Source organism: Strix aluco, chromosome 28, assembly GCF_031877795.1.
Source record: "Strix aluco isolate bStrAlu1 chromosome 28, bStrAlu1.hap1, whole genome shotgun sequence".
In the NCBI taxonomy this organism is placed as follows: Eukaryota; Metazoa; Chordata; class Aves; order Strigiformes; family Strigidae; genus Strix; species Strix aluco.
Genome location: NC_133958.1, coordinates 2,890,538 through 3,178,895, shown reverse-complemented (window position 1 = coordinate 3,178,895; position 288,358 = coordinate 2,890,538). Strand labels below are relative to the sequence as shown.

At 41.4% G+C, this 288,358-nt stretch overlaps 1 protein-coding gene across 3 annotated transcripts; it reads left to right on the top strand.

Annotated features, from left to right (window-relative positions):
• Positions 1-56,372: 56,372 nt before the first annotated feature.
• On the top strand, positions 56,373-280,103 carry LRRTM4 (leucine rich repeat transmembrane neuronal 4). 3 transcript variants are annotated; one of them, XM_074808011.1, is made up of 4 exons: positions 56,373-56,514; positions 56,767-56,977; positions 59,055-60,601; positions 278,773-280,103. In XM_074808011.1, the coding sequence occupies exons 2-4, from the start codon at positions 56,974-56,976 to the stop codon at positions 278,992-278,994; spliced, it is 1,773 nt and encodes a 590-aa protein (XP_074664112.1). In that variant the 5' UTR covers positions 56,373-56,514; positions 56,767-56,973; the 3' UTR covers positions 278,995-280,103. The 3 variants fall into 3 exon arrangements, with proteins under 3 accessions (XP_074664112.1, XP_074664113.1, XP_074664114.1); XM_074808012.1 differs by lacking the exon at positions 278,773-280,103 and adding an exon at positions 172,798-172,899; XM_074808013.1 differs by lacking the exon at positions 278,773-280,103 and adding an exon at positions 170,220-170,313.
• The last annotated feature ends 8,255 nt before the right edge of the window (positions 280,104-288,358 follow it).

Here is a 288,358-nt window from a genome sequence, read left to right as displayed (position 1 = left end):
GTCGGCAGCTTTCGTAGCACTAAGTGCTGGTCCTCCATCAGAATCAGGTTTTTTGTTGCATTTGACATTTTTGTTATCCTTTTCTCGGGAAAGGAGGGCTAAAGCTATGATGAACTATTGTGGCGAAAAATATATATCATGCCCGTTGCCACTGAAAAACATTAAACAGTCTTTTCTGAGCTCTTCGGGGGGGTGGGGGAAGTCTGCAGAAATCCCTGCAGTAGGTAAGAATGGGCTCAAGCTCAGAAGGGGTTAAAGACACTGGGTTACTTCACTGTTGATAAGGATATGGAAGGTCACAACATTTTGACCATTGTTGGAAGGACGTGTGGGCACAAGCACGAGATCTTTCACCAAAGATGGGAACGAATCTCAAATTGGAAGGTTGGACTTGCAGATTAGGTGTAGAAAATGGTAAATGCAGATAGTAATTCTTTTTTCCTGGATTATTTGCATGCATTGAACATCAATTTGTACATTTAGAGTGGAACGTAGTGTCTGAATTCTTACTTCCACAACGTTTCAGACATCTTGCTACCTCTTCTCTCTGTATAATACTCAGGCAGAATTTCTGCTTCTGTGTTATCCTTTTTGGCAATCAGTGTTGCCCTCAGGAGGAGCATTTGTATGTGCATGTGCATCTGTGTGTACTTGATGGTCCTTCTGAATCTTCAGCCAGGCCTGATATGAAAATCAATGGGTCCCAAGACATGTTTGTCTTTAGCAATAGATCTGTTCTATCTATAACCTCTGTACAAAATACTTTGACGTGTGAGCAATCTTGTGGCATATGGACCAGCATTACAGCGTTTGTAGCAGCGGTATTATTTTTTTCATTCTGGTTCTTTTAACCTTACATTTTCAGTCAGTTTTATACAGTTTTCTTTCTAAAATTGAACTTCTCAGTAGTAAACTTAAAGCAAAATATTAACAAAGGGACCTTTCAAAAAGCCTTTCCTGTAGGCTCATTGTTACTGAATAGAGACACATTCTCCTGGATCATCAGTGTGTTCTCCAGGTAGCAAGAGGGAAGCAAATGATCTGAGTTGTTCTAATACTATGAATAGAAGGCTGGAGAATGTACACTTCATAGGATTCTTAGGAGAAAACAACTCCTGGATAATTTGGGTGTTGTGGTTTAACCCCAGTAGGCAGTAGAAAGTTAACTGTGTCCTGGTGAAAACTAGTACGTTGGGGACTTCTTGGTAAATTTTAATAGACCACAGCTCTCCCATATAGTTTGACAGACTGCTTCTAAAATATGAAGAACTATGTAAGATACTTTATGCTGTATTCAGGTTTTCTGTTGTACTGTAACTGACCCTGGATCTTGTTTATGCTAGTATTTTCAAGTGTTCAGTGCGGTCTTAGATAACTAAGTTAAATGGAAACTTAATGGAAGCTGAGTGCCTAAGTCCCCTGGGCACCATTAAAACTGCCAGTTCGAATTTCTAATGATTTGTAATGACTCAACCCCATGGACTTTGAGAACAAATGTGCTCAAGGACTCTACTGAGCTTTGGAAAAGGCCTTCAGTTGGCAGGATCTTAAATTTTTATAGCAAAATGTATGCCCATGTTGTCACTGGGACCAGAATTTGATCATACTGGATGCACATATGTCAATATGAAAGCCATTGCAGCGTACTAGTGTAAATATAATTTAGCATAGTCCGTAATACAGAAGTGTGTTACACTTGCACATTATGCAAATACATTTTATTTCCTTTTGTGTGTGGGATTAACTGTATTATTGGGGTCACCATTAGCCGGGGTCCTTATTTCTCCATGCGGGAACAGAAACGACGCAACACCAATGTGATGATCAGGTCGTCCATCTTTTTTTTTATTCCAATCCTGGTTACATTTATATTCTACTAAGTTCCGTACACGCACTCATCTATCTTCTGATAGGCTACAGGTCATCTACACACGCTGTTCACGCGCCTCTACAAGCATTTGTATTGGTTAATTGCAATTAGCACGTAAAGCCCAAAACTTGCCAAAACTCCCTTGTCATACCCTGTTTTGCTCAGACTTGTGTGCTTTTGCTGACCACAGGTGTTTCTCACTTATCTGCTATCTTGTGTGTTTTTGCCAGCCTTATTTTGCTGGCCTTGTCTTCGTCCTTGCATTCTTCTGTCTGCACTAACTTTCTCCCAGCACAGCCCAGACTCCTACACTGTATCTATAGAATTATTTCCTTGCAGAATAGCCATAGCTGTATGGCTTTGACCGTTACCACTTTGTATTGCTGGCAAATCTTAAGACTTAAACACAGTACTGAAAATTGCACTGTTGTTCTTTATCCACACTATTTTAATACTAATAGTTTTACAAGTGAATTGTCCAATACAACAAATGCTGTGCATAGATTTTTCCCATTCATCTTTGTTTTCTTCCTAGATAGACAAACAACTTCCCAATTCTTAAGCTCTGCAGTGAGACAGGGAATGTGGCGAAAAATGCCATTGGTACTGCCTGATACCAGGCCCCACTGCAGTACTTGTTCCTTTGCTTCCATATAATGGCATCATAAAATAGAAGAGCAATGAGGGATGGGTATCCAGAACCATCGCAGCGGCAGGTGAGGACCGTGCCTTGGAAGGGAGCGGTGGTGTCGGCCGCTGACCGAGCGGGGTGGATGTCTGCATGAGCAGCTCCCCGCGTGGGGCCGTCAGGGACAAGCCCTTGCTATTCCTCAGAGGTAGAAGCAAGTATGGGGGTTTATTTGTTTTGTGTTGATTTGTTTTAAAATCAAAAATATATACTTTTGGTTAGTTAAGTTGGTCTCGTGAGCAACTATATGTGGGAGCTGAGATACAGGATTTTCTGTTTCACTGATACCGCGATAAATCTTAGGAGCCATCTGGGATTTTTTTTGATTAAACAGTACTTAAGCAGAAAAGGTTGATTGATGAAAATCAAGAAGGGTGTGAATCAAAAACCATCCTCCCTTTTTTTAACATGAAGATTGAAATTCATTTTGTATAGTTCAATGAAGATTAATATGCAAGTTAAATAGGCAAAAAAAATTAGCTTTTCCAGAAATGAGCACACATTAGCAGAGAGAAATGAAAAGAGTTGCCTAAAGCTCAACAGTCAGATCCAGATCTTTGCTCCGCTTTGCCGTTCCATGCCACAGTACTGGAGGTATTACAGGAATGTGACTACGAGAGTTTGCTAGAAATGGAAAAAATAACACCGATGCTTAATCTTTCTGTCTGCAACTGTTGGACAATAGGCTCTTATAGTGACATTTGGCATAACACTGGCATAAAATTTCAAGTGTTCTTGCTTCCAGGCAGCTGAGTCATTAATCTGAAAGCTGAATCATGTGTTGAAGATGGTGAATTTCAGGTAGATGGAGTCATAAGGCAAATTTTTTCCTCTACCAGGCACTAAATAATACTTGTTTCCCTTAGTTGAATGAGATTGGCCTCTATTAGTCATCACTATTTCTTAATCTCCAATGTGAAATATTATGTATCAAAATGGCAAGACTCACTTATAATGGGTCCTTGTTTTGTTTTCCTTTTTTAGTATCAAAGGGACTAACAGTACTTTTTAAAATATTCAAACTCGAGCAAGCAAACAGTCAGAAACCTTGAGAACACATTGTAGTGACTGTAAGGGAAATCTTATGTGGAATGGAGAGTAGGTGCTTTTGGTTTGCTTTAGCTGTTTCAGATTCTTCAGATTTGTTTCCATTATGAAATTGATATTTGCTCTCTTTAGAAGTATGGATCTTTTCTCCTCTGTAATCAGCATTTATTCTGATCCTTCACTCTCTAATGCCTGCAAATCCTGACATGATCTGAAAGTGTCCAAAAATAAATCAGACTGGAAAGATGGAAAAGATCACACGCAATATGAGTTTGAATAGCGTGAGCCAATTTTACCTGAGGTAGAGTTGTGTGGCTAATGCTTGTCTTAACAGTTTCAACACAGCAGGGCTTCATTTAATAAAAAGACATTGAGGTGATCTTTGAAAAGTAAAAATTAGACAAAAGTAGAAAAATAGATTTATGCTTTGAGTATGATATGAAATAGCTCATGCTTATTAGAAGATTTTGTTTAAGAGAGATCCTCAAGACAGCCTGAAAAGCTGAACAGTTTTTAATTCTTTATCCCCAGAGTACTTTCATTATGTAACTGGGTCTTGGTTATTTGAACAAAAGTTTAAGAAGGGTTTTTTCTAAAACTTGTGAAATCCGTTTTATCATGTCGTACACATGGACATATAATGTCTTTCCTTTATTTCAGTCAGGTGCTTTTTTACGCTCTGGCTGAAACATGTGCTTACTCTGGTGGATATCCAGTAGAGCATGTAGCATATGGATGTGTCAAAGTGTGACTTTCAGTGTATTAATAACAGAGTACTAAATTCTGATTCCTCTACTTAGTTGAGAAAATAGGAAGTTTTCTGCAGCTCTACTATTGAATGTTTTCCTATAGATGTCACAATTTTTTGAGTTTTTATTTTGGAAACAAATTTTAAATTATATTTTCTTACTGTAATGTTTATATACTAAAACCCCAATCTGAAAACAGTATATAATTGTAATTAAGATTAAGTGGATGGAAATTATAATGAAAAGGGTTTAGTTTTATTGATAGGAAATACTGTTGCTGTTAAGTTTTACCTTCAGTGCCTGGAGCAACATGCAGAAAATATCCAAACCAGGGTGAATTGAGTAAGGTGGCTACTGGAAGGGGTAGCTATAGGGCTACTGCTGGAGAGATGAGATACCTGCAGGTCTCTCAGCAAAAGGTTGTGCTGCACTCAGCGCCTGAAGCCCTTTGGGTGTCTCCGTCTGCTTTCCGTTTCCTCACAGTATATGAAGGAGTGAAATTGATGGTCTGTTCCGTGCTCATATCCCGCTCAACTGCTCCCATGGGTATAGCAGTTGGAATTTCACATTACGTATTTACTTCTAGTTGTGTGCTTATAGGTTGGTTGGGTACCTGTGACTGTATTCAAAGTGCACTCCTGATATTTTTGAGTCTCAGTTATGCAAAAGTCATCTCTCTACCTCTGTGGAAAGGTAGTGGGACTAGCAAGTCAGTGTTAGTCTTTTATGAACATTTAATTATTTTATGTACGCTCTTTACACCAGGGTGTTACCAAAGAGCCTCAGGCTCCATAATGATAAATGCAGTTGGATTTCAGCATGGCCCATCTGATCTTTTTTGGACTTTCTTCCTTTAAACACATCCCCTGCAAACACAGACTTTCCAGGGGTGGCTGTTAGGCTGCCTTGCCCAACTTGCCGTACTTGCAGATCAGATGCAACCAAGGCTTTGACTTGGGTAATATATCCTGCAAATGATCACGGGCTCTTATTTTTTGTGACACATACAGGCTCTTAAAGAGTTATTCTGCATTAGTTCTTTGCTTCTGACTTGAGAAATGGTTTTGCAATGGAATTAAATTTCTAATCTAATAAGATCATAATTTTACGATTAAGAAATTGACTAAATAACCAGATTTTTCTTTGTCAAAAAGAAAATAAATAGCTGTTCAAACTCCACCACATACAAATTTGTTTAAAATAGAGAACATCAGATGAGTTTAGGGACCCAGTGGACAAATTATGAAATCCTGTGGTGATACGGCTTTTTCAATCATGTGCATTTCAAGGGTCGGTGGCACAATGAATCTCAGCAAGCTTATTTTATAATCCTTTTCATAGTGGACAGTGGCGTCTGCCACCTTCTTTTTGTCTCTGTGTGAGTTTAAAGATCACTGTCTTAGCTGACCTGCAGTGCTAAGCAAAGCTTGTAGTTCGAACTTGTCATTACAGTTTTTCTTCTCCTGTGTAAAACTTGTTATTAAGATCTTTTTCTGTATTGTATGACAGAATTTTATTGAAATATCTACCAACTCGATTATAAACAGAAGCTGTTGTCCATACTGCTCAAAACTCTCTAAGAGAATACTTTGAAATACGTTCTCCCTGCTAATTGTACCTCAGGTATAACCGATGCTTGAACAGCTTCACCTTTACTTATAAAATACGGTTTAGGGTGCTGACTTTGATCCTGAGTCACATCCTCTTAAGATGATCTAAATCAGACAAATCTCTAGTTTTTGAAACTGCAGTTTTGGTGGAGATGCTTACTTCTATCAAAATTGTAAAATATTAGATCTGACAGGTAGGAATTGTATTGTTGCTCACAGAAATCATGAGGAATTAGGTCTCACTAAGTAAAGTGCAACAGTTCTTTTCTCTGGTCTGTGCTAGGGATGTTTACAGAGTTGGTGCAGAAACAGGAATATCCCAATTAAAAATGGGTGCTGCTGGGGGAGGTAAGACTGAGAAGAATATACAGTAGGTTGTGGACCTGAGCTGGGAGTTTCCATTAAAAACAGCATTTAATGGAAGAAGGTAGCTAACTCATTGTCTTCTCCACTAGTAGATGCCACCTTATGACCTGTGTGCAGCGCAGTGCTGGCCTGCCGTGCAGGGAATGTATGTGGTGACCTCCTGGTTAGGACACCAAGTTTTGGCACTTGCATTAGGAGAGCATGAGAATGAATCCAAGTCTTAGTATCTGTGCCTCTCACCTCCCCTTCTGCAAAGTGCTAAATTTTCCCACCGCTCAAAAGGATCTTGTAATGATAAATGTTATTTACAGGGTGATGTACTCTTATAATTTTATTGTAAATCTGCTTTTCTGAAAGTGCTAGTGTCTGGAGCCAAGGAGTTATGAGGGGTTTATCTTATTCTTTCCTCTGAAGGACCTTTCTCCAAAGGACTGTTCTATGCTTTACTTTTATGGACCAGTCTTGCTTGCTTCAAAAGCTCAAAGAATTGCAGTGTTCATATTCCCTTAGTTTGCTAGATTATTCCCTTGAATGAACTTCCCGTTGCTGTAAAATCTAATTAATTTCCAGGAGTCATGATTTATGAGGTTAATAATGAAGATTTTAAGTCCTCAAAAATGCTTTCTTTTCCATCCCAAAGTATACTTCTTCCCAGAGAGGCTTCTTCCTTATTTAGAAGCAAGACTCCAAAAACATAGATGATTTGTCTTCACTTTGTCAGCAGCCTACAATAAAAACTGCTTGTAAGATCTTTACCAAGCTGGCTGCAGATTTTTAATGTGCATTTTGCATCAGGCTTCTAAAAAACATGAAATAAGAACCGCTTTCTTAGGACTGTGATGGAGGAAAGTCAACCACAGCCTGTTACTTGCTATTCATAACACACACACTCAGTCCTTGTCTCATGCAATACGTTACACAAATAAATGATCAGTGGGATTTGAGAGCTTGGCAAGGCCTGATGGAGAGCTTTGGGACTGCGACAGTGTCTGAAACTGGTGAATTCTTGATGCATTTGGCAGGTTGAATTTGGCTGTTTTCAGAGCTGACTTGTTTCCATCGGCCAGCCCCTCTCCCCAGCAACCTCTTGGTCGGTATTCAGCGCGATTCCAGTTTAAGTGACGTGCACACGACTAGTTGGCAAAAGTTCTGAGTTACTTCCAGTGCAGGGGGCCTGTCTTGTAACCTGATTAATGCACAGTCCTTACTTCTAGTTCAGGTAACTCCTAGTCTGCTTCTGGTCCAAAGTTTCAGATCTTTGGATCTAAAACCTCCATAGGAATGACTTAAGGTTTGTTCGGCTTAAGATCTTAAGACTGTTGGAGAGCCCTGCGAAAGGTAACTTAAGAAAACCAAACTTATTAGTGGCAAACATAATTCTGTGTAGCCAGTAGTCCACACCATCTGTTTGAAAATCAGTGGTGTAAAATCACACACGCACAGTGGCTGTGAATCTAAAGTGATTCCTTCGCTCTCCTCCTGCGGGTCTTTCCGCTTAAATTAGGGGAGGATACTGTCTAAAATCAGCAAATTTAAATTACATGTGTGTGGCCAAGGAGAAGGAGTGTGTCCACTCCTCTGAAGATAGGTCGGTATGGTAGTGAAGCAATTGATCTTCAAATCTTTATTGTTTGAGAGCTGACTGTTACGTTGTTCCTGAAATTAAGAAGTAACTTCATTAGTAATGGATTAAGTAAGGTACATGCCCTTCATTCTCAGGGGTGCCAGGTGTAACAACTGCTTCCTGACCTTACAGGGACCACTGAATTCAGGACATGGACAAATAAAGAGGCCCCTGAATGCGAAGGATGGCTCAGAATTCTCTCTGCTGTGTGCTGACAGGTTGGATAGCCTTGGCTTGCTGGGGTCAGTGTCAGCGTACACCCTAATACCCAGTACTGTCTCCATGTCCTCTCCTGATCAGTCTTCTGTGATGGATAATTAACACTCTGGACTGGGATAGATAAACTCTGGGTCAGCTGCTTATTCTGGTCAGGTGTGGATTTACCGGGGGTTTCAGTTTTCCCCTCATCTGCACTCCCCCAGTGAGCAGTGTGTTCTCGTATCACACCGGAGCTAAATTGCTGCCTTGCTCCTCTCACACCACCACAGTCTTGTTTCCTTCCTTGCTCTGCCACAGGCTGCTGATGTGGTCTTGAGCTTTAACTCTCAATATCTCTGTCCTTGAAAGAGGAGAAAGAAATGAACATACTAATCATCCAGCAGTATATTAAAAATATTGACTAAATGGAGCTGTGATACTGTGAGGATGTAAAGACATGCCTGCATCATCTATAAAGCAAACCCAGCCGAGTTCCTTCATTTCTAGGTTGCCATTGTAGTTTGCTATTATGATCCTTCTCCTCACAGTCTGCTGTTCTAGAGGGTAGCTAAAAACTGGTTAGGAATTTCAACGCTGTAGCAGATTGGTTGTTAGAAAGATAATTTCATTAAAAATACCACTGTATCAGACAGTTGTTTCCAGTTTTGACTGGGTATTCCTAGATAGATTTAGATCAAAACCACATCAAATTCCATGATAGGAAAAAATTAATCTTCATGTTTTAAAACAGCTGTTCTCTGTCTCTGAGACAAGGGGAAAGAACTTGTTTGCAATAGAGGGCTTATGAGACACAGTTAAGAAATTACCCTCTTAAGGTTCAGGCACGACAGCCAATTGATTTCAGTATGGTTAGGATGAATATCTTCTTCATTCTTCCTTCTTGTGGCAGAAGAAAAAGTCTTATTTTTAACTTTACTGTTTCTGGCTTTGGGTTTTTGAGACAGTATAAATGTACCTCTCTCATTTGAATATAACGTGGTTTATAGGAGCTTTAGCAGATCAACACTGTTAAAAGCTAGGGCAATTTTGTGTGTACTGTTTAGGCCTTACATTTGCAAGGCAGCATAAGAAGAATTCTGTTGAATACAAATTGATTTAGATTTCCCAAAAGAAAAAAAAAAAATGTCTAGGACTCGCCACATCTGAAATAGGAGGATTGTAAAAATCGCGTTGAGTATCTTTTTATACCTGTCTCCTCCCTATCAATTTCATTCATCTCTTCAGCAAGGACTGTCAGTAACCTTGGCAACTCTGTATTTGTTTTCTCTTTTCTCCTCTGCTCCTCTGACAACTGAAAATGTTTGGGTTTTTTTTTTTTTCCTTTTTTTTTATTTATTTGGTGGAGATATAAAACTAGAGTCCAAACCACATCGTGTTAAAGGAGGAAGAGGGAGGACTGAGAAGAAAAGGCTTAGAATGCTTTTCTAATGCAGATTTTATATACCTATAAAGGAGAGCTTAGGAGTAGCTGGGACAGCTTAGATGTGATTGTAGTGTTTAAACCAGGGTTATTTTGTCAGTATATCTTGCTGTGTGGGAATTTTTTAATTGCATCTAAAATGCTGTTGAACTAAATTCTGTTGCTAAAAAGCCTGCTCAGCTAGGACACTGATTTTGGCTATCAGAGTATTCCTTCCATCAAAAGCAATCTGGAAAGGGAAGTGACCAGCGAGTCAGGTGAAGCTGAGGCCTTTGCTTTGGTGGATCTTCAGCTAAAGCCAGTTCTCTCGTAACTGAGCTACAAAGTCTTCCCAACTCATTCCTTAAGTGAAAAGTTCAGATGTCAGGCCTGTTCTTCAAAAAACATGAAAGGCTTGAAGTCTCAAAAGTTGCCTCAGGAATGAAGTTGTCTTCTGGACAGTTTCTATGTCAGGTAAAGTACTTTTGTGAGCATATCTGTAGATATCCTGAGGACCTGTAGTAGCACCACTATGCTGACTGCAGATCGCAGCCAATCCAAGGTGAGAGAAATGTGTCATAAACCTGGCCGTAATACTGTGTTCTAGCCAAATACCAGCTTAAGTATCTATACCAAGAGCTTTTGTACCAAGGACTTCCATGAAGGTCGTGCCTTTGACCTTGTTTTCACCCACCTGATTTGTTTATGGAAAACGATACAATTGATGATAAATCTTTTTTCCTCTTCCCAAGTTGCAGTGTAGGGCCAGATTCTGAGGGAAAATAACGTCCATGAATTATTAACTTAACTCGTACGACTTGCAAAGACGAGGGTTTTTTGAGCATTCGTCTGGACACACCGTGAGTTTTATAGAGCTCAGACAGTGCATGTCTCGTACAAAGACTGAATGAACATATGAGGAATTCTTTATGTGCACTTTCATTTTCCAGGATTTAGATGTTACGTAGGATGGCCAAGTGTGCCGTGTTCACCTTTTTATCTGGTTAGTCCAGATGCATTATAAGCACCTAATACTTGCTTTTTAAACTAGGGTGCTATACTTTGAAACTGAAAATCCTCTGCTATGTTGTTCTACAGTTATGATATATTATTTAACTTTAAAAGTTGTACACTGTTGAAGGACTCTGATAGAAGGTCAAGTTTGTTGATTACAAGAAAGTAATTGAAATTTGTTTTATTGGGGCAGGGGAAGGAAGGGAAAATGATTGCTGTGTATCTGATAATAGAAAACATTATGGTCATTTATTTTAGTTTCTGTAATTGAATTTCAAAGCCTTCAAGTTCAGGTGTGTGCACTGTGGATACATCCAATTCAGAAACTTTCTGTATTTCCATTGTCCACTCTTGATGAATTTTAGTGATGGTATAGATTTGTCTTTCCAAAAGTTGATTCCCAGACTGTAGTCGAAGAGCAATCTCTAAACTAGTTACAGTATTGACAAAAAGCTAACATAGGTCATGCTTCTAATTGATGCTGACAGAGCCTGCAGAACAGAACTGCTTTGAAACGCAAATAGACCATCATTTCCTCCTTCCTACACTGGCTGGGTAGGGTAACAAGCATGTGCATGAATTTGTAAGTCATCATATTCCTTTTAACCTCTTCCTAATCTGGGTATGTTTACTGAAACTCAGGAAACTTAAAAGCAATCAACAGGACTAAATTCGAAACATGAAAGGTTTGTCAATTTGGGATTTATAATTCAGTGCAATCTGCAGCGCTTCATTTTGCATTCATCTTCAGCCTTCAGATGTAAGATACCACTGGCTTTGGAGGTAAAACAACAGAGCACCATTGCAGGGATGTAATGAGGAAAGGAAAAGCACACCTGGGTCCTGATCTTGCAAAGACCTACCTGTGTGTGTTTTATAACTTTGTCGATGTCCCAGGCAGAAGAAGAATAGGGAGATGATGACAGGAGCCGCGCTGATGAAGGCAGCTGCTGAGGTAATTGCGTGGCTTTCTGGGGATCTGAGTAGTCCCGTAGCTGACAGGTAGTGGTTGCTGCAGAGTGCATCTGCTTGATGTAAATTCAGGGGACCTATTGGAAATGTTGTCCTTCAATTTGACAGAAATGCTTTTGCACTGATAATCTTTAAGTAGTTAGAAATGTTGAAACTGGCAATGTCTGACTAGTTTTCCCTCTCTTAAAACAAACCAATTATCCATCCATGACAAGAATAGAAACAGAAGGTGGTAATTTCTTGCACTCTTTAATTGCCTCCCAAAGAGGATAAAACAGTTACTTAAAAAGACTGTGTCTTCATCTGCAGTGTTGAAATAAAGTCATTTGAGGATAACTTAAAAGGGCAGATGAAGAGTCTTGGTTTGTTAAGCAAAGCCAGATCTAAATTAGCTACTGGCTTCAACAAAACTTGCCTATCATTAGGTATTCTCTCTGTCATATGAAATAGTGCAAATAGCATGGGAATTAACGCCTGGGTTCCAAAAAAGAAAAACAAAATTTAGGTAGCTGGCATTTCAGAAGCCATTAGAAGTTTTTGCAGTAGAAAACAATGGTTCATTAGTTGGGGAGCAGGCCTGGGATGTGGATTACTCTGTAGGTACCCTACAGTCTTCCCGTGTGATCTCAGATCCTGGATGTCCAGGAGTTCAGTCCTCAACTGTCTCCTTGTGAAAGCGTGCCGTTATCAGGGACTTCTACTGGAGACTGATTTCTTTACGTTATCTCTGTAGTCAAGAATATCTCCGTGCATCTTTCCAGCAGGCAGTGCATGCCAGAGGTATAACTTACCCAAAGCACTATTCAGTAGAGTTAAGTTCATCCTACGCCACTGATACCAGAGGGGTGGAGGGGAGATGTTCCCATTTAGGGTTGTTTAGACTGAGTGTTACCTCACTGATCTTCCCTGTGGGAAGCAAATGAGCGGTTGTGGTCATCATATGTTTCACGTATGCTTACAGTATTGCTCTCCACATGAACAATAGTACAGGTGCAACTGTACACAGCGATAAGAAAGTGATACTATAGATAATGTAGCATCCAGTAGCCTTGTAATCAGAGCACAGATTCAGGTTGCAGACTGTTGCATTATTCTGCTTATGAAGAACTCAGATCTGAATTTCTCACCTATCCACCCAGCCAAAATACTCTTCACCTCCTGGTGTCTTTCCAGACAAGGGTTCAGTGTCTGAAAATGCGATAAAAGTCTGCTGTGATTGTTATCTCCAGGATCTGTCAGCAGCTGTGATGGTGTTATGGAAATATCTGCAGTTAATAAAGCTTCTACAAGCTCTCTATACTTAGAAACTTCAGTTGTGCAGGTGGTATGTCTTAAAAACGTATAGCAGAAAAATGCTTTTTGTTATGCTGGCTCTAAACAATCACTTGCATTACTTTCCCACCTGTGGTCCTGGTTTCTTCCGGCTGAAGGGATGAAGATCCTATTTTTCTGTGAATAAATCTGACCTTCGGGGGACTGGCCTTTCACTTGATTAGATCTTGGTTAATCCTGGTTCCTGCTTGTGTAGTTTCTCCTTTCTTTGTCATACCTACCTTATCTCCTGTAGCCACTGTGTGGGTTGTCTTTCTCTTTGTGTAGATGCGTGCCTTGAAAAATGTAATGCTCTGAATGTTTTCAAAAAGCTACTTGATACATCGCACAGGTATTTTTAAACTTGAAAATTATTTTCAAACAAAATCAAAATTAAAAAGTTTAAGCCAGCTCTAATGAGAATCTGCAAAGAATAGTCCCTAGGGGCTGTTTCCTAGTGGATATTTAGTAATTCCTCCTTTTAATAATGTGTAACATAAACTAGAAAAAATAATGTTGGCAACCCTTCTGCTGCAGAGAGAACACACACTAGCAAGGGAGTTCAGGGAAGTAGCATAAAGTAGACCAGTGAAAACATATTTTGCTGGTATAATTGCATTTCTGCAAGGACTTTTTCCAGCATAGAAATGCCTAAAAAAAGATTTACGCCATCTAGGCAACATTGTTAAGGCAACCTCCTTCAGCTGCCAGTCATACTGATTGGATTTCTCAAATGAATAGGATGTGCACGCACTTAAGGACTGTGTAGACCCCACAACCTCACTCATGTAAGTCACTCAGTGTAGGTAATTTGTGTTCCTCATTAAGAAGTACCCCATGCTGCTTCTTTACTATTAGATTTATTTTATTTATCACCTGCTATGGTAGGATTTATTCAATTTTCCATCTTTTTCTGAGCAGGTTGCATGCAGTTTGTTTAAGAAGAAGGGCTAGCAGAGACCATATAACCAGAACTGCTGATTGGCAAAGTGGGCTGTTGGGTGAATTTATCGCAGGTTTTATTTTCTTGCTCCTAGGGAGCATTCAGTAGAACATTTGTGCTTTTCATCTTTTATTTCCTGGTGCACCTGATTGACACGTGAACAGCGAGGCAGTCAAATTTGGAGAAGCATACTGAAATGCAAAAACATAATGAACATTTTCTACCTTCAGCCTTTCTGTAGAAATATTTCGATGTAATTACTGTGTCAAACTGTACTGATAAGTAGTGGTTAATCAGTGTACAAAACAGAGGGAGTGTATGGCTTTTTGTGAATATCTGGGTTTTCTGTTTTCTTGATTCTATGGTTTTTGGTTAACCTATATGTTATATAAAATACCACTGAATGTTTTGAAGCATGGCAAGCTTTACTCAGCACTTGTCAAAACAAAGCAATTTCCATTTTCTTATTCTCTCTGGTAACAACTAGCAGAAAGTATGTTTTGGGAATGAAATAATCTAAAAAAGCTAGTTATTTATGACTTGTCAGGCATGTCATTGAAGAATCTGCCCTTCCATTGCTGGATGCCCAGCTAATGGCACCTGGTGGAGCTGAGCTTTGAGAAGGTCTGTGCACCTGCATAGAAATCACGGTCTTTTAAAACGTTTCTGATTGGCCTCTGAGAATTACTTTGCCCTGTTCCCTGATATATGGATTCTTTCTGTTTGACCTCATCGCTACTTTCTCCCTGCAGAAGCTGTTATCTGGTTGAATTCTGATAGTGGTGAGGTTGGATTTTTCCCACAAAAAACTTTTGGCAAAGCTGTGCTTGTTATAGATTGCTGGTATAAGGGTACACATCTTGCAGCTAGTGTGTAAGGTGGGATGCTCTGCAATTGTTCTCAACCCTATGGAGATTATTTCGTTTACTGAAATCCAGTGCTGTGGAAAAGGTCTCCTGTGTTTCAGTGTAGTGAGCCTGTCGTGCTGCTTCGGAGACGATGATCCAGGCTCCTAAACTGAATTGAGAGCAAACCCCCCATTTCAGATCAGCATGACCAAACTCCGTGTGGCCTGGGAGGGATGACTGCTGACACCACCTTCATGCCAGGAGAATGGCAAACGCTGGTCTGTACTGGGGGCGGCCTGTGTGAAAGGTCAAACTGTCCCAAGATGGGATATTGTTTGGTACATCTAGTTCTCCGTACACGGGGGTCCCTGGTAAGCATTGATGTCAGGTGCTCAGAACCAGAACCATTTGCAAGGAAAATCCCAAAAGCCTGCATGTATGAATTTTCTTTGCATTAACCTTGAAATTCAACCCAAATTTGATCTTCATGCATAGTCTGTACTTGCATTACTACTGATAAATCGACTGTGTAAATGTCAACTTTGGGATGTCTTAATTTACAGAGCTACAATTGTTTGATCCTTGGAAAGGCTAACGTGACATCTCATTTTTACTTTAAACATATGATTTTGGGAGGGGCTGCAGTCTGCAGATTAACTGTCCAGCTCATCAAATCACATAAGGATTGTATGCTACTCTGAGAGCAGTTTTTGCATGCAGAAAGCTGACCACGTGCCAAGCTGCTCAGTGCTCTGCAGCAACAAACTCAAGGGGGATATGGGAATCGAAGGACCCTGTTAGTCTTTTTTAATTTCACACAACAGGTATGGTCTTGCGTGGCTTTCACCGACGTCGTACAAGAGGGACACAGGTTTGGAGATTGCAGAGCTTGACTGCTGTGAGGTTTGTGTTTTGGGTCTTTTTTACTCTGGACAACTGGAAGGACAATTCAGCTGAAAATGGGAGACTAAAGGAAACTTCCTTAACCTGAAGGATGAAAACAGAGAAAAAGTTACTGTTAAAGAAGAAAGGAACCACTGCTATTGTAAGGAACTGTGTTAGACTTTGTTATTGTCTCAACATTGCTGTTTCGCAGCTACCACTTCCTGGCCTCAGCATCCTGTTGCCATGGAGGAGTACGCTCCGAAGGAGACGAAGGGTCCCAGACAAAACCACGACATCTGCCTAAAGCGAGACAACGACAGCCTTGGCAGTGCCTGCCGAGCTGTACCTGCGTGCTAGCTGGGTGCGGGGCGAGGAAGACGTGCAAAAGCTGAAGGGACCGCAGGTCGACCCCCCCCGCCAGCACGGCCACCGTGAACACCTGGGCATGCGCGTATGGAGGACCACGGGGCGGCACATATTACAATGAGCTCCGTGGAAATGGGCGGACTCTTCGGAGAAATCGTGGGGACTAAAGGACTGCGTACTCCTCTCTTGGTGCCACCGTTTTTGCAACCTTCTTTGACACCTGTTACTTGGAGCTGGGACCTTGGCGGAGCTTGGAGCATCATCACTTGCATCGTGGCCGAGCCTACGGAACAACGCTGGATCCCTGGTGGTGGCGGTAACTAGTTGCATCTCTACCGTTCTCTTGCTTAGGGATTCTAACTTTCCCTTTCTCTTTCTCTCTGTCCTATCGCTGTTATCAGTTGTTATAGAAAATAAAGTTTACAAGATTGTACAGCATCTGACCTCGTTTGTGTCTTAATCTCGCTCTTGGGATCGTTTAAGAACCCACCCCGATATTGGATCGGGACAGCTATCTAGGGACTGGAAGAGTTTCGGAGATGTTCTGCAACTGAGAGAAGCCTTTTAAGGATCTAAGCTGTGGCAGCAAGTACTTGCATTGGAATATGGATAAGATACATGTCCCTAAGCTTTTTTTCTTTCTTCTTTTGTGGACCGACTCCTTAGTTTATCTCTGTCTCCCCTCTAAATTGAGCATGAAGTGAAGCTCACAAGATCTGTTCCACTTAAAACTGGTATTTTGAAATGTTTCTTGCCCCAAATGATAGTGAATAAATAGAATTCTCTTAAAGTAGCAGGGAGGGGGGACAAAAGGAAAAATTAAATGATTGTGCTGAAAAAATTTCAGTAGCACTAAAAAACTTGCACAGCCATTCATGGAACTGATGGAAAAGTTGATCCATTGAACTGAAAAGTTTCAATTTTGTTCTTGTTTTAGCATTGTATGGCAGATTCCAGTGCAACTGAAATTTTTTTGTCAATGGAAATACTGCAAAAAATTATCAAGCAGTGGCTCAGTATGTGCCCTGAGATCACGGGTTCTTTTTTAGTGGAGTGTATATTCTTCATGCCTCTGCAAATATCCAGGGATTTTGTTTCTTGAGCTTCTATTTGAGCAGGGAATTGTAAGCAATAGGAAGGTGCATCCGACTGCCAGCATTGATAACATGCTGTGTAGAGCGACTTCTATTTATAAAAAAGAAAAAAAAAAAAAAAAAAAAAAAGAAGAAGCGTTATGATTGTACCTGTCTGGAGATGTACAAATAGTTGTTAGTGCCCGGGGGAGCTGTGACTCGTGCTGAGTGGGCAGTGCTGGCCAGGAGCAGTCCCGGGACCCGTGAGCCCTGGTTGCTCGCAGCAGCCTGGGGCTGGCGGGGGGAGCTCTGGGTGCAGCGTTAGAGGGGAGCTGGGGGCTCTCAGTATCGCCAGTTGAAGCAGAACTCCACTTTGCTTTTAGATTAGGAAGGAAAAATCTGTTTCCAGTCTGTCCCTCTTATTGCTTAAAGCCGCTACTGACCTGGATTTGAACTGGTCTCCTAAAGGGCGAAAGGCTCGCTCTCTCCTTGCCAATCCCCAGACGCACGCCGTGGCTCCCAGCACGGATTTGAAACAAATCCCGACCTGAAGTCATCAGCCTTAGGTTTCAGTTACTCTGATGATAGAGGGCAATTTAAAGATTTTGCTTTCCTCTCCATTCTTCCTGTACCCATTGCAGCCTACTCTTCCTTCAGCCATATAAATCCAGCTAAATCTTCTGAAAGGAGATTATGAACTGGTAGATTTAAACAGTGTAGAGCCATAGGAGAAGAAAACAAGGTGGATGTTCACATTCCAAGTCTCTTTCCCCACCATTGCATGATAGAAACGTCCTGAGCTTAAACTGTCTCTTCAAAAGAAGATTCAAAATGCAGTCTCTCTCGAGCAGGATATTTTCCTCTTGATACTAACAGTGACTAACATCTGTAGCTGCTGTTGTGTTGGCCGCTGACTGCTATATTCTTCTGGCTTTTACTGCTATATTATACCTTCAGTTTTGTTACAAAATCCTTACTGACTTCAGTGAGCTTTGTATCAGAGAAGACATCAATTGCTATTTTCTACCATTTGGCCTGAATTCTGTTGTGCTTAAATTCACACCTGCTCTATATTCCTAGAGTGAAGAAGCTGTAGGATAGCTGAGCAACAGGCCTCAATCCTCTCTGTTGGATTCCTGCTGAAGTTTTTGGATTTTGTAGCAGGCATTTGTTGTTTGTTCAGTGTTCTCATGGACTTCAGTAGGAGTTGTGCCTGAATAATGAGTGTGGAATATGGCTGTGGTGCCTAGTGAGGTCTACCATCTGGTTCTGGTTAGCTGGAAATTTTTGATAACTATTTGGGAAAAAAAAGCCCACAAACACCAACAAAACACTGATCATTAATTAATGCAAATGCATATGTCTCTGCTATCAGTTTGTCTTCTGAGAATGCTCCAGTTTCTTATCTAACTCTCCTATTACTTGTTCCCCAAATGCTACTTATGACCTCCTAAGAGCAAGTATTCTTTAAAACAGTACTTAAACCAATATACTGCCTTTGTCTTTTATTTTCCTAAATGTTGCTATTGGGGGAAAAAAAAAAAAAATCACAAGAAAAGCTACAGTCATATTGGGAAAGTCCTGGAGACTTCTTTTGTAGTGTTCGGAGAGAGTGGATATATATCATAATGTGTGTAAAGACTCTCTGTCATTGTCCTATTGATTCTCTACTGTTTGCAATACTTAGTAAAGCTGAGGTGTGGTGGACGAGGCTTTCAGAAGGAGCTGCTGATCCAAGATCTTTATTTTGTTTTGGGGCAACCTTACAAGAGTCTGATTTTTAAACTTTGAGCTGTCCTCACTTTCTATACACGGCACATACTTGTGGGTGTCTGAAGCCAGGTAAGTGAACTCTCGATCCCCCCAAAAATGTCACTCTGGTTAACTTAGACTGTATTCTAGCAATGTGCTGTCTCCTTCGTGTGCTTTGCTGACGTGGGGCCAGCATGAGAAAGCAGCCAAGTACTAGTAAGAATGTCTTCGGCAGCCTCAGACTCACAGATTCTGATCACTTCTGCCAAGCTGATTTATCCCTTACCTTATCTGCCCCATCCCTCTGCTGAAAATTCAGTATGGGGAACATTCTTGGAGACAACAGAAACTTTCTCTTCTCTAGTTTAAAAAAAAAAACAAACCAAAAAATCCTTTCTTGAGACCAATAAAGTTCTCTCCTACATTGCTTGTGGGCTTTTTCACTTCAAAGTCTTGTTTATGCAGGGGTGGGGAATGTCTTCTCTTATTCTCACCTGTTTCAAATCGATATAATGACCTTCACTGAAGCTGTAATTACATTGGTCAGGGATGCATCAAACCTCAGAATATTTTGATTTGTCCTGAACCTGAGGTGAGAACTCTAAATGTATTTTTTTTCTTCCTGACCCTTTGCAACTGTAATTCAGTTTAAATCTGCGGGGATCACTTTAAGATTACACTAATATAGGAGGTAGGTTAATATCCCTTCTGTCCTTGGCTTTACGGCAGACAGTAGCAACAAGGGGCCTAATTAGTGGTTGGGTTTGGTTATGGAGGTTGCTCCAAGAGAAACTGGACTGACACCATGAAACTCATTAGATTTTAGGTCTTCCAACATTGTGTTTTCATATTAAAGAGAAAAGAAATCCAGCAAGAGAGAAGTTGAGGGAGTGCAAAGTAGAATCCTCATTAGAGTAATTAGCGTAAGTCATTATTTTCTAGAAACCTCAAATGGCCACATTTATTCTAAAGAGATGCCAAGGGTATGGCTGAATGTAGCCACGACATCTGCCTTTGGGAGGGGAGGAAGGGAGAGCGCTGTTTGCTGCCCATGGCCGCTTACATTTCCTGGCCTAGGTGATATGTGATCCTATTAAGCTCAGTATAGCTAATCCTCTTTCATGGTACTAATTTCTTGCCATTATCTTTATTTGGCTGCTAATTTCCCTGATGGTATTCTTCTACTATCCTAATGTTTAGTGACTAGCTTGAAATGTTGCTCGAGTATCCTGTAGGAAAAATCCTGCCTGGCCTGTGTCAGTGTCCCTGGAAGGAAAAGGAGTCGCTGGTAGGGCTGAGAAAAAGAGTGTCTCCTAATAAAACCTTCTGCTGTTGATGGCGTCTCTTATGAGTATTGACTGTGTTTCCATTTCTGAAATTCATCTTGTACTTCTGTGCTAAAGCTGAGTCATGTTGCCTCAGTGAACGTTAACAAGCAGCTTTGCCAGCAAACTACTTCTACCTCGAATGACTAAAGGAGAAAAGGAGATCCTGGAACAGAGAAGGAAGGTGATCTGCCAGTGGCCTGGAATGCACTCCTGGTCTTGCCATTGCAACCCCAGTGTTGTGTGTACACTAGGTCACCCTGTGCATTGCTGCTGCTCCTTCAAATGGTGAACACACCCTTTGGGCTAGTGCTTAACCTTTTGCTCTTGTCTCAGGCCGGAATTCCTTGTGGGTAGACATTCTTAGTGTCCAGAAAATTGTTAGAAACAAGTTGGGGTTTTGGTGTTTTGCAGGGTTTGTTTAGGTTTTTTTAATAATACGAGATCTTTGTTGTATTGGCATTGGTAATAGAGCAGCCCTTATCTAATGCTTTTCCAGCCACTCTGTGCCATTCTGACCAACATTCTCCACCAATCTATAGGTGATGTACAATTGGGGAACATGGCCAACACAACTGCTGGACAGTTGTTCTACAGCAAAGGTTTATAGACTGCATTTCTTTCTACCTGTCTTTTAAGCATCCTTTAGAAAGGATGTGAGATAGATTAAGTCCTGCGGCATTAATCTAGGAGTTACTCTAGAACACTTAAGTTTTCACATGAAGCTTTTTATTAAATTATTTGGCCTCACCACTGTTTATTACGTTCCTGTATTTGGTTGGTCTGTATCTAAGAGAGAGACTGGCCGAGCCAAGTACGTCACAGTCATCTACTCAGGTCATCAAAGAGCTGTGAATTAAAAAAATGTCCAATAAGTGAAAGAGTTCTGTACTTTACTCATTTAAAAGTGGAAAAAAACATGCGACAGCTTTGAAATGAGGCAGGGAGTCTGCACCTGAATGTGGGCATTCTGCGTCTCATCTTGGATTTAGCCTTCAGGTTGTACCCGTGGAATGTCCTGGACAACACACAGTCAAGTGGCAGAAGCTGCTTTCACTTCACCAGTCTGGTTCTTTTAATCTTTATTTGTTGATTTCCAAACAAAGTCAACAAAAATCTTCAGAACTCCCTCTTTCTTGAACACTCTTTCCTTTTGAATGATTTACCTTTCCCAAAGGGTGAGGCATGAAGTGGATCCCCCAGGTCCAAGGGATTTAGGCAAGGTGGACAGGGCTAAGTGGTCCTGGGAATGAAAGGGAATGCTTGAAAGGATTACTAAACTATAGGGACACTGGGAAGTTATTTATTGTGTTATTTATGAACAATACATTTTATTCCTCATAGCAAAAAAAAAAAAAAGTTATTTCTTAGACATATAGCTCTTAAACTGAATCTTTTATTCTTACAATAAAGACATGCTTGCATGTTTTAGCTGAAGTATTTAGACCTTTGCTTCTACATCTGTGTAGAAAGCTGTTATTTACAAGATTTAAAAAACACATAAATTATTTGTCCCTTCCTTTTATTACAGATTGCCTGCTTGTATTCCTTTTTCTTGTAAGAGTTACTGGTTTTTAGCCAGAAACTTTTGGCTAGACAAAATCAGGAATATCACAGCAAGGAGCGAGGCAAACATTGTCTTTCAGCACGTAGTTTTTTCAGGATAAAAAGACTATTTGAAGTTTCCATTTCCTTCTAAATTTCAGATAGGAATGCTAGGGTAGCAGAAAGTTTTTCTTTGGGATAAACATCTTTTTATTTTTCTTGCTGCCAGCAATGAAGAGAGAACACTGTCCCTTTACTGAGCGGAATCAGGTGTTGGCTTTACCGCAGACAGAGTGGGAGAGAGTGGTTTTTCTCCACCTTCTTCTGGGTTTCAGACAGCGAGAACCCTTACTCTTTCCTTATGGCGGAAAGGTATCATGCACCTCACATCCCAGTGTGTGCCCACAGCTCCTCGGTGTGTACAATGCAAAAGGGAGCTGCAAAACTTTTCATATAAAACACTGTAGTCTCCTATTAAAGCCAAACATTCTGGGTTTTTCACCTCAATTCATTTCAAGTAGTTTGTTGTTGCTTTTCAGTGTTCTTTGATAATTTATTTCATGTTGTTTTAATCACTCTATACTGCCCTTTTTCAGTAAAATAGAGGGTTATAGTTACATTGTGGCAAGATTTTTTTAAATATTTTTATTTCCTTACTGTGAATCTGCGCAATACCCAGCGGTCGTGGTTGCAGTGTGCAAGTAATTGATGACAAAGTGGTATCAGCAGAGGGAGAAACAAATAATGTAAGCAATGCTAGGAATAATGACTGTTTTTAAACCTAATTTGTCAGACAGTATTTTCCCTTATGTTATCCTCTTAAGATCTTTCTTTGTTATGGAGAGAACAGATACTGGAAGTGCAATATGATTGCATTTGGAAAAGATCGAAGTGCTGCGTTTTGACCTGAAGATAAAATGTGTCAAATTAGACCTTTTAGTATTGAGATGCTGTGTGCTTTTAATGAAATCTGTCAGATACATATGAATAGTTAACCTACCTTTCCTTTTCACAGCTTATTAAAATACAGCAGTAATTATGATACTTTCTGACTGGTGTATTTATATCAACCTCAGGGATCTCAGTATATCTAAAGAAGGATTATGCTGTGATGTGACCTAGTGCAGGAGGTTAGCGATGCTTCTTCCCAACATCCCCATGTGAAACTTAAGAGTTTCGTCATCTTTGCTGTATGTCTGTTGTTCTTTTAAGTGTAGAATCTGACCTATAGAACCCCAAAAGGTGAGATTTTTGTGAAATATTTTTCATTTTTCAATTAGAAATTGAAAATTAAGTCAGCTTATATTCAAAAGTGCACAGCTTCTCATGAGAATTGATTCTCTGTCACTTGAGTCAAACTGAAGAGAGTGTTTGTCTCTGTGAATCTTCAGAGGTTTAAAATGAAGATGACGGGCTGGAATATTACCTGAGGGAAGACCTAATCTTTTAAATCAATGCTCATGCGTCCTTGCAATGACATTATGTTATTTATTCTCTATCATTTGACCTGTTCGCGATATCTACAGTTTGTTAACAAGTCAGATTCCTGATAAGCAGGAATGGAGCTTTAACTTTTGGTTCAGGTTGTCTGTATTCATACAGGTTTTTTCAAAAGTCTTGGTATCAGGGCTTTGGTTGTGGTCGTGCTTTTTGTGGCGTGTGCTGCTTGTAATTGGTAGAATCGTTTACTAACTGTGCTACATTTTGGGGATCTATTTCAATGGCCTGAAACTTCAGAAAGATCTTATGTCAGTACTGAAACAGATCTATAATGAAGGTTGTTTCTACAGTGGCAAAATGTTTTTTCAGACTTAGTACTTAAGACATTTTCCTGCTGAACTCATGCAGATCATAGAAATGGGCATAACAGAGCTAATTTCTGAAAGCTGAAAATAAACAGATTTTCATGGAAATCCGTAGAAAGATTCCTGTTTGCTTTATATCAAGCCCTATGAGAACACTTTGGTTTGAGCCGCTATTTGACCTTGTCCTTGCCAGCCAGGGAGTCTGGTGTCAAAGAACTTCACTATCAGATCTGTGTGTCTTAAAGACTCTGGAGGGGAGGGAGGGGAGTTCCCTCACATGAAGAACCCTGTCCAGCTCTTTATCGGGATTTTCAAGCACTGGCAAAGTAATCTGTATAATTCTTCTTCTGCAGTGATTATGCTGTAACAGTGAGAAAACTAGCATCATTGATTTGCTTTTGTAATAAGATGACACGTTTTAATGATCACTGTTTTTCAGACGTTAAAGAAATGTACTTTTCGCTTTTCTGACATTATGTCAATATTTTTCTCCAACTGTTTGGAACACCTTGATAGTTTTTATCTTAAAATTTGTGTTTGAGAAAGATAAGTAAAGGGAAAGTGAGATCTGCCATTGAAACAGTGTCACTTCTGTATCTATTCTAAATCTTTCTGCATTTGATAAAATAGCAATATAAAATATCTGTATAAAATCCAAGCAGGTCAGGGAAGGACCTTGTGCTCCTCTTCAGATGACTTGCCTGATCCTTCCTTGTTTGTGTGTCAGGCAGTGTGCAATGCCATTTATATATTATTCTAGTATCATTCTCACCAGAATTTTTGCAATATTATTGAAAGGTAAGTAAAAAATAGATATTTACAATGAGAACTGAGGCACGGTGAGGCTGATGTGACTTGGTCACAGCCAAATCCTTACCATGTAAGTAAACTACAAACGGTTTGAGGAAAGGCAGTGGGGTCATGAAGGACATGGAATGATTTCTATTCATTCTAGTAGTGCTAAACAGACAAGGGCTCTTCATCTGAGAAGGGGATGACTTGCAGGGTGTGAAAAAGATCTGGAAAATCATGAGTAACGTGGAGAAACTGAATAGAGAACAAAAGTTCAGTTTATCTTACAATATGGGAAGTGTTCCATCTGTCTTACAATATAGGAAATAAGGCTCCTTGAATGAGAGTGGCATGGGGACCATTCAGAGCAGTTGCAAGGGCATATTTTTCTGCCTCATGTAATTTAACACTGGACTTCTCTGCCATGGGATATTGTGAATACCAAATTTCTACATAAGTTGAAAAAGTAATTAATCACTGGGGGGAAGAAGCAGAATCTGTCAGAAGTTGTTTAGCCTGAAATCTATTGCTCAGATTAGTGCTGGACACTGACCACTGCAAGCTCTAAGTGTGTAACATAGGAGTGTTGTTAAATGCTTCCCGTACTGCTTTCCTCAAGCCAGTGCCAGAGGGGGACTGTCTTCTAGTTCAGTAAAGCCATTTTTAATTTTTTATGCTTAATATAACAGAAGAATTGAAATCTTGAATGGAGGGGAAGTGTATGCAGGGACTGCAACTTCTTGTAACAGCTGTGTCCGCTGCCCAAATGTGTTTCCAAAAGTGATCAATCCTTTTCAGTGCAATCCATCCTCAGTCTCCCATGTCAGAGCTGTAGAGAAAGCTTAAAGCTGGAGCCATTGGTAGCTCTGAACTGCCAGCCTCATCCTTCCAGAAACACAGCTTTTCTCCATTTGTTTTTGAAATAGCATTATTTATAAAATTGTCTTAGGATGAATCTTGAAGCTGATATGAGACTGAAATACCAAAGCTTCACGGTTCCTGGCTGTAGGTTCCAGCAAAGCTGCTGAACCATAATGTCATGCACAAGATTAATGTGACACCATACACTTACTCTGAACGTCCATGTGGTCAAGCCAGTGTGATCTTGAAACTAGTCAGCTCCAACTTCAGGAAGATACCTCTTTTGCTCTTTTTCTTTATTTTTTATTTTTAATGAGTGAGGAATAGAAGGAGAGAGGCTGGAGATGATCTCTCTTGCTTTGTTTGAATGTGTCAGGGTAGCTCATAAGAGGATGTAGCAACTCATCAATTCCTGGTCAAAGGTGAGAAAGTTGAAGGAGACGAATACCGGGGAAGCCAGAATTACAACTTGTATGATTTCTTTTCTGAGGCAGCTGATCCATAGGGTTTGGAATTGGGGTTCAAGACATGCAAAAGGAAAAGGGTATTAATGGTCTGTATATTCAGGATAAAACCTCATCAGCATCTAACATTTTATTGCTGTTCTACCTATAAAATTTAAATTATTTAAGAGTGGTCTTGAACTTGTAGTAAAAGCTAAACCCTGAGACACTACTTTTATCATGATTCTTTCTTTGTAATGAAATGAAACAGAGTATTGTCATTGGATTCAGCAGAATAAAGTTAATATATAATGATGAGTTTTGAACAACCTCTTAGCAAAACCTTGTATATCCCAATGAAGTCCGTGCAGGAGTTCCTAAACCACTGTCTGCAGGCCTTATGTTATCATGGGATTTAGCCTTTTAAAAACAGGTTTCCTATTCTTGAGGAATGCAACCTCTTAAAATTCACTAAGGCAGGCAGACAGAAAGAAGGCAACATTTATTATCTTTGAAGATATTTTGATGTTTAAGGATATCATATACATTTTTTGGGTGGTTTCAGTTTTGCATGCTGGGAAACAGCCATCCTAAACATCGTTTCCAGCAAGTACACAGGTCGGTAAGAATAGGAGAGACTTACTGAGAGCCCTGCATAGAGGGGTGGAACACAGTGCTCTGCTGAAGCCAGTGCGGAAACTTCTGTCATTAACAGTGCACGCACTGAAGTGGTTATATGGCTTCTGAAGGAATGCAACAGCAAGAAAAGTGAAGCTGTTGAAGAATATTTTATTTACAGCAGAATGGAAGCAGGTCCCACCAGGCACTTGTTTTCCCCTCAGGCATAGTGGACAGGAGTGTGAGAAAGTAGCTGTTGAAAAATAAGTACTTGCACACATTGAGAACAGCACAAAGATGAAGCGATATTTTGTACATTAGCTGTTCTACAGGCTTTTGTTTGCTTTAGGGATCCTGAGGTGAAAACAGTTAGGGGCTGGTGCAAGAAAACCCCTACAAGGAGAATAACCTCCTTATGTTTGAGGTATTCAAGCTACTAAGAAATTTGTAAAAGTGTGATACAATGCTCAAAATAGAAAACTATTGTGTCGTTCCCGACTGTCACTGAATGACTAGCTGCCCTTGAGAGCATCCCTTACAGTCTATTTCGATTTCTTCTGCAGAGGGAGGTCCTGCTCGAGCCTTGCTTCCCTTAGGAAAGTAGGAGGTGTTGCCTCACCCTGGTTAATAGCTGATTAGCACCTACTATGGACGAGAACAGTCATGACTGAAATCCTTAGCTGCTCAGAAATAACTCTGCCCTTTTTAAACATACAAAATAAGAAATACCAGCAAGCGTGTTTACTAGTCGAGATGAATCTTGTGGCTGTTGGATATAACAAGTGCAGTTCTGATGGCTTTTCTCTGATGCAATGATACCTGACTGCCAGGACACTGCAGAGAATTCATCCCTGCTGAAGTTAAGCAACCTTCAGCTTCATCATACTTTACTGAGGAAATGATCTCTTGAAGTGTCTCAATTAAGGCAGCTTCCCAAACTCAGGTCATCTGGCTCTGAAAATCCTGAGCTGCTCAGACTTCCTTTTCATGTTCAGTTCTGTTCGTGGCTCTGTGTAAATCAAAGCTTCTCTCCTTGATAAAAGAGCAGATAGGGGATATGTTACTACATCCAAACTTGAAAATGAAGTTTTTCATCAATTGTTGCAAAACATTGTGAAATGTCACTTTGATGCGCTCTACTCAGTTTTGTTTTCCGAACTGTTCACAGCCTGAAGCATTTCAATACAGTAAATTATTTATAAAGTTTTTAGTAATAATAACTGTCTGTAAGTGGTGTTTTACACCATGGTGTATGCCAAAGGGTTCTGCAGTACACTGGTTGGAATTTTCAAACGTATTAGGCATGTAAATGCTAGTATCGCTTCCAGAATTAGATAATCTTTAGACCTTTTTAGGGGCTACAATAATGGTTTGCATTATTTGTTCCTGTTTCTCAGTGAATGTGCTGCTCACTGATGCAGACTTGCCTGTTTGTTTCTTTGGGTCTGCTTCTGGTTTGACACTCACAATTGCCCTGTCAATAGATTTACTCTGGATACACATTTATGGAAGTGAACTCTGGACTGCATTCGCTACAGAAATTGCTGCTGAAAATACTGGAGCTGATCTATTAGTTTCTTTTATTCTAGCTGCAGAGGACGCAACCCCTTCTTGTCCTTCGCTTTCACTCTTTCTATATTCTGCAATAAAGTTCTGTGAATTTAGGGAATTTAGTTGAAATTCAGGCATTTGTTTTGTGTTCATGTCACACGTTGTTTCTGCCACAGTGTGCTCTCCTTCCCCCCTCAGTGAGTAGCAAACTAAATAAAAGAAGCTTGTGTGAGATTTGGCTCAGCAGACTCTGCTCTGTCCCCGTGCCAAACATCTTAAAGCCGCAGGAGCCCACTGGTGAGCTGTGAGCTGCAACTGCTCGGGCTTCAGGGAGTTCTCAACTTCATTTCTTCTTTCCTCCCGTGGCAATTCTAACTGTCAGTGATTCTGTGACGGAGCATGAACTGAAGAGGGTGTAATCAGAGTCGCTCTTTGTGCGCCTCGTCATGGATTAGACAATATTGCACTGGTTGGGCTGGGGTGTTACAGTGAGCAGGCAGGTAAGGTGGTGGTAGAAAAGCAGCTGTTTATTGGGATTCAGCTACAACTTGAAGATTCTGGGCTGATTAAACCCCCGTGGGGGTATTTGTTTCTGTGTTTGCACCTTCTACCAATCTCTGTCCCTGTGGTTCTTCCTCATATACACTGAAAACATCGAGGACTGGGAGGTTTTGATTTGCACGGCGTAAGCATGTTGTTAGAACATGATAATAATGGTCAGTTGTTCAAAAATTATCTGTGCTGGAGTTTAGTGCCTAAGTTTAACTTACACTCTCCTGAGACTCCAGCTTTGAATTCAGTCAGGTTATTTTAAAAAATTCACGTAGTACCGCTGCTCTTTTCCCATGGCCTCGTGGATATCAGCTGGAAGCTTCAACCAGCACATAGAGCCCAGGCTTAGGTCATGCCCAGTGGATTCTGCTCCTGCTGGTGCCACTGATTGCCCGGCACTTCAGCAAACCACTCCATCATTCCACGCCTCATCTTTTGCAATGCGCCCCTACCCACCAGGCACATGAAGGAGTGCCTGAATCAACGGCACCATCGCTTGCTACTGAAAGGAATTACCCTTTGCTGTTCAAAAATGTAAATAGAAATAGGCTCATAGTAAAATTCTTCAAAATGCCAAAAATGAACTGTTGTCTCCTTATAGGAAACCAACCCGATTGCCTGCATCCATGAAAAGATCTTTTTACATAACAACATTGTAATCCATCTTGCAAGGAAAGACTCCTCTCTTTCTCCTTCCTTTAATAACTGAATTTGGCTTTGCAAGGAGAGGGGCCTTGTGGCAATGCAGAAAGATACAGGAGGGCTGGCAGCAGTTTCTGGCTTTCCTACAGAATTTGTAGCCTTGAGCAAGTCAATTGGTGCTTGTGCTTTTTTTTTTTTTTTTTTTTTTTTAATATATATATATAACAAACACAAACAGCCTTCATAATGCCTGTTACTGGCTCTGGATTTTCATAACTGCTTGGTGAACAGCAGGCCAGGCACAGATTTTCACAATCCCTCCTTGCCCAGCAAATGAAGTAGAACTCCACCAAAAGGGAGAGGAAAAAACTTCTGAACTCTCTGTGTTGGAACATGAACCTTTGATGCTTAGAGCACTTTGCCTTGTCTTAAGCTTAGTGTAAGTAATGACTGTGATGTTATCATCTGGGGTTGGACATTAAATATTTTCATTACGTCTGGATTCTTTTCTGCTCCTAAGAGCATTTCTGTATTACTGTTTACTAAGCACAATCACTTGGCTGTTGATGTTTATAAAAAAAAAAAAAAAAAAAATCTTCCTTTTCTAATGTTGTTAACTCACATTACCATTTTCCTTCTGCAATGACAATGGGGAGAATTGCATTTAATTAAAATAATGCAAAGCAGGGGAAATTTTTGTGGTGCTCAGTAAAGAAAAATACTCAGAAGAGAGTAGATGGTTAGGGAGCAGGAGAATAAATAGAGGAAGAAAAAGCCTGATCTTTTTGCATAAGCTTTTATATGCTATAATGAAATATTTGGGAGCAGGCATGTTGACAGCAGTCTTACTGTCTGGGAAGGCTTTAAGGGGAACGACACTTCAAATTGATCCTTCTTGGATACTAGCTGCATTAGTATTCCATACCCACGTCAACCCGGTCATCGTCAGCGTGGCATGCTAATTAGTACTGTCCCTCTTTCTTCTTCCCCTCGCCCATCTCTTCCCTTCCCCTTTGCTTTCCAATCTGGCCGTCCACTTCTATCAGTGATATATGGTTTATATCTTCCCAGCCATTATGCTGATGACCCAGGGCAGTGCCTGCCACTTTTGATAAACTGTCAGATTATTTTTGGAACGTCCACATATGCTTTTCTGGAGGTACAATTTAGCGCTATGATAATCTACTAAATTGCTTTCTGTGCTATGCCAACTCTCACTTCTGCTGCTCTTTTTAAGGTTTACATTGCCAGAGAAAAAGTGTGCCTAGCAAATTCTAGGTGACGCTGCACCCCAAAACTGGGACCGGTGTATTTTCTACTAGCCTGTTCATGAAATGCAGGATGAAATAACATTTCTGTTTTCTTTTTTTTTATATGCAGAATATAAAATTATTGGAAAAATGCATGCCCATTTTTTGCCTTAAAAAGACTAATATTGAGCTCCCTTTAATTTTACAACATAATAAACTGACAGCATTACAACATCAAAAGGACTACCTAGCATAACTTTTATGTGAATAATTAGTAAATATACTGCTCATAAAATATTAAAGAAAAACTGTGGTTAGAAGTTAACTGCATATTGACAAGGACTGTGTTTAAAATTGGAAAACATACTCGTAAAAGATGTCTGCTATACTCTTTTTTCAGGACTCATGCTATAGTGTCTAAACAGAAAAAGTTGAGTGGGTGCTCTGGGGGGACAGTACAGAAGTGAAGAAGAAAGATGTTGGTGGATTTATGAAGCTTCATCCTCCAAGGGCTTTGTTATGCAGCGTTCCGGTTCGTAAACCACAGCTATTTGGTTGCCAAAATAGTCTCGGTTTTATTAGGACTTAGTTCCTTCACAAACATTGGGCTCCCAGCCCCGCTGGTGATCGGGGCCGGAGTGATAGCAAGGGCCGGGTCGCTCACCTTCCAGGGTTGAAACGGTTGGAGCTAAGGGCAAAAGTGTGTCCCTGCACTTGCAGAGAAACCCCTTCTAAAGGACTGACTTCCCTGAAGTCGGGATGGCTCTGTGAGCAACGCTGTATGAGGGAAGCAAAACTCACTTCAAACCTCTCAAACTGTTGGGTGCCGTTGATACTATGAGGTGGAATTGGAGGTGTGGTGCTGCTGAGGCGGGGAGGGAGGGGGTTCCCCCCCGTTCTGTGCCATTCTCCTGGGGACTTTTCGGGGAGAGGATCCACGGTGCGTGATGAGTAGAGGTGCGAAGGGCACCTCGGGCAAGGTTTATCAGATTGTACTTGCTTCTCACTTGATTGTATTAATAGAGCACATTCAAGATAAAATCTGTGAACCTTTGTCTGGTTTGGTTTTGGGTTATGCCTCATTGGGATGGTTCTTATTGCAACAAACTTCATAACGATTTTTTTTTTCCTACCCTTTTTTTTCTTATGGATCATGCAAATGTCTTGAAATAATTTTTTTTTTTAATTATTATTTTTAAATAGCACAGTGCATAAACTTTCATTTGGTTCATTTTGGGAAAAATATGGCTGACCTAAATTGAAAAACTATCTTTGATCTTGCAGAGATTGAACTGTTAGCAAAAATTAATAACTGAAAAATGAACACGTGTGGCATCCCTCCAGAGAATAAAATATATCTTTGAATCAAAGAATCTCAATACATAAGAAGCCAACTTCCTACAAAGCTTGTGCTTTTAAACAAAATGATTAGAATTTTTAAAAGGAATATCTTGGAGGTAAATGACTAGGCTTTGCCAATATTTTCACAAATGAAACCTCTCTATTGTGTAGTGAGCTGTTCCTCATTTTCTGTGGTAAGTAAATTTGAAGCGGGTCATCCCTTTCTCGCAGATTCTACCTGTGAATAGTTTCACACTATTGAAAGGCCTGAAACTAAGAGACATTCATCTTTGAAGGCAGTCTGTAAGGGCAGGTGATGCTGGGAAGTCGTTATCTGTCACTCAGAAAACTTTCTGATAGGCAGACTGCCTTGCTTCTGACGTGGCACTTGGGTGAAGAAGATTGGAAAAATAGAAGCTTACATAGGAAGCCTGAAATACATGGCCTAATTTTCAGAATTGGCAAGTGCTTAGCATTTATTGAATTTGGTGTTTGCTCAGCGCTTTTGAAAATCTAAGTTACTTACTACAATCCTAAATGCTAAGTTAGAAACTCAAATCTATACTCATTGTATTAAAATATTACCTTTTATTTTTTCCAGAATCTTGCCCTCTATCTCTGCATACCAGTTCTCCATCTGCAAATAATGGCAGTGTATTATTTTTTTCTCCTATTGCCTACATTTAAATTTCACGTTCTTCAGAGGTCTGTCATTTGTTATCGTATGTACAGTCCTTAGCACGGTGGACTTGGATTTCAAATAGGTCCTCTATGAGGTTCTTTAATGTAATTAGCAATGGTCAATCTGATTTAAGTCATAAAATATGTGTAATACTCTGCTCATGGAAGGCTTAATTAATTAAAATTCATTTAATGTATCACAGAGCTCGTTCGGTGAGGAGCATGCTGGAAATACCAAGTATTATTTATTACTTCTTTAGTTAAAATGTGGCTAATAACTTGAGATTGTGGTTCCAATTTACAGGATTTGTATATGAACTCAAATTCCCTAAGAGATAACTTGACCTCAATTTCCATTTATTGACAGTGTGTCTGGCTGGCTCACCCTCCTAAGGCATTGTGGTGTGAAATGGGAGATTAATTTAAAGAAAGAATCAGAATTATTGCTTCTTTCTGTACCCTGTACCTGGTTTATAACAAAACTGAAAGGATATTTTGTATTAGAATGTGGATTATCCAAAAGAAATGCCTCTTCCAGTTCCATGCTCCTTCCTTTTAGAGTTTTTGTTAGTACACACATGGCACATTAAGACCAACTTTTATTTCTCTTAAATTTATAATTGCAGTTTTTCAGCTAGAACTCCAGAGTCTAAACCAGAGAGGATGCATTAGGACCTGATACTGCAGACGTAAGCCTGGCACTGCTGGGCTTTATTTCCTTATTAGCTACACGTAAAGGTAATTATAGCATTGCCTCTACACTTAAGAATATATGTGAGAGGTGGATTTAATTTATTAGTGATAGTTGATAAATTTGCATTACTAAGTGAAGTCATTCCAAATTCACTGAATAGGGAATTGGGCCCGTGGATTCTTTCATGTTGCAGCAGAGGAGAAATGGAGTCTGAGGTGAGAGAGCTGTACAGCTTTGGGTTGCTGTGTATCTGGGCTCACAAACACCTTGGTATTGCTGCCATCGGCTGCGTACCATGAAGGGAGCATCAAGATTGCTGGGCACCCGTCAGCTATAAAGTAAGGAAAAGCTCTCTGTGCCTTTGCAATCCCTCTGAAATCAGTTCAGGCGTTGGTCCTGCCGTATTCCATAACTAAAACCTGGTGTCAATTTTCTGCAGTCAAACAGCCACAGTCATGTTTACCATGTGAAAATAATGGATTAAATCAACAGCATCCTCACTTGAGAAATTTAGTTTTTGTAAGGTGAAATCTGAGCAGTTCTCTTGACTTGTGTGACCGTACATTAGGCAAAAATTGAAATCTCTGAAAATTGTGGTTTCAGTTTCTTGGAAGTATATTAGTCAAGTCTACTGGTCAACAATTTCTCCTAGAACAGGACAGGAGAATTTTGGGGAGCAGACTGCAACCAAGAGTGACATAGGTGTTATATATACTTTAATGGAAATGTCATTTCTAGACGTGGTGTTCTTATAGCAGCCTGAAGATAGTCACTAGCAAAGGTATTATTATCTCCAGCACAACGGTCCAAAAATACCTTAACAAGGTACTTGCTTTTTTTTTAAAAAAAGCATTTCTTATGGAACACTTTAGTCTTCTCCTTCTGCCATTGCAGTGTGACAATGACTGCACCTACTTTGTCCCCACAGTATGTTCTGTCTCCATGTCCTAAGCCCAGAACGCACACTGGACGGTCGCATGTTTTCATTGTGCTTGAGATAACTATGGACATTGATTTACCTTTTCTGTTACTGTTTGAATAATTGTTCTGCATAGTTTTGTATCGGGAAGAAACGCACCATGAATTAGTCCGCATCTGTTCTTGATGCTAATCCTATTGCCAGCAACAGGATTAGTTCATAAACAAAGGAGCTGTGCTAGGCTGTTCTAAACGCCCTACTCTGAAAATTGAGCAGGGCTTACATGTGCTACACCACTTCTCTACTCTTATATTAACACCACATCCAGAGCTTGCAACGGCTGAAACTCACTGTACCGATATGTAAATTTGTATGATTTCTGAAAAAAAAAAATTGATAAAACTTTAGGAATCGTCATCTCTTGTTAAGTTTTGAGGGCTATACATTGTTAAGTGTAGTGCCAGAATTTATTTGAAAATATAAGTTGTTTGCGACTCATTTAATCACATAATTAAAATCAGGCCATGTTACCTTAATTTGAAATTATCCTCTCGTATGCCACCTAGGTTTTTGGAACCCTCTGTGCAAACAGCCAACTCCCACAGTCAATTTTGCTGAAGTACATCATAGCTGGCTGATCCAAACAAACAAAGCAGAACTCATGCACTTCTGTGCGGGTTCTTTGCCCTGACAGTGTGGACAAGTGTGCTGGAGAGGAACCTGATTTCCTTGTGCTTCAAGTTACTCATTTGTAAATGGCTGCAATGATGCTGAATTGTTACTGGAGATTGGGAGATGTTTGAGATTATTTTGTTGCTATGTAATTCTTGGGCATTCTTGCTAAATCTAATTTGCAGCCAGTAATCAGACAAGAACACTAAACTTGCTTTAATTTGTCATAGTTCTCTTTCCTTGTTCCAAGATTGTGTTTGGAGGTAATAGAGAAAGGAGTAGGAATAATATATGTGAGCCCTCAGATTCAGGAGCTGAAGGGTAGCAAAGACACATCTTTGCTTTTATAATTATTTCTGCAAAACTATGTTGGCAGATTCTCCCTGTAGAACTACAGCATATGCCAACAAAACTTTTTCTGTTGGCATTGCTACACGAGTTTCTCAGATGATGTGAACTAAGTTGACAAAAGCAGTATTTTGTCAGTGGTGCTACATCTCTCGGATTCAGTATTTCAGGACCAGACAGTATATATATATTTTTTTTTTCTCCCTCACCTCCTTCCTTGCTGCTCTTCCTCTCTTCACCTGATGTCCTTCCCCATTATTTTCTCCGCTCAAGAGAAGAAACAACAGACAAACCAAATCCTTACGAATACAACAATGCTGGCAGTATGATCCAGCTCACTACTGATACTTAATTTCAGCTGTGTGTAAAGGGCACGGAAATATTTTATCATTTTATGCAGCTTGTCTGACCCATGCTGTTTCCATATGTGATCCAGACTTTTTAAAACTAGTGATCTTTGCTTTCCAAAAGAGAGAAATACCTTACTAAAAGAGAGTGAACGCTGTCACTTGACCCTTTCAGCCTTTGGCTTCTCAGTGTATCTGACTTGACCAGACAGGTCTGGGGAAGAAAAAAATTAACAGCAGATGGATTTATGAAAAGAGCTCGGTGGCAGATGGTGCCTACAGACATTTACTGACATCTCCTCGATCTTAATGGGTGTGGTTTTCCCCTTTTAGCAGCACTGATAGTACATTAATATTTGTGTGTGTGCATTATAAAGATATGCTGACAGATAAGGGACTGCATTATTATCAGTAGAAGGAGAAACTTGAGGACCTCTAGTTTTTAGTTTGAGTACTTAAGAGTTCATCATTGCTTGTCGTTTAATCCAATGGCAAGTGACATCAGTAGGAATCTTTCCAGTCTCCTTCATGCCATTTGATCAAATCTGTGAATTCTTGAATCACCATTTTTCTGAAATCAGTTCATCTTCAACATATGGGATTTATTTCTTCTGATAATCATTGTCACTTATACATTCAAAATAAACTCTGAGCTTTCTGGTTTTACCTGGATAATTGGAAACAATATTGTAATATTTAATGTTCACTAATTGCATCATTTTTTGCAAAGATGCTTGGGATGGGCTTAACCAAACCCCAGAGCATTCTTAGCATTAAGTACATGAGCAGGCTTAGAGAATCCAGCAGCACATTAAGTGCACTGTTGGACCCGCTGACCACTAACAGAAACTCAACATCCAGACGCAGCTATGGGAGCTGCCTTCTGGTACAGGAATGCTGTCCGAAATCCATTTGGATTTACTTGACATTATGATCCCTTGCTTGTCCTTTGAAATCTTTCCCTATATGCGTAATTTAGGATTTGTTCACAGAGAAGTGGTACTTCACAGAAACCAGGTCTTCAGTCTGCTTACCCGTACTGGGAATCTGTCTTCACTCTGACACAGACACAGCTGAGTACCTGGTGCAGTGCTTTGCTAGAGACCTCAGAGAGAATGTCCACCAAAGAGCTGATAGCAGCATTGAAAGGGAAATGATGGGGTTGATTTGTTGTCTTTCAGTGCATCCATTTCAGCAATTCCTATCAGCAAGGTTTCCCCTACAAGGGGGACTTAAGCTGCCCTGACCTTCTCCCACAAGCTGAAAATCTGCTCTCGGAAATCTTTTCGTCAGAGTGATTTATACTTCCCTGACTTAGCAGAAGTAGACCTACCCAGTGACATACTCAATCCTGAACTAAATCCTGGTTTTGCCTAATCATTCTTTGCTGGGTTGCTTTCAATCTCTCCTTTCTACATCTCGTGAATTTTTCATTGGCTCTAAAGAAGGATTGTCTTCTGGAGTCAAAAGTAGAAAGATGAATTAAAAATGAGGAACAAGGGTAGCTCGGTTATAATAGGCCAAGTTACTGCCTTGAATTTTTTGTTTGTATAGAAATGTGGCTGGCAATGAAACACAACAAAGCATATTTGGCTGGAGAACCCCCCCTGAATCTGATCTGTAAACCCCAGTGTTGCACAGAGATGATGTGATCTCTGCCTATATGAAATGTCTGAGGTAAAATGTTGTTTTAACTGAAGTGAAGAGCAAATCAGAGCAAAATGTTGTTCTGGATAAAATTGTCATTCCCAGACTAAAAAGAAGGTTAGATGTTTATATTTTGCCTTTTGGTGCCTTTCAGTTACTGTCAGTACGTTGCACTACTGACTGTACATTTAAACACTGTGATGCTCCTGTCGCAAGATTATTTTTTTTCCTGATGTTAGAATAGTCTTACAAATCCAGAGTTTCATTGGGAGAGGTGTGTCGTTTGAAATCTCATGACATTTAGTGTCTTGAGGGGACTGCATTGCTTCCTTGGAAGTAATTTTCTCACTTTGAGAAATCCAAGTAGGAAGATACGTACAATGAGTCAAACTTTTGGAGAAAGTGAAGTGAGAATGTAGTGAAAAAGATGTGTGCTTTTTAATCTTTAAAAGCAGATTAGAGAGGGAACAAACAGTTAACTTGAAGGCAAAAAGTATATTGAGGAAAAAAGTAATAAGTGATGCAGTTCCAATGTTACTGAAATCTGACTGGTATTAAATTCAAACACACTTTGATTGAACTCACCAGTGGAATTTGGAATTGAGGCAACTGAAGTTGCATGAAAAATCAGTATCTGGCAAATGCACAGTTCGGCTCTGTGGAGGGACTGAGGTCTGAGACTCAACAGACCTGAATTGTGCTGGGTCTACCAGTGTCCTGCTGGATGACTTGACAAAGTAATTTTTGGGGGCACTCGGGTCACTTAATTTCAGGCACCCTCAACAGGAGATGGGAAGCTTTCTCTGTAATTCACAGCCTCTGCGAAAGGAGTGAATTTTGAATTGCTTCTGGAGTAGCCCATCATCCCTTTCACTGATTAGGCTGTGTTAGACTTGCTTCCTAATTCGGGCACCTTATGTCTCTAAAGTTAGGGCTTGTGACTACCCTTCCACTAATGCTTCAGTTTTTGTACTTGGATAATGGAGATAATGATGCTGGACTTGTTTATGAAAAGAGCTTAGATTCACAATTTAGAATGTTTCTATATATGAACTAGATATAATTAATTTCTTTCTGTTGTTACATGCAAAATTCTGTAACAGATGGACTAGTATCATTTGGCAAATAATTCATCTGACATTTCCCTCATCAATCATTAAACAATTGGCACATTTCTTCATTGTGCACTCAGCTTTAAATCCTGTTTTGTTAGATGTTTCGCAGCATACTGATGGGCTTGGTCTAGATCCTTTGAAATCAAGGAGGAGACTTGAAGAGGCCGTGAGTGCAGCGTCAGGGTCTTACTACTGAAGTGCGTTAAACCTCCCATTCCCTTCCCTCTCCTTCGGTAGTTGAGTGCTGATAATTTCTGATGGGTGGAGAAGTTCCATGATATTCAGTAGTTTTCTTAATGTCCAAACTAATTGATTTATATTAACATCCACCCACCCCAAGACAGTGATTTTTTTCGTATGTAATTGTAGGACAAAAGTTTGAAAAAGCTGACCTAAATGAATCCTACCGGCTCATTAAACAGCGGCAACCGATAAATCTTTTTTTTAATAGTCTCGTGAATTTTTAAATCTTGGAGTTAGTAATGCCCATACTGTAGATGTATGGAAATGGATATTTCAAAACTGGGCCCTAACTTTAAGAAGGGTGATTTGGATAAATGATTTCACTTTCCTTCCACCTTTTAATTAAAACTACTGTGGCATAGACTGCGTACTTCAACAGATTTCTTTTAATAAATTGCATTAGGTGCTATTAGCTTTCAGGGTATTACTCCAGATTAACTCTCTCCTTTCTAGGATTTCCTCAACTCTTTGCCATATCATTCATAATGAAAATAGCCAGCTTTCTTTTCCTTCTTCCCCTCTCTTTATTGCATCAGTATGCATTGCAAAACCAGTGGCTTGTACATCCTAAGCTAAGATAATGAGACCAATATTAATTCCACTACAGCTGCTACAGGCATGTAAATGAAGCTTTCATCTGTCCAGCAAAGCAGCTCTGAGACTTGCAAAGCACACCCGGGCTAAGCAGCGTGAGCAGTCAGGGAGATGGCAGAGGTGAGGGTGAGAGAAGAGTGTGTGCTAAAAATGGCTGAAATCCGAATGTCCTGAATTAATATTTCCTACTCGAATCAATGCTGTTATTATCCGCTGCATTAATTATTGCAAGGACATTTTTTCGTGTTTGTCCATACTGATTGGGATGTAGCAATCATTCTTCTGTTAGCACTAAAAAGGAGATTACGTGAACGCCCTCATACAATTTTCTTTACACATTGGCCTCTGTCTCTGCTAGGGGCCACGTCTTCTCGGTTGTGTCCACGTTGTGTAATGCAGGTTGGAGCAGACTGATGTGTCTAAAAGCAGTCTAGTGGTAGTAGGGCAGTGCATGGGCTAATTAGCTCTGCCTCTCAGCAAAGCTAATTAATCTAGACAGTGTTGTACTGACATGACTCTGTTGCTTCGAGTTCTGGCAGGAATCAGTTTGTGGCTGAAGTGTCTCTGCTGGGTTTTTTTGTGCGTGGGTCAGCCACGCCCCCCAAAAACTTAAGCACTAACAGTTGTATAGGGTGGGAGGAGAGTGTTGACCCTCGGCCATGTATCATCTCTTGTAACGTGTTTATGTTTTATGAATGACAGAGGCTTCCCAGAGCTCTAAAAAGTAAATAATTTATTTCTTTTAATCAGATTTCCTCTATGTAATAGTGCAGTAAGGAATTGTCTGTGGTTATAATACCAGGAGACTGAATAACTCTGCCTCGTTGTGGAAAGCTAGCCCCATTCAGTGCATATCTAGTGTTTCTGCTTTTCCAACATACTTGCTTCCAGTCCTCTTCAGCACAGCCCTTAAGCGTGCATGAATGGCTTCAGTGGGGTTTAACCATATGTTAAAGGCAAGCGTATTTTAAATGCTTTGCTGAATTGAGGCCTAAATGAAAGCAACATGCAGAACCTTTTGACAAACATCCGATTTCTCTGAACTCAAGCGGCCCATTATTACAGGTTTGAAGCCTGCAGGGATCAGATCACTAATCAGGTGGCTGCAGCAGGAGCCGGTGGTTGTAACGTCTCCGCCTCACTGTGCGATGGCCCAGAGGCGCCTCTGCAGGGTGTCACCTTCAGCTGCATTTCCTGCTAGTGGCAGCAACAAGGAGATGAACTTAGGTATGTTTTTATCAGTACCTTTTCAAATAACAAATGCATTCGGCATCCGTATATCTCTGTTTAATATAGGTAAGCCAGAAATAAGCAAGGACTCAATTTGGCAAGTACTCCTAATCTTTGATGAAGTTGGAACCCAGAGACCTGTTTTCTTCAGAACTCTCTCTTGTAGCTATTAGGATGATATCGCTGTTTGATGGGCTCTATTTGTTATTAATCCTTCAGGAAACAGTGCATTTTAATGGAATAGTTATGTGAAGGGGTGCAAGGCAGAGCCGTGGAGTTTTGGGGGATTGATCTGAGACTGAATTCGAAAGTCCAAAAGAGATTCTTCATAATTTATTTTCTGTTAGAAAATAGAAGAGATGAAGGAAATTTTGCCAAAACAGTTGTGATATAATTTGGAGCTAATACAGAGCACGTCACGGGGGATGTTCCAGTTTTCCAGAGCTCCAAACCGAGGGGGATTTCTCATCTCATCCAACCAGTTATTCCTCAGTTGACTTTCCCTTTGTTCCTGGCTCCTCAGTAACCCAAGATATACACCGTCATTCTGAGAGTTCAGTGGGATGCTTGAGCCAGGAAACCCTGGAAGTGACTGGTGCCCCTGTCATCCCGTTTGCCTTGTGAAAGTCAGGCAGAGGAGGGACCCAAGCTCCGGCATTCCGTGTTTGGGATCAGTTTTAACTGGGAGGGAAAGAGCTTTGCTGTTTCTTGGTCTTTTTTCTTTTAAAATTTTGCTTTCCATTTCAGTCTTTTTCAAGACAACAACTAATTTTGACAACTGGTTTATTGTGGTTGCTGTGTTTTGGCCTGCTGTGTAAATGGTGCAGTGCTCACCTCCCCCCCCCACGCCTCAAGGGGAGAAAAAAGCAAGTCCCTGGAACAATTTCTGCTGAATGGGTAGCATTATGTGTAGGACAGACCAAAGCAGCTCCTGAGGAGCTATTTAAGTGTGTTGCCGAGATGGTGAGTATAAAGACAAGGTTCTATATTTGATTTTATTAAAAATCTGTAAAACCCAACACAGTTGTGAGGAGCACTTCCAACCTCTCAGGTAAATAAATGTGTTAACAGAAGAGATTTCCTTACACATTGCAGGTTTTTGGGCATCTGTAATCTACATTTAAGTAATAGACAAAAGCAGCCTTTTCAGAAGTATTTCACTCTTGGTAAATAGAAATTTTTATAAATGTGAGAAAACATTATTTACTTACTAGATTTTGTTGAGAAGATTTGTGTTAAACATTTCTCAGCATGATGCTGTGTTTGCTTTGCTTAAATTCAAGGATTTTATTGATAAGCCAACATTAACAGAGGCCAGCCAAGACCATAGGTGTCTTGTGCCACTTTCTTTAGAGTAGGGAATGTCTCTTGAGGTTCTCTGTACACAGTCCGTGGTTTACACTCTGAGATGCCAGCACAGCATAAATCTTACCAAACTAGTTGCAAGAGAAAAACCCTGTCCCAGTAGGAGGAAAGGCGAGAATAGACAGGGGAGGTAACTTGTCAACATGTAGCTAGAAATAGAAACCAAATTTCCAGGTTCATCCCACACTGTCTGCTGAATGATGTTTTTTGCTCTGTGTTTTCCTGTACTTTATTTCCTGATTTTTTTTTTTTTTTTTCCCAGATTAGGGTAGGTCAGTGTTTTTAGGGCATTTGTAATCACAGTTGAATGTTGACTCTCAAATAGTTATGGATCATCACATAATTTCCTATAGTGAATTCTTGCTGTTTTCCCCTCAAGGCATTTGTTGCTGAGCCTAATCTTGAATCCCTCTCATGCTATGTGAGAATTTAACCCCAAATGATGGGCTTCTGACAAACAGCCGCAAGGATGGGAGCTGGCAATAAAAGCGATGAGTGAGATTTTTCAGAGGCGTCTGTGGTAGCTGAAGATGCAAATAAAAGTACCTCCTTGGACAGAGATGGGAAGGAGGCAGCTACAGAGATATTTCCCTGCCACACACCTTTTGCTGTGCCCTTTGAGTATCTATCAGAAGAGTTTTGCCAGCTGCCAGACCCCCCTTTACCAAATGGCTTTCTTGGAATGGTCTTGAGCATTGTTGCTTCATGCATCAGGCATCTGCCCTGGCTGACAAGGATCACCAAGGAACTCCGCACTGTGAGGAACCGCTGAGACAGCCCTGCAGTGTCAAGTTCAAAGGATGAAAGAGCTCATCGCCGTCGAACGTCAAAGCCGCCAACTGCGCTTTGCTTGTGAGACCGAAAATCAAAGATGCGAAATGGAATGATCAGATGCTGAAAGTAATCTGTGAAAATAATTCATAGAGTCTCCCTCTTTGTCAGCCCTCCGATGAGTATGTCCAGTGCTTAAATAATGTGGCACCCCAGGGAGACATGGCCGCTATTTGGAGGGAGAATATAATTTCCTTTGCTGATTTGAGAGGTAGGGGCAGTAGTTGTGTAAGATGAAAATTGTTGTGGGAAAAATTTTCAGCTGAAAAACACAGTCATCTTCTCTGGAAAAAAAAACAGACTATTTTTGTTCATTTGGGGAGGTGATTTTGGAATCCTCCACTCCACTCCCACCATTCAGGTTCAAGTAGAAACCCACATTGCATTATTTAGATAACTATTTAATTCCTATGCTATTTACCTGGATATGTAATATAGTCTAGTGTTTCTGTACTGAAATAATGCAGAGTTTGATCTGTGTGACACTTTCGCTTTTCTTAATTTGAGTTTTGGGTTGTTTTTTATCTTTTCCCCCAGAAGATCGTAATTGCCAGGAAATTGATGTTCTATAATCTAACTGTTCTTAAAGAGCAAATACTACTATGTTATGGAGGAGTTCTGAAGATAAGTAAGAAAAGATATTAATTTATTAAGTTAGAATAAGAATCAGTGCCTTACAAATTGGTGCTTCCTGACCGTGCACATTTTTTACAAGAGTCTGAGAAATTTTTAACATGTTAAAATGCTCTTAGGCGTTTTTTTGCAGACTATCTAAAGGACTTTAGTAAAGAGATAACCCCTCACAACTTGCCCCAGTCTTATAAAGCAGAAACTAGGAAAAAAAATGAATAAAGAATGAGTAATTGGCCTCTTGAGTATAATGATACTGTCTGTTTCTAAAGGACATTTACTTGTGTTAAAATCAACCTTTTTCCTCAGCAAAAAATACACATTTCTGTGGCACTAAAGAAGAAGTAATTGCCAAAGTTATTTGTGTCACAATAACTTATTAATCTGGAAGGATGAAGACACTACCCAGAGGTCATGTATGACCTGGTAATGAGACCATCAAGCATCACCATAAATAATTAAACCAAGCCGCATTACTTGAGAACTTTTTTCTTTTCCCCTTCCTCAGACACCTTTAAGTTCCTTCATTACCTATGTAATTCGTATTATGGGTGGATTACCAACATACAGAACTGTAATTTTAATCCTTCTTGGAGAATCTCAGAACAATTGTAACTGGAAAGGGTCTCTAGTGATCACAGACTGGTTTAGGTTGGAAGGGACCTTAAAGACCATCCAATTCCAGCCCTCTGCCACAGGCAGGGACACCTTCCACTAGCCCAGGTTGCCCAAAGCCCCGTCCAACCTGGCCTTGAACCCTTCCAGGGAGGGGGCAGCCACAGCTTCTCTGGGCAACCTGTGCCAGGGCCTCCCCACCCTCACAGGGAAGAATTTCTTCCTTAGATCTCATCTAAATCTCCCCTCTGTCAGTTTAAACCCGTTACCCCTCGTCCTATCCCTACCCCCCTGATCAAGAGTCCCTCCCCCCTTTCCTGTAGCCCCTTTCCGCCCTGGGAGGCCGCTCTAAGGTCTCCCCAGAGCCTTCTCTTCTCCAGCTGAATCCCCCCAACTCTCTCAGCCTGTCCTCACAGGGGGGTGCTCCAGCCCCCCGAGCATCTCCGTGGTCTCCTCTGGCCCTGCTCGAGCAGGTCCATGTCCTTCTGCTGTTGGTGCCCCCAGAGCTGGACCCAGCACTGCAGGGGGGTCTCACCACAGCAACGTAGAGATTGACCAGTCCAAGTCCCCTGCTCAGAGCAGGATTTGCTGTAGAGCGGGTTGCCCAGGACTGTGTCCTTTTGAATTCCAATATTTCAAAAAATGGAGTCTCCATAACCTCTTCGATCAACTTCTTCCAGTGATTGTGCACCCTCACAGTAAAAATCTTTTTCTTATGTTTAAACGGAATTTCCCATGTTTCAGTTTGTGCCTGTTGCCTCCTATCCTGTCTCTGGGCAGCACAAGGGGTCTGGCTCTGTCATCTTTTCTCCTTCCCATCAGGTACTTACACACATAGATAAGATTCTCCTGAGCCTTCTCTTCCTGAGGCTAAATAGTCCAAGCTCTCCACTTGTCCTTGGCTGACTTGCTTCTCATTTGATCTGGTTTTCACATTTCTAGTTTCAAGCAGAGCCCAAAAATTAGAATTGACATAGTACGTAACTAAAACATGAACAACAGGTACCTGATTTACACCGCCACTCCTTCCTTAGAATGAACAGCTCTTAGGAAAAAAATCAGTGAAATCTATAGGAGAGAACAGGAATTGTGCATCGTGTGTCAATGGAAGATATTTGGTATATACGGAAAGGGGAATGATTTGGGCTTCTTAGATTGCTAACGAGGTTTGTTGTCAGGGTGAGAAGCAGTTGATTCAATACCTCATGATTCAGTGCCTCGTGTTAGCCAAGATGACAGTCATCATGTTTACCTGAAAGGCATAATTAATCTAAAGTTAATTGAGTAATTCTGTATTTAATCTGTTTTAACAGAGAATTCAATTGACTTCCTGAACCAATCAATTTTTCTCTCTCTGTCATATTGCTTTTCAGGGGGGATTGGGTCTTTGTTGGTGGTTTTTTAAGTATTGTCCAAATCCAGATGTTTTGTTTCACTGCGGCAGATGCAGACAACTCCCTCCATACCACTGTGGGCAGGGGAGTGTGTGCGTTTCTAAACCAGTTCCTAAGGGGTTTTGTCAGTCTATCCCTTATCACTGTTGGGATTAAAAAAAGCCAAGTTGTAAAAGTCCAGCGAATATCTTTTCACCACCGTTTAATGTGCTTGGTTCCTAAACAATTGCGATTGATTTTGTTTGCTCTTGCAAACACGAATTATCCTGTAATCATCTTAGCCTTCCAGCCATGCTTACATTGACTTGTTTGTGTTTTAAAGTGAGAAAATGCAGACATTGTCATGAAAATAAGAAAGGTTAGAGGCAAATAAAAGGTGTTTTTTTCCCCCCCCTGGTTGGCAGCATGTGCATCCACTTCAGTTAATTGTCACCCTTATAGCTTATTTACTACAATGCAAGGAGTGAGGTAAATTTCAAAATTAAATGAATGACCTTTATTTTTGCTTTTGCTTGTGGTTTTTGCTAAATGGCTATTTCAGGGTTCATCAGTGACAGTCTCTTAGACTGTGTGATTGCTTGCTTTTACTCAAAACGAGTATACGCAGCAGAATACTAAAGGGGACAGTATTTTTCAACTACAATACATTTCTTTACAAGCAAGGCTTTGTGGCTTAGTACAGTCTAAGTCCTGGAGGATGCAATTGTACAGACAATTACCCACCATTTTTGAATAACAGAGCATTTCCTCTGACAACCATGTAGATAACAGGAGCGAGCACTGCTGGTACTTTGACTCCCTTTTCTGGCTAATGTGTTTTATTTTTTAAATGGCTTTAAACCCATTTTTCTATACTCTTTAGCTTTTTATGTAGTTTGGATTTCTGCTGTTTAGTGATGAAGGAGTTACTTTTGATAATTTGCACTAGTTTACTCTTCTGTCCTACAACGTGTATCTCTGCATGCCTATTTCATAGAAATTGCTTGAAAGAGTCATGTGAAATACATTATCCTGGAACTAATGTGTCTGATCTCTGCAGCTGGTTGCCTTGGAGGAAATACGAGAGGAAGAGAGCTTCAGCTTTTGGTCCCAGAGGGTTTGTTGTGCATGGGCCTTCGAATGGAATAGCATATGTAGTGAAAAACTAACGCCTAGTGAAAGCCAGCCAGTTGGTGTTTTAAATGGGTCCTGTGCTGTTCCAACCCAAACTTGCCCAACATAGGAAGAATTGGTAGGGTTAAATCAATAAACATTCTTGCTGTGAGCTCCCAATAAATGTTTGCAACACATAGCTGACTGTTTTGTCCAGTTACAGATCTTTAGAGAAGTCTTTACCAGAAAGCACTTGTAGTGCTTGTGGCCATGGGGGTGGTGGTTCTGAAGACACAACCACAGAACCGTAATTCCGGGGGGGGATAAGCAGCAGGAGCAGATGAGCTGCCTCTGAGAAGGATCTGGGGAGACCTTAGAGCGGCCTCCCAGGGCGGAAAGGGGCTACAGGAAAGGGGGGAGGGACTCTTGATCAGGGGGGTAGGGATAGGACGAGGGGTAACGGGTTTAAACTGACAGAGGGGAGATTTAGATGAGATCTAAGGAAGAAATTCTTCCCTGTGAGGGTGGGGAGGCCCTGGCACAGGCTGCCCAGAGAAGCTGTGGCTGCCCCCTCCCTGGAAGGGTTCAAGGCCAGGTTGGACGGGGCTTTGGGCAACCTGGGCTAGTGGAAGGTGTCCCTGCCTGTGGCAGGGGGGTGGGACTGGATGGGCTTTAAGGTCCCTTCCAATCTAAACCATTTTAGGATTCATGCCAATGCCTTTAGCAATGAGAGTGAGAAATGCTGGAAAGGCCGTGCTGAAATGGGTAGAGTTATTTCTAAACAGAGTGAGTTTTTCCACTGCTTTTTTTGAAGACATGGAGGGGCAGGGTTTGTTATGAGCTGCTCTGGGTTTACTCCTAGATAACTCAAGTGAGAATTTGGCCTGAGTTCTCTTCAAGTGCATTTCATACACGGTAGCAGCCTTCAGAAATTCAGATTAGTGATTCTATAAATTGTCATTAGGTTTTATTTTCATTTTTGTTCTGAAAACATTCAGGGGACTTGCAGTAAGGCCCCGTGTATTACTGTAGCATTGTAAATTATCTTTAAGTTGAAAAAAAGGTACATTAAGTATCTCTCCTATGCAATGTGTTCAGTTCATTATTTCAAGTGTCATGCTTGTACAAGAGGCTTCTTTGGTAACTACTCTGAGGAAGTAAGGCTTGATTTTGTGAGGTGCTGAGTGCCCTTGATGTCAATCGGTTTTAAGGATGCTCAGCCTCTGGAGAGCACACTCTGGACAAGGCTTTAACCTCGCTGGTAATAGCTGTAGTAAAGAGAATTGGCAAGGCAAAATTTTCCTGTTGGCGCGCTCGGTATTTTTTTCCCATTTCATGCCTCCTGTGGGAACTTTCTCAGCTTTTTTTCATGTCCCAACATGTTCAACCAAAATAAGTTTTTCATAAGGAAATTTGAGAGAAGCTTTGTCTTTTAGGACTCGCTTGTTGTATAAGGACCTTAGGTTAAGCTTGTTTATATTTAACTAGCTGAGATTAGGGCAGTCTTATCGGAAGAATATTGTAGGTAAAAATTACAACCATGGTTCCATAATGCTCCAGAAGAGTTCCAAATAGGATTTTCCCAGTGATGAACACAAATGGTCCCATTGTTTCTGTATCCTCTTTATCAGCAGCTGATATTAGTAACTCCTTTTGGACACGATGTAATAGATAAAGGATAATCTCTCCCCTAGGAATACTCCTTTAATAAGAGGTTGATGTACATAAGAAGATTTAGCCGCCTTTGAAAACACTTGGATATTGTTTTGCTCCTTATTAATTTGAAGGCATTGATGATCACTATAAAATACTACACCTTTAAAAAAAATTTTTAAAAATCTCAGTTCATAGGTTAATGAGATTCTGTGGCCATAAATTTCACTAGTTAGTAGTGTTAAATAAGGAAGAACATGAAAGATACCTTTCCAAAATCTGCTGAATATGTTTTGCCCCGTGAATCCCTGAGTTGAGACGGGATTTGGCGGGTTATTTGTTGTAAGAATGATCACATTTTTTTCTCCCTGAAACTCTTTCTTGTTTCTCCTCCTGGAGAACAAGTTTTTCTCTTTATATCCACCTCTTGCTTTTTTAATTTCGTTTATATTATTAGCGCCTCCAACAGTGCTATCTTTTAATCTGTCTGCACAGCAGTTGGTCCACGATGGTGACTTCTAAATGCCATTGCAATGCAAAGAGTAAATAATACTCTGGCTAAGTAACTATCATATAAGTAGCAGTGTACAGAGAAGTACTCTGGAGCCTGGTATGCTTTCATATCCTCAGTGAGGTTTTGCTTTGGGTTGATGCCTCTAGGCTGTGCTGCAGTCCGTGGGAAAAAAAAAAAAGAATAGCACCATTCTTGTATAGCCAGAAAAATTTCTAGTGGGACACCTACAAGTGCTCTGAGTGTCAGAATTAGTGATGTTAAGGCCACATGCTTGTTACCTTTGATCAGCAGGTACACCTGCCGTGATGACATCAGTGGGTACAGAGAGAGCAGGATCAGAAAGTTTTCCTACCACAAAACCTTCAGCTGTCATTCCCCTCCGCTGTACGAGAAGGGAAGTTAATGATGCAGGAAAAATGACCAGCAGCAGCAGCTGGAGCCCAGTGGCTTCTACTAATATTTTCAAAAGGGGAACAGCTACAGGCTGCCATTCTCAGTCTTTTCTGTGGAAATCAAGGAATTGAAAAGGAAATTACATTTGCAGATTCCAAATGCTTAAAATAACCAGATTTCGTACTACGGCTGGCGCTTTGCAGGGCAGTGGTGGGAGAATGCTGGTAGAAGCCTTCGTTGGTTTACGGTTGGATTCGATCTTTAAGGTCTTTTCCAACCTAAATGATTCGATGACGGGGGTTCCTGCACCCACGCTGGGACTGGAGCAGGGGTGAGCTTGTAGGAATAGGTCTTGCTTTTGCAAATCATCCGTAGCAGCCTGCTTTTCTGTCTTGTCTTTTAAGCAGAGTTCCACAAACTGCCTGCAGTGTGAATGTACTACACAGACACTTACGTACAATTTCAGTATACAGTTAGATAGAGGCCGGTATTCTCCTACTCCTGTTCATCTTAGTGAGAAAACAACCTGGTGGTAATGTCTGTGGAGTTGATAGTCAATCCCAGTACTTACTGTAGGTGTCTACCCTCTTCATCGTCTGGGTCATGAATCTGCTGAGTAGATTGGAAACTTCCTATGAACAGGGTTTGAGGAGCATAAGAAGTAGGGTGACAAAAGGAAAAATTTAAGAAAGCTTTTCTGAATTCCCAAACAAGTGAAAACCATAGCAAGGATTAATGCTTATGGTATTCCAGGTTGTGTATGTCAGACAGAATGAACACTGATTTTAAAAAATCCTGTTTTCAGGATACTTCCTGTTTTGAATACACTGGCATAGAGATCCAATTAAATATCAAATTAAATTCAGTTGGAATCTTTCACTTAAATGAGAATTAATTGTTGCCAGTATCTGAAGAGTTCATTTGTTGTTTATTTACCCATCTGGTCATTCAGAGTTCTGGAAGAATGAAACGTACTGACTGCTGAGCATTTTCTTTTTCCATTTCAGGTTCCAGTTGTGGGTACTTCACGTTTGAAAACCTATCCTTTCATGTGAGAGCACCGTATGAGGAACTGCAGGCCTGATTTACAGAGTTGTTTACTTGCTGAACACTCTGCCTGGTGCCTGATAGAATTATACAAAAGCACTAAGGTATGTATCTAATTCAGCCTAAAAGTTCTAGGTGCTTAGTTTCCTTTTATAGAGTAATTGATGCTGGGAGGGACTTCAGGACATCTGTAGTCCAGCCTCTCCTGTTGAAAGCAGTTGAACTAGACCAGTTTGCTTCAGCCCATGTCCAGTCTGGTTTTGAATATTTCCAAGGGTAGAGATTCCACAACCTGTATGAGCAACCTGTTCTAGTACAAGACCACCCCATGATGAAAACATCCTTCCTTCCATCTAGTTACCATTTCCCGGGCTATTGTTCTGTCACTGTGCACCTCCTTTGTCTGTGGCTCATGGTTAGTATGGCTTTTAACGTACAGTATTTAATGTAGTCCAGGATTAGGGAACTTGACTGTATCCTGCAGGGATGTTTTTTTGTTTGGTCACCACTTGAGAGCTTGGTTGGACTACAAGAAAGGTAGTTGTGGGTAAGCCATGGATGGAATCTGCAAAGGCGTTGGTTCAGTTCAAAGTCTGGTGCAGGTATTTTGTGAGACTTTGGGCATGTCAGTCCTTCAGTTCTCCCTCTGTCAAATGGGGAGACAGTCATGTTCCATCTGCATCTTTGTTTAGCTGCTAAGTTCTCTGTTAAGTGTATATATGACACCGTGTGTACAGGTAGGGGAACAGTATTGCTGATCGTGTATGTCACATTAAAATCAACAATACTTTAATAGTGTAGAAACACATTCGGGAATTCAGAAAGTGTTTTATCGTGTGGTGGTTTTAATGTACCAGCCAAACAGAAGGGGTCGTGAATTGTTGACAATTAAACACTTAGCATATGAAGAGTTGAGGATAAGAACTTGGATGTCTACATTTCAGTCAATAATTCACAGGACATTAGAGCCTCGATGTCAGAAGTTGTACTTCTGCACAGGATGACAGTATATTAACAAGGTTGCTCCAGCCATCACACTCTAATTGCTAATTTGTTCAGAGTTTACTAGCAGTGGGGAGAAAGGGGAAAAGGAAAACCCAAGGTCTGAGTTCAGTAGCCCTTGTAACAAAGACGCATGCTAGCTTTATTTGCAGCAGTTGATTTCCGAGTTGTGTATCTGTTTCAGCCTTGGTGAATGAGACCAGACTAAAAGGAAGCAAGTCAAAACAGCCCAGATAAATGAACTCGAAGTAGGCCTCATCGCCAGATCGTTCCAGGGGAGCTGAATGGTAACAAAAGTAAGGCAATCGTGTGTTCAAGATGCTATGGTGAAACATGTTCTCATTTCCCTAAAAACCCACCCTGAGTTCATGGCATTTATTCCTGTGATTTGAATTGTTATTGTTGGCTGGTTCACGCATCTCTGTATGTAGGATATTTGTTATCCCTACCAAAATGCTCACCATGACTTAAAATGCATTAATGAGATAAAGATATGCCACAATACTGACCTGTTGACACGCTGGCTGCTGTATAAGCAGAGAAGCAAGACGTGGTCATTTCTTGTGTGCCTTTATTAACCAGCAAATTCTTGCAAAGTTGTAGTAGTTAGGAAACAGGGGCGAAGGACACAGTTTTTCAAATCAGTTTAGCTGTGCTAGTACGGAGGATGGCTCTGTCATCAAAGAGACCAGGTGTCATCTTTACAGCATTGTGACAACCCTTCATAGCAGAAAACCCCAGAAGGTTTAGGAGTCTTTGTGGGTCAGAAACCTCAGAAGCAGATTTTTAGATGGACTTGGCTCATGCCATCACTCAAGTATAGGAGTTGATTACTTTGGAGAGCTGAAACGTGTGTATGCACACACCCTCCCTGCCTGTCCCCATCCTCCTGAGCCTGCTGCTGGGCCCACCCCAATCCTTGGTTTTCCAGAGAACTCTCCTAAAACCATAATTTAAGTATGCAGGATCCGGTTTCCCTTTCGTTCTTAGCCGGCGCTCGTTTGCAGATATGTTGCAAAACTCAATGTAGACACCTTAGAAATCACAAAGTTGTGCCCCCTAATTATTGTTTTGCCTGTAAATTGCATTGAAGGAAGTCATGCTTTGAAAGGCTTGCCAATTAACTTTATACAGATCCCTGCAGTCCTCCTCGTTTCAGCAGCATTGTGCAAAGTACATGTTAAACAAAATGTGATGTGCAAGGAGTTCATGAAATACATATGCCCATTTACATACGTAAAGATTCCTGTTTATCTGTGTGTGTACGTTACTGGGACACATCAAATGTGGACACATCTGTTTCATTCAAAATGTGCCAGATTAGCTTGGAGAATTTATACACATTGTCAGCCTATAGAATTTGCAAGCTCATTTTGAATGCAACAACTTGAAGATCTTTACTTGGAAGTTAAACAGGCTAATTGAAGGTGTCAGTAACTTCTGTTGGCGATGATGCTGAGGAGTGGGAAGGGGTGAGTGATGGGGGAGTGGTGTAGCGTGGCCCAAAGAGGGCAAAGCACGGGAGAACAAGATCCCAGGTGTCTGTGCAAGACCTTACATATGAACAGTGTGCGCTGGTGTTCCATACTGAGAGCATCAGCAAAATCTTCCCTCCGTCCTCAGTGCTGGGCAACGTAAACATTTCCGTGTGTGAAATACTTTGTGTGTTTGGAAGCAATGATGCACCCCTGAGATCCTCCATTCAGCACTCGGACTCCCAGTGTGGAGTGGGGTTCCCTTGAATTAGTGGGCAATTGCGACAGCTCCTGCCTGAGAACGGGCACCTCCTCACCCTGAATCCCAGAGCTGGGAAGAAATTTGCTTAAAGGTCCAGTTCCCAATAACATGGACATGACTTGTACCTCTAACAGTCTCTTAATGACGTGTGTAGTCAGCCCTGTGTTGAATAATTGTCCAGCTGAAATGGTCTCTTACTTCTTGTTATTATAATTAAATCTCTCTGTCTCAGTAGCACTTGGGGATTATAGGTGGGCTTCTGCCTACTCCAGAAAAACACTGTCAGTGTTTTGTTCTCCACTTTGTCCAGCACACCACACACCCAGCTAACGTGGAGGGCAGTCAAACTCTTGTGGTTGCAACCATCTTTTCATTTCAGTCTCCCAGATGTTGGTAGCAGTAAAGTATCCTTTGGCTATATCGTGCTGCCAGCAAATTCTGATAGATGATCCTGCGAACTGTTTGTTAGAGGTATAAACTAAGGAATTGGCATTTGGATAGAAAAGCAGGGCTTGTGTTTGAGGAGGAATTACGTTCTAGTTAATCTTAGGATATACAGTATCTATATTGTTGCATTGCCTGTTTATTTTTAGTTTGGGTTTGCTGTTAGATGCTTTAAAAGCAATTAGAGCTGAGATTAGATGCTTGTCACTAAGCAGATAAATTTATAAATAAAAATAGTTGTTAGTTGTCTGAGAAAAATTTAAGCAAAACCTTATTTAAATGAAGAGGAAATGCATATTGGTGAAGATGATATCCTTGTGAGAATAATGGTTTGAAAAAAGCTGGAGAGCATCTAAAACCAGTATTTGGGCTAGTGTAGAGTCCAGCTTGTCCTGGAGCGTTACCTGCCGTCTTGGATGAGATGCAGAGACTGAAGCTGGGATCACCACAGCTGAGATGATCTGACTACACTTTGAGTCATATCAACCTTCGTAGTTATACTAAAAAGCAAAAATTCTTTGGTTAGAGGCTGTATCGGGGTTGTGGCTTTGGTTGCACATCGGAGGAGCTGTTGTACGCGTCAGCAGGTTCTATCAGCACCTGATAAAAAAGGAGATCATAGAGTCATCGAATACCAGGTTGGAAGGGACCTCAGGGATTATCTGGACCAACTTTCTTGGTAAAAGCCCGATCTAGACAAGCTGGCCCCGCCCCCTGTCCAGCTGAACCTTAAAAGTGCCCAATGTTGGGGGAAAAGGCTTATGTGTGACTGTTGTGGCTGATGGAAGATTGAAGCTGGGTGGAGGAAGACACTGATGCAGGACTCATGCTGAAGAAAGACTGTTCCGAAGAGCTCTGACTCCTAAAACTCTTTAGTGGTGTGGATTGTTACACACAGCAGCAACTGGCATGGGAATTGGGTGGCTCTTCCGTCCTTCCTGGATTTCAAATAAAGGCCACTCATCTTCTGAGATGCACGTCATCGCAGAAATTATGGGTCTGTTGTGGAAATATTTTGGGGAGGATTCTTGTTTTATATTCTGTCTGGATGACTGTAGTTGTTCTTTTTGTGTCTGAAACCTCTAAATCTATCCAAGAAGCCTAAATGATTTTGTAAAGCCTTGAAAATGCAACTCGAATACAACCTAATGGCTAAGTAGCTCAAGGGGAAATAAAAAGTGCTGTTTGCTGCCTGAGTCATGAGCTTTGGAAATGTGGATCTGGCAATACCCTGGACAGGCCCAAGCACCTCTGAAGTTTGGTTATTTTTCTCATGTCTTTCTCACTAAGGAGTATTTTGAATAGACTGCGCAGGAGCAAACCTTAGAGGTCTCCGCAGGCAGAAACCAAGAAATTGGCCAAAGAGCGTTAGCCTGTTTCCTTCCAGTAGTAGTTCTACCACTGATAGTAGTAGCAGAAGTTATTCAGGGCAGTAAATCTCCAGTAACTCAACAGCTGGTACTGCAGTAAAGTATAGATACATTCTTCTCTTCCTTCTTGGTGTGTTGTGAGTGCTCTTGGTACATTTTGGAAAGTCGACGTATGCTGTAAATATTAGTTATTGTTGTTAATTTTTAAGTATTTGTGCATGATCGAAAGGAAGAGACATCCCCTGAAAATCATAGAGTTTCTTTAGACATTCCTCAGTTCACTCTCAGATCTGGCAGAGTTTCAAATGGACTCTTCCTGGAGAATTATCAATACAAGGTGTTATAACTGCACACTTTAGCTTTTACCTTTATTAGGAAATTATATCATGAATAAATATGAATGCTAGCTAAAGTGATACTGACTGTAATGCAGATGTAGTTAATAGAGATACGGAAAAAAGTACTTTCAACATAATTTATGATAATGAAGTTCTGAATCTTCTTTGAGGGAGGCGTGTGTATTGCTGGCCATTTCAGAATAAAAATAGTGATTAATTATAATATTTTTCTTACGGAAATCAACCTCCGATCTATAGATAGCGACAAATTCTCATAATAAACCAGACCAAACCAGGGTTTTTATTCAGCAGGTTTGAGATGTTGCAGTCTGGACAAAGATATAGGGGATGAAAAGTTGGCTTCTATGGATTGTTTTGTGGATTTTATTTTTTTTAAATCAAGTTGAATTACTTTGCCCCAGCCTTTGTCCCAGTCTTTTTCCTCTGATGGAGGTCCTGCAGGGGCCCAGGAACTGGGGCTGGGCAGAGGTGGCTTTGTTTGGAATGGGTTGCAGAGGCAAGCGATGGTCTTTTTATCTCAGCCAGGAATAAGGAACTACACCAAAAGAGCTCAGATTCTGACCTTGAGTTTTGTGCAGTTTCCATTTTTGTTATGGAGTGGAATTATGATTACTAGTACACAGAAACCTCAAGAGATATGGGCTGTAAAATGCTGAGCAGGGTGCTCTTTAGTCATAATGGGAAGTATTTAAAAAAAAATTTAAAAATAAATAACCCATAATGGTCAGCTCATGACAGACTTTATAAAAAGTACTTCCACCATGTTGGCACCGAAACTCAAGATTAGGGTGGGGAATTGTTTTCAAAATACCTGATGTCTGTGTAGCACAGGGAGAGGAGGGAGAAGCTGGACAGACAGCACAAATCCAAAAGCTTTAGGAACCCAGGTTAAAAATGTCAGGGACCAGGACAGTGCTGCCCTCTGAGAAACCTGAGTTTGCTCTGGAACCAAAAACTGTACCTGTGTGTTGGTGGGGGCTCCCCTGAGGAGAGTATCTGCTGCTGCCTGGGGGGAGCAGGGCTAACCAGAGCTGACTCGGGCACCTCCGTCTGCTGCTGCACTTGCTCCACAGCCCGTGGACATCTTTCTGTTGAGCTGCCTGAGAATTAACTACAGCCCTAGTCAGGCAGCCAGACAGATAGCAGGAGGTGAAAGCCCGTGGAAGTGTCATACCCTGGGTCACACCACAAGCTGAAGTCGGCTGAAATCCGGACCAGCGCTCTTGGCTGCGAGAAGTCACTGCATCTGCGAGGGGGAGAAGAGGAGTTTAGAAGAAAAAAAGGTGTCAGTAATTCTGCAGCTTCCGTTCTGTGTTGTGCACCAAACTCAGTATCTTTCTGACTAAAAGGCACTTGGATTCAAAAAGAACCACCAAGCTGTTTTCAGTATGTTTACATTTGGATTCGATGCGTGCAATTAAACGTCTTTTGCGTGACTGATCAGTCTGTATGTTTCTTGCCCCCCCTCGACCCTTTAACATGACTTTCACATTTAACGTGCAAACATTCCTTTCTCTCTTCTCACCCTCTAAATACAGGAAAAGAAAAACAGTTTAGAATTTGCCCAAGAAAAATATGCAGGTCAGATGGATTAGAAAAAGATGAGGTTGCTAAATACCCAGGGAAAAGGTGTTTTGTTTGGCGTTTTACCCCCTCTGCCAGAAAATCCACAGTATAAACATTTAAGAATCTAGGGAAGGCAAAAGGGTCCAGGAAGGGATGATGGTGGGCAAGGCAATACTGTGTCTTTAATTTTCTTTTCTGAAGGAAGAAAGTCTGCATAGCAATGACAGGATCACTTGTTCATGCCTTTAATGTGTGATCTGTTTTCTCCAGTGGAGGGCACTCAGTGTATCACAAACTAGAACATTAGCACCAACAAGCTCCAAAGCATCATCACTCTCTGGAAAGCCTTCTGAATTAGACAAGAGCTGCCTCTCAGCACAGCTACAAAACACTTTAAACCTGACCAGCTAAATGGATAAACCTGTCCTGCATAGCTTTTAAACTGGGGTCTTGCACAGCACAGGAGGCCTGCCTGCTTCAGGAACTGGGAAGCTGGAGGATGGATTGCTGTGTCTGGGAATGGCAAAAGGCAGCAGAATGACAAATGCTAGGTACCGGGAAAGATTTTTTTATTTCTCCCAGAGAAGTTGGTTTACCTTCATGGTCTGCTATAGCTTTTACTTGCTGATTGCCACTTAATGCTGATGGTTCTCTGATGACTTACACAATGGCTCTCAGAGCTTAGAGTCCCTCCCTACCCCCCCCACACACTCCCCCCATCCTTCGTCCTGTCTTCCCCACCCCCAACCCCTTCCCTATCCTTTCCCTTCCTCATCCCCAAAATTCTTGCTTGTCCTCTCTAGGGAACTTTGTGTGGGTTACTGGCATGCACGCTGGATGGCGGTGATGTGAGTGGCAACCGTGCTGTGACATGAAGATTCTGATGGTTTAAAGAAAAGAGACCAGTTTTGAAAAGAGAGAGAGAGAGGCAAAGGGAAAGCAAAAAAGGAAGGAGAGAGAAGAAAACAGCTGGAGAAAGGAGAAGGAGGACGTTTGTTGATGACAAAAGGATGGGTAAGTGAACTTTTCTTGTTTGTTTGTTAGCACAGCTGCAGCTGTATGGTATATTTTTCAGTTGGATTATTAGCTGTTCAAGAGGGGGAAACAGTCTAAACAGCAGCAGTGCATTCCTTTGCCAGGTGACTCACTGTACTTGCTATTGTATTTTTAGATCATGTATTCCCCCCCCCCCACGCACATACACACCTTTCCTCCTGCAGTGGTTTTGTATGTAATTAATCTGTAAATGCATGCACCGAGTTAAGGACTGTAGAGAGTACGTTCGCTGTCTGTACAGCCCACCCACACACCTGCACACGTATAGATAACTACATGTATGCATGAGGCACGCTCACACACAATTTCTTCTGGATTTATATCCATATTCGATGAGCCTGTAGTGGTATTATTCAGGCTGTCAGAAAGGACTGTTAACACTTTGCAGTATGTGGGAAGCAAAGGGGAGGGGGTGATTTTCTTGTATAGGTGGTTTTGAAAAGGCTTGTTTGGTCTTTGTAAAGATACCCCTAATATTGCTGCTAGATTTCCAGCAGTCATTTGCTAGTCTTATTTTTTCAAGTGTGACAGGTTTATTTCCCTCCTTCCTTCCCCCCAGCCCCCAAGTCTGTACCAGCCAGAACATATTTCTAGCTGGCTGCTGCTGGCACAGAGGCAGTAGCAAAAGATGAGGATTTAAATTAAAAATCTAACCACTAAAGTGAAAGGCAGAGACACATAGTCAGGGACATTTTAGACTAGGAATTAATTTACAGATTGCCCCTTGGTTTAAAATTGGGTTAAATAACTGCAGCACAGGGTTGGCTTTGTGTGTGTGATGAATAATAAAGTAATTATTTAATGAGGAGATACCGGCCCTTAAAATATTTCCTGTTGGAAGAACGCATTTTAATTCTTAGCAAGATTGCAACTCTGGACAGAGGCACCAGTCCTAAAATTATTACAGGCTAAGCAAAGCGTGCGTATGTATGTTGGATTTTCTGACAAGCCCTCCACTCCCCTTCATAATTATTCCAAGAATGTGGAAAATGTGACTGTCCTCATGTAACAGCATTGCTACTACGTGATAAATTTGACATCTCAAATGCAAAATCTTAAAATCAGTAGATCTGTGGAAGAGAGAGGGGAGTTGAAATAGAAATAGACCCCTTTAAACTTTCTGTGTTTTGCTGCTCCTAAGGCAGTGTTTATATATAAGTATTTGTGAGTGTGTTTTCACAGAGTATGCGATGTCTGTACAAAATACTAAATGCTTAGGTGTTCCCAGCTATGTGGAGATAACTTTAAATTAATATGTGTTAAGACTGTGATTCATCTGAAAGAAACATGTCTTCTACATTATCTTGGTATTGGGGTCCCATACTAGCGTTGTGTGGTATGCTTCTGTGTGTGGTGGAACTTTTTTCTGTGCATCTGTTTGTATGTTTTAGGTACATAAAAATAATGAGTAAACCTACTCTGAAAAACAAATCACTCAGTGCAGAAAGTAGAGCCTTTGCTTACTGTCTAATTCTATAATAAATACTCATTTTAAAGATGGATCAAACTTTATGATAAGTAGATTTCTCACTTTTTGCAGTAATTTTTGGAGGAATTGGACTTGCAATTGCTTTTATTAAGGAACACGTTTAGCAGCACGTAAATACCAGAAGCTTTGGCTCATTTCCTTTCCAGCACTATGGAGCATTCAGCACAGTGACTTGACAAATATGTTTATTGTTAAACCTCAGCATCTAGCGATAAGGATATACCAGCTACATTGAGAGATGATGTACAGGAGAAAAGCGAATAGAGAACAGGCTCTTGGTCCTTCTAAGGGATCATAAATCACACAAAAGTAATTGAATAACAAGAGTACTACTGGTGATGGTGCGGCTAGGAGAGATGGCAAGCCAGAAACTCAAAGGACAGGAATTTGCACAACAAAAAGTGCAAGACAGGAGGCAAACAGGTTGTGTTCAGAATCCTCTGCTTCACTAATGCATTATTAGAAACCCCACTGACGTTAGTAATCTGTTGGCGATTTATTTTAATAGCTTTACAATGCACATTTGTTTTCTTTTTAATATTGTAGGTTTCCATTTAATTAAGCAGCTGAGAGGCATGAGTGTGGTGTTAGTGCTACTTCCTATGGTGCTGTTTGTTGTGCTTGCGGGGGCTCAGCGAGCTTGCCCCAAGAACTGCAGATGCGATGGCAAGATTGTGTACTGCGAATCTCATGCATTCAGAGACATCCCTCAGAATATTTCTGGAGGGTCTCAAGGCTTATCGTTACGGTACAACAGCATTCAGAAGCTTAAATCAAATCAGTTTGCGGGCCTGAATCAGCTCATATGGCTTTATCTTGACCATAATTACATCAGCTCCGTGGATGAGGATGCATTTCAGGGGATCCGCAGGCTGAAGGAATTAATTCTAAGCTCCAACAAAATTACCCATCTGCACAACAAAACATTTCACCCAGTCCCCAACCTCCGCAATCTGGACCTCTCTTACAACAAGTTGCAGGTGTTGCAGTCTGAGCAGTTCAAGGGCCTTCGTAAACTCTTGATCTTGCATTTGAGGTCCAACTCGCTGAAAACTGTGCCCATCCGAGTTTTCCAAGACTGCCGCAACCTTGACTTTCTGGATTTGGGCTACAACCGCCTGCGGAGCTTATCCCGTAATGCTTTCGCTGGCCTTTTGAAGTTGACGGAGCTCCACTTGGAGCACAACCAGTTTTCTAAGATCAATTTTGCCCACTTTCCACGCCTCTTCAACCTTCGCTCGATTTATTTGCAGTGGAATAGGATCCGGTCTATTAGCCAAGGGTTAACGTGGACTTGGAGTTCCTTGCACAACTTGGATTTATCAGGAAATGACATAACAGGGGTAGAGCCTGGGACCTTCCAGTGCCTCCCCAACCTGCAAAAGCTGAACCTGGATTCCAACAAACTCACCAACATCTCTCAGGAGACCATCAATACGTGGATCTCGCTCATCTCCATCACTCTGTCCGGAAATATGTGGGAATGTACTCGAAGCATTTGCCCGCTGTTTACTTGGCTTAAGAATTTCAAGGGAAATAAAGAAAGCACTATGATATGTGCAGGCCCTAAACATATCCAGGGTGAAAAAGTGAGTGATGCTGTGGAAACATATAATATCTGTGCTGAAATCCAGGTGGTGATTACTGAAAGATCGTACCAGGCACCCAAAACCCCCCAGAGACCTGTCTTCATTCCTAAACCTACCATTTCCAAACTTGAAAGCAACCAGCCGACATCGGTTATGCCAAGCCCTTCTGCAGACCTCCCAACACCTGGAGTGGAACCAGAGTATGAGCACGTTTCCTTTCACAAAATAATTGCTGGGAGCGTGGCCCTCTTTCTTTCCGTGGCCATGATTTTGTTGGTTATCTACGTGTCGTGGAAGCGCTATCCGGCCAGCATGAAACAGCTCCAGCAGCACTCTCTCATGAAGAGGCGCAGGAAAAAGGCCCGAGAGTCTGAAAGGCAAATGAACTCCCCTTTACAGGAGTATTACGTGGACTACAAGCCAACAAACTCTGAGACCATGGATGTATCGGTTAATGGATCTGGGCCCTGCACGTATACCATCTCTGGCTCCAGGGAATGCGAGGTATGAACCATGATCCTCCTAAAACCATTTCAGCTGCTGGGAAGGAGAGGTAAATGCTCTTGAGGTGTCTCTAAACACTAGAAAGATTAATGAGAGTTTTTTTGCTTTTGGGTTTGCTCAGTATGAAAGGTTATCTCATTAAATAACAACAGTCAGGGAAGCGATGGTGATTATTTTGAATAATTCAGACTTACAAAAAAAATAGATTAAGTTGAAGTAAACAACTATGGTAAAGGCATCTGGAGTGTTATTCTCCTCCTGTTTGCACCCATTTTATTAGCAGTACTACAAGAGAGTCATTTTTAATGTAGAAACAGAGGAGTTTAAGAACCTTTTCTGTTTTAAAAATAAATATGGAAACCTCTTTACTCCAGACCCCATGTCAAATCTTGAGGGGTTTATGGTCTATTTAAAGATAATGCCAAAGATTTTCTGCATTTTTTCTCTGGTTCGGGAGGAAACCAGGGGACAGCAGGACTGCAGCACGACCTTAGAGTTAGGCACGCACTTGTTTTCCTGGAGAGGCAGGAACGTACGAGCTGCCTTACTGAGCTCTTTAAGCTTGAGCCTTGTAAGGGCCCCGAGTCAAACAGGGCATTTGCAGATATCTGGGTTGGGAGAGGGGGATTCTTGGGTTTTTTTTTTTAAATTCATTTTAGTGATCAGTGAAGGCTTAACTTGAGAGACAGCTTTACTGGAGTTAATAATTTCACACGCTTAAGGCCATGTTATGGTTTTGACTCTGCAACATGGGAAATACAAATAGGAAAAGCTCTAGAAGACTGTTGTTCAGCTTTGGCAAGAAAATAATGTATTTTTTCATTGCTGTATTGTCAATGACTCTATTAATGTGTACGTAAGAAGTGTTTTTACTTGTGAATGCCATTACTTATTTATACCTGGTAAGGAGGATTTGCGCAATTACATTTCAGCACTTGTTACTTAATCCTGCACGTGATGTGATATTAGGTTGATTTTGCGTCCTTGGTTGTGGACATCCTACCTGAGAGTGCTTAATGTGCCTGTTGAAATTTAGTCATATCCATTATGCAATTCGGGTTTGACTGCAGTAGATTTCTGACGTCTTTGACAGCCAGGTAGTATGAAGGGTGTGTTAAAGATGAGCGGTGTTGGGCTGCAGTTCTAGGATCCTGATGTTTTAGAAGTGGATGCTTTCACTTTCTGACAATAGGGCATCTGTAAGATGTTTCATATTTGGCACCTGAAATCCCCAGCTCATTTTGGACCATGGAGCTAAGGGGAAGGAAAAAAAGAAAAAAAACAGGTGTATGTTTTGGGGTTGCTTTCTCTGGAGCAGTGTTGTCTTCAAAAACGAGACCCACCCATCATACCCTTGTCATTTCTACCAGTATCATGTGAATGAAGGTGTGGAGGTTTTCTTCCTGTTAGCAGCACAAGTAGAAAGTAAGTGATGCTAACAAAGTTAGTTTGAATTTTCACTGGCTGTCACAAGAAGCATTAATTTGACCTGAAAGGCTGTCTCCTCTTCATGCTCAAGTTTAACACTGCTGAAGTTTCACTAGCTTGAATAAAATGCTGTTTAATTTACACCAAGATGATATGGAAGACAGCTGAATCTGCACGCTATAACTGAAAGTCCATGTAATGAAACCATAATCTGTAACGGAATTTGGATCTTGATTGTAGTGCACAGAAGATAGGGAACGTGTGATGTTGTTTGGGAGGCTGAAATTCGGATAATTTGGATTATGGCAGACAAATAAGAAGTCGAAGAGTCCTACTAGGTCTAGTTACAGAAGGCCAATGTGGCAAAATTTCTTCATGTTGATGTCGATTGTTACACACAGCATTAAACACAAGGGGACCCCAGTTCGCCTGGTTTCCAGGTGCTGTTGCAGCACCAGAACAATTTTATTCCACTACTCCGTTCAGGTTAAGTGAAGCTGGTGCACAGTTTTACAGAACTCAAGCTGCTTGTTGCGTTGTCTGTGGGATTCTTGGTTACGGTGTCAGTCAGTAGGACTGTACTGAACACGAGAGTGACTGGTAGAAAGTACACTCTGTATTTGCATGGTGATTTAGTATGCATTGGCTATTAGCACAGAAGGCTTCAGGAGACAGAAAACAGCAGATCGTTGAAGGCACGTGTAGCAACCATAAGCCCCCACTGAAATACTATCTTCGGCTTGGATTTAACATTCTTTGTCTCCATAGCTACAAGGTTCCACTTGTAAAAGGATAGGAGATATGCACTGTACAGTACTTAAAAATGGCAAGAAAAAAAATCCTTATAGTGTCTTCGGCAGTGGAAAGGTTTTATGTTTGGGGAAAAAAAAACAGAAAACGAACATCTCAGTATTTACTAATTTACCCTGATGTACATAGTTGTGGGGAAACTATTATTTTGTACAAGTGAGACATAGCTCGGGCCCATCCTCCTGTCAGTCTGACTTGCGCGTTCACTGTGGTCAGACTGAGCTTTCTCCCAAAACCGGACCACTGAGAGGGGAGAGGAGTGTCTGGTTATGAAAATGAAGGCAGGCAGACACTTGGAATTCATTGCTTACGAGTTTATTGATTTTTCTTTTTTTAGTAATGTTTTTCAAATGACTGTCTGCTTTCAGATGTCTACCCCCACCCACGCCTGTAAGCAGCTAAGGTGTCCAAAAACTGTAGGTCTTTCAGGAAAAAAATAGTGGCTTAGTTCCATTTTAACCCGGAAAAGGTGCCGGAGCATCCTCTGTCGCTGATAACGTTGACTCCATTGGGTGATAATGAACAGTTTCTGAGGGTGGCCTGAGCTCGTGTGAGCGTGCCTGTTATGTCCACAGTGATGATTTTGGTTTTAGAAGTATCCAGCTCATCTCTTCCATTAACTTGTTTTCCATGGCAGAACTGGCCTTGAAATAACACGCTTCGGTGTTTATGCAGGTTCTTTTTTGCACAGCAGCCACGCGCGCGGGCAGGGGCCGTGGTTGTTGTTGGTTTATGTTCAGAGGGATTTGTAGCATCTAACAAAGCCGCGCAGGCGTACGAGAGCAGCCCTGTGTCGGGCGCTTACGCTGCACGGAGGGGAGTTGTGGGTACGGTTTGTCCGGCTGCTTTTTCAAGTCCATGCTTTATGAATTATTTCGTGTACTACAGAGAGAGCGCCAAAGTCAGGCTTGCTGTAAATGGGAGCAACTCTCTTGGCATCAGTGGGATTATAATCACTGACACCTGGCCTATGGTATTCTATTTAGTCTATTGGCAAGGGCTTCTAAAATAACTGGATGCTTATGATTTTGGCTCCCACCATCCAGTTAGCAGACTGCTGCTATCTCATTTTGGTATTTGCTTTGCTTTGTGCATGTGCATCTTATTCCCTCTCTCTTTCATATTTATTTGTACATTTGCTGAAGATCTGGGAGCCATAAAAAGCAATTTCATAAACCAAGCTATAATATTACGTATTTCATACATATCACACACAAAATATCTGTATATAGCACACTATATGGGGAGAAGGAACATTGCCACAAAAATGTTTCCTGCTTTCCACTGGAAGGTTATTCATCTCCAGTTTCTCAGGCTGGCAGTTACAAACCAAACAACAACCAACCAAACAAGTGAACATCTTTTCTGTGTTAACTGAGCATAGTTGATGTGAAGCCCTTTGAGAGACGATTGACACAGACCCTGTGAGGTTACTTTTTACACTTTCGCCTCTCGATGTCTAACAATACCCCAGCGCTTGACAAACCACCCCACCTGCTCACAGGCAAGTACGTCTCTGCTGTGATGCTCCTGTGTTTTCCACTGGAGTGAAAACCAGGGCAGTTGCCGCTTGTATTTGTACATGCTAAATCAGTCACACAAAATTATGTTCACTTGGAATTCTGATTCCTCCCCTTTTGCCAGTGGGAAGAAATAGATTGATAAAGGAATGCAACTTATGCAGACTTGGTGGGCTGCTCTTGACCTCCTCCTTTTGAGCCTAATTTAAAAGGAAATGTTGGCATGCAACTCTTGTTTATTATTTATTTGTTGAACACCATTACTGGGTTGTTTTGAACAAGATGCAGAAAGAAAAAACCAAAATAATCTTCATGGCCCAGATACAGTTTAGTCCAAGGTTCCAGTTCTGCAAGGACATTCACAGTTCTGTAACTCAACTTTGGAAGGGCTGCCCAGGGGCTATGCGTGAGCTTACAGGCTATTGCAACCTCATGAGAGAAATCATTCAATGATTGGCAGATTTTATTTTTTTTTTTTTTTTTGTAAGAGCAGTGATCATATTTCCTTTGGTCATCAGCCTTATGCTTTTATAAGGATTACTTATCAAGGACTTGATGGCAGAGGTGTTAGTTGGTCATAGCTTGGGGGAATGCAAAAGGAACGTGATTCCACAGGTAGTATGTTACAAGAGAAGAGTATGGGAGGTGATAAGTGAGGAGTATGGGAAGCAGTAATTGTTAATTAGATATCCTACGGTCATCATTTTAGGGCCAAAGCAGCGGTGGTGTCTTTCCAGTCACTCTGTTTTGGAACACAGTACGATGGGCGCTGTTAATTGAGCTTTCTTATATCCTTCTGTCCTATGGCTCCTTCCCTGCTTCTCTTTCTCCACCTTTCTGTGATTATAGATGGACCTTAAATTCTTGCTTGAGTTGTAAACTGAAGGGTGAATCAATCTAATGAAACTCTGTCATAAGCTCTATGTTTGTATTGGGAGAGTAAGCAAAGGCTAAGCTGGTAGGGCTTTTCCTCAGTGCTGTATATCTGGAAGAAATACATCAGAAGTGGCTCAGAGGTGAAATCGTTTAGGCACAGGGGCCAGTGAGAGGTTTGAGGAGAAGGCAGATTTTAGAAACGTCTTCAGGATTAGCACCAAAGGTAGAAATTTGTGTGTGTTACCATTCAGAGCCTTCGTTAGCATTGCATACTTGTTATTGCAAGTGTACAGGCAGTTGTAGACTGTGTGTTGTAGAAGTACTAGTGATGTGGCAGTAAATGCACAGGGGCAAATTTTCCTGGGCTCAGCACTTGTGAAGTGTGAGACTTCCCAGAGATATTACCAAAATGACTGGCCATATTTCCGGAAGAACTCAGCCAGCTGTGCATCAGCAGCAATTGAGATGCTGGTTGTAAATTTGTAAAGGGAGCTGCAGAAGGATGCTGAACACTTCTGGAAGTCTTTCTTAGTCCTTATTAAGGTGCCTGGGTGAGAGATTAGCTTGTCTGAAATTTGGTCTTGCAATACAGGTGCTGCTGAGACCTTGAAAGTGATTTGTTCTGAGATAATGCAGATACTCAGCAGCAAAGGAAGATGATGAACCCACATCTCCCAGATTTTCACTTAGGCTGGGGAACTTTCCTAACCACATTTCAGGTGTTACGTTTGCTCCGTTACATCTCATCCGGAGGCTGACAATTAACTGACAGAACTCTGAAGTTGCCCTGAGGATTCATGGTCTTAAATACAACATCCAGCCGGGGCGGGGGGTAGCTGATTGCCTATCATCTCCCTGCCTTCTCATCACCTCCTTTTCTACTTCCCCTAATTTTGCCACTTTCTAGAAACTTCATGTTTTGAGTTATGCACAGTGAGGACTGCTCAAATGGGGAAGATGCTGGATTGTAAAAGCTTTGTACAAGAGAAGAAAATATTTGTATTTCTGTTATAATCATTGCTCAGGCCCTGAGAAGGATTCCTGCATTGCTGGCATTGTGACAGATGCAGTTTGCCCTCTCCATCTCTCTTTTCCTTTCTCTCACCCCTTCTTCTGCTTTTGCTCAAACTCTGTGATGTGCTGCCAGTATTTTAAGGAGGAGAAAAAAATCGATTTTAGTCCATTATGTAGCTCATGCCAGGAGGGAGAACACTAACAGAAATAGCGAAGAAATCTGTTGAACCAATTCATTTATGTTTTTTTTTTCTTTTGAACACACACCAAAAAATAAAAAACCCCCACACTCTACAAGGGGCAAACAATCTTATTAGTAAGTATTCCGCTGCTGGAAACGTTTCTCAAACTCTCCATCAGAATAATAGAGTTGACCTGATTCTTGCTGTTAAGACTGTTGCCTAAACCACGCAGGCTGTTAGAGCACGGAGCTCCCTGAGCCGGTGTGGGTGCGGGAAGTAACCGGGGCTGCGTATGTGCTGGTTTCCTCTGGTTCTTGCAGTGATGCTCCTGGACACACACTCCTTTTGGCAGGCCGTGTGCCCCTGGTAGAAGAGACCTGGATGTTTCAAAGCCCTCAGGAGGACAGTTGGGGTCTCAGCTGTGCAGGTGTGTTATTGCCATCGAGATGAGCTCCCTGTTTGCTCAGCAGGTTGCTCGCGCTTTCCTCGCAGGAGCTGCTTGGCATCCAGGAGCCTGCAGCCCTCTCTCATGCTATCCAGGCTGTAAACATTTTGACACGCAAAATTCCTGTGTGATTTGTGTTTATAGCGCTACTAACATCCTGGTATTTGGTCATTTCAAGCCAGGTATTTTAGGACTGAACACAGATGGGCTGCAGCAGTAAACATTTTTGACACTAATCAGCTTTTATCACATCTGCCTGTTGTGCAGCCAAATAAGCTTAGATTGCTTGTAGATCTCTGCATCTACACAAAAAGATGACTGGATCAATTCTGAGGGATTTCCTGGGAGTTGTTGTCTCTGTTCCTAGCTGCAATATTCCAACTTCATTAGAAGCCAGAGTATGCGGCAAAGGGACGGCGTGAGGGGGTGTTACTTGATGGGAATATTGGCTTCTTGGCCTAATGAATTTGTTTTGTCTTTGCCTTTTGAAGTCGCAAGGACATAAAAAGCTCTTCCTGGCAGATGTATCAGTCATGCTGTTGTCATGGGCACTTGAATGGGAATTGTTCCACCTGCAAGAACGGGGAAAGCAGGAAAGGCCAGCAAATGCTGCTCCTCTATAATCTCTCACCATCTGGGGTATATTCTAGCTACAGCAAAATCTTCACCGTTGTTTCTTAGTTCAACTATAGATTGATACATGCAAACCATTTTTTAAATTATTTTTGTGGTTCTATAGATACATTTCAGTATAATTGGCTAGAATACGTGAAGTTCATGACTGCTGGCAAGCCAGAGTCTTTCCTACAAGCTTTGTGGTCCAAGGCTGTGTCTCTCTCAGCTTCCTCCAGGAAATGACGGGACTTTGTGAGGGTGCTTCAACATTTTTTCTTTGTTTTCTATCCTCTGTGTGACAAAAAAGCAAGGACATTTTGCATAGCACTTTTAATGTGACATTCTCAAAACTCATCAGATAAGTAACATCCTAATTTTTACTTCCTCTGTCACGTAGATCAGCAGCTCTTTGCTGTGAAGGTTCCATTTTTTTTGTTCTTTCACCATCACCATATTATTCAGTTTCCTCTGAAATGCACGACAATAAAAAGAAAAATAATATTTCTGCTTTTAGCCTATGGGGAAAACTTGCATGATCAGTTTGTTTATGATCAAAGGTGTGGACCGTTGACATTGTGTGCTTGTATGGGTATGTGTTTTCTTTATGACCTAAATGGGGAAGACTGACCGTAATCTTGATTTGATACTGAATTCAGTAAGTTCTTCTGTTACATAAAGTACTTAGTATTTTCTGTCCGAACATTGCAACTGCGCTGCAAAAGTGTTACATCGGGAGAAAAATTAGATGGTTGTTAAGTCACTTTGTATTAAATGTATTGTGGGAATGTGGCATGTCCTTCATCGCAATAGGCAGAGCTTAGTAATTATGTAGTGTACAAAGATCTTTTGATACGTTCAGCATTGGGTATGTGCACAGTGCTTCCAACCGCATACTAATATAAATATACATTGTGGAAAAAGCAATCTTGATCTCCAGTTTTTGACAGACAATGTAAGAACCAGTTTTAAAGCAGAAGGCTCATTGTATTTTTTTTTTTTTCTGTGTAAACTCTTATCAAGATTTTTTTTCTTGTATGGAAGAAGTAGGCTTTTCCTCTATGTTACTTGTATTTTAATCCAATTAAGAAGCAGGCAATAGAAAGTGAAAGAAGGTAAGCTCAATGTCATGGTAGTATTATTACTGTGGTATTTGTATTTGGGCAGCAGCTGACAACTCCCAATTTTAATTACAGTATGAAAATATTAAAGGAATCATTTTGTGCCTGGGAGAATAGGACAGAGCAGCTAATCTAAACAAGTAGGGCCTAGAAAGAGGAAATGGAGACATGAAGGGTGATTTACTTGCAAGAGATGATCCAGGTTTTCGGAAACCTTTTGACAATATTCTGTTTACTAGGTGACTCTCCCTCTCAGCCTTGTGCAGTGAAAAGCCCCTCCCGTGTTCTGTGGTTGCACTGGGCGCAGGTTAAAACTCACTCCTGGGCATCAGGCCAAGGAAGGACCTGTTTGGCACTGAGCACAAGTGTCCGTCGAAGGGTCAGTCTCGCTCTTAGTGCCTCGCACTCCCATACACCCTAACTCAATTTTTTTTCCAGACTTTTCCAATGCATAGAGTGCCTTTGATGAATAGCTTCGAGTTGTGTGTTTCTGCTCATTTTCAAACTCAGTTCTCATTAAAAATCAGCTTCTCCTTCTGTGTGATGGCCTCTGAAACCCCAGATGATTCTTCACTGCTCTCATCTTTCACTAACACATCCATTTGGATTATCTTTGTGCCGTGATGGATGCTTTAAAAGGAACCAACAAGGCCATCAAATTCTTGCCCTGGTTCAACTAGCATTTGTTAATGTTCTAAATCATCTTGGGCCCGAAACATGCTACTTCTTAAATTTAGAACGATGTGATTGCTTGAAGCCTCTCCATGTGTTAATTAAATCATCATAATTGTGGTTTCTTGAGACTGACAGGTTATAAATAGTTTTTCTTTCCCCCCTCCTGCAGTAATTTGGTATGAATGACAGGCAAAACAGCTATTGTTTAAACTGTACATCTGACACCGTCCTTTCCATTCAGACTCCATTTCTCTGCTATTATTTGATTGTCCTGAAATAATCGACAGTGTCATTCTTAAAGACTGGTTAATTACCGTGCACTTCTCACATTATGTGAAGATGAGAGAAATTATTTTTCTGGGTCATTATTATCTATTTAATTTAACAGAACATGTATTAAGGAGTATTGAAGGTCAGGGCAGATGTTCAGTGTCTGTGTATATACACACACGCACACAAACATACTTCATAGCACGCAGAACAAGGCCTAAGAGTAATACATTTTAGTAGTAACTTTGTTTCCATCGATAATGTCATGTCTCATCCAAGATTTTGTGGAAGTAGAAGCCTCAGTGTTCTTACCATTGTTTTCCTCTGTGGCTCCCACGTTGCAGGCCCTCACCTGGCAGGTGTGTAATTGCTGTGCTCTAACCGGCAAAAGACAGAACAACTTCAAAAGATTACACACACTGTTCGGAATTAAAACTCTGCTTACAGTTCTTTTCATTCTTAGTACCAAGAAGGAAAAAATGCTACAAATACTGAAGTTGACCAAGAATTTGTACAAAGCTCAGTACTCAACTCTTGATCTTCCTAGCTCTGAGCTCAGAGCAGCTCTGTCCCATTGTGTGAGAATGAGGTAGAAATGATAGTGGGAACATCCTCAGGGTTGCGTTATGCCTAACCCCATTAGGCAGTTGCGTGTTGCTCCCCTTTAATGTAGGTCTGCACGCTGTTTACAGCTCTGGTTTGTGGCAGAACCTAAGTCTTGATCTTGGTCTGCTACTCTGGATCCTCCTTACTCTTCCAGTTATACAAAGAAACGGTACAACTTTCTTACTTGAACTCTTTGAGTGTAGAGATGTGTCATGCTGACAGGCATAATTCAGGGTTCAGTAAGATTCAAGAATATATGGGAGAGAGATTCTACGTGGGAAGCTCAGCCTTTCTTTCCAAGACTGGAGGATGTCCTTCCTCCTTGTGAATCTGGAGAGCAAGGTGATCCACCACTCAGCTATGGCTGGAGGCCACGAGATTTAGGAACCGTTTTAAACTCCGTTGTTAATTTATCGTGTGAGCTGGGAGAGATCGTTTCATTGCAAACTGGCAGACTGTCAAAAGCAAAGCAAGGTTACGTTGACTTTCATTAGAATTTGAGCATTGAAACCGATCCTTAAGTCTTTGAAAATTTCTCCTGTAGTCTTTGCCCTCCCATCTACTTACACCGAGGGTCAGCTGGGAGGATTGCCTTTCACTCTCTTCCTACATGGTGGCTCATAGAATAGGGTTGGGGCTTTAGCTACTACTCCAGCATGAAAGAGAAAAGTATTGTCTGGAGCCTTAAGGGACTCCTACTGAGTCTGTTTTGTTCCTAGCATAAAAGCCAGTCTGAAGTGGTCTGCTTTGTCTTGGTGTGGTGTTAGAACATGCCTATTTAGTTCTTTTAAAATGTCTATACTATATTCAGATGCAACAGAGACTTACTTACAGTTACTCAGGTGCTCCCTTGTCCCAGTAGTTTTCTGCAGCACAGTGAATTGCACGATTTTGATGTAAACTTCGGATCCATTTCTTTCCCCAGCATTATCATTTTCTTTCCCAGAGCCCCTAAATCATACATTAAGCATCTGCCTTAAAAAGCCACATCCAATGTCACATGCAAAGTGAAATGGGGAAATGAAGGCAGCTCGTGTGTTTTTGCATTTGGAACACAAATTGCACAAATCAAAGAAGGAAGCAACCCACTGGCAATTCTAAATTCTTAGAAATTTCTATTTGAAAGCAAAATCTATGGGTATTTTCTTTGCTGCATTTTCTTTGTTGAATATATTAAGAGTCCCAATGTGCACGAAGCTTTGACAATCTGAGGAACTGATTAACCTTTTTCTATTTATTAGCTCCCAAACATTTATTACATTAGCTTCTCAGAACAAGGTCCAGACTTCTTTGTTTCTCTGTAATAGACAAGAGACCAGAATTAATATTCCTTCAGTGAGTTTTCCACATAGGTTGTAAGTAAGAGGTAGGCATAACAGTTCGTATTTCACTCCCTTTCATGTCTGATGAAGATTGGAGGGAGGACATTTTACCCTGATACACGTAAAAAAATTAAGTGGCGAAGAGGCAGTTAGCCATCTGTTTTGCCTTTTTGTTTTGCCTTTATCAAGGGCCACAAAACTTCACAAAGTTACACTGTTTATAAACCAAATAGTTTATTTGCACTAAAAAGTGCCTCCTGAGAGTCGCTTGAGAACTTAGAGAGAAGACTCCACTTCTCTGATAATTTGTTCCAAAGGTTAATAACCTTCACAGTGAAAAATAACTTGTCCAGCTGTTAAAATCATTCCTTTCTCCACAATGACATTAAAGTAATCTGAGAGGACGACGTATCTGAGATGTAATGTGTGGCTGAGGATATCTGTGTATATTATCCAGCTCACTGAAGAGCGGTTACAAACAAAACCACAGCAAATCATGTGGAAGCTTGCACGCTGAAACAAGCCCACTCCTAGCTTTCAAGAAAATGACATCTTAATTGAATCATTACAGGAAAATAAATATTTCTCCAAACTGCCGAAGTAAGCAATTTTCAGCACATCTCTCCTTCTCGTGTTCCTTTCACCCTCTTTTTGACTTGGTCTGCTGATCCCTAACTCCTGCCTTGCTCTCTCTCGGAGTTCTCCGCTGGTCTTTCACGCAGGGACTCGCTGCTCCTGCACGCCTGGACCTAGGGGAGCAAACGGAGCCCTCGTGCGAGCTAGGCTGAAGGCTGGCACCAGCTCTGCGTTTATTGCAGTGGAACAGTGAGAACAGTCTCAAGGTAACGGCGTTACAAACGCTGGCGGTTTGTCACACTGCGAAATAGCGGTTATGGCACTTCGCTAGAGCAGCGCGACAGCAGTTCGCCGTAACTTGGAAGCCACCAGAAGCCTCGTGTACGCAAAAGTCCCTGTTTGTAAACAACGCTCGGTATTCTATTACTATATTTTAATATTAGTGTGAGTTCTGGAAGTTTCCTTCATTATTCAGTGTAATTTAACAAGTTATATATCTGCTGTCCAACTCTTAACAGGCCTTTTCAGTTTGCTTGCTTTAAAACAGCCTGAAGAAAAGGCTCCTTCAGCCCCCACTCCCCAAATGTGGGGGGTTATTGGCCTCAACTACGTGGAATTTTCTTGTTTTACTTTTAATAAACCACTACGATGGGGGTATGATTGCTAACGGTTTGTTCAGTTAGCCACACACCCGTAAGAGAACAGGCTCTTGAAGCATAGGTATTATTCCAGAATAAGTATATGTAAATACAAGATTTTGCAAGTTGAGCTGAGGTGAAAAAAAAAAAAATGAAGGCATTTGTCAAAGATCCCAAGTCTGGTTCTGAAGAATTAACAAATGTTCCAGTTATAGGTAATTAATTAAAAATCATTGATGACTCCAGGAATTGAACCGGTTTTATTTCTCCCATTAATTTGGCACGATAAGCCGCTGAGGATGGATTCAAAGTTGGTGTCAGAAGAGTGTGGTAATTTAGCAAACACTTCCTGGAGCTAGCTCAGCTCTCACTTACTGCAGCAGTCAGGGATCACTGAAACGCCGTGCAGGATCAAGCTCCATTTAAAACCATCTTGTAGCACTTCGGAGCTCCTTTGGAGCCCAGATCTTTCTCCCTGTCTCAATTCATCACACTGTGCTCTTCTTAAAACACACATCTTTCCACCTTCTACCTAGCTCTCAGCATTGCCTAAATTTTATCTTAAGTACCGTGTGATACCTCTCAGTGGTATCTTTCTGTATTGATTTGGAAAGTCAGATATAGCACCCAGCTTACGTGGGTGTCTTTTAACCTGTTTTATTGTTTACGGTTGCTATAATCTCCATAGGATTTCCTGTTACTTTATTTATTTGTTAACCATTCCTCTAGTTTGGAAGAGCTACAGATAAAGACTTTGCACGAGACTTCAAATATTTACATATATATCCTTGGGTTTGTATGTATCTGAGTGGATATATTATACTTAGTGGCTTAATTTTTAGGCACTTTTTTCCTTATTTTTTCTTCTTTTTTTTCCCTTTCTCCTTTCTTCTCCTTTCTCCTTTCTTTGCCTTTCTCCTTTCTTCTCCTTTTCTCCTTTCTTCGCCTTTCTCCTTTCTTCGCCTTTCTCCTTTCTCCTTTCTCCTTTCTCCTTTCTCCTTTCTCCTTTCTCCTTTCTCCTTTCTCCTTTCTCCTTTCTCCTTTCTCCTTTCTCCTTTCTCCTTTCTCCTTTCTCCTTTCTCCTTTCTCCTTTCTCCTTTCTCCTTTTTTCTTTCTCCTTTCTCCTTTCTCCTTTCTCCTTTCTCCTTTCTCCTTTCTCCTTTCTCCTTTCTCCTTTCTCCTTTCTCCTTTCTCCTTTCTCCTTTCTCCTTTCTCCTTTCTCCTTTCTCCTTTTTTCTTTTTTCTTTTTTCTTTTTTCTTTTTTCTTTTTTCTTTTTTCTTTTTTCTTTTTTCTTTTTTCTTTTTTCTTTTTTCTTTTTTCTTTCTCTCTTTTCTCTTTTTTCTTTTTTCTTTCTCTCTTTTCTCTTTTCTCTCTTTTCTCCTTTTTTCTCCTTTTTTCTTTTTTCTCTTTTTCCTTTTTTTTTTCTCATGTGCAACTCCACAGTGTTTCTGACACAATCAATTGTAACGTCTTATCATTTTAAAAACTGGCAATTTGAGAGGAAAGTGTCAGTTGCCATCTTCTGGAAGAGATGACACCGATACAGCTCCCGACCTTCCCCCATCAGCGGGCGCAGAGCCTGTGGGTGCACTGCAGGAACTCTCCGTTGGGTATCTCCCCTATAGCTCAGCCACGGATTCCGGTCAGTGGGCTGGAGTGTGCCAGTTTCTGAGCGCAGGCTTGTTTGCTGGGAGGCCTACAATTAAAATGGATCCCCACAGTGCAAGTCTAGTGGCCGTATAAATCATAATCAAGTAATTGGGTGTTGGGACAGCGGAATGCGGCTGAAGGGAGTGAGCGGGGCAGAAGGGGCTGGGGGGCTGCAGCTTTAGCCGAGCGCTGGAGCAGGGCGAGGGACAGGGTTGGAGCCAAGGTCAGCAGTTCAGTACCAGAGCGTTGCAAGGGAGGAGGATGTTACTCATCTTTTTCTTCATACGACAGGTAAGACCCGGAATTTGCACATACTGGGGTTTCTTCAGCCTTTGCCACTGGACCGCCGATTAATTTTGGGCGTACAAATTCAGCTCCCTTCTGCTTCTCTTTTTCCATCTCTAAAATGAGAAGAATAAGACTTATGTTCTCTTCCCAGGTGCTTGCAGATCTCTATAAGATTTGAGAATTGCATTTCAGGTTTTAATTTCTTAAATTTTTATCAGAAGTTTAATTGCGGGTCATACGCTAGACAGTAGAGCTGGGAAAAAATTATTGCAGGACTGCAAAAAGACAGGTTTTGTGAATTATTTTTTTTCACAGAAACATCTTGGGGTTTTTATATACTCATTAAAACTTGAACCTGCAAAATTGAAAGTATTTGTTTTCAGGAAAAAAAACAACATGCCAGCCTTATCCCTAACCCAATAATTTTCTTTCTTTTTTTCTTAAACACTTATCTATAAAGTTTTATAATGAATGAATGTTTCCTATAGAGCTTTCTGAATAGAAAATGCTTTTTTCACTTCAAAAGAAAAGTGACAATTTTAGTCAGGGTTAAATATGCTGACTTCCTTCTACCTCTTTTCATTGCAGTGGTAGTTAGAATTCCTGCTCATGGTCAAGGTCCTACTTTGTGAGGTATCTCATAGACACAGAACGTTACTATAAAATCCTTACCTGAAAGGCCTTACAATCTGTCTTTTAGTTTTAGATATAACAGCATGTTAGATCATCAGTAAGAAGGAATACCAGGACTTTGAAGGGAAAAAATATTATTCCCTTTGAAGATGTGTCAGGTGAAAAAATGGAAATGATTTCTCTTCATTCCTAGCAAGTGTTAAAACTCCCTCCCTTCAGCAGGATTTGCAGAACAGTTTTAATCTTGCCTCCTCTATTTCAAAAAAAATCCCAAAGCCTTTGAATGATTTAACTATTTCGCGTTCACTGTCTTAAGTAATGATTAAGTATTAATCAAAACTAGCAGCATACGGCTGAATTCAGCTCAAAGGAAATAAAGAGGTTTTTCTCTCATTCATTCCCATATATATATGTATGTATAAAATAGCAATATGTTCATTTATTATCTGGAGCTGCACTGTTTCCTATTCATTCCTTTTACTGTTGCCAGCAGGGTTGTTATTTGAGGTACATTAGTTTCCTGTTACTGAATTTCAGCTTGGATTTCACTTTCCCTTCAGATACTCCTTGCCCACTGCCAACCTTTTTTTATTTTATTTTTTTGGGGGGGGAATACTCTTGGGTTTTTGATATACAAGTGCAGTTTTCTTCCTGCACCTTTCCCGAGCAGGACATGTGTCCGATGGCTGGTGGCTCGGTCCCTGCTCCGTGCCGCTGCCCGCAAGCCACGGCGGCTCCGACACCACGCCAGCACTTGGGAAGGGAAGGAGAGGGAAGGGAAGAAAGATGGATGTTAAAATCAGCCTCAGTCAAATAGTGCTTCATTCTACTCTAAAGCACCTTTCTCAAGCAGGCAGAGCTCTTCTGGTGTCTTGATTAGTAAAGGCAGAGACCCAGGGTTTGAAAGCGTCGCTGATCAATCTGAACACTGTGGTTGAAGCAGGGTGTTAACAGTGGGGGATGTTTTATACTATATATACGTGTGTGTGTGTGCACCTCTTAACAAAAAGCAGCAGAAGAGAAAGCTGATGTGTGCCTTAAATATATGGCTCTTTTGAATGTCTAATTCAAGATCAGGAATGTAATAAAGGCAATTCTTTAAGGCGAAGAGTTTGTCAAGGTGACAAATCTGGCATTGGAGTTTATTATTTTTCACATAAAGTATCTTCTTCACAATGAAGATGTCCTAGCAACTTCACAAGTGTTGCTCTGGCCTTCAAATATTGATCCTACAATCAAATATTCAGGTGATGGGCACAGCAGAACTTCCTCCAGAGATGGGTGAACAAGAGGAAAAAACAAAGTGATGTTCACTGAAATTTCTGCAGGTCCACAGGAAGCAGGGAGAGGAGTGCCACTGGGTTACAGGCACAGCTATATTACCTCGTAATTCAAGAAATAATCGTGTCCAGGGACTCTGGCAGTGCTGGGATACAGCACAGATGATTACTTGTGAGAAAGAAGCATGAGCAAAGGAAGTGAGGAGGTAAAATCTGTACGTGCAGAAGATGACTGTACTGACCACAGGGTCACACTGGCCACAGGGTCTCCCTGTCGGAGCATTATAAATGAGAACAACCATACAAAAATACACTGAAAACAGGGAAGATTGAAAGCTGGTGGTAAGTGAAGAGGTCTTGGAGAGACTTCCAGCAACGTTCAGGGATGTGGGCTGGTTAAATATATAGTAAAATTAGACTTTGCTCTGTTCAAGTAGATATTTTTTTCATTTGTTTGCTTGGTTCTACCTACAAAACTTGCAGCAGCAAGATTCTGTGGAAGCTTCTTAATGGTTCTACTTGACTATAGTAGTAAAAGAATACACATTTCGTATACATTTCTTAATACCTTGTGACAGTAATTCATGGCTTAAGTGCATGTTTTCCTCACCTGTGACAATGACTAACGGATAATGGGGTATTTGTATGTTTGGGGATTGTCCTTCGAGCTCCTCAACAAACCTTTTACAAACGTGGCTGTTCCGGAGGAAGGTCGGGCGTGTTGCCCCGTGGATGTGCAGAGCGTGCCGGCCTGCACACGGCGGTTTGGGGGAGTGTAAATGCAGGTGCAGCAAATAGCTGGGCCGGCTTTATATGCTCAGAACATACAACATCACTTTTCAAAATAATTTTTATCCCATTACTAGCTTTTATTTCCAAAATGAATGCTCTTGGGGAGTGTTGTGGTAGAAAATAATTTTGGTGATGACTTTTTCAAAAAGCTTTTAATGTGATGTGCACAAATGGTTTATCCCAGTTGGGGAGAGCTGAGGAACAGAGGGACTAAGTGACCTGCAGACCGGTTTTAAAGCGTGTTCCATTTAAGAACTGAAATCAGTGCGTTTCCTGCCTGGTTCTCCAGCCTCTAAGCCATGTTTCTTAGTAGCATAATAGCGGTAATGTTTAAGTTTTGTTGTGTGCTTATTATCACGGACGTGAAGTTAAATTAGCACATGAATATGTTCTTTCACTGACATACTTGAAATTACACTGTTAAATTCCTGTTCAGTTACATCAAGGTCTCTTTGCTAACAAAGGCTCTTTTTTTTTAAAAAAAAAAAGAAGTAATAAACCCAAAGGAAAATGTGTTGCAAGTGAAAAAAAAAAAGCAAAACCAACCCTAATGTTTTCACATTTTCCCTTTAGTTTTGGTGGGTTTTTTAAGACATTGTTTTTACAATTCACCTCTGTTGGTTGTTATTTTGACTCCACTGCGTGGGCTGGTAAGACAGGGTATGGGTTAGCCAGATTTCAAACTTAATATAGCAATTAATTAGTCGCTGTGTGTACATTTTGTAAGAGGTTTAAAAAGTACTAGTTAATCATTGATGAATTTTAAAACAGGATAAGCACATAAATAAGAGGTCACATGTGATTTCTGATAATTTCTTACAGCGTGTATTAATTATTAATTCTTGATAAGCTATTTACAAATGCATGGCAGATCTGAAACATACTCAAATGAGCTGTAGTTGCAAAGCAAATAAAAACCTCAGAAAACTAACGCCTACTTCACAGAAACAGCAGCTCACTGATTTGGGGAAACTAGGTTGAAACATTCAGTGAACAAAACATAATTTAGAATTGTTCATATCTGATGCTGAGATTAAAAGCAGAGGCTCTGGGACTTGTCAGTTCACCAGGTCCCAGTCTGGAAGATGACACTGTGAAAAGCCAGCTCTGTTCTGGAGATCTCGTTTTTGATATTCGACGTCATTCAGGACTTTCTAAATGTAGGAATTGCGTGTTTGCATTACTTGTTGTAGCCAAAATGCTCACGACCTCCCCCCTGAGCATGGAGAGATGTTCCTCACTACAGCTTATGGTGTTACACCGCTTTGGGGCATCTTCATACCAACGAGAATTTGTTTGCAGTGAAGGTACAAAGTCATCGAGGGGGGGACGGACAGGAGCGTGGCTTCGGGCTGGCCAAGGACTCGCTCTGACACAGAGCATCAAGGAGTACGTGGGAGGGTAGAGGCAGCTTCTGCCTTTGTGTTTCATGTTGTGCTTTGGGTACAGTCATGATGGAGGTCCAGTCTCCTGCATAAATCAGAGCAAGACGGGCTCATATGGAAAATGCAAGTCTGGCCGTGAGACTTGATTTGTCTACGATGAGGAAAGCTCTGGAAGCATTCGAACTCGAAACCACAAAACCGGTGCACCTGTAAGACCATCATTCCTCTCCAAAATAGAAGAAATACTATGTGGTATTTTCTTCAGTGACAGAAATGATTCAAGTGAAGTAGTTACTGCCAAAAATGCCCCACTTGTGAGTAGCTGTGTTCATAGAAGAGCAAAGTGTGTGGTGGTGTATGTGTCAGTTATGTATGGATATGGTACTTACAGATAACACGCACAATTTGTTCTTTGAATTCCAGAGTCTTTACAGGCCTTTCAAAAATTGGAAAAGAAAAAAAAAATGGGCTTTTCTTTCTGCTTACGTTTACTGAATCAATATTTATATATTGTGATCTCATTGAAAGCTGGTGTTTATGGCTAGTTTTCCCTGTGCATTAGGCTGTGGCTTTGTTTCAGAGCACTGCAATATTCTTTTTCTTTCAGGTAGGCACTTAAATATTTTTCCTCTCTCCTTGTGTTGATTGCTAATTATGTGGATGCAAGGTTTGCTTTGTTTCCTTTTAAAAGCATTTGCTTGGGACTATTTCATCATCAGCTTTGAATCAGACAACAGCATGAATATCAAACAGAGAGCTGTTAGGAGCTTTGCTTGCCACCTGTCTCCCTTCCAGTGAGTCAGTTCTGATTTTTTTTTATTTTATTTCAACTTCTTCATCCATTTGAAGTTTTATCATCTGAAGCGTTTCTTTCCTCCCTTCCCCCCTTTTTTTATTTGGCATGTCTTTTTACCTACCTCTGAGCCTCGGCTGATTTCTTCAAGGAAGGTCCTTGAACTTGCCAGATTTCTTTGCAGTAAGGATCCTTAGAAAAGGCTGCTGCTGTTCTCTCGCTGTCCATTTTTATCTTTTTTAAAGGCAGTTTGAAGTGATATTTCCCTCCTTGTGTTTTACAAGGCTATCTTAAATTTTCTAGAAAAGAAATACTTTATCCATTAAAAGTTTGATCATGATTTTCCTCCCATTTTTGCTTTTCATAGCAATAATTTATATTTATTGCAGTGTAGCATCATAGAGGCTCTGCTGAGGTTGATCCCCCTACTCCAGATGCTGTATACACTTTTAGACTGTCTCTGCTACAGTGAACGGGCTGTCTAAACAGCCTGTAAAAATACAGACAAATGGTGATCAAATTGTCCCTCAATTTTATTAAGTGCAGGTCTATACAGGCGAGCGGAGACAAAGCTGAGCTCACAGCATGTGCTCCAAGCTGACATGACATGGGGCAGTTCTGGAGCAATTACAGATGCTGCTGTGTTAGTGTGACCTTGTATCTGAGCTCAGGAACTGTGTGCTCTGGGCTGAAACACCTTCAGTCACCAGGATACAGCAAAAAGGACTCTTCATTCTCACTGCTTTTTCTCCCTCCCTCCGTTCACTGTTCAAGTTTCTGCTCAGCTTACACACCACGTGCAAAACATTGCTTTGGCCATAGGTGGGTTTATCCCCCCGTTCCCAGCTAGTGACCCCCCATGCCATGAGATGTAATATTTGGGTTTATCCCCCTTCCCAGCTAGTGACCCCCCATGCCATGAGATGTAATATTTGGGTTTATCTTCCCCCTGTTCCCAGCTAGTGACCCCCCATGCCATGAGATGTAATATTTGTCTCACAGCCAGCCAGGTCCCCTGTCTGCACAGTATCTCTCTACTCATATTTCTTAGGCTAGGCTATAAGGTTTCCGTGTCTTTCTACAACTTTTTTCTCTTGTATGTTTAACCAGACCTTTGGCTTATAAATTTGATTTTCATAATCTCCTTTCTCATGTACAGAATCCTATTCCAGCCAAAAGACTGTGTAATGGCTTTAACCATGTAGACAGACAACAGGATCAGGACTTACCAGGTTTAAACTAAGTTTTCTCTTTAAGCCATCCAGATGCCCAGTATCTCTAGTCTGATTCCCATTTGAGAATTTATATTGTACAAAATTCACCAGAAAATAACTTTGTTCTCTGGAATATAATCTCTTCCAGGACATTTAATGCTGCCCTGAGAAGTATTGCTGTCTTCCTTCAGAAGCATTTGAGAAATTCAGCTGTACCACAGCTCAGTTTAGCACACCATCCGTATTCATTAGCCTAACAGTACGGTTTCTGCCTTTGTCATGAGGGATCCATTTAGCAGACAGTTGAGATAATGTCTGGGAGTGTTTGGAGCGTAGGGTCCGGCAGGCATCTGGGGTAGGTGTGAAACGCCATCGTGTCTGTCCGGTCGCCTTTGGACGTTCCGTTAACCACGGGATGACTGAAGGCTTCAGACCACCCCTGACTCCCTTTAATTAACACAGGCGAATGTGCCCAGGCCCGTGCTGACCGTTGCCTTTGGTGTAGAGCCAGGTCTGTCCTGCCCAGCCGTTCCTTCAGGTACCGGTGCAGAGAGAATCCTCTTAACGAGCACACCACGGTGGGCAGTGAAACATGCCAATTAGGAGATTATCTGCATACTCCCAAGATCTGAGGAACGAGCTATTCAGGAGAGACTTACTCTTCCCCTTCGTTTGAACTGCTTTAGAACAGGCTTATTGCAAAATGGTAGTTTTATGTATATGTGCAACAGCAGAAATGGGACACAAGAAGTATTTATGGAAACGAAGCCTAGAAATGAAAATTGGAGTGTGCCATTCCTCCAGTCCAAAATTACAGAACAACCTTGAAAACCTCTTTATAATGCTGGTGGGGAGTACTAGTGCGTGCTGTGACCCATTTTGGCCGCTCTGTGTGCGTGGTGCTGAGCGTTGTACGACCAACTCATGAATCAGTCATCGCAGCACAAAAAAAACCAGCTTAACAGGAACAAAGCCTCAGGCGGAGAGGAATGGTATCAGGTTTATTTGGTGGTGACCTCCTGCAATACTTTGAGTCATTGCTGCTTTCTAGTAAAAAGTGTAGGATTTGGGAGGAGGCAGAGCCTGGTGGAAAACACTCGGCCCCTTTCCTAAGTGTGTGCCAGGGTAATCCTGGGCCCAGCTGAGGTGGGCTGGAGGGCCCAGCTGTGTGGAACACACAGGGTGTGGTGCGGCTCGGTAGCACCGCTTCTTGCTGGGACTCTTTGGCCCAGCTGGAGCATCTCTGCCACAGCAGCACGCCGGGATCCTGGCGGGGAATGGGCAGGCGTGGCGAGAAGGGGTGCGGGGAAGGATGGGCGCTGCCTACACCTCGGGGAGTGTCATCTGGAACAGTCCGTGTGCGATCTTACCGCCGATTTGTCAGTTTAAATCCAAACTGCAGGTGAAAAGATGGAGCGCTCTGTAGTGTTCTGGCCTACGTGGAAAGCACGTACTAATTCTCAGGTAGTTTCTTAAAGGATGAATGTAAACATTTTCCTGCATTTGTGTTGCACCCAGAGTGCTGGGTTGCTGATTCATGGGATCACAACACCAAAAAGAAATAATACTTGCAGAAATAATCTAGTGCAGAAGCCGTACTTCAGCAGCTTTGACAGACATACCAGGAATTAGGGACTCAATTATTTCTTCCACCTTAGATTTAAAACGCTCTGTGGAGGGGACGGCACAGCTGCTGTACCTGTCTGGTGGCTACAGAGAGGGTCCTGTCTCCAGAGCTGACAATCTGGAACACTAAATTCCCCCACACAAAGACTCCATCTGCTTCAGTAATGCACATCTCAACCGTGTATGCAGTTTATTTCAATCTCTACTAAATTACATGCAAATGAATAAACAAAATAATACAGCCTGTCCCAAGCTGTTGATATTTATTTCAACATATACAAACAGATGATAGCTGTTTTCTCTTAAATACCCCTTATGTCATCAAGAAATTTGAGAGAGAATTATGTTCCAAAGTCTGTCTGTACTCTCCTCACTGAGATCTCACCTCTTCTTTCAAACCTAAAAGAAAATATGAGCTCTCTGGATTATCTCCAACAGCAAGAGTTGTCAATTTTTCCATTTGTACTTAAAAAGGGAAACCAGAAAAGTGGGAAGCAGCATTGTTCCTTTGGAGAGCACTGACTCAAGACCCACGGGAGCTGGCTCCAAGTCTCACACCCCTGTTCACGTCTAAACAAATTGCTTCTTTCCTTGTAGTTCAGTCTTCCCTTTCGCCTTTCATCACTTTGGAGAGTAAACTTCTTTGGGACAGGGCTGTGTATAACTTTCTGTTCTGAGGTCTGCAAGGCTGGGTCTCCACTGGGGCCTCTGAAGGCTACTGCAAGAAAAATAATAATAAATTTGCCCTTTTCACATTAGTCTTTAGCTTTTGCTGCCATTTAGAAAAGCAGGCAGCACATAACCATGTGAAAATGTCATTTGCAAACATTTACCTCTCCAGTGCTCACTGTGGTTTCATGAGATGCTTTCTAGAATCACATAGCTAAGAAATAGGAATCATTTAGCGCTCTCGTATGCTGGTACTGCCTGAACAGGATTAGAAAAAAGGCACAAGGGAAACCAAACTACCAAGCTCTTGAACAAGGGGGCTATCAAAGTTGTTTAAAGGAAAATTAAGGAGAAAAGAAGAGACATTTAAAAAGACTTCCTTCTCAATATTCCCTTCTTTTTTCTGTCCTCCCATGACTTTTATGGGCCTGAGCTGTTTTTTTTCTTTTTTTTAAATTGTGTGATGGGCTTTGGCCTTTCTTCTTCTAAGTAATGGCTAATATATTTTAATTGAACAAATCTCATTTTCCTTAATGCTTAATAAAAAGATTTAAAGACAATCTAAAAATAAAACTGGTGTTTATGTGGATTGTAAATAATTAACATGAATGTTCCCTTGAGTGTTTTAGGAGTCACAATGCATACCTAGTAGGAAGTTGAATCCGGTTTTCAGAATGCTTTGAGACTTGCTTGAAACATCGGAGCTTCGAGGGCTCGGCCCTAAGTTTGTGTAAGAGGTTGTTCCTGGTCCTTGGGACGTGCTGTATGAGCAAGAGAGAGCAAAAACTTGGTCTGCCAGTTGTTGTCTGAGTTCAGTGTGGGGTTTGTTTCATTTTGTATACAGACTAAATAAATGTATTTCCCCCTCTTCCATACCGAGTTGGGTGCAGTTGGCAGAGGGCTGAAGTGAGCTGCCTTGGGTGCAAGAGAAACCTCGGTACGGACACCGGTGATTTCAGCTGTCTGTGGCTTGCTTTAGCCATCGCAGGAAGTTTATCCTTTGAGAATATGAAGAATTAGACCTGACAGTCACCCTGTGGCTACGAGGGGCAGTGTGCCCCCAAGCCCCAGTGCTTTGTGTGGAAGGTCTGGCCTTACAGCAGGCGCTGGGTGGCGGGTGGCCCTGCGCGTTTGGCGTTTGCAGTGGGTGGCGCAGTGACAGCACCGGCCGCGTCTTCATTCTCCACTACCTTGTTCCACTGGTGTTACTGTTGGGTTTATTATTGCTGCGGTACGTAGCACAAGAGGAATTAAGCAAAGGGTATTTGTTATAAAATTCATTCTGTTTATTCTTCTTCTTATTTTTGTAAAAATACTAAACTCAATTGCAGACAGAATAAGCCATCTGGTTCCTGTCACAGTTACTGTATATTACATACATATGGGGAAATTGCTTATTGATTTAGCCAAGTGTGAACAAGTGCTACTAGGAAGCCACAAAAGTATTCATAATACTAATAGATACTATCAGAAGTGACATGCTGCACTTGATTCCTGGCTAGAGGGCATCAACTGTTAACCAAGGATTTAAAAAAAAAAAAAATTCGTTATTTCTATATGGATGACTGTGCTATTAAAGCTTTAATGAAAAATTTCTTGGAGAAAGAAAGGCAATATGCTTAAAGACAATCATGTATATGTTTTATTGACCTTCCTGTACTTTATGTGCGAGAATTAGGCCCGCTCCTGCAAAGTCTTTAAGTTATTTATGTCAGCTGAATCATCAAGAGAGTATCGGTGTTGCCTGCACGCTGTTGTTGTAGCATCTGCATACATATATTTAACCAGTTATTTGCATGACCTGGATGCTATTTTTAGCCAATTTGACAGATGAAACCACTGCAAGAAAGTGGTACGGGGCAACCTCAACATTGCTGGATTCCTGCGGCGATTGAAACATCTCAATTTTCAAATGAACTGCTCTTGTAGGACTGAAAGTCCATGAGTTACCACACTTTTGGGGAGGAAAATTGGAATGGAGACTAAACTCGAGAAGACTGATTTGTTGTGAGACCATTTCAAAGAATGAAAAAAAGATACAGAGTCTGTAAAAATGGCCAGGTAACAGAAACCCTCTAGTTTTGCCGTGTGGAATTCCTTAGAGATTCACAGCTGTGACCGTGACTTCCTGAAGGAATCTTTTCTTTGGACTTGTATAGTTGGAACTTGTTACTGCATTTATGCGATGACTGTGCTCATCTCACAGATGTTTATGTGCACTGTGTTCTCCCAACGTTTGTATTTTAGAAACTGCCATCTCATCTTGAAGTAATGATCCTGTCTTTTTGTTGCCACTGTAACTGAGAGGGAAGAGGTACTTGCTTATAAACTATAATGGCATTTCATCATGGTTTTCAAACTGTATCTATTTACACTTCCTTGAATGTGAATCGTTATTAGTTGAATTGCTTCTATATCAATATATTTCTACATTTTAACAAAGTTTGCAAATAAAAATGCCAACTAAAGATCAGAAACAATGTGATTGGATGCCATGAGGTAAGACTTTCATTCCAGCAAGGAGGAATTGCTTAGCACAGTGCTAACAGTATTATCACGCAGCCTTCATCACCATTTTTAGAAGAGCAGAGATTCTCCCAGCTGTGCTCTTTTTTCCTTATTCATCATCCTGGTTTTGCATTGTCTGCTTTTTATTTCAGAATTACCTTCAGCCTTGTCACTGTAATGTCTGGGGGACATTTTCTTGATTGTATTTGAAGATGGGTGCTTCTGGCTTAAGTGTCCAGAGATACTTTCACAAGGCTGATGTAAGAAACCTACTTACAGCTGCTCTGAATTTTTCATATTACATTTAGGAAGCAGGCAACTGTGGCTCACAGTGGGTATCATCTCATCTGTCTCCTTGCAGAATGAAATCTGTATGTTTGTGTAGGATTCTGTAGTGATTTTGCTCCTAAAATTGTAAGTAATTAAACAGCTAATTAATTTTGTGTTATAATCTCTGATAGAGATTACTGATTTTAGCCTTGCTGTGCTCATGTAGAGAAGGAGGAGGATCAAGTTTTCAGCGAAATACTTTAGGGGTCTGCTCAGGTCAGCTCGCTGCTCTCCTGCGCAATTTCTGTGCGGTCCCTGCAGGCTCCCCGCACCGATGCCCCGGGCGGGGTGGTGGCACTGCCTTTCTTCAGGAGGCTTTTCTTGCGGGATGGTGGGGAATGCAAGGTTGTGTGCTGCCCACTTAAATGATGCAATTTGATGGAAGACGTGACAATAGATTGTCATGCCAATATGGTCAAGTACGTATGAGTTTATAAATGAATTTGTATGCGGGCACTGTGCTAGGCCGTGCTGTCTGTCTGCCTGATCTTTATGAAGTGGAGTCTGCTCACAGATGGACCTAAGTTAAAGGAACTGTTCAAGGTAAAGGAGGGATTTTGACTCTGAAGTTAATGCTGGTGGCCTGTGAGCCAATATCTAAACTGAACAGGGGTATTTGAGCACAGGGCTACTGATCCAGGCTCTTGGCTGCCACAGATACCTGCGCAGATCCTAGGCTTGACTCACATTTTCCAAACCTACCTTGCAGCGTGGTAGCTCCCCGTCCTCGTGGAAGCGTTGCTCCTAGGGCAGAGTCTGAAAGTGGGCATTGCAGTGGCTGTTTGTTTTGTGCCTTCTAGCCCTGACTGGGAGCGTGCTCTGCTCTGAGGTCAGTACTTCCAGCACAGCTCCCCAAGGACACCTCTGGGTGCTGCTGCTTTGCAGCATCCCACGCTGGCACTGGGTGAGCTGCCTTTGGAAATGGGAAGCAGTGTAGTAACGCTCTCGGGGCTCTCAAGCTGGATCAGTTAGGGTTGCTGAGAAGCAGGGGTAGTTAGCCTGGCAACAATGCCATGTTAACAGGGTTATAGTCATTTCTAGAGCTGATCTGGGTTTTGTGCTGGTTGGTTAAACTTGTTTACGGGTCTTGAATAAGTTGTCACACTGCAGTGTTCCTAATTATCCAAAGGGTGACCTTGTGATAAAAAGAGAACGTGCCCAGAGTATCTGAGTGTACCAGGTAACCTAATGAAAGTGAAGGTGACCAAGGGGCACCCTACCTGCAGTGCAAGACACTAATCAAGAGTAACCCTAGGAAAAACCCCTTGTTTCTATGTCCACAATGTCTGGTTTTCTGACTGAGGGGCTGGGGGTGGGGAAGAAACGAAGTGAGATGTGGAAGAGGCTGTTGAGTTGGAGATGCGAGAGTTTGCTGATAATTATGTCCCAGTGAGAATGTGATGTCACTTAAATCATTAAAATGACGTTTTATGCTCATTGATGAATTTTGGCCCAGCTAAGGTGCTCCACCACTGAATTAAGCATATAGTGGCTGTGATGCTGTTGAATTAACAGAAGCTGCATCAATGGCTATAACATATTGATGGAAAATCTAGGGGGAAAATGAATGCATTTGCTGCAAACATACACAAGCGCAATTTTCTAAATTCTTAATTTGGCCTTGAAAATATGCCAACTCATCTCTTTCTTCAAGCGAGAGCTCTTTAGCCATTACTCATTGTTTGCATAGTTTAAACTGAACAGCTCTGCACCAGGAGTGCTAATGCATCCATTAGCTCTCTCAGTTGGACCGAACTCGCATGTTTGCGTGTTGGTGTCTACACTTGGACTCACAAAGGCAGATGTGAAATGGCACGATCCGCCACTCGATTATGTTGGCTTCACATACAATTAAAATAATACACTGGGATAAGGTTGTGGAGTTAGACTCCCGGAAGAATCGAGATAGAGGAGATTAATAGCAATGACTCATCTAAACATAAAATATTTGATTTTCATTTTCACACTGCACTTGATTTAGGAGACATTCATTTTAGCATCTGTCAAGAGTAATGTATGTACACAAATAGACTGTCAGGAACTGAACGTGATTGCAAGTTGTGTAATGAATCTCCTCTCCGACTTCATAAATGGAGGCCAAAACCTTTCATGAAACCATGCTAGATAGTTTTAACAAACAAACAAAGTGTAACAACTGTCTTTATTAAAAACTGCCTTGAGCCGTGAATAGTCACTCACGTGTGGCAAAGACACCTGTGAGATACAGGCTCCTCGGTCCCAGACATTTTTAGTGGGGGATGCTCCTGGAGAAGTTCCAGGGGCAAAAGCCAAAGTGCTTGGCCTTTGGAGATGAAAACTGACGTGCATTTTCTGCAGATCTTGCATAAAACGGATGTGCACTATATTCTTTTTCATGGATCATTTACCTGGGGCCCAGAACTGTTAAAAATTGCAAATGTTGAAACTTTTGAAAGAAAGCTAGGTGATTTTTGGTGAAACTCCTCATGAAGAATAATTCTCCTTGCTTTTACTATAGAAATGCAGGCGTGTTTGCTCGCATTAGTGTCCTTTGAGCTGAGTTTGACAGCTGTAAATACCAATATACTGTCTGCCAGATGATAGTGGGCTACTCTGATACTGAAAATTTCCACTAGCTTTACTTCTTGTCGCTATAACTGAGGGAAGAATTAAAGCAATGCACTGTCTGGCATGGTTGTTCAGAGCGTATTAACCTGCGGTGTTTATGGATAAGTTACATTTGTCTTGTGTCTTGTGTGTAGTGGAGATTTTATTAAATGAAAAGCCCTTCTTAATGGTAACGCTGCTCACAGTTCTTTCTGTCTGAGTCCCAGAAGCAGATATTAAAGCTTTTAATATCAAATATTTTTTGGTTTTGGTGTTGTTTTTTTTTTTCTCCTGCAGTAACTGAGCAGTCAGTTGATCGGGCTTGGACGAGTACCGATGTAGATACAGTGGCTTTTGACTTTTCTGCTGTAAGTAATATCAATATAAGGCACCTGTATGGCTTCATTACTGTAGTAGCCTGGTTATCAGAGGTACCAAGCAGCTGCTGTTAACACTCTGAAGCCCGTGGAAGCTTCTGGTATTCTGTCAGATCAAGAGTCCATCTGATCTTGCCTGATGAGCTTTAGCTGGTGCGATCTCTTGCGTTTCAGATAAAGTCATGCCGTGTTTCAAAGAAGGATCCTTTAAAATAGCAGTAAACCATCTCACTTTTAATCTGCTCAGCAACAAGGGAGCTGTTAATACTTCCTCCTAGTACCTAATTTGTGCTGTGAATTTTCCTTCATGACAAAGGATCAGCAGATACCATGTTCAACTGATCACAGCTCTTTGAAAGAGTGTAGGTGATACTGCTCTGAGTTATGGTAAAAATAATTTAAAACTGAATGCTCCACTTAGTTAATAATAATGCTTAAGCACATTACATCTTCAAGAAGCTGTACAAACATTAACTAATTAGTACCCCCAACTAATACATAATACTCCATCATGGTCTGTAATTATGTATTACTATTAGAGCTGGAGGAATTCTTCGTTTTGAATAAATTATCCAGCAAATTTTGCTTTTTTTCCTTACTGTTGTGGATTTGTTTGCAAAATATTCCCAGGTGTTGTGGTTCTTGTTGATCTCACCTTTGCCATAGGGATAGTCAGAGGTATCCTTTATGCTCCATGGAATCAATTCCTTCAGTCCTGTGATGCTGGTTTGTGACTATTATTTATCCTGTAGCAGCACCTCCAGGCCCAGCTGGGTGTAAGACCTCGTTGTGCAAGGTGCTGTACATTTATGCTCGTCCTGGCTGCAAATTGCTGTGAAGAAAAGGAACAAAACGGTGAGAAGGGAAATGGATACAGAGGGAAGGAATAAATGATTGGCCCACGATCGCGGAGCGTGTCGAGTAAATCCATTCTGTGTGATTGTATTGGAATTAAACGCTGGTTTCTTGAAATCCATTCCCTTAGACAATGCCTTTTCTCTTAATTAGGTCCTAACAGTTTATCCCAATGTGACAGTAGCTGCTTAAGTCCCCAAAATCTCAGTTTTCTTATCTCTAAAATAGGTCAATGTTCGGTGTCCTGACATGGGGGTGTTATGAGGCGTGAAGATGGCGGCATTCAGGCTGAAGGCACACTGCTTTTGGAACAGAGGCAACTATTCAGATAGGGCCCCTGCGTTTCCCAGGCCCTAAGTTGCTATTATGTGTTGAGATGGCTTGCCTCTGGTTTTACAAGCTGTTTGCAAATAGCCCATGTGGCAACGTGCCTGGACGTCCCAAAGCAGCTCTGCTTACCAATTTTTGAAGTGCTTCCTTGAGAAGCCATTCCATTTAGCAGTATGCAGTGGTACACACACACATATATACACACCAGGAGCGAAGTTTAATCCATCCACTTCTTTTGCAAATGTCTCTGTATTTATATTTGCTATTTAATTGTTGTTGCTTTCCCAGCATTTTTTGGAGCATGAGTGAGATTGGAAGTGTTTAATCTTAGAAAAGAGATGACTAAGATGAAGCATGATTAAAGTATTCTCAATAATGACTGATTTGGAGAATAGTTATTTGGAGCTTCTCTTCTGTCTCATTACTCAAAAATTAGGGGATAGTGAAACTGAAAGATAGGAAACTAAAAAAAATATACCAGAAAAAAAATACCTTTTTTCACCGAAAGAAAGAAATCTGTGCAAGTCATTGTCATGAGATGTCTGTAGATTGAGATCTCCTTGCTTTGAAGAGGACTGAACGAGGAAAAAAAAAAAGTGTATAGGTAATGTTTTAAAAATATGCAGAGATATAAAATTTCATTCTTCATGTTTAAACCAGTCTCAGATCATGAGAAAAAAGATTACTTTCTTGTTTGGTACATTATTTTTCATCATGTTGCTGTAGAGTTTCTTGTGGCCTAAGCTGATCTAACTACTTCTGTATGATGGAGCTGAAAGGCCCTGGCTCTTAAATACCATGGTAGTTCTTTTGTGTCAAGCAAGGTTGTCCCTTTATGGAAAATGCCACTATATCTGTATTTCTTACGGGAGCTCCTCTCCTGTCTGCCATGTTCACACTTCTTTTAACAGTTGCTCTGATTTTGGTCTGCTGTTCAAAGCCATACACTAAAAATTACCACTTTAATTTTCTGTGTTGAATGCAGATGGAACAGAAGGCTAAGGGTAATAGATCTGCAAGGAAGTCTCATTTCTTCCTCTTGTCATTTTTTCTACTCTATTTTAAAGAGGAGGAGGTGAAAATACAAATACGGCCCAAATGCAGAATGTTGGTCTGTGAAAGCTCCGGGGATTATTATGGTGGGCATAGCATCGTTAGGGTAACCACAGCAACTAGAGGTTTTTTGCGTTCTTTGCAGTGAGTATCAAAAAATGCCACTTCCTTGTCAAATGCAGCAAATTTATAAATATCTGCCTGGAACATACTTTCCAGAATTGTTCCTCATAGTTTGGCACTGACTGATTTTAATGGTGTTCCATCAAAAAAAAGTATAAAAAGATTTTATTGAGAAAATAAAAGGAAGGGCATACATGCCTCAGAAATAAATGTGTCTGATCTGATTGCAGAATTCGTGCTTATTCCATACAGGTTTAGTTAGATGTCTGATCTTCAAAGAATTTCAAAGAAAAAGGCATTAATTAATCCTCAAAGTAGCTCTCATGCATGAATCTTGTCAAGAAGTAAACTACTCTGTTAAGTGAGGATGGGTCAGAAGTCTTTGTGCCTAGGTGGTTTCCTTTCCCATGTTAAAGCAATGAATCACGTAATTAGAAGCCAGGGCATCTTTTGACTGTCACCAGTTTCCCTGAGGGTTGTGGGTGGAAAAATTGCTGTTTAGTGGCCAAAGAGTAGGAGTTGACTACAGTGAAGGAGTGCTCAGATAGAGATGTCAACTCACGTGCCTTTAAGGAGCAAGAGTTGATGTACTCGAAGCCCCCACAGACAATAGTGTATCTCGTCGTGAGGGGAGTGGGCGCTACAGAGGGAGATTCCCTGAAAAACCCCAAGTGGTACCTGGGTAGGTGCTGCCCAGGGTAGTAGCAAAAGTCGTCCTGTCACTGCTGTGCCCCAAAGTGTAAGTGAGGCAGATGAATCCCAGAACGGTTTGGGTTAGAAGGGACCTTAAAGATCATCCAGTCCCACCCCCCTGCCACAGGCAGGGACACCTTCCACTAGCCCAGGTTGCCCAAAGCCCCGTCCAACCTGGCCTTGAACCCTTCCAGGGAGGGGGCAGCCACAGCTTCTCTGGGCAACCTGTGCCAGGGCCTCCCCACCCTCACAGGGAAGAATTTCTTCCTTAGATCTGATCTAAATCTCCTCTCTTTCAGTTTAAACCCGTTACCCCTCATCCTATCCCTCCCCCCGATCAAGAGTCCCTCCCCCCTTTCCTGTAGCCCCTTTAAGCCCTGGGAGGCCGCTCTAAGGTCTCCCCAGAGCCTTCTCTTCTCCAGCTGAACCCCCCCAACTCTCTCAGCCTGTCCTCACAGGGGGGTGCTCCAGCCCCTCGAGCATCTCCGTGGCCTCCTCTGGCCCCGCTCGAGCAGGTCCGTGTCCTTCTGCTGTTGGTGCCCCCAGAGCTGGACCCAGCACTGCAGGGGGGTCTCACCAGAGCGGAGCAGAGGTCTGAAGAAAAAGTCTGTCTGGCTGCTCTCCTGCATTTCAGTTACAGTTGTTTTGGCATGGTGTGTCTGAAAAAGATGTTCATAAATGCCTGTTTCCTTGACAACCAAAGACTAACAGATGATTGGTCAACTGATAAATATTTTTAGGATTAAGCACAATTTATAGCCCTTTGCCAAATTTCCCAGGGAATAGGATATTTGAGAAGATCTGAGACCCGCTCTTACCTTTTGCTTGGACTATCTACAGTTGTCTGACTCTGAATTTTCTTTATCTTAGTTTTGTACTCCTTACTGATTCTTGTAGCTATCAAATCCAAGTGCCTTCTAATTAGTAACAAGAAAAAACTTCCATGTACTTTTATGTACACAAGTATACGTAGGCATGCTTTGTTTCTTCAACTTACAGAAGTAGTCCCAAAATGGCCATGGGGATATTACAAAGGACTTACTCTGACAAAGCTGAATTAAAGAAATGGATGCTTTTTAATTTCCCTGCCTATGAGATGAGAGTAATCATGCTTATTTCTTTTTGTACATATGGAAATTCACTATTATACGCATCTGGCATAGATACTAATGAGGGCCACTTAAAAACTTGTGCTTTTAATGAAAATTTGCGGTAACACTCTGAATTTCATGGAAAAAAGGGATGAAGGTAATCATATTTGTGCATTTTTTTTCTATCCTGTGCTAACTTAAATATTTGAATGATATCTCTAAAATAGGTTAAAATCTGGGATGCCTGTAATTCCTGGATTTAGGAAGTCCTTTGAGTCTAGTTGTCTTCTTATTATTTAACTCTTACATTAAAAAAATAAAGCTAGCAGTAACAAAATCCAGACTAATTTCTCTGTTCTTATTTCCTTTCCCTGCCTTGTTTTCATTATTGAGCTTATAAGTTACTTGGAAACAGAAAAGTTCTTACTGTGAGTGGCACAAAGGGGAGTCCTGATCTTGTTCAGTGATTTACATCTGCCTTAGTTAAAATGATGTTTGAGCAATCTTTGCCCGTTGTGCTTTTTTCTCTCGTTTTTTTATTTGTTGGTTTGTTCGCGTGGCTCTGACCAGCTGAAGTACAGGAAAAATAAGGGATGAATCTGGAGCGGGGTCTCAGTATCGAAGTTCTGATTGGTTTCAATGGCATGAGGAGAGCCAAATAAACGAGGAGTTTTTGCCCAAAGTTGCAGCAGTTCCGGGGTACAGCACAGAACTGAATTGCAATCTTTGAAGTCAAGGCTTGTTCCCAAGTGAGTGGGCCATCCTTCTTTTCAAGGCACCCGTGCAATAAAGCATGTTAAAAAACATAATGCAGTAGAAGGTGAAGGGATAGGCAGCTGAAAGCAGGAAGATCTGTAATTTTATGTTCCTTTTAACAGGTACATCATTTTTTTCTAACAGAATGCTTTGGCACAAGGAAGGATTGTATTCTTTTTCCTGAGAGCACAGTGCTATTGATGTTATTGTTGCATTTTGTATACTGGGTCAAGCTGCTTTTACACCTGGCTCAAAATTCAGCACAGTTGAGAGAATACAATCACCTTATTTTCTTGCGTGAATCCACAAATAGATTTCATTAAGTAGGCTGAAAAAACGTACAAGCGATTCCTACTGTGCAAGGCGAAGGAAGACGTAGCTTAAATGGTCTTTTGTGCTTTGAAGGGCATATTTAATCAAGTTTCATTTCTTTTGGTGTTTGAACTTTCAATTGAGGTGTTCTGGTTTCTTTAACTATCCTAAAGACCTTAGTCGATGGAAAGTTCATAAAAGTGGTCTGTGTTGGCCAAGTGCAAATGTAGCTGAACAGCAGCACTGAAAGGTCATGTTAATTAAGGGATGGAACTCAGCAAAGATATCTTAAATCGTTTCAAGCTAATAGATAGAGTCATCTTCATAACAAATCAGGGCATAGCTCTGTTTTGGTACCAAGCTATCATTTGTTGAAAATTCAGTTTTAACAGGGCGTTGTGAAAATAAAGATTCCTTTATTTGCTTTGTTAGCTTACTGTAGATTATGCTTGGGGGATTTCTTATGGACAGGTTTACAAATTCTGTGTTGAGCACTTACAAAAAAAGAAAACTGTGTTCTCTATGCTAGGTGCCAAACACTTGGAATTCAAGCTTCGAGACTGCAGATCTAATTGACTTTCATAACCTGATTTTGTAATAGTTTAAAATCATTAAGTCACTGTTTTAATTTAGTATTTTATTTTTACATTGAAAAAGAAGTCTAGCTAGGGAGAAATCTATACTGGGTCTTGTCTCGCTTCTTCCAATTAGTCTATAACTTGCTGCCCCTAAAGAGTCTTGTGGGGTTTTTCTCTTCCCTCTGCCTCTTTTACACTATGGAATCGATGCAAGAATTAGAGAGGGATGGTTCAGTTCCCTAGAATCAGCTTCTGTAGCAGCTTTTATCACCAGATCGCTGAGCGTGGATGTTGGCAGCTGGGAGCTGACCTGAGCGTACCAAAGATGGCCAGGAGCGCCGTGGCCGTTGGCCTCCTGTCTGTGGTGCCCAGATGCAGCAAAACTCACCAGCTTGTGTACGTAGAGGAAGCTTATTTGCTTCAACAACCAAAACAGAAACACAAGCATTGAAGTTGTGTCTTTTCAGTTGCCTTATTAGGCTCATAAATATGTAAATTAGATGACACCTTTGGGCTTAAGGAGTATTTATAAGGAAGTCTTAATTGGAGGAGTGCGCACATTTTCAGGATACAACAACAAGATCTTCAGAAGAGTTTATGTGACGTTGGAGTACAAGTCCTTTTATGATAATCATCAAGAATTTTTAGCACTTTTTAATTTTGTTTATCTGTAGTTTACTGGCAGATAAGGCAGTCAAGAGTTAATAATTAAGCAGGACTCCTGGGTACCTATTAGCTGTAACACATAGTAACCTTGCTGCCCTGTGTTTGAGTGGGTGGCTGAATCAGGATCTTGGTTCCAGATGAAAGGTCAGTTCCTGCAGATTCTCCTTCCATCCCATAAACAGCATTTTTAAAGCTATTTTGTTCCCTTCCCCTGTCTAAGAGGCTTGGCTAATGAAATGCAAGTGCATAAAATCATACAGTGACAAGTAGAAAAGAAAAAGCAAGTCCAAGAAGAGGGTGTGAGAAAAAATGTGCCTTGGAAGAGCATTGTGCATTGCAGCCCAGTGTGGGAGCCCTAATCCACCCTGCCACACCGCAACGAGAAATTTTGAGGGTTATTAAGCACTGAAGCCTCACAGTGCATGAGCACAAAGTTATTTATCCCAGATCTTTGGGATACATTTACATAAGCACAATGTTTAATGGCCCTCACATTTCTCCCAATATCTGTGCTGTGGTCTCATCCTAACACCGTTGGCTGGCAGTGTAAAACATCATACAGGAAAACACGGAGTAGCTAAAGGCAGAAAGAAAAGGTGTGTGCATTCGTTATTACCGACCTGCTGGAATATTACAGAAAAGAGAATTTGTTTTACAAAGTATAAGAACAAGGACTGGCGAAAAAATTTTAAATGAAACACGTATCAAAAATATTTTGTTTCCTCTGCGGGTCATGAAGGTTTGGGGGTTCTGAAGTATGAATAAAATGTTTCATTTCAAAATGAGCCACAAAGTTCTTGAGTCCTGTTGCCTGGCAAGTGTGAATTTGTCAGTCTGCCGGGACTTGTGGGGTTCTGTGGGGTGACCATAGTCATGGTTGGATAAAGTCCAGCTGCAGAACAGGCCCGTTGGAAAAAGTTGGGGCACAGGGTTTCCTGAACTACAGACTCTATGAAGGACTGACTTGAACTGAAATATTTCTGGCATTTTTCAGTAGAGTTTTGCTGAACTTCTCCTATCAAGTATTTTCTTTCTTTGGTTTGGATCAATAACAACTAAAAAGAAAATTTGAATTCTCTACACAGCAAAAATTCTATTTGTCAGTCAGCCATAATTACAATAGATTTTAATTTTAGCTGGTGCTTCAGGGGATAGAGTTTGAAGTTTTACTGATATAAGCTGAATGCTGTGATGGGGAGAGACAGGAAGGAAAGCAGGAATTTCATTCTATTTAAAACTATTGTATGTGGTGAGACAGATTCCTCTTGAATTTCAGAACCTGAAAACTGTATTTTATATTAAGTCTTTCCCTTCTGTAAATATTGTTAAAGGACACCGAGCTATGTTCAAAATAAGTACTCCTTTACATTACTAAAACCCAACAATAATACGCAGAAATAGGATAGTTTTGTAGAGCTGGATTTGCCTTCATAGAGCCACGGCTGTTCACACCGATGGTGAACTTGGCCTGGAAGTTTGATGAGGGCCTGGCTGGTGCTGTGCTCACTCTCGTGTTAGCTCTGTACGTCTCCCTTGGCTCTATTCACCAGTATTTCACCAACCAAAGACAACGCATAGTCCTGCCTGTTGCCTGGCGTATCTTGGTAGTGGTGGCGTATTCTGAGATCAGAAATGATTGCCTTATTTCCAGTTAAACTCAAGGTGTTGCTTTTGACCACTAAAAGTCTTGAATGGCTTCAAATTTGCCCGAGAGATCACCTCTCTCCCACAGTTGCAATCAATAGAGGAACTCAAGCTTGAACCCTGATGTAAATAGGAGGGAGCTGCTGGCAAGAGCACGTTTTCTCAGAGACACAATTATTGTTAGAATCCATTCTGTTTTCATCTGAGGCAGGCAGAGTTTATTAACAATTGGAATACACTGCAAGATCAATTTATTTTGCTTATGGAAGAAAGAGGGGCAGGAGCGAGGCTCAGTGCTTTTGTTGCTCAAACTGGTTTTGATGGTCTTAATTCGGGGTATTTCTGGATCTAATGGAACAGAGGTTTTCCTTGTAGCTTCTCTGGCTGACCCTGTCTGAGCAGGGGGGTTGGTCTAAGTGGTCTCAAGACGGCCCTTCCAACCCAAACAGGTTTGTGACTCTGATGTCACCTCTGTTCTAGCTGATAGATTATTTGGGGAATTGTTGAAATAAACATCACTCATTCTGTTATCTTAGCACTTTTGGATACGTGTACGCGCACATGCTTTTGTGTTTGGCTACTGATTCATTCATGTATTTTTCTCTTTATGTTTGCTGACATGAGGCAGCTGATTTCACTGGACTGATGATTTCAATAATCCCTATCCTCGTTAGAGAAAAGTTAGACCCTCGTACAGGTTAAGGTGACGACGAGGTTGTGCTAATGAGTAGGTAGATACCTTGTCTCCCCTGCTGTGTCTCGTTATGCTGTAGCTGAGATTTTGCTTTTCAGTGCACCTACTGCTTTTTGGTGATGGTTGTTTACCTCCTTCATCACCCTTTCTTCCTCCTTTTATGTCAGGGTGCTGAAGAGAAGCTTCTTTTCCTTTGAAAGTATTACCTGCGTGTGTTTCCTGGGTATGTAGAAGCCAGAGATTAAATGAAGTCATGTGTCCAAGAAGTTTTGTTGTTGGTTTTAATGGAACCAGTATTCCATTTGAAGTGAGTAGAGGAACAATAAATAGTCCAGTAGGAAATTCCGTGAAAGGAATTTACGTGGAAGGGAATCGATTACCTGCTTGTCCTTGCTTCAGAGACCGCGCTTGCTCATTCTGAAGTTGGAGCCAATACCTGTTGGATGTTTTTAGCTATATTTATCTCCTTTGATGAAGAGATGCAAAACTTCCTTTTATTTCCCTTGTAGCTGCCCTTAAACTGGCACTTCACTGTTATAGCAACTCATTTTTGCTGAATAGAAATCATCATTTGCATGTAGTGTCCCAGGTGTACGAATGAGAAAACTTTTAGGCTGTTAAAATGATAAACAAGTTACACTTCAGAAGCTAGAGAAGCAAGTTAACGTGTTTACCAGCTAAAATGCACTGCAGATGTAATTCTTCATTGCCGACTGTACGTATTGGTCAGACCATCATTTTTACACCTACCTGTATCTCTTACAGCTCGTAGTCTATTAACTTCATTGCATGTTCTTTTTTGTTCTGTCGTTCCGTTGTAAGGAAAATATCACTAAAAGAATGAACATTTACAAAATCAGAGTACAAACGAACACAAAAGCATCTATCTTAAGTAGAAGATGGTAGAATAATATGTATGACAACAACAACAAAAAAGTATTTATCTTACTGAAACCTGGACTGGGTTTCATTTGAGGGGGGGTGATATTGCTTGTATTTATATTGGCATTTCAGGGTTCTACCTCAGATGGAATCGTGGAAAATAAAAATAACCCTGAAATTTCTGCGAAAATGAGGGGACTCAAGCATGCAGAGAGCACCCAGGCAAGATTTTAAAAGTTATTTGAGTGGGAATTGGGGAGCTGGTAACTGGTCCTTAAAAGAATTCAATGCCTTGCTGCTGAGCCGCAAGTGGAGCCAGGCAGTCAGGGAGATAGGAGCGTTCCTCCTGCACAGCAGATTCATTATTTATGTATGTACCACTTAGCTTTTAATTATAATTAAGACTAGCTCTTGACTCAGGTTTCTCTTTAATCCACGTCGTTAAACTAAACACAGTTTAAAACTTGCTCTGAAGTGGTTTATTTAGATTTAACATGAATATGGGGCTACACAACAAAAATTTTTTAGCAGTAAGGGCCTAGTTCCTGCTTTTTCCCTTCTCCTGTCTTTTGTTCCTGCTCCTTAGCCAGAATTTGTCATTCCTCTTAGAGTTCTCTGTGGTGCAAGGATCCACGCCAAGGGCCTGTCATTGCTGTGTCTGTACAGGCCACCTTTTAGTCAAAGTCACTTAAACTCAACTGGTAGAGGACACGCTCTTTGGTTTCCCTTGCTTGATATGAAGTGCTTTATACAGGACAAATAAAAAGTGTGAAATTTGTGTTCTGTCAGAAAGATAATGATTAACACCCTGTTTTCACAGCTCTAAAGCAGAGCTCAAAGTCTAAGGGCAATGAATAACATGAATAAAATAAATAAGATATTATCTTGACTGCTGCTGTTCTATGGCAGAAGTGGCTGCAGCCAATACATGATCTTACAGTGAAGTGCAGAGGGCAAAATCCTCCAGTATTTGGTTGAGAGAGACTGTAGGACTTGGGTCTCAGATAGTTTAATTCTTTTAGTTGCTAATTAAAAAATAAGTCCTGAGCATGTATTTGGTGGCTATATGCAGCTGTGAGTGATTAGGATTCCTTTATGTCCTTTGTGGTCCCATTTCTTTTCCATCGTGGGGTTCAGTGGGCGCCCTTTTGGTAACGAGTTTAGTGTTGCAAGTAGTTTGGTTCTAAGCTAGACTTGCCACCACCAGCCACTTTTAAAGAACAAACAAACAAAGCAAAAAACCCCCAAACAAACCCCAAACCAGTCATATTATTCATAGATAAGCTGGAGAAAGAAACAGTTGTGGTCAACTGAATCTCTGAATTCTTTATGCCTTCCAGAACCTTGCAGAGATGCCCTGTAGCTCAGTGCTCTCTGTTTAAAATAGAAAGATCAACACGTAATGGGCCAAAAATGGGTGTTATTAATATTGCAAGGCTGTTAGTTGATGGAGACCATAAGAGTACAATGTCTTCACAAGCGGGAGAGTAGAATGGAATTAAATGCAGGAAAAGGCAAAAGGTGTTTGAAAGCGTGCATGTGTAAATTCAGACTCTTTGGATTTTGTTACTGTTCCAAGGCTGGGGGAGGACAGCTGTTAATATGAATTGTAAATTCCTTTAAAGAACACTTAGATTTCTTTTTCTCTTTAAGAAACAGGAGCAGAAAGGGACCCTCTATAAATCTGATATAATGGGCAAGATGCATTCCAGAAAATGCAGATGTACTGTTTCATGCCTCAGGATGGCATTGGAAACACCGTGATCATTACCAGTGTTTTAGTTTTTTTCTACTTGCCATTCTGTTACAGTAGTGATAGGAAAAAAGACAACCCTCAGACAGGTTTTTGAAAAAATCTGTTAAGTACCATCCTCCAGTTACATGGGCTGGGTTTTCCATATGTTCTGACTCAGGCAGGCTTTGGAAATGGGAAGAGACTGTTAGAGGGGATTTATCACAGTTAATTAGGAATAGCAAACATTATCACAAAACACCGAAAATTTTGGGTATTGTTCCTGAATCTTCTTTAGGCTCAATATAACTTTTTTTTTTTTTTTTTTTTTTTTGCAATAGACTGCCTCTTTTATGTCACCAGATGTTCAGAAGGAGGCTCACTGTTACAGAAGTGATTTATATAATGATATTTAGTGCTGCTAGGATCGCAAAGAAATTCTTTTTTCTATGGGGTCTTCAGGTCCTTTTGAAACATTAAGTGTATTAAATGAGCTTACAGAAATACCTTTTCCTTTTCACCCCCAGAGAAATTAATCTGAATAGCAGAAAAGCAGATTTCTATTCCAACATACAGCTGACTTCTGTCTCATAGGAAGAAAAAGATCTGATCTTCAGGCATGTTCTCTAGAAAGATCTGCAAAACTGGTATCCCATGGTGCTGATGTACTGGAGGATCAAAGAAGTTACCAACATGTAGCAAAGTAGAAGGAAGTCTTGACCGTGCAGTGTAGATTCAGATTTTAAGCTCTCCTTAATTAATGATAGAGATAAAACATGGGATGGGAGACCCAGTTAAGCAGGAGGAAGTAATTAAGCCAAAACCACAGTGAAAAAGGTGTTGCTGCAGCTTGAGTTCTGGTTTAGAGAGGAACATGCTCTTTGTAGAGTAATTGAAAAACAAGTTAGTAAAGAAAATTAAGTATTTCGTTGAATATTCAAAATGAAATGTGGTGATTCAGAGAACGTCTTCCAGCTCTGAGACAGCACTAGTGATCTAGTGGATCAGCAGTAAACTTAATGACCAAAGGTGGGGGGTGTGGAGTGGGGGCTCTCGGCGTGGTGGGAGTGCTCCTGCTGTGTGCAGCCCTCACCTCCTGTTCTTCCTCCTGCAGTAGCATGTGCTGGCTTCAAAAGTCCTGAAAATGGTGAAGTCTGTTGAAAGTTGCAGAGCCAGCTGGGCTGTCAGCTGACACTGAGGATGTGTCACTCGTGGTGGTGCTGGGAATTAGCTGTTGGGTGTTGTGAATGCAGAAGACTTTGGGAGCCCCACCCCTACCAGTCAGAAGTTCCCATTTTCCAGACTGAGCAGAGGAATTGGGCAGGTGACAGAGGAATGGCGAAAGTGCCACCGTCGGCCGTACGAGAACCTCGCGTGCAGAGAATTTGAGGGTTACAAGTACAAAGAGTGGAGAAGTTCTGGTCTCTGAAGCAGTGAGTGATACTGTCAGATATCAGTCCTTTTCTGATCAGTGCCGTGGTTTCATTTTATTTCTAACCCTGAAAAGGAAATGTGTAATGGAGTACGTACAGACTCCTGATACTCAGTCCTCAGGAAAAAAAGTAACCTAGACTTTTCCAGATACTAATTCTTATCCCTGACCACATCTGCTCTTGTCTTACGAGCTCCTGCCGTTGTCTATGTTGTCTCTTGGAGCTGTTAAGAATCTATTTAGCAGAAATCCTGAGATCAAAATATGGGTTTTGCAAGTAGTTGGGCTGTTGCAGTACAAGCATGAAAATGGATGTGCTGAACAATGAATTCACACACCATTCATAAAGGAAAGCATTTTCGACTCATCCATCTTTTCTTGTCAGTACTTTGCAATACTAAGGCTCATTTTATTTATGTAAAAGCTGCTGCATTTATGATTTTTATGTATTCATTAAACAATAGCGCCTTTTAAAAGCAAGGTGATAAGTTTGTTAGCTTCCGAATTACTGACGTACAGGGCATCCAGCTTGCCAGATTTACCAGGCAGTGACCACAAATTGCAGCTGTTAATGAAGGCCTGATATGGAATGACATCAGACTTGTTAATTTGGCAGTCTCTCACCGAGGTGGATATTTACTTAGGTGCTGGCTGTTTATCAGTAATTTTGCAGTCATGGCTTGAAAGCCTGTAAGAGTTAGAGGACAATATGAGAAAAGTACTCTTCACAAATAAATGAGAATGCTGACAGTGTTTGGTTTCACTGCATGAAGAATAGCGACTGATGGTATAGGAAATGGAGAAATCCCTTTCCTGAGGAGGAAGTTGCTCTGTGCCGAGCATAAAAATCAAGATGCTGCGATCTGTTGATCTGTACCAAATTCACGTAGCTGAGAAGCTCCCAAGGGGTTATGTATTGCCCACAGAGACAGGGCAAACACATCTGCTGTAAATGTTTTGCACAGCTGCCTTGGCGTTTGTGGGAGGACTCTGTCAGTGATACAGCCCTTAATGGAACGGGGACTTTTGTGGGGAGCACCATCAACTAAGAGCAGACTTGGAGTGGCTCTTGCTAAGAGAGTTAGGGAGGAGCTTTGTTTCTCCCTCACCTCCAGTCCCAGTCGTGTTTTGGCACTTCAGAACCTGATTTTATTGTTTGCTTTTTCCCTTCCACTTGGGCTAGAAGTCAGGATGGCATGTTGGAGATCTCCACGGAGTGAAGCTGTAGAGCAGACCGGAGAAGGACAGTTCTACAACTGGATCCTGAGGGCTTTTTTAAGGTTTATAATTTTATAAAAGATTTTTTTCCAGAATGGAGTAATTCCTGGAGAGAAATAATTAAGCTTCTGATATAAGCCCTCAGATACCTACTGCATTGGTATTACAAGGTACTTGTCAGGGAACGAAGTTTCTGTCTCTGCACCATGTTTGCATTGTATTAATCCCATCCTTGGAGGGTTTCGTTGGTTGCCTGCAGAGACCGGGAAGAAAATACCTTTTCCCCCCACCTCGCCTCCTTGATGTGTGACAGCTTCTGCAGGGAGCTTGATTTCCTTCCCCTGAAGTACTTACCATCAGCAAGGGCCACCAATGGAATTTAGGATAAAATTTCTCAGGTGCTTGTTTGGTACACGTTGTAGCTGGGCTCAGGATTAAGTCAGTTGTATTTAGAGTGTAGGAGGAGTATTTTCTCGAGGGTCAGGTGCCAACGATAGTCCACCCTCCTCTGTAGTGTAGGACAAGGCTGGAGCATTTCATTTCTCATCAGCAAATCTCCAGCTCTCACAAGGATATTCAATATCTTTTGCCCCTTTGCAACTTTTTCTCTTACTACAAAACATAAGTTTTGATCCAGGAGCAACGTGTTGCCTGTGGCATTTGTATGAGATGAATGGTTCTGGAGCACAGGTCTGATGGGGAGCGGCTGAGGGAACTGGGGGGGTTTAGTCTGGAGAAGAGGAGGCTGAGGGGAGACCTCCTGGCCCTCTGCAACTCCCTGAAAGGAGGGTGCAGAGAGGGGGGAGGAGTCTCTTGAGCCAAGGAACCAGCGCCAGGACAAGAGGGAATGGCCTCAAGCTGCGCCAGGGCAGGGTCAGACTGGCTCTTAGGAAGGATTTCTTTGCAGAAGGGGCTGTTGGGCGTTGGAATGGGCTGCCCAGGGCAGGGGGGGAGTCCCCATCCCTGGAGGGGTTGAAGAGTCGGGTTGAGCCAGCGCTGAGGGATCTGGTGGAGTTGGGAACGGTCAGTGTGAGGGATCTGGTGGGGCTGGAGGACCTTCAAGGGCTTTTCCAACCCAGATGATCCTGGGACTCTGTTGTGAGGTTTTGCCCAATACAGATTTCTGTTGGGTGATTGGCCTCAGGGTGTAAGGGACAAGACTTTGTCACCTCCGGTCTCATATTGCTGGTGTGAGCATCCCTGCTGTTAGAGATCGTGGGGATTCAGGCCTTTATTGAAGGCAGGTTTATCAATACTACAATGAGTCAAATAAAACCCATAAATGAACCTCTGCGTATATACCACTTGGCTTCTGGAACTAGAAACTTTTCCGTTACTTGTGTGCCCAGACATGGCTTCTGTGTTTTCAGAACGGAACCCCCTAATTCAGGTTCTGGTCCCACATACTCTTGGATCAGGTCAGCGATGCCAGGGGTAGCCCTGCCCATGCTCCAGGGGCGTGTGGCCCTGAGCTTTTGGACTTCTTGAAAATCTGGCCCCTTAACACAGCAGTCACAGTATTCCCTCACCTAGAACGTTAATAGTTGAAAAATAAAACCAGATAGTGCATAAGGTAAAGCTGCCATTTTCTGTAGCCCTGTTACTGCAACATATGCAATGTCTTGTGAAAGAAAAGTGATCCCAACTGTTCTGTTTAATTTGTTCTGTTTTGTAACTGCGTTCATGTTCCCCATTTCAATAAAACCCGTTTGCCAGCAGCACAGAAAAGTGAGGGGAGGAGGGAAGAGAAGAGAGAGAGAAAGCAAAGTGGCTCCATAGAGTTAGAATTAGCATAATCAGGCAAAGCATAATAAAATGCTTTGCAGTGACAGCTCTTTTGCATAATGCCATCTCATTGAGGTGTTACTGGGGATATATTGTGGGGGAAGGGAAGGAGAGGACTCACTAAAAGGGGGGAGTTTGCCATTGTAACCAAGTCTGTGACATTCTGTTCTCAACCCTGTTTTCAGGAGCGTAACGTGGCAGAAACATTGGCAATGAGCTGAAACTTGATGTGAAGTGTCTTGATACTGGAAGAAAGGGTGGGTTTGTTTTTAGCAGTTTGTGTGTCTATGTAAGAAGGACAGCGTGTATATGGAAGAGACAGTTTCAGTGCTTTCACTTCCAAGGCTGCCTTTTCAGCCAGTCTCATCAGGAATGTTGTCTTTGCTTCCCTCCTGCTCCCATTCCTGCACTTTACCCCAGCCGGCCTAATACTCATCTGGCGTCTTGGAGTCAATACCTTCCGTTTGCTGTTAGTCCCTGAGGAAATCCCCTTCACGTAGCCTAGCTTCTCATTAGCCTTTGCCACCTTGACAGTGCTCTGGCTACTGGCATCCAATATTTTAGCTCTCACGTGACCAAAGAGTATTTAATCAATTCGTGATTTAATCAGCAGCTTCCTTTACCAATACCCGTTACCCAGATCGGTGATTAATGGCAGCCACTAAGGCCCTCGCAAACCACAGGCCTAGTGCAGTGGGTGTGTGGGTGTCTGGATAAGCTGATTCAGATTGAACACGTTTCCTCAGAGAAACCTCAGCGGCCCCCAACAGCCACCCTGTGCATCCCTCACACCTCTCCTGCTCACAGGCAGTTACTACAGAGTGTGTCGTGACAGTCTTTCATCTCCTGGGCATCTGTTTCTGCCTGATCCTGTGTTCAAAAGAACTAAACAGTGTTCCTGTGCCTCATCTTGGGGAACATCCCCTGAATTTGAAAACTTTAGTGAAACTGAAAATGAGAGTTGAGAAAAAACTAAACAAGGAATTTGGTTTTTGTCAGGAAAAAAATTTGTCAGAAGTAGGGCTTTCTGTTACAACGTGCTGTGCTTAACCTATACACCACTAACCAGGCAATCGAACCAAAGAAACCAAAATCCCATTTTTAATTTGCATTTAATAATAAACTATTTTTCCACTTGAAAGGATGTTTATTATTTTAATGTTTTGACCTTAAAAAAATGAGCTCAGCATTTACAGCGTAAGGATTTATTACTTCACGAAATTTTGCAGTTGCTATTCCAATTAGAACAGAGAATAATTATGAAAAATCAAATCCCGTAAAGAAAAAAAAATAATTCCCCAGAGAATTCTATTTAGAATCAAGAAATCTAGGCTCAATTTTGTATCTAGACCTGTTTTTTCTAATATCCACATGTTCACTGCGATATCCACTGCTTTGTGGGATGAGGAATTAGATTTGTTTGCTAGTTAATAGTGTTTGGGACTGTTAAAGACAGCATTTAAAAATCAGGCCATTATCTTAGTACCTTCTTCTAATGACTGTTTCTAAGGATGTTAAAGGGAAGAACACCCCAATTGATCTGAACATCCCTCAGGGGATAACGGCATCAATTAACAAAGAATTAACAGGTAAATTTTGCACTTCCCAAACCTGTGAGGGTGGCAGGTGTCAAACAAATTCAGTGCATTTTTTTTTTTTTTTTCCTTCTCTGGTCCTGCACTCCACAGGGGAGCGTTGCATTCTGATCATCCTTATGTGAACAAAAAAACTATTAAACTCCATTTGAATGTTTCGAAATGATCTGAGGTGGGGTCAGACGTTTTGATTAAAGATCTGTAAGTGAGTGGTGATGTGTGGTTAGAGCGCAGATATTTCATTACTACCAGGTGGCCCATAGCCAGAACATGTTCATCTGTTTATTCACACGACTGTACATGATTAACAGTGCCATGGTTTGTGACGCTTGAATCAAATCTATTCCATGCACATTACCATAATTAGGTCAGATACAATGCACAGGCAGAACACAGCTGGTTTACAAATTAATCATGGTTGAAAAGAGTCTTTCTTGTGAAAAACATTGTGTACTGCGTTTTCTAATAGCGGAGATTTTAATATATATAATCTCAGGCTCTCCAGTGTTCTGTGGAGGGCAGCGTCGCCCTGGCGCGGTGCAGCAGCAGCGCGGTCGGTCACATCTGAGCAGAACGCGGCAGCTCTTCCCATCCCGCTCGGCCCCGGTAGGTTCTAGCTCCATCCCCACAAATCCAGCCTTAGGAAGGGAGGGCTCGGACGTTTCAGCTCATAATAACTTAGAACTATGTCAGCCACATCCGAATATCAGGGATAGAACATGTTCCGAGCAGAGCGTAACTGAAACCAGTGGCACTGGGCTCAGCTAAGACAAGTTTAGATTGTGCGTCCAGGAAATATTTGCAGTGGTAATGGGTTACACTTTGAAAAAGCCCAATTGTTTTCAGAAGTTAAGTGCCACTAAAGATTAATGGAAGTTAAGCTCCTATCCCACGTAAATGCTTGAATATTTTTTACCCAAAGTCAAAGTAATTTGTCTGTGTCATGTTCCTTTTTCAATGTCTGTTTATTCACTGTGCAAATCTAGTAATTAATTATAATTTTATCAGTAACAGCAACCCTTGGATTGTATGAGAGAGGCATGTTCTGGGGAACTTCACTGCACGTCATCAGCAAGTGTGTTTCAGTCGGTACATTCATTCCAGATTAGAGATGTTGCTTAATAAAAGCACAGTACTTAACTGTTACATAAGTTATCCATTAATTTACTATAGGGAGTATTTTGACTTGCATCTTTTACAAACACCGATGTAATCTCTAAAGAACATCGTGTTTTAGATGAATGTTTTAAGTTACAATGAATACAGCACTGTTAAATGAATGGGAAATGCAGAACCAGACCTCAAACTGTCTCTAATCTGGAGACTTTGAATGTGGAATTACAGCCAGCCTGCCTGTGGGTATGAGTGTAGTACGTGTGGTCCACGTCACTCATGGGAAAGACCGAAGACTGGTATGATTAATCCCAAAAGAGGTCGTGTGTTTAAATGTATTTCACAAAATCCCAAAGATAGTTTAAATCGACAGAACTCGGAAGCGTGCAGTCCCGAATCTGAAGTTGCCACCATTTCTTTTCATCTTTTGAGCATTTAGTGGACTCTCCGTTCATATTCTCAGAATTTTCTATCCGTAAAAGTTAGACCCAGAGTAGAGTATGTTAGGAGATGCAATTAGAGTTTGGGGGTTTTTTTGAAGCAGCATTAACCTTTTGTATAGGCGTCACTTGTAAAGAGTAGATGAGATGTGGGCACAGATTTATTGCAGTTTCATTGCACGGTTTGAATGTGCAGATTCCAGGCTGAGCAAAAAAAAAAAAAAAAAAAAAAGGCTACAATTTTCATTGAAAGTGATATTGCCACCATGACTTTTGAATTAAATCAGTTAAGGGGGAATGAGATGAGTTTTGGGACATAGCAGGTGTAAACTTGATTTATATTATTCTCATAATGAATTTAAAAGCTCTGTTATAAACACTCTGGTTCCACAGATGTTATTGTTGAAAGCTTAGATTTATCAACCTCAAACTAATTAAAACCAAATTAATACAATTTACTTTTTATATGCAAAAAGAAAAGAGAATTGAAATAAAAGATTGGGTTGACGTCAGTTGAACAGGACAGTTTAAATAGTATCGGGCCATTTCCAGAAGTGAAGTGGATCCCAAGTTGGTGTGCGCCTGCAAGTCCGACCCTGGCATTGCTCTGAGGGCTCACCTGCTGACTTCAGGAGTCCAAAAGATCATTTTTATTTGGGCCCCTTCACTGGTGAATTGGGTCAGATTAATAAATTCCAAGATAGAGCCATAAGCAGTCTATACTGCCAGTATCACAGCAGGGTGAACACTGGCACTGCACGGGTCGGCGCTCTAGGAGAAAAGCGTGAAACCCCAAAAAGTACAGTTACAGCAAATCTGTGCAGATTTAACTGGAATTATCTTGGTTCTGGGCTCAACTACAGAGGAGGATAAAAAAGAAAAATCTCTTGTCTTCCTTCCTATTTGAAATCTAATGTTAATGCATGTATGAAAACACAATTTATGGGGATATAAATTTTAAAATGTTTTGAGGTAGACGTGGTCTAATTTGCATTTATGGAGCTACAACAAGACATTCTTGTCCAAATTGGAATATTGCTGTTCGGTCCTTACTTGCATCTCGTATAATCTAAGTACTGTTGTATAAAACGATACAGGGAAAAAGGTTGTTTCACAGGCTGCGTTTGGCTTAGTATTTTTCAGTGTCACCTATTAAATATTTTTAAAGGGCAAATAAGTTGGTTTTATTTGGAAGGAAAATATTTTTTTAGAAATAATGTTTTTATCCTTTCTCAGATGTTCCTGATGAGCCCATGATTTCCCGTTTGGTCACAATAATACTTATTTCTGAAAAATAAGTAGAAAGTTGTTGAGTTGGACCAGTTCCCTGATCCAGTTCACCGTGCAGCTGCACAGTTGTCTGTGCCAGCACGAGAGGGGCAACACGGAGGTGGGACGAGGGTCCGGGAAGTCGAGGAGGAGGAGGAGGAGCAGCTCGGGCCAGCCCTGCTGTGGCATCAGCCTCACCTGTGCAGTCCGGGCTCTCCATCTGCTCTGCTGCATTACCTGGTCTTCTGAAAAATTAGCAGTCCAGAACTGCATTATCCCTGCCTTTGTTCACCTTAGTTTTCCTTTTCAAGTGCTGAATATTCCTGACAGAAGACCGGCTGTGAAATGCCAGGTTGCAGGTGCAGGATGGCCTGTCTGGCTCTGAAGACAGCTCTTGGTACTCTTGTTGCATCAAGCTCATGCTAGATGTTGAGAGTTAAAACTCAGAAGTTTGGAATTTAGCAGCTGTTCAAGTCAACCACACCAGGCTTAAAAACTTTAGAGTAAGTTTTCTTGTAGGATTTCTGCTCTCACCTGCTTTTGACCCCAAACAGAAATAGCTTCAGAGCCCTTCAGTTGATATTTTCATCTTTTTAGCTGCAAATTCTAGCTGGAGTGATGTAGCCTTTGGCAAAACAAGAATTTTTAAAGAAACCCCATATAAACATATGTCAGAGTTTAAAGGGAGTGAGAGGGAACCAACACCAACTTCAGTTTAAGTTTGCCTCTTAAAGTGAAAGGAGATTGAGGGTATTTCTTGTGACGGAGACTGTTCTGGAGTCACTAACAGTGGTATCCAGAGCTCCTTCTCAGGCAGAATACGCAGTGAGGTTAATGGGGATGGCTGCCTTCCTAGGACAGAATGCACTGGACAGATTATTTGCATTTAGCAGTTATATGCAACATTACAGTAACAATATTGTTAGGTGAGCTGGCTTTTTGAAGTGCCCATGTACGTAGGTTATGCATACAGCGCCGCTTGCTGCTGGGAGAAATAGTTGTTAGACTCTGTATATGCAGGGACTTGCACTTAAGACAGGTTTCCTTGCATTGGGCAGGTGCCTAAGTGAGCCGTATATAACGAGAACTTGAAATCTGAAGGGTCTCTGCTGCTTGTGGTGTGGCACAGTGGAAGTTTGAGCTATCAAGGAATTGCAATAGTGCTAATTTTTCAGAGGCAGCTAAAGAAGTGGAGGACGTAGCTCCCTGTGAATGATCATAGAAACGGAGTGCATAAATCTTTTTGACTTCTTAAAAATCCTTCATCAAAAAGTGTTTTTCTTCCGTTAAATTCTTTAAATAATTTATCTGTATCTTTTTGCTCAGTTCATTTCTTTGGATGCATTGTGACCAAAGTTTAGTCTGGTTTAAAAGAGAGGTAGACTTTCTGTTATGCCTGGGGTCAAATAATCTGATTATAGAGCTCCATTCTTTCTACTCCATTGATCCAGTTTATTTTCAGTTCTATCTGTGCTGAATGGGTTGAATCCATTAGTCACTTCAGGGAAGGCTGTAAATGATCTGTTATCATCTGCGTGGAACTGCCGGGTTGGATATTGTACACAAAAATCAGAAGGCGAGGAATAGAAAATGTCTGTAGGTAAAGACCAGCCATTGCTTCTGAAAAAAAATGGAAGCTATTCTATGTGACTTGAGTTCAGAGGTGTATTTGAAATTACCTAATTTGATCGTTTACAGTTCAGCACACAAATTCATTCCTATTCAACAATAAATAAAATATGAGGTTTTGCTGTACCTTCATCTGTCACTTACGCTTATTGCACATGAAAAGATTCTGCTTTTGGCCTGTGTCATATTTAACAAATAGCCTATGTTAATTATGATAAATCATTTATAAAATAACATATAGGCTATATAAAGGTTTTGCATGATCTAATTTGCTTTAAAAATTATAACATGCGAGATCTTACATCAAAATGTACATCAGCTCTTGATCTGACATGTAATTTGTGATGCTCTGAGTTAAGGGCAAGTCTCTGCTCATCAAGGAGGGCAGTTAAAGCATTGTGTAGTGCTTGAATTTCACTTAAAAGCCCAAAGAATAATGGAACCTTTTGAGAAGCTGACAAGAATCATTTAAAACAAAAGCTTTTCAGTGTATTTTTTTCATGTTATGTAACATAAAGTCATTCTTTGGAACTCATGACTGTGAGATGGCTTTGAAATCAAGAGAGCAACAAGGTGTAAAAATAATGTATTTTCAAAAGACGTGTATGTGATTAATGAGGATATTCAGGATTAAAATTATTATATAAAGAAGTCATGATTTTTGGTGGGGATGCCAAGTCTAATGTCCCAGGATATAAACTAAATAACAAGGGCTGAAGCCTGGAAGGTCACGACGTACCAGAAAAGAATAATAGCCAGTAAATTTTAACCTGTATCAGTTTCCAACCTACTTCAGGATAGGCCCCACATGTTTTGTGCTGGAGCCAGTTTGTCGTTTGTTAGCTGCACTTTGGAGAAGTTCAACCTTGGCTTCAGCTTCAGTTCCGTTTCCACCTGATCTGTTTTGCCCTCTGTTCTCTTCACTCTTTCTACCTTTCCTGTTGTTGTGGCTTGAGACTGAATTGACAATGTGGAGATTAAATGGGCTGATACCAAAGCGTTTTTAATCACGGGTGCATTTAACGGCAGCGGGTGACACCACGCCTGTGTTCGGTGGCAGAGATGGGACGATCCTGGAGAGAAGCTGGGCAGGCCAAGGCGGGGGTTTGGAGCGCTCTCACCGGGGAGGCAGTGGGGTCAAGACGAAACGGGGGCAGTTCCAGCTGAGCAGTGTGGGGCCCTGGGCTGGCAGCTCTTGGCTCTGGTGCACTCCCAGCACCTCGCGTGGAGTCTTTGCCAGGTCTGACCCCCACCCCGTATTTTCTGGGGTTGGAAGCCAGTAGCCAATTCTGCGTTGGCCAAGTTCCCAGGGCCTCTTCGCTGGCGCTCGCAGCCTGCCCGTCTGGAAGGTTCTCCTCCTGTTGGCAGTGACACGGCGTGTAACGGCGTAGTTAGAAGGAAGTAATTTGAGGGTTAACGAAGTTTAAGCAGCCCCAGTGCCAAACTCCTACACCTGCTCAGCCCGCAGACTCACCTGCATAGTGAGGACCTACTAAAATAGCAACAGCAAGAATGACTCCCATCAACTGCTGCTTGTGAGATACCTTAACGTCACCGCTGGCTTGGCACTGTTCATTCAAGGATTTGAAAATGATAGTAGTAGTAATAATAATTTTTAAAAATATTATAAAAGATTAAGTACTTTAAATGACTAGGACAGGCCGCCCAAAGGGGACCTCTCAAAAGCATTGTGTCCCACGACACAGCTTTTCCTCCTCTCATTTTTTGCACTAATTGTTATTCTGAGCTTGTCTTGTCCCTCCTCAGAGTGAAGCAGAAGATCTGCCCATCTTCTCCTTGCAAGGACTGCAGTTCCTCCTGACCTTGTGTCAGCCTCTCCGAGTATGTTTGGAGCAAGTAGAATTGCTTTGCTTGATTAACTCTTAAGCTCCCTTGCTCCACTGTGAGCTGGGTAAGTAGGTTTTTTTCATGGTAGAAACAGAAGTAAACACACAGGTGCAATGATTGTAAATTTAATTCTAAATTGCTCCCAGATGAAGACAAAAAGTAAGTGTAAAAGAACGTTCATGTAAATGGATGAGCTCTGAAGAGCAAAGTCACCAGAATGAGCGTTCAGATAATCATTTCAACCCTGTTGTAGGTTTTGCTTAGTTCTCATCCTTCCCGTAAACACTTGTGGCTGCTTTCTCATGATCTGGTAATTGTGAGCCAAACTGAACTGATCTTCTGTCAATCTTTGCACAAGCTGACTGCTCCTGAAAAAAAAGCCCAAAATACTTCCGTCCCCTTTGAAGCTTCTGTAGCATTAAACTTTCTAGAACAAATTGTGCCAAAGGGTAGGTGGGCAAGCCAGATACTAAAAAAAAGAAAAAGCATTTGGCTGGGGACTGAGCACAGTCTTCCTCTTCTCTGCCAGTAAATCAAAGAGCTTTTGACAATAATTGTGCAGTATTGTGTGTGTGGAATAAAATAAGTACATTTTTGCAGCTTTAGTTGTTTATGACAATGCTGTTGTAAAGAAAAGGCTTAATTTGGATACCACAGCAGATAAAAAAATGCTAGAAGTGAACACATTGTCTTTACTTTGGGTTGCAGAACAAGGCTGAGTAGTGACATGACTTTACTTGTATTAGAATAGTGTCCAACTGAAAACGTGTGAATAGATTCAGGAAGGAGAATACAGATCCTCTGCTACAGAACTTAAAAACAACAGGGGCAGGACAGAAAAGTCCATTATTATGCCTGTTTCATAGGTTAAGAAGTGAGGAACTTCAGTGAAGAGAGCCATACTGACTGATCGGTGGCAGGCCCGCGGCATTTCACCCAGCCCCAAACCATCCCTGTCCTTCCCTCCTGCACTCGAGCCGAGGGTCTCCCATGGAACAAGGTACAAAACCTGCTTACAGGCATTCTGACAACATCAGTCCCCAAAAGACCCCTTGGCTGGAAATTCTCATTTCCATCACAGTGCAACAAATAATTCAGCTGACTAAACTATTCCACATATGACAACTGAAATAATTTGCTTCCCTCAGAAATTCTGATTTCTAATCAGTCTGCTTTAATGTTAGATTAGTCCATCTTGAAACCAGAAATAGCCCCAAAATCCCATCTTCCAGGGTGGTATTTGGAGCAGCCAGGAAGTTTGGCCTAAGAACTAGTGAGTGTTGTCTCCCTTGTCCCCATGATGGATCCACTAAGCTCCGGCCTTGCCCACAGGCACTTTTGTTGGGTGGGTCCCCAAAACCTTTTTTCTCCCTTGGGCCGGAGGGAGCTGGGTGGACGGTGTTGTGACCCCTGTTCTTTGCTGTGCCATTAAATCATACACAATTTCCAAGCATTGTTAAGAGAACCCAGGAGTCCTTGTTTTGTAGTCACATGGACTCTACTACACGCTTGCTATGATTTGGAAATACGTACAATTCTAGTTTTTTGGTTTTAACCTCTAATCCTTACTTTCTAGGCTTGGTTTGTAATCGTGTCTCTTGCAAACTAATCTCATCTATGTAACGCTTCTCCATATAAAAGGCTTGCCTTAAAATAATGAGGTAGTTTAAAATAAGAGTAAAACTATCTCTGTCCTTCAAGGTACTAGCACTCTTTAATAGGTGTTTCATGCTTGCTGGCAGACAGATAATGTGTCAAACATTTCAGGTAGCTGTGCTGCTGTGGCTCTGCTCACTGCCTACTGGTATCCTGTACGCTGTTAAACCAGGCAAAAAGCCTCAGACTGAAGCTGATGGATGGTGGAAATGATGAGGAGCTAGTTTTGCTGTTCTTTATTGAAATTGTCTGCACGTCCTCCATCAAACCATGCGGTCCTGGAAGCAGCCAGAAAGCAGGTACTGCACAGGATGGACCTACAGAACCTGCTATTACTGTTACCCTGTTTATTGCTATTTTTCAAACACAGCATGAGTTTCTCAGTGAAATTTTAATCAAACTGTATATCAGAGAAAATCACAGGGTTGGATTTTGATCACTAGTCAAGACAGGCCAGGCCATTTTGAACAGAGGCCAGTATTTAAACTGGTTTTTGGCATTTACCTTTTATTTAATATGAGTGAACAGGAGGCTTAGAGTAAGAAGATTCACAGCCAAGATAAATGCCTAAGCACTGGCTTATTTTGAGGTGTTCGAATGTTTCAGGTATGATGTTCTTTACATGCTTTTAGTTCTTGGCCAGGAGGCTCAGTTGATGGTCCTGGGAACAGTAGCCAGTCCTGCCCTTCAGACCAAGGCGCCTTCAGCTTGGAGAGCAGAGCCGTTACCTGCTCTCAGCCTCCTTGCCGAGAGTGCCAGTTAGTACTAATCCTGAGATGGCTACTTATTTAGTAAGAATGGGCATGCCAGCCCTTCTCCCATTTCCTTCCCAAGCTGACTTCAAATCTGGTGCTCAGAGAGCAGCAGTTTCTGTTCTGTTCAAGCTCCTTCCGATTCACGAGCGGTGACCTACAGAGGAGAGACTCTGTGTTCCCAGAGCCAGCGCTCTCCCCTTGTGTTGTCCCTCTCCCTGTGTTTTTGCTTCTCCTGCAACACAGTCCTACAACACACCACCAACTCCCTTGGCTTCCCTCTGTTCTTTATTTCCCGTTGCTCGCTGCTGCAGAAATAAATGAAGTCCGATTTAGATTGCTGTATCTAGCATGCCACTCTTCAGCAAGACCTGTGTCAGTTGGATCTATTATTTAATTTCTGCAGGGTAAGTGGTGCATGCCAACCTTGCAGCAGATTTTTTTTTTAAGTTCTACTGTGAACCACTGAAAATACTGGCATTACAATTCTACTGAATCCTAAGGGCTGCCAAAACTGTGTCACACAATGCCTCATTCTGTACTCTATATTCATATTAATTTGCACTGAGACTAATTGGCTATGAAGACTTGATCCCTGCAAAGCACTGAGGGCTCTTCTCTTGATTCTAAAAATGCTTCTGTACCAAGTTCATCAGTACTAAGGCAAACGTGTTCTGAGGGCCAGTTCCACCATGTTGTACATTAATTCCTCTGGGGAAATGAGTAACTATCACAAATCTGGCCTGTCAAGATGGCAGACAATCATTCTTTGATTTTTTTTTTTCTTTTCTATGCACTGTAGTAGTTTTACACATAGAGAAGAACTGCCTCACAGAATTTACTTTCAAAATAAATTACCAGGGCAATAGATAGACTCTAATAAGAACGCAAGCCAGAGCATTTACGTTACTGGTAGTAGAGGGAGGCAAAGCTACCCATCTTGACTACTGTTAAAATAGTTTAATGTCTGCTGGAAGAAGTTCAGATATTACTATGATGAGAAATACAAGAACCTGTATAAACGATAAGCACTTGAGCATGTGAGTATTCTCACCAATGCTATGCCTGATTTGAGAAGGTTTATGCTAGAAAATACAATAGTGGTGAGCATATCGCTTTGAAACAGACCATAAAAAGAAAAGCAAGTTTTCTTTCTTTCTAATAAACTGTGAATCTGAAGGCAATTACTGCAAAATAGAAAGTTTTCCTTGAAATACTCGAATGCAAGAACAGCCTGCATTTCACTTTGACAGTAATGAGAGTGTGTTGTCAGGGAGCGTGTCCTGTACAGAAGGAAGCAGATGCCTGACCTCATCTGAGAAGTCATGAAGGTGATTGGGAGAGAAATGAATTTAAGAAGCTCAACATAACTAGGTTGCATATTCATCATTAGTTTTATATGTGGCAAAACAGGATGCTTCTAGAATAATTAATCACCTTAATACATACCATACAATAAACTGAAAATGTTGTTTTCCATCACAGTGCTGTATGCCGTCTCCTTCTGGGGAGGGCTTGAATTGAGTGTGAGGTAGAAAGGCCTTTCTAGGTCGATGTAAAAACAAAAACATCCTTCCTTACGTAATGAAAACAAATGGTGCTGCTTGCAACTGGTTTATCTGCAGATTTCAAAGCACTTGATCAGAATAATCATTAGTGATGGTTAGTCTCAGAGCACTTTGTAGAGAACAATTAGATGTTTTTCTTGTTTTATGAAGAAGAGTCCAAGACACAGAAAGGTTATGGCCAAAATTTGATTGGTACCCTCTTACAACTAGAAACACAACCAGAATATTTAAAGAGTTGGCTTCTGTTCATTGCACTTAAGGAAATGACTGGATTTATTTTTTAAAAAATCAACAACAAAACCAACAACTTTTTGGAGCTCTTTTCAAAATCTGACCATTTTATGCAGGTATTTAAGTAGGGACCGATGGCCACTTTTGCATATGGAGTGTATGACAGTGCGGTTCTTCAGGTTGCCAGGAAGCTGTCCCAGGTAATCTCAAAGCTGACAAAACCAGAAGTTCTGAAAATGAGATTATCACTGTTGCAAGTTAGACCTAACACATCTGGTACAAACACTCATGTTACCAGTTTGCTGAATAGCAATTAATGATCTGGTGAGTTTTGTATATGTGGGGTTTGGTTGTTAAGACCAGTTCTACTCTTGGGGTAAGTGTGTGAAGATAAAGGCTGACTACTACAGAAACCAACCCCCTGGATTTTCCGTGTTTAGACCCTGGCTAAGTTGTCTCTTTACATTGTCATACTCCTGTGGCATGACGATGTCTTGAGGTGCATCAGTAGCAATGTGGCTGGTCTGGAAGAAGGATGATTGCTGACTTAATTCCAAAGGCTACTGGAAAATGACTGTATTTTGAAACCTTAATGGAAAATCTGTTGTGAACTTCTTGGAAAGTCAGTGAGGAGACGTAAGTGAACAGATCTGCTGACTGGAAATCGTAGTGCTCTTGCTAACTCCCTTATTAGTAACACTAATCTTTTGTGATTTATACCTGTACTGCTTCGGTGTTCCTGTGTTCTTATATTGTTTGTTGCGTTGAGTGCTCACTCTTATAGATCTGATTCAAGACCCTGAAGTCATGGTCCAAGAGCTTGAAGTCAGTCCTCTCTTGGATTTGTTTGGGCAAGAATCCACTCCAGGTAATGCTCGGCACTTCAGTGAAGCATCTTAACATCACTTCTGTAAACATGGGCTATCGTCAGAAGAGACACCCACACATCTAGTGGAAATACACATTTTTAGCAATCGCTGAACTGTTTTCCAGGGATAAATAGTAACACACTCCTGATGCATGGGCCTTGAGTTCTTCAAACTCGCTCCGCATGGAACTGGAGTCGTATCCAGACTCAAGTTCTGTTGATCGTATTCGTTATTTTGCAGGGGCTCTGGGTCAAGACTGTTTGATGGGTATGTGGTAATACACTGATAATTTGCACTCCTCGTAATTCGAGTAATAAAAATGTAGTAATTAAAATACCTAAAATGAAACAAGGTTCTTGAGACACAAATGAATAATCAGCATTGGCTTATCAACTGCACTGCTGGTTGCATAAAATCCACTAACAAAAATAACAGCCAAATGTACGACGAAGCTGAGCAGTAAGCTGCTCACTTATTATAGCACTATTAGTCATTTCATCACACCTCCAACCTTTCTTTTTTGTTCTTTTAATTTCTTCTGCATCGACTTATTTTTAGAGGAACTTGCTGCACTTGGATGTGTGCACAGCAACACAGCCTAAAATATCATCCTTTGAATTAAGTCTATTTTTTTTTTTCTTCTACATCAAAACAACTAAAATTATACTGCGTGGCATATCCCAAGCGTTACTTCTACCTACCCTCTACTTTTTATGTATGAAAAATATATGCAGTCAATGTGCAGTGGCTTGACTGGGCTAATTCTAGTTAATGGTGTTGAAAAAGACTTTGTAGCTCTCATTTATACTGCGCTTTCAAGTTTTAGAATAATTTCTCTGGATGAACTGCTGAAGACGTGAGGAGGATCTGAAGTGGGTTGATTCTCTGAAGAGAACCTGAAGTCTCAGACAGGCAGAGATCTCTTCGGGTGGCTCCAGCAGCCTGGCGGGTGGACTCGGCAGGGAACTCTGGGCAGAGCTTTGCATACCACCATCTGCGGCGGTTTGGAGACCTCGGTGTATGCTTTGCTTATGCAGTGCTTTGGAAACTATCTTGAGTTCCTTAAAGTTGAAATATGTTATTAGATGTGATGCTAAATCCGTTATTAATCACACAAATTATGGTTAGATTCTAGCCTATGAAACTTAAAGAACACAAGCAATAGGACAAGATTAGCAGCATATGGTTATCAGCAGCTGAAATATTAATTGATATCACTCTTAATATTAATTTAGATTACAGTAGCATTGAGTTTCTGACTGATACCACTTCAGTCTCTTGAGCACCCTGCAAATATGAAGGGACAATCTCATTTTTTCTGAAGCAATTTGTATGCTGAAAACACTTTATGCTCCCAACCTGGTAACAGCAAAACAAAGTACTTAACCTCAAACATTTCTGAAAGTATATCTTTAGAAGAGACACTGTTTGTACTGGGAGCATTTTTCTTCGATTATGTCGTGGTTTAACCCCGGCTGACAGCTCAGCCCCACCCAGCCGCTCGCTCACTCCCCCTCCGGTGGGAAGGGGGAGAGAAGCGGAAGAGTAAAAGTGAGAAAACTCGTGGGTTGAGGTAAAGACAGTTTAATAGGTAAAGCAAAAGCCGTGCACACAAGCAAAGCAAAACAAGGAATTCATTCACCACTTCCCATTGGCAGGCGGGCGCTCAGCCATCTCCAGGAAGGCAGGGCTCCATTATTAATTAACGTTATCACAGGCAAAACCAGCCCATTCTATCATCTCGCTTTTGCACTTAGATATAAAACCATAACAAATCTTGTGTCCAATGTTGTTCTAGCTGTGGCTGCAACATCAGCCATATACTTTGAGGCAGTCAGGTGCACCTTGTAGCAACAGCAGGGTTCTTGGGTATTGAAAAGCATCCAGGTAGTCACCAGGTGGAGATTACTGGTCATCCATCACCTCTGACATCACCCGAGTTCCTGCAGTCTGTGGTATGTCTCTATGTAATAATAGGCTAAAACTAGTTTCCTGCTGAGATCACAGGCTCACTTTCAGAAGTTGTCCTATGGCCTGATCTGAGGAAATTCTCTTTGTTGCCTCTTCACATGCAGCTTCCTCTCCCCAATTCTCTGCACGATTGTTTATTCTTTATCATATTCCATCATGCCATATTAGAGTTTTTCCTCTATCATTGGTTTTGCAGGTTCAGTAACACCCCACTATTCATCATTTCTTTGTCTCAGAGTTTAATCATTGATTATTTAATACCTTGCTTGCCTGTCATTATCCCAGTTTTCCATCCTTCGCCCTTGATTGATTTGATTGACCTTGATAAGCAGCATGCATTTGAGGTAGATGATGACAACAAGGCAAGTGGCAGCAAGAACATTGGCACGGGAAGTTTTACCAGGCACTGAGACCTGTCTGAGAATAGTTGGGTGAGATCACTAGGGCTTTCCAAGATCTGATCTTCTGAAGAGATCTGCTGATCAAAATCTCATGTCAGTAGGCAGTCATCTCTTGATTTTCTTTTTATGAAGTAACCAACATCTCCAGCTGCCCACAAATCAATTTTGAAAAGTCGGCACCTCCTCCACCTCTCCTGTTTTTCTTGGATGTTCAGTTGGCAGTTGACAATTCTGATTAACTTGCTTCTGCCATTCCCTCCTTCATGTCATACATACCGTCCTCATGTATTTAAATGGAGTATTTATGTCCCTGTCTGCATCCACACTCAAGTTATTAATTCCTGCAGAAAAAAGTTACTTGGGTATCCATCTAACTGCTAATTGTTGCACTTTTCAAAAGCACTTCCTCGACAGTGTGCAGTGTATGCCCGTACCAGTTTCTGCCTGTAGATTATTCTGAATGGCTACTTGCTAAGAGTTTTCCAAATATTGACGACACTGGGAATGCTGAGATGATGAGGATGCATCTTCCAGTAGTGAGTGCCCTTCCTTTGCAGCAGGGTTTGCTGCTCAGACCAGTGGTCTGAGGCAGGAGTCTTGTCCCCCACTTCCTTCTGCCCTTAGATTTTCCCCTCGTGGTGCTGGGAGCGGATTCCACGTCTCTCTATGTATTAGGATGCCTGTGGTGGTTTTGTAATGGAGTTGCTCTGGTGGTCTGCAGTGTCTGTCACTGTATGTGTTTTCTCAGGAGAAGTCGATTTATATCCTTTGTTTATCTATTTATCTTCTTTTTTTCAGCTGCATAATAATTTAAATAGGTACTGTAAAGTGCAGTCAATTAACACCGGTGAAAACAGCAGATACCCAAATGGAGAGGTACTTGGCTGGTAGGGGTTGCTTTTAATTTCCTACTGAGGTGTCTCGATGCTGTAAGATACTGTATGAACACGGAATGCTGTGCAAGACTTTGGTCTCAGTTTGTGATATTGAAAGTAGGTCAGTGTCATAGAAGCCAAAGACTAATTGGAAAAGTTTTTCAGTGTGGAAAGAAGCAAACAGGCTCACCACAATATTTACGAAAGTGGTAAAGTAGGGTGTTTGCCTAACTGCCACCGTACTCGGCACTGGTGAGGCCGCCCCTCGATGAGTGGGTTCAGTTTTGGGCCCCTCACCCCAGAAGGGCCATTGAATGACTCGAGCGTGTCCAGAGAAGCACAACGGAGCTGGTGCAGGGTCTGGAGCACAGGTCTGATGGGGAGCGGCTGAGGGAACTGGGGGGGTTTAGTCTGGAGAAGAGGAGGCTGAGGGGAGACCTCATGGCCCTCTCCAACTCCCTGAAAGGAGGGTGCAGAGAGGGGGGAGGAGTCTCTTGAGCCAAGGAACCAGCGCCAGGCCAAGAGGGAATGGCCTCAAGCTGCGCCAGGGCAGGGTCAGACTGGCTCTTAGGAAGGATTTCTTTGCAGAAGGGGCTGTTGGGCGTTGGAATGGGCTGCCCAGGGCAGGGGGGGAGTCCCCATCCCTGGAGGGGTTGAAGAGTCGGGTTGAGCCAGCGCTGAGGGATCTGGTGGAGTTGGGAACGGTCAGGGTGAGGTTCATGGTTGGGCTGGAGGAGCTTCAAGGGCTTTTCCAACCCAGATGATTCTGTGATTCTGTGAAGTCAGGCCCAATTTGCAGCAGCTGGTAGCTGGATCTCACATACAGAAGCTACTTAGTGAATTACATGACTGCTAGTTAGTGGAGCATGACCACGCTTCTCACACCGATCACTTGTCCAACGACAAGTCCTGCTACCTGCTATCAGAAATGGCCAGGAAATACCCATTAATCACCTCGTGTTCTAACAGCCTGTTTATGCCCACTGCTAAATAGAGGCAGAGCCCTCTGTTCCACTACACGCTTTACTTGTCAATGGAAAACGCCTGCCGCAAATCAGGACTCTGTCTCCTGGTCTGTGGGGAGAGGCGGCCTTGCTAAACCTCCTTAATAGTTTCTCAGACTGTTGTCTCCAGAGTTCATTCATGGATGGACTTTTCTTTCCTCCCATGTTCTGAATGTTTCCTGTGTGCTCATTATTCTGGTGGGGAAGTAAGTCTGAATCAGTTTTAAATGCAGCACCGTTCCGCAGAATCTTTACAAAGGCAGTGGGGTTTTTTTTCCCCTGATAAATCTCTGAGCTAAGAAGTAGAACTGCACCCAGCACAGAGTGCTTCCTGTGCCTTGCAGCTAAATGACTTGAGGGAGATCGCACCCCACTGCGTAAACCCGTTCGACCCGGCGTATAGAAAAAGGGCCCCCGTGAATCCCTGTTCTCTGGGTGATGTGAAGAAGCAGGTAGAGCCATCTCTCTGTGCTCCTTCTTGGCACAACTGAGGCAGGAACTAGACGGTTCCTGGGCTGCATTTCCATTCCTGTTTGCCAGAATTAGACTGGAGAGCAATTTACTTCTGGTATCAGCTAACAAAGAAGGATTACACAAAGTTGTCAGTGCGAGTAAGTGCTTCTGAGTTTCTCTGCTGTTTCTGACATAATGCATCTTGCACACATTCCCTTTTTTTTTTTCCCCTCTCCACTCTAACTCCCAGAGGCGAAGCCTGGTTCTCCAAGGAAGTAGGGTACAGCTTTATGGATGGTTGTGACAGATGCAGTGTTTCCTGGAATCAATGGTAAATGCGATCAGTAGTGACTTGAGGATGTGACCTGTGTATCGTCTTTTTTGATGGTGCGTCGTCAGGAAGTCCTGATTAATGTATGACTGGAATTCAAGAATCCTGGGTTTCATGTCTGTGTCTGCCACTGACCTTGAGTGAGTAATTATATTTCTTTAGATAGCTGTTTCCCCACTTGTAAAGTGGGAATAATAATAATGATTTTCACCAGAAAGTGCTTGAGACCTGCTAATGCAGACTCTGTCTGACAGTGATGTGTTGTCCTTACAACTCGGAGCCTGAAAAAATTCCCACCCATCTCATCAAGGGCAGTGTGTGGGTTACTTTGCAGCAGGCAGAGCACAAGCATAGCGGCAGCTGAACTTTAAGAAAAGAGACATCTCGTCGCCCCGCATGTCAGATGACAGCAAATGCAGGTGGTCAATTAGCTAGATGTGCCAGGGATCGGGAAATCAGACAGATCTGAGGACATGATAAGATATAATTGTGGTGCAGAGGAAAAAGAGCACACAATTAGAAGTGGATTCGCAAATTAAAGCACAGCATGTGATGTGAAATCCTGTTCGTACTCTAAAAGAATATCATATGCCAGTGGGCTATAGCATGTGTTCCTTTTTTTTTTTTTTTCTTTCTTTCTTTTTTTCCCCTCTTTCCCAAACCCTGCTGCTTGGTAACGGCAGTATTTTTGGGACTGATTCTTTTGCTAATTGCTAACCAGAAATAGCACCTAAGTTTGGCAGAGCTTTCAGGAGAAGAAGAATGAAGGCTTTTTGGGGGAGAAGATTCAGATATGCATAAAACTTGCATAAAAACCTGTTTTTATTCGTCTCTCTGAAAATTCATCGCTCAGGCATATGCAGAATGAATATGATTATGACGAGTGGGCGAAGGTCCAGAAAAGGACTGCTTTAAAGAGGTCGAGGTTCCAGCCGTTCTGTTTTCAGCCCTAAAACCGAAGCGTACCTGGTGTCAGAGCCGCCGCGCGAGCTCGTGTCTCGTACCTGTGCTGTTCCCAGGGCTGCTTTGCTCGCCTGCCAGGGAACACGACGCTGCTATGCTGAGTGATACAGAATGAAATGAGGGAGCAAAAGAGGGTGGAAGTCTTGGAATCTCTCCCCTTCTTAAAAAGTGCAGTGGGACTTGAGATAATTTAGACTGAAGACTGCTCGGCCCGTACGAGCGTGCTCGTTTCATCCAGCAGCCAGCTCGGGTGACTCAGGAAAAGGAAATCTTCCATTTGTGTAGTTTCCGGATCTGCCAGGGTGCTGCAGGTCCATCAACTTTTACTGGAATTTGGGATGCTCCTGGCTCCTGCGTCTTGGCTTACAGCATGTCATGTTTTGTGGTGAAATAACGAAAGCTGGAGAGCGGAGGCCCCTTTATAAATTGTTGGCCTGCATCTATTTCTGTTTGTGTGTGAAGAAAAAAAAAAAAAGCAATAGCTATTTAGGGACCAAATAATAGACATTTTACTGGTACTCGTGAGCATTTACTCATGTGAGTAGCCTCATTGACTTAGTAGTTAAATGAGCTGCATCGTTAAGCTTTTAGTGCTTACGTCCCTCTCTGCTGACACAAACCAGCAGCCCCTCGCAGGCCCAGGGAGGGGAAGGTGCTGGGGGTGCTCCCTTACTTGGGGTGTTGAAGTTGGACACAGCAGCACCTGTTGATGGAGAGCTAATAGAAACATATGTGATTAAATGTACAGGCTGTGCGGCTTTTATCTGAGCCCATCACTCAGTAGGGAATGCTATAATTATTTTGTACTGTAGGGTGATATAATATATATCCATTTTTATTTTTTCTGAGTCACATATTTTTTATGGCAACTACAGAAAAAGAAACCAGATAATGTACATAAAGGGGAAGCTGGAAATGAACCAGCTTTGAGCTGTAGCATCTGACGATGTACATTTAAAGTAAAAGTAGAGAAGAAAAAGAATAAATAAAGTTGTTTTTGTATAATATTATATCTGAGAACAAATCAAAAGACCATAGAACTTTCTTGTCCAAGGGTGTTCCAGTTAACATTAGATCAGGTGGCACAATTGATTTCTGCAAACTTTTCTCATGCTAAATTTTTTTAAATTAAACTATTTTGTTCCATTTCTGGATGGATTATTGCAAGGGAACTGGGATTATACTGAGTATGTCTCTTAGTTTTACTTACCGATTGGCAGCTGTTATAATGGTGCTCATCCACCTCAACAGATGCTGTATTATTTCAGGCTGCTTTGAGTGTTAAATTTTCTCATTCATCTGTTGTTGTTGTTATTTGTTGGACACTTTAAATCTCCAACCAGAGAATGAGAAGTCCTGGAAGTATATCCTGTACACAAATGAAGAGAGTCCCTGTTTGTGAGGATTTGGAATTGCAGCCAGTCAGGAAATGCTTTTTTTCCTTTTTCTCCAAGAAAAAACATGAGTAAAGCAGGGGAGATTTTTCTGATGTCTATCCTTTTTTCCCCTACCCTGCATTTACATTCCTAATACTCAAAAAAAAAAAAAAATCATCTTTGTAAAGTGAAGGAAAAATGAAAAACAACAACAAAACCAAATCCTGATGGATTTTTCTGGTGTAAAACAAAGGTAATAGTTTTTCTTTTTTAGTGAATTCCTTTCACTACCACCAAATATTGGGAGATCTCGATGAAAATTCTGTTGGATGTTTTTTTTTTTTTGTGGTGTGGTGGTTTTTTTTATTTATTTATTCCTAAGCTAAAACTTTTTAGAGAAAACAAAGACACAAGTTTAAGTAGTGATGCGAGATGGACATTTTACCTGTGGTTAGGCACAGCCTTGTGAGTGGACATCACTGGTGGTGTATGCTTGAAGTTAAGCACATGTGCCTCAGTAGTACCAGGCTCTTATGAGGCTGTAGGGCTGTTAAAGGGTTAAACATTCTTGGGAAGGCTTTAAGGTTCCAAGGTTTAAGATCCTTGAAAACAGAGGCCCTAAAGTGCTCTCGGACACGTCTGCCTGAGGCCTTACGGAGGGGACCTGTGCAGATGGGGAGCTCGCAGCGCTGCAGTTCGCTGCCACCGCGCAGCGTTTTCAGGAGGTGCTGGGGAGGTGCCGAGTCCCGGGGGAGTGTGGACACCCCCACTGTGAGCGGCTGTCGGGAGGGCTTCGGGGCCGAGTGAGGGTTCTGCTTGCTTGGGCACCGAACGCGATAGCTCGGGGTACAATCTGCCCTTACGTGCCAGCGGGAGAGGGAGAGCCATGAGGAGGGCAAGGGTCAGAAGGATAATGGAGGTGAGGTGGCTGTCGTAAGCCTCGGAGCACGCGGCCGTTTGGCATGACTCTCTCCAGACACTCGGCTTAGACAACAAGTAGAGATCTGGCCAGAAGTGTAGCGTTGTGTTTGCGAAGGAGGTGCCACTGCTTGCTGTGTAAAAGCAATAGCAGGATGCTTAGTGGAACCAATTAAAAGATTTGAATGTGGTTTGTGTCTTCTCTGTCTTCCAGGTCAATAGAAGCGTAAGAAGAAAAACCTGTATTCAGAGAGGGAGAGGTATATACAGGCAGTGAGGGTGAAACGGTTGGGTGATTTATGATTTTTAATTAAAAACTTTTTAACATTTATATTAATTGACTTTTTTGTATCTGGGAAGGTAAAAACCAAACAAACAAACCAACAGTAGTGAGGGGGTTGGCTCCTGAACTTGCATCAATTATTTGGGAGAGAACGGGCAAATTGATAAATCAATTTCTCCCAAAAGGCAGCTGTCTCTCCAAGCAGTGTTAGTGTTCTGATAAGCCTGACTCAGCACAGTTGCATTGCCTTGCGTGTCAGAGTCCTTTTGCAGAGCAAGCTATGGATGCGTACGAAGAGAAAAGGACTTTTGTTGGGTCAGTGCAGGGGACTTCAGTGCCTAACACCTTAAAAATGTGATTGGAAGCCTGATTTCTCAAGGGTTTTGAATGTGCTAAAATATTCAGATCGCTTGCCTGATGGAATTCCTAAAAGTACCTGAGTATCCTGCCTGTATAACGCCAAGGGGATCATACATGTCAGAGCAGATGTATGGGGTGATATGCTACATATCATACATGTATACCAAACAGAGCCCGTTGTATTTGGCTCTCCTTCCCTGAAGCTCTGGCTGTACTGGGAGGAGAGCTGGCCACATAGTATGTTTAGTTAAAATTCCAGAGCATTCAGTGTTACTGTCTACTGGATAGCAGGGGGTAAATGTTGTATGTTATGCTCAGCTGCTGCTGCGGTCTGTGCATAAGGGATGCAATTGTTTATGGTAAATTTGCCCCTTTTAATGAGGACACACTCTTAATGAGACAGTGTTTTGGAGAAGGGTTCATTAGTCATTTACTATTCCTGTCACAGCTCAGAGTTAAGCTGGAATGGCTGGCTTGGCATAAATGCACAGTGTTGTGCCTCAGCGTTAGGATGTCTTGGGATACATTGTGACACAGGGCAGATAGGTGTGTTGGCTGGGAAGGGAAAATAAAAACTAATTTCCCAGTGCTGTGGGTATTTCTGCACAGCAGATTCATCTATGACTGGAATGCAAGTAGTCGTACACGCATTCATCTTTCACCTAGGTAGTTACGGGCTGCAGTTTTAAGAGAGGATTCTCCTGCATTGGACTTTGGTCTAGATTGGATGAGTTTGCTGGGGTCTCTGGGCGTTTACCCCAGTTACTGACTTCAGAGCAAACGGGAAGAATCCACTTGTAGGAGCCATGTGTGCACTGGTTTGAATCTAGCATGGAGGACGATAGTAGTGAATTCATAGGGACAGGATTTGGAGTGTAAACCAGTAATCTGAGAATCTCTCCACAGAATGATCGTGCTTCCACGTCTTGCAGTTGTGTTGTGAGGAGAAGTACAATACAGAAGTAGAGAAGACCGTGACATGTTCAGTTACCATGGTAATGGAGGCTATATAAGTAAATTGGAAAGGTCCATTGGAGATTGAAAACATGGAAGAAATAGGCTGTTGTTGATTAAAAACACTGTCTTTGTACAGCAACTCCCGGCTGATTGTTTGGAAAGGCCCTGGTACATTGTTCATTTGTTATTACTGTTATGGTGGCACTCAAAGTAGCAGCTGCTCGTAAGCCCAGTGGGGTAGAAGCTGGTCACACAGTGATCAAAGAGGTGGCCCTGGCCTGGAAGGCTCATAACGGACATTCCTTGTGTGTCTTTGCACAAACACCTACTTGACTCAAATATTCTGTCTGTTTACAGTGCCCATCCAGGAAGGGTATGAACAAGCACTTCTACAGAGCAACGAGCTGGGGATAAACCAACGGCTGTCTCAGATATATGTGGAGACAAATCATGGAGGATTTTCTCATCGCTTTTCTAGCAGATCCCATAAGGAGGGGGAGGAGGTGTTCCAGTGGGCTCCCCCACGATGTTCTCAGCGTCCCTGTGTTTTGAGGCAGGTAGTGCAGATGATGATGACAGTGACCAGGGACACAGTGAAGGATGACAACCTTAACAGACAAATTTTTACCCGAATAGAGACTGACAGACTTGAAAAGAGAAGAATCAACTCCTCTGATTCATTACCATATGGTTTAAACAATTTAAGGTGCCCCACTGAGTAATGAGCTAAGCCCTGCCCCGAGTTGCTCTGGTGGGGCAGATGCAACAGATCTTATCATAGTTCCCTCTGAAGGAAATAAATTGCTATGGACTGATCTTGTCTGTGCACAGAGCAGCTTGCTGGAACGGCCTGTGACTTCACTGGGCTTTCTAGGTTTTGAAAATCATGTCTTCATTCATTTGTTTTGGGAGCTGGCAGGGCAAGGGAAGCATTCCAGAAAAACTTGCCCTTTGCTTTGCTAAATTTTATTAAAACCAAAACCCAATATCGTCTAGATTTTTGTCTGTTGACATAATGTGGTGTTATAAATCAGCCAACTCCCACTGAAAAGGGAAGTACCACAGAATATTTTTCAGGAAGCCTGAGCATTTCATATGCATCCTGCAGTGTTCATCACTTTCATAACAACTTTATAATTTTCTTAGCCCTTGGTTAATTTGCCTCTTTTAAAGTGCAGATTCCAGTTTTGTTGTTACTTTAAAAGATATCTTGATACCTAATAATGAAAATACTTTTTCATCTTGAAAGTGTTTTAATGAAAGAACCCATGACTGAGTATTGCTTTAGCAAAACACTGTGTTCACTGATGTTGCAACAGAATAGCAACCTCCACAGCCATGAAACAGGTTTCTGTTAAGATATCTGCATTGTGTAGATTGGTGAAATGAGGAAGCTCAACTAGCAAAGAGCTGATTTGAGATGCAAAATTAGAAGCTATTTTCTGGTTCACAGTTTGTGATTGTATCACTCCAGCTGATGTCATCCCCCATGGGACAACTTAAAGATTGCCATGGGAATGGGGTTGTGCTTCTGTTCATGCACATATAAGGAAAAAAGGTTTCTCTACCTCCAATATAAAGGTGTTTCTGCGGAGACGGATGTTCCTCTTGACTTCCATTTTGTTTGTCTCGTAGAAGTAGAATTTGTCCTGGAAGAGAAAAAAATGGTAGCAAATTAGAGTTGAGAATACGTTATCTTGTGGGAGGACACTGATGATTCTGGCTGAAAACCACTGAATCGGCAACCTGAGAGCAGAGTAGATGAAGTATTCACTAGAAATCTGTTTTCTTAACTAATGAATGACCTTTGAATGTTTAATTAATAGGTTATATGTTGCTTCGATTGCTTCGAGATGTTTTATATTTGTATCAGTTGGATACAGCAAACATTTGTGAACTGGGATGAGGATAGCAGTTAAAATGAGGACTCTACGTGCATGCTTTTATCGGTGGAAATACAAACAATATCTGTTACCTGTTGTTTGTATTGCGGTACTTCAGAGGGTGTTTATTGTTGGGGATTTCACAAGCCTGTAGTAAATGGTATTGCGTGTAGCAAGAAGCTTACATTACCTTAGTAATGAAAACAAACTTCCACTGGGAGGAGCACCAGAGGGAGAGGTGAATTTTGCAAATCGCAAAGATGATTAGCGCTAAGGAGAACAGACCTTTGAAATCTCAGTCCAGGGACCTGGGGACTGGGCACGCTGCCTCGGAACTGCAAGGTGTTTTACAAAACCTAGTGCTCAGGTGGCCTCAAGGTAAGTTTTACTGCAGTGACAGAAAAAATCTAACACATGTATGTGGCCTTGTGTAGACTGCTTTCCCTTTCTTTCTCTCTCTTCCCAGTATTGTTGCGGTCATGATATTGTTATTGCTGGAAGCTTCCCAAAAAGTCTGGTTTAGCAGAGGGGGTGTGCTGGTGAACAGGGGAACACGGAGCTGAAAGGAGCAGTGGGGTCTCACAACCCCGTCCCCCACAATCACAGAGGAGCAGGCAACAGAATGATTCACAGAACCACCTGCTCCTTGCCCCGGAGCCTGAACCATAGGTACAGGTCTTACTAAACCAGTTTATTGTTTTAATCAGATTACAAGTTTGATAAATGCAGTAACATCAAGAATGTCAACGTGATGTGATATGATTATGAGCTCAGGTTGCAGTGTCAGCCTTGGAAGGAGCAGCTTAAGGGCAACTCTTTGACTGTGCGCAAGGAGAACAGAAATTGTCCTGACCTCACTCATCCAAGCCGCTTAAGTGGACTTTCTAAGTTATGACCTGTGTTCTGTGCCCACCATATCTTGTTATATCGCCGTTAAATGCAAACACCTGGAACTGCCATTGCTTTGGAAATCACGTCCTTTGCCAAATAATTTAACACAACAGCGCACATTGTAAATAAGGTGGGTCATGCAGAAAACTAATTGCATTTCCAGTGGTTTTACAAAATGTTGTAGGGGTGACAGAGATCATACAGTAATTGCCACAGTAATCTCTCTCCTCTATGTTAGGTCATTGAGGGAAATCTTGAATTTACTCTTCATTGCAGTCAAATATTAGAATCTTACCTGGTGTCCCCCAGCCATCTGGTATGCTGTAAATCTGGCCAACAACATGGTTCTCCATCATGAAACTCTAATTATTATCCAAACCTCTATGATGAGGCCTAAACAAATAGCTTCAAGCAGGTACAAGTCTCAAGGGAAGGTTAAGTACAGTATCAAAAGGACACCAGGTCCAATCCTTGGAAAGATAAACAGAACAAAGGTATTTTACCCAGCAATAATTTAATCTTCCTTGATTGCTGATTGATTCGATGGACATCACTAAAAGTATGACACATTCACAGCACCTTGGCCTCTCATCGATCATTTTAATTTGTGCTCTCCCATATTTCAAATATGTCCTCAAGGTGACTCTGTGTATTTTTTTTCCTTTTCCTCTTCACAAATTAGAACTAGAAGAATGATGGGAGGAGTGAAATTCAGAAAGTGCTAAACAGATTGGGATTTTTTTTAAGCCATAGTAATGTTACTAGTATAAAAATTAAATGCTTTAAGTTTGCAGTTTCTGCTAACAGAGAGAGGAAGAAAGATTTCGGGGGATTGAAGGTCCTTTGCAAGGTATTAGTGTCATACCTCCATGGTGACATGAATATAATAATACTCATAGGAACTTTCTTCTAGGGAGTTCAAAGTGCTTTTCACACAAAAAGTTTTGTGGAGTCTTACGACATACAAAGATTTCTTTGGGGAATCTTGGGCTTGTAGGTATCAGCTAAGGGAAATCTTTCTCTTCATAACAGTATTTAAGGTTATGCTAAATTTTAGGCATGTACTGAAGGCCAGTAGAAGTCAATGGGCTTTTTGCCAAAGTATGTAACTGAGTGCTTCCCTGCGGTGGGATTTTAATAGAATATGATATAGGGAATCCTATTTCGGATGGTCATCCTGAGAAACGGGGGTGAAGTTAATGTTTCAGATCTGTGGAGCGTAGCAATGACAAACATAATAACCACTGCTGTCTGTATCACCTGGAAAAGCTGACGCAGTATCATTGGATCAGATTACGGGACTTCAGGAAGACTTCCTTAGCCAACACCAAATCGTACCTGCTTCTGGAAAGGAGCAGTAGCTCAGTAACAGAGCAGATAAACAGCATGGGACTCTTCAAGATGAAACCACAGAAAGAATTTGAACAGGAAAGTCTACTTTGATCGGGATTTCGGTTTAACACTTGAGCTAGAAGAGATGTCCTTACCAAAATGTAGAGCTGCTGGAGAAACAGTCAGCTCAAGGGAAGAAACTTTCATAAAAATAGTAAAAATACTAATTTGGGGAGCAAAATTAAGTCTGTGACTTGAGTGAGGATGATGACACTCAGGCACTTAATCAACAGTGTGTTAGTGGTGCAAGTCAAGCCAGTTTTAGGGACTGCAGCATAATGTGTAACAGAAACAATTTTCTGAAGCCATACTTCTGATCACGGTTACAGCCATGGCTGTAACGTGTGAGGTGCCAGTAGACAGTGCTAAAAATGTAGCAAGGATTTTGCATTTTGTAGGACTTTCATATCTTGCAGCATATGGCTTCCTTAGGCAACTCATATTAGCTCCTGACTGGAATATTGTAGCTCAGGGAGGCTGGAAAGTCATTTTCATTATTTTCTGACTGATGTTTTCGTGCTAGATACATACATTTTTTGCACAGGTGATACAGTTGTGGAAAATTGCAACCAGACAGAATTGTTATGAAATGCAAATATCTATATGACATTCAAAACTGTAGTGTTTGAGCACCTTATATATCATAGGAAAATAATAACACATTTTATAGAGAAAGTAATTTGGTTTGCTCTGAGGATATGTGTCTGGCAGGACTAGGAATTGAACACAACCGAGACCTACACTAAGACTTGTGAAACTTGATTTCTGTCTCCAGCTCACCAGTATGATGAGTGAGCCTGATCAGCTTATTGCGGTGTCTCAATTTCCCCATTTGTAAATGGCGATAATGTTACAGAGCTCCTTTGTACAGCACTGGAGATAAACAGACTGATTGAAATTTTAAAATGTCATTATCACTGTTTATTTTCCGAGTTACAAGCTAGTGGTTCAGTCACCTGCCCGCACCCTTCTTCCTGAAAAGACTTACAGAAAGATGTTGTCATTCTAATTCTAACAAAATTCCCATTGTAAATATCACAAGGTCTTTCGTATTTGCTTCTACTTACTAAAAGAGCAAGATAAATAAAAATCAGATTAATAAGTTTTGACATTGAAAAGGAAACCTTTTCTTCACTTTCTTGGTATGTATGATACATTCATTACACTGGGAAGAGGTAATTTACCATTGAATGGTTAGCCCAGTGCATCGCCCGGTGCTGGTGGGAGCTCTGGAGTGTAGAGACCAGCAGGTGAGTTTAGTGGCTGAAAGAGTTTCTTTTTCTTTCCTTTGTTTCTCTTGTTTCTTAGACGTGGGTATTTTTGAAGCTTTGAAATTCTGAAATCCGTGCAGCCAGACTTTCAAGTTCTGATATAAGCTAGAAAAGAATTTGGTGGAAGATGTAAGATTTCACCTTCTTGCATCTTCTAAGAATCCATTTCTGAATTGTTTTGTCAGAGGCTCTTTAATTTTTAAAAATTCAGTATGTCTTTTTTTTTTTTTTTTTAATGAATAATAGATCCAGATCATCTGTGGTGGACATAAACAACCTCTACATAATATGCTTCTTTGGGTTGTGGGGCTGGAGCTGGGCTAGAAAATTGGATACATTTTGGCTTTGGGCCAGGACAGAGAAAATGGAAATGATGTGTCAGTTAGGTTCAGGGCACTCCAAGTTGAGTGCACCCTCCTGTTTTCCAGCACAGTCTCTCTAACAGGCATCTTGCATGGTCAGTTCATACAGTTGTTAACTATACAGTTACTGGTTTCATGATGTAAAGTTGCATCTTAAAATTACCGTTTCACTGTAACATACGCACTAGGTCAGAAAACGGAGTGATCTTTTATGTTGCTTAGATCTCTAAACTCAAATCTGAGTTTGTGCAAACAAGTCTGCCTCTCGTTCTTGTGAACACTTAACTCCAACTCAGCTAACGAGGAACAAGGGCATCTCTCCCTGCTGTAAAAAAGGAAAACAAAGAACAGGGATTATAGTCCTTGGCCCTGATTCAGGAAGACATTTCTGATTATGCTTGCCTTAGAGCTTCAGTAAACGTGCTCCTAAGTATTCACGGGCAATACAGCCTATGAGAATTTGAAGTAGTCTTGGTGGGCAACTTTGATCATCTTCAAACCGTAAAATTTTTTTTCTCCATGCTTCAATAGACGTGAGAAGTCACACCAGAAATTTTTGTTAAAGAAACATAGACTCAAGGAAGTCTGGACTAGTAGAGTAACAGCCAGATGTTCTGAAACTCGAGAGGGCAGCTTTATCAAGCTCATCATCACTGTTGTATTATAATAATAATACTCTGAATACTTCCTTCATCTAATCTAGGGCAATGCATGAACGAAGTTGAGTAAATTAGAGGGTGTTTCTTCAACCTTTTAGGTCTACAGGGCCAGCCTGTAGTTTCGCAGTCATTTACACTTCATCTGTGCGCTATCAGTAGTACCAATTTAATCTTGATCAGGTGTGTGTAGAGGATCACATTTCTTTCAAGCTCGAGAAAAAGATAATGAACTTAATCCAGCCTTGCCGGCTGATGTACACTGCTGGCTGCGGAAGGCTGGGCAGTACCCAGTCTGGCCTAAATCTGAGGCGGTAGGGATAGGAAAGACAAGCAGTATCTGATCTAGCGTAAAGCCTGTTAGACTGGTGTGGACAAAACATCAGGGTTTTTGTAATCGAATTATACTCACAAGACTGAGTTCCTGCCAAATCATTGCTTTGCATCATGTGGCCACCGTGGTTTTCATCTGCTTCAAGAAGCCCTAAAGCTAGACTTGCTGTGTCACTGAACTGTGGCCTCAATGTCAGCCCTTTCTGCTTCTCTACCAAACCACAGATTGTCTCCTACAGGTCCTGTAAGACTATTTATGCTGCCTGAGGGAAAGCAGACATGATTTCAGCCATCTGGAAGAGAGGGAAGGAGGGAGAAGATGTTTGAGACTTAGAGGTTTTAGAATGGTAAAAAGAATCCAGGAAAATAATTAATGAGATTAGAACTTCAGCATTACAGCCATTATCAACTTCTTCTAAACTGCCTCTTTTGTTCATTCAACTTGATAATGGTTACAGCCTTGTAAAAGATCATTCACACTTATCCAGATCAGCACTTGTAATAACATAATTATAGATTTGAAACTTAGTTCACTAGTGTTTTAACTTTGAATTTACCAAACACTGAGCTTACCTACTTTTTGCTTCTTCCAATTTTTTTTATCCCTTTCAGAATAAAGGCTGATCCTCATTGCACCCTGAGAAGTTGTAGGCACAACCTTCCAAAATTTAGTTTTAATTTGATCATTGCATGTTATTTGTGTGGCAGGAACATCCAGTGATTCTAAGCAGACTTTGGAAACCTGTTCTTTCTATGCTGGTCAAACAAATACATATGCTTTCAGGACTTAAAAAATACAAGCACTGAGAAAATCTAGTGGGTAGTATAAGAAAATGGGAGGTTTGTACCCAGCTCTGCTTCTGATGTGTCATCTGTGCCTGGAAGAAGCCCTTCACAAATCTGATTCTTTTTAGATTACAAACTCTGGAGGAAAAATTCTCACTTACTAAAAATTTGCCTCGTAGCTCTCATGATACGTGGGCTTTCGCTCTTCAGATATTAGTATTTTTTATAAATAATAAATGAAAATGATATTTTCTACAGTTTGCATTTGTTTCAATGAATGTTCCTTTTCCTCCTTGTATTACAAGAACAAGTAAATAGTAATATCTGATTTATATGGCTTCTGTGTAATAATACATCTGACAGCTCTCTCTAGCAGTCATATGCAGAGCCTTGATTTCCCAACACTGCAAATGAATAATGCCATTCTTTATTAATTATTCCTTAAAATGCAGATTATTTTCAAGATGCCTCATTGGCTCCTGGTATTATATTCCTTTGTTGATTTTTCCATTGAAGTTTTAACAGTGTTGATCATTCTGGAGATATATGACAGTCTCATGAAACTCGCTGAGAAGAAGAAAAATGGTTTGGAGTTGTGTTAATGGAGCTTTGAAAGCCAGTGCAAAAGTGTTGTGGGAGAAAGTGTGCTGACTAATGAGAAGTGTGTGGATTGATCAGGCAGGGTTTTCAACACTGAATTTAAGAGTTCTGCTTCAAAATTCTAAGTCATTTGGAACTTAGGTAAGACATTGGGTTTGCATCTGATGTGTTCCTGTGTCACCGGTGGTATAAAGCCGTCCGTGCCCTTGGATGGTTGTGTCTGTCATTTGGAATCTAAACAGGAGTTTATATTGTGTGCGTGTTTGAAACCTGGTGGAGAAAGAGCCCTGAGAATAATCTTACCGTCTTTAAAATTTACTCTTCTTTTCCAGTGTTGTCTGCAGGCATGTGTGTATACAAAATTTACAACTCAGTTTTCCCTTGATGATTTACAAACTACATACAAAGCGTTTTACCACTGAGAGTAGCTTAAAGAAGCCTGGGGACACACTGAAGAAAATCTGAAGGAAGGGAACAAGAATTAAATCATGGTCTGACATCCGTTATGAACTGCTGGCAAGATGGACATTGACGTTTCTGAGTTTAGTACTCATTCATAACCAGTAGATGGAGCTTTTAGTAATAGAGTTTCTAGGTGTTCCTCAATTATGAAGACTTCTTGAAGAACATTTTAAATAGACAAAAGCATATTAAGTATATACAGCTCTAGAAAAGAGAGTCTTTATTTCGTTACACTGCGTCCATCTTACTTTAATAAAAAGCTCAGGAACGTCCATGCAGATGTGTAGGTAGAAATACTCAGAAGCATTGATGCCTAAGTTTCTGGTAGCAAATACACACAGGGAGTTCGAAAGAGCTGAGCTTTACCGTAACAGTGGTCAGATTTTCAGAGAGCATTCAGATACTTTGAAAATTTGCCTTGTAAATAAGCAATCAGAATCTAAAAACTACTCAGCATTCAACCACTTGTAGAAAAAACAAACACTGTGATTACATTTTATGGCTTCGTGTAGATATGGAAACAGGAACTGACTGCTTTTAAAACTGTGCCTATAGTTTTGTATTTTGAAGTCTTTACCATGAAGTAGCATGTGAAAAGGAAGTTTACGCTAAGGTAAATTTCTTATCAGTATAATTTTGTTGGTATCATTAGGTTAGTAAACCCAAGCCGTTGCTTCTATGTAGAAGAAATAATTTTTTTAGGCGTATAATATGATCTGGCATGGAAGATTGAATTATTTCAGTAGTTCAGTTTCAGTACAGCATCTGATGTCCAGACATTTCAAGCAGAGGTGATATTTTGCTTTGCCATCCTTTTTATGATTGTAGAACTTAATATGTTGCTTCCTGACAGTGTAACATTCTCGTGATTACCCTGTCATCTTGTACGTAAGGGAATGCCAAAGACTACAAGTACAGACTTCAGTGGAAAGATTTCTAAGACCATCCAGACCATGCAGATGTCCTTTTTTTGCTAATTTCTTTTAATACCTTCTCTAGCCTAACACATCCATGGGTTTTCTGGCTGGTGGTGAATGTCGCAGGTTCTTCAAGCTTACTGTTAAAACAAAAATCCCCATAACAAAACCAGCTTTAAACTCAACGACTTCAAAATGGAAGTCCTGACCTCCTTTCCTCATGGTTTGATCTATTCTCCATCCTCCTGTTGAGGCTGTGAAGATGCTTCCCCATTGCTCTGCTTACATAATCGCTTTTGGGTTGAATGGACAGTGAATTCTGCTGTTTATAATGCTTTATAGATAGGGATTATGTGATCCAGTGCATATAATTTTTCCAAATTAAATTGTATCAGCTAGTTTTCTTGCATGTGATTTGACAAACGTGGCTACTGTGACTAGTTATATACTGAAGGGTACCACTGTTTCTGCTGTGCATCCTTTTGAAGAGGGCTAATTTATTACAAGTGGATGATAATGATGTGCCTCTCGATTTTACGCTATATGTTTTTAGGCTGTAGTACAGATTGTTCAGTTCAGGTGGTGGCAGAAGTTCCAGTAGGAACCTGGTGTGTCTCGTTGCCACTTCAGCCAAAGCCAGTGCCAGTTTTGGCACTGATTCAGGTGAGTATTTGGCTCCTGGGGCTTCACAACCAACACTCAGTGCTAGAAGAACTAGGAGTTCATTTTAAGGAGTAGTGGGCAGATCTGGGAAATACTGGTTCCTTTTTATGAATACAAAAGTCCATGTACGTTCCTGTGTAGGGAACTGAAAGAGTCAGGGGAGAATAGTATAAAATAGATGCAATTTTGTGGAGTCTTGAAAGGGAGCAGGCAGAAGGATAGAAAGACCTGAGTATTAAAGAGGCAAACAGCAGAAAGGGAAGATAATTTTTAGTCATTATGGACCAGATTTTCCAAAGAGAAAAGTATCTTCTGGCTAAAGTCTACTGAAAGCAAATGGGACTTGAGTATTTTGAATCATATAATTCCACTTTGGATTTTCAAAAGAGTTTAGTACGTGGGATGTTGATTAGAGCCTATCATAAAATGAAAGGAGGTGGGAAAAAGGAAATTATTTTCCTCTGCTGAAAGTTTTGATGAAAATGAAAAGCATTTTGCTTTCAGATTTGATTTGCTTAAATTTAGGAAACACAGGAAGGAACAGGTTTTTTTAGGAAGAGGAATAATGATGTACAAGCAATATAAAAAGCACCAGACATTAGAAGGAGTACATTTTTTGAAAAGCAGAGAAAGTCGATGAGATCGGGGAGACGACATTTTTTCCCCCGGATGATCAGATAACAACACGGTGCAATTGTTTGACCTTGGAGCACCTTAGCCATGAAGCAACACATAGCTGCACAAGGACGTTTTCAAACAGTGCACTTCATTTAGAAAAACGCTGAAATATGGAACGCCTGAAACTTCTAGGTCTAGGATCAATGTTTCACATACCGTATAATATCTGTGTTTTATTTTTTCTTCAGGAGTCTGTATGAATAATGTGAGAGCCAAGCTTTAAAACAGTATTAACATATTCTTTAATTTCTGTGTCATCTCACAGCCTGTCTACCAGCAGCCAATGACAAGGGATGGGCAACTCTCTGGGCTGTGGTACAGAACTTTCATAGGCTGCACAATTTATAGATCCGCAGAGATTTATAGTACCATTGGCTCAAATCCTCTCTCTGGGGAACATTTTCCAGAGCTAGGTAATTACCTGAGTTCTGAAAGCAGTGTGCCATCATCAAATACATCCTGATGTTCTCCTTCCCCTTACTCTTTTCACTGTAACTATCTCCAGTTCGAAAGCCAGTTTCTTTCTTTGTGAGCCTAGAATAGCTTCCCTGCAGTGTTTGTCTTGGGTTGTGAAAGAATTCCAAATGCCAGCAAAGAGCATTGCTAACAAGAATTTACCTGTATGATTCAATGAACAGAACCATCCCGCAACCATAGGATCATGTAATTACTGCTGTCATATAGAACAAAATACCGGCATGAAACATCAAGTGTTCGTTTCTGACTGGAATTTCTTGATCCATGCAAGCAGCTCCAAGGGCAGCCGAATCGATGGGCTTGTGGCTTGCAGACCAGCTGTGTACTTGGCAGGCAGAAAAAGCCAGTTATTGTCAAGTTGGTTTGGTGGACTTTTTGCATTCTTTGCAGGATGTTCACACATTACTTGAGTGTTGGGAATTGTGGTCCTGAAGTTTTATCAGGTTAGTCTTCGTACGTGCTTTTATACTCAAGGACATTCCCAGAACTTTGACATGTCCCATTTTGCTGCCTAGAAAAATGACCACATGCAGTAGGGCAGAACAGTACTTGGCACAGTTTGAATTCAAAGGCGTGTACTCTGTAGGCTAAAAAAAGCAGGTCCAATTATTAAAAGCATCTATTAGCAAACTGGCAAAGAGGGTATATAACGCAGACTTTATGTCAATATGTCTTTTGCTGTGTATGCCTAACAGTCTTTATGTTGTCCCGGAGTGTCCAAGAAAGAGCATGGGGGTGTTTTTTCATAGTCTTTTGCATCCTTTGATGCTTCTGAAGCGAGCATTCAGGCAGATTAGAAAGATGAGATCTTTTTATTGAAACCCCCCAATAGAGAGCTACCATGTATGTTCATGGAGAAATTTCACCAAGTGAAACTCTCAGCATTGAATTCAGAGTATAAATTCCATTTTCCAAAAGGACTTATATGCAAAGGACCCGCATTCAGTAATTTTTATGCTTGTAACCTGCAAATGAAATCAGTGGGAAATCAGGAGTCTCTCTTGTATCTGGCCTGGAGGAGCCAGTGAGTCCCCAGGAGTTCCTGGAACAGCACCATTAGAAGAACAGAATGTCATCCTGGGTATGTGCAAGAATTCCCCAAATGGGGAAATCTCTGTCACACATTTATAGTCTTTCTGAGCCATCCGGTCACCTTGGATGTACCAGTCTGGCCCTTTGGACTTTGCTCCTGTCTTTATTTCCACTGCAGCCATTAGGCAAGCTAATAGAAATAAAACTTGTCCTTTTTGCCCTCTGTTTAGCAACGTGCCTCGAGCACAAGAGTCATTGAGCATAATGTTCATCCAGTAAATACAAGTGAAAAGGATACTATTCATTTGCAGTTCTATTAGTGGAAGCTACGGTTAACAATTCAAATCTAGGGAGAAAGATAATTGCAGGAGCTGATTGCCAGCCATCCTCCTATGTTGACTCACAGGGCAAAACGAGTGAGAGTGAGAAAGAGAAGCTAAAATTATAGTACAACTCTCTGAGGAATATTAATGTAATAGTTTTAACATGATCCTGCTCACATTTTATCAAGTAACGTTAATAAAAAGGATGGCTCTGGTAATTTTTGCAATATTACATTTTCCTTGGAATAATTGTGACTTGACACTCACTTTGCAAACTAATGAAACTTTTACATTTCTGAATGTTTTTATAATTTTTGTTATTTAGGTGAAGATTATACCTTTGGGCTGAGAAAGTGCATTCTGGAATTTTAATCTTGTTTGCTAAAATATTTATGTGCAATACTCTAAAGATACTGTACAGTGAAGGATCCTTCTTTATGGGAACATGTTGTTATGAAATCTCTGGGATTGCTTTGAGAAGCTCATTAGCTATGCAAAGTAGGTTCATTTTGGGGTAACGCAAATATAAAATTTTCATTAAAGCCCCAGTCAAGAATCTGGGCGCCGGCGTGCCTGGCACTGCCCTTGCTTTGTAACAAACATAGCCACTTCCCTAGAGAACCAACCGTCTGCTCGCTAGATAGATTGCTGCGAGCAGATGAAACACATGAGGAGGTAACAACAGAACCAGCGGAGCTTGGCTAAAAAGCAGAATTAACAGTTCACTGCCTACATGGCCAATTGTTCAATGGTTTGTAGACACTGAACTGAAGTCTTAGCTTACTCTTAGACACAATCTGCATGCCCTGTGCAGTGTTAATATTCAGCCTGGGCGATGACAGGAACGGAGCGAAGATGTGAGCTTCAGCAGAAAAGTGACTGATTTAGGGACCTGAGCCCCTTTCTCAGTTGCCTTAGAGGTAGGTCACGTAGTAACTCTTCGAGAGCCTGCAAGAATCCGAAAGAAATAAGAACCATCTGTAAGTCTGATCTGAGAACAAGCAACTGAATAACAAAGGACAATGTTCCGGCTATGTCCAGCTTGATTGATGACTTGTAGTTTGGCTCTGCTCAGCCCGCGCTCTGTAGCCTCTCTAGTTCCTCTGTTGTGGTATCTTATGTTCTGTGTGTTTTATTTCTTCAGCTGGAGGGCCTGCCTGTAGGTATAATGTTGTTGGCCAGGCATCTGGCACTTGAGCTAAAGAAGTGCCGACATCCAGTGAGCAGCTAAGAATAAGCTACTGTTCTCTGAGCTGACTCACCTACAGACCATGCACCCTCTGTATCTCAGACAGACATTAACCCTTTCCTATAGGGGGACAAAATGGGCTTTTTTCTGCTGTCATCACTAAGTCAGACTGTACTTTTCTTCATTCCCCTTTCTAGGTTTTCTTTCATTCCGTTTCTAGGTAAGCTCATTTTTAGCTCTCCTGCTTTGCCCCTCATCTTAAACCCAGCTTAATATTTGCTACTGTTTGCTGATGATTCCCCCCTACACAGCCGATGTGTTTTGTACAGAAAACACACAGAACTAAACATTTCTATTAGGTTTACTTTTCCCTCCTATGCTAGGCAGCTTAATGAGGCCAGTCCAGGATAAAAAATATTAGCATCTGCTGTATGGAGCAGCACAGAAAGCTAATGCAATACATTCAGGTAGGTCTTATGTATTCTGTCCAAAGAAAATACCTCCTGGGTGTTCAGTCCTGCAAATGAGATATAAAATAGTTTCACATTTCCCTGGGGTATCAGCACTGTTCACTCCATCAGACTGCAGTGGACAGAGATCCTTTAAAAGTTTTAAAACTAATCATCTGCTCGGTTGTGATAGCCTCACCCTGCTTGGCAAGGTATTGTCAGCTTTCCATCACTCTGTCAACAGCGCTGGTTTGCAGTGGTTAGAAGTGTAGATATTTTTTGCAGCTATTAACAACCTAATTCTTCCAGTCTTGGTTCCTACCTGCCACCTTCTGAGCATGTGTTAGATTCAGTTTTGTAACACGTACTGTACCCAGAAGAAAAAGGTCAGGAAAGGATTTATTTTTTTTTCTTTTCCAACATATATCTTCTGTAGAAGTATATAGAGATATATAGCAATAGCAAGCTGGCTAGGTTGAATTGTTTTCATTCTCCAGTGTAGCTGCAGTAGTACCTGCAGAAAAGCTGATGTGGTAGTGCATCCTATGTTGTAAATTATACACAGCTCATTAGACCCCTCTAAAGAGATCTGAATTCTTTTCACAGGGTACTGAATGCCTTCCACCTCTCACTGAAGTAAACAGAAATTATATCTTGTAGGATCTATGTTGCTGGGATTTACTGTGTCTGTTGCTGATCCTTGTGCAAGGTGCTGTATGACACAGAACAAGTCCAAGTAGAGAAAAATCCGATGATGGCTGAAGAAAGGATCATAAGATAGGCATGAAAAGTATGGTATTTTGAAGATAAGTTTTTTGAGTATATCTTTTTGCTTAGTCACATGATCTAGAAAATGTCTTCTTTTTTTTTCTCTCCTTTTAATATAAAGGCTTAAATTCTCATTTACTAGCATGACCCTCAGTTTAGACCTGTGTTTTCCCATTCTCATTTCTGCTGTTATTTGTCTGAATTTGAAAGCCGACTGATGCTTTTAAACAGCTGATATTTTACCATGGAGGAGCATGTAGATGCCCTTTGACACCTTTAAGATGTGAAAGATACGCTGCATCTGCTTTTTACTTTCTCTAAGACATTATTTTCTGTTCTCGTGAAGTCAGCTCGGCTGAGTCTCAGCTTTAAAAGTCTGCACATCGTATGCTAAAAACTGTACAGAACACAAGTGACAACACTGTCCCTAGGAACCTGCAACTCCCAGTGAGATGTTTTTCAAGAAACGAGAGAGATTCTCATTTAAAACAAAGGAAAAAGATGCCTCAGTATGGCATGTATTTCAAACATTGCTATCTGCATTAGCAGTCTTTGAAGGGAATGTACTGATTCCAATCAGGACAGCAAAACGTCTTTTAAAGAGGAGTTTGGCTGTTACAGGGAGGGATATTTTTAGTTTGTAAGGAAATTATTGTTTTCTCAGTGTGTACATGTGCATGCACAGGGAAAGGAAGGTAGGAAGCCTTGTTACCTTGATTCACAGTGAGAGTAATCTCCCCGGCTGGGATCCAGTACTATAATCCAAGGTACTGTTCAGTCAGCACCGTTGCAGAAAATGCAGTTCTTGGCTGTGTGGGAAGGACTGACGCGTTCTAAACATACACCTAGTGTATATTACATGTATGTCTAGATAAGAAGCATTTGTAGCCTGGTCATACATAATTTCCTTGCACTGCAGTTTTAAAACATCTGCTACCAAACCTATTGCAGAGTCAAGATAGTTTGAGAATTACTGAGGAAAACTGTTATTATAATAGCTAGCAGTAGTTCTTACCACAATATAGAAATATCCTTAGTGATTTACACCGATATTTCATCAATTGTTTCATAATTGAGCTTTTTTCAGTATGAAGCCTGTATTCAGAGGTTGGGGCAGCTGAACTGAATTTGGAATTGTTCGTTAAAATGCACAAAGGGGAAGGGAGAAGAAAGCACAATATATTGTTAAAATGATTAACACTCTGCACTCAATGAATACATTCGAAGGCCAGAAGGGACCATTGGAACATCTAGTCCTGCTTCCTGAATATGCAGGCTGCACATTTCACCTGGGGTTATTGAACCCAATAACTTACGTTCGATTAATGCATCCTGCCCAGGCAGTCATTCAGTCTTGATTTGAACACTCCAAAAGACAGAGATGCCTCCATTTCCCTTGGCAGTTTGTTCCGGTGGTTAACCACCTTCACCGTATAAATAACTGAATAAATCCTGACTTCTAGTTCGTAGGAGTCTGGCATTTCACGTCTAACTACTGTTTCTTTTGATATCATTCTACACTCGATTTTAAATATCTCTTTGGTATTTTCTATTTGCTTTCTCAAAAGGTACGTATACACGATAAGCTGGTCACTCTTCTGTTTTAATGGGATAAATAGATTGAGGTCTTAAGGTCTCCTCCCGAAGAACATTTTCTTAAGACTACCGGTCAGTTTTGCCTGTCTTGCAGTACTTTTCCAGTTTTCCAAAATCCTCTGCAGTACAAAACTGGACATCCCTGCAACATAATTCTCCTCCATGTGGTACATGTTGTTCCTACATGTTCCAGGATGCTGCCGATCCCTCGTGTGTGGGCCAAGCGTTCAAGCACAGGGTAGAAGGCAATGAATAAGGGAGAGGCTGTGTAACCGTGTTTTACAGAGGAGTCTGCTCTCCAGTCAGCGAGAGCTGAGTTTCACTGGCTTAATTTGCTGAAACATGTGAGCCAAGTCATGCAGGATCTGTGACCAGAGTTGTGCGTATCTACTTTTGGCCTGTGTTGTGTGGGTCTCCAAACAGGTGTAAAGAAAGCGGGGGGAACTCGAGGTGTACGTTTCACGTATACCTTTCTCCTCAGATAAGCCCATTTGCTGTTTCTGCTCATGCCGTTTCACATCCTGCCTGCTTTTCCAGAAAGCTGGTGTCTGGATTACGGCTGAAATAGCCTAGTACTGAGCTTTCTTGTTCAGTGCTTTGACTGGCATTTGCAAAGGAAGGTCCCTCTGCGGGACCTTCCAGGGTCTCAGGGATCTGTATTACTTATGGAGCCAATTTGTCGCTAATAAGAGTTTTGCCTTTCAGTTTATAAAGATCTGGATATTTGCAGCAGTGAGTCAAGAAAGACATTGATTTCAAATATGCTCTCCACATCCAAGAATGTTTATTTTTGTAAGGGGATGAGTCAATACAATCATCTGACGTGCAGTAGTATTAAGAAGGGAAAAAGAAAAGAAAAAAGAGCAGGCCAAATGTCTGAATGGATAATGGACTTTCTGCTCGAGTGATAATGATTTTAAACCAGCTCTGACCCAAGTGGTCAGAATGTATCCTCAGCAGCAGCCAGCAAAAGGACTGGTTTTAAGGAAGCTAAACAATATTCATTCCAAACTCTAGCAGTTTTCTGTCATCACCATGCGAGTCCAGTTTTGAGCTCTAATCTAGACCTTTCCCAGGAGGCCTGCAGACCTGACAAATCCTCTTAACCTTCCCTTTCCTTCTCTCTTTTGTTCCTTCCCCACTCTGGTGAAATTCAGTCGTCCAACTGAAGCTTTATAGACTTAATTTATTTGGAATTCAGAATTACACTATGGTAAAGAGTGATACCACTACATAAGTTACTTAGCATGCACAAATAGTCCCCAAAGGTTTTGCTTAGGGTAAGGTATATGCTTAAATACCTTGCCAAATAAGGTAGCTAGGTCAAGCAGATGCTGGAAACAGGCACCTTTTTTGATTATTCGTTCAGTCCAAAAGAAATGTTTTGCAGGGCAAGTGGCTACATTGAAACAGCAAAACCCTGAGGGTGCTGTCAAGGTTCAGAAAGTTTATCTGTGTTTTCTGCATTAAAAAAGGGTGTTACTTTTACCTTTGGTTGCTTTAATCTACAGTTTTTCAGCCAGAGAAATGAAAATGAAGATTAGATAGAGTCAGTGGAGATGGACAGAGGTGATCTGCTTTCATTAGGGACAGACATCAAAGGGAGGTAGTCAGGAAAGGCCCTACTCGGTGCTTACAGTGTCAGAGTACAGGCTTGGTTTCTCAGTGTTCAGCATTTGCTAACCTCCTCTATCAGCTATTAACAGTTAAACAAAGGACTTGTTCCTGCCTGATCCCTGATGATTTGTTCTCTCTTCATCTTGTCATGGAAACAGTGAAATCAGGGACATTCAGCAATGTTTAGGAATGTTACAGTATTTTTATTTTTGTAAGGTGAAATGCTTTTAAAACATAACGTCCCTATGGCATAAGAATGTCATTTTTATCTAGCACTTTGCAGAAACCAAGATAGACCAAAATTTTCACAGATGAACTCAGAGTTTTGGAACCTGGTTTTCAGCTGAAACTGCTTTTGTCTTGACATCCAGGTGGAATGAGTGTTTGGAGCTCTTAGTGATGAGTTGGCACTTCAAGTGCTTTGCATTTAAGATACTGAATTTGCACCAAAGTTGATCTTCCCAGAATTTCAGAGAAGTGATAACTTTGCAAAGAATTTCAATAATTATGGTAATTTGATTCAAGGAATGCAGAATCCTGCCTGAAACTCAAAAAGCAGGTGTCCAGCAGTTGAGCATCTCCTTGTTTTGATGTGCTTCCAACTCTGAGGACTTTGTAGCCAGGAAAAGAAACCTAAGGAAGAATAGTCCTACCTCTGTTTAGAAAGACTGAGAATAAATGGGGAAAAGGGGCTTATGGGAGAGAAGTTTGTAGAAGATAAGTTTGAAAATAACCAATTCAGCTGCAAGAAAAAATAGAGTATGAGAAGGGGGTGGAACCCCTGCAAAGCAAGCTGCTTTATGCATTCAGAGGCAAGAAAGAGTCTTCATGCTCAAGAGCTTAGGCTAAAAAGAGCTTAATCAAAGTCAATGGACAATTATAATGTTGCAACAAATGATGATAAAATACTGGATCTTGAAATTGGTCCAAGGGAAGACAGAGGAGCCTAATGTTTTCCATAATTGATTTCAAGGCTCAGATGGGGAATACTGTGTATTATAGAAACATCAATTGTTCTGTTTTCTTAATAATTTAGACTGGCTGTTTCTTTGATAATGATGTTCTCAGCAGCTGTGAAAATAACATTCTGTAAACACAGGGTAAAGGCAAATGTAAGTACTTGACATCAGAAACAGTTAAGAAAGGTTGCACTTTTTGCAGCGGTGTGAGGAGTAAATAAAAGAAAATACAAGCATTTGGAGTCCATTATTTGGTAATTTGTATGCGGACGGTTTCTCAATTACTTTATGACTGCCTGGGACTGCAGGAGGCACACTTAGGGATATTGCCAATAATACCTAACCGTTTTTAATAGATCTCAAGGTATTTTACAAAGGAGAACAGTCCTGTTATCCTCATTTTACAAAAGGGGAAATTGAGGTACAGAGGCATACATTGATCTGATGACTGATTTTAGCCACGTATTGCCTATGAGCACAGAATGTCACTCCCTTGGTCAAATAACTACATGCTAATAATTTGTGGAGGTTGCTTTAATTTGTCTCTTAAAAGTAGCAAAAGAATGACTGTTTTCCCCTGTAAAGTGATAAATTCAGATAACAACATCCTAGGAATGTCTAAGCAGGTGATACCAAGGACACTGTTAATTGAAACATATTGATGCCAGAAGTTGAGTATTTCAAATACTTAGCAACAAAAGTAGATATATTTTAGAGCTGTATTTATTAAAGACACAGGCTTAAAGCCTAGACCTCTATCCCCATCTTTGCTGTAATTCAGGAACAGCTGCATCCATGTCGCAAAGGCGTCCCACAGTCAGAACAATGTAAAGGTAAGAGATATCCCCAAAGCTCAGAACAATTGTGAAATCAGGTTTCTGGAAGAGCTGGCAGCTTTAGGGTCAATTGTGAAATCACAGATTTTCACAAAAGTTGGGGTCAGTTGGGGCTTTTTTTCCTTTTTTTTTTTTTGAAAATAAAACAGCTCTGAGAAAATAAACAAAAATCTTCAATTTTTACTAGGCAACATTGCAGAATATGAAACCCATCCATATTGTATAAATACATGGACAGCAGTCTAATTGCCCCAGATTTTCCAATAAATTATTTCAGAAGTTAACAAAAAAATCCTTTGTATATTACACTATGCAACCCAGCTCAATATTGGGTTGCTTGTTGCCATAGCTGCAGCCCAGGAAAATGCATTTTTCTCAAAGATTTATAAACAGAGATTGCAATGTTTTAGCTCTGTGTAGCAACACACAATATCCAGTGTCCCCAAGTTGCATATAAATTCAAACACGAGGGAGTCATTCAGATCACATTTGAGCCTCAGTATACATGTAGCACAAGAATAGCATCTCACTGGTTGTCCATTACTGTATCTTGTACTGTCCACTCAGAAGATACATTTCACCAAGGTAGATTCTGGGACCAGAGAAAACAGTTTAATCATTTGAAACCTTAGGGATTGTACTATTTTGCTGGGGAGTAGCCAGGACACACAAAGCTGACTTTTTTTTTTTTTTCCCCTCTCCCCCTCCCCTACTTAGCAGCTCTGCGCTTCTTGTGCTCACCTCAATTTTAGAAATCCCAGATACACTAGTGAAGATCATTGTTACGGAGGCTTGATTCAGTAATGCCACTAACCTGCTTCGAGGTGATAGAGTTCAGAAGACAAAGCACATTATTTCAATCATTTATATAAATATAACACTTCGTAGTACTTCTCTGACGTGTACGTGAACAAACATTTTCACTCGTTGGGGTTGTACAGTAACACAAGAAGCACTAGTAACTCACCACATCAGCCCCGCGCTCTCCCAGGAGGCCGAATCCTTGGTCGTGTCCATCTGTCAGGAGGTAAGAGGAGCTCCGGTGTCTGGGGTAGGTGGGGGCTGTAGTTGTAGGACACGTGCTGAGCCACAGCCATTCTGGCCTCTGCGCTGGGAGGTGCACCCAGTCATGCCAGCTTCTTTTGAAATTCTGGCCAGTCAGGCTGAAATTTCCAGAAACCTTCTGCTGTTACATTAGCTTTGTTCCTATGAAAGTAAATGGTTTGAATACTGTTTAGTTAATGGACGTGGACTCAAATGTTTGAATTCTTTCCAAAGCATTTTGTTCTGGAGTTATCTCAGGAGAAGCCAGGCAGGTATTTTAAAGGCAGCCTGGAGGAGCTGACCTCAGTAAAAGTGCATACAAGTCGGGGGTGCATTGTTCTGACTTTCACAAATGCGAATTTCTTTCCTTTTCTCATACTCCATTTTTAATACTTGTTGGCCCCTTGTTTCAACACAAAATTCTCTTTGAGAGATGTTTCTTTTAAAAAGGAATTCAGCTTAGTCGAATCACAGTTTATTGCTTGTGTCTTGTTTTATGAGTCTGAACCCCAGAGGTTGGAGTGTGAAGGACAAACTGGAGACCCTGGACAGAAGGAACCATTGTGTGCTGGAATATAGATCAGACCCCACTGATGTGTCTCGAGTGTTTTCTTCATTTCTTTCCCCCCTTTTAAAAAAGTTAATGAGCCATAAGAAAAAGGCTGATGATGAGATGTTTATTGTCAGGATCATGGGTTGAGGGTATAGTCTGCTGATGTGTTGTTAGAGAGAAGCACTTCTGTTCTGGAGTATCATAAAACCTTGTTTTTGAACAACACCTTTAGCATGGTCAGGGATGGATTTATTAACAGGCTGTACACTTAGACCTTCTATGCATCTTCTTAACAACAGTTTGATTTATGGTGGTTTAAACTTGGTACATTTTCAGTCTTGCCTTTTGCTTTATTTTTGAGAAAGCTCAGAAAAAATTGGTATGTATTTTTTGCAGGAGCTGAGGATTTTTGATTTAACTCTTCACTGGCTTCTGATTTTACTTGTGGAGGATTAGTTTCTGTTTATAATAAATATGTCATCAGATTAAGTGGATGAAACAGTTACTTCTGGCATTAAGCTCCAGGAATTGGGGGGGGAGGGGGGGGGTTAATCTTAGTCAAGCACAGAAATGACAAATGAAGAACCGGTATTAGCAAATATAACTCTTAATGTATGCATAGCAGCTCTTATTTAAATTCTGATGTGAATCTGATGTTAGAATCCAGTATCACATTATTTATGTAAAGAAACAGAGCTTCTTTTCATATGTCTACAGTTGCACAGAAGGTTGGAATTGTGTTTCTTGAGCCCCAGATCATTTTTTACATTTCTCTGTGCCCAGCTCATGCTGATGTCACTGTCTGCAGTGGAACCACTCATGTAAGCTCCAGCTCTTTCCAGCTGTCCACTTCTTACATGTCTGCATTTTGCATCCTTGAGATTTATACCACCCTCATTTGTCAATCCCTGGATTGACAGAATAAAGAATTGACAAAAATCTGTGAAAATGAGAGAATAAAGACATTTTCTTCTTATGTAAACATGAAATATTGCAAGATTTAAATAATAGATAGAACATTTCAGGCAGGGAGGACTCTGTGACACATGTCCATATGATGCTTTTGGGCAGCTATTACTTTTGTCCAGATAATGATGGGGGTTTGAGCCATACCCTCAGAGTTTGGTAACAATTTTCAAAAGCATATTTGAACAAAATAATAGTGTGTCTTCCAATATATTAATATAATGCCAGACCTTGTCATTCCTCCTCCTTTGCCTGTTAAGTGAAAGCTGTTTGTATTCTCTGGTGGATGCTGTAATGGCTATAGCTCTCTGTAGCCGTTAGAGGAAGGGTAAAACAGCAATCTTTAATATCAATTCTAGTGTCTCAGTGTTAACTATAAACCTGCATTACGTATAGAAATTACACAGAAAGGAGCGACTTTTCGTTAGTCTGTCATATTTTCAAGAACTAAGCGTTGCTGATTCATAAGCGTAATTATATTGTTCTTTCAGTCTTTCATATGTAAGGGAGAGAACAGAAAGCAGATCTGCTCTTAGGAAATGCCTGAAGTAACCTCCATGCTAGCTTTGTGCTTCAAGGGCTGCTTGGGGGTTGCTCTAAATTTGTCTGCCTGTCCCCTGAAGACAAACTAGCACCTCCGGATACTCACGGAGCACAGCATGTGCTGACTGCATACCATCTCACCCACAGGATAAATATTTCATCCCTACAGCATGAATCTCAGTTCTCTTTTCTTTCAGAAGGAGCGAAGCATGGCCTGCTTCATACTGGTAGCAGGTTGTTGTCTTTCCCGAGTCAGTATGGACGGGGTCACTCTGCACCAGTGAACCGAGGACCAAGTGCACATCTTGCATACGCTTTTCGTGATGCTGTCTTTACTGTCGGTCTGTATTTACGTTCTTTTAGTACCAGTGAGTAGAGGTAGGTGATGCAAAGCAAGACAACTGATTAGAAACACTTTTGCAAGTTGTTACCTGCCGTCCTCTGTGGTTGTATCAGGGAAGGGAGTACACACGACTCACAGGGACTGCTAAGTAGTTGTAATTAGAAAAGAGGGGAAAAAAAGTGTTCTGATTTTTAAAGGACTTACCTGACTGAGGAGTGGGAGTAGCACACCGAGACCACGTACTCTGTCTCCCTGACACAGACACACACAGAGCTTTGTGTTCACCTTAGAATGAGCAGCTTTTCTTCCTCAAACTCCATGTGAATTGGACGTTGGGCTGGTCTGCCGAAACAGCACGTTCAGCTGGATCTGACTGTGGGCTTCCCTTGAGATAAAGCTGTTAAGAGAGGCGATAAATTCTGTTTGTTAGGTGGTGGGGACAATCACTGATTGTTTTACTTGATCATCTCTGTGTGTGCACATCAGAGGGGCAGTGATGCCTCGTAGCCGAGCATCAGTTCTGGGCTTTGCCACCTATAACTGCAGTGTGTCCCTGGCTATGGCAGTTCTTCCTCTCATTCTGCTCTGATGAAGAGGTTTTGATTTCTGTGTGTGAGTGTGCAGTGATAAGAGGTGACAGCCTCAGCTAGACAGACCTCTTCCTAACCAGATATGGTTGCAATATATTTAACTCACGGTGGTGGCAATCTGTAAAAAAATTAGTAATAAAGACACGAGGTCTCTGGGAAGCAATCAAGTGTTTTCCATCTGGTATTTGTATTCCGGTGACAATCACAGAATTGCAGCAAAGTGTTACAAATGGTTTGCAGTGCAAAAGGCCATCATGGCTCTTCGTAAATACATGCACTAGTCTGTTTGTGTTTGGGAGGGGAAGTGAAAATCTCTGCCTAGTTACAGACTGTAGCTACCAAAACCAGCTTGCCATTAGTCTCACTTAGAGGAGAAAGAGGAAACTGTTCTTTCTCATCATATATGACAAGAATAAGGTGTCTTTTAGGAAGCACAAACCTAAAGTTAGAAAAGAGGTTGTAGAATGAAACTCCAAATGGTGCAAGCTTCTTGAATCCAGTAGTTGGATGAAAAGCTACCTGGGAGTCTGAAGAATATTTAAAAGAATAATTACAAATAAACTAACGAAAAAACGCATTGCTTGACCCATTCTTGCTGCGGAGCTGATCAGCAGGTATAAATAGAGAAGGAGCTTTATGAGTATTGCAGTGAATAAATCCTAGTTCGCTTCATGGATTTTCTGATTGATTGTACAGTACTTGTTTTTTGCTTTTGGCAGCCCGGTCTCCAAAGAAACCCAAAAGGCAAAACCAAAAAAGACTCAACCTCCAAACCATTTTGATATTTCTGAGATGAAAACATTTTGTGTTGAAGATGTCAAAATAGAATGGTTTTTATCTTTTAAAAAAAATCGTGTCCATTTTTGCTGGTGAAGCTTTTATTTGAGTTCAACATGGCTCCAAAGCAGCTTCAGAGCTTTAAAACTCCCCACCACACCCCCTTAGTTATTTAATGATTTGCTTCCTGTAGAAATCTTTATTAACTTTACAATAGCTGGAGCTATATCAGCACTTAGGACTCATTCCTTGCATTTGTCTGTCAGCCTTTCATACTTTCTGATTTTTTAAAGTAATTTTTGCATAATTATGGGAACAGAATCCTATTTGGTGACAAGCATTAATGTATGTACTGTTCATTTCTTCTGAGGACTTCAGATTGCTTTAAGCGAGTACAGAAAATAAGGATTTACTCAGTACGTTTAGAATATTGCAGACAAAAAGGTAGCATTGATATATCTTAACTAAAACTGAACTGTCATGATCTAATAGTCAACGTGATAGTAATTGAAAATTGTGCATCATGACAAAAGTAGTAACCATAATGAAAAAACTTTTAAAATTATATTGGATTCTGTAAACATAATATCATCTTATGGAAGTTACTCTGCCATTTTGTAGTGAAGAACCTCTTCCACAGATTGCTTTGTCAACTGCATTCTCATTAAGGGATTCATGACTTAAGCCACTTAGTACACATCCATGATTAAGATTTTTCAAGACAGTCCTAAGGAATAATCCCTATCTCCTATTTAACTTTAATGGGACTTGGCCAAGAAAATCCCTTAAATTCTCTGAAAACCTGGTCTGGAAGAATATTCTGTATAATAGTCTGTGTAATCCAGGGTGTGTTTACAAGAGAGAAGATGGCTTAAAATGTGTGCAGCCCATTCTCCAGTCTGGCTGTGACCATGCACACGTGCGTGTACACCTCTTTGCCACTGCACATCTCCGACCTTCACTTGGAGATCTCTGTGTAAGTGTGTGTTTGTATATGCAAAAACTGAATCCTAGCAACAGTACATACTGTTATCTGTAGGACCTGGGTTCAATTCCATGTCTAAGACAAGCCCTGGTAATTTTTTTTATTTTTCCTGATGGGGCATTCTGTATCGTACTAAATATTCTCTTACAGGTGGGATGAATTTCATCTTGACTACTTCCCATGATAGCTATTGTTTTACCTTTTATCCTTACCTGCTTGAGTTTAGTGGGACATCCACATTTTTTCTCCTTTTTTTGCATTAAGCTGCTAAAAGGTTTCCCTTTTGCTTGTCTGAAATTAATATTCCATTGGAAATAAATTGTCCTGTTCTCATGTTGATTAAGGTGACAGATCCTGTGGTGTAACTGCTGCTGCTGTTCTGAGCAGGAATAACCAACATTTACCAGCGGCAGACGTGGCGTTTGGCAATTACTAGACGCGGCGGCTGCTTCTGGCCTTGATGGCTGGAGGTCGGGCGCCATGGTTTTCTTTCCAGAGACGGAGGAGCTTTTACATGATCCAGGAGCCGGTGTCAACTTTGAGTGGTTTGGGGTTTTTTGGGGGGTTTTTTTGGAGTGATGGATGCAAGACAATCTCACTTCCTCAGAGAGGAAGAGTTTCTCTCCCGTTTCCTTCACGGATCAGCCCCTGTCTCTGGCCGAGGCCGAGGCGGTATCTGTGACCCCCGGCGGGCTCTCGGAGCCTGTTAATCGGGGTGCGGCGACCTGGGGGACCCCAAGGCCCGGCTCCCCCCCCGCCGCGGGGGGCAGGTCACGCCCCTCCCCTCACGCCCCCTCCCGCCAACGCTTGGAGCGGCCGCGCGGGGCCGGTGGGCGGGGCCGGGTGTTCCCGCGCGGGCGCCCCAGAACCCCTGAGGGCCGGCCCTGCCCTGTCGCGACAGGTGACGAGGGGGACGGGTCGCCCTGGGGATGTGTTCGTGCGGGGCACGGCGCCGGGAGCGAGACGAGGCGTGAGTCCTGTGCTGAGAGGAGGGAAAATCATCACAGAGCGGCTTGGGTGAGAGGGCACCTTACAGACATCCAGTGCCACCCCCCTGCCACAGGCAGGGACACCTTCCACTAGCCCAGGTTGCCCAAAGCCCCGTCCAACCTGGCCTTGAACCCTTCCAGGGAGGGGGCAGCCACAGCTTCTCTGGGCAACCTGTGCCAGGGCCTCCCCACCCTCACAGGGAAGAATTTCTTCCTTAGATCTCATCTAAATCTCCCCTCTGTCAGTTTAAACCCGTTACTCCTCGTCCTATCCCTACCCCCCTGATCAAGAGTCCCTCCCCCCTTTCCTGTAGCCCCTTTAAGCCCTGGGAGGCCGCTCTAAGGTCTCCCAGATCCTTCTCTTCTCCAGCTGAACCCCCCAACTCTCTCAGCCTGTCCTCACAGGGGGGTGCTCCAGCCCCCCGAGCATCTCCATGGCCTCCTCTGGCCCCGCTCGAGCAGGTCCGTGTCCTTCTGATGTTAGTGCCCCCAGAGCTGGACCCAGCACTGCAGGGGGGTCTGATGAGAGCGGAGCAGAGGGGGAGAATCCCCCCCTCGCCCTGCTGCCCACACTGCTCTGGATGCAGCCCAGGACACAGTTGGCTTTCTGGGCTGCGAGCGCACGTTGCTGGCTCACAGGCAGGTTTCTATCCATTAATACCCCCAAGTCCTTCTCCTTGGAGCTGCTCTCAACCCACTCCTTGCCCAGGCTGGATGTGTGAATGGGTATGAACCAATCAGGAATGCAATTAAGATGTATACTGGGATGTTGAAATGTTCATAGGTGAGTTTAGGGAAGGCCCCCTCCCTCTAGGAGTAGTTGAGGGATATATGTTTATGGTTGAGGAGCTGTGACGCTGCTGTGGGCTGCAGCTGTCCCTCATCCCAGGCCATGGATTTTGGGAAGTCTCTTGTTTCCCCACACCTCTTGGCTGCCACCTCCTGCCTCCAGAGCAGAGCACATTCCATTGTTTCATAAGCAAATTCTTAACTGAATTTTCTGGGAACTATGGGATCCTTGGATGGAAGGTATTGCATGTGACAGACACAGTTCTTTAGCAGCTCATTGCATGCTCTGTTACTGCGTACTCCCTGTTAAGAGGAGCAGTAGTTTAAAGGGTATTCACAGCAATATCCAAGATGGTTTAAATTGAAATGTCAATGTATTTTAATGCTATGCTAAGGAATAGTCATATGAAATTATGTGTTTTAGATAATGCAGGTAATAACTTTTCTGTCAAAACCTATTGACACACCTTAATTTTGACTTATTAGCATCATGTCGAAACTCCTGATTGACTTTTTAAATTCCAGGCTTTGAACCTCTTTGAAAACAATCCGTTAAGTCAGAACAAGTCACTCAGCATCAAACATGAGGCTTGGAGCTCATTTGGAAATGTTTGTGTGCAATCACCAATAGTTATTAGTGTACAGACAGACAGAAAGATAGTTCTGTCCCATCCATGTTTGACTGTTGCGTTGTTCTCGTAAGAGCTGAAAGGAAAAAAAAAAAAAAAGACAGTATTATCTTTCGTTTCTGTTTGTATTTGCGTACTGCTTGCAGATGGATTGTGGTTTCTAGGCGAATAGGCATTGTGCAAAGCTTTGCTAAATAATTCCCAGCCTTTACCTCTTTCAGAAACATTTGAAGTCCGGGCCATACTGAGTGGAGCGTAGCGGCCATTTAGTGTTGATACTGACAACTGCTTGAGTGAAGGTTGATTTTGGAATCAAATTATGATGGCTCATAAGTGCAGCTGTGAATTCAACAGTTCTTTGCCTCTGAATAGCTCCCTTAAAACACTTGATACAATTTTAAACTACTTGGGTTTTATCCTAGTGCAAACGGGTTCACAAAGAAAGATTGCCAAGTGCAGAAAGGCAGTCTCAGCACTTGGGTTCCTCTGAAAGTCATTAGGAGATGAGGCAAAATTTAATGCTTTGTCTTCCCTAAGCGTTCACTACAGAATAACAGATAGAGGCTACCTAAATTGAGCCCTCGGGTCTACAAGAATTATGCGGTCGTAATGATAACCTAAACCGCAAAAAAAAAAAAAAAAAGGTCCTTTCACATTTTTAACTTGTTGCCCGGTTTAACTTTCTCCCACTCACCCAGGCATAAGGAGTGCATGGGAAGAGGCCTGTTGAGACCTGTCTGCCAGGGCTTGCTGTTGGTAAGAATATAATCTTTAAACGGTGGCATAAAAATAGGTCTTTTTTTCCTCTTTCTCCTCTGCCTGTGGTGTTAACTCACAGAAAGGTGCCCATGGGTGCTGCACACTGGTTACTGTAGAATTGCAAGGGTTCCTGTGTAGCAAGTCTCTGACGTGTGGCTGGATTCTGACTGAGCACAACAGTAACAGCTCTGGATCGGAAAGTCACGCTGCTGCAAGAAGATACCGTATGTGTACCATGTTCTTACGCTCCGTGATAGCATGTAGTTCTTCTAACAGAGACAGGATATCGACTGAATTGGCTTTTGGCTTGATGCAGTAGGTCTGTTCTTATCCTTGTCTGTTCCTCAGGCAGGAAGTTTTCATTCTGGCAGTATAGCAAAGCAGGGAGGAATGCTGCATTTATGACTCTGCATTCCCTTCCGTACAGAGCAGTGACGGTTAGGCAGGTCACATATAGTACACTGCCCTCTTCCATCTCTTCTGGCATAAGTGGGGAGATGATTTTCATCTTTTGATCACTTGTGTGCTGGAGATTTGAGGAAAACTAAGACCTGGTGCTACTTACTGTAGTCTGAGATTTTTCCCACTCATGTTGTCTAGATTAAATTAGCACCACAGACATGTAGCAAAGATATTCAGCGTGTAATGTTGGTAATGTGAAAGCTGCATGAGATTAAAATGAAGCTCTTGATTTCTTTAAGAAAACAATTACGTTATTGTTCCTAGGTTTTCATTTTTAACACATGAAAGAGAACAAAATGTTCTTATTCAAGAGTTCAGAAAATTAGCTTCCAGAAGAAACTGAACATATCTAGACTGGCAGAATTTGCTATCAATGGTCAAATGGTTCTCTCTCTGACAAAGGCTTCCATTCAGAATGACCCTTTATGTCACTATTTTGTATTCTCTGTGTCTTTTTTTACTTTTAAGAAAGGTGCCAAATTTGTTCAGTAGCAATGCCCAAACAGAAAGATCCATGAGACCTCCTGTTAACCTCTTGGATACCTGTGTGATACACAGGAAGATCCTGAGCTGGTGTGGGGATGGCCAGCAATAGAGACCTGCAGGTTAGCGAAGACTGTCCAAAACACTTAGCAACATCTGGCAGAACATAATTGCGTTGACAAGAAATAGACATTATGACTAATGAGACTCTCCTAAAATCCTGTTTTCTAAGGGGCTGTGGAAACTAATAATGCTGCAAAATGTGAAGTACTAAAGGGCAGCGCTGCTGGCTTGTCTCTCTTTTAGCCTGCTTTTACCAGAGATGGTTGACAGCTTAACAAAATGTGCCATAATCTGCACTAAAAGCTGAAAGTGTGCATTCTGCTTACTCTGGGCCAAATTGCCTGCTATGTACGCTACAAAGCTCTATTAATTTCAAGAGGATTGCATGGGATGTAAATACAGGCAGCCCGTGATTTTCAGTCTCCACTGTACTAAATTTCAAGTGTAGCTGAAATCTGGAATGGAGGTCATTGGCATTACATGCCTTCATTAGCAATAAATGTGTGTGCCGAAGACTAGGGCATAAGGCATTTGTTTTAAATTCTGGGTCTTAACATTAGCAATCACATAAATAATTCAAGTGTTGTGATGTCTGGACCTAAGTTTAATGTTTGAAACTCAGTTCAGCCCTGGAATTGAGTACCTCTTTAACATGTAGGTCATAACTTTTCTATATTCCTGTCCAATTTAGAGATATTATCCAAAACTAGAGTCCTGGCATATTTAGATACACCTTGCACAAGCAGTATTTGATCCCAAAGCTCTCAAAAGCTAAATAGATCAGATGTGCATGTTAGATTTTGTTCTCCCCCCACCTTTGCCATTCCTGATCAGCTGGTAGTAATGAGGGCCTGGTGGGTGAAGGAAACGGGGATATTTACCTTTCAGTACCCAGGGGTCTGCCTGCATGAAGCAAAGCAGCGCAGTGGAAAGGCTTGTGCTGTGGTCTTTGAGACTCCAGGCAAGGCTGCGTGTTGCAGCGCATTTCTTACAGCTGGGCCGGCTCGGGTATGCTGCTGAGCTGAAGATGTCCTTTCTTTTAGCAGGGGCAAATGTCTTGCAGATACCCCTGTGCTGGGGTTACCTTTCTAGAAGCTGCTTGTCTGTTGAAGTAGTGATTCTGCATATTGAAGGTGGTCTTATGCCCTGTTACTTATGTCTCTGAGGTAAGGGAGATAAAAACCAAACAACTGTGTAGCCCTGCAGTGCCTTTTCAAAGCAGAAGTTGTGGATCTGGCTGATACTAGCTTTTTAACTTACTGTAAAATAAAATACAGTGCTCCCCCCCCCCCCAAGTTTTCACAGAGCAATGGTTCACATTTTTTAGCATCTTTCAGCTTCAACTCCTACTATTTTTTCAGTGAAGACCAAAACCAGCGTATGCAACTGTTGAAAAATGTCATTTCCTGTTGCATCCATCCTTAATTCTGTCCTGATGCATTTTTCATTCGTTCTGTTTTCTGTGTGAGTAACTCGGTAGGATAAATGCGTCTTTGCCTGCATGAATTTACTGCGATCAGGGCTGGCCTGCGCTGGGGGACTGCTGCAGTGCTTTGCAGCTCACACCTCCGAGGTTCCTCCTTTCCCTACAGGATGACACAGCTGCTTCTGAAACAATCCGACTGAAGTTTGGGGTGATTCAGCAACTGCTGCACACGCAGCTGCGCTGGCCCTGCCCTGGGAGTGGAACAGGTGCCCTGGGAGAGGAGCTGGTTGGAAAGTGCAACCTCCCTGCTACTCGTGAATCGGAGTCGCGAGTACGTTAGAAAATAATCTTTAGTGTCCGTATTCATACCTAGCTCTTCTAAAACCCTTTCATTAGGAGCCCACTGTGTTTTCCTAAGACTTTATTCTTCAGAACCTGTTTGTACAAATAAATGTAATACTCCTAACGTTCTACAAATGCAAATTAGATTTATATGAAAGAGTTCAATGAACAGCATTTTGAATGGGATCCATAACGGGCTTTTTAATTAAATGAATATAGTCATTTCATAGAGGCAGTTCTCATTAGTGTGCCAATATTGAGATGACCATTTCCTTCTAATTGTGTTGTGTATTTATATAAGAGGCTCTGGTTTAGGTTTGATTTGAATAGATTGATATGTGATTGTGTCTTGACACCTAGTGCACATATAAAAGGTAAAATAGCTCTGCTTTCTAAATGAAGCTGTTAAGTATTCAGTAAAACAAATGATGTTGTTTACTGTAGCATGTCTTAGTTGGTGCATGTACATATTGCAGTGTGTACCTGTTGCAGTGTATATATAACTCCAGCTATTTAAAATTCCTTTGCCCAATAAGAGTGAATTTTATTAAATCCCATTGAGTTCTCACTCTGAAGGACATGAGACACGTTTCCTGTTGCATACAAGAGACTTTAAGGGACTATAAATTTCCACCAGAATTCAGAAAAAAATGTTTTTCCTCACCACCTTTTCTTTCTTTCCTCTGCTTTTCCATGTATAATACATAGCAGTTATATCTTTCCCTTTACTGTTTTAACAGAATCATATTTCTGTCTTAAGAAAATTAAATTTCCTTCTTTTGCAGAGTGTATGTTCTCTGTTCTATTTTTTAATACTCAAAGAAAGGAAATTACCAAAGGGAAGTACTGACCTTCCTTGGATCAAAATCCGTGAAACTGTCAAGGAGTGACTTGTAAAAGAGGGTAAACTGTCGGATGGCTGGGAATGCGTGAGGAGCTCTGTCTACAGCACCCCAAAGTCAAAGTTAAATACCGTGCTGAGTTTCATACTGCAGCCGCCATGCCCAGTTTCTACAGAAATCCACAAAAAGCTCCAGTGCAGTTGCATAAACTTAGGTCAAAGAGTGAATGTCTTGGGTGGTACTTGGGAACTCATGAGTCAGTAAGAAGAAGGTGCGCTCGGTTGTACTTTCTGCTTGTCCTGCAGGGTTGTTCCTAAGGCTCTGCCTGCAAGAGTCTGAGCGCTGGATCAGGCCTCACTGAGAGCAGCAAGGAGAACAAGAGTTAATTGCAGGCCCTGCCCTTTCACGAAGTGAGGAGACATTTATGTCCCATTCCTCCATCTTCTTTGGTAGTTCTGCTTTAACCAGGACGCTGACATTTGAAATATTATGGGAACGATGCCCAAAAAGTTCCTGGAGAAGATTCAATTCCTTTTCTTTTCACCAAAAGATACGTGTGTTAGCAATTCACCAAGGTCAGGCTTACTGTACTCTGGCATTGAAAGATACTATTTGAACAAAACTCTTTTTACCAGAGATAATACCATACTCTGTGTGTGATTTAGTCCAATACTGGTCACTGAATTACCTCAGTAGCTTGTAGCAAGTTCTTTAAATGCTGATGTACATTGCTCATGCTCAGAAAGTTCCGTCTGGATTCAGAGTGTTTTTCTGTTGTCAGAAGTCTAAACATAGTCAGCCTCCAGCGGGTGAGTGGTTCAAACAGTTAAAGCTCTGAAGCTTCTCTGTTTTAATGACACAGCTGCACAAGTGCTTCTATAGGAAGAGCTAAAAATGTCAAAGCACAATTTAAAAATGTTAATTAAGTTTCAATCTTTGTGGACAACATTGTTAATCACAGTAACTGAGTAAAGCAGCAACCCTTGGTTCTCTGTGTCACATCTTACCCAACAACAATTCGTTCCCGCTCAAGCATCACTTTAACTTACTCTGTTCAATCTTTCCATGAAAAAAAAATCACTTAATATTGGTTCTTTGGTCGGAAACTTTTGTCAAATATCCAGCATTAGTTGGTAAATTTAATCTTCTTCATTTTTCCTCTTTCTTTTCTAAGTTTTAATTATTACTGTTGCTTTGATAATGTCCCAAAGGCTCTATGCTTTTCAAGCGTGAAGGTTCAATGTTTTAAATAATAAACTAGTCTGGAAGAGGTGTCACACTCCAGAAGAGAGCTGGCGGTGTCTGATCTGTATATGTCATGGTGCTTTGGTGCTGGGAAAAGTTGAAAAGCCACTTCCATTTGGGTGTGGGTGGGCGCTGCTTTCGCCCTGATTCGCTTCCCACAGTAGAGTTGTCTTAGTTGGGCTGAGCAACAAGAACCAGGATGAGACGTCCTTCAGTCTTTGGCAGTTGTGTACTTCATTCATCTGATTCCAACCTTTGGTGCCTTGGTAATACACAACCTGTGTGCGTGGTGAAATGTGGAGGGAAATACAAGGCAATGCAACCTTGTCCCCTCTTGCATCATCAGAACCAGACAAGATGTGCTTTATTCCAGATATCCTCTAGAAACTCCAGGCTAATTGGTAGGAGATCCACAAAATGAAGTGTTGAAAATCACGTACGTCATCCATAGCTTCTTCATAGTAATGAAGAAATAGTTGTTGAAATGGTGGTTTCTGCACTTCATTGATGTAGGTACCACTGGTTTAGAGAAGGCTCCTCTAGAACACGGTAACGGCAGCAGATTCTCGCTGTGTCCTGAGCATGAGGGGCTGGGGCTGCGTACCTGCCCGACTTCGTGTGCGTACGACTGAAGACGTTCAACTGTTCCTCATCTTCAGGAAAAGGAGAGTGTGATTTCACACTGCCTTCGTACTCCACACATGTATCAGTGTCTTGGGTTGGGAATGCTGTCTCCTTGTCTGCGATACCTGGGGTGATCAGCAGAGACGGGAGAGGAGGGAGGATGAGAAGAGGGCTAGAGCAGAGCATGGTGTTTACCTTTTCCTCTTTATTTCAGCCTTCCTAATTCTTCTACTGCACTTTCAGTGCCACTCAATGGGTCTCAGCATCTCTTCACACAGAATGTGGTAACACAAGCTGAGACTGTTGCTTCTTCATCCCTCTCCGTGACCTCGCAGGTGTGCCTGGCCTTCCTGGCCCATGTACCCGTTGCTTTCATCATCATTCACATATTGTGTATGTCTGGGTTTTTTTTAGGCTGCTGGCCTTGATAATGACGCTTAATGTAGTGCAGACCTTTACACTGTGCTAACGATTCTTAGATTACTTTGAATATATATGTCACTTTGCTCATTATATCACCTCCACGAGCTCTGAGTTAGGCCTGGATGAGCTTTTTGACATACACAGTAGCTTACTGATGCATCCACTCAGTTTTACTTACAGCAGTATTGCCTTCTAATGTTTTCCCCCTTTAATTATTTCCATTAGTCTGTGCCAACGTACATTATTTCTCTCAGCTGTCAAGCCCTTGCAGAGGGCTTTATCCCACTAACTGTAATAACGTTTATTTTTTTTCTTTTTATCGAAGTTGCAGCTTAAATCATACTTGCTTTGTTCTCACCAAATAAAGGAGGATGCTAACAAGGCTTCCAGTGTGTGCATACGTATCCTAAGTGCATTTTCATGTATGCTTTTAAGCTGTGTAAAGGATAAGCGGAAACAATTTTGGGGAACACTGTACTTTGTTTAAAAAAAAATAAAACCCAATAGCAACAAAAAAAACCAAGAAAAACCCCACACCTTGGTTTGTCCTTTCGTATGTATCAGGTTTTGATTCATTTGTGTATCAAAAGGTGAGTGTGCAGCACGGCATTTGTGTCAGTTTTCAGCCCTCAGTAGGGCGAGAATCGCCTTTGCACAAAAGCATCTGCCTCTCCAAAGCAGTGTGCAGTTCCTTCTGAAAGTCAGCGCGGGAGGGGTTTCGATGTGGGGAGGCAGTGAGACCAAAGCTGTAGTGCACAACAGGAGCCCGCGGCTTCTGTGTGATGCCCAGGGCCATCAAACAGGAGTCCCTTGGCAGGAACAGAGAGTGGAGGAGGAGCACGGGTGCCTTTGTGTATGACTAAATAGTAGTGCAGCCCCGTATCCTGCCCCAGTGATTTAGTAATTGCACAGTAGCCACGGGCTCTCTGCGACTTCAGCAGTTGATCTAAGGTCTGTCTGTCTTATCTAACGTCTTTTAAATATTTATTTACTTTCCATAGTACTTATCACTGTGACACTCAGACCGTCAAAGTGCTTCAGCAGATAGTTTGCAAAACCTTGTGCACCTGCACGAATTTATTCAACACTGCAAATTAACCGCTTTTGTAATACCATGACACAGAGTATGAACTGCAGTATTTTTCTTGCTGGTAAACGCTGTTAGACAAGCCATTTCTATTCCATTTCTTTGAGTGAAATACAAAAGGGTAGATGTTTACCAAGAATTCAAACTGCTGTTTTGCAAATGTTCTTGTAGTGCCCAAAAGCAGAAACGCTTCTTGTTCCGCTGATAGTGTGGGCAGCGCATGAATCTCTCCTACAAAATTATACAGGACCTCGTGAAGAATTAGATGTACTGATCCAGGAACGCTGGTATGATAATCCATGTCATTGTTTCCTTTCAGTTAATAAGATGGAGATTATTATTAGTGGGTTTTTTTTCCCTTCTGGGTTTTTTTTTTTTCCCTTCTGTTTTTGTTTCTTTTTTATTTTTTTCGTCCATTTTTCCCCTCTATGCCAGATAGCGTTTCCCAGAGCCAGGGCCTTACCTCAAAACTGGCTATAGCTGGTGTTTCACTGTGCAGCTTTGTCATCCTGCCTTGCAAATTAAACATCTATAAGTCTCTGGGAATCGTTCAATCTTTGGAAATAGTGAAGTGTTTAAAGTTTGATGCCTTAAATAGAGCCATTTCAAATCAACGTATGACTTGAAAACTTTACTTTGGGTATCAGTGCCTCCATATAACCTTTTTTTGACACGCGTATGACAACCTTCATGCTTCAAGGGAAACACAAATGCGAACAAACAGTTGCCAATCCTGTGGTTGCTCATTGCTACCCCATGGCTGCAGTGGGCTTTCAGTACTCAGGTGCTGCAGGGAAAGTTTCAATGAATATCTCAAGCCTCAAGAGAACAATAGTAGAGGAAAGATCATACCTTAAGCACTGTGTGTAATTTTAGTGGCTATGAAGTTGTATCACTTAAAATCTGTCTTCCATTCAGGTACGCAGGGCTTGTTTCTGTACTTCTTGCTGTTTTGAGACACACACACACACACACACTAGTCCAGAGTGGAATTCGAGTGCTGCAGCTGAATGGGAACATCTTGCTATTACCTTGTGTCTGTAAAGGGCCTGTGAACCTGTTCTTTGCCGAGATTTCTGTATCCTGTTGTAAAACTAAGATGCTTCCAGCATCATGTATGAATTTCACACGTGCCTTTTTGATAGCCTTTGCGTATCACTGGCCTTATGAGATGATCACAGGTATGGTATCACTGTATTAGAGACCTCATCAAGATTGCAGTCAGAGGTCTTTTGAGGTTAGTTGCTGTTAACTTGCTCACTGAGCCAGAGGAAAGCATATAGACTTTGTTTGAGGAAGTTAAAATCTCTCAGCTTATTTATCCCCTACTCGGGAGACTGTCTGCTTCCTCCCCTGTGTGATCTACACAAATTACACAAAGTGAGAGGGGCGAAAAAGGCGTCATTAAACTTCGATATTTCTCACAGCTCTGCTGGTGTAGAACTCGCTCTTACGGCATGCCGCAGTGTACGTGACCACTGTCATCAAACTCAGACCAGACTACTTGCTATTAAAAATAGTTCTATTGAAAAGGTATCCGTTCCTTCACCTCTGCATTCAAAATTCTACCCTTGTGAATTTGTTCGGTTTTTTGATTGTCCGTGGATCCCTCAGAAAGTGTTTATCTGTGTTAATATAAGAATCTAATTGTTTCAGAAAATATGGAAAAAAACAGTACGGGTAAAGAACTTTGTAGTAGTTAACTGATAAAATTTTTTACAAACATGCTTTTTTGCAACTTTTTGTTTGCTGTCCTCTTTTGAGGACAAATTTTGGAAAGCTATCTGAATAGAAGGCCTTTAATTAACAAAGTTTTGCCTTGATCTACTGCCTTTCACAACTGGGACCTCAGAGCTGTATCAGCTTTAATTAAATGTTCTCAACACCTCCATAAGATGGCAAGGCATGATAGTGAATATATTGAATATGGGATTTCTGAAATCCCACTTTGTTGATCTAGCTCTCCTCTGAGTGAAGTTGACAATTACCATTCTCAGTGACTTGAATTAGAGCAGGTGGAAGTCAAAACTGAATGTTTTTTTGCAAATCTTGCTCTAAATGAAATCTTTAGTTCATGTGATGTGCAGACGATGGTCAGGGATGGGACTACAGAATCCAGATTCTGATCCTTTCACCCAGTTTCTTCTCTTTATGCTACCATTATTCAGTGGAATTGTAAGAAAAGAAAACACAGACCCAGTGAGAGCAAACAGGGAATTCCTTCCCCCTTCTGGCATTCTGGCAGTACAGAATTAAGAAAAATACAAAATACAGTGCTGAGAACTTCAGAGCCAGGAGCCAGGGGCTTCATGCAGATGCTATGACAAAGGTAAATGGATCTTTTGGATGGAACCAAATGGAAGCATTTTTGTAATGTGATTATATTTACCAGTGAGGCATGGGGAGAGGGTTGCCTTCAGGCCATGTCCTTTCCTATCTCTTTATAAAGATCCCTGTGTAGTAGGGATCTTTAGATGTACAGCTAGATTTTGGCCTAACCAGAATTTTTGGTAAGTTTTTCAGCTCCTACGAGGTGGTTTCTGCTCAAAGTCTGGTCTATCTACTTCCAGGAGGGGGGCGCACGTTGAGTTAGAGGCTGTGATGTGAAGGGAGGTGGGTCTGGATTAACTAGTTAGCTGGTTATAAGGCAAATTTGTTGCTTGCAGTGCAAAAAGTACAAATTCTGAAAGGATGTAGCTATAGCATCAACTGTGATTTTTTAAATTTTTTTTTTCCCTTCTTCTTCAGCTGAAATTAAAGAGTCCTGTAAGCATTCAGTGGTATATAGCTTTACACTGCTCGGCATCCATGGTTTCCAGATAAGTGCCAAAATTGACGTAGATGCTAATAAAATAAACTTGGACAGCTAGGAAATTGAGGGGGAAAACCCCATAAATTATTTGTCTAAGTCCACTCTTAGAGTCTGTCAGATTTTAAGTGTGAATCACTACAGCCGGTCTTGGTAGGATGTGAAACTTTTGTCAAGATTCTGAGCCAGCTGTGCTTGTCCTGGAGCTTTTAATGCTTGGCATTTCTCTGTATCAGGCACTGGGTGACAGATGAAAGTAAGACAGTTTTGTACTTCTGATAGGATAGAAATATAACTAAAATGATGCTGAAGACACTTTTAAAATTGCATTTAAATGAAGTTATTTGCTGTGAAATACTGAAATTATGGAGAATGACATGCCAAATATTTTGTTATGGTGCTTAAAAGCAATAGAGGAAATGATACCAAAGTAAAATCAAGAGATGAAGCATCAAATCTACGTTGGAGTAGATAATGTGCTCTAGCCTGGGGTGTAGGACTGCTCCAGGAGGCTATATTTGGAACCTGATGGTCTCGATGACCTCATTGTAGAGAGACTGTTGCAAAACGGAAAACGCAGTACTGAGGGCAAGCTGATTTTATTTAGTCAGATATAAATACACAAAGATATAGTAGAGCAGCCAAATCGTGTGTTTCTGGGAAATTAAAAGAAGGCCTTGTGAATGAAAAGGTATGATGCTTATCACTGGTCCTCCATGCCTGCTGCGATGTTTCTTCATTTCAGGTGTGTATCCTTGTAATAGAATCCCAGACTGGTTTGGGTTGGAAGGGACCATAAAGACCATCTAGTTCCAACCCCCCTGCCATGGGCAGGGACACCTTCCACTAGCCCAGGTTGCCCAAAGCCCCGTCCAACATGGCCTTGAACCCTTCCAGGGAGGGGGCAGCCACAGCTTCTCTGGGCAACCTGTGCCAGGGCCTCCCCACCCTCACAGGGAAGAATTTCTTTCTTATATCTAATCTAAATCTCCCCTCTGTCAGTTTAAAACCATCACCCCTCATCCTATCCCTACCCGCCAATCAAGAGTCCCTCCCCCCTTTCCTGTAGCCCCTTTAAGCCCTGGGAGGCCGCTCTAAGGTCTCCCCAGAGCCTTCTCTTCTCCAGCTGAACCCCCCAACTCTCTCAGCCTGTCCTCACAGGGGGGTGCTCCAGCCCCCCGAGCATCTCCGTGGCCTCCTCTGGCCCTGCTCGAGCAGGTCCGTGTCCTTCTGCTGTTGGTGCCCCCAGAGCTGGACCCAGCACTGCAGGGGGGTCTGATGAGAGCGGAGCAGAGGGGGAGAATCCCCCCCTGGCCCTGCTGCCCACACTGCTCTGGATGCAGCCCAGGACACAGTTGGCTTTCTGGGCTGCGAGCGCACGTTGCTGGCTCACAGTCAGGTTTCCATCCTTAGGTCTGCGTTGTCTTGTTAACGGAACACCAGAAGGCAGTTAGCTGCTCAGTGGAGATCAGATGTACTCTTGTTCTGGAAAGAGTAGATTAGGAGTACTGCAGAAGAGAACTCAGGCCAAGGGCAGCGACCTCTTTAAATCTGCTATAAAATACAGCTAGCAGCATGAGAGGGTGAAGAAGGGGGACTGTTTTGCAAAACTGGCACTTGTATTATTTCCTTCCGGTTTTCTCTGTGGGGAGGTTTTCAACTTCGATCAGTTTTTCAATCATCTGAAGTACTGGCATGTGTACAGAGGGGTTTTTATTTGGTTTTCCCCGCCCTAAATTGCTTGTTCTGATGTATAATGATACTGTAAAATGATTAGTAGCAATAATGCTTTCCTGAAAGATCCTGTCAGCCTGGCTTTATTTAGAATGCATCCATCATGGGTGAGAGCATTCTCCAGCTCTGTCTGCAGTACAGAAGAATCTGCTGTGCAGCGGCCCCAAGTTATCGGTATCATTATGGACGGAACACAAGCATCACCCCTTTTGTACTCTTTACAACACAGAGCTTCCTAAATTGTGATTTGTAGGTCAGTGATGGTTCATGGAGAACTAGCTGTTCCTGTAAGATCAACTCCTCCTCCTTATTTTCTGCAACAATACTACATACCTAGAACTGTATTTATCTTAGGTACTTTCTTAACATCACTACACAGGCAACTGCTATATATGTAGCACTGTCATCTGATCAGCCATAAGAGGAGTGACTGAAGGATTGTGAGAGAAGAAAAGGAACAGAATTGTCCCTAATGATACAATAGCTGAGTCCAGAAGGGAAAGCTTTCCACTAAAAATGTGCTTAGAAAAAATACCAAAAGCCTTCTTCTAATCCTTGTCAAAGATCAATCTCTTAATCTTTTTAATTGCAGAAACTGACTACTCATCTCAATAAAATTTAAGGCCACTGAACCACTGGCAAGAATAAGAACTGGGAATATTGGAAGGGTTTTGTTTGTTCTGGCTCTTCTCAGTTGTCCAGAAAAGCTTCCGCTTCCCTTCTCCTTCTTCTTAATTCATCATTTCTTCCCCTAGAACTAGAAACAAAAAGAACTATAGCAAAAGGTTGTTCTGGTGTTAATTACAAGTGCAACAGCTGGAAAACTGTTTGGGAGATAAAAATCATGCAAGACTTTTTGACCATATGGATCTTTTGAGGTCTGTTTTTTAGGACAGTTTTGCATAACAAATAGAAGTCTGAAACCTTAGGCTACTAGACTGTGATCTGGTTAAGGCTCCTTCCACATTTGGGGAAAGAGTTTCCTGCTTGTAACGTTTTTAATCTGTTCCTTAGGAGATGATGACTCTTTAATTGTCATTATCTTTTTTCTTTTATTTCCCCCTCTCCTTAGCAGAGCTGCACTGGATCTGGGTTATTGCGTAGAGATGCTTCAAGTAGAAAACCTGTTGCTGTGTTCCACTGAAGCCTGGTTGCTGGCCGAGCTAGCTCATGCAGTGAGGGCAGCGAGGGCATGGTGTCACCGATTTCATCACTGAGAGTTTCTTAAACACCCTTGGGTCCTGATGAATTTGTACAGGCTGTCTTACTTGTTTCTTCACAACACAGTTACCTTAGTTCAGGGATGCTGAACACATTCCTGGTTGCGGCAGCGATGCAGCCTCTGAGTTTCATTAAGACACGTGGTTAATGGCAGCAGCTTTATTTTGTGCTTTGGTGTTTAGGGACTATTTGGTTTGCCTTGTTGCCTCATGTAGCAAAGGTATGTTTATATACACAAGTTTGTGGTAAGTTTAAATATAACAGTCAAGTAACTGTGAGAAGGCGCGTTATCAAGACGTAAAGAGGAGGCATGATTTACTTGCGAAAAATTATGTTGGATATTAAGCACAACTTTATAAGCATCAATCTTAAGTGACTCTGGGAGCCACATAAAATCTCACCAGCATCATCATCTATTTAACATTAATGGCACTGTTAGGTGCCGAGAGGAACTGCTGTCAGTGCTCGGTAAGAACGTGAAGGAAGCAGCGGAGCACTGTGAGCTACAGACTGTGCTGGACAGCGTGCTGTGGGCTGGCTGATACTCTCAGTAAATTATGGTCCTATTCAGTACTAGCTATAGGGAGAGACAAAACTGAAATTCAAGCCTGCTTTGAAAGTTTCCTGAACTCCAAATGATTTTTAGAAGATTTATGGGCATTCTAGTTTCAGAAAGAGAATGTGCTGCAGATATCTTAAGGGAATGGCTAACAGCTGGTAACAAATCTCTCTGTAGAGTGAGTGCTCATTTGACCTAGGCAGTAGAAAAAGGCTACAGACAACTTTAGGGTATTCATTAACTGTTTTGCTTTCATAGACTGGGTGATGCATTTCTTCTGGAGTTGAATCCGCATAACTCTCAGTCTACCTACAGTTGCAGCAATCAAGTTTTAAAATATGGCTGTATGAGGGAGAGATGAAGATGAACACACGTAAGTCTATAAATGTTCAACCTCTCCTTAGCCCCAAGAACTGAAGCATTGATTAGCCTCCTGTACCCTTAGGAAAGAAGTAAAGATGCCTACTTCTGCAAGTATGTGCAGAGCATAGAATTTATGTTCTTATAGAGGCTGAAATCCTATTTCCAAATAGGTAGATGAGTGTGCTGAGACATGGATAACGGAGCATGGAATTAGCAGGAACACAGGTGAGCAGAGATGCTCTGAACTCTCATGCAATTACAGCCAGCAAGACGTCTTTCTTGAGAGAGTAGAAAGATGATGACTGCGATTACTGAGGGAGATTGTATCACTTCATAGTTAATTTAATGTTTCTGATAGCTCATGTACAAGTATCACAGTGTCTGTTGTAATTGAGAATAGATGGTGCAAGTTGTAATGGATTTAGATAGTGCTTTATTCAGGCTGGTGTATAGTAATATTTCTTTTATCCTATTCCAGACTGACTTAATGCATTTCAGTTTAAATGAACCCCAGTTTTTCAGAGCCACATCCCCCTTGGTTTATGTATATCTTTTTTGACTGCTAGAAACCAGAAATTTATTGACAGCATATGGCAAACACTCTGTATCTATTACAACAGACATTTTGCATTTGAAATGTCTTAGCAAGCTTCAGGCTTCGCGTACTGATGTGTCTCCCAGTAAGAGCAGAAAGTAGTCGTTGTTACTTGTTTCACCCATTCCAGAAGGAAGCTGGAGATACAACTGTAGATGGTGGAGAGTAATTTCTCCACTTTTTGCTACTGCTTGTTCATCCTCTATACCTGCGCAATTTGTTGAAAGAGCAGATGGAAAATCTTGAATGGGAATAGTAGGCGTTCGCAAAGCATAAACGACGCACTTGCAGTGCTGAGAAGTCATGTTTTTCTGTTTGTTTTCCTCATTTTCATTCAAACAAGTAGAATGATTAAACTGCAGTTTATTTCTCTCTGTCCATCTCCAAAATGGGTTGATCTCAAAATGTGTTTTGCACATCTCTAGTTCTGCTGTAGGGCAGAGGAGAAGAAATTGCAAAGTATATATGGTGAATCCCCTTCGTAACAGGAGGTAGTGGAAACAGGTTTCAAAAAATGCAGATAGGCACCTAACGGAGCTTTTTTAATTACTTTTAAAAATACGTCAGCTTCAGATCTCCCATTGAAAGCACACAGGAGTTTGACAATTTAAATTGCATGGTGTACTTGTAAATGGTGTAAAGATTTGTGTTTACAGGCATCAAAATATCTTTGTAAACTTGGCTGTAGGGCTCTTGAACTTTATTACTGATGTGGTTTAATTTTATGTTCTTCTTTTCTTGCCAAAGTAAATAGCTTCACAGGTTTTTGGAAGGAGACTAGAAAATAGCTCGAGTTGAGTATGCCTAAGGTGTCTTAGTGAATTTACTACATCTTTCCTTAGATACCTGGAACCTTTTTCTTTTCTCCACTGCTAAGGCCCTTTTTACACTTACTGTCAGCATTCCCAGTTGAACTGAATAATTTACCCTTTTAAACTGACAGCAGCTGTCATTATGAAAATTGCAGGGCCAAGTTTGACAGTATTCACACAATGGGGGAACTTAAACTTTTAACAGGCTTCGAGAAAGCCCAGACTTTTCAGCACATCTTGTCAGTCAGTGCATGAGCTCATCTCTTTCTTGCGAAAAGTTGGCAGATTAGAAGATTATATCTGACAGATCAGAAACAGCACTGATGACATCCTCCAACAAGAATATCTCTGTGAGGGGTGGGGGGAAGAGGGGAAAATGGTATGATGAAAAAATTGTTGTTAAAAATCGGGTAAGCACTTTACATATTGAAGGATGCTCGACGTTCGTGGCTATCTGGTTATAACTCATTGCTCTTCTGCGGGTTAAATATTCACAGTTCTTAATTATCCAGAGATTTACTGCTTGCTTTCTGCGAAAGAATGTTTCTCAGGTTTTAAGACTTCTTGTAGTTGAAGAAGTTGTGTCCTTTCATTAGTAGCTAGTATTTTGACATTAGGGATTAATGGTGGCGCACGTCTAAGGCAAGTGTAACGCAGCAGTAGGTCTGTCTGGCATTTTTGAATTATCTGACGCTGTAAACAGTTGCTTAGGAAGTGAAGCCTTTACCTCTGCAGTGCCTGGCCAGCCTAGTGGTTGTGCTTCGGTTTTTTTCCATTTGTGCTGAGGTGTTAGTGTCACAAATACCTTCCTGCTAGGGTTTATTGAATTGGTTTACTGAAGATTATGGAGTTGTTTATGTCTGTCATGAGGGTGGGGTGGGGAGGAGGACCAGAAACCATAGACAGTTTCTACTCTCCTGTTGTTGTGTTTTCCAGTCTAAAATACAAAAACATGGCCTGAATTGAGGAGTACAGTGCAAGTGAAAGTAAGAGACACACATTGCTTTAGCGTTCATGTCAGCATCTTTAAAGCTTATCCTTTACTGTGTCATCTTGTTTCTTTTAGGCTATCTTTAGCCTTGATTCCCTTTCTGAGCCCAGCAGAAGTACTTCTTTGTTATCAGTGCTTACTGTTTAAGAGCACATCGGAAAAAAACCCCAGTTCTTCTGACCATGTTCGTCCTAGAGAATGAAGAGATTTAGAAATGTGGCAAGTATTTGTGCCTTTTCTTGCAATATTCCTGTAGTACGATTCCCTTTCTAACAAATGCAGTACTACCTCTTGTTTCACTGCCATGCCCAGCATCATCTTTCTCAAACTCAACACTGATACACGAAATCATTAAAGGTCGTTAAGGATGTTTCCATGTTGGATTCTCTTTTTATTATTTTAGAGCTTAAAGGAAAAAAATAGACTGTACAGGTTCCAAATTGTATAAGCCATATTTGAATGCACAGAATGCTACTGTCCCAGCAGTGTCCATTGGGCTCACACTAAGAAGGGCACTAGAGCTCATTTTGAGATCCCCAAATATTGTACAGGAAAAGGCACTTTATTTAAAACCCATTAGCCCATGTTCTGTTTTGAGATACAGCAGTCATCAGGAAGCAGTATAATACATCTCCTGAAAACTCGAAATGCCACTGCAACTCAGCTGCTCCCACATACTAGCAGCAGGCTAAAATAACTATCCGTACTGTTTCAATTGCAGTAACTAGTATTTTAGAAGATGGTGCCAAGGCTTTCTCTACTGCCAAGATGGAGGGAGATAAAGATGTTGACTGCTTTGTCCTGTTTGTGCAAGTCTGTTAATTCTGGATTTTGTTCTGTACCTAGCACACCACGGGCTGACCTAAATCCCCACCTCCACTCAAAAACTATGAACATGTAGTCCAATAGCTGACATTCTCTGCAGGCTGTGAGCATTTGTTGCAAGGACAGATTAGTATTAGGTGTTTTGTCTGTTTTGCTTGTGAAATAAATTCATCCCTTTCAACTGAACATAAACCAAATATGTTTTATGGATAAACTTTCAAAAAAAAAAAATCCCACCTAATCAGATTGATATTCTCATATAGATACTGAAATGAACGGATTGTAAATGCAAAAACCAAATTATTTCATCTCAACGAAACCAAATGTCCGGATATTCTCAGAATAAAATGGAAAACCTTGAGCAAAACATTTTGACTCATGAAGTTGCTCTGCCAGTACAGATGTGTTTCCATGAAATGCTTTCAGTTTGAATGAAATCGTACGTTCTGACAGAAAACTGTTCCCTGAAACATGTGTGCTCATCCTCACCCAGTAGTGAAGGCTCTTATGAGCCAGGATTGGGATATTTTTAATATTTTTCTTTCAAGTGCGTAGTGTAAAACCCAAACTGCCACCTTCAGTTTAGCAGTTCCAGATAAAAGCAACGTCCTTTCAGTAACTAGAAGGAAAACGGTTACTGAATCTGGTCTGCATGCTTTGTATCAGGCACTAATGAAACCAGTTGTGCTGATAATTTTGCCGACTATCTCCATAGTTACCTTTTTCCCATGAGGCAGAAGAAACTGCCAGATGATATCATGGCTGCTTCCCATAACCATCAGCCTTCATCTCACTGGGTTGAACGGAAGAGGAAGGTTTCTCATCCTTCAAAATGTTATTAATGTATCAAGCGTTTATCTCAATTTTATTCTTTTTTTTAAAAAAAAAAAAAAAAAACAAACAACATATTCAGTGCAGAATAGTTATAAAGGGTAAAACTCATCCACTATTTATGCATATTTTTAAGTCAGAGACATTATGTGGCTTCCTTTCCTTTAAGAGAAATTGAAAAGAAAATTAAGATGAGTAAAACATCCTGCTGAGCTTGCTGAGGTTGTGGTTTAGGTTGTTTGGGTTTGTTGTGTGTGCTTCCCCCCACCCTCCTTTACAGATGTCAATAATGAGGTGTTACAACCAGACGAAGCTGTAAGAGGACTGAAACCCACGGGATTTTGGTAGTCTGACTGTGTCTGATGTTTGACCCAGTGGGCAGAGCACACAGCACTGGGACACAGCAGATATAGAATCCCAGAATCATCTGGGTTGGAAAAGCCCTTGAAGCTCCTCCAGTCCAACCATGAACCTCACCCTGACCGTTCCCAACTCCACCAGATCCCTCAGCGCTGGCTCAACCCAACTCTTCAACCCCTCCAGGGATGGGGACTCCCCCCCTGCCCTGGGCAGCCCATTCCAACGCCCAACAACCCCTTCTGCAAAGAAATCCTTCCTAAGAGCCAGTCTGACCCTGCCCTGGCGCAGCTTGAGGCCATTCCCTCTTGTCCTGGCGCTGGTTCCTTGGCTCAAGAGACTCCTCCCCCCTCTCTGCACCCTCCTTTCAGGGAGTTGGAGAGGGCCATGAGGTCTCCCCTCAGCCTCCTCTTCTCCAGACTAAACCCCCCCAGTTCCCTCAGCCGCTCCCCATCAGACCTGTGCTCCAGACCCTGCACCAGCTCCGTTGCCCTTCTCTGGACACGCTCGAGTCATTCAAAGGCCTTTTTGGAGTGAGAGGCCCAAAACTGAACCCACTCATCGAGGGGCGGCCTCACCAGTGCCGAGCACAGGCGTCAGATCCCTTCCCTGTCCCTGTTGGCCACACTAGTGCTGATACAAGCCAGGATGCCATTGGCCTTTTTGGCCACCTGGGAACACTGCTGCTCATGTTCAGCCGGCTGATATAAACTGTCAAGATGTTCTTTGATTCCAAAGGTTGGATTTTGCTAGTGTCATTGTGGTTAATGTTCTATATTTCATACAGTCAGGTGAGACGCATCATGTGATGGATCCTGGTTTCGGACCCTACAGAAACATCCCCCTAAGGGTGAGTAGCTGGAAGAGAGATTTCACTGTCCTGATGATTGTTGAGGGAGACTTTGTAACGAGGACAGTTGTTTTGGTGTTTATATCTATTTGGGATTTACTGTACCCAGCAGAGATGACTATGATGGTAGTATTTGGACAGACGGGTGAGCAGAGCAGCTGGAGTCTGGCTGGGGACAGGTTGAGCAAGCGTGCTTCCAATAAATCAGTTAGTATGGTCAGAATAGGAAGTGGGTAACTCTTACCTACTACCAACATTGTAAATTGGCAGCTGTTGGGAACCATTCATGTTGTTATCATGAGGTGGTGAGGGTGCTCAGCACATTGCAGGAGGTATTCATTATCCAACTGCACTGGACTTGAAGTGATTAAGATCACATTATGTTTTTTAGAAGTATTGTAGCAATTTGAATGGCTTCTGTCTTGGATAATTGTGTTTGTTTCTTTATGTTAAATTTACGAGCACTTTCATGCCTTCTCCCCGTGTGCTTGCAGATTTTCCGTGGTAATTTGCAAAATAACCCTGATTGCTCTTTCAAAACTCCTTTCAACATGCTGTCTGCAGAGAAGTCTGAAATGGCATTTGGGCAGACTACTGCTGCTTCACCAGTATTCATGTGTTTTCTGTCGTCTTCAGTCTAATCATTAGCTTGAGAAAATCTCTTTATCAGGAACGTTCATTTGTGTCGGTGCATTACCAAAAGTCCCTTGATCATCTTATAACTGCTGTTGCAATATATGTGGTCATTTGCTAAATGCTGCAAAATTGTTCGCATTTATTTGTAAATAATCCCCAAAATATCTGTCTGATCTATTTCTGTAGGTTAAGTCAAGTGACGACGACACGCTCTCTTGTTGCTGTAACCACTGTGTGACGGTCTCCCTGTCCACCCCGAAATATAAAGAGAAAATGTTCTCTTCAGCATGCTACCAGTGTATTGTACAATATGACAGTCCCTTTGGCCCTCTGAGTGATGAATGGCTCTACTTAGACCGTATTGTATTTGGTTTAATTTCAGTGGACACACATGATTCATTCTATTTTGTGCTGCAGAGTCCCTGCAGCACATAAGGTATCTGAGAGTTTTATTTTGGCAAGTTGGTAATTGCCTGCCCTCAGTATGTTTATTGTAGTATTGGTCCATGTCGGTTTGCGGGGAGGAGGAAGGTAGAGGAGGAAATCATGAGCGTGACTGCAATGAAAATGTGTAGGATGTAAAAAAAACGCAGCCAGAGTTTCAAATAATTCACACCTTTGATGAGGCCAGAAAGGAGCCCCAGAACTAGCAGTCACGACTGTTGCTAGCTCCAGTGCTGGGTGCTGAATTCTTTTCCAAATCAAGCCTCTAGTACTTTGCTGGTGGTATTTCATTTGAATTTTTAGAGGTTTCTTCTGGGCTTTTTACTTCGTGTGTATGTTGTGGGGGTTTTTTGTGGTTGTTTTTAAGCCAGGTCATGTTTGGTGACCCAGAAATATTACTTCCTGTGCCACCCTTCTTCTGTCCCTCCCCTCCCCTTCCAGAGCTGCCCCACGTTTCTTTTATTTTTCTCCCCTTGTTGTCTGGTAGGGTGACTCCAGATGCTTGTATTTCCGCTTCTTCTTGGCTGACAGGGTAAACCCAAATATGTAGTAGTTTACATGTATAAAACTAATATGGTGACAAGAAATCAATCTTAGTAATAAAATTAGCTGAGTCTTTCACTTACTCTTTTGCACAACTGAAGACCATATCATCTGCATTAAGGCAGTTTTACGGCCTAATTTTTTAATGGAGTGTAAACCAGCATTAATCATGTGGGGCGGGGGGGAAGATACCGAGCATAAATCCCCTAAACATCGAATGGTTTTCTGTGCATCTAACCACATAGAGATTATGAAACGCTGACAAATTAGAAGAAATTTTGTACTGCACTTGTCAGTCAGCTCAAAGAACAATTGCTGATACTCTCATTGCATTGTTCAGTAAAAATATCAAGAAGGAGAAGAGCTAAGTATCTGGGGGTCCACTGGCTCAGCACTCCTCTAAGAACATTCATGTGATTACGTGACATTTTTTGGCACATCTGCTAACCATATCTCTTGTAAGACTCTGCTGGGTGATTTTTTTTGTTGTTTTTAATACAACGTGCCTTGCTTGCATATCAAAATAAAGTCATCCCTTGATGACTTTTACAGTATTACGGGCTTGAGAAGAATTACAGCAGGGAATCTGATGTTGAGTTGGCTGTACTGTAAGGATGCTGTCCTGTACTGGAAGTCAGACTCATGCAGACAGGGCAGAAGGAATGGTGATAATTGGCTTGTTAGATTCGGGGTTTAAAAGATCTGTAAAGAAAAAGATTATTAGCAGGCTACTTTTCCTTGATGATATTGGCAACCCTCCCTTTACTTGAATGGGTATAAAGTTGGAAGCGTTTATTCATCCTGCTCTGATTTATGGAATACAGTAAGATGTGTGATGGCCTCACTTCACTACTGACTCATCAGCTGACATTGAGAAATCCTTTTGCTCACTTAAAACATAGGTGATAATTCTTACCTATGTCGTAAAGTAATCCAGAGACTTAATTCAGTTATAGCTGGCCAGTGCTGCTGAAGAGTGGTTTCGTATGTAGAGGAAGGTAGAAAAAGATTTTCTCGTGAGTTTTCCGTTATTTCCGATCTCAAATGGGCAAGACTTTTGCAGTGTTTTTAAAATTTCTGTTGTTAGTATGTGCTTTTGATCTTCGTTTCCCAAATGGTATTTTTGACAGTTTCTCCTCTTTTGTGATTGCTGCTGCGTGTCACGGGCGTTGATGATTGAACAACAGAATTCTCTTTATTCTACCTTGCACGTACTTGAAGATTTTGTCTGTGTGGTTCGTATTTGTTTTCTCTCTCTGAGTACACATGACTCCAGGTTTGCTTAGGCCGACTCTCCCTTCTGGAGGAAAAAAAAAAAAAAATTACATTCCAAAATAGACTAAGACCCATTTTCTCATTAAAAAAACCTGTTTAATTTCAGGGGCTCTGTTTCATCTCATGTTTGCACACTGTTTCTGCCTGTTCAGTGTCTTGCGTTAGATCTTATTACTCATCGGGCTCCCTTCTGCTGAACTTAGTGGACTCGAGTGAATAGCAGGGAAGGGAGTGAGCCCTGATTTTCTTTTTTGTTACAGGGTAGACAGCTTGTTTCTGAGCCAGGGCATGAAGTGTGTGTGTTCTGGGGCCAATCAAGCATTTTCCATCTAATGTGGGGATTTATGTTAATTTTTGAAGTGTCCTATTTTCACAGAAAACTAAGGTTAAAAATCACTCCTCTGAGGAAGTAAAATGATGAATCGAAGAACTTCTTGACAAATCTGTCTGCGTAAGTGTAGGGTTTACTGTTAGGGAAATTTTGACAAAAGTCAAAATAACACTCAGAAGGGGTAAAGAACTAGGTACCCAGGGGAGCTCTGTTTTGAATATGCTATATTGTGCCTTTGGCTATGTTGTGAATTGGGTGTCAGTTGTCGACCAATATAAGCTTTTAATAGTTAAATGCTGCCTTTGTCTGTGGGGACAAAAATGAACTCCTTAAATCAAGAGGGTAATTAATTTTCCTGACAGGCTTTCAAAATGCTCGATTGAGATTTTAGCCCTCATATATATGACTTGACAGTTTGCATTTGCCTTCTCCCACCCCCTCGTGAAAACCGCATGCCTTACTGAATTGTATTGTTAACATGAACAAATCTCCGTAACACCAAGGAATGAGATTGTGGTTTAATGTGTAATAAAAACTTTGGAAGCTACTCCTTCAAATGCTTCCAGAGCTTGGAAATGCAGCTATATATATCTGTTTTATGCATGAAGTTTCAAAATCTTACTGGAAAAGGTCCTTTATTCTGAAACCTGTCATTAAGCTCTGAAGCCAAGGAAATTGCATAATGTTTTTGATGTGATGGCGACGTTTGCAGTCAGAAACGGTGGGAGAAATGGAGGCCCTGGACAGTGACTACAGTGTTGGCCCTTTGCTCCTTCTGTCTGCTCACTCGATGACTTTGTAGTCATCCAGACTTGATGTCTCTCCTCTTTCCTGTAATAACTCCTAAAACACAGCTTCAGTGGTGGTTCCTTTCCAGTACTGCTAGCCCGTGGGCTAGCTACCCGACTCTGTAAGCCTGCAGTTCTCAAGTGTGGCCATGCATTTGGGGGGTAACTTAGAAGCCAGTAAAACTGTGCTATTTTCTATCTGCAGAAAAATCTGGCCCTGAGGATTTTTTGGCTGAATGAATCTGTTTTGTCACGTATAGTTCCCCTTGAGCCAAATTAGTTCACTGACTAATAAATTTATGTGAAAATTGAGACTGAGAAATCTAAAAGTTTCATTTCTAGTTCTGCCATTGCCTTTCTGTGTTAACTTCTAGGAAATGACTTACCTTCTGTGTGCAAAACATATCCATTTAGAAAAGGTCAAAAGTAGGTGGTCAGTGGATCACCCTCGGGCTCGGTTTACCCATTACTCTGTTAAAGGTCTCGGATTGTTTAGCCAGACTTACTGGTTGAATATCAATGTTGATTTCCATTCTTGTAACCTATCTTATTATAAAACTATTCTCAGGAGCCAGGAGTGTAATGGCATAATATGGGCAATTCAGCAATAAAGATGGTACCGTTTGGGTTCGGAATAGTTGGGAGCCAAGTTACATTAGGTATATTGTAAAATAGCCTAATAAAAGTGACTTATTTAATGAGAGCAGGGAGTAATTAGGCTGTTTAATTTAGGGAGGGAAACCTCACTACAAAATTGATTGTTATTTTTATGTTTCATTATTCATTAAACATATGACAACAGTTTTTCATGTATATAAAGAAAAGCAGGTCAAAATGTGCCATGCAGTAGTACGAGGAGAAAGTGATCAGGATGTTACAATAAAATAGGGACTTCTGTGAAGGAGAAACTTTTCTGAGTCCTATAGAAGATGTCAGGAGGAAGAGAACTGGTTTCTACAGACATCTTGATTCCAGTGCTGCCTTCCCACAACACTCACAGTAACTGTAGCTTTGATTTTCAGAAGGTAGCATTTGAGTTCTGAATACAATCGGGCAAGTGTCTTAATTATAAATGTGAGATGTGACATGGGGACATCAGCTTCAGGTATGGCAAGTGCTCTACAGCACTACGTAATGTAGTATTCTGCCTGCCCCGGTAAAGAGAGATTCGTGGGAGGGGGTAGGAGCATGTCATGGGGCATTGAAGTAGATGATCTTTTCAGTTACAGGTATTTTCCAGCGTGCGTATGCGTCTTGAAAGATCGGTACAGAGGCAGGATTTTTGTGTTGGACTGTGCTAGTGCTCCCTGAACGGTGGCCACTGCTTTTCATTTTGTATTGGAGGAATGACTAAGATTTATGCTAAGTGGCTTCAGGCAGGTGCCATCCTGTTTGTTAGCCTGTATGGATATCTGTAACAGCTCTCGCTGTAGTTACAACTACTGTAAAACCACAAGAGTCAATATTCTGTCACCTGTGCCAACCACTAAGGTTCACATCTCGCTATTTATAGAAATTGCATCATTGTACACGTGGGCCTTCCTCAAGGCAAGGCTCTTTTGATCTGAGAGCATTGCTGAGGGAGCTAAAGCAGTCCAGTGACTAGAATTGTAAAACAGAATCAGGGCTTTGATCCTGGACTTGCTGTGTAATTGTGTCACTTATCTCCCTTGTGCTAAAGGTGCCTACTTTTGAAATCCAAGAATTGCTATTCACAATTGCCAGGCGGAATTGTAAGTCTAAACAAAACTCAAAGTCACTAGAACATAACTGCAGCCTTCTTCTGCACATTAAAAATGCAATTGAGTGCTGCAAAGAGCAGCTAATATGATTTATCTGTAGTCTCAAATGAAGACCTCATATCCGAAGAGCACTTAGCGTAGCGGTGGTTTGAATGCTAAAACTAAACTGTCTTGCGTGGCAAACCTTCAGCTCCTGGCTTAGCACACGCTGACCAGATGGCACTGTGCAGCACTCAAAATATGCAGCTACGAACTGGTTAACTTATTTCCTTTCTCCTGTTTCAACATCCCATGAAGTGACCCAAGTTACATCTCCAGTAGTTGAGTTTGGCAAAAGGAGACTCTGGGATGTAACGCAGCCTGGCACCGGCCTCACAGCGGCCAGGCTGGATGCCGAGACTGCCGAGGTGTAGGTTTGTTGTCTTGTCTTTCCCAGCAGCAATGGGAGCTTGCATAATTGCCAGAGATGAAATCACTTGGTGAAGTGATTCTTCTGTCAGCTAATTAGTGGATCTGTGAATTAAGTCACTTCATGGTGTGCGATAGAGTGCTTGCACCAAGCACTGTTTTCACCCCCATGGCTGGAAGTGCAGCCAGGAGGATCTTATGGCTGAACCATATATTACCTCAGTGACATTTTCTTCATAACTCTTTGAAAGAAGTTCTGTTCTGAGGGAGGATGTGATGGGCTGGCATGAGGCAAATGAGGTTGAAATTAATTATCATCAAGTGGTGGTGGTGTTTGTGTATTTTATACCTGTGCACTCCTGCACAAAGGGCGCTTGAGGCTCACACTTGGAATGGCTTCCTGTAATTCGCCAGGTGAGTTTTAATGGCCTTTGCAGCGCAGTAAATGTCACTAACATAGATCAAAACCATGATTATAGTAAATATGGAAGAGAAATGTATGACTTCTCCCCTTCGGTTCCACTAGCTAATACCTCAGAATTATCTGTGCCTCTATTGTCAGTTTTCATTACCTTTCCTCCCTCCCCCATACACTGATAAGTAATACTGCAGTCATCATTACAAAATGACTCAGGTTAATTCCATATTAATATTACCATTTTACTGCCTAGGACACTTGACATATGTAGACTACATACCTTGCTTTTATTTATTCCTCTTCTGTGCATTTTCATTCTAAGCCTGTGGCTGTTGAATCTCAGATTTTTAAGGAAATAAATTGTACGTGACAGTCCATGTGTGCTGCGTTTGGTAGCAAGGAGCTACATTTTCAGCGAGGGACTCTAGAACTTGTTGTTAAAGTAGTAGATAAAGTAAGATTATTTTGAAGGAGTAGTCGAGTCTTGATGCTCCTGGTGCACATTGCTAAGAATGTCTTCAGAGTGGGCAGAATGACTCAATCCCTTCTCTAAAAGGTATGGTATATTTAGGGGTCATGTGCCTTCTTAGTAATGTGTGAGTCGTCACAGTCAAGCTGATTTGGATCATACATATTTAATTAAAGGAAACTTAACACCCATGTGACTATCAGAAACTGATGGTTTGAAAAGGTTGTGAGCACCGTGACTGTCTAGCTTTTTTACTCTGGAATTTCACTGCTGTTGATGCTGGGGATATTGCTGATACCAGGAACACCACAGTCCTGTTGTTTGAAGGGTTGCTGGATTCCAGCAGAAGTAGATTTAGTCGTGAGGATTAACTCTCAGTGATATTAATTGATAAATCTGCCATAACAATTAAGTTCTCTCACCGTTCTCACCACAGTGGTCAAAAACCGAGTCTGCCTCCTGGTAACTAACCTAAAAGGCAGGAGTGGGGGATTAGAAACAAGCAGTGCTAGTTCTCATTTTTTGGTGTCAGAAAACTAGTAAAAGCAGCGCTGTGTTCCATTTCTGCCTGGAATCTCAAATTTGAGGCTTCTCTTCCTTGGAGTTCTCTCTGCTTCCCATTTCCATAAGATCAGTGGAAATGACGCCTCTCTCATTGAATGGCCTTTCAACTCCGTGTAAGGGGGTGGTGGGGGGCGGGGTGTGACACAAGGTAGCAAGTTTCTTTAGGTGATTGGTAGTATATTGTCAAAATACCATTGTGGTTCCTCTCTCAGGTCATCACAGCAATAACACAGAGGGCTAAGGTTGCTTCTTGGAACACCAGTGAATGAGATGAGGTGTGTATGTATTATTTTCTTGTCCTGGTGATGAATTCTTAACATGTACTGTGAAGCAAAAGATGCATATATTTTTCTATGAATTCCAGATATATCCTACCTGTGCCATAGTTCTGACACTTGCCATTTTGCAGGGGGGAAAAACATGAGTTACAGTTAGCCATACAGTGTGGACACCTGCCGGAATGCAAAGACCTTCAAGAGAAACACAGTTTTGTTCATAGTTTACTTCAACACAAGCTGCTGATGAATCAGTATAAATTGCTTAGATTTACATGTGATTTGTGAATGTCAGGGTGTTATGTATATAAAACTGAAATATGTGGTGGGCTCCTAGTTTTTGTGCTACTCGTTCTTAGAAACATTGAAAACCTCTTGTCTACAAGGGCTGAAACAAGTTCAGGTCTTTTTTTCTGAAAGTAGCAGGTGTTTTCTTGTTCCTCTGTTAGAGGAAAATTAAATTTGAAACAGCAGAATTTCCCTGGGAGGGAAATTCCATCTTCTGGGGGCTGCTCTCATACTGGCTGGTATGTGGTTTTGTATATTCTCTGGTCTGTTTTTTACCTCCTGACTCATGACTTGCATCTTGAATGTAGCTATCGTGGCTCAAGGAATCGGCTTTCTGATCTGTCCATGTCCTATCTGTAGATCCTGATGTGCAAATGGAGGCTGAGACACTGATGAAATGTAACTGCTAAATGAGCAGTGCAGGTGTTATAAATGCTGAGCTAGACTGGCATAAAATGACTGATATAAACAAATTTGACTAGCTTCTAACTGAAGAAAGATTTCACTCTAAAATGTTGATTATTCAAAGTGGTCCGTTACAGAGTGAGGCAAAACAGCAAGCGGATTATTCATAAGATAAATATTAAGTCTGTAGACATAAACCTCTGTAGATGTAAACCAGCTAAGTTCTTCCTGCAAGGTAGACTGGAAATTCTTTACAGCGCAAATGGATTGAGTTTGATAGAAAGGTCAGTTGTCAGGACTTTGTATTGTTCCTAAGTGAGCACTTATTTTATCACTTAGATTTTCTGTGTACTCATGATTTACATTGTTAATGTTGTAGGGAAATTAGGAATGGTCAAGCTGTGAAAAGAGGCATCTGGTGGGCTGGGGAGAAGCAATAAGGAAAAAGTAATGAAAGCATTAGGTAGGAAAGAAGAGACAGATGATGATGCAAAGTTAAAGAAGTTGTGTCAGCTCTGTTAAATTCTGAGTCATACTCAATTCTGTTCCGTTCTGTCAGCTCATGCTATTGTGATGAGGGAGCCAAGGGAAAATCTAGGAGTGTGACAGTGACTTTTGCCTCCTGTCCTTAAGTTAGAGCCTCCATCACCTCACCCTCTTCCTCAGTGCCAGGTCCGGAGCTGTTTCAAGAGGCCTTTGAGCAGCTTGAGTTTCCAGCCTTGTCTCCCTCATTTTAACAAAGATCATGACTTTCCTGGAATCTCTACAAGCAGCAGACTTTAAGGGGGCAGCATTGCCAGATTGTTGCTTCCATGCCCCTTTAAAAGAAATCTCTTATTTCTGTATGCAAAGGCATACCTAGATCATGGTGTGCAAATCTTTCCTAACCAGTTTTCTCAAGTGTGCATTTAGCAAATCAAGGCATGGATGAGCCCTGCTGTTCTCACATATTCTATTCCCCAGCCACCTCTAATGTGTTCCTTGGCATACAATAGCAGCAGCACCATCTTTCCTACCGATATCTTCATTTCTTCTTGAGAAGCATCCTCCAAAAATATTCCCACTTCTGTGGATTGTTACTATTCCCCAGTGGCAGACTCCCTCTGCACATTTTTAATGTAAAGAATCAGATGATTAAATATTTGACAAGTGCATTCAGCACTGAAATACTAATAAATTGCATTACGTCTTGGGGTGGAGGGTTATTTTTTTGTCATTTTAACAGCAGAATACAGTAATGCTTTTGGAGGTGTGTGGACAGAAAAGGTTACAGTTTTGCTGCATGTAGATGCAAACAAGTCCTCCTTTCCTTTCAGTAAGACTTTTATATAATTTACAAACCTTGTTAACTTGTCATACTCCTGCCCCCCCCCCCCAAAAAAAAAAAAAAAACCAACACCCTAGTGGTTTAAAAATTCAGTGTGTGTATATTAGGCTCATGCTTCTAAAATTCTCATTTTTATCATTGAGCAAACTTGAATTCCGTGTTCATTATGGCAAGTAAAATAAATCTTTAAATTGATATTAAAGGAATCTCTGGTCCCACTCTCTACTTCCTGATAGCAATTAACTTCTTTTGGAATTCAATGTATAAATCTACATTCTCTACTCCCGTTCTTCCAGTGTGACAACTGTGTTCATTGTTCTGGTCTGGTTTTCTGCTACTCCCATCACTGTGGTTATCTGAACACCTGACGTGTGCTGCAGAAGAGAATGGGCTCTCTCATACTTAACTGATGCAGCCCAGCAGAACTAAGGTAGCTATGGAGGCACATATATCCTGATTACGAAGCAGCTGTGCTTCCGTGGAATTTAGAGACTGGATTAGCTGTTGTCCCATACCTGTGTCTCTGTTTCTACCAGTGCAAAGTGAAATTAAAATGTAATCATTTGACTTTGAAGCCTCAGGCCGCCTTCACACTGCTGTGAGTGAGTCAAAGTGCAAATTAATGGTCAATCTGTCATTAAGGTGTCAGTCAGCTGCATTCTGTTTGAAATTGCTATCGACTCCTTCTGTGACCTTGAGAAATTCATTTAGTTTATTGGGTTTTCACATTTGCAAAACAGAGCAGTACTTCATTAGGATGCCAAGTTAGCTACTCGATATGAATTTGAGAGCTTTGTCTTTTACTGAATCATACCAATGGTCTCTGGTGTGCTATCGTACCCAACTCTACACTAAAGCTTCAGAACTATGAACTTAACTATCCCTTTGTGAGGGCACGGAGGTCAGACTACAGAATAAGGTGCAGAATCAGAGTCTAAAACTAGGAACGTGCGAGTGCCAGAAATTAATGTGCATTATTGATGGGACGGTGTTCGTGTCATCGTGGCAGGCGTGATACACTGAACTGGGCTGTCCAGTTGCACCTCTGAGCATTAATGCATTAGCTGTGGTCAGAGTTGTTTCTAGCAAAACGCTGTTGCTTGTGTCCCACAAGGCTGAGAGTCACCCCCTCTCTGTTAACGGTTCGAGCCCGTTCTGGTAGCAGAAGCAGGCTTCCTGATCTGGGATCCCAGCTGCCTGGGAAACAGCCCAGCTTAACTTGCTTCTAAGATCCAGCAGCATAAAAGGGATTCCTTTGGATAGCCTGGTTCCCTGGTGTCACTGAGAACTGGAAAAAAATGGTTATCTAGCTCGTGTGTCACGGCTGCAAAGTAGCCAAGAGAGAGATCAGAATTACTTGGCGGGGACAGTATTTTTAACATTGGGAAAAATGAGTAGATTTTTCTAATATTCCTGGGGATGAACAGTTTAGCTTCATTTTAAATGACAGCGGGCTCAACATTTCATAAAATCTCTCTGTCAACTGCTAGACGAGTGCTGGGAGGCTTGGGATGGCTTTGTCAGAAGGCATTTTTAGGTTCCAGGGGTAGTAGATCCCCCTATCCCCAACTCTGTACAGGTTCATGCAATGCACAAAGCATCAAACGCTTTTCTGTCAGGTTTTTTGTGTTTGAGGCGAGCCTGTTACTCCCCCATTTCTGAGCAAAACAAAGAATAAGAGGCCTGATCTGTGAATTGCTTAGGTAAAATTATTCTCACACACTGCACTTGAAGTGAAATATAGACCATATTCTTTATGAAGAAAATAGCTGCTCATTGCTCACCTAAACCATTTTAAAAAGTGAGAATGACAACTCCTCACTGTTTATGAGGCTTGTATATCAGATTTGAATTATTTTAAAATATCAGTTTATGTCTACAGGTAGACTTTTCTGTATATCCTGATCAAATGTATATTATAGCTGATTGGAAGCTTTTGTTTTGGAGAGAGAGAGAATCTTAAGCAAACTGAGAGGTATTTCCCTTTACGGTGAATGAAGAGTTAATTTGAAAATTTGAGCGTGGAGGTGAAATTTCTCCTTTTTTGTAGCAGATTATTTGTTTTGAAATGAACAAGAAACATCACAGACAGGAATTTGGCCCTGCTGATTATGCATTATCCTGACCTGTTTCACAGGGCGAGTAACATTCACAGTAGCAGGAAATCTTTAGATGATTTAGGAACTCGGTACCTCCTGAAAGTCCCTCTGCCACGTGTATTTCACGTTAGCTAATCAGTTTGGTATGGGGAGGTAATATTTAAACTAGCAGAAAATCATTACATGATTTACAAAACGGTGAAAACACACGATGAGACCGTGAGGCTTCTTTTGGAATAGAAAATGATTTAATTATTCTTTGCAGTTCTAAACATTCGTCTTGGTGAAAATTAAAATGATTGTGTCAGGCAGAAAATTGTGTTCCATGTTAATATTTGCTGTAAATGAAAAAATGGCAGGGTGTCACTTGGTTTCTTTGCTGGACTGAAAAAATGAAATACATTCTTAGGTCTTTCTAATACACAGTAGTTTTTCAAAGCTAAATAAGGAAATTCTGTAAGCCTGCTTGTGCTTTATATTTTAATTTAAGGAAGCCTGCATCATTGTCTAGTGGAATTATTCTCCCTTTCCTTTCTCCCTCAGTGCTAGAGTTCTTGCTTGTAAGTATTTGCATCTGTGTCAGATAAGTGTTGCCACAGTGTCTTATCTTGCCGGACAGATGACACTGTACGCTGTCATCTGTTTTCTGTGGAGAACTGGGCACTTGAGTGGGTTTTCCTGCGTGTTGTCCTGGGATTTTGCAGTACATCGTGTGGCTGCCTACCCCTGTGCCACAGGGATGTGAAATGCACGCTCCTTTCTTGGTTTGCCAGCATTTTGTACTCATTCCACGTAGCAAAGAAACAATGGAGGGCAATAGTAAAACTCCGGCTTCCTAAAAACTTGAAATAGTAGATGGATATGCATAAAGGATTTTTTTTTAAAGAAAAATTAGCTAAAATTTGGTAGAATCTGATCTTGCTATTCATGGAAATGAAAGAGACTGCACCAGGCTGACACACAGTGGACTCTTACCTAAACCTGTGGGACTTAATTTTTCTGCTGTGCAATTGGCCATAGGCTAGAGAGCAAGCAGGTACGTATAGCGTAGCTAAGGACAGAATTTGTCTGGCAGTGGTAAAAATAAATAATTATAAACCTTTGGCGTGCTGTTGTATTTCCATTTTTTTCTTCCATAAGCTGGTGTTTTGAAATAGTTTCTTCAGTAGCCCAGCGTTCAGGCTTAGGATAGTGAGCCAGATAATCAGCTGTCTCTCACAGATTTCTATATGTATTTTTTTAAAGCCAGAAGGAACCTTTAGATAATCTAGTTTAGGCTCCTCTCTAACTGAAATATTTCACTTGTTAACCCTAGATGGAGCCCAGAGATCTTTTTCGAGCCAATTCTGACTTCTTGCACCTGAGGATCCAGTCAGTTATTTCTTGTCTCTTCAAAAGGAGATAAGACCACAGGCTAAAGTTTAAACACAGCCACATTAGAACCCCCCTCAAGAGTGCTGATGTGTATGAGAATTTCTGTATTTCTGCACGTATCTGTCCTCCTCCCACACAGTGGATGGCAGAAGGGGGATAGGAGTGGGGATGAGGTTTCCAGCTGCCTGCACTGCTCTAATCTCACCATTTGGGGTAATCCATGGTAAATGGTAAATGAGTGAAACGGTTACATTCTGCACCTTGCTTGACCTCAGCTCTGAGTCATTTTTGAACACGACAAATCAAGTGCATCCAGTGGGCAGACGGGGCGGGGGGAGCGAGGAGGGCGTAGAAGGCAAACTAGATTAATGTTTGTGTTGTCCCATATGGCTTTCAGAGCTTTCTTTTGAATCCCCTTAAGGTGATCAAACTACTCCAGTATAAAAGCAATGAAGGTTAAAATGGTTTCTGCTTGTTTTGACCTTGTTACTTTTTAAAATATAATATAAAAATTAAAAAATTAAAATATAAATAAAAATATTATGTGCTGCAGTACAGTCTGCTAAACTCTAGTTTTCAGGCTAAATCTGATGATGCTTGAAGGAAAAGATGGATACAAACCGTTCCCCTTGTAAAGGAAGGGAAATTTTATCCTTTGCATGTTACAAGGCATCCAATTGTAAACTGGGAATCTAATCATAGAATCATCGAATACCAGGTTGGAAGGGACCTCAAGGATCCGCAGGGCCAACCTTTCTGGCAAGAGCCCGGTCTAGACAAGCTGGCCCAGCCCCTTGTCCAGATGAATCTTAAAAGAGCCCAATGTTGGGGAATCCACCACCTCCCTGGGGAGATCATCCCAGCGGCTGATCGTTCTCATTGTGAAAAACTTCCCTCTTGTGTCCAGTCGGAATCTCCGCAGGAGGAACTTGTACCCATTACCCCTCGTTTTTTCCGTGTGACTCCCTGTAAAAAGGCAGTCTCCATCTTCTCTGTAGCCACCCTTTAAATACTGAACAGGGTGATAAGGTCTCCCCTCAGCCTTCTCTTCCCAAGGCTGAACAAACTCTCGGCCTTTCCTCTCAGGACAGGCTTCCCTTGTGCATCTTTGTGGCCCTTCTCTCGGCTCTCTCCAGCCTGGCCACAGCTTTTTTGTACAGCGGGGACCAAAACCAAACAGAGTATTCCAGATGTGGCCTGACAAGTGCCACAAATTGCAACACTTGATAGATAAATACTCTTTTGGGGAAAGCCTGTCCCAGTTATGGACAGGGATACTAGGAATAATGTCTACTCAGAGGTCAAGTGCAGGCTTAGAACCACCTGACAGTGTTGTTGTCCACTATAGTTATCTTTGTTTCAAACCTTTAGTTACAATAACTTTGTTTTAATCAAGGGGGAGTTTTTGCTTAATTACAGCTCTGATATAGTAGGCAGCCAGCAATAATGACATTAATTAAATTTAACCAAGAAAGCAATTTAACTAGCATGCCACACCTGTTCTTCACTATTCATTTAATTGCGTACTGTACAGGCAAATGTCTGGTCTTACTCATTCTCTCTCATTTAATAAAATCCCTCTTTGCTGGGATAGCCTCAAACTTCCATCCATACAGCACCATGCAGAGAGGGCTCTATCTCTGCTTGAATGAGGAGGAAGGACTGGGATTTTTTAGCTTTGAACTTTATTTTTCCTCCTCGATTATGGTGTTGTATCATACCGGGCTCTTTGCTAACATTTGAAATGCTTTTATATAACCACATAACATCCTATGGGGAATTTTTTTAGCCTAGCAGATCCTAGGAACACTACTGTAGTATTACTTTAATGCTATTATTAGCAGTTAGTTAACAACTAGGAAAATGGAGAGACCTCTTGTATCCAAGTACTCACATGTGTGACATGAGCAACTACATATTTGCTTGCTATCCTTTCAGTTTAGATTTTCATTGTAATGTACATATACATGTGTAATGTGTTTTATATATATATATGTATGTATGTATATAAGACAAAAGTACTGAGGAGTATATGATATGCATTTAGTCATGAGTTTCACGGTAAGTGGGAGGATGCTTAATTATGGTCAGGCCTCATAAATCACTGAGGCCAACCCCGTTTTCAAGCATTAAGCCTTTAGTCTGTGCTCAATCACAAAACAGAGATTCCTGATGATGGTGTAATCTAAATCCATTACTGTTATGCAGAGACAATATCCTCTCAGAAGATTTGTTTAAAACTGGTAATACATTAAAAGCTTTTATATAATAAGAAGGAGTTTTAGCACAAAGCTTTTTTGCACTTTACAAAGTGTTTTATTTGTCGTAGAAGTTCTATAAACAGTGCTGTGTTTGCAGTGGAAGATCAGAGTTTTGCTAAAGTCTCTTCTAATAGGCAGCACCATAAAATTACAGCTACTGTTCTCCTCTGATAGAGCTCATTTATGAATCACTGCAGTGATCAATATAAAGAATTGTTGATTGCTAAGATAAAGGTGTTTTCTGTAATAAAGATTTTACTATAATATATGAAGATTAAATATAGTCTGTTGGCAGATTGGTAGTATTTTCCTCCATGCTTTCCTAGGGCTAATTTTCTGATAATTTCCTAACCACAGAAATCATGTTATTTCCACTTTAGAAACACCTCTGGCTGCAACCTGCTTTAGGCAGTGGAAGAGAAAATGAGTCAACAGTAACAAGCAACTGCTGTGATACTGTTGTTCCAGACCCAGGTAGATAGTTTGCAACAGATAGAGATGTATGTAAAAATAAGCTACAGGAGTTGATTTCCTTTACCCTTTAAAAACAACAAATGGGGAGCCACACCTGTCCTGGGACTTAAGTAGTACAGAACATGCAGGCATTTATATTGCTAAGTGGGGGACCAGACACCTTCTATGGTTCACCCACCGTTAACTTATCCCTAAGAGCTTACACTGGAACTAGAGAAATATTTTTTTCAATGCCCTTGAGTAACAACAGCTCAATTATTATGGGGAAAAAAGTTCCCAACCTATTCTTTTTTAATTTCTGTCTTAATAGTAGTAACATCTGTTTGCTAGTAGTTCTCAGAATTATGCTATTAACATTCCCTTCTTTGAGAATATCTGGTTATTTACAAATTTGCAAAGCTTTAAAACTAGAGATACAGCTTTTCTTGAAGTGTTGCTGACAATTATAATTAATTCTCTGTCCAGGCTTGTTTGTGCTGCCTGTAGATTGTTCACAGTGTTTAGACTTTTTAATTATATTTCTGTAACAGTAATTAATAGGTGTTTAGTTCAATTTTTGCATAGATGAGGAATGCATTTTCCCATTTCTTGTCTTGCTGATTTCTAGCTCAGTCGTAAATGTATTCTTTGTTAGTGGCACAAAGTTTGAATCTAGAGAGGTATTTTTTTGGTATCATTCCCAATGCATTCAGCGCAAAGTGTTTTTTTCACAGCTAGGAATATTAACCTCCCAACACCAGAGTTTGTAATGGAACAATTCAGTGTTTGCTATAGCAACACTGCTTGTGCACATTACAAATCTCTAATGCTTGTCACTCATCTGATTAATTCCACAAATACAGTTCAGAGAGTTTTCTGTGAGACTTTTTAAAGAAAGCATATGGATTTTGCTCCTAACTCCCATCTGTCTGCGTATCCTGCATTTTAAAGGAAGAGTACAATAGTGAAATAATGAATTTGGGTTAGCTTGTCTGTTTTCTCAGTGTTTCCTCACTCTGCCACGTTTTGCTTGTTTAAACTGAAAACAATGTAGCACCAAAACAGCCTCCTTGCTGGCGTCATGCAGTCACATCTACAGGTGTATTCATGTGCCTGTATAGGCTCCACCAAAGTCAGGTATGTGAGTATTTCCTGCTGTGTTAAAACTTAAATTGCAGGAGCAGCGCCCTACCCTCTGCATTTATAAATGACTGCTGCACGCTGCCCCCCAGTTATTTCTGATTTCCTAAACCAGTAATTCCCCATTTCCTAGCATAGCACGTGGAGTTGTTTCTGCAGTTCCTTGCCCACTGAACGCTCAAGCCTGTGTACACAACGTTACATTATCGAGATGTGCGAAGTGGAAGAGAGATAATGGGAGTCTGCGGAGAGTTTGTTGCGCTGTCAAAACAAGTAGCAATCGCAGGTTCTATCCCTTCCGCAGAAACAAGCTGAGCTGAGCACACACACCAACAACAGGCTGGGAGAAGGGAAATTTCATCCAGAAACTTCCGTGCAAGTCCCTGTGCTCTGGAGTTTCCTTCACCTCTGGGGTCAACAGAGTGACCCTTCTCTTGTTGGGGTCTGTTGACCCTTAGGCTGGCCTCCTTATAAAGACTTAAGGCAATAAATAACTGCAGCAGGAACAGATCTTCTGGGGCGTTTTACTGGCCTAAGCTGTCCATTGGGGAGTCAAAGAGTATTTTTCCAAGATGCTCACAGGTGAAGTACGTGACACCTATGGAGTGCCAAGAGCAGGAGAGAAGTGACTGGATTTAGCGTGTGTGTGAAGGGCCTGGGCCATGTGTATAGCCCTGCAACTACCTGGCATGGCCGGGAGAAGGAATTCTGTCTCTGTGCGTGTGTTCTTCTGTTACCGGACAAAAAATATTATTTGTTGGACTGAAGACTTAGGGCACGTGTAAGTTGTAGCCTTTATAGTGCGGTGAAGTTCAGGCTGACACTTAGAGCTGATGAACTCTTTCGTGAGCTTGAAAATCAGGAAGCTGAACTAAATCAGATATGATGTATTTGTGACTGGAGATGGGAAGTTTCTTGACACTGCAGAATTAAGAACAGTGTGTTTGACTCAAAGGAGCTGCCATTTCTGAACCAGTTTGCCTACTTAATATTTTCATCCTGTGTCTTTGAGATTTCTGTGGGGAACATAGTAGATCACTAAGCCTGGCTACTTTGAATATTTACCTGTATACTCAGATCATACTAATTGCAGCTGCTTGACTATTCTGAACTCTACCACTCAAACCAGATGCATACGTGCAAGCATCCAAGAACTTGGGACAACAGAAAATCCAAATCTGAATCAGAACTGAGTGACTCTGTCCCATCCCCAGTTCCTACGAAGGTTGGGACAGCAGTTCTGCGTTGCTGATTTGCCCTTTCCATTGCTTATGGTATGAGTTCTTGAGTGTGTAGCCATTATATGTGTATGTATTCAGTGTGTATATGCCCTTTCAAAGTTACCGGGTTGTTTATTTTGTTTCCTTGTCAGAATGATCACAGATAGTGCATCTGTTTGAGTTATAACAGTGAGGGTCAGGACTGATAACAGACTATTTTAAGCTACTCTTAACAACAGCCTGTGAAACTGCAAGGTTGTGTGAAAGATAGCAATGGAGGTTTATGGAACTGTGGAGTGAATTATTAACTGACGCTTGTAGCCCAACATGACAAATAAAATTCTATTGCAAAAAGATACTCAATTGTGTCAAGCATCGATTTTTGAAGATGTCTAACAAATGGCTTCTGGGTAAGCACACTATCTTTCTTAATTTGTCTGTCTGATCAGTGAAGTTGAATGGAAGAGAGCCACCAAATAAAATTAGCATTTTCTTTCAGTCATTATCTGTGCTTTCTTAATAAAAGACTTGGAAGCCCCACTGATTTAAATGTATGATACAGACGTATGCAAATTTCAGAAATATTTATTTCAGTTTCCTGGTAAAATCACTGAAGGACCATGAATCAACTCCAGACATGACAAAACAGATATTCATCTCAATGGCGGTGTGTTTTGGTTTGGTTTGGTGGTTTTTTATTGAGATATATCTGTTTGGCACACTGTTACTGATTATCATGTTGTTTCATCAGGCAAACGTCGTTTGCTTTGCCCGCTCACGGTAATTAGCCGGGATGATACGGAAAGGGGAGGTGAGAGTTATTGGAAACTACAATAGCTGAGTTTCTCTTTTGCAAGGCTTGATCCTTGGCTGTGGATCAAACCCAGGAAAGGAGGAGGAGGAGGTACCAGGTCAGCCAAAGAGCATTGCTGCTCCCTGAGGTAGATAATGGCTCCCAAGGATCCCGCCTGCCTCCAAGAATATCTTCTTGCCGATGGGTAAGATGAGTAACGCATGCTTATTGCTAATTTTGCGGCGTAGGTCAGCTCCTGGGGTCGTGTGATTTTTCACATCTGGTGCTACTTTGGTGAGAGGACAGAGCTCTCTCTGAACACGTCTTCCCAAACCAAGTTTTCCTCTGCGTGTCCCTTGCCTCGGTCTGCAGAATCAAACTGTAACTCCGTGGGGCTATTAGCTTTCTGTTTGAATGCTGGATCAGTTGGTGGGTGGATCCACCTGCTGCTTTTTGACAGCAGGAAAATGGCAGTGCCTTTAATATATTTACAGTATTTATACTAAGGAAGTATATTTACTTCAGCAGGTAGGTCTGCACACGGGAAGGGGGAAACCTTGCTACTGCTGGCAGTTTTTAGCCCTCTCTTGTGTGGCCACGGGGCTACAGAGCATAAGGGTATAACCCCACTTTTCTGCAAACATCTCTGTTGCGCATGATGATACAGATGCAGTCTGTCAGGGATGGAGGAGTGCTTTTACCAGGCATACAGATTTATTTCACAGAGGAAATCATTAGAAGCTTTAAACTTGGAGGCATCTTATCCTGCAGAGGTACAAGGCATCTCATCATTAATGTTCAATGTGCCGATAATTCAGGAGTAGTATCTTACTACAGAAAGAGGATGCACAAGAATTCTTCATAATAGTTTGGTAGATGCGAGACCGAGAGAGGAAGATTAATTACTTCACAGATAGCATTGTAGTACTTGCAGTTTGCAATGGTGTAAGTGAGGGAGGGTATGCAGAAAGACTACTTGGTTGAAATTTAGATGTAAAGGCTGGCTTTCCATCATAGTCACATCCCATTGTTCATTCTTATTGCTGTGCTCAGAGTGTGAGAGAGAATGTAATTCACTGTTCTGAAGCATCTGTATTGTTTGTAACTGGCGGAATGAATTAAAAATGGAGTGTGTCTTACTTTGGCTTTTCATGTTCAAAGAGGGTACTGTCACAACTTTCTTAATTGTGGCAACTTGGAATCTATTTTAAATTTTATTCTCCTCTGTGTTTGAATATCAGAATAATACTATACACAGGTGTTAGGTACTGGGTTAGCATTGACGTTTGCAATGTTATTTTTTATATTCAATATTCTGAATTTCTGATTTGATTTAATGGGCAGAAAGGGATTTGGGGAGGAAAGACAATATTTTCAGTTGTGACTTATGGCCAAGTTTGTAAACACTTCAGTATCTAGTGCTGAACAAGATAGGTATAAAACTCATTTCTAATGTAGATTAACTGCTTACAGACCTGCTTACGTTTCTAGCAATCTGTCTTGTTCAGTGTAGCTCAATATGATAAATGTGCCTGAGCAGCTGGTCAGCCACGCAGCAGGATGTGGTACCAAGGAAGGTCCCTGTCACGGGTCTGTGACCAGTATGGCCACGCTGCCAGAGCCCTGCACCCACGAGGCTCGGGCTCAGCACAGTGCTGGTCCGGCTGGTGCTGCGCCAAGTAGCTCTATGTGCCTTTAAAGCCTGACTCGTGTTTGAGAGGCTCTGGTTGCCAACCTGCCGCAGCAGAGGTGATCCCCGGCAGTCAGGTTTCCCTGTGGAAGGAGTACCTGAACGTCTGCCCAGCGCTGTCCGCGTGCTGTGTGGCGTGTTGACGTGGCTGGAAATCCCTGTGTTGTACCTGGATGTTTGAGCTCGGGAGCGTTGGCGGCTGAGGAGACACCGTGCTCAGGTAGCCTGCGGTGAGGGCAGGACCCAGGTGCTAGAGTGTGGTGCCGAGGCTCAGTCAACCTGCAGGTAGGACTCAGTGATCATCGGAGCCGTAACTTGACAAGACGTGGCCTTCGAAGTGCTTGAAATGTTTTTTACAATGACTTTCAGGAGCTAAAGCCAGGTAAGTCCTTTCAGCAGTTTTGTCTGATTTAACGAGATTCTGAGCTAAGGCCATCATTCAAGAAAGTGCTTATGGACATTCTACTCAAAGAAGCACTTAACTGTATTTTGCTTAATCTACTGTGCTGCTTTCCCCCTGTTCTGTTTTATGTCTTGCTCTGTAACGGCCAATATTTGAGATCTTTTGTCACAGAAAAAAGCAGTGCATTGAGAATAGTGGTGTGACCTCTGCATGCTAAGAAATATTATTATGGAAGCTACAGAGAAGTTCATGTACTCTGCAACACAGGATTTAGAGAGAAAAAAAGTATTGTGAACAATTTCATTGCTCGTTTCATTATGATGCATCGTAGGAAGGCATTCATGTGCCCTGTTCACATGATCTAGCATTAGTGCTAATCATTGCTTTCCCTTAAACCATTTGTCAGAAACAGTTATTCACTGCTTGGGTTTTGAAGTTTTTGAGGGTTGTGGAAGGGTACATCAGTTGTGGCATCCGTTTTATGTAAGCTTTTCTTACAGAAAAGTTGCAAAACACTGTAATAGATGAACAGAAATACAGACAATTTCAGAGGAACATGAAAATTTACCTTTTCAGTCCTCTAAAATGACCCAGAATGCTGAGGTGAAATCCATGAACTCTCAAGCATTGTAGAGCCAAATCACCTAAAATTTCTGACTGCTTTCACTTAAATTTTCTTTGCAAGCTACTAATCATGTCCAGCAGCAGCTATGAGGAAAGATATCACACAGATGGAAATTAAACCTCTGGGAATTGCAACCAAAGGAGAATTGGCAGCCCTGGGCACCTCGCATTAGGACAGTGGCAGTAATTGGAGTCAGTGTGGTTGTCCTGCATGTAGATACTCTCTGTTTAACCTGGTTCATTAGCACTGGAAGCTCCAGCTAATTTTTGCAGAGCTTTTCTGTGTAATCAGGGGTCTGTGTGATTAGGGTCAGGATTACAGTCATCTTCAATTTCTGCTTCAGGCTGTTCATTCCATGAAAAAGAGAAATTGTGATGATGGAGGGAAGAGAATTAAAAAGCACATGCATCCCCAAAAGAAAAAAAGAAGTGCTATCTTTAAAAAGCATGAAACCTGGTAAAACCTGAAAGTCACTTAAATAATTTACCTTTTCCTCCCCTAAGAAACCAACAGAAAGACCCAGTCTCAGTTTTGCTGTAGTGCCAAGAATGAGAGATTTCAGTCTACGTGGTTAAGCTAAACCCTGGTTGCGATAGTACTGACCATCTCCTTAGAAAGCTCTTGTTGCTGCACCAGCCTCTCTTGAAATCCTGTCCCCAAGTCTGTCTAAACAGATCAGTTCAAGATGTTGTAATTCTTACACAATGGATGAATGCCTACTAAAGACATCTAAACGTTGTCGATTCCCAAAGATTACGTCTTGTCTTGAATGTTAACAGCTGATATATTCCTTGGTATTTATATTCATTTCTATTCTTGGTTGACTTTACATAATCTCACGAAGCCTTTTTATTTTTCTGTAAAAGGAGATTACTATGGTTAGCAACAACTGATGCCAGCACAGATAAAATGGCTTAAAATAGTTGATAGAAAGGACGAGAAAGACACTAGCTTGTATAGAGTATGTAGAAAGTTTTTCTGCATTTACAAGTGATTTTTAACACTGGATAATCTGACTTCCCCCCCCCAAGGTGCTTTGTCTTAAGACTCTGTGACTTGGGATTTTTTTCTGGATTTCCCATTGCTTTCAAACACTAAGCAAAGGCCTTTATACTGTGAAATGTCTCCACAGTACATCTGAAAAATAGTTTGGATGTAATACAGTCCCTTCCTGTATAAAATAATTTCATGTGGACATAGGAGCAAGAAAGGAAGTTTAAGAGTAGAATCATTAAATGAACAGACTAATTTTCTTACTAAGGGTTTCTTACTCACCCTTCTGAAGCAGCCTGAAGACACTGTTACCCTCAACAGGATAGTAAGCTCGGTGGTCCACTGCTAAAACCAGAAATGTAAATTGTGTGTTTGTTCTTTTCTCGTGCGTGCTAGCTAGGTTAAAGTAGTGCAGGAAAATACAGTCGTGTCGTGTTCATATTCTGTACATACGTACCCCTGAAACTCCCTATATAAATTAAGCCTGTGTTCTTGGTGCTTTTGAAGATCAGCAGTGGCACGGCTGGGCAGCCTTGCAGGCTCTAACCTTGAGGAACGAGCAGTGTTATAGATCCATGTGTATTTTCTCTGGTACAGGCTTCAGCTTCACTAAACTGAACAGAATTCTCCATTATTATATTAGCATCACTGGGAGAATTGACCCAACCGTTTGATGGGATTAAAGCATATATCTGCCAAACTTAAATTAATCCAACTCTTTTGAGATCCCCATTGAGCATGCTGCCCACAATATCACGTGAAATGTTTCTTGAGTCATGAATTTTGAGGACTTGTTTACAGGTAACTTCTTGGCTATAAGAGAAAAGCAGAGAAGTGCTTCTAGGTTTATATTTCATAGTACTCTTCATGATTTTTAAATGAAAGCTCCTGGATGCTTTCCCTGCTGTTGCATCTACATGAGGGACAGAGGAAAATGCAGTTGACGATGATTGTAATGTATGTTTGCAGATACTTTTTTTTTGTTGCGGTGGGGCTGACTTAAACTGGAGTAATGCCAGAAGGTGCTTTTGTCATGACACAGCTTTGTAGCCCTGAAGGAGGTATTTACATTGTAAAATGTAAAGCATTCGTCATTTTGCAGTGACTTTTCTTGGTGCGTGCCAACCTGCCTGCTGCAATGAATTAAATTAATGTGTGACCCCCTGAAATGGTTTACAGTATAGTAATTGTCACTGGCAACACAATGTTGTTTTTAAGTTGTTAATATGCAGGCACAAGCCCATATGTCATACAAAATTGATATGCTGCATTATGTGTACTACCTTCAAATTAACTTGGTATAATATTTGTCTTGTTAAGAACCAGCTATTCTGTTGATGTCGTAAACAAATGTGTCTCCTCAATTTTCATTATTCAAAAGAGGGGGGGAAAAAGCCCACTACCACCAGCCCCCAAGAGCTGAGGTCAGATTTAATTTAGAACAAATACCTGGACTTTAATTATTAGCATTCATTCAGGACATTGCAGAGTAGGTCCCGAAAATTAAGAGAGAATGAATTAAAAATTAATAAAAGGAAATATGAAAGGACCTAGTAGGCTTTTTTTCATACGATTAATAAATCTACTTTGAATAATCTGAAAGAGGAGAATAATTAGCTTAGCCAGGTAACTGGCTTGATTAGCCAAGCTGTTAGTGGTAGTTTGCATACTGTGTAGCAGTCTGTGTGTGGCTCCCTTGCAGGCTTGCTCTCCGTCGCATAAACAGGTTCAAGAGGGCAGAGCCAAGTCGATGATGATTTATTGTTGAGTCATGTACTGTTTCATTATATTTTTCTTTTTGTGTCTGTTTGCTGTTTTCTCTTAATGAATATTCATTTATGAGAAAGCATAGATCTCTCTAATGCACGCTGGCTAAGCGGTGTTTTGGTGGAGGAGCCTGACCCAAATCCCACTGAAATCAGACCATTGCTGTCTGCTGGTGTCAGTAAGCTTTGTATCAGGCCAGGCTGCAACGAGGATTGAGCCTCGAAAATTTAAATTTCAGGCACAAATTTCTCCTCTCAATGCCTTTTCTGTTCTTCCTAGAGATCATTCCAGCTAAGGTGCTTTCTTCATCCTGACCATTCCCAGCTACCTGCATTAGACACAGATAATTTACAGATGCATTTACACTGCAGCACTTTTTCTCTAAGTAAGGTGGTGTGCGAGAGCTATAGGTGTTATAGTGAGATCTGAAACAGTGAGATGGTTTACAAGCCTCACATGACTCTTTTTCATTAACTTTACTCATTTACAGTGAGGCTTTTATATGTTTCTTTTTGGTGATAATACTGAGAATGATGGAGTAGAAGACGGTCCTGTGTTTAATCAAGAGAGCAGCTCATTCTAACTCACTAAAAGATTTAAGGCTAAGAAATATGGCGGAAGAAAGATTTCTGGTTTCTCTCGCTTAAAGAAAACGACAACAGCAACGAACCAAAAACCAATGAGAACTACAGGCTTTGCATACTGAAAAGATGTGTCATGAGCATCGGGGCAGCAGGTACTAACCAGCTCCCTGTTATCGCCAAGACAGTATGTGGCGGATGCCACGTTTTAGGTCAGTCCATTACAAAATCGTTAACTGGCCCCTATGCATTTTACAAATATTTACTTCCAATTAATTTTGTTGCTGCAAGGCCCACATTATTATATCTGTTAAATGAACTCCAGGGTCGGAGGAGTGGGTATTGGGGGTTGGGTTTTTTCCAATTTCAGGTTTTTCCATGTCCGAGCAACAGAGGATCAGGTCCTGTTTGATTCTTTTACCAGATCCAGTCATACATAAGCAGTGAAGAAGCTCCTTCACCTGCTAGTTTTGCTTCTTTAGCACCTTTTATTTTTTAGTTTAGTGCCAGTGTTTGCATAAGAAAGAGGGGGTAGCTGGGCCTTGCTGTAATTTGATTAACTCACACTGAACAAGGTAATTTCTGTGCGATTGTTCTAGTGGTATAATGTAAAGACTGAACACCTGTGAGTGACTGTAGTATGGAAGACTGAACACATCAGGCTTGGACTAACTGAAACACCTTGTACCACAACAGATGGGTGTGCAAAGGCACAGTTGGATGGCACGAGATGAGCTGTTGATTTCAGTACAGAATATACTTTCTACAAGAAAAAGTCGCTTACAGTTATGAAGCACCTGCAAACCTCAGATCATTTTAGTGATCAAATCTATATCAAATAGGTTACTGTTTCCTTTCTGTCTAGCAACTCTTCTTCGTTTGTTCAGATGTCTAGAAAATACGTAACCATGATATTCACTGCAGCAGTGAATTCCAGAGGTTGATAGTGCTCTCTGCCAAAAATTACAGATTGCAGGTGTAATTATACCTAATTATATTGTTTCAAGAGAGGTATGTTAAAGAGTTCTTAAAATGATCAAAGATGATGACTTTTAAGATTAAACTACGATTTTTTTACATTATGTCTGTGAGACATTTTAATAACATACTCATCTTTTATGTTTCCATATAATTTTACACACCTGCAATACAGTGTGTGTTTTAGTGATAGTCAAGCCTTTCTGATATTAAAAGCACCTGTGATCTGGTAGCTGTTGTAGCTGTTAATAGAATCAGTTACTCAAAGCAACAGCCATCTGTGTCATCAGTAGGGTTGAATTAACAAACTGAGCGGGGGCAATTCCTGTTGGTTTTTGGCAAAGCTGACATCGCTTAATGCAGGGCAGAATCTGGTTTAGCGTTTAGAGTAGAGGAACCTCTGTTTCTGTTGCAGGCTCTGCCAGGCAGTGGTGAGATTTCACACAAAGGCTTTGGACTCTCTGCTCCAGCTTTTCTTCATCCATCAAAGGTGAGTGGTCATCTTAAAGTTTAGCAAATTACTAATGAATGTGCAGAATGTTTTAAGCTTATTTCTCTGGATATAGGACAGTTCTTTTGCAGCTTTGTTGTCTTGGAAGAGTTTTGAAGCTTAGGTACCTCTAAGGAGATTGTCCTTAGCTGAAATGTTGCATCATCCTGACTGGTTCTTTTGCAGCTGATGCAAATAATGGCATGGTCTTTAGTTAGAAGAAAGTTTAAGCTTTCAGAACGTAGTTTTGACACAATGTGTACCTGATGAAAGTTCTGATTGCTAAAAAATTGGCAATGTTTTTCAGTAGAAGATGTGATTTTAAATGCAGGCTCTGCAGTTTTCTTTATGCTGAGCTGATTAAACTATAGAAGTTATATTCCTTATCTTAATATGCAACAGATACAGTATTCAACAATGGAATATAAAAATGAAACAAAACTGTGAAAATAATTAAATAATTTTTGCTTTGTCATTAAAACATATGATCAAATGCAAAATGCAAACCCTGTTTCAGATCTGTTGTATGCTCACTGTAAAAAAAAAAAAAAAAAAAGCCATCTTTGTGTACCTGCCATCTATTGTATGGAACTGAAGCAGAACCCTTCCTTCTTCCAAAACTCTCAGACCCGGATACTGAATTAAGGCCTGTGTAAACATACTGATGAGTAGCACCACCACAGTGAATCTCATCTACATGAGAATGAATGCTATGACATGCTAATTGGTTTGTCAGGTGAAATCTTGAGCATTTGTGGACAAAGATCAACTGTTGTGTTCTCTACTCCAGTACAAGAGTGTTCTGGTGGCTTTGGCCTCTGAGACTCCTCCTTTTGCATCCCGTAGTGGCATGGAAAGCAAATTGCCTTCAGCAAGAATTTTGAGTGTTGGCAACTTGAAAGTCTGATTGCTGTATGGAATGTATTCTTTCAAATTGGATAGTTAGGCATGGAAGAACTTTTACTAATAAATTTCCTGAGGCTTTTTCCTTCTGATTTAGTAGAGCGAAGCCTTAAATATGTAGCTCTTCATGGCAAATGAATTTTGATCTCCACAGTGCCACTCAGTGTACAGAGAGCTTGTTGTTATTGCTTTTGGCATTCTTTGGGAGTTGCTGTTTGTTTTGATGTGGAGAATTCTGGCAAATTGTTTGTATCTCCAGGTGCTGGGGTTTTTTTAAAACTTAATAAAAATGAAATCTTTGCCACATAGCACCTTTCAGCTGTGGAACTGTGTGTGAGATGAGTGTCGTTATTCCTAATTAATGTATTGGGAAACAACATGAAGTGGCTTGTCTGTGATTGTTCATTAAGTCACTGGCAAAAGCTTGGAATAAAATCAGGAGATCTTGAATTTGCATCCATTGCCCTTCCAACAGCTTGTGCTTTTTATTTATTTTTTTATTTTTAAAGGTGTCTGTTCCCAGCATCTCTGAAAATCACTTCACTTCCAGTTTAGTGGTACTGACATTATGGCTGTTGCTGGCATCTCAGTTCCTACGATAATACACTTGTAGATAAATGTTTGCACACTTTAGGAGTTAAATCTGCATAAGCTACCAGTGGGGATCAAAGATGTGCTGTTTCTTGAGCAGACGTGTTGATGAGTGCTTCCCTTCATTATAAATTAGAGGAAAGCAGGGTCTTGCACCATTTCCGTTCCAGTTCAGGGGAATGCTTTTGTTATAGCAGTGAACAAACTGGAAAATCTTTTGGCAGCTCACGTATTTTTATGTGCCAAAAATTATTTCCCTAGAATACACAACTGTATTTTTAATGTTTACTGGATTTATTTGGAGAAACAAGTGGAATAGTATGATCTGGGATAGGAAGTGTTTCTTGGCTGCCTGTCCTGACAGGTTGCTCTAGTTACAGATAGCCAGTGCAGTGTAGCACTGAAATGTCTTTAGCAGTGAAGCGCTTCTCTAGAGGAGTAAAAGAATTAAGTGATAGCTAAATAAGTGAGGAAACATGCAGCTTACTTAGATCAGAACAGTATTTATATCTGTACTTTATAGCTGCACTGATGAGGCAGCCTGTGTTGAAGTGACCATCTCAATACCCCTACGCGTATGTCCAGCGTACAGTGCCTGCACGCCTGCTGCAGCCTCTTCTCTGTGAGTCAAACAACAGCTCAGTCTGTGGGAGTCGTGTGTATGTGGGGTGAAAGGACAACTCTACGGAGGACAGCACCAGTACAGGCTGGTGAACGGGGACGAGAGTGGAAGGCGGTGGAGATGGGTTCGTTCTTCTGCTAGTAGTCCACAACTCTGTGGAAGAGTCATTATCCATCCATTTGGGAGCAGTTTTAAAAAGTGCCTTGAGATCTACCGAGCTGTATGAGAGTTAAGGTGTTATTGTAATTTTTCTTGGCTTGTCAAGTAGCTAAAAGACTAATGTTAATAGCTTTAATTTCACTGTACACTGTAAATCTCGTATCAAGTGAAGTGCTTTGTATGCTGCAGTTCTCTCTCACAACATACTGGCTTGGCTTCCCTCATATAATTTCAAAAACAAACTCATTTTCAGCACTTTGCTCCCAAGTCTGTTCAGTTTTATATATATATATATATATATATATATATATATATATATATATATATATAAAAAATACAGTACATATGCATATATATAAATACTGTATTTCCGTTGGCAGAAAGGAAACTTGTCATCACTGGAAGTCACAGATCAATAGCAATAGTTATTGAAATCATAAGGATGGTGAATACCTCTCAGCTCTGAACAGTTTTGAAGTGAAATCTTAGGAATCTTTTCTGTTTTCAAAAAGCGAGAAACCTGTGTGGAATTAAGATCATTATTACAAACTTTAGTCCATGTAACATAGATCGTTTTCTTGGTCTGCTCTCTAATGATGGCTTTTTGAATTGGTTATAGCAATTTAAAATATTTTCTGTATGCAAAGATGGCATCTGAAATGAGTTTGGGTCCACACTTCCAATGGAAAGCAATCCCTCACTTCACATATCCATCCTAGGAAGGGGTTTGTCAGAGCAGCTGAGGTCCCTGATCTGTGTGGACTGAGAAATTTAAACTACAGCTGCGTTAGAGCAATACAGCACCACTTGGAGCTAAGAACATTAATATTTTGAGATATGCAACTTTGTAGACAAAAAGCAATGTGTTAGGAAGCAGGCCTTTGGGGTTCTTCTCCGTAAGTACGGTCGAAAGCCAATGTTGCCAACATCCTTCTCCCTTCCCCCTGTTTTGCCCAGTTTTATTCATGGGCACGCTAACATTAAACACTTGCTCTCTGGTGTACGCAATCTTGCAATGAAGATGTTTGAATATTTTCCATCTTCTCTACTGAAGTAGAGGCCAAACCAGATCTGCTCACTTAAGAAGGCTTGAAAATGCTCATAACTGGAAAGGTAGGTCGGATGACTGAGAATGCTGCCCCGAGTCTGGCAAACATCACCTGGAATGTACTGTTATTCATTGCTGTGTGCTGACAAAATATGTTTAAAGCTACACAGCCCTTGACTGTGTTAGATGGGGAAAAAGTGAGACACTGAAAAAGTACCGAGATAACAGGGTGTTTCCTTGAATGCAGTAGGGCTGGAGCCTGGGGCTCAAGTTGAGCAAGTCGTGAGGCCTGTTGCTTTACACAAGTGAATGTTTCATGGGTTTGTTTTTTCCTCTTGTATAGTTGCATTATGACAGTGTTTAGCAATCTGAAAGGAGCTGTTTGTTTAATGGGTCCCTCGGATGTATCCCAAGGCTCACAAAGTACTTTGAATCATTTAGGTAAAAGGAAGCATATGTTAATTATTAATTAGAGGATGTATAGTTCTACACAGATTTTATTATTGCTGTATTCTCAAGAGTAAGCAGCAGTCCTTGCTGTCATGGTCAGTCTGAAACCAGAAGAGGCACTGAAGTTTGACAGCATTTGAGCAGTAAAATCAGACTTTATTTTTGTTATTTTCTTATGCAGATGTGGCGCTTTGGAGCGCTGCTCTCAAGGGGGTAGACAGACATTCAGTTCAAGATAGTCCCATGCCTGGAAAGAGCTGCAGCTTCTCATTATTAGTATTATTCTGCTGTTTTGCTAATTCATCTTTGGGTTTATGCTTAGCAGCAGCAGCACTTATTTTAATAGAGTTAGATTATGAATTACTCTGTGGAGAAGTTCTCAGCAGTGTGGATTTTAAAAGGAGGCAGGAAGGAAGAAAGAGAGAGCAGGGCAAAAATAGAATAGAAATTTCCCTCTGTCCTTTTCCAGCTGACTGGGAACGGGTTGAAAGTAGTCCCAAGACATGACATAGCATCTATTAATTCTGGGAGCAACGCGCTACACATGGCTAATGATCCACTGTATGGATTCATTTCCTTTGGTTTCAACAGCTTAGTTCTGAGCATTAGAATGATGGATTTGTCTTGATCCTGAAGGCTTCCATTTGAAAGTCAAAACTTCTTGTGGAAGAATGCTTAACCCTGCTAGCTCCTGCAGTAAGCTTCCTGCCACCCAAAAGGCAGAGGGGCTCAGAAGGTGGCAAGCCCACGTAAATCTTGACCTGGGTGCAAGTAAAACCAGCAAGTTTAATTTGGTAGGAGTCCTAGAAAGGTGAAAGAAGACAGAGGATGGGAATTTGCATGGGCTGTCTTGGTGGAAGCTTGAACACAACCACTCGGCCCTGTTCAGAACTGACAGAGAGAATTGGTTAATGGCAGAGTATTACAATAAAAGCCACACAGTCATATTCTGTGGTATCAAATAACTTTGGTAATGCTAGTATAGCAGCCCAAGCTTTAAATTAAATACTCCTTTAAGCTAGTGCTGTCTATGTGAACGCCTCGTGTTCTGTTTGTTTGAAATAAATATATTTAGTAGTTTCTTATTTTTCATTCTTCACTTAGTCTTTTCAGTGATGCATGTACACAGAGTTGACACTTGCAGTGGCTAAATAAGAAATATCTGCTTCTTTTCCCCCTGCAAATTATGGGCTTGCATGCACTGTATCAAGTTTATTGAGTGTCCTAGAATATTTGAGATTCAAGATGATTGTTCTCATTATCCATTGTGTACCATTGAAGGGGAAAGGAGTTTTATTAATTTAAAAGTCTAACAAATAGAAAAGCACAGACAATTTAATAGAAAAGCCCTGAGAGTGTTAATGCTCTGAACTTGGCAGGACAGCGAGTTGAGTACGTGGGCAGGCGAGCGAGGGGTAGCCAAGGGGTGTATTTACTGCAGGTCGTCTGTCTTGTCCATGCTATCACCCTGATCTATAATAAGCACTGTGTTGCTCTCCTGTCCGAGGAAGATACCATCTAGATCCCATTTATTACCCCGGGTGGTTACTGTTATGTACAGTACGTTTAAAACGAAATTTGTGATCGGGATTCATGAATTACCTTCGTGCTTCTGCAAATTACTTTTCAAAGTAACTATGGAAAAACCAGGTAGGTCTTGTCTTTGAGGTTTTAAGGGATGAGTTTGTGTTTAGTTCATCATTTTTCTCAGTGTAACAGCGCTCTAATTCGATATAGTTTTATGGTCCTTTATATAAAGGAAAACACATTAAAGAACACTCTGATAGTCTAAAACCCTTCTTGTTCTGAAAAGTGCTTTCCCAATTTAACTATACTGGGATACTTGGAACAACGAATTTATTTCGACAAAATCTTGATCTGCCTGTGTCTCTCTTTGCCCTTCTTTAAGATGAACAGTCAGAATGTATACAGAGTGAGGCCCTGGAGCAACTACAGTTAAAAACGTGACACAGTCCCATTCATTTCAGTGATTGTTTTAACCAGGTCAGGGTCTGGCTCAATACTTAAAAACTAGGCAGAAGCACAGGCAGCGTGTTTTGGGGGAGCTGAACCTGTGGTTGTGGTTTTCTATTTGCTCATTGCCTGGTTACAGATCTAATTTTTTTTTTTTTTTTTAATGGGAAAATCAGGCTGTGAATACATGACTCATTTTACCAATGTTAAATTGAATATATTTCGTTGAAGCGAGCTGGGCACTGACCTAGTGGGAAAGCCTTCCATACCTGTAGAGTTTATTTAACTACCTACAGCAGCTGAGGTGACTTGCTTTCAGAGTTAGGTCCATGAACATCTGCCCTGGTGTTTAAGGCTAAAGATATGGAAATTGTACTGGCTAAAAATGGAAATCTTAGCAAAAGAATCTGGATCTTCAGCTTGACGTGAATATGAGTTTCTTCCATATAAATGTTTCTAGCTTAATTTCTGATGTCATGGCCAGCTGCTGTACAGAGGATGGGGTTTAGTTTCTTTTTTTTTAGGTGTTTTCTTTTTCTTTTTTCTTTTTTCTTTTTTTTTCCACAGAGTGACTGAAGCAGCTGCTGTCTAGCTGGGAGGAAAATTGATAACTCCACACTGTAGCCAACAGGGTGCTCGCATTGGAGTCATTGATTTCCTTCCCTGCCAGGCAGTGGCTGCTCCAGTCTCTCTGCAGAAGGCAGACTGCATCCTTTATGGACTTCATTATCAGTGCAGTCGTGCAGAGACTCCACCAATAGAATAGAATGGCATTATTATGGAAAGGGGAGCGTTTGATGAAGCCACTTGGTTTAGAGACCCTGAAGACCACTTCTGTGCTTCCCTTGAAATGATAGCGTTGGACTGAGGCTGGAAGCTGGTTCATCAATGTGAAGGTTTCTGCCACGTTCAGGACGGAGTGTTTTGATGCTTTTCTTCTTTTTGTAATTTTTCTTGCTTACTCATGAAAAAGTCAAGAAGCTACTTGCAGCTTTGGCTGTGGGAGCTGAGCTGCAAGACTTAAATGAGCTCTTATAGCAAATATGTCCTTTTATTTTAGGACTAAAGCAACAGATTCTGGTAGATACTTGACCCCACAGGATCCAAATAGCCCTAGCTACTGCTCTTGTTTTGGCAAGACATGATTGGCATCAAAACCATGAAATTCTTAAATTTCTTGTCAGTATTTGTTTAAAAAAAAAACAAAAAACAAACAAACAAAAAAACAACAACAACAAAAAAAACAAGCAGCAAAGCATGTAATTTTTCTCATGAAACAGAGGTAATCACTAAATACTGCCGCTTTGACTTAATTTGACCTCAATAGAACCAAATGCTTTGAAATTCTCTTGCAGGTATTTTGACGTGACGTGTTCCTGTGAGGCACTCTTACTGAGTCAGAGCAGCCTGTTCTGATACACAAAAAAAGATTTTGTAGGAATATTTTTGACTAGCTGAAGTGCTGAATTTTAGTCGGGGTCATTCAGTGTGTAAATATTTGCATGAAGACCTCTTTCTGAATGTCTGACCCTAACCAACCTGCTAGTGCCACAGCAAGATGGGGAAAATGTTCTGTGAACAAAAATTTTGGCAGGCTCCTTTAAAAAGAAGGTGTGCAGATGGAATACATGACATATATCCTTGGAGTATTAAAAAAAACAATTCTTTTTCAAGGGAATGATTTTTGTAAAATGCAGAAGGGAATCCAATGCCTAATTTCACTCTCCTTTTAGATGTGCATCAAAACCCTTTTCAGCTCTGTTTATTTCTTAAGAATGAAAATGAACGATGTGTTTGAATACCAGATGGGGACATAAAGCATACTATTCATTAGAAAAGTCAGCATTAATTGAATAATATAAATGATTAATAATTGTCCAGCTTTGAAAATGAGAATTCCTATTCTGGGCCATTGATTTTGTTTGTGTGGGTTTCTTTTTTTTTTAAATACCTACCTTGAATCAGTTAAAATTAACATTGTCATTATTAACTTCTAGCTATTACAGCTGATGGTAATGCTTGGGTTTTATATTCCTTGAAAATACTTCAGGCATAGTTGCTGTCTAGACACTATCATTTTCTATTCAATCCCAAATTGTTCCCAGTGTGATTTCTGGTTGTAACATCACGGTGGAAGAAATACCATGAAATGAAAGAGAAAGCTATCTATAGAATCTTCGTCATAGGAGAATTCACTTAGACTGGCAAACATGGTTCAGATTTTTCTCTAAATTAAATTTTGTGTGTTACTTGTTTACGTTCAGAAAACGAGAAGATGTCCAACATTGCTGGGATTCAACACGTTCAGGTTCCATCTCTATAGGGAAAAAGACCAAAAAAAATCTTGGTGACAGTCAATCTGCTGAGACGTTGTGACGACTGCTTACCATGCTGATTGATACTACTTCAGTTGTTCTTTTTATGTCCTGAGGTGTCTTGTTCCTGCATGTAAGCTTGCCGAGGAGGGGACTCCCTCAATTCTGTGTCTGTACAGCACATTAGCGTCCTGGCCAGCGACTGGGTTCCTTTAGCTGGTAGGAAAGTTAGTAGTGCATCCCAGGAGAAAAATAATCCATGGATTCTGCAAATAGCATTCTGAGCTGTGCCACCAACAAAGTCTGGCTTTTGGAGGTGGGGACAGTTGTGGGGTTTTGCTTGGTGGTTTTGGTTTGGTTGGTTGTTTTGGGGTTTGTTTTTTTTTTAATAATGTGTCCCCACCACTGAATGGCTCGATCCTTGCAGCTCTTTGAAGGAGTGGATGGAAGGAGTGCAGAACTGAAGAAGGGGTAGATTGCTTCTACCTGGTTTTAGGCTGCTACCTAGGTTTTAGGTGCTGCTAGGTAGGTTTTAGACTCTTGCCTATGTACCTTAAATCCGTTCAATAGGTGAAGAGGAGTATGTACTTCCAGAGGCTAATTTAAGCTTTAACTGGGCTTCCCAGTTCTCTGCAGATATTGTGTCTCTTCTCTAATTTAGGCCTCATCCCAGCTAATGGAGAAGTTCGTGGTGACAAAGCAGAATTTGGGGAGTTTAAGACACGTGACTTCAAGTTATAACTCAGCACAATAACGATTGCACTGTGCTCCTTATCTAGGGTATGCTACAGACACTGAGACAGGCTTGACGCTTTGGAAAGGACAAGCAGGATTGAGTGTCTGCTGGCCCCTGAAATGGAAGTTGGTCTTAAAACATTGTAAAAAGACACAAATTTCTCTGACTTACTTAAATTGTGAATAGACTGGAATTTAAGCATCTCTTTAAACATACAAACAAGCAAGAAAACAAGCAGAGCCCAATTTCAGGTAGATTTAACGTGCCTGTGGACAAGTGAATTTTTAATAGCTAATCTTACCCTGACAGCTCATGGGAAATATCAATCTATTAGGCAGGATTCAAGTGTTGAATTTTTAATGCACTTTTAGTGATTAAAGTGCTCTTTTTCTCCACTGCTTGAAAGAGATCACAGTGGCTTTAAAGAACAGTTTAAAGTCATAACAACAATGGAGAATTAATAATTGTAGTTGACCATATTTCTCTCCGGGAGAGAAGGGCTGTGCCTATTTGCATACAAGTGTTGTGTTTAGAACATTAGAGACAAAAGAAAAGCACTCATTTTGAGAGTAACAAATGAGTCAGGTCTGCGTGAAAAGGATCCTCTGACTTTGTTGTCTCTGGTAGCAAGTGTTTGGACATAGTTGTGGGCCCCTAGTGAAGGGAAGTGAGGGTTGGAGAATAGGAATGAGCATAGCACTAAAGATTTCAGACAAGGATTTAGGCTTGGCATTCAGCTGAGGATTATTCACGCAAACGGCCATGTAAGGATGGAATCTCAGTGGTGTTAAGGTGAATGCGTGATGGACCACTGGTGCCAGTGAAACCAGAATTTGCAGGGAGAGGGGCCCAAATCCTTTCAGGTAGCTGGAGTCCTTGCTGCTATTGCACCTAAAGGCATGATAGTGTTAACTGTGTTAGAACACATACTGGTGGAAAGGATCTGTAAGAGAAAAAACAATACTTTACCTTCCCGTTGGGGGGCGAGGGGGGAAGTGCTTGGCCCATAAGCTATTTGCAAGACTCTAATGTGCAAACCACAGCTTGTAGTTTCCTGATAAAAGGAAGGAAAATAACACTCTTAGTCCAGACCGTTCCACTTGACTTACGCAAGCAAAGCCGCATTTGCCTGAGTTCACTTTGCACGTGTGCACCATTCATACCCCAAAGCGTTTTCCACCATGCATTATGCACATCTGTCTACAGGCCCGCTTTTAAATTAGTATATGATGAATCTAAATTCCCATTTAAAAAGTGCTTTCAGAGACTCTTTGCTCAGAATCGCCCCATCAGCCCTAAATTTGTCTTTTAAAGAAGCTTCAAAATAAGCCATTGCTGGAACTTTTCTTCTCTCATTCTTTCTTCTTGTTTTGGTATTGCTAATGGATGTATTATTGTAATACTAACTGGCCCACGGCAGTAATGAATTACTAAATTTAATTGTGAAGCACAAGCTGGGATTTATGTTGCTGTGCTGTGTGTAACAAATCAATAGCAGACTCAGAGTCCTGTAATCAGAGGAGAGAAGCTCAAAGCGGGCGCATTTACATTGTCTCTCTGGGTTTACAGCTGACAAGTTGAAGGAGTGTTGGCAAACCACTGTTTGCATTGATCATATATGAAAAGACCAGAAAGTAAACTGGGAGAGGGCTGCTTGGCTTAATGAAAGATTTTATTAATACTTTTGCAGCTGGGAAACATGCAAAGATTATTGTGGTCCTTATGTGTTGGCCTCTCGATTAGAAGAGGATTCTCAAGCACGAACTTCTTCCTCCATCTGCTTCACTTCAGTAGTTAGGATAAAACACGGGGTGCCAGTGTGAATTGTCAGATATTTGAACTGACAGAAGTTAAAATATGACCCACTTCCTAGTCAAAATGTTCAGCTAATGCTTTCTCTCTCTCTGCCTCCAAGTGACACTTCCACCTTACCATCTTGAATAGTCTGATCTGACCTGATCCAGCTAGAGTATGCAAGGTGAAGGGAATGTTCATGTATATTAAATCAATAGTATGATTTAACAGATGAATTAAGGTATCTCTAGCTTCACTGAGGATCTGCTTCGTAAACCCTTTGAAATTGGTAGGGAAATTCTCTGTTTGCTTTGGAGTTTGATGAATTAGATAAAGGGAAGAAAGATACACTTATCAGACAGAGAAGAAAGTGTCTGATACTGTAAAATATAATTATGATGATTTGCAATGATGGTTTAGCAATCACTATTAAAATACATACTGCATGACAGCAGTTCATCCACCTGCAGAAGATAAATGTTAATTACATCCAGCGTCCTTTGTGGGTAGGTCAGTATAGCTGTGCTGGAGTCATTAGAGCTATCCTGCATGCAGCAGGTGAGGGATCTGGCCTGAAGAATGGTCACATTAAAATATGTATTTATAATGTGGTTTCCTCTGGTGTTACCTGCTGGCCTGTCTCACACCAAAAGCATTTAAACACATTGGGTCTTTAGCTGTTGTAACGGCAGCAGGGAGTCATAAATCAGCGTACAGCATCTTCGGGTGTGGGTGACCATCGTACTTGTGGGATGTTTAAGTGTGTGAGCAATGCATGGCCCGTTGCAATTGTAAAAAACAAACAAAACAAACCCTGCACAAAAAACAAAGCATAGAGGCAGCGGTTAATTTAAAGCAGATGCTGGCATGTGTTGGTATGACTCTGTTGACTCCATTTTGTGTTGTGTCATATGATTTGGCTTACTCAGATTAGTAGAGGCCACAACCTTCAGACCCATCGTAACATGCAGTGAAGAAGAGGGATCTTCCATCTCTTGAATTCTTTCTCATTTCAAAAGTAATTCAAAGGGTCGTCTTCTGGCAAGTGGTGACACAAGAGCTGGAAGGGATGGGGCTAAGGTTAGCTGGGTTTCCTTTTCTGCTGGCTTGTTTCTCCAGTTCTCTGTGTATGGAGGGAGCTTCAGTCGGAACTGGGAATGAGGAGCCAAGTCTCATGCTCGGAACTCAACAACAAAAGCAGTGACACACATAGCTGCAGTTTATAAAGCTGCTTTTGCCATTTAGTGCTTTAAAATAAGCAAATACGAAGCAAGGAGCACTTAAGTCAGAACACTTTTTCTAGACTCCATCAGTATTACTATGAAAACTCCAGCTATCTAGTAATTAAAAATCCAAATTGGGTTCTTGCCTCTTCAGTGTCAGTAGAAACCATAAGTTAAGCAATGCTTCACACTCAGACAGGTAGCTCCAGTTAATTTATAGAGAGATTTTTCTATTTAAATAAAAAAAAAAGCATTTACTGTGAAAGTAGCAGAGCAGGGGAAGGCAGCTGGGCTCTGGTGGATGTCTGTCATCTGACAAGAATGAGAACAGCACTGCTGAGGCTGTGGTGAGAGAGGCAGGGAAAGGTGATTTCCTCAACCTAAAAGAATGAATTCACTGTTGTGGAGTGGGGGTTTCACTGTGTCTTGCAGAGGAAGAGAGATGACATCTGGGAATGTTTCTTTATCATAAGCATTTCTATGATTCGTCATTACTCTTCTACCTTCAAGACATAGAACAGTATTTATAATGTTCCCCTTCCCAAAGGACCTGCTCGAGTGGGGCCAGAGGAGGCCACAAAGATGCTCGGGGGGCTGGAGCACCCCCCTGTGAGGACAGGCTGAGAGAGTTGGGGGGTTCAGCTGGAGAAGAGAAGGCTCCGGGGAGACCTTAGAGCGGCCTCCCAGGGCTTAAAGGGGCTACAGGAAAGGGGGGAGGGACTCTTGATCAGGGGCGTAGGGATAGGATGAGGGGTGATGGGTTTAAACTGGAAGAGGGGAGATTTAGATGAGATCTAAGGAAGAAATTCTTCCCTGTGAGGGTGGGGAGGCCCTGGCACAGGTTGCCCAGAGAAGCTGTGGCTGCCCCCTCCCTGGAAGGGTTCAAGGCCAGGTTGGACGGGGCTTTGGGCAACCTGGGCTAGTGGAAGGTGTCCCTGCCTGGGGCAGCGGTGGGGACTGCATGGTCCCTTCCAACCCAAACCAGTCTGGGATTCTATGAAAGTGCCCAAGTTAGAGGGTGATGCTACCCCCAGGGGACATAGAGATTCAAGTGATTTGCCCAAGATTACATTGGAAGTCTGTGGCAGAGCACAGAATCAAATGTTTGTTTTCCCACATGGTTGTGTTTTGGAGCACTGTTTCTAACTCCTGAAAAAAGATGAGTAAGGCCGTAATCTGTAGATGTTACTTATTACAGGATTTCTTATCGATTGGAATCTAACATGTTTCTGTAAAATGCATTGGAATTACTCTCACACGGGATGAGTATGAACTTGAAGTCATTGGTTTAGAGTGCTACCTAAGCAATAAAACACTTGAGTTAAACTGTTTTACAGATTTCCACAGTTTATTTTACTCAGTGTTTGAAAGGTACTTTCATCCTCCTTCCTCAAAACAGTTTTCCTCAGAGCTGTTCTTGACAGCACCGAAGCAAGCAATGATGTTTTTGTCAGATTTTAACCATTAACTTTCTTGGTTTATTTTTAAATACTTAAACCCTTATAGTCTGTAAAATAGGCTTTGAGATATTTGGAGACTGGTATTTCTTGTAACGTCCCTTATGTCTGTCCTGCCTAGGGATGATGAGAATGCAATACAAAATCTCACAGTCCTTCTGTAATCTCTCTTTAGGCTGTTTTAAACCAGGATTGAAGCATATATTTAGTCTGGGAGCTAGTCAGCAGGAATTCCAGAGTGGTTTTGCAGTATTACCAGGTATTTATCAAAAAACCCCATACTACAGCTCACTCCCCGGTGCAGCCTCATGCCTGGATCCCAATCTCCTCTTTCTCTGTCACTGTGCTCGGAATAGGTGGGGGATGCCAGTGCTGTGGTTTGAAGAGAGGAACAGGATAAAATCCTGTGTCCTAAATGAGAGTCTGGGAGAAAACACTGTCTCAAAGACTTGCTATTGATACCGGAGAAAATATCCTGAATTTCTGCACTGTCCTGGCCAATTTGGGACAGCTAAAAATCCTGAGTAGTAAGATCTGTAACATTCAAGTGAAACTGTAACAAATATTTCAAGGCCTGCAGTGATTTAATTGGAACATGTTATTTTAAAGATTTTTTCAGGTGGAAGTTTGGTGTATGTGTCTGTTGCATTGTGGTTTATGTTGTCTTACTTAAGCTGACTCATGCTGATCCAAATGGAAATTAGTGCAGTTTCTAATTTCCTGGTATGGCCTATGCAGAGATGCAGTAAATACTTGTAGAATGCAAACTGTGTTCTTCATGCATGCAGTACGCTGGAATAAACACTCCAGGGTGTACATTCATCATTTAGATTGGTGCCTCCTTGTGCCAAGGACCATGTTACACTGGCATTTCTAGGAAACAGAACTGCCTCCAGCAAGAGTAACTGTTTACAGAAGTGGGAAGTTAGTACAACAGAAGGCAGGCAGCCCAGATGGCATGGTTATGAATGGAACTGGATATCTCCCATGGTGTCAAGAGAGATGTAATATTTTGCTTACTCCATCCTGACATTCGAAAAACAGGGTAATTGTCAGCTCTTTCCCTGAGCCAAAATTTTCGGAGTGCTGTTGGTATGATACTCTTTTCCAGCCTGACTTTGCTATAAATGGTATAGTCCAAATTGCACATCTGCAGGAGACTGGCTTGCTTGAGAACCGCTGAATTGGGCTGACTTTGTAATTTCCTCCATTATCCATTTTCCTGTTAATTTGTCCATCTCTACAATATTGTCCTCTCTTGCCCTCTAGCAGTTAGAAGCTCAGTGTGCTTTCAGCAGGCTTTATGGGAAGTGAGAAGCACAAGTATGGAAGAAGGTGCTATTTTCACTGACTAGACCACAGAACACCGCTCGCTGCCTGTGTTTTGTTCTTCTTCCTCTGAATTTCCGCTATTAAAGCAACTAAAGGAATCATACATATGGATGAGTAGAATGTGTGTAGCACTCTCTTTCTATGTATGTATTTTCTGCTGATCTATGAGATTCCTACTCCTACCATGGGGTATGTTATATTGCAAGATGATTTCTGTTAATTCTTAACATAGCTCAGCTTCCGGATATATTTTTCCAGAACAAAATAACAGGATAGGTGAAAACTGACTTTTGGAAGTAACTTTGGCACATAACATATGCTTTCATTGACATTTATCTTGTGGACTGACAACTGGGAAGTCTGAAAATGAAACTTCAGCTCTTTGCTTGCATTAGTATTCTCTGAGAATGTTACTACTGCCTGGGATTGGTAGCTGTTTCATTCATTTTCTTCATTATAGAGGGATTTCCTTTCAGAGAACTGATGAAGTCAGTCTTGTCTCTTTGATCCCATTTTTCTCTTATTTGTACCTACTCTGTCTCATATTTTCCCAGCTGGCATTTTTTGAATTTTTATTTATGCCATCTCTTCTCCAACCCCTCTCTATCTTATTCCATATGTTTATTATCTTTTCCATCACCAAGCTGTGAATAATTTTGTGGAAATCATGCAGCTGCATGGAAATCAGCTGTTTGGCACAAGCACTGTGCTGGCTTGCTGGAGAAGTCCCTGGGTTAACAGACAATTGCTACTAAAGTATTTTGGAGAGCACAGAAAACAGCCTTTACCAGTGGGGCCAATCTCAAGCTTGCAATAATTGTGAGTTATTATTGGATTGACTGAAAAATAGTGAGTTAAGAGAAAAACTCCAGCATTCTGTGTGTATTTATTTGCCTTCCATTTCTCTTGGAGTTGCAAAGCGCTGTGTTTAACTCCAGGATGAGCTAAACTTAACTTAATGAAACTCTGTTTTCTTGCTTAATGAAAGGCTTAAAACTAGGAATATAGTCACTTTAGTCCTTGGAGATTTTCAGTGGAAGGATCAGATCTGCATTCTGAATATGCCTTAGGACTAAGGAAGTTCATCTCCTAAACTAGGAACAGTGAGGTGAAGCAAATCCGGGTCCTACCCCTGTTCACCTTCATGCTGTTACTTGCCTCTCTCGGGTCCAACTCGTTTGCATTCCGCGATTTGGACACTTGCCTGACCATGCACTGGTCTCCTTTGCCAGCTCTGCTTAGTTCCTGTCAAAAGTTGTGTTATTGCTGTTGGCCTCACCCTGCCAATACACACATTTTATTGTATAGATGATCCATGGCATGCAAGATGGTGTTAACAAAATGACAGCTACTGACATTTATCTTTAAGGAGCTGAGAGAGCTAATTGTTTTGCTGAACAAAGTAAAGCATAAATTCTGTGCAGTTTGTTTCTTCAGTCTTTCAAAGGCGTCAGATGAGGGGAACTGCACAGGTATGGAAATAATTGTTTTTTATTTTTGCCTGGTGAACCAATGGCTCAAATAGGCAGCAATCAAAGCAAAGCTCTTTCTGTCTGTAAATAATACTTTAAAGGTTCTGATGGAAGAATTGCATGAAGGGTTATCATTAGCTAGCTTGAGATCAGTGAATTATAAAAATTATATGTGAATCTGTAGAAAAGTGAAGAGGCTTTCATGTTTGATACTGCCATATCAGAGGCAGTGGATTTCTTAAGGCTATTGAGATGTTCCCAGTGTGTATTGACAGCTTCTTGGTTTTCTGAAGGCACTAAAAGTCTGCAGGCATCCATTGTTTGAAGTCCTGTTAATTTTTCTATCTTGGTACTGTGTTAACTTGTTTATATTGCCATAGGACATGACATTTTGGGGGCAATTTTTCATGGCAATGTTAGGATTTAACAGGATGGAAGAATTTAGTCATAGAATGGAAGAAAGCTTCCATTTGGAAGCAGCCTCTGGAGGTAATCTAATCCACCCCCCTGCTCATCAGAGCTAGTTTCAACACTAGATCAGGTTGCACAGGGCCTTGTCCAGGCCAGGTCTGAAAATCTGCAAGGATTCCCTAACCTTTCTGGGCCATATTTCAGTCTTTAACAGCTCTCTTGGTAATTTTTTTTTTTTTTTTAAATATGTACAATGAGAATTTCCCTTCTTGCAACTTGTGACTGTTGCCTCTTGGTCTTCTCATTGTATATTCCTGACAGAAGTCGGGCTCCATCTTCTGTAGAGTCTTACTGTAGACAGAGGATTGCACCTCTCGCCCCCGTTAGCTTCCTCCTCTTCCAGCTAAACAAGCCTGAGACCCCGGAGCCCTTCCTCAGCCTTTTCCTGTATGCCACGTACTCCAGAGGGTGAGATCAGCTCAGTTCTGCCTCATGACTTTGAGTGTGCTGTCTGGGCCAGAGTTGGAAGCTTTTGATGTGTATTTATCCATCTCTCTTCTCTCTGTCATCCCCCTGCTTTGATAACCAATTAACAGCTTGCTAAAAGATCTGCTTTAGCATTGTTGCTTCAGGAAAGATATTTGGAGTGTGGTATCACATAGATGAGAGAATTTTCTCAGTGTGTTTAATACTGTTATAAGTCTATCAGAAAAGCTGTCTTACAGCACTGGATCTTGTGCATGGTGTCTCTGCTAAAGCAGCTATTCTTCAACTCAAACAGTGGCAAAAGCTGCTGCTTCATTGCTCCCAGTCAACCAGTCTGTAGTACTACGAGCTCTCACTCTGTAGTATTAACAGCAGCGTAAGGAAAGGTTGTAAGAGAGGTTTTCCACTACTTGTTGTTTCTGTTTCTAATAGTCCCCTCCATTAATCCCCATGGGGGGAGAAAACACACTTGTTATAGTGATCTTGAAGAGCAACACAATCTCCTCTGCTTTCCTTTTTTTTCGTTTTACTCAGTTTAGAACAACTCCACATTACTTCAGCTCACAACAGATTTGAATGATAAAGTGTTTCAAATAGACCTATTAAAACAGAAGAAGCTGAGAACTATGTTATTTGCTGGAAGACTACAATTTGTACAAGAAGCTCTAGATAACCTATTCACCTTCCCCCACAGAGCTGTAATCCATGGGTTTGACCATATGGAAGCTGGTATTCACACAGAGTGAATGTAAATAAAGCTTTTCAATGCCTTTGATATCAAAGCTATTTATGCCTCTCTCTCAGCAAGTATTTCCATTCTCTCCCAGACATAGTTAGCATAAAAGAGCAACCTACTGTTTAGAATGCATTTAGAGTAAAAAAAAAAAAAAACAAAAAAAACCCCACACAAAACCAAACACACACAAAAAAACCTCCCAACCCCCCAAACTTTAATCTTTTGTTCCCTGACTTCAGAATATCATCATAAAGTTTTATCCTACACTTATTATTTACTGAGAGAGGACTTGGCAAACAGTGGAAAGATTTAGGCAGCTGAAGCCCACAGTCCGTCACTAAGAAAATCCTGATTTGGTCTTTCATGATTATGTTAGTGAACATTTGCAAAGGCTTTTAGACACTTAGACAAACATACATACATGCATCCATCCACATACATGTATGTGTTATAAAATTGAGTGAGGTCAATCCTACCCTTGAAATTAATTACTAATAGTCTGAGCTTTGCACACTGTGAAATGCTAAAAGTGTTCTTTCCTGTAAATAAATGTTTATTTGAATGAATTAGCCTTATTTTTAACTGAAAAAATCTCTACCGTCCCCATTGAATGGAATGAGCTCTTCGGCTGAGTTATTGTACGACAGGACTCTAAAATCTGGAATAATTCCTACAGCACGTTGAGAACCCTTTGCAATTTCTTCCCTATTATGAAGTTTCCATGCGAATTAAATAGTACTATATATAGATACAAATATTCATTAAAGGTTTTTTTTGCTGAAAAAAAAATTATCAATCCACATTCTGTCAAAGCCTGTGAACATTTACATAAAAATACAACAAGGAAAATACCCAAGTGTAGCAATGCAAAACACTGATGTGCTATAAAAAGAAGCAATTTGGAAACACTGTTTTTTCTCTGAGCCTGCGCAGGAATTAATTCTCCAGTCCAACCACTGTACAAACTTCCCTGGATACCTAGAACCATAGTGATACATACACTTAAAAGTACTACAGGCAAATGGAAAAAAATTGGCCCAGCATTTCCTAAACAAGTGCTATTTAGCACAACTCTACAGAGCAATGCTGAGATTTCAACAAACCAAGGATCCAGCACTTTGTTTCACGAGCTTAAAAAAGAAGAGTGAGTTAGTAATGAGAAGCAATGTCACATTTCATTGTGCTAAAGGTAGTTAAATATCTGAAACCAAATGAGCCTCTATTTGCATGACATATCTGTGAGCAACTTTAAAATCCAGTAGCTGCTTGTGATTTTCATTGGACTTGTACCTCTGGCAGTTTGAAGTTTCTAGAGGAACATCAAAGATAAACACAAAAACCTAAAGCTTGATTAAGCGCATGAAAAACTGCTGTTAAATTAGGCCTCTAGCTTTCCTTGTGATTTTTTTTTTTTTTTTCCCCCCTTGCCTTTTCTTTCATTTCTTTTTCTTTTTTCACCTCAACAGGAAGCTCTTTTGTACAGTGAATGTAACCTGGGGATGATCATAAGAAATGCAACGGGCTACTTCAAACCTCTCTGTTAAAGGGTGGACTTCTCTTATGTCTGTTGAGCATAAATATCCTCAGACATCTTTGTCAAGGAAAATTAGTTAGGATCCTTAAGCCAGGATCATCTCAACAAGTGTAATGGGGTCTCAGGAAGTTGGGTCTCTTGCATACTTTGGACATGACAAACGTTACCTTTGTAATATCTATTTACTTTACAAGGGTGAAACATGAAAAAGACCTTAGTGAACTAAAGGGCTTCCTGCAGCGGCGTCTGAGGGACACAGTTACAATTAAATAGATGGAAGATTATCTGAAACAACTGGTGTTGCTCCACTTAGTGCTGGGATATCATTCAGAAACAAGTGTTATGAACATGAGTCAGTGGGAAAGGATCAGAAAACTTCAGAGGGTTTTAGACAGAGGATCAGATTCACCACTGGAGCAGCTCAAGGGAATATCTGAGCTCTTGGAGCAGCAGGTTCACTGCTGAGGTTACATAAAATGTGTTTATCTAATCTTTTCACTCAATCAACATATATAGTTAAGCATATTATTATTTATATTAGAAGAATGCTGAGGTGTCCTGAGATCAGGGCCCTGTTGCTCTTAGTGCTGTACAGGTGCTTCTGCTCTGAACAGACCAGTTAGATAGAGGGGAATGGCAGGGACCAGTGAAGTGATCGATCCCACCAGAAGTGAGTGGCAAAGCCAGGTTTAGCACTTTAATTAGATGCCCTGTCCCCTTGTCTACCTTGCTTCAGCAAGCTGGTATCTGTTCCTGTGTGCTGGAGCATGGCTGAGAGGGAGCAAAGTTAACTCCTGGTTATCACCGAGAGAGAGGAGAGACACGAGCAGTTACACAGTGCGCCTGGAAACGTGCCCCCTGGCTTTCCAGGGACTGCTTTGTGTATGTTTGTCTCTTGTGTGCATCTGCTTTCCCGCTGCTGTCACCTTGCCTCCCCTCTCCAACGTTTGTTCCGGCTGCTCCACGTAGACCTGGGCTGGGCTCCCTCGCTGCTCCTGAGACCCTTTGGTCTTTGCACACTGAATCCAGCACAGCTGCTCTTTACAGCAGGGCAGGTCAGCAAGCTGCAGGAAAAGGAGAGAGAGTGTTCCTGTATCTATTGGTTAATGTTTGGCCAGAATTTCCAACAGCTGTGGTTGCAGGCAGGATTTTTTTTTAATCAAAAGCACTCAGCACCAAGCATCAAACCCTGGAAGAGTTCTGTGGGAGCTGTGGAGTTAAGAGCAGTTTTGAAAAGCTGACTACCCCTGTAGGTGCCTAAAGGAGGCAGAGATCGGGTGTTGAGCTCTTCTCAAGTCGGGGATGTAATGAGCATGATTCACGTACGCCATCGGTTACAAAAGCAGCTGGTCCCTTCCTTTCTGCTAACTGGAAAGGAAGATATTCCTCTTGATATGGATCCCTCCATAGCAGTGTGTGTTGCTATTATTTCTAGAGCTGAGTGGGAGGTTTTAGGATAGCAGAGAGGGAGGGCAGTGCTACAAGCAATAGCTTTTATCTTTGCTAATAGTAATCTAATGGACAGAAGAGTGGGCCTGTAATTGGATTTTGCTTCAGATCATGATTAGGAAGATTGCTTTGCGAAGTATATAGAAACTGCCTGCAAGAGGTACGCATCTTTCTGTGATACTGAGCAAGAGTGATAGAACGAAATAAAACTATGATTATCACATGGATCTGAATTTGAGTAGTGAAGGGTAAAGGCAAAGGAGAGGCTTCAGCTCTTCTGAAGTTCAAGCACAGAGAAACAGATGGAGGCCTTACAGTAAGAAATCTATGAAAGCAGTAAATTATATTCCATTTATGCCCTGGTATATGCTCTGTAGTCACCATTTTGCACAGAACAGCAGTGTTTCCTGAAGAAGAGGTGCAAACACAATATAATCTTCATTAAAACCCTGTTTCAAGAGACAGTTACGTTCACTTTGACGTTCAGTAAGGGGGAGACGTGGGGGTAGTACCAGCCTCTTCGGTCTTTTGGAAGCTTCATCTAGCATGCTTATCTCTCAAGTACCTTGCAAAGTCACAGAGTCACTGAGGCTGGAAGGGACCTATGGACCTCATCTACTCCAACTCTCCAGCTCAGGGCAGGGTGCCTTAGGGTTGAGTTTTGAATATCTCCAAGGGTAGAGACTCCAAAGCCTCTCTGGGCAGCCTGCCCCAGTGCTTGAGCACCCCCACTGTAAAAAAGCTTTTTTCTGATGTTCAAGTGAAATGTTCTCTATTTCAGTTTATGCCCATTGCCTCTTGTTGTTTCACTGCATACCAGTGTCTGGCTCCAGATGTTGTCTTCACCCCGTCCTTCCTCACCGCCCCGTCAGTTAAGGATGCATAGTGATAGGATCTCTCCTCCAGGCTGAACAGTCCCAGCTCCGCCAACCTCTCCTGGGTCAGATTCTCCAGTCCCTTAATGACCTTTGTGACTGTGCTGCACTCACTGCAGTGTGCACATGTCTGTCCTGTCCCAGGGAGCCCAAAGCTGGCCCCAGGACTGTTTCATACACATCCACGGAGTCTCACCGGTGCTGAGCAGAAGGAAGACGCTCTGCCGAATGCAGCCCTGAATGCTGTTGGCCTCTGTGCTGCAAGGACGCCTTGTTGGCGCGGCGCTTGCATTAGCTGGATGTTGGGTCCTCCAGGAGAGGACACAAATCAGCTGTCCACTCCCGGGAGGTGCTGGGATGGAGGCAGTGGGTCAGTCACAACCAGAAGGCATATGTCACATCTCTCAAGCTTTGAGCCTGGCGTTAATCACTTCACTGTAAAACTTCTTAGACAGCACAGCCTTGGAAGGTCACCTGAAATAAATCAGTCATGATTCACAGCAGATCTGATTAATTAGCGCTCAAGGTCACACAGATAAACTCCAATGTGTGTCTGATTGTTTTTGAAGGTAATGTGCAACTGTTTAAAAAGCAATCCTGTGTGTAAACTGCTTTTTGTTTGTTTGTGCATGTTGCGTAATTAGTAAATCCCAGTAGGAAGACTGGAAATTCATGAACTAGGGACTTAGCCAGGACTGCAGGGGACTTTTTTCCAAAACCTAGAGGAAGGTGACATAATTTCTGATATAACAGTGGTAAAACAAGTTTGTCTTTCACACATTTTTAGGATGGCTTTAATTCCCCCGCTAGCAGAAGTCCGTAGGAGTCCTGGGTTTCAACACTGGCATTTCTCCACTCTTGGGAGAGGAGAAATGAGATCAACAGAATTAAACCTCTAGTAAAGTTGTGGAAAATACTGCTTGATTGAGCTAATGGCAAAGTGTTGCTGTTTAGTTGTTGCTGATTTAGTTTTAATTTAAGATAAATTAGTAATAATTTTAATTAGAATAGCACACTAAGATGTGTATGTTGTGCTGAGAAGCTGTATAGGCCCATTTGAAGACAATCCATGTGTTAAACAATTTATGATCTATGTAGTGCAGATAGCAACTGGATGGGAGGGAGGAAGTGTTTTCATCTCTGAATTACAGGTACAGATTGAGAGAGGAATGAGGAAGCTACAGACTGCTTGTTTGCTGTCAAACTTCTGTGATTTTTAAGCTGCCTTATTTCTGTCTGTCTTCAAAAATCTCTTTAAAGAGAGAAGGGGTTAAACTGAACCATTTAAATGGATTGAACTGAAACTTTTATCCTAGAAGTCTTAGGTTACGTTTAATCCACATTTTCTAGATTCTTGACAAACAGATATCTCACAGTTACAATTATTTTTGCAACAGAAATGTATAGAAATTTCGTTGCAGACCAGACTGCTTAAGTTATTCAGGCCTGCTGACTTCCACAGCCCTATCCCAAGGTTAATGTAGGTCTAGTGCTTTCATCATGCAGCAGGAGTTCAAGAATAAATTGTCAGACAGTTATTCGTACTTTTTAGAACACTAGGCTTAGTACAGGCGAAATAATAAATGTGAGAGAAGGCTTTTAGGTAGCCCAAGCAGACATGCAGCCTGCGTTGCCTTCAGGCATCTTGAGCAATAACATTCCGTATGGGGTCACTGTGTAGAGAACTTTGGGCTAGATAAATAAAGAAAATGAACAAAAAATGCATCTCAGTATTCAGATGTTTCTGCAACTTGGTAGAAGGCTGCAAGGGTATCATTCCAGTCCACTTGCTGTCAGAGTCAATTCAATTAACTTCAAAAAGCAAAATATATGGGTAACTGCAAAGTGGTATCTCCAATGTCACCTTCAAGTTAAGGAAGTCTTGAGTTGTTTCTAACTTTGTCCAACTGAAGAGAAGGTAAAAATTCATTAAATGGTTTTCTAGCATTGTTGGGTGTCCAAATTCCCCCGACCCCTTCAGAGAAACAGAGAATATTCAGTTTTCTATTTTTTTCCCACATTCTCTTTAGATAAAATTTTGTGAAAGTGGTGGTTATTGCCTGGCTCTTAATTCTTAATGAGCTATCCAGTAGCACTGCAGGATCACTAACTGGTGGCATTAAATCGTGGGAAACTCTAAGGAAAGAAAAATATGACTTCACCTTTTCACCTTCATGAATAAGTAAAACAGAAGGAAATTGGTGGCGTAGGTTACCTGAATGGGCAGTGTTGAGTTTGGCAAAATATGTTTATTTGGAGGCCTGATGGTTTGGGCCTAAACCATGTGAAGGTGAGAAGAATCTGCCTGGTGTTTGTGGTAGGTGAAGCTACAGGGTGTCTGTTATGGCCACCACCATTAGTAGTAGTCATGAAATACAGTTTTATAGGTCTTTTTGCCAAGGTTTATGCCTAGTATGACCTGCTGCTTGGAATAAAGGTCTATGGCATCAAAAGCTGTAGGATATTTCACGGGGCTCCGTTGCAACCTCTGGCTTATCAAAGGATGTCAGATAGGCTGTCTAAAATCTGTTTCCTAGCCTTTAAAGTGTATGGGTATTAAATGGTTATTTTTTCTCATTGGGGTTTCTGTATCTGCCTACAAGTGCTGAGCACTTTAAAGCACTTGGTCTGCTGCATCTGCATCTCGAGGTGTGGTGTCGCTGCCTCGGTTCCTTCCCGACTCGTGTGTGGATTAGCTGCCAGTCGCACTCTGTCGCTCCACCGACTTCTTTCTGACTGGACTCTTTGTGCAATGAAACCTGTATCAGCCCTTTCCTGACATAAATACATTGTATTTTACTCTAACTAGCCACTACAGAAAATCCATTTTCTGATCCCATTGAAATAAGGAAAGATTTTTTTTTTTTTTGTCTGTTCAAGTGGAAAGTCCTGGCATCATCTGAATAGCAAATAAGAAAGACTATCTCGTGGAGCGGTGCTGGTTTTTTTAACAAAACCTGTCTCTGCAGCTCTCAGACTGAGACCAAGAGCTGAAGTGGATCAGAAGACTGAATTCTTCTTCTGGTGCGGAGATTAGTTCACCAATTCAGCTGAGATATTTGGGACTGAATTAAAAAAGGAAAAAGCAAGAATCCATGAATTAAGGACTTAGACATTTATACTAGTTTTGTATAAAAGGTGTTTGAATCCTGTTCATGGTAATGGCAGTGGCACAGGATCAATTAATAGAAAATGAGGTCTTTGTTTATAATGCTCTGATTCCTTTGCACTCAGAACTGTTAATAATACAGACTTTATTTTTAAACCTGTGATTTTCAAAGGAGCCTGACAGTTGTCAGTCTCAGCTAGATTAAAATTATCCTAACACCTCATGATTTCTAGCATGTGCATCCTTCATTATCTTGATGAATTTAGGACTCACTAACATGAATTTTAGTGTTATGAAAGTAACGTACAGTGGGAAAAAGTTCTGGGCTCAGATGTTTGAAGGATTATAGTTATGTAAGTCTCAACACTTTTACAAGGGAATAACACGGAAATACCTGTGAACATAAGGGCCTACATGAGCTATGTACATCACTCTTGGACAGGCACCGAAACCAACCTTGGTCTCTTCCATCTTGGTGGGTGAAGGAATGACTGAGCCACTTGTCTCCTTGAAATGCCATTTTAATGCCATTTAAATGCATTTGAAATTGCCAGCATAAATTTTTGCCTTTAAAACGGCAAAGAAAAAATGTGTGCATGCATGTATGTGAAGAAACTTGTGTTAACATTAGAAATTGGGAAAGCTATTAATAGAGCTAGTCAGTGATGCTAAACACGGTGATAAATGTGTCGTGAATTCAAGCTAGTGCTTTTAAGTGGAAGAAGGGAGTATGGAAAATAAATCCTAGATTTTGACTGGGGCACTGTTCAGATTAACCTTAATCTTTCAAAACGCGAAGAGGGTGGGGGAAGGAAATCCTTTTTGTATGTTAACTGCTATACTCAGCTGTTCCCTACATCGTGACCGCAAGAGCCTGTCCCCAGCAACGGGTAGTGTTGCAAAGGGAAGGCAAAACCCTCCTGCGCTGTACGTTTGAAACACTGACCCGGGGAGCTGAGCGCTCTGACGCCGGTCACTTTGTGCGCACGTGGGGTGCTGCCCTGTGGGTGCTGCGGAGGCTTCGCGGCGCATCGGGCGCTCTCCTTTTTGAACATCGCGTTGCTGTGCAGAAGAGCTCTTCCAAATTGCATGCACGTTGATTAACTGTGTTGCATAATTTATGCTTCTACTTGTTTAATCACTCTGGAGTTTTGGTATTTGCTGGCAGTTGCTAGATTGCTTTATTAAATTTAGGCTGTGTTGAAGGAAATTTATTTTTGTGTATTCCTCCTTCATAATTTTTTTTTTTCTTAAATGTTGTCACATAAATTACTGTTATCGATGAATCTGCATGCAGAGCCTTACTATTTAGATCCTATGCCAGAATCCTCTAAATCATGTATGGCGTATGTATTATATCTTACTTCACACTATCCTTCTCAATGATGGATTTACTTTCTTTGCTTCCTTCTCTTTTATATCAGACGGAGGCATTCAAACTTGAAAGCAATGGAGAGAGAGGAAAAAAAAAAGGCTAGATTTTTGTCTCTTTACTCACAAAAGCATAAGACCTTGATGTGAAAAAGATCTGTTAAATAGCATCATAACATAAAACACAGCCATCTTCTTCCCTTTCCCAGAGGAGTGTTGGGGTCAGGGGAGGAAAAAGTTGCCTTTTGTGTGTGCGTGTTGGTTAGAGGTTTAAGTCAGAGTGGGTTAAACATTAGTGGCTTCCTGTAAGGAGGAGGAAAGTCTAACAGTCAAAGTGTTAATAAAGAATTCAGAAAATATAGATTCTTTTCTCTCTTTTTTGCATTACTAAGTCTCATGTCATGTAGTCACATGACATAATAAACGTGGTAAGGTAAATAAGACGAATGTTAGAGAAATGGTGTAAGATGTGTGCTTGCCCATAACACTTTTTTTGGATAAAGGAGGTCTGCCTTAGCTGTGTTTTCCTGCAGCTCACCGTTGTAACCTGCTCTGCAGATGCATCAGGTTTCTTTTTTGGAAAGTTCCTGCCAATACCATTACTCGTTATACATACTCTGCGTGGCATCTTATTTCGTTAAAACAGTAAGGCGTTAGCAGAGGTACATTTGTGATTGCATAAATCAGAGCTAAAACACCCCAATGACGGCAGTATTACATGTGCGGGCATATTAGAACATCTGAAAAGTTACCTATGTTTGATTTTTAAGGACAAATAGCTCTTTACAAAACCGAGTATTTGTTCAAAAATAACCTTTTTCTTTTTTAAATTAGAATAGAGGTATATTTTGATGCAAACAGAAAATACTTTTCTCAAAAGTTCTTACAGGAAGCAAAATATTTACTGAGTCGGTGTATATTTATCAGTCTGTGCTGATGTGTATGTAATATGGGTTTGAATTTAATTTCCTACTTGTTACTTCTCTGAACATACCTGATTTATGAATGTATGCATGCCTATGTGTAGGTGTCTTTCAGCTGGTTGAAAACTACCCCATGGAACTGTTTTTAATGGAAAATTGTTTTTCTAGTAATTCGTCTTATTGCAGGTATCTGCTTCCAGTGGTAAAATTAAGTTTCCACCAATAATTTGTTCAGACAGCTATCAACATCATCCTGTTTCTGCTCTTCTCTGCCAAATTTACATTCTTCCTTAGCAAAGTAAATCTCCCACGAGTTACAGGATTTTTTTTTTAATCTATAAAGCTATCCCCTGGATATACATAAGCTCATAGCTATATCACTGTAAATCCTACAAAAGGAAAAAAAGGCATTGAAATTATACCTTTTTAATGAGAAAATTAACTTTACAGTGGTTACTTTGGGTTTTGAAGGATTCTCAACCACAAAGATTGCCCTTAAGGTTTTTTTCATCTGTTTTATTAACCATCTGAAGTGGAATAAGCCTAATCTTCCTAGATTAAAGTTCTGCAAGTTTGAGGGCCATAGTACGTGCAAATATTCTTTTGTAGTCTTTACTAAAATACTCTAATCCTCAGAAGAAGTGGGCATTAGACTTCTAATGGAGATTCTGTACCATGCTGTGGTTTATAGAGAAACTCTGCCTATGAACTCCCCAGGAACTGGGGATGGGGTCAGAACTTCCCAGGCCTGTTGAGGAATGTGCTGTTACCAAGATGTTTAATTTCAGGTAAATGACTTGTGTATTCGCTTGGAAAACTGATGTCTAATACTTTATTGATCATATATTTGGAATAGTTATTTGTATGAAGTGTGTTTATATTCATGTCTTGTAAGAAATGAAAATAACCTGAATCCTGGTTGTTTTCTAACACAACTTTGTGACTGAAGTTACAGAGCAATATTCATTAGGAGTTGTTGAAACCATTGGCCCTTAACTTTCAAAATCTCAAGGTAATCAATGCCTCGCATCCAGAGTACTGTCAGGGGGAGCCGTGTCTGGGAGCAGGGCAGCAGGACACAATTTCACGGGTGAGTGAGCAGGACGATTGCGCGGCTGCTCCGGCCCTGGGTCGGGTGGGGTGGGGAAAGGCACCGTGTAGCAGCACCAGGTGCTCAGCACCTTCAGTTCTCCCTACCCTGGTATTTCAGCAGAGCCTCCTCAGTGCCCTTTCACCAGGCCAGAGCTAAGTAGGTGGCAGGATTAGGGCTTTCTCTGTAGAGAAAACAATGTAATTTTGTTATTGCTTTAGCGTCTATGAAAGCAAACTGTGCTGTTTGGGGTTTTTTTCTGCTAGAACCGCAACCAACTAGTGTGTCACCAAGGGTCTTACGCTTACCTCGCCCACATCCTCCCCTCCGTACTGACTTCTTACATAAAACTTGAAACCCAACTGTTCTACATACACTCCTGACAAAATTTCCTTCCAAATTACAGCAGCAGTGTCATGGAAAATTTCATTTCTGAATTGCACTAATTTGGAGAGGAACAAAAAGTGTCAGGTCCCATTACATTTCTTCAACACACTGTTCTGGAGTCAGGGCTCTGTCTGCAGCGAACATGGTTTAGCTCACAAAATGCTGAGAGTGACAGTTACACTATGACACTTTAATGCTGCATTATAAATCACTGTCACCTGGTCCCAGTAGCACTCTGCATTTGATATAACGGGTTTCTCTGATGTCCTGTTCTCTCTTTTTTTTTTTTTTTTTTTTTTCCTGGCATTACCTTTCTCATACAGGTTTATATCCAGTCAGCTGAAACTAAGTATGATATGGTGGTGTAATATTTCCCCAACAAATTTCCCCTTGCACGAAGCAAGCGTTGTCCACTAATACAAATATATTAGTCTGGACTTAATTTTCTAGCAGAGAGATATCGGTAATTTGGAAAATGTCACGTCTTTCACACTTCCCTTATGACGGGGCTCTGCATTTGAGCCTGGACCTTGCAGGGCCACTGACTGCACTGTTACACAGCAGAATATCCGTGCAGAGGAGCCAAGGCATTTACTCTTCCTCTGCAACCAGGAGAGCAGTGTCCGTAAGCGCTGCACAGGCTGCTTGTTGCTCTGCCTGGCTGCCTGCGCTGGTGCGTGGTGTTCCAAGCGCCGCGCTATCGTCGGGGTCCCTGCGGAATGTCATGCTGTCCAGGAGACTTGAGTTGGTGTCAGAGGGTGGTACTGTCACATACGTGGGTGTTTCCTTGCTCACCTATCCTGCTAATCGAACTGGCAAGCTGTTAACAGGAAGATACAGCCAGTAAGGAGATGATAAGATCCAGGGGGAAGCGCTGGACTTGTGTTCTTGTGTGGATTGCTTCCCTCTTGAATGCCTTTGTTTTTCTATGGAAAAAAAATAAAGTAGTATTATTTTCCAAACCTCCCAGGTTTTGATAATTGTAACATCTCTTCTGTTGAGATTGTCTCAAGGTGCTTTCTAAATATTTTAAATTAAAAAACAAGGAGAATTTCTTTGTCCTTAAGAGTTTGCAATCTGAATAGTTACAATAAGAAGACTAGTAAAAGAAAGTTTTTTTTCTTTTAACAGACCGAGATGGAATGATGAAGGCCTTTTTGCATAGGATCTGTGCTGCCTTAACTAAGACTAGAATCCAGATCTCTGGAATTAATTAATATTAATTCATTATTTATGTAATATAAATCATGTAATTACCATGTGCAATATCCATTTCAAACTTGGTTAATTTATCATTTTATGTCCTTGTAAACCGTGGTTGACTGCAGCATCTAATTTTTATCTGAATGTAGCTTTTGTTAATTTTTCTCTAACATAACTTTGGACTTGTTTTCTAACTGCCATATATATAGTCATGCTTTCAGAGACGGACTGTGATACCAAAATTTAACATTAGGTACTCTTAATCCATGGATTACTGGCTGACTCCATGGTTCCTCCAAAGGAACTGTGAGTATCTACTAAGTCAGTGCAGGTTTAGGTAGCTTTGATCTGTGCATTAAGCACTAATACCATGAATTTGTATAATGCAGATACAGTGTTTGTACTACAGCTGCTTAAGGAAGCCTCATGGTTGTGACTATGTCTTTTTTTTAAATGCAGAACTGCAAATCCTGGCTGGAGGTAGGAAGCATGATAAATGTGAGCTACTTCTGTGACTGCCACCACACAGAGTCTGAGCTCCTCCTACTCTTCAGTCTGGTTGCCCAACCAGGTCCTTGTAGGCATCACTGATTCTCTCACGCCACAGTCTCGCTATGGCTCTGTATGTACATGGATTCGTGTACGTTACTTAATCTACTGATACCGTGGTTTTACTGAAGCCTCTAGAGGTACACAGTGTGGTACCTGGTAATAATTATCACTTTTCCATGCTCACTCTTCCTTCAAAGAATGGTTGATTGTTTTGCAATGAAAGTGAACTGATAAAGGTGTTTTATGATAATGTTTTTCATCTGGCAGAATCACAGGAAAAGGGCTCTGTCTCGGTGTCACAGACTCAGAGATGCTGAGGCCAGAGGTACCACTTAATCTTCTCATTTAGCCTCGTCAACCAAATACAGCATTCTGTTAGTCTAAATAAACCAAGACTAAGCCCAGCAACCAGGCAATTCCCTGACAGTTTTTTTAGCAGCCTCGAAACTTTCTTTTTCAAAATTTAATTCAGTTTGTTGTTGTTGATGTTACTGGTGCTGTGAGCTGTTTTCTGAGCACCCGGTGGTTTTCTCAGCTTCTTCCCTTCCCCAGCCTCCTCTCCAAAGGCTCCTTCTCTCCCAACTCGTACTGCAGTGAGGCACCGTCCCCATGAACTTGTGGTGCTCTGGGTGCATGGCACAGGGCAACTTGGGTTTCGTTTCTGTGAAAACACAGAGCAGCTGATAATTTATTTCATTCTAAACTCACATCTTCAATTAGCTGTCTGCTAAGAGCGATATATCATTACACCATACATTGACAGTTAGACAGCCAAAAGTTGTATTTTTTAGTTCTTGTACTCGTTTTCCCTCTAGATGCTCATATTCTTTTTTTTCATAATGTAAAAATATTAATTAATGAGAAACTATTATTCACACAGTGACACTGGCTGTCAGTAACTAACAAATGTGATTTTAAAAAAACTGAGTGACAAAACTGTGAGCACACAGCAGAGATGGCAGTATGATAAGGGAGACGAGAGAAGTTAATTGCTGGACTTTAAAATGTCTTGGGAAGGGAGGTGTTGAAAAAGTTTACAGAGGAAATGATGTATAACAAATTAATTAGAAAGGCTAAAGCCAAAAGTGAAATCCTAATTATAAAAGAAGCAAAGACGTGGACTGGGGTGTTGGGAAAAATGCTTGTTGTACACTGATGTTAACAGGACAGCACCAGGCTGTCTGAGGAACTTGTTGCGGGTGGCGTGGGTGTGTGGACTCTTGGAGGGGTGCGACGCAGCACGGCACGCGGGGGTTAAAGCGTTAACTCAGCCCTGCTGAGACGTGCTGAATAGTTTGGCTGTCGGAGCTGATCTTGTTGACAGGGTGAGTTGTGTTTGGGCGTCCCAGGGGATGGGAGGGCATGGGTGTCCTGTGTGTGTCAGAGGGTGCAGATACGACTGCTTTTTTTCTCTATTTCTGCCTGCAGTCTCCTCTCCCAGGGGTAATATAACAGTAGGAACAAGGCACCACGTAGGTAAGAGAGAGAAAATTCAGATGCAGGGAAATAAAAAGATGATGCTATGCAGACTGCTGTGGAGATCAAGCATTGAGGTGCTGTTAGGGGGTAGGAAATGACTACACTGTCCTTAATATCTACTCTTCTAGGTCTGCTACAAATAGTTAGAGTTTCTCTTTTCTGTTGTGTGCAGTCAAAACCCTCTAAATGGTGTTGTTATGCCTCTCTTGATGAGGTCACCCAGGGATAGCCTCACTTGAGACATTTCCTCCTTCCTATATTGGCCCTCTGACTTTGTTCAAGTGCAGCAGCAATTGAACATGTGATAAGTTCCCTATCACAGGGTTATCTCCATCCTTGAAAAAAGAGATCTGAGGAGTATAATGTCTTTTTCATCTCTGAGCATGATAATGTTCTCTATCAGTCTTTCCTTCAATCCTCTTGGTACCAAAGAGAATAAAAAAATGCCTCTTGATTTCCTCAGTGAGCTCTGGATCAAGCCTGTACTTTTTACAATATTTTGGATGTGAGGAGAGAAAAATGAACTGAATAATAACAGACAACTGTGAGACAGTGTTGCATCAGAGTCCCCGAGGTATTTCTTATCTAGGTTTTGGGATCGCATGCTCTTTTAAGAGGTCATCTATTAATAGATTATAAAAGATGAGTCACTGATTATTAGATATTTTCAATAAATTACAAGTCATTTGTTTGAGGACGATGCCGCATTCAGCAGGTCAGTAATCAAAGCAGTGCTGTTTCTGTTTAATCAATTCATAGTAGAGATCCTTTCTTAAAACACTCTCAAAAACTGCCTGTCCCTTAAGTTTTTGATAAGCACCTTCTAATGATGTTTAGATTTTTTTACAGATGTCTTCTGCTCTCACGTGATGAGTATTTTAATGTATTTTAGTAATCTTTCAAGCAGATACTTTTAACATCATCTGCACCTGATTTTCAGTTCCATTACACATCAGTTCATCCTTTCATCCTCCTTGTTCAGCATCCCCATAGAAAGACTTTTGGAAGTTTACTTTAGATTTGACATTCTGAATTTTATATATTACATTGTCTAGCAGGCTGCTTCTCTCCCTCCATGTGACCTTTTAAAATGGATTCAGAACTGAGCCTACGATTCTCAGAATATCTGTGAATGTGGCTCCATCTGAACACAGGTCTTTTTACTTAGACAATAACAGTATTCTCTATTCAAAAAATAAGTGGTAGGGGGCATCAACCATTCATTTATAGCCTACTTCTTATTGCATTGCAACGCTGATACTTTGAGTAAGGTATGAAATTGCTTGTGCTGCGGTATAATAAGCTGCATGTGTACATGCAGATTCTTTTTTCAATATCACTTTCCAAACCCCAAGCCATCTTGGAGTGCTTTACCAAGTCAAATTACTTATTTATGGACTTTTGCAAAATAAGTCTCGTGTACAGTACTGCCTGTATAGCTTTCATCACTGTAATTGTCTTAGTGTGTCTGCTAAGTAGTTACAAATATGATATCTCATTCATTACTTGCAGCTTGTTCAGCATTTGGTAGCAGCGAGTGCACTGAATTGCTCCGTACGATCTTTCCCTGGGTGTTTCAGCCAGGGTGCTCCGGCCCGCGCGCCCGTGAGGCGAAAGCACCCGCGGAGCTCATGCAAAACTGGCCTAGAAGCTTTTGTGGAGAAATCTTTTTCCCCTCTATGATATTTGCTTTATTTCTGCTCCCGCCTTTTTCTCCATTGACTTCTGTAAGGTTTGAAGTAACAGTCTTGGAGCTTGGCTACAATCCCTGAGTAGTTGGAGAATGGCAGAGAGCTCATGTCGTGTATCAGGATAGATTAAATCAGAATGTTATCTTGCCTTTCTAATCAAATCTTTTCCTTTTGTATACTGACTAACTGATATAATCGAGCACTGATTTAGCTTAGGCCTTGCTTGTTTTGATGACTTGGATTACCAGTAAAAGCTTACTGGAATGAGGCAGCCATCTCCCACCGAGGAGTGAAGTTCTCCAAGTCTCTGTGGACTGTTCCAGCATGCAAATGGAGTGGACTGTTCCAGTTTACAGACCGTGATTGTGCACACAGATAAATATAAAGGATTTGTACACTGAGAACCTGGGCTTGGAACGGTCCCCAGAGAGCTCTCCCTCCTGCTGCAGATCGCTGCTCTCTGGCCCACAGCTGGGGTGAACTGGCATAGCTGCCTTCCTTGCTTCAAGTGGAAGCAGTTCATCCGTGCCAGCTAAGCAGCTGGCCCTGGGGCTTTGTTTTGGGAGCTAGCCATCAGTTGGGAGACAAAATCCCAACATGGACACGGTCTCGAAGCAATTAGTGTCTTGGCACACTGCCAGAGTTGATCTTTGAAGGTGGTAATCAAGTTCAGTGTGTCGATCTGGACTGCCTTAAAGAAGCTGGTCTTCTCCTAAACAATATTACAGATATTTTATTAAAACTAGCAAAACTTGTGCCCCAGTGTTCTTCATCTTCAAAGCTGATGTTACTGCAGTTTCATTATTCAACCCATCAGGCAGCAACGGTTTCATAAATGAATACGATTGCATGCCGGGGTGGTAGCATTACTGAATAAACTGGATTTTCATCCAGCCATGACCGTTTGGATTATAACATTTAGAATCCATCGCTTCAGTAACTTCTCTTAAGCAAAGATCATAGCACAACTTGAGCTTTTAAAACCACGGGAGGGACAGAGGAAACGTTTTAAAGGGCTTCAAGTTGCACGTGCAGATTAAGGGAAATCAAGTGGGAGAGGTTAGTAGAGTAATGCCTTTGTTAGCAATGATTGTGAGAACAGGAAAACAATCCTTTGTTTCTTAGATCCAGCATTTATCCCAAAGTTCCTGATGCAAGATTTCTTCTCAGTGCAGATGAACAGATGAACCCAAAGAGGTTCAGAATTCAGCAAAGTGTGCAGATGCTTGATGTCAAAACGAAACTTAAGGTTTGAACTTGGCTTGTTCGAAAGATTGGTATCGTTGCGATGGACGTCACTACTTCGGACTAAACCAGAAACTCGTCTGATCAAATACTTTGACATCCACAATCCTGCTGTTGTTGATTAATGATTCCTGTGCTGTCAGAATGACTGAAGGAACCTTACAAGATTCTCCATGAAAATACCCTCTTTTTTTTCCTTCTCTTTGCTGTAGATGGGAATGCCCTTTTCTGACTTGTTGATGTAGCTGGGGGGAGAAATAAGTTTCTCTCTTTTCTTGTGTCTCTTCTTCGTCTCGGTCATATTTGATTTGAGTTTGAATGTATTTAGTTACAGTACTTGCTAGTTCTCTGAAACAAACCTGGATAATTTGGGGCAATTTAGTGAACCTTTTTGGGCATCACTTACCTATTTTTAAGTGAAGATAATGAGAGTTCTCCTCTACCTGTTTGTGATGTCTCCTCGTACATGTTCCTGACCTTGCCTGGGGCCCCTATTTACATAGCATTTAGACTGCAGTATAAACAATTATGTTCATACTGTATTTATGTTTACCCATAAGGCTTATGGGGATTTTTTTATTCATAACCCTTTTACCTGTGTTTGTTCAGCTAGAAATTATGTATGCCATGGCATGCAGGGCAGAGTTTTGTTCTAGTATTTTTCTTTATCGGACTAAAAGAAAAGGCGAGATAGACAGAAGCGCCAAAGCATTGCTACAGCTGCCGCTCACCTTGAAACCTTAGGTGAAACCCATAAATTTTAAATATTGGATTTAAGGTTCTGAAGATTCTTGATAGAAATACTACCAATGGAGAGGCACCCTTGGGATTTACACCATACTTTGATTTAATTATTCGTAGAGAAGCATTATGTCCTGTCAAGGCATTTGTCCTTTGCTGTCAAGGCTGCAAGCACCAATTTCACTTTTCCAAAGAGAACCCATAATAGTCTGAAAATAAGTAAGTACAAAAAATTGTGGATATAATTATTATAATTTTTGGTGTTGTGAGATAATAATCCTTTTAAGTATGCTCCAAACAATATATTCATCCCTAATTGCACATGTTCAGACTTTCCTGTGCAGTATTTTATTTGCCTCCGTGTCAGTATCAGCAGGAAAAAAGATTTACTGTTGGTGAAATGCAGAGGTCTTTGCATGAAAATGATGGAGAAATGACACAGGTGTAAAGAGGGCAGTTGTCATCTTGCTGTTCAGAGAAAACATAATTTGCTCTCTTCAAACCCATTGTGGTTTTGCACATGCTTTTCAATGATGCCAAAAGATCCTTTGAGTTCGCAGAGCAGCCAAGAGTGGTGGCGCCTGGGGCCGCTGTTTCAGCAGAGGCTTTATAACTGTTGGTTCGTGAGGTCACCGCCTGCCCCGGGGGGTTACTACTCGGTCCCTCAGTCAAGGTTCCATTAGGCGAAGGTAAAAGCTGAGCTCCTGACCGCTCTGGAGCCTTTTGTGAACTTGTGTAGTTAATTCTGATGTTCTGGCAATTCCGGCTTGGTACCAAGTGGGGTTTGGTAAGAGGAGGAGGAGGCAGCTAGCACCCTCCCTCGCTGCACTGGCTCCCCTGTGCAGCAGGTGTATTTCTGCAGAGGGTTTGAAGCTGTCTGTCTCCTTCAAGCACCTACCTCACCTTCCCAGGTCTTCCTGAACTTTCAGTTGGCTGTGTTGTCGCTTTAATTTCATAACATCTAAGGCCAGAAGGGACCATTAGATCATCTGCCCTGAACTTCAGTATATCACAGACCATTAAGTTTCACCCAGTTACCCCTGGGTATTCTTCACTTCCAGTCTTTAAACTTTTATGTAGTCTTCCTGTGCCATGTTTCATCACAGAGGTAGCTACATTTCAGCAAAATATATTCTGTATAGAACCAGTAATGCTTGTAAAGTGCATTAGGAGCCTTCAGAATGAATAGAACTTGTATATATTTGGTCTGAGATTTTCAAAGACGCTTAGGGAATTAGGAGGCTCAGTTCCCATTAATTTTTATGAGAATTTAGCATCTAAATGCCCTAGATAGCTTTGAAAAATCTTCTCTTTTAGTGGGAGGCATAAAAGGTAACCGTTTAGAATTAGTTGAATTGTGTATGTAGTTCGTTAGTGTTAGGTACTTCAGAATAAGATGATAAAAAAATCCTGTTATAGACAATTATATAATGACCTGCTCTGGAGGTGACATTTTCTTCCTGACTCTAAGCACTTCCTTGTTGGCTTGAAGCTTGGGAGTTTATACTCCTTTTTAACTCCCTAGCCCACTTACTATAACTCAGGAAGTTCTTGGTAACCATAAAAATGTCTAATGGTATTTTAGGTTCTACTACTTTATCAATATTGGTATTTATGAAGTAGGACAAAACTCCTAATTGTTTCACTGTGCACTGACATGTGAACTACAGTTCTCATCAGCACCAGCTTTCACTGATAGGGAAACTGGTTTAACAGAGGAATGAATTTTCTCCAAGGTGGTAGTACTGCATGTTTATTACTGTTTGTAATAACTGTTCTTTGACTGATGTTTTTGTAAGGATTATGAGGCATCAGAATTTCAAGAAACTTCCCTGCTGGTAGATGTGGTCCTAGCATTCAGGATTTTCTGTTCAGAGTTGGAAAGATTTCAACGGTCAGTGTGAGGTTAATGGTTGGACTAGATGATCTTCAAGGTCTTCTCCAACCGAGATGATTCTGTGATTTGCAAAAATTCAACTTTGCTCTCCGCAAAAATAACTTATAAGACATGATGACATTTTGGAATGTACTGAATATGCTACATATATACTAGAATATGATACACGTGTATCATAATAGCTTTTCTGTAGATCATTCTCCACTTTTAGGGTGCCTAATTGCATTTGAAAAATACCTTGGCTAGGATAATTCCCTATTACATTTCAGAAAGCTGCTCCGTAAGCTCCCGTGACGTTGTCTCACATGGGTTAGTTATCCTGCCCTTCTCCCCTGGGAGCGTGTGTTACGCTCTCATAGTCTTTGGCAGGGAGATTCTCCCCACTTACTCACTTCCAGTTCCTCTCAGTCACTTCACATTGCTCTTAATCATACCCACCATAAATATTTTTTCTCCAACCTCTATTTGGTATCCTTCAGGTATTTGTAAGCAGTTACATTCTGTCTCCGTGATCACTTAACCAAGGATGGGCTAATGTAAAACAACAGCTAGTAAGAAACGTTGTAGTATGTATCGAGTACACCTGCCTTCCTAATTACTACATGCCAGGTTTAATTGTACGGCTGCAAATATCGGATCAGACTACTTCCTGTGACATGTTGTGACTAAAACAGCCCACATCTATTCTGAAGGTACATGTTGCCCAAAATTGAAATATTTGTCTGATTTGACACAAATTATAATTATCCTAAAGAACCTGAAGGTTCTTCCTCCTCCCCTCCCCCTTTTTTGTCTTCCTAATTATCACTGTAGCTCCCAATGAAAATGGTTGGTATTGCAGCTCATTAGCCAAACAATTTCTTCAGCAATTATCAGAAATTTAGGCAGCCAATTTGGAAAAAATACTGTAGTGCAAAGCAGAGCGTTTGCCTGGAGAAAATTCCCAGATGCAGATCAGGTTCTCTGTTGGTGTAAATGCAAGAAACTACATTGAAGGTAATGTAGCTGCATTCCCTTGAAGTAGAGACAAATTTAGCTCTCATATTTAAAACCAAGACACCAAGTTTTATTGATTGATATTGAAACTATAAATTGAGCCTGACTTCAGCAGGTGTAAGTCTGTACAGCACCAAGTGCTTTCATGGAGAGACAAGATTTATACTGGCTGAGTGTCTTGATTGAAATCCTGTGACCTTTCATTATTTTGTGGTGAAGTAATTTAAGTGCAGCACTGACAACCCTGGACGTTCAAACATCAGCCTCCAACCCCAATCAAAAGACCATGACACGCTGATTTCTTCTGAGTTCTTAATTTCTTTGGAGCTCTTGAGGTTTTGCTTCATGGTCATGTTTTAGGTGAAAGGTCTTGAAACCTTTTCTTCAGTGAAAATTGTGGTAATCTTGTAATTTCATGGTATCAGAAACTGAAGTATTAAGAACATAAACAAATATTATGAGACATGATAAAACATGGAGAGTCTTCAGCACTGTAAGCGAACCAAGACCTGGCACAGGTAGGGATGTCGTTGCTCACAGGAATGACTGACTACAGATGTTTTCAGTCAGCCTTTTCACATCACAGATGGCCCAAGGTGTGGCTGGTGAGAGGGTGGACAGCTAACACGGGACCTGGGCACCCGGGGGCCAAAGGGGTTCTTAATGTCTGCGTAAAGATTGAACAAAAAGATTGGTTTTGGTTTCATTCAGGTGAGTGGAACTTTGTTGTGACCAACTATCTCGGTTTGCCTTTGCTCTCGGCAGTTTTTCAGAATAAAGGCTTCCAGTTTCACAGCTGTATAGAAGTGCTAATAATGGGCCAGTAGTTGTTATAATTACAGCCCTGGAAGGAAAGACAGACCCTGGCAAACAAGGGCGAAGGGTGTCTTTGGAGTTAAGTTCATGATCTGAGACGTTGGCTTAGTTCCCAGCTCTGTCACAGTTTTTCTGTGTGACCTTGGACAAGTCGGTAATCTTTCTTTACCTGAGTGCTGTGTGTGGGAGTAATGATGTCTCCCTGGGCAAAAAGACAGCTTTCCTGCTGCATTTTGATGCTGAAGTGTCTGGGATCACAGGTGTTTCTCGAAATTCAGGACATTACTATATAGATTGTTCTAGCCTACGTGTGTATGGAGCACTTGATAGGCACATAGCTATATAAATACAGATATAATCACACAAAAGCCTGCTGCATTCCTTTATTCACACTGCAATCCTGACAGATGTGTTCTCAGCAAGATTCCACCATATTCCACAGTTGAGCGGAGACCGTATGCTATTGAAACAAAAGAAGAAGATTAATTAGGCTGTCATTGTGTGAAATTGGGTTTGTGGATGGCAGGCGCACTCAGTAGCCTGCGTGGAGGTTGTCCATTTTTTTAATTATAGAAGCGGAGAGAGGGAGAGGAAGAGAGAAACCTGGCCTAACCACCAGTCCCCGAGCGCGGGATGTTTCCCCAAGTCGCTGTGCAGCGCTCACTCGGCAGCGGTGACCCGGTGACGGATTCGCTGCGCTGCTACCTGAGGGCTGCACGCCGCAGAGAGCGGGCAGGCGAGGCGTGCTGGAGTTGAACAAATAAACGCCATCTCGATACACTTCTGCAAATGAATTTGCTCGTTTCTGGAAATCATCGGTCCACTAAAACCTACAACTTTTTTGCCTGTCAACTCAGGCCAGTGTCATGCTCTCTGGGGTCCCCATGTGTAGGGAAGGTTTGACTTATCTTCCCATAAGCTTGGAGCCCATTTGCCAGCAAAAGCAGGTGCAGCACAAGAAGATGTACCCCTAGGGGAGGGCAGATGGTGTCTGGTGTACCCTTGGGGCAGATGGCTGTGGTGCCAAAATCAGCTCAGGGCTCCAGCTGCTGCCGCGGAGCCACACACTCTCCGAGAGCGGGGCTGCGGGGCCCTTCCCCGGGGTCTCCAGCCCTGCGTGTGGCTCTCCTGGAGCATCTTCTGCCAGTAGCTCCCTACGTACCAGGTTTGACTTACACTCAACAGCAGCTTTTTTCCCCAGCCTGAATTTGGGCTTATTTATCCAAGGGCTGAATTGTGCTTGCAGGCAAACGAATTTTTGGTATCAATTCATTAAAATTAGACAGTGTCTAGGTAGCAGACTGGAACGTGGTTCCTCTGTTTAAACAACAGCCACCTGCGGGAGGGGACATTATCTGTGTGCAATTTGAGACCTGTTGTATCCTTCTGAAGATCCAAGAGATGAACATTGTATTCAAATTCTTTCTAATTTAGTTCTGCTCCATTATATGCATCTCAGAAACGAGCACCTGTTTTATTCTTTCCTTCCTTTAAAGAGAAGGGAGGGAACTGCTTTTGGGCATATTCCAACCCAGGTAATAATATTCCAACTCCCTCTGCTTGCAGTTTCAATTGGAAAAGAAAATCTTATTGTGTGCCTTCAGTTGCTAGAGGCAGAGTTAAAAGTATTTTCTGTCAGCGATGAGGGCTTTGTGGTGGGACAAATCTGCATGTAGGGGCTATCGCCCCTTCTCTGCAAAAATAAAACCAGCTTCTAGACTGAGCGAGAGCAGAACCAAACTAACAGCAAATTTAGTCCTTTCCATGGAGGTGAAAGAAATGCCAGCGGAGCAGAAGCAGCACCTTAGGAGTGGCAGAGCTTGCGAATGTGGTACCTCTTTGCTATCTGGTGGCATTAACTCCTGCTACTGCAGCCCATCATCGGCCCTCGATTGGGGGCGATGCGATAACTTTAAGGAATTGCACTGGGGCTGTGTCAAGGTGCTTAACAGTTCATTTCTCTGTGTCCCTGCAGAAGGCACTGGTTGTTGATGCTGCTGCCCTAGAAGGAGGGAAACATCCAATAAATCCTTCTGTCTTCTTGCTGTATTATAATATATACAAGCGGCAGGATTTTGGATGCTTTTTCGTGCGCTCTGATGCCCGTTGCCAGGCTTCCCCCTTTGCTCCTGCAGCCGCAGCCCAGCGCTGAGGCTGTCCCGAGGACAGACCAACCCTTGGGGTAACCCCAGAGGCCCTCAAACCCCCAAGGGGTTGCAGGCATTCAAGATCCTCAAAAGTGGACCCTGTGAACTCTATAATCCAAATGCAGAAGAATGTTGTATGAGCTGCCAGGATCCCACAGGCTATTGTTGAAATCGGAGAGAGTTGGGAAAATTTTGCTTGGCCTCGTGTCAGGAAGCGTTTGTGCGTCGTTACAAGGTGTGGTGCAGCGCTTTTGGGTTCCTGGGAGCAAGGTTGAGCTCTTCGAGCTTGGAGGTACATGGATAAAGAAAATGTAGAACAATGCTACAGTTAACTGAATCAGCACTCTGTTACAATGCAAGAAATAATTCTTTGTTTACTGTTAATTAACATTTGCAAAGAGTGATTAGCATGGTAGTTAGAAATCTGTATTATGTGACCTTTTTTAAAAGCATGACAAGGCAAATGAACAGGGGGTGTGACAGATCTTGCTTGTAGTGCTTGATGGTTGAACAGTAGTTCATCTGAGCCACAGCACAGTTTTTCCAAAGGCATACAAATTTGCTATCCCAACCCATGAGCTGGGATTTCTTACCTATCCTCTAGCCTCTTAAAACTGGCAGAACCCCTTTCATCTGTAGGGGTTATAGCTCAGAGAATACCTTTACTTGTCACGTGGAAGCAATATATTCCTTATTATCCCTGTGAAGAGATTCTCATGAATACTTCAGGAGACATTAATAAATAGAGCCTTAATTATTTAAAACCGTTTTTCCCCTTACTTAAGGATGTTGCCTTTCATCCACCCAAGCTGAATTTATTGCAAGGAATAATAATTTTAATTTCAATTAAGTTTTGTATGTACACATCTCTGAATCTTGTATCCATCTGTTTGCCATCTGCTGATTGGTTTGCTGCTTCTATAAAGCTTCTTTTTTTTTATTTGTAGATGGTCATGTACTCATTACCAGTTTCATCATTCAACATGTTGAAGACAACACATAACTGTATTAGTCTCTATGTCTAATTAGATTGCCGAGACAGCTGAAATCATCAGGTTGTTCTAATTCAGCTACTTTCCTGAGCATGTACTTCCTCTGAAAATGCCTGTACTTCTTTTTAAAAGGGACTGATTTTAGTGAACTAGAGGCAGTGTGTTAGTTGGGAATTTGCTCTCGATCAGCTGTAATTGTGACTGTGCTCAACTCGTTCATAGGACACTGTCACGGTCCATTTTTGAGTCGCTGTACAAATGCAGTCAACTCCTGGATAACTTACAGCTACAGGAGACAACCGGTACTTGCGAACAGGAGGATACAGCTTATTGTAGCTGCAGGCTGTACTGCCTCAGAGCTCGCCTCTCCTGCACGGAGCCTGCTGATAATCTGAGCCAAAATTCTTTCAATTGCGTACTTAATACTATTTTGTGTGTGTGTGCAGAAAGGATCTGGCTGCATTTGTTAGGTTTGAGGATGGACTCATGAATCCAGTCCTCTGTACTCATGCAATATTTCCATGTACTGGTCCAGTTTGTTGGTCTCGGCATAGCTCCCTGTAAAAAAGCATTCATACGATGCATGTATAAGCTCACCCCTTTTCCCTGCTGGAGGCTTTGCAGGTAGACTAGGGGACTTAAATCTTGTCTGGATAAACATAGGTTTATGAAAGCAAGGTTGGGTGGGAGTTGAAGAGAGGGAGAAGTGCTTTTTCAGAAACACCCAAACAAAACAAAACAGACAACTACAGGCACACTCGGTTAAATCAGATTATATCTTCTCCATAGTAACCAGCCTGAGTTTCCCGTTTCTCTTTTCATTGTTCGTTGCTCACACACAGTCCTGCTTGGGAACAATTCCTGTAGCCAAGAATACGGTTTAATAGCCGACCTCGCAGTCACCGGCGTGCCTTCCTGTAACACCAAGTGCTCAGGGCTCCCCTGCCCTCCTGCTCCATTGAACAAACAGTTAAAAAAATGAAATAAAGATAAAACCTACACCCACAGCAGCAGCTGTTCTGGAGCCAGGAAGAACTAATTAACTTGTAGCAGGTGCTACAGGTTTCCATCGGATTGCAGTCCTGCAGTCTGCTGCCTGCTGCAAACCTCCTCACACAGCACTGGGGAAGGCCGGGAGGGAAGAAGCCTTCCCTTGAAGCAGCGTGAGCCTGTAGTAGTGAAACTATTATTTTTATAGCTGTTACTGTGAGTCAGTGTTTGAGATGGCTGTGGTTAACTTTCTCTTCACTTCCTACACCCAAAACATCACTCAGCCAGGGGCCACTGTCACATTCATGGTTAGAGGGTGGGACTTGGAGAAAGCAGGTCTGAGGAAACTGCCCCTGGTTTGCTGCAGTTCTGAATGGGTCACATAACCATTCAGTCCTCACCGTTAGACCTAGAAACCCCAATTAGCATCAGGGCTCATTGTGCCAGGTACTATAGAAACACCTAAAGAAAAATAGTTAACCTGAGGTGTAATGCAGACAGTTCTTTGAATGTCCTACATTCTTTCCCTGGAGTATTTTTACCTGCCTATTTTAGAAAAGTCAGAGGGTTTGTGTGAGAAAAGAAAAAAAAAAAAAAAAAAAAGCAAGCTTTTAAAAGAAATTCTATTCTAATGTAAGTTTTCTAGGTGTTCAGGAATATAAAGGTTCCTTTTCAAATGTGGTATAAGCAGTTAGCAGCCTCTCTTGTTCAGAACAACCAACCAAAAGAACTCTAAACCCCCAAACCCTAAAAATCTCAGCTACTTCCATGTACATAGACACTCAAAATTTAAACTGAAGTTTGAGTGTTTAAGTCAGGTCTGACAACCTGCTTCAGGCTTTTAAGCCTCAGAGACACTTTTTAAAACGTTATCCCAATTTTGACTCCTAGTAAATAAGTTGTTTTAAAGATGAAATCTTAAAATCACTAGTGCTTTCAGTAGCTGCTTCTGATTTTTTTTTTTTTAATTTTTTTTCTTCTCCCTAGCCGCAAAGCCAAGTTATACCAGGGTATATCCCATGTAATTCCCTTTCTGGCCCTATCTTATCTCTAGCTCTTAGCTGATGTGATTGAAAAACTCTGCCGTTCCGTGACATAAATCCAAATAGCGAGTCCTAAAGGCCATCGCTGTTCTTCCAGGAGCAGGTCCAGTCCCTTTAAAATGGTGCTCACTCTCTCTATATATATAAAATTCAGGGTATTTTTAAGGGGAAAAAAAAAAAAAACCACAACAGATTACACCTTCTAATGCTGTACTGGAACAACAGTATGGGGCATGGGCTATGGTGCGGAGGAGAGGAATGTGTTTGGTTCCAACAACTGGCTGCACTTGGGTATGGACCTGTTCTATTTTGCAGCTACCTAAAATTCCACAACTGATCTGTTCATTTATCACTGTTTTCAGGGTTTACTTTATACGTGTGGTCCAGGTAGCTGTGAGTGTCGTATGTGCCTGGCAGCAAACCGGCCCTACAATAAATACATTAGGCTTGTAGATGTTGAGGATGGAAAGGGCTAATGGAATGAATCTGTAGAGGGACATACCAGGTATTAAAGCGATTATGATTTATTTAGTGCACTTAGGATTATATCTCTTTGAAACCACATTTTTAAAACTGCTTTCTCTTGTAGAATGACCTAGGAGAATTCAAGTGATACAGCAGGAGTTGCTCATGCAGATTCTCTCTGATGCTGAAGTGCTTGTTCAAAGCTACTCAGGACTTCAGATGAAATTCTCCTCTCTAGAATCGTGCTGTCACTATCTTAAACTCTGGATACAGACCTGTGCTTAAGAGATTCATGCAGATATAACAGAGACACGAATCTTCCCCGATGTATTTAATAAGAATGTTTCTGAGGTAGAATTTACTTGGACTGAGTTAGATATAATTTTTGCTGGCATGACAACCTAAGATAGAGATGGCGTGCCATGGGCAGGATTTAGTGCTTCATCTCTTTGTATTCACCTCACTCAATAAGGCAGGAAATTTATTTACTATCCAGAGGCAGTTAACTGTCTGTCTAGTGCATTGTTTCAGCAGTCGAAAATGGCAATACATCTATATATCTATTTTTAAATGAATGACTTTCAGTACCCAAGGAGAAGGATGAGAAACCCTGTTTGTTCTGTTATTGACAGAGAAATGAATTTCTCCACCAAGTTGAATCTCAGACATAGGTTTGATTATTTTTCTTAAGGAAGTTTTCTGTTGTGATTGTTAAGTTTCCACCGTTGATCCTAGAAGCAGCAATTTAAAAGAATTATATATTCTATATCCCTTTCTTTAGCACGGGAATGGCATGGGGCTAATCTCTGTGTCATTAATAGCCAACATGTAACTGTCACTTAAGGGGAAAGATTGTTCCCATGTGCGAGATCTGAGGCTCCTAAAAGGAAATCTGTTTGGGGGGAAAGGAAGGGAGGGGTGGACAGTTACCAGATGTCCAAATGGGATAATCTTTCTTGCCAGGTAAGGAGAGTAAAGAGCCCTTCTGTTTACCAGCACACCATTGATTTTTCTGTGTTGCTCTCCTTGCCGGCACGCTGACCCAATAAAACGCTTTCATCCTGCTTCCTCGCTGGGTATGCACGTGCATCTGTTAGCCTCATCAGAGCTCTGAAATGAGAAAATAATCTCATGCAAACTGGGGTCTGTCCCTTCTTTCCTTTATCTCTGGCAAGTGATTATATCTCTTGGAGAAGCTGTGGCCTGGAATTAGTTTATCCATGGGCTTCATCTGTCCGGCCCGTCCCAGGCCCTGTTCGAAGCCCACAGTGAAGTGGGGACAGTATGACTTTGCTTAAGTCTTAATTGAAGGGGTTTAGATCTAACAGTGCTGTGTATAATGTATTAATATAAAAAATAACTATCATTTAATACATAAACTTAAAAATAAATAGGTTAATTAAGGAAGCATAATGGGCTGTTTAGAGCAGAAAATGAATCTCATTGAATCTTTGTCTAGAGCTGTTGGTGCGTTACCTTGCAGTCAGGTATCTTGAACTGTGTTTGTGATGTAGAGAAGATAGATACTCTGCCTTATTTTAACTAGTTTTCAGTGCTGATTGTCCACTTGGGTTTTTTAGAAAGAAAGAAAAGAAGAAGCACAAAGAAGGGAAGGCAATTTCTACCATATCTGTTGTCGGCCCATCCCATCCCGCTCGTGTTCCCCTCCTCCCCACCGCAGTACGAGCATTTCCTGAGCATTGGCATAGCAAGGAGGGTCAAACCCATCTTTAGCTGAGCAGACAAGCTCCTTGCCTGACAAGCCTTCATTGTCTCACAGTAATGATAACAATTCTTCCATTTATTTTCAATATCTTTAACTCTTTCAAGATCTTTAAGTAGCTGTCTTGTATTCTGTGTAAATCATGCTGTAAAATATGAATAAATATCCAGGAAGGAAACACACCTGCATGCATCTCTCAAACTGTATTTGCAGCAAGCCCCGACATACCTATACATAAGCTACAGGTCCAAAAAAGGCAAAATAGCAGTTAAGTTCTTCAGCTTGAACAGTATCATTTTTATTACATTTGGAATGGAAAGGTAATGGCACGTGCCCAAAATCGTGAAAGCTGCAAGTAAGAGGCTCTTGTAGAAGACAAGGTTTAAGATTGGACTTAAATTTGAAACGGGTGCAGAAAGCATTGCTCAGAGACACTCCAGCAAACGCTGAACATCCTCCCGGGGTCTCCAGCCACAATTCTACCTAGTGTTGACCCCATTTGCTCATATAACTGAGGTAAAATTCAGGTCCTTGGAGAAGGGCAGACTTTTGGTTTTCAGGCTAAACCATATAGGTTCCTGCCTCTCAGATACTCTCTGTGACACAAGATCAGACATGGAGTCTTGGAGACATCAGTCACTTCACTGAGAATCCCTTTAAATTTCCGTTTCCGGCAGTTTCGTAACTACTCTTAATTGAAGCTAAAAGCTTTCCAGGTTTCTTGTCAGCCTAAGCTATGGCACAACCCTTTACACTGAGCTCATGAGCTCAATGGAAAAGTCCCAGTTTTGAGACATGAGGAACTTTATCTGGGATTGCTGAAATCTATTCATGTGGATAAAGTTTTTGCAAGATATTTTTTGAATTTTTTATTCAGTTAATATATCAAGAAAGCCAATAGAAGTATCTTTTTCCTAATATGTATTAGAAAACAATGTAATTGAAATAAAATTCTGAGTTTTACTGATTAAGAAATTAATCAGGACCAATACATTCCTATGAAAGGCTTTGATTTTTGCAGAAACAGTGTTTTTCAATAGAAAATTGTCCTGGCAAAATGTTTAAGTTCTCCCTCTTCTATACCAGTTGTTTTTCTTCATGGAGTGCTCAAGGCTATCAGCCAAACAATAGAAATGGTCAGTCTGGATGGAAAACTTGCAGCTACCAAGGCAGTCTGTCCAAATGATTCATGGAATCACGTAGGTAGTAAAGTTTACAAACTTAGCTGAGATATTGTAAGTATTGCACAATGGTGCATCAGGGTTGATAGCAGCCTAGTTGAAAAAGTTTGAAAAGCCCAGGTTTGGAATACAGCTTGTGTCTTCGGCGAGTGTTAGCTTTGATGGTCCACTCCCTATAGCTAGTAAGGCTAAATAGTCATGTTCCATAAAAGCATAATTAGCATTACATTTTATTTTATGAAGCATCTTTTCAAATCATTATCCTCAGAAGTGAATGCAGTTAATTTTGTCTGGTTTATTCCATTTGACTGTACTTTATATGTGATGTATCAGTACCCAGCTGGGTAATTTTCCAGTCCTGTTCTCCCAGCTTCAGTAAAACTTTAACCACCTTGCCCAGTGAAGAAATCTTCTGTGCTCTAACACATCGTGTTAGATTTGCAGAGACCCTTACAACTGCGGGAAAGGATGAAAGATTGCCGTGTCCCGAGGAAAAAATCCTAGAGCTGAACTGGGAACATGTGATTCCACAAACTGCCTAAAAAGAGTGAACTGTCAGAGCTCCGTGGCTGGCAGGAAATGTGGCATCATCCCTACTCCTACGTGTGCCCTAGAAATCCTGGCATCACTCATCAGGAAAAAACAACAAGACAAACCACATCTTTTGCTTTCACAACACAGTCAGCAGTGAAACTTTGGATCCATACCAACGTAAGAGAGGTTATCCTCTTTCATCGGGGATAAATTCCCCTCTCATCGCTATGTTTTACATCTTATTTCATACAGGGATCGCCCTTTCTTACGCTGTAATGACAAACATGTATTTATACATCATATTTATTTGAGATTATAATTTCTATATCATACATGCTGTGTATTTTATATGTAGTACATTGTGTATACTTCTTTATGTAAACCAGAGCACCTCATTTGTGGCCGTGCTATTTATTAGGGCTGGATTATGTGCCCACAAGGGACCGGGTAATCAATTCTCTACTTGCATGGATTGTACGTAATGCGAAAGCGTTCCTGATCCAGCTGGACAAGCAGCAAGGAGAAGGAAACCTGGTTCATTTACCTTTTATTAGTTTAATAGCTGACTACATGCAAAGAGGCTTGTAATTTGCTGCTAATGCAAATGAAGGTGATGTAAGAGAATCTGAAGCTGGGCTTCAGACCCTTCCCAAGAGACTGCACTGCCTTGGTAACTGTGTGCTTCTGAGTTCTTCCCAGAGGTGAAGTCCTAATCCTTGGAAGGTCTGAATGTTTTGCCCAGAAGGAAGAGTGTTGTATCCACAGTAATGTTCTTGAGGAGATAGTGTCATCACGGGAAAATTTGTCCTCCTCTTGGTTTTTGCCATTGTGAAATTTCAAGGGCCACTGTTTGAGGGGGTTTTTAGTCACCTGCAACATGAATAGCACTGATGTCTTTTGTCTCTGTTGGTATTGAATTCTATTTTTTTTCTCTCTGTGAGATCAAACATAACAGAGCAGGGTGTATTGTTAGACCAAATAAATTCTACCTTATGACACTGCCATAGGGTACATATGTTGGTTAGAGCAGTGCTTTCACCCACACGTTTCTATGGGCCTTCTCCCAGACAATTCCTTCCCCAATACGATAGGGATCTGCAACAACCAGGCTTTTCTTCCTTCTTCCTCCTTATTGGATATCCACCTGTTCTCTGTTCTTAATTAAAGTCCCAGGACAAATTGGGGGGGGGGGGTGGTATTTTGTGATAAAACTGTAGTACATAAAAATGTACTGATTTTTAACAATCAAGGCTGTGAAACATGGACTGGATTTCCAGTTCTTCTGAAGAAGAGTAGTCCCATGGATTTTGATGGAGCTGTGCAAGTTTTGGCCATATAAGAATGTCTTGGTATTTTTTATTTTTGTTAGTTAGCACTTACAAACATTACATACCAGTCTGTATCGATTTGCAGATGTGATGCCAGATGAGTTTAATTCCTGATTGCGCTAATTACCCCATGCTGCTGTGTTTAATCCTGCACTACGGTGAATGCAACTGCATAGCTACAGGGATTATTAAAACCATAAAAGCATTACTGGCTTTATGAGTTTTTCACTAATGCGAAAGATAAGCACTTCATACTTCCTAGCAATCAGGTTCTCTACCTGTGTGGAATCATGTACACATCATCATTTGTTAGTAAGCTATAGTTTGAGAAAAACAACAACTACTCTTTCTGCTCCACTGAAGCCCCCATTCCCTGTGAAGTTTGAGAGACTTCTTCCTTTGCTTAAAAAAAATAAAGGCAAAATTAATTGGAAATGACAAGAGGAAAATGATCCAGCTGAATGCTTTGATAAGCAATCAAGGCTTAATAGATTAGAAAATATAATTAATTACTTAATTATACTCAAAGTGGTTGTTGTTGGTAGCTTGTTCATTGAAAAGCCATTGTTGTGTAGAGGGATATGCCTGTTGCATGAATATCAGTCTCCAGGAAGCCACTGCTGCTAGCTGGGGCTCCCAGCAGATCAGTTGTTCTGGTCGATACGTGCCACCGCACACGTACGTTACACGTCTTCCAAAGCTTTACAAGCAGTTAGTGGGTATTTGCCCTCACGGGTAGCTGGAGAGTGATGCCAGTGACCACGGTATTCCTAGAGTTACTCTCGTTCAGGTAGGCACTGAAACTAAGGTCTTGCTTCCTTCAAACAGCTGGTGCACTTTTTAAAACAGAAACGTGCATTCTGTAAATGCATATAAACATATCGTGTACTGACAACACTCCTCTTGCGGAGTCACCCAGCGTTGGCAGGTTTTGCAATAACTGGTGCCTGGGCTTTAGGTAGAATCACTTTGCAGATCAAGAAGGTTTCTCAATTTAGTGGCTGCAGAAGAACCCTGAAGTATTGGTGCAGATGAAGTCCAGAGCTATCCCGCTGTCCTCTCTCCATCCCTCTCCCCTACCCCACTGATACAGAGGGAAGCAAGAAGAACAAAAATAGTTGGTTTTAGAAATGGTAGTTTTCCCAGGCCAATGGGATGAATTTGGGAGAGTCCAGTCTTCGAGCCCAGCAATACCTGTTATTCATTTGAAAAAAATCATGGTTTAGTATAAAACTATTATTAAGTGCTGTTGTTGCAATCAATTAAATAAAGGGAATGGAATTAAATGGAGCATGGAATATATAGCTGAGTGACTTGGTGCGTCGCATGTGGCAGTACGATGCGGACAGCTGGTTGCCTCGGTTCCGCGGGGCAGCTCAGTGCTGTTGCTGCCTCTCCAAGTGCTCTCCCGGGTGTTTCTCTCGTGTATTCCAGAGTAGCTGCTCCGAGGCTCGGCTGTGTCTGGTACCGGGATGATCATGAGCAGGCTGTCCCAGCCCACGTCTGCTGATACCGTCACATCGGAAATATCAGCTGAAGAAGGCTGGGGGGTGTCTGTAGAAAAAACACGGAAATAAACAATGAGGATGTTTGATGATGCTTTTCTCAGATTGACTAAGAATGAGCACGATATCTAGCTCTTTCCACCGGTATATCCCAAAGCACTCAGTAAAAAATTGTGCTGTTTTGAAAATCTCAGAGCTGAAGAAGCGATGAAAGAACTGATCTGTCCAGAGATACCTAGCAAGCCTGAGACACAAGGCAGGTCTCCCAAGTCCCAGTCACGATTTCTAGCTAGTGTTGCCGTTAGAAACTATTCCTTCAAAGCAGAGAAATTTAAATAGAAACCTTAAAATGTACTTACTATTATTTAAGGAAATCTGTATTTGAAAAGGGTGTGTTTTAAGTAAGAAACTAAGATCAGTGTTCCTTTTTAAACTGTCTAGGTTGTTTTAATTCTAGAAATTATTTTCTTTCCCAGTCTATGCAAGACTGCTAAGGAACTACCTGAGTCATGGAGAGCTGCTTCTTACCAGTAGATAAAAAGTTCGTGGGTTAAGTTTTTGGCAGTGACTAGAGAATTGGGCTCTGCAGTTACCAGCTGTACAACAGAAGCATTTCTCTCTGGCTGAGAGAAATGAATATCAATTTTCTGAAAATCAGAGCCCTTTTTAAACATCTCAAGTTGGGCACTTGCAGTCAGCAGTCCCTATAGAGGATATTGGTCTTTATGTCTTTACTGGTCTTTAATTTTTTTGTATCTTTTTCTGAGTTTGTAAAGGCACTTGGAGATAAAAACTAGGGATCAGATGAATGTGAGAGGGTTCGCTTAAAAGAACGAAAGCACAGCTCTTTTATTATTAAGTGCCATTTAGTTCGATGCAGCAGTGAGGGACTGACACAGATGGAGCTGAAGTCCACTGGGAAAAGTCCTATTGCTTCCACATGCTGCAGCATTACCAACAGAAGACTGCAGAGCCGATTGCACGGCATTGGTGTAGCAGAGAGTGGCAGGAGCCTGCAACAGCAAGAGAAAACTTGTCCCGATGGTCTCCATTTGACTTCATTAGCTCCTGCAGTGCCTGGGAGTGGAATGGATTTATATCTCCCCGGAGTCACCCGCACGCGCCTCGCAGGGCAGGAGCCTTGTGCGCTCGGTGTCATTTTCCCTTCCTGTGAACAGAATGAAATTAGCTCGCTAACAGATTGTCCGATACTTCTTGCTGTACTCTGCGCTGTGTTTCTGTTCGGCTGCTGCTGTTTCACTTAGTGATGCTTTCCGTAAGTTAAGGTCTCATGCTGGTTTCCTTAATTGTACTTGGGTTTTGTTCTTCTTCTACATGTCTTTGCTGCATCTCTGTAAGTGTGTTATTTGCTTCTGTTGGCATAAACCTGAATGTAAAAACACTTTCCTCAGGAGTTGGTCTGGAGAGGAGCAGCATTTTTTACATTTGTTGCCTCCGTAACATCACTGATCCGACAGTTGTTAAACAGGCAAACAGGCGTCAAAAGTCTGATGACTCCATAGCAGGAATGTACTGCTTTGTCTCAACTACTGAAAAAAAACAAGGGTGCAGAACAGTTGAAGATAACCTTTTTCATCTTTATCTGACTCTTTATGCACTACAGAATATTCTTAGCTGTTTATAAAGGAAAGCCTTCACATCACTCTTTTTTCAAGAATACAATCATGAACCAGGTAATCCCAGCGAGAGCCTACGTTTAGAGAAGGGTTTGGGCACCTGCATGTAGGAAAGTCTATGAATGAGGCCACCCTCACCTGGAGACGGGAGCTTATCATCCTTGTTAATATACCCTAGAGAACAATTCCTCGTTGATAGGAGAATGTTGTGGTTTCTTATCTTTGATTTCGGATTCTGTGATGTGGTCCTGACATCTGTAAGACAGTTGTTGTAATCTCTTTCGTGCCTGACACTTAGAACGGCTCATTGTGCTGCTCCCAGAACAGGCAGCGAGTCTGAGACAGTTCCAGACTTGGGCAGGAATGGCTAAGCACTTTAATGGTTTTGAACACAAACTTGGATTCAAAATGCCTTTGAATTTTCAAGTAATTCCCTAAGAAATTTCGTCATGCTCACTTTTGTTGAGCAGGAGTTCTGAAAATATAATTCTGAAATTCCAGAAATAATTTTACTGCAAGGTTTTCTGTACTGGTCGTATTTACGTGGAAGAGACTGTGAGTTACTAATGGTATTGGTAACTTTTCCATTAGTTGTAATGGATGTCTAGTTTGTTTTTATTTCCTGAAAAACATAAATCTATTTCCCATCTATATATTAAAATGAAGTAAAGATAGATGTAAGGAACTGTTTACTTTCCAGCTTTAGCTACAGAAGAGGAAAAATTACTTGGAAATGTACAGTAAAACTTTGACAGCACCAAATTAGTAGCGTTTTGCCTCATTTACGCAGCGCATTTTCCAGCCAAAGTTTTTTTTGTGGCGAAAGCTTTCATTTCCTAGCTAAGGAATCCAACGCTCTAGGTTAAATCTCTGTCCGACTGAGTAACTGGTAGGTGCAACCTGTGTAACTTCTCCCCCCCTCCCCATCGCTTCGTAGGAAAGAGAGGACTGTTTTTTCTTTGGGCGTTGTTCAAGCTGTGAGCCAGTGTTGCCACATAGAAGAGACAGCAGAAATCTCAGTGACAAAAAGATGAGAAAATATGGTGCCAGGGGAGTTGCGACATCTTGGTTCCAGTGAGTTGAAATGTATTCTTGGGAGATGCATTCATCCTTACAGTGGACAGACCTTCTGGTGGTGTCAGCAAGAAGAGTTTCTCAGAGTAAGCATTCTAGCTTCCAATTGCTGTCAGAAACAAGTTTGCTTTTCCCTGTGCTCTTCTGGGGCTATTGCTGGATGTGGCATTTTGAAAAGTGCAGTATCGATGGATATCAAATTTTGGAAAGCCTTCAAATTAATTCTGTTCCACTTGCGTTAAGTTCTGCCTATCTATATTAGTGTCTCAAGCCTAAAAGCTCTTTCCAGAGTTGTTTAGAGGGCTGGGGCTGGAGTTACTTTGCTCATTTTGTTTTGTTCTTGAGTTTGGATCAAGCCTTGGCTAAGGACTCAAAGGAATTTAGAAAAAAGTAGAAACCTTGCTCCCAGGTTCTGGATTCAAGACTTTCCAAAAGACAGTTGTGGGACAAAGGACAGAGGAGAGCGCTAATCTGGGGATACAGACGCGGGAAGGGGATAGGAGAAGGCCATGGGGACATAGAGGTGAAAGATGATTAAGGACAGCTGGGTATTTTGGGTTCACTGTGCGATCTGATAACATCAAAAGAACACAAATTAATGGGAAGCAGATTTTTGTAAGAAGCAAACAGTTGGTGGAAATGAGCTAAACCCAGTAGGATCAAACTTGCTTTTGAAGATAATAGCTCAGCTACTTGCAACTGTGCTTCAAACCCTCCTTAAACATCAGCTTGCTGTTAGATTGGGTGATGTACAGCACAGTTAAAAATAGTTCAAGGTACCAAATTATGAATTCTGTATTCAGTTGCGTGATCCAACGCTGTTTGCAGTTTTCCCTGCGTACATCGAAATATGCGTCATGATCCTCTGGTTAGTTATACCAATATAAATCAGGAGTAAATCTACAGGCATTAACAGAATTAGCATAACTAAAAGGAGTATAAGCCACATATCCTTACTTCTGCTTGTGTGTATAGAGAGTAATATGCATACCTTTTACATATTTATATGGAAATGGGCTCAGTTACTTGTTTCTAGTTTCGGAGATTCGGTAAAGGTAAAGGATTTAAGGCTGTTGTTGCCATTTCTAATACAATTAAGTACAGATGAGTTATGATGAGATCCAAGCTAAACAGAACAACCTCGCTGAGAATTAAAAAACCAGACATATTTGTGCTGAAGCTCCAAAACAGGCATTTCTGATGCTCGAGTAAATGGCTATACACCCCCAAGCTGTTAACATGGATTTGATAGAATCATTAAAGATGCTTCGTGTTCAAAGAAATTCCTGTTAAGCAAACCACTCTGGGGACACATAGAAGAGTTGCAGTTAATTTCAAATGGATGTTTGAGCCGGGTTTGGCGCAGTTGCAATCATTGGGTTTATGTCTACAAAAGCAAGCCTCGCCACACTGTCCGAGGGCATTCACACTAGGTGGTTGTCAGCCTGGCCCCTCTTGCCGAGAAGTCTGCTTACCATTAAGTTTAGTTTCTCAACTGGTTTTATCCGAAGCGCTGGAGACATCTTGGTAATCTAGAAGGGGTCCAGCTTCTCCTCCTGCAGTGGACTCCGTGCTACAGATTTGGAGAACAGCAGGGCACAATCTTGCTTCTAATAAGTTTTAAAAAAATAATCTGAACTGTCTCCCCTCTTTAAGCGCTTTTAGACTGGCTCTTAGGAAGGATTTCTTTGCAGAAGGGGCTGTTGGGCGTTGGAATGGGCTGCCCAGGGCAGAGGGGGAGTCCCCATCCCTGGAGGGGTTGAAGAGTCGGGTTGAGCCAGCGCTGAGGGATCTGGTGGAGTTGGGAACGGTCGGTGTGAGGTTCGTGGTTGGACTGGAGGAGCTTCAAGGGCTTTTCCAACCGAGATGATTCTGGGATTCTGTAACATTAGAGCCAGACTTCCAAAGGCTTTCAGGTGGCTTAAAGATATTAGAGAAGTGATTGATGGGTTTTTAGAAGTGTTTCAGAAGGCTAGGGCCCAACTTGCTTAATTTTCAACAATTTTCATCTCTCAAAACAGTTTTGAAAGTCACTAGATGATCCATTTCCAGCTTTAGACAGCTGATTCTCCATGTTTTACTTGTGACTTTTTAAAAAGTTCGGTAAAAGAAAAAACAACCAACCTCTGGAAACAAAGCCTGAAACAGTAGGCATCCCCAGTGTTGCTTCTGGACAGTGCTTTTGCCACCGTAATCTACCAGCAGCAAAGGCTGCTGCAGGCCTGTAGAGCACTTCTCAAGAGTTTTCTCCCCAAAACATTAAGTTTGAAAAAGTTGGAACTGGTAGGATTTTATACAAGGGACCGAAACCTGCAAATGTGTAAGATATTTTTGCTTTCTCTGATCTTCCTGAAACCACAGATCTTGACAGTTTCTGTGACAGAAAACTCAGGTTTTTATACAGACAGTTTAAAAACAACCAAACAACAGATAAATCAACAAATAAAGCTTCCTGAAGTTTATTAATGCTTTACACTGAGCTGCTAAATGAAACAGGAAAAAAGGTAGTAATTTAAAAATAGGTAATAATTTCAAAAAAGGTAATCATTTCAAAATTTCCAAGCGTTCTGTATGGTTTGAAAATATGGAAGTGGGACAGGGGAAATAAAGAAATGCATCTTCGCCCAAAAAACTCTAAAGCCAGTATTTCTTTTTCGGGACAAATTTAAAGTAATGGCTCTTCCTTAAGGGGAACAAATAACTAGCAGTTTGAGATTAAATGACACCGAGTTTTTTGAGAACAGGGACTTTTCTCACCTTCTTTCAGCAGCTCTGGGAAGTGGAGGTAGTAGTAGCCATCGCTTTCTCGTGACAATGAGTGAAGAGAATTCCTGTTAGTGCAACCCGGATTGCAAAAAGCCCTTGTTTCCCTTATCTCCGTAGGCTTAAGTGTTGAGGAGACAAATGCCCTTCATTACACTATGCCAAGGAGTTGCTGCTGTTACGTGGATTGGATTATGTGAGCAGTTTTTCAATGCCACAGAAGGTTGTACTCTCAAAGCTTGGTTTGTGTTAATTAGTAAACACGTTTAATTTTATGTGTGGAAATAGGTCTGTGCGCTTCGAGAAGTGATATCTCAATTTACTTTAGTGATGCTACTTCCCTTTATTTAAAGATAAATAAATTACCTAACTTGAAGTGGGATGGAATATGACTAAATGAATTGCTGTATCCCGTCCAAGCTGGAAATCAGTAATGATGTTTGATGGAAATGGCTAGCCAGAATCCTCAACTCCCTGGAGCAACGAAACTTTGTATTGATGCAGGATCAAGCCTAAGTTGTTCTGCACTGGGGGCTGGTAGATCAGTAGCAGGTGTTTTATAGAACAAATCACCAACATAATTGGCAACAAATTACGAGGACTGGATGGTGTTCACCCCTGACTTCTAAGGCCTGCTGTAGTGTGAAACTGTGAAGCTAACAGCTGTAGGGTGTCTACTGCTTATATCAGTCACTGAATAATAAAAGGAGCAAATATAAGATTTATTGTTTTCCACAGGGCTCTTAAAAACTACATAGAAGTCAGAGTTGCCACTCAAGGAGATGTGGGAATCACTGTGCGTAGTTCTCTGTAAACAGCTCAGTGGTGATCGGAAGAGCAAATAAACGGTTAGAAATATATGGACAAAAGGCATTGAGAATAAAACAGAAAACATCACTAGTCCATCCTACTCGCTGTCTGTGTTTCCTGAAGTTCTGGTCACCCCACCTCAAAGAAGATTTAGTAGAACTGGAAAACAGGGACAGAAAAGCGATAGGAAGGTATGAAAAGGCTTCTGTAGAAGGAGCTGGTAAATGAACAACATCCCACACCTCGGAAGAGAGATGACTGAGGGGGAGATGGGATGAAATCTATAACGTTATAAAATGCTATTGCAAGAGTAGCCAGTGAAGGATTCCACAGTACTGGAGGGGGTAATATAATTTTATCCAGATCAATTAAAAAGTCCTGTAAAATCTAAAACGAGTTGAGCAGAAATGTCTGAAAATAAATTTCAGCTGGTTACAGTTCTATAAAACAAGGTCCTTGCTGTCATAATGTCTCAGTTCACCGGTCTCTAAAAATCACAAGAATCTTACTGTACCTTTCTAGCACATCAACTCTTCAGGGACAGAACTATGTTTTCTGTAGGGTTTGAGAAAACGGAGTCATAATCTTGCTATGGACTCTACACAGTGCCTAGATTGACCTAGAGATTTATTTAGTCAAAATAATCCAGTCCAGGCTAAAATTGCCATGGAGTTAGTTTGCTAGACAACACAATAATGATTCCATAACTGTACTAATTATATTAGCATATCTGCGCTCTCAGGCTTGGGTAAACACAGATACAAAGGGAGAGTCAGGGACAGGAGAGATTTGCAGTAGTTTGTTTTCACAGTGAATGTTGAATGGGACGAGGTTTTCCCTGAATGTGCTTTGTGGCTGTTGTTTTTATACAAAATGTATTTACAGTTAATACTTGCTTCCGAGAGCATGTGCACGGGTGGGAGGAAGAGGGAAGAGACATTTCTGTTGTGTCCCATCATTAAGATTGTTTACCAAATGAATATTCATGTCCAGGAAAGCATGAAGGTTGCCGTGTTGCAGGAGGAGGACCTTGCCTCACATCTGGGTTGGGTAAAGTACAGCTTGTCAGAACAGAAAAGATACTGTGGCTTGATAATTGCATTTACCACTACTTGAAAGGTCTGATTTCCGCAAAAAGGAACGGGGAAAGTAATTTGTTCTTCTTTCTTGCCTGAGAGGGCGTCCTGCAGCCAGCCGCATCGATTGCAAAGGTCCTATTAGTCTTCAACAGGACCAGAATTAATTGTTTTGTATTACCCGAGCTCCCCAAGGTCTCAGGCTGGGATCAGAGCTCCAGTGCGGCAGCCTCTGTGCTATGGGCACCAGATCCAGCATCTTTTCTGAGCTGGAGCAAAACAGGGTTTCATACCAAAGCATCCACGACTCCAAGCCAGGCAGTTCCATGGATATACATGAATAAGTAGTGGTTGATGGTTAACTGTCCCTTCCCTGCTTTGGTGTAGAGCCAAAACAGACCCAAACATGCTTTGTCGTGTCTTCCTGTAGTTCCTACTTCATGCACTTGTATGTTAGAAAGTTTGTGTAGTATTTAGCCTGCAGTAATAGTTGGTCTGAGAATGCTTGGAAGACCAGTGAAGTGTTTTATGCGTGCAGGTCCTTCGGTTCTCTTCTGGCCTAAATTTGTGTCAACTCCTGATGTTTATTATTTTGTTGTTTGTCTCTAAAATTCATGCAGTTCTAGCAACTGCATATATCGCAAAGGGAACATAAATTATTAATATTTTATTCTGTTTTAAAAAAACAAATAGGCTTAACTTGCAGTAGGATTTGAGTATTTGGGGGTTTTTTCCCAGACTCTTTGAGTGACACATGTACAAAAAAAAATGTTGGCGTGTTAATCTATGTAGAGCAGGCCAGGTGGAGTGTGCTATTGCAGAATTCTTCAGAAATGACCTGGAAACCAAGGTTTTTGGAGTGAAATATCTACCAGCTCGATACTGAAGAAAAAGGATGAAGGCCACTCCCTCTAAAAGGAGCTTGAAGGGACTGATTGTCAGTCTTTCAGCAGGGTCTGAGCGCAGGGACTGTCATCGTGCCGTTAGTGCACAAATTCACACTGCAACAGGTACACTGAGAGGACTGTCACTTGTGTCAAGGAGTGGCAGCAGAGCCCTCAACGAAAGGACATTTTGTGAGGGTATATGTACTTTATTGTTTTCTTTTTCTGTTGTGATACCTAGGCCCCACTTGCAAAAGGGGAAAAAAAAAAAAAAAGATAGTCCCTTGATTTGTCAGACAAAAACCATATGGTCGAGGCTACAATTGAGCCATGGTTGATCACACTCCTCTCTAATCCACAGCTGTTTTCTTTCTGATAGATAAATATGTGTTTAAATAATGCATCCTACCTAACTCTGTCAATTTTTTTTAATGTTTCCTTTGACAACTGAATGTTTCCATTATGCCCAATAAACATCTTGGAGACTGACCCGTTTCTGCTTTAAATGCACATTAAGACTGCATTTCCTTCGTTTCACCTTCCAAAAGAAACAGTGCAGCTGTTCATTATTTGCAGCACTTACTACAAGAGACTCATTTTCAGGAGATAATTTTTTCGCTTAGAACTTCATAAAAATGTTTTAGTTCCTGACCACAAAGACACAGTGAATAACTATTGCAGAGGAGTGCTGTGAGCTTTGATGTCGGAGCTGTTCTGCTTTAAAAGGGCACAGAAGTCTGTCAATGGCACATTCTTTTCTTCCATGGTAATAGGAAGAGACTGCATTGCATTGTGTTACGTTGTAGTAAGGTTTTGAAGCTGAACTTACTACATACCTGTAGCACAAAAAGGAAAAGGGTAACCATGTCAACCATTGTCCAGCTGGCAACCAGTACTTTGTGCTACTATCATTCACCGTACCTCGTCTTGCTTTGGTAGCTTGTTTATAACAAGGAGATGAGGGCTCGGGGGCTCTTCCTTGGAGCAGTATTGTGTCGAGGCAGTGAATAGCTGGTTATAATTGCTGTATATGTTGGTCTTCCTGATTGCTTTTGTGTTTCAATGCGAGTCCATGTACTTTATTCCAGGGTAAAGAATAGGGAAGGGAACAACATAATTACTGGGAAACTAATGGATACTTAAATAACCTTCCCCTGGTTTTGTTTATATGAGTGGGAGAGCACACGGGCCAAAGAAAAAGGCTGTATTTATTATTTAAACTGAGGTGGCACCCAGAGGACTCAATTTTTCCCAAGGACCCCGTTGTTTGTGTCCCTTATGTTAAGCATTGTAATTATTAGTGAATTATAGCAGATGCTGTAAGCCTTACAGTGATCCCAGCCCCGCTCTGCTAGGCACTGCGTGTGACTGTAGTTAAGGAAGAGTTGATCACCACAACACTAACAGCGCCTCGTAGGAAAGTCCTGTTGATTTGGTAAAGGATGAGGCCAGTTGATTTTGATGGAGAGGAAATAAAAGGCTACGTATTGGGCTGCAGAAACAATGTAATAGTTTCACTTCTCTGAAATGGAAGACCATCTCTAATTGATTTAATGGCCCTTGATCTGCAACACTGGGGCCAGGTTTTAAGATTCTGCAACTTCTAAAGCCCCTTTTAGTGTGACTTTTGTCAGTGTGGCCCTTACGATTAGCTGTATTTGGACCGTGTCACACAATAGAGCCATGTATCTAAGTATTAAATTAACATTAGCTCTAGCCAAAAGTCCAGTAAAAAATTCATGGATTAGAGAAATACGCAAATATTAAATATATGAAAGAATTATTCAGGAACTTCGTAACATCTCTATCAAATATGCTGGGTGAGCAGCAAGGCTGGTTCTCCTGCTGCTGGGTCCTGACAACCGGCACAGACAGCTGAGAAAACAGCCGGAGCTGTCAGGGGTCGGAGCTCGTCCACGGGCTGGGTCGTACGAGTCGCGCTGTCATGAACCTTCCTTCTCAGCAAAGGCCACAGGCAAGTGCAGCGGAGCAGAAAGAGGCTGGAAGGAATGTGCTCGCAGAAGTGAGGCAGCAGGTCAGCAGTGCCAGAAAACAGTGAGAAGCAATGGCCAGAAACTCCATCTAAATATTTAATTGATGTAGGAAACCCAACACTCGCTTTGTTTGAAGAATATAGCAATAAGCAAGCACAGCGGCGCATTAAGGTGCAATAAATTTTTATGGCTCTTTCTAGATAGATCTGATACTAGTTGTTAAATTGGGAGGCAACTCTCAGGTTGGGTTTTCTTAGAGACCAAAGATCCAGAGCCAGTTATCTGATGTTAGGCTAACAACTTCAACTCTTGTTTCTGTTCCCTTGTCTTTTTGGTAGGAATAATGATATCAGTCTTTGTTAAACCCTCTGATGTAGGTATTTAACTCTCTGGATTGCCTTGGGGGAGTTCTTTGACCTCTGTTTATTTATCTATAAAGTGAGGGTAATGATATCCGCTCATCTCAAAGCAGCAACACCAGACTTATCTGAATAATGATTGCGGAGTCCTTGGATGAAAGGTGCAGCACAAGGGCAAACAACTGATGTTTGTTCATGTTGCTACCATGATTTGACTTACGAATGTGACAGGCTGAAAACACACTGTAAAATTTTGCAAAGACCTGATGGGACTGCAGGACGCTTGCTGAGTCGTGGCTTATTAGTATTATTATCCATGTTTTACTTTGTGGAAGATACGTATGCAGTAGATCTCATTTCGTGCGAGTCTGAATTATTTCTGATTGCCAAACATAAAGTGTTCCACCAGTGTGAAGAGGATGGGTGGTCATTTGGCTCCTGAAATACCCAGTAATCTCTTGAACCCATTCTGTTAGTGACTGAAAAATACTATTATGTATAATGTTAAAGGATGCGGAGGAATGGCCAGTGCTCTACGGTCTTTTTTGCAGAGCTCAGACCATTGAGATAAATTGCCTTTCTCATATTCCACATTCATCTTCATACACCTATCGCTGTCCCTCATTTGCTCCATCCTTGTTTTGGGGCAGACAAAAGATAAAGACTGTATCTTTAAACATTGTGCTCTGTATTTCGGAAGCCTGTCCAGTCCCCCTGGTGAGAATGAAAACATTCTCAGAGATATTTTGATTTGCTTTGCTTTCCAGAGACCCTGTGAGCAGTACACATTTGATCTGACCCCTTCTGCTTATTCAAGGTTTTCACGCTGCTCACTGATGGCAGCGAAAACCCTCAATGTAGAGTGTGCTCTGTTCTTGAGAGAGAAGCCTTAGTGCAGTAGAAATCCAATGTCTTTTCCACAATCTTTTATGTTTCCTGCTGCAATTACTGTGGGATCATTTTTTTTCAACCTTCCTTTTTCTGTCTCTTCACCAGAGAAGTGCACAGGCTGTGGCCTGGAGTCACAATGTCACCTTTGTTCTCTTTTTAGTTTGGAGTAAAGAGACAGGAAAGGAGCAGAAGGGTCTGGACAGCCCTCAGGGTGATGGCAGCCACAGCACACCGCCAGAGACACAGGCAAGACTCTGGTTTGCGCAGCTTATCTTCAGCACCGAGCCAGTTTGGGGGGCTGCAAATCCAATTCAGAGGAGCTCTGCCAAAGAGCTGTTCTCCTCGTGTCCTGGGATGCAGCGAGATCCCTGTGTGCTGCCTCTAGAAAGAAGCCCAGCATGACCTGCTTAAGCATCCATCTTCACAAGTCCTCAGTTCTGTGAAGGCTTTGTTGGTCTTGGATTAACTGTGAGAAAGTAAAGGGGACTCTTTTAAGAGTAGCAGGCGAACTCCTGGTAGCATCCCCTTAAACTCTGGTGTCAAAGTCAAAATACCGTTAAACTGGGAGGGCTGAGCTGTGTAGTGCTGTCTCAGGAGCTGAATCGCATCCCTGGCTCCCAAAGGATGCGTTTACATTGGTGGTTTAGTTCAGATGAGGATCGTGCTTTTCATGTGGGTCTTGAGACTGTCCCCACTTAATGTGCTTCAGTTAACATGCCAGAGCAGTCATAGAGAACAGAGCTTGAATCCACTGGAGATGAAGGTAAGCTGGATCAGCTCTGAGAGTTTATGGGACCAGACTGGAGCTTAGTTTGATGTTAATCCCCCAAAATGTGTATGTTGTGGGCACTGTGTACTCAACACCAACTCTTGTGCTTTGCAGATTTGCTCATGCTGGGCTGTATCGCTTACAAACACATACACAGTCACCGTGGCCACATGATAAGGGAAGTCATTTAGGGATAAAAGATATGTATTCATGTATTTAGCTCGTGGAAAAATCTGTCCCTCAATCTGTGCATCAGTTTAGAGATCTTTTTCTTGTTTGCTGTTTTCCTTTCTCCCACCCTTCATCTGTCACGCCTGTCTGGAGTACAAGCTCTTCAGGGCAAGGACTCTTACTAAACACATGAGCATTGGTTACCACAGTGCAGTTTCAGTTTTTGTCAAGGCCTCTAGGCACTGCAAATAAACAACAGATTTTGGATGATGAGAGACTTATTTATCTCTCTATATTTCTTCTCCCAGTCTGTTTCACCCTTGTGTAGTTAGGGATCAGGTCATGATATCGCCTGCATCTTACAGATGAACTAGGCTGAGCATTGGTTCTAGCTGGCTGCAACCCCTGTAGACTCACCAGAGGGAAAGACCCCACAGAGGAGGTTGTGAACGGTTACAGCCCCACGTTCCACCACACCAGTAATGCACCAAAGTAACACTGCACTCTGAAAAAGCTGAGTTACCTTTTTACTGATCCCTTCTGACACACTGGAGTTACCTTTCCCAAACGGAACAAGTTTAAAAAATATCAGAGTAGCTGGAAACCATTTGGCTCGTGCTTGGCTGGTTGAGAGGTTGTTCAAGCATGTTGTCTCTTGTTGACGTGAGCTGCAGATACTTCTAACAGCAGCTCCTTTGGTTTTCAAAATCTAGCTCACAGAGCAGATTTTATTTTCCAGCAGGCTTCTTTAAACCTGGTTCTTTTCATTTACGCTCCATCGCTGCTGCTGTGCTCGAGCACAGAAACGGTCCAAGTGGGCAACAACTATTTTTGCTTATTAATGTTCATTGCGTCAGAGCAGGTACGAGACCGCTTTGTTTGGCTTTCCTGAAATGCCAGAGTCTGTAAGCTAGCAGGCACCAAAGTCCATGTACTCTACAGCCCTCTCCTGGCTAGATCCAATAGTGCTCAGCTGTACAGGCAAGGCGCTTTATTTCTGTGTGTCTGAATGTATCTGAACACTTTTTGTTTTTCAGAGCTACTCTCAGACTTCCGGTCAGATTTACACATCGTGACCAGTTTGCCAGTAATCACAGCTTTGGCTCTTGCCAGGTGACAGCTGTTTCGAAGGGGAGGGTGGTGATCTTGACACAGAGCAGTCCCACAGCTCCGTCCTGAACCCATGTCTGGAGCAGCTCTCTGTCAGTGCTTAGAAATGGGACAAAGTTAAGAAGACTCCATCTCCACAGAGAAAAAACAGCTTGGAGCATCTGTCCTTTCCTCTACTTCTTAATCATCTTGACTATGTAGTTTCTGTGCCAATTCTCAGCGGGTTGACCACTAAATCTTAGTTTCTGGTGTTTCGGTGCTTTTTCCATGTAGTTGCTGCACTCTCCTCTCACGTTACACAGTGGTTTGTTTGGGGTTATTTGGTTTTTTTGTCATCCAGACATTTCTTTTTGCTTTAAGAGTGTCACTAAACTACAGTGGCTCAATAATTATTTCCATTGGTTTTGCTTTCATGGAGTAATTGAATTGATCCACTTGGTTTTGTAGCAGCAAAGATTGCTAAGCCAAGAATATTTTCTAACCCATCTTTCTTCCTGTTTTCTCAGGGATTCTGAGTATGTCTTTACTGATGATTTCCCTGCATATTATAAAACTTGCCCAGAGGAATGAAAAAGTCATTTGTTTTCTGTAGAGTATTAAAAAATAATGCTATCATTGTGAAATGTCCTTGCCTGCAATGCTGGACAGTCTTGCATTAATTTTCTGCTTGCTTGGTCTCTGATATACAAAGATTCTATAGAACGTGACTGAAGCATGAACCCATGTTTGTTATTAATTTTCTAATACTGCGTACTGTGCGAGTCCCTGCCCTGCCTTTTCTCTTCTCCCTGTTTGCCATTTCAGGAGTCTGTGGGGAAAGCAGGAGCGATGCTGCTGTGGCATCCCTCCTTCGCGTGTCACGCGCCCGTAGATGAGCAATGGCAGAATATGGTTGCCCTGTCACAGGAAAGAGAGGCTTTAGGAACGCAGTGAGTTGTTGCAGCAATTCACATCCGAGGGTCTGAAGGCTTTTTATGAGCTTAATTAAAGTCCTTGTATTACCCTATAGTGTCTTGTTTTGACACAGGTGGGTGGAGGGTGAACTACATAGCTATACCTACTAGTCATATATTTATAGCAAGGCAGACTGGTGGCCTCTGAGGTTCAGTAGATGGATTCTCCTTGGAGCTCATGGGCTGAGCAGCATCTCCCCTTGGCCGCTGGTTAAGGAGTTGAACTTGCTCTCCCGTCACGGTTTGTGTGGTCAGTGGGTCTGGCAGAGGAGCTGGGAGGAGCTGAGCGTTTGTTGCTCAGCACTCCTAAGCCAGGCCCGGGGTCTGGGCACGCTCCAGCCACTCCACCCTCCCTGCTGACTTACAGCCACGGCCTCCAAGGAGCCCTCCAAGGTCCTCCAGCCTTCGCCCCTGGCAACCTGTCGCCCACACCTGGGCACCTCCTGCCAATTCTTCATCCTCATCCCTTAAATTATCTTCTTGCCCTCAACCTAAAGTAGTAATTTCCCTCTAGCTCTGCCCTACTCTGCCTTAACTTATAGTGCTGCAAGATGCAGAGACTGTTCCTTAACTTTTCAGTGAAGATGGTGATTATATAAATCCTCACCCCAATATGAGTCATATATCAGTACCTTTTGGAAACTGGGGGGTTGCAGTTTCTTCTCAGCGTAGGCACGCTGCTCCCATCAGTGCTAATGGAAGTGACACACACGCATCAGGAGAAGATGATGCTCTTCTGCTCCTGGATTAATGTTCTTGCCAGTATGTTTGTGCCACCGTACACACTGATACCTCTGCTAGGAGGCAGTGGAGGCAATTAAAATCGTGTAATTTCTCGTGAGTAGAATCCTGCTGAGATATTCAGTATAATAGGAGCTCCCTCCCGTGTCCAAGAAGGTCTGTAGTGCCAACGGTTTCTTTCTTCTCTCCCACTGGAGTGAATTTATCTCACTGTTTTCTCAGGAGAAATGAATAATTTCTTGAACTTGTGCTCAGTTTACAGTCGTGATGCTTTGCTTGCTTTTCTCTTCTTTTAGTTTAGGACATTCCTGATCAACAGCTCTGGATGTTGATGGTCTGATATAGACCATCCGATCCCCAGATAAAGTGGAACAACAGTAGCATGAGCATCTTTTTTCTTTATTTTTTTTGCCAGATATTCTTTTCTTTGGCAGCCATTTTCTGTAAAGAAGGACCCCTTCAGATCCTCTTGAGATGACTGAAAAATAAAACAGATGATCTGCTCTCTTAGGTCAATGCCATAGCGTTGAGCATTGAATTTTAAGTGATGACAGAGGAGAAGGACTTTGTCGTTATAGCTCGTTGGTGATGCAGGGACTGGATACTATCTGTATAATTAATATTGATGTATTAAATGGAATTAGTGCCAATTATAAATGTGGCTCTGAACGTTTTTTTAAATCAAAGATGGGTTGACTGTTATCTGACTCCAGTCAAAACCTTTTGGGTATAGTATAGCTAGATAACATGGAAGAGAAATCTTCCATTTCTTTTATCAGTATAAGGCACCCACGATCCCTTTCTTCTAGCACGGGTGTGGGTTTTAATCATAAGCCATCATGTTGCCTTGTTTATACTTACTCATGTCTTGAGGACAAAATATTGTGCAATTTGAGTCACGTTTCTCCAGCTTTATGAAGTACATTTTTGGTCTCTTGATGTACAGAATCCATGTACAACTTTAAATAGTATTTAAAAGTCTTTAAAGAAGCCATCAATTTCTGGATAGCTCTTCTGCGCACTATAAATTCCAGGCAGATCTAATGAAAAGGCAGTATTTTAATATAAGACAAAGACTTATTTCACTCATATTCCAGCGCCTTCATTTGTCACTGTGGCAGCAATGTTATCAGATGTTCATATTAAATACTGTACTTATTTATTGTGAGTAATGGATGGAGCAGGTTGCCATCTTTCTGATCACTGCATGGAAAAACAACTCTACCTTTTCCCTTATTCTCATAATTCTTTTTTGACAGACGCAATGTGCTCTGTTTCCCAAATGCTGCACTGGACCTAGGGCCTGTGAGGATGCTTCAGGCTCTTAAATACATTGGATGGTCCAGCTCCATAGCATTTTGGGCCTGAAATACCAGCAATTTAGAAAGCTAACTGAAGCTGGGGGTGTTGGAGGTCAGGAGAATGCTCTCTGGAAGTTATTACCAGATTGTTGACCTGTGCTCTGCTCTTTCTTCTTGATCCCTTGGAGACTTGGCTAGATGGACCTTTGTCTGGTCCTGATACGTTAAGCACAAATGATCTGCGCGTTCCAGCTCTTAATGCAATGCATAGGGAGCAGAAGTTCCTCGTGAGAATACAGCTTTTTAAAGTCTCTAAATGAAAGCTGAGCTGCCTTAAAAGAGACTACATCTTTGCAGGTATGTGTATTTAGGCACCCAGAGATGTGGAGAGGCACCATAGGGAGCTGTTTGCCTGTAGATGGGTAACTGCTCCAACGTGTTGCATCGCTTTTGAAAAACTAATCTTCTGTCCCTAAGCAATGTAAAAATTGTTTTGAACCACCATGCTTCTATTTCTATTGAATTCTATAGGAAATTATCCTAATAGCTCTGAAAGCAATATTAATGGCTTTCCAATTAGAATATCTAGATAGTTTGTTTATTTTATCGGCCTTGCACGGCGGAAAATCGAAGGTTACTGTGAATCTCACTTCAAGTTTTTCATCAGTGGACCTTTTTGTCAGGAGCCAGATACTCCTTAAAAAGCAGATAAAGCAATTTAAAAGAAATATTTTGCCCAAGGAACAATAACAAGGCTTAGAAGACTTTCTTCTTTCTGGGAGTTTCCTTTAGGGAAACCTTTTCATTTACTGATTGAAAGATCAAATCTGCCCATAGAGGGAGCAGTGGGGTGTGCATGATTTTTCTCCTGATCTCTAGAAAAGCACACTTAGTTAAACAGTCCATCGAGAGGTTTGGTTGTAAAGGCAAAGGCGTTTGTGTGATTGGATAGAAGGATTAGGAAGTTATCTGTAGGGAAGGAAAGGGAAGCTTAAAATCCAGTTCACAGTGTCAGTGGAACTGACAGGGTGATGTTATATAGGGGTTTAAAACATGAAATACACTCTGGAGGGATGACTGAATAAATCATAAAATTCTGTCTTTATGGTATACCCTGTATAGCTTATAGATGGTTTTAAAAGTTGGTGAATATTTTAATGCCACGTAAGAAATTAATAGATATATTTTAATTAACTTTGTTTTATATCAAATCAATCAATTTTGTAGAGTATTATATAGTCCCATATATCCCTAAGTTGCTTATTAACATGACATCTAATGTATTAGTTAAAATGCTTGTCATATCTAATACAATGATGTTTATTTAATTCCTGTAGTTATTAATTCTCAGTTAACTTTTTATGAACTATAAACAGACCTTGAATAGGACATGCAAAAGTAGCTGATGGCTGCACTGTCTTCTGCCCTGTGTCCTCTGTCTGTTGTTTCTCTACATTTTTCGAACGAAGACCTCTCTTCTGACAGCCCCTGTCAACGTTGGGATCCCATTTTCCCAGCCAGAAATACAAAAATTGAGTAAGATTAATGACCCATCTGTCAGTCATTCATAGTATTTAGGCTCCAAATTTCCACTGATACCAACTTTTTTTTACTAGAACATGGTCTAAGACCTGCCAACCACAACCTTTTATTTCCAGGTGTTGAAGAAACCATCTGGTGCCCAACCCCTACAGCCTTCAGAAGATTTCAGGCTTGGTTTTTTAAGACCTTGATTTAATCCTCAGATCTGCTCAGGAGGGCAGGGTTTGTCCTGGCTGCTCACTGCTCATTTTGCCTCGTTTTTGCAGTCTGGTAAATGCGCTGGGCGCTTTGGTCAGAAGCGTGTTCAACACCTGAAGCTCTGGGCCTGGCAGGACCCAGCATGAGGCCCCGATGCAGCTGGACTGGTAGGATCCAAGTCTAATTGGATGCAGGATGCTCATAAGATCCGTTTGTAGGGTGGACATAAGCATAGACATGGAAAAAAAGAGTGCAAAGAAGTGAATCCAAGGAGATACTGTGCTTTATTTACAAGACAAGCTTACTTTGTACAGCACTTTGACTTAAGAACATATATGCAAGCTTGTATGTATATGTACAAGCGTGCAAGAGATTAGGAACTGACAATATTACACATCCCAGTGGAACACCAATCCTCTGTGGATGTTTAGCAGTATGTCCTCAGTTTCTTGGAGAAAACTGGTAGCTACAGAGTTGGTGGATCTCATCACGACGTTAATGATTTCAGAGCAGTGAGCTCACTACCATGTAGCGTGGGACCCTTAGCTACAGACTGAGGCTTCCTTCTTGTCTGTCTTCTCTCCCAGTGGACATTAATCTGATTTGGTGGGAAATAGAGGGGGCAAAGAATGTTCTGTCTGGAGTGGGAAGGAAATTGGACTTGAAATTGCAGGAAATCGATTGTGGGAGTTGCGCCGACAATTCAAGCTACCAGAAGATTCTTGCTCAACGCTTCATGCCCAGTGTAGGTTCACCAACCTCAGGCAAAGTTCCCAGTGGGATCTGTAACTCTAAGAAATCCTGGGCTAATTGAAGATTTTGAAGACCTTCACATAAAAATCAAGTTGACAATTTTCCTGAAATGCTCAGATGTCACACAGACAACCTCAGTACAACCAGTACTCATAAAAACCTCACACCACCTCCTAACAGATCACTCGGACATCTGAGTGCTGAATTTTTTAATAAACGAGATTTTGACTTTTGTGTCAGTATGAGAATTACCTTAGGAAACATGAATTTCAGAACAAAAAGCTTATTTTAAAAACCAGCCAGGCACTTTTGTGTTTGTTCCAGTTGGAAACAGAAGAAAACACGTACCCATTTGTATTTCAGAACTAACTCAGTGTCTGCATTTGCCCCTTTTAATGGGTTTAATAGGAAGTGTGTGATTGTGCATTTTCCTGAACAGGAATGTTTTTCTGAGCTGACTCCAAGGGGATGTTCCAGGGTTGTTAACTGTGATTTTTCAGCAGCGTGAAATCCACTGAAATTGTTTATACGAGCTATATCTGCCTAATGTGCCTAATCAATCTATCTCTAAGGTGAAGCTGTGCGCTTCACTAATCGTAAAGCTATGATAGTATATCTTGTTATTTTTACTCTAAATTATGATAGGCTTTAAAATGAACTCTGAATTTGATTTATCAACAGCTATGATGCTAATTCAGCAATGAAGTCATGGTGTTCTGAGACTAAATATTAGCACTAATGAGAAAACATAGCTTCCATATTCTGTAACTCTGAGTTTCTACTACATACGGACAACTTCTAAAGTTGCGTGTAATTTTATCACGTAATCATTAACTAGTCAAGGATTTACCCACAAATCAGTTTACCTGGATTATAGAGTACCAGCGAATGTGAAATCAGATAATGTTCAACTGCCCAAGAATATTCATGTTCTGGTTTTTAGAAGGAAAATGTGTCTGCTGCAAGACAGTGGTGGTTGTCCTATCGCATTTTCCATCAGGATGAATGGAGCACGTCTTTAGTTTTAGAAACAAAGTGTTCTTTCTCTTTGAAAACAGAAGCAGCAGAATTGAAGACATATAAACTGCAGTGTCTAAACAGTGAATGTGTAAAGCCCAGCTACCCAGACTGAGACAGCTGAAACAGTCTGGTTCTCAGAAAGTACATCACTTCGATTGCCAGGCTCCAGGTTTTAGGTCCTTGCCAAAGCAGTTACTTGTCTGAGGATCCTGTGACAGTTTGGGCCCTTACACCATTCTCCATTCAGGGAAAAAAATAAAGTGCACTCCATCCCACCATGGACTTCCCCCCAGAAACTGTGTGGGGATTGTCAATCCGTCCTTATGTTGCATTTCCATCCGCTTGTTGATAATTCTGGTAGTGTGTCACTTAGATGTCCACGGCTATTCATGTTTCTCAGTAAAGAATTTCCTTCTCTGCAGGATAATGAATGGTGGGAGATCTTTCTTCAAAATTGAGCATAAAGAAAAACCTCATACTGTTTCCAACATGAAATAGATCTGTTCTGAAAACCTGTGTTTCCAAAATTCAATTTAACAGTTTGCTGGGAAATTATTTCAACCTGGGACTGCTGGTGATTAGATCTTGCTGAACTGCAAGTGGTTCTGAGTGAGACAGAGAGTTAATCTCTGTCTGACCCTCAACTAGTCTTCACTGCAGTAAGTCTGTTGCTGTGAGCACAGCAGAAAATACTTAAGCAGGAGTTGTAGTCAGCATGAAGAACTTGGTATTGTGTTCAACCCTTGGCATTGCTTGACAGAGAGGTGCCATACCTTGGAGTCCATACCAGGACCGGATTTTGGGTTGTCTGAAGTGTCCTGTTAGGAGGCAGCCCAAGAGATTAAGAGTGTGTGAGCATGTTTAACATTCTGTGAGAGGTGGGAGAGAGAGAAAAGTATTTTAGAAATAAGGCCACTTGATGTTCACTTAGGGCCCAATCCAATATTCTTTAAAGCTCCATAGATTTGGTGGCTATATTGTAAGGTTACATCTTTACTGATATACTTTCCAAGCTCCAGAATAAGGATTTTTATTGATGTTTTGGTAAAAATCTAGGTTTGGACCTGTGAGAAGCAGTTCAAGCTGAATTCTTACCACTGACATTTTTAAATAGAACTTTCTTGTGTAATAATAATCAGAAATTTATAGAATGTTAGCTAATTTACCTCCCAGTATTTCTGACATAAGTGAGCAACGCTGCTGGTAAAATTCAGTGCAGTGTTAAATCAAAAAGACAAAACACCTGCATTGGAATGTGGATACATGTATCTGCGTGTTGGAATGACTGAGGGTTTATCTGAACGCTGCTGTTGAATGTCAAAGGAAAAGCGGACGGGCAATGTTGAGAAACATTAATGCAGGCCAGAATTTCACTGAACTTCAGGTAAACTCAAGTTAGTCCAACTTGTTTTGAGGGGCGTTGTTATGCTGCAGCAGGGCTGTTGGGCTGTTAACCTCTCCAGTGTCAATTCGACTGCGAAAGAGAAGATTTGCATTCTTAAATTTCCACCGCTAAATCTTTTGTCTTCCTCCTGCAGCTGAGGATTTATGTAAATTTTGCTTGTAATAGAACCTTTGTTTGAAGTGTGTGGCTGCTAAAATGCGATGTTTATTATATTTAGAGTGAAGATCTACAGAGGTGTGGACTTCAGAAGTCAACACCAGCCAACTAATCCAGCCCGTTAGCCCAGAACACGCGCTGAACGCTTACAGTGCTTGTAGGGCAGTAAGCTCATTGCGTAAACAAGTCAGGGCTTTCTTCAAAGCACAGATTCGTTCGCTGACTTAATTAACTATCTGCAACGCTGGATAGAAGTGTGGTCACTTACTGTAAGGCATTAGAGCAGAAGACAATCCTACTTGGTGCCACACATGGCCTAAAACCAAAACGTCCATCACGTGTACACCAGTGACTCTCGAGTTCCTTTTCTTGTTGATTTATGTTTTTCCTACTGCCAAAAGTTTTAATCCTTCAAGTAAGTATTAGGTAGTGATGTTTTTAGAAATTAAAATAGGAATTATTCGGAAAATGCTGTGAACAGACACATGCATCATCTACATCTTGGCGTTCTGTGTCCCACCTCTGAGCTCCCCTGACTGCACCAGACCGGGCTGTCACGGGGCGTAACCGGGAGCGAGCACCCAAAGCCAAGAGCGGAATCAGATGTTACGACAGATGATATGAAAGAAAGAGTTTTGTATCTGTTGTGTTCCCACGTGAGCAACGCTTTATCTTCATTTACAATATAACTTCTTCCAAAACTAAATTTAAAGAGTTTTGTAGCACGAGTGGCTGCGGTTAGTGGCAGCAGAGTGCAATGGAGGAGACGGTGAAGGACACCCTGTAGGGGATCCCAGTTCTGTTCTTGGCTCTGCCTTTGATTTGCTGGCAGGTAAATTCTCAGCCTTACTCCCACTTTCTAGCTAGTGAAAAATGTGTCTTCTGTGGAAAAGACCTTGAGATAGAGATGAGAGATTCCCAGAGGCTGTACTTATTTGCTGAGGTATTTAGCGTTTGGATTTTTTTCGCTCTAGTCATCGGCTTTTTTGTCTCTTGGAGGCCATGGCAGCTGAAAGGCCCCAGCTTAGGTTAGAGTTGTGTTGTCTTAGTCCCTGCACAAACAGCCCTTGCTTCAAAGAGCTCTAGTCTCCAAGGGCAAGCAGGGGCAGGACTTAATTTTCTCATTTTCCAGCTCATAAAGTGACTTGTCCAAGGTCACATCTCTCAGTATCTCAGGCATTAGTTCCATAGCCATAATGAAACAAAAAAAGAAGTTACTTCAGAACCTGGAGCAAAAGTACTTCTGGAATTAATTTTCAGCAACTTAGGTGTTCTTAAATGTTTTGTTGATCTCTGATCCAGGAAAAAATACAAGATCAGCTTTGTCTAGAGTGAATGATGTCATCAGTATTTCCCATCCTTTTCGCTTGCATCAAACTGAGTAGTGGTACAATTGCACCCACATTTGGGATAGTTTCTACAGTCAAGGCCGTGTCCTGAAAAAGCTTTTGTGGGCTCAGGTTTCACGTTTGGTCACTTCACTGTAAATGCAAACTGATCCCTCATGTCCTTCTGAAAATGCAACGTTACATTTCAGAGAAGTAGTTTCAGGGAAGGAAGGGACACTCCATTTTGTGGGGACAGTCTCCAGAGCCTGGAGGCCTTCACTTTGATCCAGAAGGTTCTTTTTTGTGTTGTTCATATGGTTGGTACCTCAGTTCTTGAGGCACCACAAGAAGTAACTTGGGGGCAGGGGTTGTTGACATTTCTTCATTCAGTCTTTATTGGAGGTACCTCAAGGATAATGCTTCTTACAGTCATTTGACACAATTATTTTTTTAATTTCCCTTAGTGGAACACTGAAAAGAGGGAGAGGAAGAGTAGTATGAGGGCCAGGCCCAAGAACAGGGAGGTGCAGATCCATTACTGGGCTTCATTATCCTAGAAATGTTTTCTACAAATTAACCTACAATTCCTTAATCTCATGGGTTGCTTGAAAACCTGTTCTGTTTTGTTTTTACACTGACAGAGAATATCCACCTTCCCTCCACACACATGGCGTGGTGACCCTTACTAATACGATTTCAGACACACTCAAAGTTTTAAGTGAAAACAGGCAAAAGATTCTATAAAACTACTGAGAAACAGTTGAAGAGGAAGCGTGTTTATCCACCGTTTAGGGATGTTGCTGAGATCCTGATCCTTTTGACTCCTGTTTGGAGAAGGGGAGAAAACAAGCAAACAGAGCTGCACACAGGACTCGGGTGGTTAATGTACTGTGTATTATTGCTGTAAAGCCGGGACCTCAATCTCTCAACTCTCCAGAACACAAACAGTCCTTGGCTTTTATAGAATCATAAAGAGCTGCCTTAAAGGCTGAGGACAAATTCAAGCCCTGATACGAATTGGCACAGATATTACTGTATCCAAAGGGAGTTACAGTTTCTTGCACTGTGGCTGAATTTGATCCACAAGTGAACACAGTTGTCCCATCAAATTCTACTGAGCAGCTTGTCTTCTGCGTTCCTGCCATTCAGCTGTCACGTAAAATGACGTTTTCAGCTGAATTCCAGCTAGTGGAAGAGTTTTGGACTCTCTCCAGCATTCTGCAGAGAAGCAGGGGGAGGAATCTAACTGCTGAGATCCAAATGCAAGAGGAACTCTAACCCTGCAAAACTTATAATTAGTCTTAATGCCTTTGCTTTTTTCATACCTTTTTGAATGAAGTGTGCCATACAATGGAAATTTGTGACAAATTAGCTATGTAGTCTTCGCTTAAAGTTCGGCATGGAAAATAAAAAGCCATTTGTTCCAAGATTAAATTATGTGTAGGATATCTCCAGCTATAATGAGCCCAGGTTTTCTAGCAGTGTTAGAATAAACTCTTGCCTGTATCTCCTGCAGTGTGTGGTTTTTTCCCTAAGAGCATATTTCTTTCTACTTGATCAGCTCATCTCTTGCAGATGATAAAATTATCTGCGAAGATTTGTATCTGATGTTGTGCCATAAATCATATTTAGTTGTAGGATTAACATTTGCAAGCATAGAACATTTATGGGAAAAAAAAGAAGGTGGGGGGCTGGCAGTTTCTGAGTATTTACATAAAGAAGAGAGATGCGATTCAGGATAGATTTTGCAGACTTTTCAAGTACGTGGCCATTCTTACAAGGTGGGGATCTGCTCAGCTCCAGCGAGCATCAGTTGAGCTGCTTTGATAGGGTTTCTCTTGGTGAGGTTGTGAGATGAAGAACCCAGGAAATCGGGACCTTGGGCAAGCAGCTTTGTCACAGAAGAAGTAAAGGTGTGTTCCAGCTGTGCTGAAAGCTAGACATGCTGGCAGCCAGGCTTTCTGGGCCTTTGACACGCTCGGGCTGGTCTGAGTTTTGTAGAAATGCTCAGCCCGTTTTGAAGCGCTGGAAGAAGGGCCAGTTTTTAAAAGGTTGCTATTACCAGCAGCTTCCAGTTTACCCTTCATAGCCGGAGTGTCCAAAAGAGGTCAGAATGCAGCACGCGAGACCACTTTGGAAATCTGCCCGCAACCACAGAAATGGAGAGTAGCCCCCTCTAACCTGCCTTCGGCTCCCTGCAGAGGGCCTGGACCAGCCTGGGATCGCTCAGGCTCTCAGCAGATGTAACGTCCCTCCGCGCGTGGGGACCCGCTGCTGGCACGCACGTACGCAGCCCCGTTCCAGAGGGCTCCGCGCGTGCCGGGGGCAACCTGGCAGCCTCAAAGGTTTATCCTGCCGCAAGAACTGTGTGGTGAACGCGGGCGTGCTGAGCACCAGGGGGGTTGAGGCCGCGTTGCGATAGATGCTGTACGAACGCGCGACTAAGCACGCGCCACTGACGTCTGTCTCTCTTTTGATCTCTGTTTCTCTGGTGCAGGTTCCTCACCACATGAAGACTTTACCCTATTACAGTTACGACCAGCCAGTGATCGGATACTGCCAAGCTCATAAGCCTCTCCATGTAAATAAGGGGTACGACACCATGTCCCGGGAGCAGGCTGAGACAACCAACCTGGAACTCAGTCGAGACCACAGCTTCATAGCTACGATCGCGCGTTCGGCTGCTCCAGCCATTTACATTGAGAGAATACCAAACTAACGCGGAGACGACTGCTTCGGGGGGCGGAGTGGGGAGGTCTTCTGAGGGACCTTTCATCTCAGAAGAGACCAGGGCAAGGAACTCAAATCTACCATTCCAGTTACAAATGTTCCAACACAGACAAAGGGAAGGGGATAAAGCAAACTCCGCAGACTGTGGAAATGCTATCTTGCAGTACACACTGAGAACTTCAGGATTTTCTTTGCTTTAAACTTTCAAACAAATTCCTCAATGTAAATATTAAAGAGAGATTGTCAAGTTCTTATTAAAAAAAAAAATAGATTTCACTCTAGCTACATAAAGGGATGGATTAAGAGTTTTGTTTGTATATTTGATTTTTCTACATTGCACGGTTCCAGGGAAGGAGAACCACAGGTAAAAATAAAGGGGGTGGGGAGGGCAAGGGTTTGGGTGGGGTGGGTCAGCCATGTTTCCTTATTAAGTGTTTATTACTCTTCAAAGATTTGTTTAATATTTTTGTTCTTTTTAAACAAACAAAAGATAGATATATATTTTCTTTTTTCTTTTGGGGGTTTGTTTTCTGGTTGGTTTTTTTTTTTTTAGTGGTCAAGCGCTAATATTTCAAACTTCAGACATGGGCATTAAAGCTTATGTTGAACCAAAAGGACATTGGCAATTGATGCAGCAGAAACAAAGAAACTTGGGTGCATGTACATTTAAGACACAGGCTGTACACTATGGAGGGTGCTTTTGATTTTTACTATCTTCATTGTGCTTCATTGTTGACACTATAATTACTTTTCGGGCTCTAAAAAAGGGGAAAACATGCAACGGAGTAACGACTCTGATATTTACAGTCCAGCGGTGCTTGTTAAGCAAAATTAATGGACGTTTGGGAACCAAAATGGAAGTGATGTGCTTGAAATGGATCAGAAGGAAAATCTTTTAAAGCAAGAGTATTTGGTGAAACTCACTGGCTGACACAATTTCTAAAACACAGGCGAATGTGTAACATTGTTTTTTGTTTTTTTAATTAATTATTATGATCAGTTAGTTTTTGTGTAGTTTTTATCAATAAAATGACAACAAAAAAAGTGGTGGAAAAAATAAACATACTATTTTGTGGTTGGGACACCACAGCCAAGCTACTGTTTGAATGATTTCTCTGGATGTGTGACACGGTGACGCCGTGGACGGAGGGAACAATGCTTTGTCCTGTTTCACCTCTCTCTCGCCTCTTAGAAGGAGCTCAAGGAATTGTTTTGAGGTTTAAAAAGCCTGAGTGTGAAGAAGCTCAATTTATTTGGCTTGTCTAAGAAGAGGTTAAGAGGTGATTTTATCAGAATACCTCCATGGGCCTGGGGGAGGGGAAAAGGGAGAAGAAAGAAAGAAAGAAGCCTTTTTTTATTAAAGGTGTTGGGGTTTTTTGTTGTTTTTTTCTATCAGAAAGCAGACTTTTCAGTCAAACCCTGAGCTGAAGCTAAACCAATTCCGATTAGAACATAAGGTTTAAGTTTTTACCTGGAGGGTAAATTATACAACAGTGGGCTTTAGGACATAATGAATTTTGTGATTGTTTCAAGTGTTTCTATTGGGTGTGTTTATGAGAAGTACACTTGGCCACAAGGTAAGGGCTTAATGAATTTCTGGAAGTGCTGAGTCTTGTATCACATAGACGGTGTTATATTGTCTTCCGTGTTTCTCACCTGAAATACTTACATATTTTTCTCTGAAAGGAAAGGAGGAATATGTATGGAGGTACACATTCTGTGTGCTAGGCAGCTTGCAGGGAAACATGGACCTACAAAGTCAACTTGATGCATCGAAGGTAACGTATTTAGAATTAAGTGTTAGGCAGGAAATGAAAAGAAAATGGAGTGAAAGGCTAGGTGATGAGTTTACAGCCAGCTCGATTAGACATCTTGATATCTGTCAGCTTTAGCAGTGCTACGGATGGAGGGAGAAAGCTGCTCGAAACACTAGTTTCCTTCAAATAGAGTTTAAAACATTGACCCACAGCCTATTGAGCTGAAAATGGAAGAACTCCCATTGATTCCTGTGGGCTCTGGATCAGCAGCAGAAAACATTTCAGTGAGCATCAAAAGTGTAATGGCATTCCCATGCTCCTAAAGGATGAGAATGGTAATGTTTTTATTATAAGGTTCATTAAAGACAGTTGTATAATTCTGGTTCAGTTTTTAAGAGGGCAGTTATGTATCTAGCAAAACCAGAGAAGGAAATGTCAAGCAGGAATACTTATTGTCTTTTCATATGTTTTTTCCTTAAACCCCCAGCTGCTGGGGTCATGTGAATATTGGAGAGTAGCTGTTTATTTTTTAATTCCATTTATAATCCTCAACAATGCAACTTCCCCCCACACTCTGGGAAAAGCAACTCTGTAACTACTGAAAGGGAAGGTAAAATTAAACAAACCCCCTTTTTTCATTTCCTGATTTCAAAATAACTTAATTTTCACATTGGTTTGGAGGATGTTTGGAACTGGCATTAGACTCAGATTATAGATTTTCTTTGCAGTTATTGGGAATTGTGCTGCCCAAGGAGAACAAAATATACTGCTGTGTGCACAGTCTCCTGGATGAATTCGTGCTTTTCTTCCTGAAATGTCACTGAGTTTCTGCTGTTTATACACTGATGCCAGTGTATTGGGCAAGAACCCTATAACTTTCCTTTGTATTCTTGACAATTAAGGAGGTAACGTTCCAAGAATGTTTTGAAGGCGTGAAGACCTTACTTAAGTGCTAAAGGTCATGAAGAGCTAAATATTTATGTCATGGATTGCTTTAGATCAAAGCAGAAGTCATTGCAGCATGTCCTGAGCTGATGTTGGTTGTGGTGATCAAACTAAAAGGGCTCTATACAAGCCCGTCTGGGACTCCAGATGTACCAGAAATTGGAACTTGAACTACCACGGCTGCAATTAAAGCCAAAGACATTTGGTAGCAAACTTACTCTTCAACTGTAATGCAAAAACCCAAGATTGTAATATGTTCATCTCCAGTCTTCTGTAACGAGTTTCATATTTGTTTTTTTTGTTTTTAAAGTATCAATTCCTGGAATCACATGATTATATTACAATTTCAGCTTCAAAATATGTCCAAACTCTTCTTAGGGAAGGTCTTTCTACTCCTCTTCGTACAGTTCTTGTGAGGGAAGCGACTGCTCTGAAAGGGAGGATGGAGCAACTCACCAGGTGCCCAGGTAAGACCCAAGAAATACAAACTTTCTGCAGCGTCCCTAACGATTCCTCTCCCAGCAAGCAGCAAATAGGGCGTTACTGAAGAGGGGTCATTACGGAATGTTTGCTGGCGGTGGCATCTTTATGGTCATTGCACAGTGCGTGCGTGCCGAGTGCCGCAGAGCTCCCGGGGAAGGCTGCGGTCCTGCTGGGAGAGCTCTCGGTTGTGCAGTATCCAGACAAGAAGAAAAAAAAAACAGGCTGACCTTCAGACCAAAGCTGTTGAACTTTGTGCTGTGCAAAAGACAACAACTGATGCGACCAAATAACAGGTTCTGGAAGACTTTGGGAAAAAAATTGACTGCTGCCTGTCTCTCTAGCTAATAATTGTCTTGCAAATGTCAGTAGGGCACTGAAATTACACTGTCCTGATAATGCTGTGGGCAGGATCTGCAACCAAGGAAAAAGAGCCTATAAAAGCAGTCTGCTGCTTGGAATTATTTCCAAGACTGGCAATAATTTGCTCTGAGATTTAGAAATCTTTTGGAATAAGCTGTACTTTTCCGTAATGAATTGAGAGTGTTCTGAAGATTGATAAACACAATATTATCTTGACTCCCCATTGGAAAAAGTCCCTGAAGGAATTTGGCACATTGTACATGGAAAATCTGGTGCTTTTATAGATATTTTTGAGCTGCATGAAGATTTAAGGGTCTAATGTACTACATACTGAAGGTTATTCATTTTTAGATGGTTCTCGCACTTGGGCTCCTTTCTATGTCACTAGTCACTTTTTTAAGCCTATATAAAGGAAAGGGGGTTTGATAAGGCTGTGAGTCCATCAAGCTGGAACCTTGCCTTAAATTAAGAAAAAGAAATTACCTGCCTGATATTATTGCCCATGCACAAGCGTTGGAATGCCTCCCTCATAACACTAAGAGCAATAAAGAAGGCTCTGGCAGACTTGGTTGGGTTTGGGCTTGTTAGAGGGCAAGAATTAAAATCTCTCCTTGCTCCCCAGAAAACAGGGGGAAAGACAGTTTTTAGAGATACACTATGTTGCCCAGTGCCCTGCGAGAGCAGAAAATGTTCTTCCTGATCATCAGAGAGTCCTGCTCATCCCTGGAAAGATGAGATTTGATGGTCATTATTTTAGTGAGTGTATTTATCAATGGCACATAAGAATAAACCAGCCCTTTCCTTAAAAATACAGCCAGCCCAACTCTGGATTGGTAAAAGAGTTAAACAGAAAGACTTAAGTAGGTAGATAAATGCAGAATAAGGAAACCCAAAACCATGGCAGTTTCAGGTCCTAAGTGGAGTAGCAGTACCAAGTATTCCTTCATCTGTTTCTCGTGCAGTTATTTCACTTAATGCCCATTATTTGCTTTGATGCCCTGGTGGCTGGCATTTTAATAATACATAGGCAGGTTAAAGTAAATTAGTCTACAGAAGAGAATTATATCAGTCATTACTGGAGTCAAGGGATACATTACACCTTTGTCATTACTATGCTAAGACATATTCTAGTACGGCGAAAATAAAACTACATTTGAGGCAGGCAGATCACAGGGTTCTCTCTCACAGAGTGGCTGCCAAGCAGCCCTCCGGTGCTGGCTCAGCACTTCTGAGGTCTTCAGTGAACTGCAGAGATGGATGTGAACATTATCTGCTAGCTTTGGAGACGTGATGGGCTTCAGTGGCTTTAAGATACATCACCCTAGGCAATTATTTAGGTGACTTTAAAAATTAAGTGAGCAATATCTATATAATTTCTTGTTTATTTTTGCGGTGTGATTGAACTACATGTAAGATGAGTTCTCTAAATAGCTACAAATAAGCTGCTAAATGAATTCGTGCTTCTTTTAGTAATTTTGGGATTTTTTTTTTTCTCTAGGAAATCTCCAAAATTGGGCAGAAAAGGAAGAGAGTCATTCCAATCTCAGTAGCAGCTGAAACATTGTGCATCTGCAAGGCAGCCTTGAGTAACTCAGGAGTTTCTGCCTCTCACGGAGGCAAGATGCAGGTGATCAGCTACCACCTGGCCAGGTAGTAGATCTTATTCCTCTTGCATTCTTGTGGCCACTAGGGAGAAAACGACTGGCCCTGTCGGTGGTGAAGCGATGGTCTTTCAGACAGCTCATTGCAGTAGCGACTGCAGGAGCTCTGGGGGGACCTGCTGCCTCAGCTGTGCGGAGTCAGGGGTTTCTGACTCTGCTACTGCTTTACTATATGACCTTGGGAATGCCACTTGACTTTTTTAATGCCTTCCTAGGTGTTAGCACATCTCATTTCAGTTGTGAGCTTTTCAGGACAGAGCCTGCATCCTCTGCCCAGCATTTTGCACCAGTGCAGCCTTGGTCTCAGTGATAACTTTTGGTGCAAGTGAAACAAAAATAACTAATAAAGTCAAAGAAGCCCTCCGTGTCTTCCCCCCTTCCCTGTCACCCCCCAGTGATATTTTTGCATATTAAAAAGGCAAGCAAAATCAACTTGATAATGCAAAAACTATGGTAGCTTGTGACTTTCAATCAGTGCTTGGGACTCCCCAGTGATCTGAAGCACTCTTACTTGCTGAAAGTGTGTTCTCAGAACAGCAGGAATTAGGGGATCTTGATAGGCTGATGAAAAAGGAAAAAGAAAGCGTTTTCCTCCAAAGTCCTCCTGGGATTGCTGTTAGCCCTCGCTCAGCTTTACTCTCTAATCTCTCTGGGATTTAGAGTTGAAAAAGAGAGCAGGCTAACGTATACAGGGATGTTAGTGTTCTGCTGAAAAAAAAAAAAAAGCATGTCGCAGCAATTTAGAGCACAACATATCATAAGTCACCATCTTGTGACTTGCTTGTTGACTCAGGTTGAATTTTCAGGGAAAGATTGAATTTAACTGTATTTGAACATTTCATTCATCAAAAGCAAGAGGGCTGGCCAAATGAAATCCTAGAATAATAGGAAAACGTGGGTTGGCATGGTCCTCTGGAGGTCATCTAGATGAGCTTGCTGCTGAACACAGAGTTAACCTCCCAGTTTTAACCTGCCCAGCGCCTGACGGGAGACGTTCCTGTGGCTCCAGTGACCACGGGATCATGGGTTGGGGGAGCTCTGCTGGCCTGCCCAGTGCAGGAGCTTAGGCAAGCTGAGCACAGGAGCACTTCCCAACCTTGGGATCTGTCATTTCCTCTGGACATATGTGGACCTACAGGACATTTTGGAGGTTATGGCAGACATGAAGAAAGTTTGACTGATTTAGGCATATTTCTCATGTATTCTCTGAAGCTGGACAGGTTAGAGCACTGGGCATTTCAGAGATGTAATAAGAAAATGAATCAGACCTTGTTTGAGTTAATACTTGTGTTTACCCCACGCATGACCCCAGTCCTGGATCCAGGGTCCATAGTCCTAGCTGCTGTCGAGGATGTAAGATAAAGATAATCTTTCCCTGAAGAACTCTTTATCTGAGGATCATTCAAGGGAAAGCAGGTGGATGCAGACATTAAAAAGAGCACGTGAACAAGGTATTGGCTGTAAGAAGTGTTGGAAATAGGAATGTTTAGTAGTTGGTTAAAAAGAAAATAGTGCCAACCCCAAAGCACTCTAAGCAATGTTAAGGAGCTTTTTTCCTCGTAAACTCAGGTGGAGGAGCCTATAGATAGTGCATGTTTATGGGGAACTCCTCCCAAACTTCAAGAAAGTCCCAGCAGGAAGAACTTGGCTGATAATAAGAACAGAGGTGTAGTAGAGAGAAGCATAAGTGAATAATCAGTGGTAAGGGTTGTATTTTTTACTGCTACACCCCAAGAGCAGGACCAGATTCCTTTTTAAATTCCTTGTATCGGGCAAAGGAAGGGACGTTTCTATAAACTGTAGTTGATGATATGCAGGTTTTAATTTATGAACAGCGTACTCAAACATTGCAGTATTTGCAATGTATTTATATCATATTATGTAAGATAAATTGTTGGCAAACATTCATAAAGTATTTATTGGACATGGCACTGTTTGTTCAATGATTTATAAATCAATGCTGTAAAGAGTAAAGTGGTGACAGAGTTTCAGATAAATTCTTTGCACAATATTTGCTGTGCATCAATAATTCTGATATTAATTAGTTTACAGTTTATCTGCCAGTGCTTTGGGAATGATTTACAGTTCACTTTCTCACTAGCCCAAGTCACAAGGGCTTGCGGTCCAGCTCAGGTTATGTGCTCGACCTGCTGGGAGTTCACAGTCATAGTTCAGTCTAGAACTGATTCTGCCCCTGTTTTGTGCCTTTTAATTGAAAAATGATTGTAGCAGGGCTTGGGAACCAACAGTAAATGGAGGTAACTAGAGATGCTGGAGAGGACAGGATAACCCTGAGTGACTTATCAACAATTAGCTTAAGTTTAGCAGCCTGCTCACAGCAGTGCCCAGCCCACCCCTGCCATAAGCTCTTCCTGCGCTTCCAGTTGACCTTGCCACATTCTCCACCTTCAAATTTGAGACGACGTCTTCCTCTTTTTATCATCCCTTGGTTGTCAGTCTCTCCTGTTTCCATACAGACTGCCTTCTTAGAAACTTTGTTGAAGTGATGCATTTCTCATTGTTTGGCTAGTTTTTGAGACCTGAAAGATTTATAAGTTTTCTGGCACTTTTCCCTCGGGGGGGGGGGGGGGGCGGAACCAAACCAAACAACAAAAAACAAACAGAAATTGTACCAGGAGCTGTGAGATTCTCACTTCACTACAAGATCCTAATAGCCTAGATGACTTCTCTATCCCTTCCTCTGCTCTCCCTGCAAAGCACAAATGACTCAGAAGAGTTGGAAACACTTAGGGTGAAACCTTTGAGGTTAAAATAACAGAGGGGCTAAGCTTTCTGAAAACACTGAGGTTTTTTAAGCCTGTTCTGTGCTTTCTGGAGCACTTAAGAGGTCTTAGAATGTGTTCTGTAGAAACAGTGGATTATTAATATGTGTTTGAAAGAAAGTCTGTGGTTACTTACTGCCTTAGCAAAGAGTTTTCATGTTGATTATAAAAAAACCCCAGATTTGCAGCAGCTGGAAGGTCAGACACAGCTGAGGGGAGGGCTAGGTTTGTGTTAGTGGCCAAATTCCTTCACCTGAGGGTAGTCACATGCTCTTTGCTCTGCCCCGGGGGCTGTGGTTACCACATTCTTGGTTGCTCTGGGGGCTTTGTAACAACATGTCTCAGCAATGAACTTCCACGCGCTTAGAAGTACCTAAAGCACATAACTCTTAAAATACAGCAAAATAAGGAGGCCTTAGTCTTTAAAGAAGTGAAATTGCACCTGTTGAGATGCAAATGCAGGCTAGTTCATATTTATCTATGCAAATAAGTTTTGAAGTAGTGCTTGAAATTCATTCTGGTCCAGTAGATCAGCATGTAGTCGTCTTTTTCCTTAAACTCATTGAGGCTGAAAATGTAGTTGGTTTTAGAACTGTAGGAATTAAAATAACTTGTACTAATAGAGTGTTTGTAAAGCGTGCGTCCCTATCTACTTATGTGCTTGTTTACATAGATAAAACAGCCTCCTTAAGGTGTGAGAAGTTATTCTTAAATAAGGAGTTGGCTCTTTTTGATGGATGACCTCTCTGAGGTCATAGAAACACTTAAAGGTGTTAATGCCTTAGTGAAGGTGGATAAATAGAATAAAACATATTAGTTGCTATCAACAAGAGGATGCTAGGGTACGTAGCTACGTACCTAGATGCTCTAGTATCTCTTGGTTGATGGCAGTTAATTGATACGCTTTAATCACATTTGATAAAGTTTTTGGTGAATAATTGCGGCACACAAATGGCTCTGATCCTAACTGCACTCTCTCAGGAAATTTTAGGCAGGATTTGTGTGGCTCCTTTTTGCTCTGACTTTCCCTTTGAAAACAGACTTCTGGAGAACAGCTTTGTAGAGGTAAAACTGCGTTTGAGCTAAATGGGGCTATCTAAATGCATTACGGCTTATTGTGCTTTTGCATTTCCTTAGCTGCTTTGCTGCTAAGAACAACCTTTAGGCAAGTGAAGGAAGTGGGGATAGCAGCTCGCGGGACTCGTGTGATTGGTGTGTGTTATCAGGCTCCTGCTGGCAATAACCATCAAAAGAAAATGTTGAGTGATAGCCCTGGATAGTGCGCCCAGGAAATGTCAGGTATTTCTGGCACGGGAAATTAGTTTGAAATCTGGATGCAGTAACAGGGAGAGCTTCAGGAAGCA

Excerpts from the sequence above, each read along its gene's own strand:
- LRRTM4 (XM_074808011.1), top strand. Across the intron at positions 60,602-278,772 it reads CTGGCTCCAGGGAATGCGAG|GTTCCTCACCACATGAAGAC; the intron begins GTATGAACCATG and ends TCTCTGGTGCAG.